Genomic DNA, 245,696 nt, shown 5'->3' with positions numbered 1-245,696 from the left:
CCCCAAAACGCCGTCACCGTCTAAACGAAAGGCACTTCCGATAAAATATTTTGTCGTTTTCACCCGCGAGCGTCCTCGTGTGAATGGGGCCTGAAATCACTTGACACACATCAACTGCACTCAGGTGATCTCCATTTACTAACTGTGACACTGCTGCATCAACTAGCTGGAACTCTGTTGAATTAGGTCAGTTACTTTAAAGGGGATGAATACTTATGCACTCATTTATTTTACCTTATAGATTTTTAATTAATTGACATTATTTTATAGAAATCTGTTTTCACTTTGATATTAAAGAGGGTTTTTTTGCAAATTCTTTTTAAAAAGGCCAAATGATATCGACCATGATTTTATGTGTAAAAGCAACAAAAGGGTGAAACATCCAAGGGGTATGAATACTTTTGCAAGCCACTGTATACTCTCTCATATAACCTGTTGAATAATAACCTCTGATAGCACCCAGTCTATGAAGCTCAGGATGGGTGAGTTAACCGTAGACCTGCACAAAGGCTTCACATGTCACACAGTGTGTTTTTCCTGTAGATCCACACTGACCTGTCAGCTGTCAGACTTGGTTTAAACGAGGTGTCTGGATGGGAAACATCTGCTGCCTCCGTCCATGCTGACGCTATCTCAGTGTCTCTGCTTCACATGTGAAATCCAGAGAACCTCACACTTCAGGGCCTCCTGTCCAACACAGAAACGCACACAGACACACACACACACACACAGGGAGATAAACACACCTCTGAGGTTGCACAGATGCAGTGGACTAGTTGTGTTTATGTCAGCAGGACGGTAGTCTCAGAAACACTCATCAACATCTCAATACAAACATCTATAGACACCAAACACAGCTGCAGTATACAAGTGTGTGTGTGTGTGTGTGTGTGTGTGTGTGTGCGTGTGCAAAAATAACTTCACATTTACTAAAATGAAAATCACAAACACGCAGCAAACAAAATCATCCCTGACTCGCTGATTGCCAGCAGATGTTCCCACTGAGCAGAAATGTGGTTCAAACTTGTTGGCTGAGAATAACTCAACACATAAAGCATGTAAACAAATCCTGAACCAGCACGGACCACATCCAGGCCTGGACTCACAGGGCGCTGCTGCTCCTCCTGTTTTGGGAATGAGGTTTATTTGAGCCTGTTCAGCTCTGATCCTGCTCCTGTTGTGTGGGATTAAAATTATTTTCAGTCACAGAAGAATGACCACGCTGCCATCGGAGCATGCTTAAAATACAGATCATAGGCATTAAACTGTAACTGAGGAGTTTTTCCTAAATGTTCCTGAACGGATCATCTGAATACTCTTCAGGGACAACTCAGTTCTGTGGTTCAGCTGTTTGGGTTATGAAATCTGGTGCAAACATTCATGAATCTGGTGTCAAGAAAAAATGCCTTCATCTGCCCACATATTTCAAGTTTTTCACTGTGTTCTCCAAGAATGTGCAATAAACAACAGTCTGGATTTCAGACAGAAGAAGACAAAAAAATATGCTGCATTTTAGCCACCAAACGTCGATACTGTTGGCTGTAATGACCCTGAAAGACTTCATCAACTGTGGCTAATTAATCTAAGCATAGCTCTCAGAGTGGGTCTCTTTAATGATACCAGCTGACTTTTTTAAAAATGAGAAACTTGTAAAAGTGGTCTTGAACATGCATTTGATAACCAACTTCTCTACATGATATTGTGCTAAAAGAAAAAAGTATAAAACTAAATGTAACTGGCCAAAACAGGACCATTCCTATCTGTGTTTTCAGATTAAAGAACAAGGGTTTGCAGTCACACCGCCAAGAGGAAGGCTGAAGTGACATAAGCTGCTGATTGATGAGTCAAAATCCTGTTATATTTGGAGTCGTTAATATGTTTAGTAAAGCCTGGTCTTTAGGCGCGTTTCCATTAGGTACTTTTTCCTCTAGTGAGCCGCTATGGGTGTGGCTTGGGAGAGAGGATCCGCCCAACTTCACCGGTTAGCGGCTCAGGTAGCGGCTCAGAAAATACCTGCCTGGGGTAGGTATTTCCTGAGCCGCTACTGAGCGCCAATTTCGCGCATGCGTGATTCATTTGCAGACCGGTGCAGACTTGATGCTGAGGGGTTAACATCTCCTGCTCTGACTGCAGCTGGGAGAGACTGCTGCAGGAGGACTAGGCCACTTGTGAGTGCTTTGGGACGTTGCTTCTAGTTAAGAAGAGTAGGAACGAGTCTCCAAAAGTCTCCACCACCAGAAAACACCAGAAAAAGTCTCTAGATTTGTTGCTAGTCGCTTTTTTAAAAAAAAGAGTCTCTAGAGGGGTCTGAATAGTCGCTAAATATAGAGACAAAGTCGCTAAGTTGGCAACACTGCTTGCTGTGTCAGTCTGTTGTCACATTCGGACTCCGTTGGTCAGCCGCTACAAAAGTACCTGTATGGGAACAAAGACAGAGGGGAACTAACTAGTGGGCGGGGCCAAAACACTCCGCTTTCAAAAAAATACTCAGTGGAAACACGCCTTTTGTTCGCGTTTTCCTCCATTTTTTTCGTTAAAAGCTGTAGTTTGTGTTTTGTTTCTGTTGTTTATACGGCTAACAGTTTGTTAAAAATGCCAGTTAACAGCTCTCCATTGGCTGTGTTCGACCAATCAATATGCACTTATGTCATGCATTCCTCTTCTGCTGGGAGAGTTTCTACTCTAAAACAGGAGCAAACAAGTCCCTCAAAGATATTGTGATCTGGACACAATAAAATAGGGTTCTTAGAACTATGAAAAAGTTCCCTTCAGTCCGAAAAACTCTTTATGATCCCACAGTGGTATGCTAGTGTTTCGACATTCCATTGATCTGATTTCTCTTAAGTCAGAAGAAGTGATCTTTCTCTAACTCTAACCATTTCTTGTCCACAGCGTTGTCACACCATTACATGTCTTTATTTTTTTCAGAAGCACATTGGCTGTCGCTGGACTCTTTGTTTTAACTTTAAGCCTTATGTAATTTGACCGGGTGAGTTATATAATCATACAGATGTCAGGAATAGGGAAATTAGCTATGGAGACCAAAATGTTTTTTTTACAGCAGGCTGTGAACATGTTTGTTTCTAACGTTAGTGTGATATTTTAAGGTGGGGGTCTGTGAGGAACCAAAGTTTTTGCTGCTTTCATTTCAGCTTAAATTTTCAGTCCTGGAGGTTGCTGCTTGCTTGCTTCACTTTGATCACGAGAAACAGAAAAAAAAAATTGTGACATTGCAAGATACGGCATTCGTGCTGCATTCATGTGGTGTCAAACCAATCTGAAAAACAATTCCTGGCTGGGAAAAATCCAGTGAACAGCTCCTTAAATCGGAACGTTAACACAGTGAGAGAGGACATTCCTTTAGCTGCAGTCTGGGCTCTCTGAAGGCTTTCTAGTTTTATTTGTTACTGGCAGAGATTATCTTTTCCCTCTGGATTCATAATGTTTGGTTTGGTTGACATTGTTCTTCTTTGTCTTGAGTTTCTGTCATAGTAGCTGCTCAAAGTTTGTTTTCTGCCCCAGAGTTTAATAACTTTGAATGACAGAGTACCAGAGGTATCAGAGGTGTTGTAAAAGCTTGCAGATTAACTCTAACTAAATTACTAAACCACATAATTTCCTTTTTTCTTTCTTTCGTTTCTTTTTCATTTGCTTGCAGTAAAGTGTTCTTGTGTCTTTGTTCTTTTACTGTTTGCAGTGAGCAGCGTCCCTGCCTCTCACTGGCCTGACGCTGTGTGTGTTGTGTGCTGCAGAGGATGGGACATGAGGGAGGACAGGTGACTGGAGAAGGGTGGATTCACAACTTTGTTTTTCACTGATTTTTAGAAACAAGAAGGACGAAGGAGTTCCAGTATGGCTGGGTCTTGTTCACGAGTTGAGGGTAGAATGGAGCTTGAGAGGGACAGCTGTAAGACAAAGCTCTCCATTTATCTGTCCATCTACGTTCCAACCCTCACCTCTGGTCCTGAGCTTTAGGTAGTGACCGAAATGAGAATGAGATAGTGGAAACAAGCGGCTGAAATTAAGTTTCCTCTGCAGGGTGTCTCAAAGAGAGACAGGGTGAGAAACTCAGACATCCGGAGGGAGCTCGGAGGAGAACACTGAAGGGAGCCAGCTGAGGTGGTTCAGGTCTCCTCCACGTCCAACTGATAAGAGGCTCTGGAAGACCCACAACACACTGGAGAGAAGATAAAGGGACGACTGGAATACCCTGCTTATACAGTCATGGAGAAAAATATTAGACTATTGTTTTCTTCATGTATTGTTCATTTTAAAACCTGGCACAACTAAAGGTCCATTTGTTTGGGCAAATATAATAATAACATCAAAAATAGCTGATAAGAGTTTAATTTAAGAGCTGATATCTTGACAATTTCCATGGTTTTCTTGATAATAACCAAAAACATGAAGAAAACCATGAAAAATGTCTAGATATCAGCTCTTAAATTAAACTCTTATCAGCTATTTTTGTTGTTATCATTATATTTGTCCAAACAAATGTACCTTTAGTTGTACCAGGCATTTGATTAACAAGAAAGCAAGGAGAAAACAGGGGTGGTCTAATAATTTTTTTCCATGACTGTATTGTACAAGTTGTATTTTTGTTTCGCTCTATGTATGTATTTAAGTCTTAAAATGGAATAACACATTTATTCTCTCTCACACTCAAACACAGAAAGACACACAATTGATACCAGAAGAGCTCCAGAGTGACAGAGTATTAAATGACTTCACTGTATGTTTTATTTCTCTTGCAGAAAGAGAGAAACAGAGTGGTGCAGCTCCACTGTGAGTCTTTTATTCTGTGTGAATAAACATGTAGTCGGTCACAAAGTGCCAGCCGCTCCCTGACTTTCATTCCATGCCAGCACTTTGAAACCTGCCCAGCCTTTAAATGGAAACGGGACAAAGTGCTCAAAACACATTTCTATCTCCTCTTTAATCAGTATTACAACCACCTGCAGAAATACAATCTGGAGGCATATTTTGGGTCGCAGCTCACAGTTTTCCTCGGAGGGTCTGGGTGGCATTAGAGCAGGACTCACACATAAACATGAGCAAAACATGTGGTGAAAACACAGCGTCAGGCCAGTGAGAGGCAGGGACGCTGCTCACTGCAAACAGTAAAAGAACAAAGACACTGGAACACTTTACTGCAAGCAAATGAAAAAGAAACAAGAAAGAAAGAAAACAGGAAATTATGTGGTTTAGTAATTTAGTTAAAGTTAATCTGCAAGCTTTTACAACACCTCTGATACCTCTGGTACTCTGTCACTCAAAGTTATTAAACTCTGGGGCAGAAAACAAACTTTGAGCAGCTTCTGTGACAGAAACTCAAGACGAAGAAGAACAGTGTCAACCGAATAAAAATAAAAACTAGAAAGCCCTCAGAGAGCCCAAACTGCAGCTAAAGGAATGTCCTCTCTCACTGTGGTAATGTTCTGATTTAACCCTTAATAGGGCACTCATCGAAATACTTGCACTGCAAATTATTTGTTCCTTACCAAGATAAAAGAACTTAATATATAATTAAGATAAAATATCTTGTTTTAAGAGTTAATTTCTCATTTTAAGCATTCAACATGCTTATTTTTAGATTTAACAATCTTAATTTAAGTGAAATTATCTGTCCATGTAGCAAGATCATTTCCCTCAGATTTAGTGTTTTTATCTTGTTTTAGACACACCTTTTTTGCAATGTGGTCATTGAAAATTTCAACCCTAAAGTGTTATTGGAGGATATGACAAGACTTTTACTTTTGTAACAAATGAAGGTCAATTGAGTCATTATTATTATTATTATTATTATTATTACACTGATTGGTCAGGTGCCATGGTGTCACTATCTGTGTTTGGGAGAAATCTTTGTGGTTCTACGACCTCACTGAGAGGCATTGGAACCCCATTTTGGATGTCCACTGAAGTTACCAAATATGGTTCTTTGCCATATAAAGGGTTAAGGAGGTGTTCACAGAAATGTTCCCAGCCAGGAATTGTTTTTCGGATTGTTTTGACACTGAGTGAATGCAGCACAAATAGCACTATCTTTAAAATATGATGAAAAAAAAACTGCTGAGAAACAAAATCATGATTTCCTTGACAAGGGTCTTTACTATAAAAAGACAATTACAGAAAGCAAAAAGATTGAACAGCTATTACTAAAAGAAATACAGTAGTGAAATATTTAGTTATTAAAATTGTTTTGTATTTCTATGTGATTATATCACATTTGAAACATTCTGATTGTACAGGTTAATGTTTGAGTGGGAAATGACATGAATGTGGCATCATTTAATGTTTAGGTTAAAGTATTTTAATTCAGACACATTATGTTTTTTTATTACTATACTTTCCATTCATACTAATGTAGCCAAAGTTTAGCCGACAACTAAATGTCATGCAACATTTAACAGAAATTCCAAAAAAACTACAAAATAAAATGCAAATTACTGTGCGTTTCCATCCACTGCTGTGAGGTAAATTTTAGGAGCTGGGTCACTGAGATTAAACACTTGGTGGCACTTATCATTTAACCTTTGCAGAAAAATAGATTATGAAATTATAACAGCGCTTGTCAAACCTAAAATTAATTTTAAAATCTTTAGGAAATATTATGTAAAAATGACATTTACGTTTGTTTCTAAGAATATTAGTCTCTTCATCGCTTCACACTCATCTGATTATTTCATCTGCTTCTGTTTTTCATCTCTTAAGTGGAGGTTTAAGTCACAGGCTTCAGTTTACGCCATTATTTTTTATCACATTTTGCTTTTATTAATGCATCAACCTTTCCACTACAGCCAAACTTAAAAACTACTGAGAGATATTTGGACTTTTCTTTGTATCTACAGCAACTGAAAATGATCATAAAACAAGTGGAAAGCTTGGTGCACTGATAAGCTAGCAAATAAAGATGAAATAAGATGATTTATACTAACAAATAATAATTAATTAACTACATCAAGACATCATCTTGTGATGAACAGTGAGTGGAGATAATTTCCTCCCAGAGTGGCTGGACATAATCCTAACAGATCTACAATAGTGAGTGGTTTTAAAGAGACTTTCAGCAGAATGAGAGGAAAAACAAATCAGTAGATTGTCTCACGATGAGTTAACAAGCAGCAACGACCACAAAGACAAAGGAGACTTTGTCAGATTGGAGCAATAAAGAGACAGAGAGGTGAAGTGGGAGAGAGAAAGAGAGGGAGGAGGAGCAGAGCCCCATGAAGTCTTCAGGAGATGACAGGAAGAAATGACTCCAGCTGAGGTCAGGGTCGACAGAAAGCTGTCGTCCTGATTCATGACAGTGTGAGAATGAAATACACGGGCACACACACACACACACATCACAGGTTATTTGGTGTAATGCTTGGGTAAATTAAATTGAGTCTGTTTTATAATGCATTAAAAACTCCTTGCAGTCCTTCATGTGTACTTTTTTCTTTAATGATATCGATGTTCTGCAGATTTCACCTGTGGATTAAAAGACCTGTCACTCAGTTCAGGTTGCTGCTCTGATTAAATCATTATATCTCGACTTGTGTGTGACCAGTTCATCGCTCTGTTAAAAGGTAAATAAAAATAAAAGCAGTTTGCTGCTACAGTCAGCCTGCCAGTGACTCAAAAGAGCTCATTAATTACTTTCAGCCAGCAGCAGCTCAGTTCAGCTCTCCTCCAGGTTCCCACCAGCTGGACAGTACACACACACACACACACACACACACACACACACTCACACACACACACACACACACACACACACAAACATCATCCTCAGAGGAATTTGAGGCTGGCATCCTGACCTGCCCAGACTCACTCTGTGGACCAACTCCAGCTCTCTGACTGATGACTGTGATTATCTGCTCAGCTCCCCCCACTCTGTGTGTGTGTGTGTTGTTTTGGGAACTCGCTCCCAGATTGCTTTCTGTGTTTGAGGTCTGGCTGATTTCCAGGAGCCCACACTGTCCATCTGCCAGACTCTACTGTCCTCACATTCCTATACTGTCTATACTGTACGTGTGTGTGTGTGTGTGTGTGTGTGTGTGTGTGTGTGTGTGTGTAGGCAGGGGCTGACTCCCCCCTGCTGGGCACCAAATGTCACATTTATAAATCCACCATTAACCAACTGAGAACCACTGACTCGAAATAAATTCATTCTTGGAAAAAAAGCTAAAAGGGCACTCAGCCTTTCACAGACCTCCGGCAAGGCCAAATGCCCCATTTCATGATGTGAGAAATCTGCTGAGAGATCTGCTTGTTTGCTCACATACACTCCAAAATTTAGTGGGTTCTTCCTCTGCCCGTGCTTCATCCTTTCACCAAATTTCATCCGAATGTAGCCAGAAGTTTTTTTATGTAATGTAATGTAATGTAGTGATGGTAACAAATCGACTTCTTTCAGTATAAAAACATGTTTCTTTAGTTTGGCTGAAGCTACAGGTTTTAATAATCTGAGTTAAATAAAATCAAGTGTCTATCTATCAAAGTTATGTTGCTTTCAGGTAAACCTGGTAGTGCATTCTGTCCTCCATCATTTAATCCCCAGCAGATCATCCCTGCGGCTGGTTGGGAGGTAGAAACCATCATCAAATTATTAACACCTGACTCCAATTTGGGTCTTGGCAAATAAACACTGAAGGTTACTGCCATCAGTTTCACCTAGCAGGAGGTTCAGGAGGCTGGGAGGAAAAGTTCTCTTGTCTACTTTATATGAAAAACAGGATCAGGTGAGTGATGCTCCACTGAAATGTTAAATATGTAACTTTTCAACAGCAGAATGACGACACATATGAAATATATTTTGTTGTGTTGTGCACTTACATTATCTGAAAGGATTCGATCAATCCATTCTCCTTGACCGGTTATCTGAACTCAGGTTGCAGAGGCGGGGCACACCTGGACAGGTCTCCAGGCTCTCTCAGAGCTGACACATGGAGACAGACAACCATTCACGCTCTCATTCACTCCTACAGGCACTTTAAAGTCAGAGGGCTCAGAGAGAAGCCACGCTGACATGCAACATGCAAACTCCACACAGAAGAGCTGCAAGACGGATTCAAACCTGTGACCCTCTGACTGTGAGGTAAAAGTGCTAAGCTATGTTTAATTTATCCTGTAAGTTGGCTAAAGCTTGGTTGTGGTAAAACTGTTATTGAGCCCTGTTGAGATTTTTGAAAAGCTTCTTTATGAGGCTAAAGAGCAGATTTGTTCTGATTTGTTTCACTTGGCACACTGTTGTTCAGATGCTCAGAACAGCCTTACACCCCTTTCACACAGCATCTGCCTCATGCAGAAGTAGACGAGTGTCAGCCTCTTCTAGAGAACTCCACTTCCATCTGTTGCATCCAGGTCCTTGCCCTCTGCAAGAGGAAGCTGAACAGAAAGCAAACAATTTGGTTTTGTTCTCATCACATCAAAGAAAGTCCTTCCAGTTCTTTGGGCTAACAGTAGGAGGAGCCTCCCTTTCCTGCAGCCCTTACCCCGCTTCTGTCTGGTTGAGGCTTTCAGGCTGGCAAGTAAGTATACATCCCAGACATAGACTGTATGAATAATGGACGTAGTGACCGTGACGTCACCGGTTGGTTTGTGGCCCGTTTGCGGCATCGACTTCAGCGTTACACTCGTCGCCATCTTGTTTCCGATACAGGGAGCAGACCATATCTGGACTGTGGAGGAGCGAGAGGGATCTGATCACTGACTACAGCCTCTCTACACCTCAACCTGACTGAGAGAAGCTGCTGCTAATTCATGTTAGCATTAACTGGAGCATTAACTGGGATGTTAGTTTTGGCCCAAAAAAAAAATGTACGTTACTTACCTGAGAAAAATGAGCAGGGACTCCTTGGAGTGTCTGTTAGTCCAACCAAACGCTGAACAAGACATTTTTACTGAACAAAACGTTCAAATAAACTGTCATTAAGTGAAAATACAGTGAAAGGGTCAAAGTTATGACACCAAACCAGTGAACATCTTTTTTTTTATATCCATAGAACGTTAAATATAACTTTGACACGTTGCCGTGGATACGCATTGTTCTGCTTCTCTCCTGATGACGGCTCGCCTTGTTAGCAACCTGTCATTCAAAGGTAGCCACGCCCCAAATCATGTCCTTTATCTTCTATTTTCTTCTAAATGGGGCAATTGTCCTAACAAAAAATCTGAGTTAATAAATCAAGCGAGAAGTTTTCTCATTTTGTACTGAAATGAATGGACCCAAATGCTTTTGCAGCCGCCGTCCGCGCCCCCTGCTGGAATTTTTCGGTTGAATGCAGCTTAGGGTACTTCTTGGTTTGCCTCCCTGCTCAGACCCGGAGGTTGCTGCCTCAGCCCGCCTAATCCCAGACAAGGTCAGTGCGGCTGCTTATCTCGAGTTGAGCAGAGATGTATGGCACAAACACTCTTTCTACATACTGTTTAAATGTTCTTGATGTTCTCACAAAAACATGCATTGATCCTGCTCGCGCCTATTGGGGGGAGAGGAACCGGTGGGAATAACGTGATCCTCCCATGCGCTACGGGGAATCAAGAAGCGGCCTGCTAACTCCGCATGCCACCCTGCGGGAGGAAGCATGTGGCAAGTTCAGGGCTCTCCGTCGAGGTAGCGCCCAGGATTATAAAATGGGACAAACTGGGTGATAAATAAAAATGGGTTTCAAAATCTTGGGATAAAAATAAAAAAAATCTCATGTCCTATTAACAGACTCTTACCATTACCCACACATCAAAAAACAGATTTGAATGAACTACACAAAATCAAATCCTTGGCAGTGATTATTCCCATGCCGACACTGTTGCAGACAGCCAAGAGGCCATCACAAATAGTTGAAATGACAAGGTTTTGACCAGCAGAGGGGTTTGTGAGCACATGAAGCATTTTTAGTGCGTTTGAATAATGGACCCAGTGGACTGGCAGACATCTTTGACTTGACCCCTCATGGGTCAAACCTGACTTCCCTCCACATCTCAAAACAAACATTATGGCATATACCAACTATTCTACAAATGTCATGCTTTTCTCAGAAAGTGCACAATTTGCTCTAATAGGGGAGCTAATCTGCTGTACCAAAACCACTCACTTTGACGAGCAAGTCATTCAGATCCCAAAGTCACTGATGCTGCAGAATTTTTGGCACATTGTAAGCAAACATGGAAAGCTAAACTTGCTGAACGGAGTAGTTCTAAGAAACCATGCCATGAAATTTTTCAGCACATCCTGCATGACTGCAAATTTGAAATACAGTAAAAATTCAGTCAGAAAATATCCATTAGGGAGGCAGAACACATTTGTAGTCAGTATAAAGCTCCATAGGTTTTTTTTCCCTTAAAGTCCAGTTTCAATAGCGTCCACTCCCAAGAAGTGAAAAAGTTTAATTCAGAAAGTTCAGTTAATTCCTCCTGAAACAGGCAGCTCAGGGTCAAATAGGATGTATCGATTAAATAAAACACATTAGAGCCTGAATCTCTGAACAAACCACAAAGCTTTGATGAAAAATTATAAAAACATTTTATTAAAACAGAGTTTCTCCACAGATTGTGATCCAGCTAAAAATAAAGTGCATGTCAAATGTCCACTTGTAAAAAGTCAAAGTTGTCCTCAGGGGTTGTCCGTCAGAGAGGACGACATCGTCTTAATGATTGACGACTTCAGCTGAGGGACGAGGCTGATCTTCATCACCTTACTGCTGGAGTACTTGGTCTTCACCGCCTGCAGGGGGACAAAGGGTTTTAAGCTTCATGCAACTCAAAAACCACAAGTCAGAGTTTTGTCGTTCAGCTCACCTGGAATTTCGACTTCCCCTCGTTCACCATCACAACATTTTTGGCGAGGTGCTGCATGATCGGCCTCAGGTGGGCCGCGTCGTATGTGGAATAGTGCTGCTGTGTGGGAGACTGAGACCAGAAAAAAAATAAAAAGAAACAGACTGAACATACTAGGGATGCACCAATTGCAATTTTCTGGCCGATCGCCGATTTTTAAAAAGCCTAATCTGCCGATTCTGGCCGATAGATTTTTATATTTATTTTTTATAACTCCCAGCATACACCTTCAATGTTTCAATTTGATTTTATTGAAAAATAGTATTTTTCTTTAACAAATAAAGGAAATTACAATGTCTGAGGTAGTTGATAAAATATTGAACTTAAAATAGCAATAATTTACAGGAGACATTTAAAGGACTGCAACCGTAAATAAAGTGTCCTGAGTTTTTGGTATCGTCATACTGCATCAAGAACAAATGCTGCAGCAAATGGCTATCCTTTGCTCTCCTTCAACAATGTAAAAGTTCCACACCGACAACATGATTAGTTGTCGTGCAGAAGTACGTGTACGTGCAGACTAACTTTCAGACCTTTGCGGAGGTAGATTAGATCTCTAGATAAGATCGGTTTGACGCAAAAGAATCGGCTGATCGCCGATCCCGCAAAATTAAGGAAATCAGCACAGATCGATCGGCGCACCCCTAGAACATATGAATTCCTTCATGCCAGCAGACTCACCCAGGGCAGCCCTTCCAGCAGTAGCTGGGAGAGACACAGCGACGCTGCGGCGATCTCAGAGGGTCGATAGTGAACCATGTCGTAGTCAAGGAGGGTCAGCTCCATCAGGTACTTGGCCAGCGTGTGTCGCTCTACGTCAGACTGAGACAAACATCCACAACTCTGATGGAAAAATCCTCAAATACTTGTGTACACAATCTGACCAATCCTGCAAATAAATCCCAGCTTTAAGCAGTTTCCTTCATTTATTGATCATAATCGGGTAATAAGTAGAAACCTAAAAGAAAGAACCGACATGGCTTCTCCCAGCATAAACATTTTACACCATGACTTTAGTCAAAGAGAAAGCCACTCTAACTCTGTTACTGCTCAGCTGGTATTCAACAAACTGGCAAATAAAATTGCAAAGATTAAACTTGATTCTGCACAGCTCTAATGCTTTATGAGAAGCAACAACAAGCAGGGAAATTAATGCTCAGCCAACTTCTGTTTAAACCAAAAGGGATTTAGTCTAAAATACCTGTAGCAAGAATTGGCTGCTGATCTGCCAGAAGACAAACGTGCCGTTTTATTTAAGAGATGATCAATGTGGTCAGAATTAGTCTGTTAATTTCACATGTTGAAATTTAAACACGTTTTGTTGGCTGCTCTGCAATGTTTAATATTGGAATGAAAACCTGTAGTTTAACCAGGTTAAACTGAAACACTTAAACAGATACTGGGGTGCCACGACTTTGTTCCTAAAAACAAAGTCAACTCTCAACACTTTGTCAGGGTTTAAAGCCAATCATTTGTCGATTTTTATGAACGGCAGAATCTTTAGTGTTCAAAAGAAAAAGTGCAAAATCTAATCAAAGTTATGCTTCTATAGCAGGTCTACAAATTGTTCATGTGCTCATTCTGATCAAAAGTTAAATTATTGCAGAGTGAACCCATCTGGAGAGGTGTTTGATTTTACATTTATTCTGCTGAGGTGATGAACGAAGCTTGACAATAGTGAAAACTCTGTAGAACTGTTGTAAACACTCACCTCAGCCACCTTGGAGGCCCGTCTGAGGAAGTGCAGTGGAAGAGGACGTCCCAGCTCAAACTTGAGCTTCTTGAGAACCAGCTGCTCCATCTCCAGAATCTGAGACTTTGTGAAGGCGTTGTCCGTGATGTAGGCGAAGTCTCCAACCTCCGGGGCGTACATCTCCTCGTATTTACACGCCACCAGCATGGCTGTGACGCCGACTAGCTGCAGCTTCCTGCGAGAGACTTGTTGGACCTGCAGCACAGTGGAGAGAGGCGTTCTTACATCGCTCACACAGACACAAAGAGGAAAACAGAGACGCTCCTTACCTGCAGGAAACGATCCAGGACGGCCACAGTGAGGTACAGAGTCTCCTGCAGCAGCTGGAACCTGGAGTGAACCTGGACCAGCCAGTTCACCAGCAGGGCCCGCATGCGTCCTGTGATCTCATAACCCTGCATGTAGTTAGGTCGCACAGCCTGCTGCACCTGCAAACAGACAGTGATGAACATTAATGCTGCAGAGAGAGAGCAGAGAATTCAGCTGATGGAGAATAAATTACCTCCAGGACGTGTAAATAATTGTAGATATCTTTGACGTATTGAGAGCAGAGCTGCGGCAGGTCCGAGTCCTCCTCGTCCACATCCTGCACGGTGAGCAGCGCCTCAGAGAACGCCTGGCACAGCTCGTCCTCCTCCTTCATGGACACGTCGGCTGACGCCTCGGACACTGTGGGGAGCGGCTCTGCAGGTGCCAGGACCACTGGCTGCACCGCAGCAGAGGCTTTGGCTGCTCCAGTCCTCTGAGGAGAAAAGTTCATGCACTTAATTCAGAATGTTGAGTTTTAGGCTGTAGAGAATAGCTGGATTTGATCAAATAACACATGTTCAACTGCATTTTGAGAAGAGGCGCTGAAATGTTAACATTGAAACATTTGACATGTAGGGCTGCAACTAAAGTGTCATTTATTATCTGCCAATTATTTTCTCAATTGGTTAATAAAATGTAAAGTGAAAAATTTTCATCCATGTCTTGTCCCTTAAAAGCCATCTCAGTTCAAAACCTAAAGTTATTCTGTTTGACATAAATGGAAAATTTCCAGATTTGATTGATTAAAAACAGCATTTTCTGCCATTTAAGTTTGACAAAAAAATATAATTAATCTATTAACTGATCAAATAGTTCAAATGTTTGCATCTCTTGTATTTGAGTTTTGGGCTGTACAGCTGGATCCAGTTGAATAAATTAAAATTGTAGATTTAACAACAGTTTCTTAAATTGGAGAGAACTCACTCAGTTAATGACACCAACTGAAAAAAAAATCTAAATGTAGAAGTTAATCACATTTGCAGAAGTTGAAAGTTTAGTTTTGGAGTTTTAACCACATGAAGGAATGACATTTACCTTTCAATAAAAACAATTTAAATGAATGTTATTGTATAATGCATCTTCTTCAAGTTCATGCTAAATGAACAGAGGATTGTTCAAACATTACACACGTGAATGTAAAATGAGAAGCATTAATGTGCTGCAGCCTCATGTTTCTGTGAACAGGTGCAGCGCGTGTCGGTCCAGGTGTTTCAGGTAATTATCTGATTCACACGAGGCTTAATTACAGGTAAAACACGGTTACTGGAGGTACCGGACCACATGTGGAGCAGCTACTGGCCCAGACTGTAATGTTTGCTGCTACCTTGGTGTTGACCGCTGCTGCAGTAAAGTTGGTCACCTCTCTGAGAGCAACTCTCCTCAGACCTGCGGTGTTTTTACCCATCTTCACCGGGTTCTCTGCGGCTGAGGGCTGCTGAACACACAAAACACACCAAACTAAAACTCAGAAGCTTCAAAGAGCCGGAAAGTGACATTTTAGATAACTAAAGAGTCCAAACAGCTGTTAGCGAACGATGCTAGCTAGCGAAGCTAACAGCTAAAACAGCGAACTAACTTCGATTGACTCACCGCAGCCCGAACTTCCACAGTAGACATGTTTAACGTCGGCACCAGCGACACAAACTGTAAGACACGTTTGTTTGTTTGTTTGTTTGTTTGTTTTCAGCTCCGACCAGCTCGGTTTACCAACGAGACTCCGTGAACACCGACTTCTGCAGGTAAACACCACAAAGACGAGCAGCTTTCAAATAGCGCTCCGTCAAATCTGATTGGCTGCGGCTTCTGTAGGACGCTTCTGATTGGCTGACGGCCAATAAGGTCAAAGGTGCCCGGTGTTTTTAAATTTGGAAAATAATAAAGTTATAAAGGTTCCTCACCTGTTTTTGAACATCATATAGTATTAACATATATAACATATATATTAAAATATTCATAACATATTTGTTTTTCTGAAAAACAAATATGTTATGAATATTTTTTTCTGTTCAATATCTTTATGAAGTTTTTCAAGTAACAAGAACAACAAAAAATAAAATAAAGATAAATACAGATATAAAGCTGGAGAAACATGAATGGAAGGTTATGTCATGTGTTACAAAAAATAAAGCCGTACAGTTTCTGTTCCTTCGCATATATACAGCATGTCATTATGAGTAGCCAAATATAAATTACACAAAACAGCATAGACAGCCACAAAAACAAGTTTGTGTTTGGAGTTGTCTTAGACAAAAAACAACCATAACAACAAGAACCACAGGGGGTAGGCCATATCATACATAAATAAAAAATAAATTTAAAAAAAGAAACCATATATGATACATAGAGATAAGAGTGGGGGGAGTCCCCTTAGAGACAGCATCCCGTTTTGCTTACCACCACAGCAGCATCATCAAGTACATAATAACTCATGTAACCCAATATGTGTTGATCCGTACTGTATTATCTCACTTATGATCCAGCAGGCCCTTCATCATAATGGCAGTTAGTCTCGTACCAATATAAGTCAGGAATGGGGACCAGATTCTATAAAAAGCATCAGTCATACATCTGGACCTATATGTTAATTATTCCATGGGTAACATATCAAAAATAACTTTATGCCATCCAGCTATTGTGGGGGGTTTACAGTCCATCCATGAATATTTTATATATTTATTATAGTTTGATGATGGATGCATTTTATTCACCCAAATATAGATTATTTTAAAGGCACTCCAAAAGCATTAAAAAAATTAAAATAAATATTTTTTATTCCTAAGAAACATTATTATATTGAGCGAACCCCCTTACAGTTGGTTTAATTAATTATTTCATTTTATGTTTTTTTTTATTTTTATTATTCCCCCCTTTTATTTAAATATGCTGCTTGGATTTATTGTTAGATGTGTTTCACAAGATAATGCCTGTTTATGTGAAGATGTTTAATAAAAGTTGGGGAGGAAAAAAGAAAGAAGGATGGTGGAAGAAGTATTTGGAGTAAAAGTAGAAATACAGCAGCCTGAAAGTACTCCATTACAAGTTAAAGTGCTAAAAGTTTGAGCATCACAGCACCAAAAGTAAAAGTATTTGTTATTATGCAGAACATCCCGTCAGAATTATATATTATTTGGGTTTTGGACTGTCAGACTTCACCATGCCAGGTTGGCCTCTGAGAAAATGCAGATATTTTTTGCATGTTATCTCGAATAATATTGATATTATTCTATATTTGACGCCTTCACGTTTTGTATTTGTGTCTCAATTTGTATTGACAAACGTCACAATAATGTTGGAGAAAACAAATGTACCTACTGCTGGTTACTTTGCAGTGGTGTAGTACTGTACTTAAGTACAATTTTGAAATACATTGAGTATTTCCATTTATGTAGCTTTGTACTTTTGTGACATCTTGAGGCAAATATTGTACTTTTTACTCCACTATATTTAGCTGACAGCTTTAGTTACTTTTCAGGTCGAGATTTAACATGAAAAACATGATAAAGTGATTAGACATTTCTTTAAAATATTTTGTAGAATAAGTATCAGATTTTTTTTTTTTTAAATCTAGCATTTTTCCCCCAAAGGAGTATATTAAAATTCAAGCATATTGCATTTTACAAACTTTTATCACATTTATGAACCCTGAATGTTTTATTTCTCTGTATGGTCTTTTCCATAATGTTATTATACAGGGTTTTAATCAATATTAAAGATTTATGAGTCCCGGTTGTCCAGGAGGAACAGTGAATTAAACATTTTTATTAAATTAAATGTGCTCTGTGCCTGAAGTCAGAACTTTAAACCCTGCTGCTCATCATAACAATCTGAGCCTCTAAATGGCAAAAACAAGCACACAACAGTGTATTAAGTAGTTTAAATGAGCCCTATCTTGACAAAATTTGAATTCTTCTTACATAAATGCATAAATAATACTAATCTAATGATATATTTAGAAGATATAAAACTATCTGCATAACAAGTAATTTTATTTTTGATACTTTAAGTACATTTTGATGCTTTTGTACTTCAGGAAGTTTTGAATGCAGGACTTTAACTTGTAGTGGAGTAATTTCACAGTGTGGTATTAGTACTTTTACTGCAGGACAGGATCTGAATACTTCTTCCACCACGTCGGTCTGTCGTTCCAACTAAGTTGAAGTTACTCATTCATTTGGTGATTCTTTTGAGATCATCAGAACCCAAGAACAGTCATTAAAATCAAGGTCAAAATTAATTATAAGACAAATATGATGATCAAAACAGTCTCCAGAACAGAGGCACAGTGCATCTAGTACATTTAAGTGCAGCTTTGGCTGCACCATCCAGTGCATCCTTTCTCACAATGACAGAGGATCAGTTCATGGCAAGGTTTGGATGCTTTGGGAGTGAGGTCCAAAGCGGCTGCCACCCAGTTCAATCAATCAATCAGACTTTATTTGTATAGCACTTTTCATACAAGAGAAATGTAACACAAAGTGCTTCACATAAAAAAGGTTAAAAAAAAATAACAACAATAATAATAATAATAATAATAATAATAATAATAAAACATAGAAACAAGCAAACACCCACAGCCCAACCCTCCACCCCTGACCCTCCATCCCATTATAAACAAAGCACAAACTGAGGAAGCTCCATCTCAACGTGGAGCAGTGAGGAAACACTGGAGGCAGCTTAGAAATTAATAAGATAAAATAAATAAAAAATAAAGTAAGGTAAGATCAAATAAAATGAAAACAAAAGTAAATAATAATAATAATAATAATAATAATAAAAAGCAAAAAAGCTAGATAAAAAATATAAAAAATAATAAATAAATAATTAAAAAGTAAAGCATGATAAATATATCATATATATACTAATAAATAATAGCAAGTTAATAAGTAAAAAAATATTTAAAAATGGTTCAAGTAAAAGCCAAATTAAAAAGATAAGTCTTAAGTTTGCTGTTAACCATCTGAAGTGTCTCTGAGGCCCTCAGGTCTTCAGGAGGCTGTTCCACAGACGAGGACCACAGAGAGAAAACGAAGCCTCACTGTGGGGTTTCATTCTAACTTTTGGTATTATTAAAAGGCTCCCAGAAGACCTGAGGGTCCTCCAGGGTTCATAGGATAAAAGTAAATCAGATAAACGGGCTGGACTAAGACCATTAAGAGATTTATAAACCAGTTGTGTCCTTTGTCCAGCCCCAGTCAAATGGCTCTGGCATCTCTGGATCCAGGACCAATGCCTGCTTCCAACAGTTTGCCTGGTAGCATGTACGCTTGATGTGCTGCATGAGGACTGTGACGGTCCCCTGAATCGTTATTGATCATGTCCTGTGGTCTATTGCAGTAGGTACCTGGGAGGCGGAGTGCCGCTGATGATAGTTGGGAGCACCTGGAGCCTGGCGCTCTCTCTCCTTTATGCCTTTGTTGTTTTGTTTGCAGACACACAGCATCTTCTTTTCACATTACAGCTACACTCATGCATACACTCACCCACACTACTGAATTTACTGATAATCACACCTCATCGTATCTTTGGTTTATGTTTTGATTGATTTATTATTCTTTGTTGAATAGGCCTGTCACGATAACATATTTTTTAGGAAGATATATTTTCACAGAAACTATCATGATAAACGATAGTATTACACTGTCAATCAATATGTGCTGTGTGTGAGTCTGAGTGTATGTTTGTGTGCGTGCATGTCTACGTGCGTGTGTGTGCATGTTTGTGTATGTGTACATACAGATGTGTATGTAGGGAAGGGAGGGTTGTTTTTTGACATTTTTATTGTCTGTTTTTATTCTTATTTTTTGTAAAGCACTTTGTGTTGCATTTATATGTATGAAAAGCGCTATATAAATAAAGTTTGATTTGATTTGAAGTTTGATATCATTGTATCTATGTTGTTTTAATTTAATAACCATATTAGAGCATAATAAGTACATCCTTTTCCACAGCAATTCATTTTTTAAATCTCGAATTGTAACCATTGGAACTGAAATGTGGAAAAGAAATATTAAAACATCCTAGATAGAAAACATAAATTAATAAACTACAAGCAAAAAAACTAAACAAAATAGACTTTCAGGCTCTGTTAACAAAATGTGCAACTGAGATAAACCTTATGTATTATATTATTTTATTATTAAAATAACATATAAACAGCTGGAATGGCTGCCTGGGAAATATAGTTTTTTTAGGCAATTCGTGCTGCCTGTCAAACATTTGCAGCATTACTTTAAACACAACACAAAAAAGCATAAAAACTCAATATATTGAATCCAGAAAAAATCTATCATACCATTTTTATATACTGAACAAAAGTCGATAAAGTCATTATCGTGACAGGACTATTGTTAAATAAATAATTTGCCATTTGTCTGCATTTCCCAGTCTTTTGTCATGGCTTTAGAGTGGTGACAGTGGTGCCTGGGTTGGGGTGTGTGCTCTAGGGTTCTAGGCTTCTGTGTAAAGAGTTGTTTCCTGGCATCATTGACTTTTGTGCTCTCACTGGTTCAGTCGTATATCAGCACCACAAATCGCTCTAGCAGTAACCGTGATCTTTCACTGACCTCGCTTGGCATGCCTCGGAGTTCAAGGATTGGTTCATTCACCTCTGGGAATGACTTTCAGGTGTCCCAGGCAGTCTATTTTCCCTTTGCCAGCAAATGCTGATACAGTGTCACAGCCGGTGAGAGCATGAAAGACTTGTAAAGTCAAACACTGTGTTGGATTCAATGTGGCAGAGATTTCATTAACAGCTATGTAGCAGAATATTGATCCAAGACCAAAGGAAACCCACAGCTCATCAAAAGCTATCTTGCTGAATGAAGCCATAGCCAGTACTACCACATCTGTATCAGCAGTATGAATGGCTGACTTGATTCATTTAATCTGTTTCCTAGATTCCTACTGAGTAAACAGTTCTGTTAATTTAAGTCAGACTTGGGCGATATATCGTGGAAAAAAATGTATTGATATAATTTTAAATGTGATATGGATGGATATTCCAATTTTTTTCTTGCTTTATGTGTACATGCTGCCCTGACTAGATTTTGTCATATTTAGTTCTTTTGTGATGTTCGTTATTCTTTTCTCATATAAATGTATTTATTTCAGAAAAAGATGGGCCTATTTTTTTTCATAGGCTATTTTTATTTAAATTTGCACTTCATGGAGCTTTGATATAAAAAAATAAAAAAAGTTTTCCTGTTATACAGTATTTATGTTCACTTCAATAAATGTTTTCAATAAAACTACGCTATAAAAATATTGGGATATATATTGTATATCGATATTCAGCCTAAATATATCGGGATATGACTTTTGGTCCATATCGCCCAGTGCTAGTCAGACTAACCTGGTTCAGGTCAGCTAAGGGCAAGTTTGTTTTACTAAGTAAGTTGGAATAACTTCACAAAACGAAGTAAAATTTATGAGATTTTAGAATACTCAGAGTAGCCCCCAAAATGTTTAAAATCTGAAAAAAATATTTTTTATTTGGATATCTGCTTTGTGCATGTGTCTGGCAGAAGTCGTCATAATTTTATTTTGATTTAAGACACATTTTTAGAAACTTTTTAGATGTTGGTCCTTTTTAAACTATGTCTTTAAACGGGATGATGAATTTTAACCATCTGACATCTGGATATAAAGTTCTCAGTGAAACAAACTGAGCAAACGTTTTTTGTTTGCTGTGTGAAACTGTTTCATTCAGTGTTTTTATGAGTATTACTCTGCAGGTTTGTTTATTTTGAAGAGGAGGAGAGTATTACAAAACCTTCTGACAGATAACTGAAGGAAATCTAACTGGAAGAAAATGACTGCAAAGACGAAAACTCCCATGATCCCACACCACTTCACTCCTTCTTTTGTTGCTGAGCCCAAGTGGCAGAAAATCTAATTGTGCATTTAGGAGGAAAGAAAACTTGAAGGGAACTTTTTCTTTTAAAACAGGAAAAGTCCAGATATTTCTCCAAAATGTTGACCTATGTTTTAAAAGTGACAGATTGATGTTGTGATGTGAGTGTTAAATATTATTTCATATTGAAACTCACCTGACTCAGTCTCTTCTTCTCAACAAAGCTGTCGTCTGTCTGCTTAATGAAACCAAACACACGGTAAACATTAGTGTCACTGAAAAGGAAATAAATTAAAAGCTTGAAATGATTTGTCAGCGTACAGAGACAGAAGTGGAAAGCTCTGCAACACTCTGCTGCCCTCTGCTGGCAGCAACAACAACCACATGCTGTGACATTTAATCCAACAGAACCTTTAATACACAGTATAGAGTTTTATTGTTTATATTAAATCAGAAAGATAAGCACTATAACATATGTTACAAACCAATAACATTTTATATCTTGGGGGGGAAACAAACTCAAATGACATTACAAAAAAAAAGTAGTAACACTAGTGGACAAAACATTATTTAAATAACAGAACTGTACATTTTTTTTTAATATGCAACTAAAAAAAGTAAGACACCAAAAAATAAAACGAGTGAAACAGTGAGACTAAGAGACAGAATGGGCAGTTAGTACCAAACAGAGCTAAAGCTAAAGGGAGGTTATTACTAGCTGATACAGGTTACTGCTGGAATATGAAAAGTCAAAATACAACAAAGTAAGGCAGCAGAAGGCAGGCGTTTAGACAGCAGGGGCCGGGCTGGGACAGAGGAGACATCATCAACGACAGGAGGACTAAACTGCAAAGTGGCTCCATCGCTAACCCACTGTCTTATTTAAAGAGCCGACAAGAGAGCAGGTAAAGTATTCAATATAAACTCTTTGAAATCAACCCTAACGACCCCTCTTCATTTGACAAATAATCACACTGAATCTCTTTCACACAGTGCAGGTACGACTCCCTCTGACTGAGAAGGAAAAATAAGAAATAAACACGAACAAACAGTGCCGTGCACCTGCAGTCCAAAAGTTTCTTGAGACCATCTTGTTCTTTCTGACAGAGTCAACGCACTGTGGACACTGGACACATGTAATATTGTGATTTTCTAGCTAATTTGATCCCCCACATTGTGCACATGAAATCAACCTGCAAGCCACGTTTACACTGCATAATGTACAAGTTGCACCTGTTCAACAGGTCTCACTGAATTGAAAAAAGAAGTTGCATAGCTGAAAGAGGCAAAATTTGCTCCAAATTCTTCTCAGAAACATAAAACAGACACTAGGGGGCACTCAATGCCCTTAATGGCCGAGTTATTACATAATCAACTGCTAATAAGAGCTCTTTACAAAGACATATAACTATAGGACTATATAATCAAAGCCTAGAAATAAAAAATTTTGTCACATCATATCAAAATTAAACACTTCTTGCGGGTGTTTTGAAATGTTTGTATGTGCAGTGACACAAAGTCTCACATGGCTTCATTAAACTTCTTTGGGTTTCAGGCAAAAAAAAACAACATCTTACCAGGTGCAAAAATCTACACACTGTGAACCAATTAGTGCAAAAGAGTTTTAAGTGCAATGTTACATGATGTCCGATGTCCACGTGTCTATAGTCTGCTCTCTGAGTGAGTCACAGCGGGGGGCGGGGTCACTGCAGGAGGACAGGAAGCCAGATGCAAACAGATATTTGGGGGCGTAATCGATCCACAGTAGCACAGCGCATGCCCTTAATCACAACGAGATTTAAAGTACAGTAAAAGCGGCATTACAAGTCAGTACAAAATGTAAAATAAACATACGCAGTGAATGTACAAACAAGTCAAAAAACAAGAACATTTTGAGTTTTTTCTTTTTTTATAAAGTGGGTTTTTGACGCCGTCCCAGTGCTGTCAAAGTTCTGCCAGAGGAAACCATAGCCGACTCATCTGTGTCCGAGGAGGAGGAGAGAATCAAATCGCAAGGAAAATATATTCAATACATCTTCGAAGTGTATCTCTTGATTAGAAATTCAAAATACTCTTTAAGTAATATTTACTTATTAAAATCTCATCTTTGTAAACAGTTTGCCCTTTTTGTTTTCGAGTTTGAAAATACATTCTAATCAGACTGAAATTGAGGCTTTTTATATATATGTATATATATATATGTGTATATATATGTATATATATTTATATTTATAGATCTGTGGCAAACATCTCAAAAAATAATCTGATAAAGAAATAAACAATTAAAAAGAAAAAAAAAGCTCTAATCTCTCTAGTCTTCATTTCTACCACAATTGTTCCAGAGCCTGAAGTGTCCATGACACGGCAGATGTTTCAGCTCCCGTTTCCCTCGTTTACTGGAGCTGTAAAGAAAGTAAATGCGTGTGTTGGCATTCCTGCTGCTCTTCAGCGCGGCGATGGGGTTGCTATGACGTGTAACCATGGCGACGGGGGTTGCCATGGCTTCAGGGGGGCTTTGAGCTTGGTGATGAGAGAGAGAGAGAGAGACAGCGAGAGAGAGAGAAGTGGGATTGTCTCACGTGTCCGAGTCTTTTTGGTTCGAGGCGGCAGGAGGACAGCACACTCTCAGAGCTGCTGCCATTAAAAACTGCATGGATTCACCTCGTTTAGAATAATGTAGACAAGCTCGAGCGTGTGCGACGGTAACTTTGCATGAAGCAGGTGTAAACTGTTCACGAGTCCTCCTCTGTAAAAAGCGTGTGTGCATGACTGGTGTCGTTCACATTTAATGAGTCTTAGTGGCAGTGGTTGCATGCACAGTGGCCCTATAGAGATTGTTTGCATGCATATTCAGATTTGTACACGCTATACACCGCAAATCCATCTGTGCGTTCTCTGTCTCCGAACCTGTGACGCTCTCCGTGCTCAGAGTCTGTCACTGCGGAAAGTGTCCTCCACAGACGGGTCCGGCAGCACCATGTCGGGGTCACTGAGCATGCTCAGACCATCCAGGCTCAGGGGCTCGATGCGCAGCTCGTCCTCCAACGGGAAGCCTCCCTCCGAGTCAAAGCACTCCGGCACCGTGGAGAGCGCGCTGCTGATGTCCTTTGACAGACTGGGGTTGGAGTCATCTGAGAGAGAGAAACAGATGATGGTGGGTGAATGTTTCCTCCGGTACGGAAAACACTTCCTCTAGCTCTCGCTAACAGTCTCACAACCCTCATCATTAGTCATGACAGCCGTTTTTTAACCCTTTTTCCATCATAAGGGAGGGTTTTAGCTTCTTCATTTTTCTATTATATTGGCATAAATTTGGGATCATCAGCTACACGTGTCTAGGCCGAGAATTTCCAATTGCATTTTTAATTTTTGCATGATGTACAAAATTATTAGACTACCCTTGTTTTCTCCTTGCTTTCTTGTTCATTTAATGCCTGATACAACTAAAGGTACATTTGTTTGGACAAATATAATGATAACAACAAAAATAGCTCATAAGAGTTTATTTTAAAAGCTCTAGACATTTTTCATGGTTTTCTTGATAATGGTTTTGGTTATTATCAAGAAAACCATTGAAAATGTCGTTCAGCTATGCAAAATGTGTAGATTTAGCGACTTTTCAGAACCCCCTAACGACTATTTTTTTTTTTTTAAAAGGGACTAGCGACAAATCTAGCAACTTTATCTAGTGTCACTGGAGACTTTCAGAGACTCGTTCTTACTCTTCTTAACAAGCCGCCGGCCCAGCGGCTCACTAAGAAGAGTAAGAACGAGTCGAAGCGGCACAGTCCTCCCACAGCAGTCTCTCCCTGCAGTTACAGAGCCGGAGGGGATGTTAACACCTTAGTGTCCAGCACCGCTGCTAAAAAAAAATCTAGGGGAAACACTGAACGCCTAATTTTCAACAATTTGCCTTACCCTTTACTTAAAATTTGCAATACATTTGGATGGTGACCTGGCTACTGTGAGTCTTTAAACAAACAAACAAATAAACAAGGCCTAATGAGAGGTCATTGTTTCAGTGGTTTTCACTTTCTTATAAAATTATTTATTTTAAATAACCTGTCAGTGAAAAAAGAATCGTAAAAAAAATCCATTGTGAACGCAGCAATTTTTAAAACTGTGCAAAAACAATACATTTTATGCTCAAACAACATACAATTTAGTCTTTTGTAAATATACACCCTGAATTTGATGCATTTTGTTTTATTTACATTTCACACAGCTTTCCAGCTTTCCTTTATTTTCTGCCCCTAGTTGCTAAAAAAAATCGTATAGAGGCAATCTTCAATCCACTGATTGTTTCATGTTTGTTTGAGGTTTTTGAGTCTGTTTTCCATTTTTTATTCCCTTCATAATATACAGTATTGTGCAAAAGTCTTAGGCAGGTGTGGGAAGAATTGCTGTAAAATAAGTGATTTCAAAAATAGAAATGTTAATTTTTTTTTTTAATCAATCAACGATATTGATAGTGAGTGAGTGAACAGAAGTAAAGTCTAAGTCAAATCAGTATTTGGTGTGACCACCCTCTGCCTTCAAACCAGCATCAATTCTTCACACCTGACTTTTGCACAGTACTGTAGATTTAGTTGTTATTTAGTTGCTTTCTGAATTCCTCCTGCCCATGATGCATCAGTGGTGGCCAACGAGGGACACAAAAATACCTCCCACCTGTGAGTATGATGTTGGGCAGTCCTCCGCTGCAGTTGGAGTACAACATGTTGGACCTCATGTGCATCTGGTCCTGCAGGTTGCCGTGGCTACCGCCCAGCCCCGAGAGGGTGGCCTGTGAGTAGTAGAGCAGGGAGGAGGAGGGGTCAAAGCACGAACCCCCCACTGTGGTGCTCATGGCGTTCTCCAGCAGAGTGAACTGGTCCAACTAGACGGCAGATGGAGGAGAGAAAATGGCAAACAGGAGAAAATGCAAAGAATCAGTGAGCTGAGCTGTCGAGTTCAAGTGTTTTCTCATAACATCCACAGTGCATAGAAAACCTTATTAACACTACAACTGACACATTCTGTGCAGCTCTGTGGTCTGACAGAAACTTCATTACTAGTTACTGTGTGCGCCAGATTCTATAAAAACCCATTCAGAAGATTTGGATTCATCCTAATGACAAACTAACCTTGCAGAGCAGAAACATTGGGCGTGTTTCCACTGAGTACTTTTTGGAAAGCGGCCGAGTGTTTTAACTCCGCCCACTAGTTAGTTCCCCTCGGCCTCTGTTCCAATACAGGTACTTTTGTAGCGGCTAACGGAGTTCGAATGTGACAACAGACCGACACAGCAAGCAGTGTTGCTGACTTTTTGGTCGCAATATTTAGTGACTATTCAGACCCTCTAGAGACTCTTTTTCAAAAAAGCGACTAGTGACAAATCTAGCAACTTTTTCTGGTGTTATTGGAGACTTTTGGAGACTCGTTCCTACTCTTCTCAACGAGTAGCACCGTCCCAAAGCACTCACAAGCGGCCCAGTCCTCCTGCAGCAGTCTCTCCCAGCTTCAGTCAGAGCAGGAGATGTTAACCCCTCAACGTCCAGTCTGCAAATGAATCACGCATGTGTGAAATCGCCGCCTCAACCGTATCCAACGTCGACTAGTTAGTAGTGGCTCAGAAAGTACCTGCCCAATGCAGTTGGGTGGATCTTGGGTGGATCCTCTCTCCCAAGCTACACCCATAGCGGCTCACTAGAGGGAAAGCTACCTAATGGAAACGCGCCTGTTGGTGGTGATGAACTGTTGAGACAGTTAGAAAAGTTCTGTTGCTTTAACTTGTGTAGATTCTGCTGTGAGTCGAGGTTCTCACTAGCTCTGTGAGGCATCTGCAGCAGTGATTTTCCCATTACACATCACTTTGAAATATTTTTACCATTACCAATATTAGTCATTCCTCCGACTTCATTTCCTGCATCTGTTGGCCATCACTTATGTGCCGATAACGAATTGCCTTAGTGGGTAACAGGGCAATGACTCGATTTCCTTTTTGTAACATTACTGGTTGTAATGTCTCTTCGAAAATAAATTCTGAATGAAGATGTGTACGACTCTGTGCTGAAATGTGTGTTTTAGTGGTGGGAATTACAGAATAACTCACAATATGAAACTATTATGATTGCCCTTTATAACAATGGTGTCAGCGATCCTACAATACCCAAAACATTGCATGGTATTAATCTTGGATATATGACAATATCTGTGGAACTGAAGAAAAAAAAATACCCCTTAAAATTATGCATTCATCCGCTGCTTTGTGGTGTAACAAAGTGCAAAAACTCTTGGCTTACACACACACACAAACACAAACACACACACAAACACAAACACAAACACACACACACAAACACAAACACAAACACACACACACACACACACACACACACACACACACACACACACACACACACACACACACACACACACACACACACACACGTGCCGTTCCAATGTAAAATAGTCATAAACTGCCAGAAGGCGGAACAGTACTGGGGTTAAAATGTGGGAAGGATACAACTCATTTGATAAACGCCAGAACGAGGAGTCATAAAGTTGTGACTCTGGAACAGTCATTGATGGGAAAACCAGTTTAGTGCAGCTGCATGTTCTAATAAAAATACTGATATCTGGCACCAGGTTAACCATGAAATATCGCAAAAAGAAGTTTTACAATATACTCAAATAGTGATATTTTGTCCCATCCATAGTGTGTTAACTGTGTGTGTGTGTGTACCTGTGCCTGGTAGGGGAGGCTCTTGGTCTGGCGGTTGGAGTACTGAGGCTCCATGAAGGGGTCGTTGAAGAGAGTCGCCATGTTGTTGTGCTGTCAGGGAAGAAAAGAGTCACAAAACACAGTCTGTACGTTTACATCCAATTTGAAAAAAATGAATTATTGCCCTAATCCGACTGTAACTGAAAAACTGAAGTGCACATAAGTGTGTTAGTCCGACTAGTGTCGGAGTTCTCTAACTCCGATTAAGACACCCAGATAATGTGATTGGAACCGATTTTAGACGGCATGTATGACAAGACAACGCATTTGTGCATGCTCCACCCCACCCTGGAAAGAAAACATCCAAGAAAGCCGGTCACAGAAGAAAAAAACAAGCGACGGTACAAAGTATGGAACCGAAGACAGGCTACTGTTGTAGCCCTACAACAGCATCAGGCGTTCTTGTCTGCCCCTCAAATTCCCCATCCATCTTGTAGTTTTTGGTTCTTTGAAAATGCTGTTTCCGGCCTTTCCCCGCTTGTTTATTATGATGTAATAGGTCAACTGGAAAGAGGGCCGTATTAAAGCGCTGAAACGAAGCACATCGCCACCTAGTGTTGAGGAGGACACGTTCCCGTCAGTTATTCGATTTTCTCAGTTGCATGTAAACTGGGACAAGGACAGAAGTCTGATTAGATGCCAAAATTGAATTTTAAGCATAGCGCGATTAAACTGTGCATGTAAACTGTAGATTGTTGTCAAATCTGAAGTGAACAAACTGTCTGCAGGTTTCTAACATTTAATATGACATGTCTGATGTAAATAAATATATTTTTAAGGGGTTTAATTGAGGTGGAGGACACCATGCTTAACTAAGTGGATGTTAAGGCTGAAGTGATTACTTTGTCTGCAAAAGAGATAAAAACCATTTAATTCTTCTCCAATGAGAGGCTTGGCTGGTTTTCTCTGTTTTATATAACTATACATTTTGGACTCTAGGGAATTGTGACATACATTTTGCACAATTTTATGATATTTTATAATCTAACTTTTCTACCCTGAAGCTGTCACACATGCACACAACAAAAAATGATTTGTCGACCTACAGCATCAAACTTTACTGGCTAAAATATCTGTTAATGATCAGTACTCAATTTGTGTTCAATATGGTAAGTAAAACATGATGTTCTATCAAGATTTATTTATATTTATAGCTCTTTGCAGGGTTAGTACAGCTTTTTAAGAGTAGAGTTAAGCACTTTTCAAGCACTTTCAAGGTACCTAAACCAAAAATGTCTCAAGCTTAAGCCTTCATTATCACATGTAAATGATGAGGCAATCATGTACTGAAGTCCGTTATACCCACAGCAATCAATCTATATTATAATTTGGTTTATTTAACCAGCTATTCACATTAAATTTGATTGTTTTTGATGCTTTACTTCAAGAGTAAGAGGAATTATCTAGCAATTGTGTAAATGATTATGTTACTGTGTCGATGAAGCACAAAATTATGTTAAAAATCAAGCATGTTTCATGGACTACATTCAAATTCAAGCATATTCCTAATCGTGAAAAACATACAGTTAACATTTAAGCATTTTGCAAACATTTAAGAATTGTGTACGCCTTTTTTTTAACAAACAACATAGTGACTACTCAACCCAGTGTGGGCTAATCAAATTACAAAGTGTAATCTAATCTCCCACTCTAATTTCAGCCCTGCAGGGAGACAAAAGCAAATTATGAACATCAAGAATGCTCACGCACAGAACACCACAAAATCGGGTGCTCAATAGATGATTGTGTGTGTGTGTGTGTGTGTGTGTGTGTGTGTGTGTGTTTGTGTGTGTGTGTGTGCAGCGTGCCATCCATGCACACACAAAGACGCTCTTCATGCCACTCACTTGGCTCGTGTTGAAGTCCAGTGGGATGCTCTGAAGGGGGGAGATGGGCTGCTGCTGCTGCTGTTGTTGTTGTTGTTGTTGTTGTTGCTGCTGCTGCTGCTGGTGCTGCTGGTGGTGCTGCTGCTGCCGCTGCCGGCCCTGGTCCACTGCATGCTGTGGCTGCTGGTAGAGTGGGTAAGGTGGGGGCGGCTCCCTTGGCATGTTGCTGGTGTCCAGAGCGACTCCCTGCGCAGCACAGAGAAAGCCAGCAGGAGTCACTAAAGACCGACGAGGAGCTTAACGAACGGTTGGTCTTGAAGCTTATTTATTGTGATCGTGGTGTCATTACTCAGCTGCACTCTCCACGTCAAAGCAAGGGTAAAAACAATCGCACCACTGTCCTTTTTTATTTCTTTGCAATGGAAAGAATTTTTACTTGGATGTCAGACATTATTTTCTATCATTGTACATTTCCGATTGTTCCAAAAGTTTTTAACTCTAGTCTAGTGTATTTGACAGCAGTTGTTCTTAGTTTACAAACAGACACTGAAGATGCCAACAAATCAACAAAAGTTCAACAGAAAATTACCCTAATTTCTTCCCCCTTGGTCTGCAAAAACAGGATAAAAACAACTGATGTTTCTCACACTATAGTCATGGAAAAAATTATTAGAATGCTTTTTTTCTTCAATTTCTTGTTCATTTTAATGCCTGGTACAACTAAAGGTACATTTGTTTAGACAAATATAATGATAACAATCATCTCAATCTGATAAGAGTTAATTTAAGAGCTGATATCTAGATATTTTCCATGGTTTTCTTGATAATAACCAAAATCATTATCAAGAAAACCATGGAAAATGTCTAGATATCAGCTCTTAAATTAAACTCTTGTGTGTTATATTTATTGTTATCATTATATTTGTCCAAACACATGTACCTTTAGTTGTACCATTAAAAATGAACAATAAAGTGAAGAAAACAAGGGTGGTCTAATAATTTTTTCCATGACTGTATATTGTGTGTTTATACTGTTGTCCAGTGCATTAAGAAGTAAACAATCCCTTTTGTTAGCAGGTGATTGTGGAGGCTGGTGTTACCTGTGTGATGGGGGACAGCGAGGGGGACATGGTGGGAGACAGCTGCTTGCCAAGACCCCTGCGCTGCTCGGTGCCAGGAGACAGGGTGAGGGGGCTGATGGGAGCGGGCCGCCGCCGGGGGGAGTTGCTGGACAGACGCAGGGAAGAGTTGATGGAGGGATTGCTGAGCGACGACTGCAGCTGGCAGTTGTTGAGGGACGCCTGGATGGAGGGGTTGCTCAGAGAGGAGGAGAGACCTGCAGGGACAGAGAAGACACAGGCTGAAAAAGTAGCAGAAATTAAATGTAGATTAGAATGAAACTCAATGTGCAGCTGTGAATCCAGAGCAGATACGGGTCCTTAGAAACCAAGGAGAACATGTGGAAGCTATGATGTGGTATGTACTCAATTTTCCAGCGCGCTCTCCAGTCCCCAACCCAAAACACTACACTTTATTGTGCGACTGGGGAGGGAGAGAAAGATGGAGAGCAGAGGGAAAGGGGAAAATGAGAAGACAGAGGGAATATGGAGGGAAAAGAAAAGAGCTGATTGTAGTGAGCCAAAACAGGGTCAAAGTTCCTCTTTCACTTTGGTGCTCGGCCAAGCGGAGCTGTGTTCAACGTGGGAGCCCAACCGCACATACACTCTCAAAATACAGAGAGGAAAGACTGAGCGGGAGCAGCGATCAGGCAGCAGAGTTCACAGTGAGGAAGTGGGGAGACAGAGAGATCATTCAGTGAGTTATCCGTTAATGTTCGGTCAGCTGGCAGCGGAAGAAACCTGGAACCTGCTCAAAGCGCCGCAGCGGCGGTTCCCAACTTTGAGTCTGTGGCTGGAACCGACCTTTAGATTATCAAACCTACAAAGACAAGAATCCCCAAAGATGAAGACTCGCTGTCAGTGATAAATGCAGATTTTTAGTCTTGACAGGCAGAAGGAAGACGCCAGTTTCCTTTGCATGTCACGGCTCAACTCGACTCAACTCGCTTTCAGGGCCAGCACTTCTCGATTTTGTTTTCCACTGGAGAAAGTAGCCTCCAGTGTAGGCAAGACTGTTAGCTGAGCATCATAGTGACACTGCGTGAAACTGCCGTAACATCTTTAACACGACAAACACAGGCAGTGTGTTCTCTCGCTTGATCCTTTCACTGGCAACATTACAGCAATGCCAATAAATTGCCCAACGGCGAGGTTTTGCGGGCTGCCATTTTTGAAAAACTAGGTTGAGTGAATAAAAGAAACTGGTGTGGCTATTGATGGGAGCTTGGTTATCTAAAAATAGCTGGTTTGTGCAGGATGTCCCATGTTGTGCAGGTGACCAACTAGTGGTCGGCAGTGATTAACATTCTGAACCCGTGAACTTGCTGATGGGATTGAAAGACAAATTATGTGCAAAAAATGCCCAAATTACACAGAATTTATTGTCGGATTTTAAAATTCCCAAGGGTTCTTGAATGAATCATGTGTGGCAAAGCTCTCATTAGGACCGATAACCAAATCTAAGCTTAAAAATGGTGATATTTCATCGCAATGTCACAAATTGGACTTACTCATCATTCCTCACATCTTAACTTTGGCCATCGATAAAATTTTTGCACTTATCTGATCCCATAAAAACCATAAAATTGTGCATGCGTCAGTGGAAAGCCTTGAGAGGCTGAAACTGTGAGCAGTTTACACAGGGCCGAGAGAAGAGGACAAGACTGAAGTATAGGTTGTAGGAATATATATATATATATATATATATATATATATATATATATATATATATATATATATATATATATATATATATATAGGAATTCCATGTTAATTTTTTCCCCCAGTATTGGTCACATTTGTGGGCATGATAGATTCCAATTTTCCCAATTTCTGTAAAATGAATTATCAAAGAAATCCTATTTTGTTTAATGATTAATTACATAAGTTGTGCGTTATTGTTATACTTGACAAGAGACATTAAGTTCCACCTTCTAGCCATGATTGTGCCGTTTCCATCAAGGTGACAGGAGCAAAATACAAACAAAAACAAAGTCCTGAAAGTGTTTGGGGTTCAGATAGTTTTCTCCACCTTCTAGTTTCAGCTCAGGGAGCTTGGATGCTACCAAAACAAGTACCAGGTACCGCGCCGAGCAGTACTATTCACTGGAAATGTGGCATAAGTAAATTTAGATGTTCAGGTAACACACAGAACAACAGGTAGACTATGATTAGAATTGTGTTGCTAGGAAACACCCCAAATCCTGCAAGAAGACAAATTCTTGTAAGGGACAATACAAAAGCAGAGACAGACAATAAGCAAAGGGTCTTTTTAGCTTTCAGGCAAGGAAACTGAGGAAAAGTGCCAAATTTGATGAGAGCAACATCTCAGCAAAGAGAGCTTGTTACAATTTAATTTAGCAGAAACATATATCTACATCTGAGAGTTTATAAGCAAAGTTCACGTCAGAAGACAACACAAGTCAGTGTGGTTTCAGTTTGGGTAAGTCCAATAGGATGTAGGTGCCATTAGGCAGCATATAAGGACAAATACAGTCATGAAAAAAATTAATGATAATGATATGGTTATTATCAAGAAAACCATGAAAAATGTCTAGATATCTGCTCTTAAATTAAACTCTTATCAGCTATTTTTGTTGTTATCATTATATTTGTACCTTTAGTTGCACCAGGCATTAAAATGAACAAGAAATTTAATAAAAAGGATGGGCTAATAATTTTTTCCATGACTGTAGTGCCAAACGGTTTTGTTGTTTTTGTTGTTTCATCTATGTAGATTATGTGTGAAAGTATTTAGGAAAGAGCTGGGTCTTTAGTCCCTTCTTAAAGCGAAGAGCTGGAGAAGAGTGAAGTAAGGTGAGTGTCAGGTGAGTTTTAACTTAACGCACTGAAACCTGATGGATTCACAGAACATAAAGAGAAGAAAAAAAACAACAACTTATGTTCCCCTACTTTCCATTAATCTTAGCTTTTTCCCTTTTGAATATTAACTCTAATAAGAACTTGGGCAAACCTGCTCAGAAACATGTAAAAAGCCGCACAGATCACACACACACATTGCACATAAAGTTGCACTGCACTCACCCTGTGAGTTTCCGATGCCGAGGTGCATCATGGCGGCCGGCAGGTTTCCGGTGCTGCTGCCCCCGCTGAGGTTGGGGTAGCCTCCATTGTCCTCGGGGTCCAGCGGGGTGGAGAGCGGCGAGGTGAAGTGCAGGTTGCTGAGGTCGGGCAGCGAGCCGCCGGTGTTTAACACGCCCTGGTACTGGGACAGACCGGGGTTCTGCTCTGGAGACGGGAATATACTGCGGCAAAGACACACAGAAAACCTGTTAGACTCATCGGGAACATCACTGAATCCATAAAAATATTGTGCATAATTTAACGCAGGGCCATTAAATGTGCTGCCAGTGCCAGTTTCAAATTGACAAGACGTTCATTTGACTCCACTCCACTTGTTCTAGCCTCTTCTTTTTTCCACCCACTCTTCATTTCCTCCATTATTTCTCTAATTTCCATCTCTGCTCATATGCTGCATTAACAGCATATGAGCACCAACAGTGACTCATTGTTGTCTGTCCCCACACAAACTGGCACAACACAAAACAATGAACAAACGCTTGCCTCCACAAACACACAAATAGTGTCTCTCTCCTTCAGAAGAAGCGACAGCATGAAATAAAGAGGGCCGAGCAGCTTGAAGCAGGCCTCACAGGCATGAAGAGGCTGGATTTCTTTCTGTCTATAATTTAATATAAATTCTAACTTATATACCATCTAATGGCAACGTGGTACAGGAAAACTGCTGCTGGAAAGTCACCAGAAAATAACTGGAGATGTCTGTTTGCTTCTAAATCATGACATGACACCGGAGGTCGTTTGCGGAGGGAAAACAATGCCCGAGGAATCTGATCATAATAACTCTGTTCCTCTCATTTCAAAAGTGTTCGAGGTGTAAAGAGGAACACAGACATCCTGTTGGACAAGGTGGGAATGTGTGGAATTTCATTTCTTGGATACCCTTGTTTCTGTTGACCAGCTACAGCAGCAACTGCCAATGTGCCATTAAAAAATCCTTTGTGCAACATGAAACTGATGATGATCTGAGTACAGTGGAATAATAAGTCTCATTTAAGAAGAATACTGGCTGCACACAGGAGGATAATTGGGCAGATTTTAGTGTCAGAGGCTGATCTGAAATGATTATCTGCACAAAAGATCTGTAGTGTAAGGGCTTCATTATTAATAATAATAAACTGTATTTGAAGCGCTTTTAAAAAAGGTGCTCAAGGACACTGCACATAATAAAAAACATATATTGCCGACAAAATCGTAATGTTACCAACTGAAACGGACTCCCTGATTTAAAATCAGAAAAAATAACATTTTCCCATATTGATCCACATGGGGAAAATTCAGGTGTTGCAGCAGGACAGAGTAAAACAGATTAAGATAATAAAAATAGAAGACAATTATATAATAAAACATAAAATCAAATAGAATAGAATAAAGACAAAATAATTAATAAAATAAATAAAACTAGAAAATTTCCTCTGGGGAAATTCTGAAAGGGCCACGGGGCTACTGCCGGTGTGTGTACACTATGATGAGATTCTTCAGAAATTTCAAACTATGCCCTTTAACCTCAAAATGTGCGTGTGTGTGTGTGTGTTTGAGTGTGTGAAACGTGTATCTGGAGGAGTGTGCAAGCTTACGCGCGCATTTGTGTGTGTGTGTAGCGAAAATCACATAAAGTTACCTGTGTGTGTGAGTGTGAGTGTGTGTGTGTGTGTGTGTGTGTGCACGCGCGTGTGGGACCGCGTGTATGGGACCAGTGTTCGGTGCATTTGCCCCGTGGCCCTAATAAAATAAATAAAAATAATAATAATATCAAATAAAATAAATAAAAATAATAATAATATAAATATAAAATAAATCAGAGATATATTCAATATTTATGACCTGAAATCCTGTAGTGTAAAAGGAACAACAATGGAACAGACTGGGAAGCGTCACCGACCAGATGTTGCATATTAGATCAGAAACATGACTGCCAACAGTGCAAAAAAACTTTTGTCTCCCGACCAGGTGGACAAAAAAACTTTATTTCCAACATTTTCATTGCAAAGATAAGTGCAACCATCTCATATCTGTTTTTTCCCCCCAGAAGTTTCGTTTGATCATACAAGTTTCTGTAAGAAGTACTGGGAATCGGCACTCTAAAAACTGATGTGTGTTTTCCTAAAAATCAGCTAAATCTCTTGTTTCGTCTGTGGCTTGCCATGTAATTTAAAGATGAATCAGGCATGAGCAAAAAACATACACACTGACCCTGTGATTCTGTCATCAGACTTACTTGATTCCAGGCACTTCACATGATTTAGGCCTTGACGCCAGAGACTGGACCTGAGACAGAAACACAAAAAATGAAAATTATATAATAACACTTCAACACTGCATGGTAATCTTCAGATTGTTATTTCTCAGTTGATTGCACACTGTAGATTAGTTTTCAGCCTTCCAGCACGATAATGCATGATGGCATTAGGACAGAATGGGCAAAATATGCAAAACACAAGAAGACTGCAGCAATAAAAAGAACAACCAGTGGTTTCCACTGGGAACCACAAAATCCCCCTACACAGTTTAAACACTGACTTGTTTTTATGACATTATTAACCCTCGGAGATCATCTCATGGAGTGTGTAACAGTGGACAGAAAACGAGTCACATTGTTTTTTGCCTTTTCTCGTCTAGTTTGATTCCCCTCAACATCTTCTCTATGATGCCTTGACATTCCTGATCTCAGAATTAAGTCTCTGAACCATCCTGACTGGTTACCTATTTACAGTCATGCAGGAAATACTGGTTCAACTTGTAGTCTGACATGTCTCTGCCAAATCCCAGCAGGAATTTCAGGTGCTACGATCACCTCATCCAACATAATGACCAGTCTGAAGAAAGATAACCGTTCTGTAGCATGTCTCTACATGCATGAGTCTTTTTCATTATCAACACGACATCGATACAGCCAGCAGTGAATGTGGATGATAATCTGCTTCCATACGGAGCACAGAAAGCATCAACCAGACATCGATGTAGGAAGTACTGATGTCTTATTCACATAACACAACTTTAACCAGGATTTTCTGCTTGCCAAAAGTTTTTGGAACTCCTTGACAAAAGCCCCAAATCAGCAGGAAATCGATGTTGGCTCCAACGCCTTTTGTGAACTGGTAAAAGATGCAAGCCAAGAGGCACATTTCAAAAATATCTGGAACTGTCAGAGAGTCTGTCAAGGAGTGCTGAGGAGCCAGTGAAAGCAGAATACAGACTGAGAGAAGGAACAGTGAACACTGCAGCTGTGTGCGAGGGAAAAAAAGTGTTAAAAAATGTCAGTGTGCGTGTCTTTATGTGAGGGAAAGAGGGACTATTGCACACAATACTTCTGCAATAACTTATTCAGAACACTGCTTTGTCACCAGTGATGATTTCTGGTTGCTAAGCTTGAACCACAGACTGTTTAAAGCCCGCTCATCACCATAAATACTTGGAGCTTCCTCCTAGTGAAAGATCTTGTTGTGTATCTGTAGCTGGTCAATTATAGCGTGAAAACCACCATGACATTAAGACTCCTGATTACAAAACAGCAACTGGTGTAGTGTGATGGCAGCTTCACTGAGCCACAGTCTCACCTTCTTGGCCTCCCACAGCTGCTTGGGAAGGGGCTTACTGACACCTATTAGATTCTCCTCGTTAGTCAGGCTGGGGAAGGAGAAGACTGCAGAGAGCACAGCACACTTGAATTAAACACATGTTCTGTAGACAAAATGAATAATAAAATCATGTCTCGGTTATTGGAGGAATGTGCAACTCACCATTTCCGGAGCCGTCCACCTCGGCCTCGTTTAGACTAGCTGCATGCCAGCCTCCATGAGAAACAGACAAACAAACACGGGGGAGAGAGGGGGGGAGGGATGATCAATGGAGAAATAAAGAAAAGACATAAAACACAAGCAGAGGAACATTAGAGGATATTCAATATTGTTTGAATTATCCCGGCATGTCTGGCACAATAATCAGTCGATCTGACAGGAACAGGCCCGTTGGAATACACACTGCAATTACTGTGTAGCTTCATAAACACAACAGCTGGGCATCTGGCATGGTGTTATCAGTGGAGGAGATGAGGAGGGGAGGAGGGGGTTCATGGACTGATGAGGAATAAAGACAGAGCCATTGTTTTTCTCGTGCCACAAAGAGCCTCTTTCTCCTCCTCCTGACTGTACGGCCAATGCCAGAGACACATGCCTTTGTCATTCGCTGCTTTTAACTCGTCTATTCCGTGTCTGACTCTTGTGTTTAGCAACAACACTTCGCCTGTTACTTATTAGGAAAATATTTTCTCCTTCTCTTGATGTCTCCCTGAAGTCCCCTCATCGCTCAGACTTCAACTCCGCTTCTCTTACATTAGCTTTTGAACGGCTGCCCGCCCGCTCCTCCTCCTTCCATGCTCTCATTCCCTCTAAGGCTCATTCATATTGAGAGGCAGCTTTTTTTCGGCTGCTGGAGCAGATGGGACAATGAGGCGATACAACTGTCTGGCATCGTTACATTTCCCCTTTCAAAAGGTGTCTCCTCGCCGTGGCTCACAGAGGCGCAACTGGGACGGAAACAGGACAACTGGGATGGAAAATGGCTGGCTTGTGTCCCTGGCTGGATCACTTACACTGTGCAATGCTCTCAATATAAAAAAACATTGCAGTGAGTCCTCTCAGCTGCAGAGGCAACTAGGCCTGTCACGATAGTGACTGTATCGACTTATAGTTTGATATATTAAAATGGACAGAAAAGTTTTTTCCTGGACCCGATATATTGTCGTTTACATGCGTGACTTTTTGTGCTTTTTTGTGTTGTGTTTAAAGTAAAGCTGCAAATGTTTGACAGGCAGTATGAACTGCTGAAAATAAACTATATCTCCCAAGCAGCCATTCCAGCTGTTTATATGTTATTTTAATAATAAAATTATATAATACATAATGATTATCTCAGTGCAATGTTTTATTAACATAGCCTGAAAGTCTATTATATTTTATTGGTTTGTTTTTAAAACTCATCTTAAAACCTATTTTTATTACTTGGCTTTTAACCATGCATGAGACTCTGCTCTTGCTTTAGTGTTTTATGGTTTGCTTTTATTTATTGTTTTTTAAAAAGCAATGAATCTATGTATTTTAGTGTTTATTCCAGTTTTACTTATTTTATTGTCCCTTGTTCTGTTTGTTTATGTACAGCACTTTGTTGCAGCTGTGGTTGTTTTAAAGTGCTTTACAAATAAAGTTGAGTTGAGTAGTTTATTTATTTGTTTTATTTATCTAGGATATTAGAATATTTCTTTTCCTCATTTTAATTCCAATGTTTAATATTCTGGAGATTTAAAAGTTCATGGCTGTGGAAAAGGATGTACTTATTATGCTCTAATATCGTTAATTATAAAACTAAAACAACAACAATACAACGATACTGTCGTTTATCGTGATAGTTTCTGGGAAAAAATATCGTCCTAAAAAGAATGTTTTATCATGACAGGCCTAGAGGCAAAATAAGATTTCTCTCCTTTTCCATTGACGGCAATCGTGAGAAAGGACTGGAGCTGCACCAGCGGTGTGACTCATAGCTGTAATTCCTAATTAGATGCTTCTTCGGCTTATCAGCCAGGGCTTAACACCACTTGAAACCTACTGAAACCTTTTGAGGTGTCAACGAGGCCCTCGGGCTACACGGCTCTCTGCGCTCCTGCGATGGCAGCAGTGGCATCGGCGAGGCGAGGAGGCTGCACTGCATCGCTCCCAAGCATGAGTCGGTTTGGTGTCATCGCCTCTTTTAGAGGAAGGGACATAGAGCCGGGACAGCTATGTGTAGTATGTGCTGGTGGACTATATACAGCAGGCTATGCTGGAGGACTGTACTGTATATACTACGTGATCCTCCACAGGCAGCTCAGTTCACCTCTGGCGAAATATTATTATCTCCCTACGTATACAGTTCAACTCTAATGTCTTTATTCTAGCTTTGCTGGCAGGAAGGAGGCTCTGCACAAGAGTCAAGTTAAAACAATACTTGATTAACCTATTAGTCAGTCGAAAGATAGAAAGAACTGGTTTCAGCATCTCAAATTGGACTATTTAAGGTTTTCTCTGATAGTAAACTGAACATCTTTGGGTTTTGGACAGCGGTTCGGACAAAACCAAACATTTTAAGACGTCACTACTGGGGCTGCAATGGCTCGTGCCATACATTAACTTTAGGCGGGTCACAGTCTGGTGCATGCAGAATGAATCCTATGAACTGTAGATTGATGCATTTAATGTGGAACCAAAAGTTCACCAGCATGACTTCCCCCTAGAATTTTTTAACTTAGGTTGGTTAGTTTTATTGGGAACAGTTTGGCCTTGGCACACTGTGTTCAGTATTGTACAGGTGGTGTTCGCTATTTTTGTAATAAAGAAAGTTTAGAAAAGTCGGCAGAATACCTCGGTCCCAATGAAGAGGACGTTGTCCGTCTTTAACACTAAAACTACTGTCTCTTCAAAATAACTTATCTTTGGCTTTTTCTATCCAGTGCACTGAAATCACACTGAACTGTGACTTTTAAACCAGGGTGTAAACCAAACTAGAGCTGAAAATGAGATGAATGAATGAATTAGTTGTCAACCACTAAGTTTACAGCTATCTAACTATTTTAAAATTCTGATTTCAACTTCCTAAATGTGAATATTTTCTGGTTTCTTAACGTTTTCTTTGTATCTTGAGTTGAGGACATTATGTTGGGCTTTGGGAAACACTGATTGATATTTTTCCCAATTTTTTGACACTTTATAGACCAACTAACCAGTTATATAGAAAATAATACAAAGATTGATCGATAACAAAAATAATCTTTAGTTACAGGCCTAAAGTGAACCATCATGCCTATTTGTCTATGAAACCAAATGATACATCAAGAAAAAGATCTTTAGACTGAATTATAATTAAAATTTAGTTGCCCTACATACAAGTTTCCTGGGTGTCACAATCATCAAGGTGAAATACCTGATATCAGCTATTTTTGTAAACAACATCAACAGGGAAACATTTCCAACTGGGTGGAAGGTGAGCCATTAAAAGCACAACAGAGAGTGTGCTGTAATTCAAACATCTACACTGGGTTCTCTCTGTTTGTATGTGAAACTCATACTTGGCCCACATATTAAGGCAATATCCTGTTTAAACTTGTTGGCTAAACAAAGTGAGAAGCACTCCACCGCAGGAGCACTTCTCTCGTCCACTCCACACTTCATCAGCGCCGGCTGGGACCAGACAAACGTGACAAACACTGTCAGAGACACACTGGACTCTGGGAGGGGAAGGGCAAGAGGGAGGGAGGGGGCCAATTCTCTGACTTAGAGTTAGCTCTTTGTCTTTGGATTAATTACAGCTCAACTACAAAAGGTATAAACAGGAGATTTTAAGCCAACCAAAGGCCTGGCGCTGATTTGTGTAACCGAGCCCAGAGTGGCTTATGAGACTAAAAAGCAGCTGGCTGGATGGACTGTGTGCTCTGTTAATAAATGACCAGCAGGACAGAAACACAAACACCATAAACTATCATGATTACTACAACATGGGCCCAGTGAAAGGAGCAGCCTACACACTGCCTGTGACTGAGAGGGAGAGAGAGGGAGAGAGAGGGAGAGAGAGAGAGAGAGAGAGAGAGAGAGAGAGAGAGAGAGAGAGAGAGAGAGAGAGAGAGAGAGAGAGAGAGAGAGACAGAGAGAGAGAGAGAGAGAGAGAGAGAGAGAGAGAGAGAGAGAGAGAGAACTGTCGTTTAAAAACATGTTGACTCTGCTGCAGTGACACAAAGCTGCACGTCTTCTACAGAAAGTATAATGCACTGGATGAGGTGATGTCTCAATACACAAGTGGATCTTAATTAGACCCTGCAGTCCGTTTCCTGCCCTTTTTACTGGTGCACATGTCACACTGTGAATATTCCACCTGCCTCTCATTTGTTAACAGATCCTGTCAGCTTTACTCCTCATCAACATTCAAATTAAACAACACTTCTACTGAGGTTTTCAAATAAAAGAGAAAAATAAAAGTTTTCAAATAAAGCTTTGAATGTGTTTTACGACGCCTTCATGCAAAAAAAAGAAAGAAAGAATACCCAATCAAAATCCTCAGTTTGAAAGTGATTCATCAGATTAAGTTAGTCTCATTCATGAATTCAACTTTCTACAATGAATGTAACTTGTGCTATTGGAAATCTGCTACCCCGCCCATTTATTGCAGGTGTATACCTCCATTTCTTTGCTGCAAGAAGGACAGCAAACAGTTTGTTTGACCGCAGTGAAAAAGTTGTTTTTGAATGGGGGAACGCCGAAAAACATGGACTAAGGCCAGTGTTTTGTTAGATAAAAACATATTGTGAATTTTGAAAATGATAACATCTATGGTTTTCCATAAATTCTGACTTTTGGAAATTTACAATGCCCTGGAGTTATTGGAAATGTTTGAACCACATGCAGCCAGCAATGAAATCTGATTCTACAAATGGTTTAATATTAATAATATTAGTGAAGCCTAATCTTTATCTGCAACTGCAGAGATACAGGGTTTGAACAGAATGAATAAAACATTTTTTAAAAAGCTGTGCAACATTGTAATGCTAATTTAGAATTTGAATGTTATGAATATATTGAATAACAACTAATAACTTGATGACCTTGTGTGACTCCCACCATCACAGTTCATGCTTTATTATATGTGCATTTCTTGAAGTCTTCTAGGGGACTTTCCCCATACAGTTTTTGTTAAACTCTTTCTCCAGGTTTTCTGAGTGTGTTGAGATGGAGGTCTGATGGTGTAAGATTAGGGGATTAGAATGACTTGAGCAACTGAGACCAGTTTGAATCTAGCGTAACTGTATCCCAAATCGGACACCCATTGGCTAAGATTTTATCAAAATTTCACATGAACTACTAATATAAATGATCATGTTATGCTTCCAATGAATCAAGTGGTGTGAAACTTAAGTCTAACTACTTATCTTTCAGACTGTATATTGTTTTAACCGTGTACTTTAGCCTCGGGCTTACCAGAGTCGGCTAAAAGACGCAAACACAAATCGGACACTTGGATCTCCTCGCTGTAAAACAATGGGGGCTGTTTTTGGGGGAAATTGGATGTTTCTGGGTAAGCTAAATAAATATCACCGTTATCAACCATCGTTACCAACACACCCGGACCGTACTTCTGTCCTTCACAATAAAATACAGTACAGTAAAGATAAAGAGGAACTTTTAAGATCATCTCCCAAATGTTCTTACGGCTTGCTCTCATCAGATTAACTTTCATATTGTAATTAGACATGTAAATCTTCATGTACATAAATTATATTTCACACGTAGCTTGTTAAATATGTATATATCAATTATACCTACACTGGTGGTTGCGATGTTTCTTGAAATTATCGTGAAAACACCGGAAAGTGCAGCAGATGTGTCTGATTTGGGATACAGTCTCTATCATGTACATGATTGGTTTAAAGGACACAATAAAACAAAGTCTCTTGCAAGACAGTACCAAACATGTTAAGTTTAGGTGAATATTTTGTTTTCAAGTTTGTTTTCAACAACTGCAGCATTTTATCAAACTTTCACAAACAACAAGCTACACTGCTCTGAAGTTTCTTCAGTAAAACATAAAAGAAGCTGAATTTGGCAGCATTATTTAGAGAACTTCCCAACACAATATCCTAAAAAAAAATTATTGTAATTTTGATCTTTTTTTCTTGTAATTTTGACTTTTTTCTGGTTATTCTACCTTTTTTCTGGTAAATTTGACCTTTTTTATTGTAATTTAGACTTTTTTTTTACTAGTAATTCTACTTTTTGAAAAATATTTAAAAAAAGAAATCATAAAAAATATGGCCTCTAATTGATACACAAGTTGAAGAAGCTGCGGTGTGTGTGTGTGTGTGTGTGTGTGTGTGTGTGCGTGTGTGTTTCTCTCACCATTGCGCTGGGGGGGACCTCGACCCATCTGCTGGTTCATGCCAAAGGGGTCCTGAGGGTTTGGGTTCATAGCGCTTGTATGAAGAGCGGAGTCTGAGTTGGTTCTGTGTAGGACGAAGAAGAGGAGGAGGAGGAGGAGGAGGAGGAGAAAGAGGAGGAAAATTATTCAAAGTGTTCCAGCACCTTGGACAGAGGCAGAGGATTTCTCAGGGCCGTAACATCAGTGAGTCATTCTGCTTCCTGCTCTGCCTCCACACAAGCTGCATTCATTTACAGGCTCACACTGACCTTACTCATAAACATCCTAGCAGCACCGGACTAAATGTTTATCAGCAGCAGATGAAAACACAGTTTGGCTGAGTGATGAGATAATGACAATATGTATGCTTTCTCAAATAGGACTCTAATGGTTTGTTGTAGCGGTACAGAAGGATCATGTGCAGGGGTCACAGTCTGCTGCACGCATAAAATACAGTATATAGACTTACACGGCTAATGTGGAACAAAATTTCTGATACACGAGTTCCACCCGGAAACTTTTAGCCATATTTTGTTTAAACATATGCATTTATACATAAAAAGGGGAGCGCAAATAAAATGGCGGAGCGGAGAAAGTTATTTATAAGACGAGGATGGTGTGTCCTGTTGCTCCACTCTTGTAGAGGGATGTTAAATGAAAACACATCTAAAGGTGTGTTTCCACTATAGTTGAATACCCAGAATGAGGGGGGTCTCCCTCGCCAAAACGAATGTGATCCGTCGCTGTTGGCCGTTTGACCGGCCATTTTTTGGCCCTGTAGAAGAGCAGGGCCATTTTTCTCCCCTAAAAAAAAGCCTGGTTGCTGATTGGATAGAACACTAAGCGGGATGTGACGTAATACTCGACGCCACAACAACACATGCAATTTTAAAAGCCGGCGAAGTAGAGTAGTCACAACAATAATTCGTCTATAATCAACGGCAAGTGGATGAACACAGCGACAAGAAACAGCAGCTCTGCTCCTTCCATTTCGGCGTCTCCTTCCTTTTTGTTTATGTTTGACGCGTCACCCGTGTTTAATCCGTTGCTTATGTGACATCACGGTCGAAACTTTCGCTAAGCGATTACGTGACGATCGAAAACCATACATCACCTCCAGAGTCTGGTAAATCCCTCTGGGGCCTTTTTTTGTAATGGAGACACGCAGAGTGAGTGGCCATTAGAGAGGGCGAGGCCTGAAGCTTTCCTGGCGGACACTTTTTACCCTAATGGAAACGCACCTTAACTTACTAACACACATTTGACAGCATCACCAGGATGAAAAATGTTTTGGATGATAAAATTCATCCAAGGTACAACTAATTTACACACGCCTCCTAATGCAGAAGTTTTATTTTTCCATTATTCTTTTTATTTTGTGTTTTCATTTTCATATTATCAGAGATGCTTTTCAGTTTTATAGCCTGGTGTGACTGGTTGGCTTTGGGGAAATTGTTCAGTGTTGTTACTAATACAGACGTGTTAAATAGGTTTCTTATTTTTATTATGAATATATTTTACCACAGTTGCCAGCAGGCAGAATGCTCCCTCAGTCCCCAGCAAGAGGATTTATTCTGTCCTTGACACTCGCACTGCTGTCTCTCTGGATCCTCACGCATTCGTTTTTGGGCTTTTTTTTTTACCACTGTACTGAACTTGCATCAAACCATAACTCAGGGCATGAACCAAAACATGACTTGTGTGTCCCATTACAGCCCTGATCACTAATTACTGCACTATCTGTAGCACTTCAACATTTAAAGAGGATCTTTGACCTCAAATTCTTCCACTAGCTGACATGTCAAATATTCAGTTTAATATTTTACCAGGATTAAATGCCATTCATTAGTTGGCATCATGACTGTATGTCTCTAATATGAGCTGTAAATTCATACACTTACACATGTTCACCTTTCACTTGTTCACACACTCATGGGCCAGCCCACACACACACACTGTGGCTGAGTCCTACATCCCTCTGGCTGCGAGTGTTTCTCGAGTGCTTTCCATTAGGCCTCAACGGCTTCTTTCATGACTCATTCTGACATTGTAGCAATTGTAGTAATCACACTTGAGTTTGATCCATCTGATTTTGATGCTTTTAGAGCTGCAAGCTTTGGTTTTATTCCATCAATTATGGCAGAGAGCAAGGAAAAAAATCACTTGAATAGCACCTCAAGATCAGGTTGTTGTTGTTTCGCAAAGAGTTTAAAATATGTATTTTTTGGCAAATTGTTTGGTTTTCTGGGCAGATATGAAAGGTAACTGATGTAATTATGCCTTTTGAATATGAAAAATGTATATAATAATAACAGAGGGATCTCCAGCCACGCTGTCTGAACAGCTTATATTTTCAGATTGAAAACACAGCAAGTTACTCTCTATTCAATATTCTACTAATGGAAAAGTCCTTGAATATAATGGCATACATTTGTCATGTTTTACGTTAATAAGCAAGGCACCAAGGAGGTCGAAACACTGCAGCAACTACAGTATTACGAGTTTAAGTATTTTTTTTTTCACTTACAAAATCCTGATTCCAAAACAAAGTTGTGATGCTGAAAACAAATAAAGCAGAACACATCAAACTCAGTATGCATATTAAACATACTGTCTCTTTGAAATGTTTTTAATTGAAAAAAAAATGTCACAAAGGACAAATTGCAATCTATTGTATTTGCATTTTAAACATCAACACAACTTTTTTGGAATCAGGGTTTTTACATTATAAATTCTTGCAGCCTCTAAAATAAATAAGCCATCTTAAATAATACTGACGTTTTTGGGAAAATGTGTATTTGCAGTCTTAAAGACAGTTAAGTCAAAGCAATATCTTTTTTTTCCTGTGCATGACAGTTTTTTTTATTAAGGCTTGACACACCGTTAAAATGTTTGATATCTGCGTTTAGTGCTCGATATTTTTGATACCTTGTCAAGTAATATTCCTGATTTGCAAATGTCATTTATACTACAGCTTGTGCTGAGACAATATTCAACATTTGGAGGACTGCCTTTTTTTAAAACATAGTTTGGGAAATTTTAAATGAAACTCAGGCATTTGTACTTTGTATTTATTACATAGAAAACATATTTGTTTAAGGAGCAGTTAGATTTCTGTACGCACTGAAGTCATTTATTTACAGCTGGGCACAATGACCAACCACAGTCCTGTTGTCCTGTTACACATTTACAACTCTGAACAAAAAGTGTTGTGGAAAACTAGGATAACCGTGTCACACAGCTAACTCTGTATTAAACCCAGAGAGGTCACATTTTATAATTGTCTCATTTAACTCTTGGTGAGACAGCAAATAAGCACATTTCCCTACACAATAAATTCCTTCAGTGAGAAACAAAAAGTGCAGTTTCTTCTTACAATTTTTCAAAATAAAGCAAATATTTGGCAATTTTTATCTAAGGATGGATCAGAACTCCTATCTTTGTTGGAACCACAGATCTTCCCAAATCAAACTGGATTTATAATAAACTCTTTTTATCTCAGTTTCAAAAACAACATTTTACAAATACAAGGATGTTAAAAAGGCTGAAAGTAAGAAAATGTGAATAAAGAGGCTTGATGTTAGGAGTGTGAGGGAGCCGTGAGTCCTGAAGTTGGGTTAGTAAGGGAGGATTATTGATTAATGTGTCAGAAATGCCAAACTGAGTGGAAAAATACAGGGAGAAAAACAATTAATAAAACATCCAGAGCAGTCTTCATTTGAGATTTGCAGCCTTCTATCTCAGTGCTTCAAAGGAAGAAAGGAGGGGATTAGAGATGTTACGAATCAGGCAGAGATTTACAGAGGATAGAAACCAGGACGCGATGAAGCCAAGAGAGAGAGATTGCAAAAAGACAAAGAACAGAATTGTTGGCCTCTGTGCGAGCGAGGGATAAAAAGATAGAGACAGACTGAGGGAAAGAGAGAGAGAGAGGGGGTCAAGGGTCACCTGTTGAGTTGTGATATTAATCTAAACCCAGGCCGTTTTTCCTCAGTCCATGGCTGCTGTTCCCTTCAAAGAGAGAGACAGAGGAAAAAGATGACAGAAATTTACTGGGTGAAAGTAGAGAACCCTGGCTCTGCCTCTAAGTTTGTGAAGAAGAGAAATCATTTGTGAAAAGTACGATGAGCCTGCACTAGAAGGTAGAAAAAGACCGTGGAAAATACTCAAGACACAGCACAGTACTGCTTCACATTTGGGGAAAATGGAAAGACACGATATAAATTAAAAGCAGAGTGAAGACTTCAACCCAGGTTTAAAAACCTGCAGTTGAGGATCTGATGGAGAGACAGCAGCTGCCCGAAGAGAGAAACTACAGAAAACACTTGAAGTTGATGAAGGGTCATCGTCAAAGGCTGGAACGAGTGGGAACAGTGATTAAGTGGATTTTTTTCTGAAGCACTCACCAAAAGCCATTTGGACTCTTTCTTGGACTGAAAGAAACACAAACAACCACTGCTACTTTTCTTTTCAGCCACACTGCCGCTTATGTTCCCGGTATGCTTGCTTACCAAAATATAGCTTCAGAATTGTGTTGCTTTTTTAAGCTGTAATGTAAGAATTAGATGGTGGCTTCAGTTCTTTTGGTTATGATAACTTCCTACTCAAAACAACTTCCAAGGTCTGAAACACAATGACGTCTCTGGAGTGAAGACAGAAACACAACAGGTCAGATTATCTTAAGCACTTGGTGTGGAGCTAAAACTGGAAGTGAAGCCAGTTTTTCTAGTCTTGGCATATTTTTTTTGTGACGTTACCACATAACTATCAATTAACTTGGGGAGTACAATGTTATTATAACTGATAAGATGTATTAATACCTCCACCAAGGAGGTTATATTTTAGTTTGTCAGCAGGATTACAGAAAAATGACTGGCCTGATTTTCATAAAACTTGGGAAGATCACATTACATTTTGGGGCAGATCTGAATGACTAAGGAGGATAAACATTATTTTCTTCTATTTACCTTTCCCCCCCCACTTTCGTTAACATTGCAAGATAGAATATTTGGCCTTAGTGAAGGTCCACACTCTCCAAGTGCTCTTAAAATGTATTTATTTTACTTTTATGTTGGACAACAAGCCAGTTAACCCGCTAGGCATCCCTGCAGACAAAATGCTCTTCACTCCCACTCTCTCTGCTCATTTGAGTCTGCATCCTGCTCCCTTTAATTACCCATTAGGTATATATATATATATATATATATATATACACAGTCCTGTGCGGCACTATTACATTGTAACCTGCAGCGAAGCACTTAAGTTAATTTGCATTTTAATTCTAACTTGCAGGAGTTGTGGTGTGCTCAAAGAACCACCAGGTAGCATCTGTGACCGAGGTGCAGACCAAGGATGCCTCTTCAGTGCAATGCAAAATTTTGACTGAAAAATGGAGACACGATTCAGCAACACCAGGAGCATGAGACACACAGTGAGCAGCATGTGCAATAGGAAGCCAAGAAACAGACAGGCGACTTATAGAACAGCAGATTTTCTGCTTTTAACATGAAGAAAGAAGGCTTGATATATTACATTTAATGCGGATTTCAGATAAGGCACAGAGCAAAAATGTGTTGCTAACAGCATTTTACTAAGTTTGTGAAAATCCCCAAACTTAACAAATCTCTAAAAAGTTTGATTTATCACAGGAGTTCAGGGACTTTCTACCTGTGCAGCAAAGGAGTAACTTGTGGTTGCTGTTAATAGTTCCTTTTACATTTGAACTGTTAACAAAACCAGAAAAAACACAATATGAACATATTAAATATCTGAAGCCATCTCACAAAAAAAGGCAGAAAAACTGAGTAACTTCTAAAAAACCAAACCAGCTTCACCCTCCAGTGAAGAATATGGACCATTAACATCAATTGAAATAATGAAGATATTGAAACTGGATTTTGTCCACCTGATAGAAAGGTTTCCTTCATAGATGAGAAATTAATCAAACAACTACAAAGAAAACTTGTAATAAACCATAATTGTCATTTATAGCTAGACAATGTCAGTTTTGACAGATCAAATAACACATTCTCCTTTTCGCAAATTAGAAGTTGAATACATATGCAATAAATCCCACTCTTACTTCAGCCTCACTTGGTCCACTTCAACCAAAAGCTTACGGTGACTAATGTAAGCAAACTTCAGACAGATTTCTGGTTGGGCCTCTCAGCACGTCACTGCAGGGTGTAATAGACTATATTTATAGGTAGATATATGGAATGCAGATGAGCTGTGGCACTCCACCCATCCAACAGATATCCTTCTGACACAATGGCATGGTGATGATGTTATTATTTGTTACTGCCATGAGTTTTCCTGCTGGAATCTCTGATTTTGAATAAAGTGTATTTATGTGAAACTAATTTAGGACAATGGCAAACAAGTCGACAGTATACATGGAGAAGTTATTTTAATCAACTAAAATAGTGAAAGATGTGATGTGAAAAAGGAGTTGGTATCTACAGTGGGGCAGCTATCGGACCACCGAGATGGAGGATACAAACCTCCGAGAATTATCGCACCACATCTCCCAAAGAGGAAATTTTAAGATCTTTCCTCTCTTGGGCCTTTTCTCCAGAGAAATCTCCAGGGAGCTCGATCTGAGATTTCATCCCGAGAGAGGCTGGTGCAGGAATAGCGAGCCAAAGATGGGTGAATGGAAGAGGAGGAGAGCGTGGGACTGGATCGAGGGTCTGACCCTGGAACAGATGGTCTCCAAAGGGACACATACAGGCCTGCACTCAGGTCTGATGCCTGAGGAACCAATCCCCAATGACAAATTATCTCCCCAGCACACATTATTATTCTTTAACGCGCCACATTGCCGATCAAGCGTTACACTTTGAGTAAACTCTTGAGGACAGATGGTGGATGGAGAAAAAAAAAAACATGTCGTGACACCCCGCAGATGGACGAGGTTGGGAAATCACTACTACTTTTCCTGAAGACACAAAAAAATGTCCTCACAAAACCCAAAGAGATGATAAAATCTGCTGGCGAGACTGCTGGTCACGGAGCGGTTAAAGGCTATGTGAACAGTTCTGTTCCCCTGCATTGCTGTCATGCCTGACGATCCCTAGCACTGGCCCATTGCCTCTGATCTATCAAAGACTGGGAAGCTTGGCATGACTCATCTTAATACAAACACACAGCAGTAGAAATATAATCTAAAGTTCAATTGGTGCCTTTAAAATATGCCTGCTTATTGCAGATTTCTGTCCCCATGTTGTCAGACGTTCCAGAGGCTGAGTGGACAGCAGATATCTGATCACTGTTGTGGTAATTAAAGCACTGAAACAGTTAAAGAGCTCTGTGGCTCTTCTCCAAGAGCTGACTGGCTGTAATGCAGTGCAGATGTGGTTGGCGTTGTAAACACTTACCGCCCCACTCTCCCCTGAGACGGACAAGCTGGGAATCTGGTGCCTGAGCTAAACATCCATCGGTGGAAATGGTCGTTAGGCTCTTGTGTTGTTGCAGTGAGAGGTCACTGCAACAACACAAGAGCCTAACGACCATTTCCACGGATGGATATTTAGCTCAGGCACTGATCTGTTCTTGAGAGGGAAGAGGAAAATGTTTTCCCTCTTGTAGAAACCTCTTGTGAAGGATTTAGCAAAAGATCATTTTCCTCAATGGGAAATCCCAGCAGGCTACTGGTTGAAGAGCCTCCCTAATCTGGCTTGACTTCAGTCCCGGCTCTGGTTTCCCACTTCCCCTCCAACGGCGTGTTGTGTCTTCATTTACACTACGAGCTCCGTCAGCAGTCTGAGACTGAAAACACAACACAGATTGTGCAAAAGGAAGCTTGTGTACTGCTCAATATTTTTTTTACCACGTACGCATCACACAGAACAAAGGCATTCTTGTGAAATATTTCTGTTGAAATGCCATTAATCATGATAAAAGTTTTTTATGAAATTACCAGATTGCAATGGAAATATGGCCTGCAGATGTGATGCAATAATAGAAGTTTTTACTGTTACAATGACAATTAAATTTGTGCTACTACTGAAAATAAGATATTTCAATTGTGGAGATCTAATTGAATCCCCAAGAGTCAGGGAATTATGCAGCTATCATACTTCAAAACTCCAACTTACTATTTTGTAAGCTAAACATTGTTTGAAAATATGCATTGACATCCTGTTTTGCATATAGAATAATTGTGATTCTATGATACAGTGTGACAGTGTAACACCATTGTCCAGTTCTTCAGGGGAAATCCAGGGTTGTGTTTCTCTGTGACCTTTCACTTTAAATGCTCTACAATGCTTTCTGCAATGGTTGTTAGAAATGTGAGCCTGTTTTTGTCTGGAAGCGTTTTCTGTTTGGATTTGTACGAGATGACGTGTGCAGCACCTCAGTTTAGTTGTATCCGCACTATTCTGTGCAATGTTAATCTCCACCTCCTTTATCCATTCTTCTCTTTCACATGCTGTGAAAACCAGAGTCTGTAAATCAACCGTGAATCATAAAAGTGTCACATGCTGCCACATCCCTGAATTTCTGGAGAATTTACTGGCCAGTTTTTTTTTTTCTGGACCTACTAGTAGAACAAGTAACCCAGAGCACCCGTGTTTGTTTTGGCTGAGGTCTTAGACAAAAAGTTGTAATCCAAGAAAGATTGTCACACCCCCAGCCAAAGCCGGGAACTAAAAAGCAACCCAGAAGATAACAAAACTAAAACTTGTGTAATATTATCTCATGGTAAGATTGGTGGACATTAAGCAGGTGGATGTGCGGGCTCTCAAAGCTTTCAGACTCTTTTCAGCCAGTTTAAAGCAGCTAAAAGGGAAACTTGTATATCTCTGCCTGTGACAGTGAAGTGGGCCAAAATCCACTGCTGAGAGGGAAGTTTATCCCAGTTACACACTGCGACAACAATCTGCTGCAGGTTGGAGCAGGAGGCTCGGCTTGGCCTGCAGAGACTTGACAGAGCTGATGCCAATCACATATAAAGGCCTTTTTGTATGAAACAGTGGAGAGAAGAGACAATCGGAGGGAGTAGAGCTGTGCAGGAAATCAATTTTTATCAATAATTTAGAATTTTTGGTTTAATGTCAACATGGCAGCATGCCCTTATAAAGTAGTTTATTCCCCAAAAAGGAAGCATGGAAATTAGATTATATTCACAGGAAGCATAAAACATGTTTCACGTGTTCCTTATAAATTAAGAAATGCAACTAAATTGTGAGGGGAATTACTTTTTTCCAGTGATTTTTTTGACTGCCTCAGTTTGGAGAATTGCCAGAATTAGTTGCCAGATTTAATTTGTATCCCCTAACCTTTGTTCATTAGCTTTTGTTAATAATTGTTTTTGTTAAAATAATAACTAAACTCATTTAATTACTCTTGTTGTTTTTTTGGAATAAACGTAAATCGGTTGTGGTGTGAAAACTCAGAGGGGAGTGACGATTAGAGTCTCGTTTCACAAGGTGACATGAAAATATTAATTTTAACAGCAGGAAGATTTTAATTGTAGCTGTTAAACAAAACAAAAAGTTGAGGTCTCTTTATGTCCACAGAGAAAATGGGAAAACGTTTGTGTGGTCCTTCACTTTACATAAAATAATCAGATTTAAGCTACATAAATATTCATATCAAAGGTCTGTTAGTCAAGCCTGTATGTGCCTTGGTGACAGTAAATGTAATCATTAAACACAAATGAAAATGGTTGTCACATCGTCAAGCTGAAGTTTAGATGACACGCTGCTCAATCTTTTATTGAGAAGGTGGGGAACAAAGCAGCATTGCGCAAATTAAAGATGAGAGCGTGCGTTGATTGCTTTGTGCCACATGGCTCTCCCAGACACACACCCACTCTGAGAACACTGACGTCTGGCTGCTCCGTGAGGACGTTTGTCAGCCAACCTGTTTTGTGCTGTCAACAATGACGAGAGGGCGTGGGCCTTATTCACTTCTACAGTACAAGCTGTTATAGTACGCTCAACACGGAGCCTGGCGAATGTCTGTGTCTGCGCCGTGTGGAAGAAGACGAGGCAGGGTGATTGGCGGCCGGCCAAGCCCGCATACAAAACACAAGTGTGGTAGAGACGGAGCAAGAGTGGAAGAGAGCGAGCGGGGAGGTGCTTGGCTGAGCTTTTTATCACTGGGCCATAATTCACTCCCTTGTAAACACAGAGGAAAAGCCGTTTACCAGTGCACCGACTGCTCTACCAGAGCTGGGGAAAAAGGGATCTTGCAGCTCGCATCAAGGCCAACCAGTGTAGCTTTGTCCTCCAGCAGCTACTGCTATTCAATTTCTGCTAAGCTGGAGATTGTGTACCACGGGGCAGAGGTGCTGTGACAACATCAAATCCCTAAACAGTGGGACGACTGCTGTCGGGCATGACCTTTAAAGCAAAAGGCTATCTGTCAAACACCTTTACGTAGACGCAGCCTTCCCAGGGCTAACACAGCATTGAAACATTTGTGCATAAACAATGAAGGTCAACAACTGCAGCCGTCACCATGGCTCACTTCTGCCCTGGACAACCACTTGGTGCATACATTTCTGATCTATGCTTGATCGAGACGGCGGGTGCCTTTCTACGCATAGAAAGACAACACTAGCAGGCACAGAGAGGCTTGATGCAGGAAACAAGGAGGTAAAAGAAAGAAGAGAAGCCCTTCTGTCAGCAGCTCAACACATGTACTACTCACCTTCTCCAGTTGTTGTCCAGGGGTGGGGACAGGTACACTGCTCCGTACGGAGAGCTCTCTATGTAGGTTTTAGTCAAGGGAATTATTGGCACAAATACAGAAACATCAAGGTGACATTAAGTTCATTTTTATAACGATTAAATGCATGTTATTTAGTTGTTGTTAGATATTGGTGTCTACATTGATGAAAAGCTCTGCTTTAAGAATCATTGTGAATTTGTTTGTAAGGTTTCAAAATCGTTGCGCGTTATAAAAAAAACACCATTTGAAAAAGAGCACACTTGTAACATTGTATAACAGTTTAATTTATCCTTACATCTCTTACTGAAATATAATTTGAGCAAGCTCTTATTATTCTTATTTACAAGCAATCCATAGATTTCAGAAATCCTTTGTAAAAACTGCCACCAACTCTTCTTATTTAACCCTAACTAAACCATTATTTAAACAATTGCAGCTACTTACAATTAATAAATTCTTGTGTATAAAGTAATTATCCTTCCTGCATCTCTACCTATTTTTTTCATACTTTGAGTTAAATTCTCATTATCATGCACATCTTACAAGAAGAAAGAATTACTTTCTTCTTGTATTCTTGAATTAAATATTCCTTTCTGTAGGACCTCTGTTGCTAAATTCTCATTTGTCTATCAAGGTGCTATGAAATGACATAAAACCTCTAACAGAATCACCTTTGTAACATTGTTTTGTTTGTATTGTTGTTGTCATTTTCTATTTTCATCTAGCTATGTAATTTAAGTAAAGTATAGGTATTTATAGGTTTAAGAGGGAGGGTCGCTTATTAGCCCTTTGGGCTTTTTTAAAAATCTTTCCTGCAGTTTCTTGTACTTTTCTTTCTTTATGATTGCATGATTTTAAAGTGCAAACAACAATAAATAAATAAGTAAAATATTATTAGCACCCAGAAAGAAATGGAAAATAACTAGTAAATATGACTTGAAACCAAGCAATTAAATACATTTTCTCATATAAAGCTGCCTTGTTACACACGTATCACACACCCGTACAACATGTAAGTAACATTCTCACATACTGGAGATTCTCAGACACGCTCAGTGAGGTGCCAGCCCTCGCCTAAACCAAACAGAGGCAGGTCATGTTGATTACACCTTGATGATGTAGCCTGTTTATTATTCCTGAATATTTATCTGGACATCTTTGTGTAATGACCATTCTTTTTCATCCTTGGATGTTTCTATTCTTTCGGTTTTGAGGCCGTCACATGATAAAAACGTCATCAACACACCCTCTCGCTTTCTGTGAATTCCCGAAAACAGTTACCTGCTCTATTCACACCCTGGCTTAATCGGACATTACACAGCCTTTGTGCTAGGGAGTTGGCAAGGTAAAGTACGTTTAATAGTTCAATGTTTAATGTCAGGTCAAACTGACTCGGACAGCTGCAATCTCTCATAAAGCTCCTCTGGATCATCTCTAGATAAGTTCAGGGTTGCAGTGCATGAGTGAAAGTGATTAAAGTATAAATGTCTACTTCACCCTGACTTTTTTCACTCAAAAAGTGAACCAAGGATGTGTTCTATCTATAGCTCTTGGCTCGGCAACTTGACATTAAATCATAGAGGGTGAGACTTCGACACGTTCAAAGAGAAAAAACTGCACTCACACTGTAAGCACATCCTCATCAAAGCACTACAGTGTGGAAAGACAAGTGCGAACAATGGAGCTGCATTTTTCAGATACTTAATGAAACAATGACAGCATTATTTGATTTACTACTTAATGCAGAGGCAGAGTTCCTGGCTTTGTGTGTGGAAGGGCAGGACTGCAGGAGGGCGGCGTTTCATCGTGCCGACAACCACTCTTAGTTTTTTTAAGTCGGAGCTCCTCGGCTCTGGAAACAGCCTCTGCCCTGGGTGGTTACTGAGAGCGGGGAATTGAAAATGTTGACCGATCAACAAAAATAAATTAAAGCAGAGCCTTGGCGACATACAAGGACAATCACTGTTCCACACAGCATCTGTTAAGGCCTTGGACAAATTATTATCAGCGATGAGACAGATTTACAGAGACTGCAGCCCTGCTATCACCCCCACACAAAACATGGAATAAGCCCCTTTTCAAACATACACAAAAACAACTAAGTGGAAAGGACACTATGATGGTTTCTCCTGACGTAGAGGAGCAACAATCCTGTCAAACTGGTTACTTGACCGGTTCATGTGCCCTGACTGATCAACAAAAATCTGTAGGTGGCGCGCTTAAGTTGTGTGTCCAGTAGAAACTATACATTATTACACATCCAAAGACTGTAAAATCAGGATGTCATTTAAAAATAATCCCCCTCTACTTCTTTAACCAATCAGAGCCACAAACCACTTCTCCTTAAATATGGCCCTGTGATTGGATAAGCCAGAGCAACAAACTGCACAACCCGTTTTCATATTTTCAACTCCCTGTCATCATCATTTAAAGCACTCTGCACAGCAGATGGTCTACTCTGCAGCTGTCAGGGCAAATTGATTCTCAGTGGATGAAGGACTCGCTCTGAGGAACAGGCGAACTATGGACCTGCCAAGAACTCAGCCCCCCCCCCCCATTTGAAAAGTGTTTGTGTTTGTCTACAAAAAATACTTTTTACCTTTTAAGATTGAGAAGTCAAACCTCTCAACACAAGCAGCTTTTTAAGGATGTTGCCTACATAAAAAAAACAGAATAAAAATGGGATATTTACTAATTGTATCATAAACAGAACTATACATCTGACCAGGAATTTAATGAATAGGCGTGTTTCCACTGAGTACTTTTTGGAAAGCGGTTGAGTGTTTTGGCTCCGCCCACTAGTTAGTTCCCCTCGGTCTCTGTTCCCATACAGCTACTTTTGTAGCGGCTAACCAACGGAGTCCGAATGTGACAACAGACTGACGCGGCAAGCAGTGTTGCCAACTTAGAGACTTTGTCTCTATATTTAGACTATTCAGACCACTCTAGAGACTCTTGTTCAAAAAAAGTGACTAGAGACAAATCTAGCAACTTATTCTGGTGTTATTGGAGACTTTTAGAGACTCGTTCCTACTCTTCTTAACGAGTAGCGATGTCCCAAAGCACTCTCAAGCGGCCCAGTCCTCCCGCAGCGGTCTCTCCCAGCTGCAGTCAGAGCAGGAGATGTTAACCCCTGAGCTTCCAGTCTGCAAATTAATCACTAATGCCCTAGTTCACCGCTCAGTAGCGGCTCAGAAAGTACCTACCCAAGGCAGATGCTATCTGAGCCGATAACGTGAAGTTGGGTGGATCCTCTCCCAAACCACACCCATAGCGGCTCACTAGAGGGAAAGGTACCTAATGGAAACATGCCTATTGACATTACAGTAGTCTGTGATCTGGATACCTTTCAAGTTCAATGGATACCTGAAAGCAATATTTTGGCGATACATATTTACAGCTCTTTGAGGGGGCTTGACACAAAGCAGTCACTGTACTGTTCTGATATAAGTAGTTCTTACAGAAGTTGAGAAAGGTAGAAGGATGTGGATCCTCACACTATCAAGTGATCATGCAAGAATCTCAGGCTCACATATCACCAAATCATCTCGTCAGGCTTCAAGTAATTTACACAAAGCTTTTGTGACGACATGGAGAGGTGACTTTCAAAACAACAGCGGCAGATCCTGAAGAGCTCATTGCTGATGATGCAATAGCAACAGTTACATCAAAACTGGAGAATACTTCTTCATTGAAGTAAGTTCAAAGAACAGCACTGAAGGTCTTCTCCTGGTGATAGACAGTTAGTTTGCAATATTGTGAGTACTACGATACAATATAATGCGATTTAACTGTTTAACTGCATTTTGTGTCCACAAAACTAAATTCAGCCAAGGATTGTTTTGAAAATTCTCACTCATTTCATCTCATCGTCTTTTTATTTCTCCACAATGAGAGTCAAACCCACAGACTGACCAACAAAGTATTCAGTCAATCTGAACTGAAATCAAACATGCATGACAACTGCAGCATTTTATCAAAAACTTTAAGCTTCACTGCTCTCAATTTTTTTGAATGAAACATAAAGAAAAGCCAAACTTTGCAGCGTTATTTAAACAACTTCCCGACACGATATCCTGACGATTCCTTAGATCTTCTAGTTTCATATACCAGTATCTCCAGTATATTCCTTAAAGTGAGCCCTCGAGACCCTAAAACAAAAAACGGCAAAAATACTTATGGCCAGACGGCTGTCACAACGCTAAATATTGATACTTGGCGGCCATGAATCGACATAATATTGGCCTGCAAAATATTGCAATACTATGCTGTATCAATTTTTCCCACACCTCTAGTTTCCAATGACTGTTTGTTTTACAAGACAATCTTTAAACAATCTGGCGTGTCAGGTAGGTGGATTGGGACCCTAAAGCTAATATCATCCAGGGCCGAAAAAAGCTGAGGCTAGCCATAAGTGACAACAAAAACAGACATTCTGAAATGCTGTTGACCCTGTTTAGTAAAACTCCAATGTTTGAGCTTTAAACTGCCTTAGATGTGTATGTCAGCTTGATGAAGTGCACAAACAGTCCCTGCACCACTGACCTTTACACCATTTTAACCAAACCATCTATAAGCGAACAGGACATGTGCATGTACAGTACGCATATGTGTCAAACCAACACCACCCACCAAACTTGAATGGGCCAACTGCTTCTTTTTTGATAATAACAAGAGCTGGCTTTGCCTCCACCCACGTTGTGTACATTACAGTCTGTTCAACATTAAAAAATGTACTCCCAGTTTTAACACAAACCACAAAGCTTGCTTATAAGCCTAAATTCATTTAAATTACACTGTTGATCAATCTGAAACCGTCTGAATGTTTAGAGCTATGCTTTAGTGGTTGAACTTTCTCCTATTTAATCATCTCCCTCAATGTAGGTCATCTATTGTACACGTCCACCCCTCACACACATGACAATCAATGATGTCATACTGACAGAGAAAAAGAAAAACAATATGGATATGTTGAGCGTTTCCCCCCATACATCCTAATAACCTTTATGCTTCTGTTCTGCCTGTTCCCCACAGAGACATATACGCTGCTATGACATCACATGACACACTCCTCTCCAGCTATCACACACACACACACACACACACCATAGTGACAGCTCACTGAATCATCTCCGTCTCAAGGCAGGGAATAAACAAATCTGCTTATTAAAATGCAATGAGGCGGGGGCGTGCTGTAATCCATGTCCTGTATCCAAAAGGCTATATATAATATTCATAATTAACCTTTTTTGAAGCAGTATAGACAAATGTTTTCCACAATAAATGGACTAATTAGCCATTAATATCGGCATCACATTATAAATGCAGTTAGTTAGAGTTTCCATTAACCCAGCAGTTCTAATGATCATTTATCACAGAAGAAATATCCTATCTTTATTCAAGAGCGTAGATTTTCATTTTGAGAGCATGATTTTATTCCATTTCAGTGACACAGCTCCTTCTCGTGCTCACATTTATTCTCATGCTCACATTTTGTGCTTGCACTAAGATTTCTACTGCTTTCTCTCAAAATGTTTGCTTGAACTCAAAAATCACATAATTGTGCTCACATTTCTTCTTCTTGGACACAAGCATTTCGCTTGCATTCAAATATGATCTGCGCGCTCAGATCTAAAGTCTGCGCTGTCAAAAAGTATGTACTTGCAGTCAGAACAAGCATGTCCTCTCAGGTCGAGGTATCTGCTCAGACTGAAGATGTCCCTCCCCTGCAGTTATAATAGTGTGTTTCACCGGCCAATAGGGAGACAGCTAGAGTGTGGACCAATCAAATGACGGATGCCGTGTCTTGGGTGCGTTCCTTCGCCCTTTTTGAGCGCCAAAATACACTAATTTACCATAATAGCCAGCTATATGAATCGTCACCTATTTAAGACTCCAGCAAATTTATGTATAATTAATCTTGTATTAGTATAAGTAATCCTAAAAAGACTTATCGTAGTAGAATTTTTTCTAATTTTATATTTGTGGGATATATTTTAAATAATATAAATACTCTGAGCAGTTCAGCTCAGTATACTCTCCTGTATAAAGACAGGATATTTCTTCCATAATTTATAAGATGTAACTGCCTTTGTGTGAGTTATAATAGACACTACACAGACACTAGACCTGTGGGAAGGCGTGAGGGACCTTGGAAGTTTCAGGATAGTATTTCCCAGTTACACAAGGCTATCCATTATTTTATCACTTAAAACTGCGGGTAATCATTCTGGGTCTAAATTTAAACAGTAGTTTTCGTGTCTCTATACTATTCCACAGCTGTAATGAATACTGACATGAAGCACACATGTGATAGCTGACTGGGGACAAGAAACATGGTGATTAGCGGAGCATTGTAAATGGGAGCAATTTATGCAACACAGTCTGTCTTATAAAACTTACCAAGCCTGAATTATATAAACTGTGAAAACTGTAATTCATAAAGCAGCAGCAGCAGAAAAAAACAACAACCCACATTTCTCTGCTCTTACTCACTCAAACTTGGAGAAGACTCGAGGGAAATGGATTTTTAAAAGATGTCGCTGAGAATGAAAGTGCATACACTCAGGCTCGTGTTCCTCACTCTATGTGTTATCACCATTAAAAATCACATCTGCTGCAACACTCGAAACTACACCCAGAGAGTGCATTTAGAGAATCTCCTACTGTCAATGTCCATTAGGCATAAGTAAAGCGCAATGTCTCTGCGTCACATTTAAATTAGCATAATGACTAATTCGGTTCCCGAGGCTACAGAACAGCTGCCTACACTGGCAAGTGTCGTCACGCTTGAAACCACAACACAAACACAAACATTTAAAACAGAAAACAACAGTGAAGACCAACCACCTGGAAGCCACAACACCCACTTCCACATCACCGACTACCCTCTGAGGTCTCCCACTGTCACTGATCTAAAGCTTGGAAGGATATCTGCCGCCCGTGCTTGTCGATGGGTCGGCGGTGGGGAGAGTTGATGCGGTTGCGGTCCCTGTGGACCCTCTCCACCAGTCCGTGGTGGCGCGTCCCTCTGACCGAGTCCAGTCCTGATGGAAAGCCACCCTGAAAGGAGACACCAGACACTTAACAATGCAGCTTCCAACAGGTTGGCAAGTGGTAAATTAGATTTCAATCAAACTTCAGCCTCATTTACATACATTTTATTTATTTAAACTCCTAAGGCACTGAGGTTTCCCATTCATTTACAGTGACAACGAGTACATTTACAGACAGTACAGAATTACAAATTCAAAATACAGATAACAGACAAGATAAATGAATGAGTAAAAATGCTATTTAAAAAGATCCAAGCTATAAACAGTTGCAGGAAAGTCTGCAATCAAGCTACGAAATTGAAAAAATGTAATGGCCGTATTGATCCTCAGTGTGACTTGATGATCATTCCAGGTTGCAGGGGCATTAAAACAGAAGGCTGACTTTCCAAGTTCAGTCTGCACATGGGGAACTGTGAGAGTAAACCAACCGTTTTTATCATGATAATATCGTCTCATGAACCCAGTATCCAGTAAGGTATACAGGGAAAGCACAGCGGTTCACATATCTAATTTACTGTTGAAAACCTATTTAACAGTAACAATTAGGAAAGGATATATTAAATTAAGTGGATGAGGTAATGCTGATTTACATGTGTGATAAACGATCTTCGTTCAGCAGCAGCTTGGGCTGGTAATGATGTAATCGATACAGCCATGTGAGGCAGAGAAGACGTATTGCTTGACTATAATTCAGTGTGAACAGACGGCTGTTAATGGCATACTTGATCGTTAATTTAATTCTCAGTATGCAGCACATGATAATTGAGTGTGCAGCATGATGTACGATAGTATGTGATATCGAACACAGCCTTCTATATAAACTTCGATACAAACCAATAACACATTTGACTACATTGTCTTGAAATAGTCCCTTCAGTCAGGTTTAAAATGTTTTGCTGGCTCTTTAAATAAGAAAAAAGGCTGCTGATTAAAACTAAATGCACAAAAGGTGAAATGAAATATAGTCTATTTGTTTAAAATCGTGAACTTTAGTTCATGCATGACCTTATAAAGATGTTATCTTGAATACTTCCAGCAAAAATGTCAGCTTTAAAATGCAACATTGGTGCCTCATAGCAATGAAATAATGAAAAGATTTGACACTCAAAAATAGTTTTGTTGAATGCTTTTGAATTTTATAAAAGTCATCATTGAAATTTCCCTTCTTTTTTTTGCAAGTTTAAAGCCCCAATCCTTTATTGCTCTGCACGGTTCTCATGTTAGTTCTTGCTCATAAAGACAACATCTTGAATTTGAATACATGATCCACATTTGATTGTCGATTGTGCATTGCAGATTAGGGATTTACATGTGGTTGTTTCTGTGAGTTTTAGAAAGGCAACATTAGGCACTCTGCATTCATTTCATTAAAATCAGGCAAACAAAAGGTTATCAAAATGTGGAATCTAGAAGCCCTTCAGTTGGTCCCTGAAGAGGATGTGAATGGACTCTGTAAGCGAGTGTTTTCTCCCTCTGTGTGGGGATTGATTTCTGGATCTGACCACGGTGTTGCAATTACTGCTCCACCTCAAAAGGGCCATTCTTTCAAGAAACAAGGGCACTTTCACCTGGACCCTGTGTACCACAGAGTACCCCGCTCCTTGGAGAGCTGACACAGATACAGGCCCACTGATCACAAACACAACTACACTGCTTGAAGAAGTACCGACAATTACTGCACTGATATTTTATTCCATCTTTTTTTCAGTCTGCAGCTGAATTATTTAACACCCTCAGGAGAAGCTTGCCGGCACTTCTGAAGGTCCACTACAGCCTATTGCCGTTTTTGCACTACAAAAACTGGATCTCAAACTCGGCACCCTGAGGACTTGCTAGGCTTTCATCATATCATTGTTCATTTATTTGGACGTTTTTAGAACTCTTCACTGCGTTTAAAAAGAATTACTTTAATTATGTTTCATATTCTGTTTTCAAACATATCAACACATGGAAAACACAATACATTTATCATATTTAGTTTATATACAAGTGCTGGTCAACGAATTAGAATAATTTGAAATAGTGCAATCATTAAATTCTTTGAATGCATTTTTTGTGCAGAAAGCAAATCAGGTGTTCACCGCACCTGTCCTACTCGTTAGACTAATCACAGAACTCGTTACCTGTAAAAAAATTTGCTCAGCTGAGCTTTCCAAAAGGCCCATTTAGGCCATTTAACTGTGACACTGTTGTTTTATTCAATTAGAATAATGGAGAAACCGTTTCATTGAATTAGAATAATTTTTATTATAATTAGAATCATCACTTTCTCAGTATTTTGTGGCTGCCCCCTTGGCTTGTATGACTGCCTGAAGTCTCTGCGGCATCGATTTGACCAGCTTGTCGCAAGTTTCCGCACTCACAGCTTCCCAGGCAGTGGCGATGTTCTGCTTCAGTTGGTCCAGCGTAGTAGGCTTTCTGTCGCGAATTTTCCGCTTGACGATGGCCCAAAGGTTTTCAATGACATTGAGGTCAGGCGAGTTGGCCGGCCATGCCAAAACTTCAAGCTGTTTTTTAGTGAACCAATCTTTGGTCGACTTTGCCGCATGAGCCGGTGAAAGATCCTGTTGAAATATGAAGTCTTCTTCGCCGAACTGTTCCTCAACAGTCGGAATCAGGAACGTTTTCAGAACATCTTGATATACGGCAGCATTGACAGTCTTCTTGAGGAAGCAGAGTTTCCCTACACCTCGAGCGGACATGCATCCCCAGACCATAACGCTCTGGGGAAACTTGACGGATCTTTTCACGCACTCGTGGTTGTAGGTTTCGCCACCACGACGCCAGACACGAGGACCTTGGTCACCGAAGGAGATGCAGAAGCGTGATTCGTCACTGAAGACCACTTTCTGCCAGTCTTCAGCAGTCCACTCGCCGTGTTCTTTGGCCCACTTCAGCCGTTTCGCCATTTGTTTCTTGTTCAGCATCGGTTTTACTGCTGGAACGCGAGATTTGAAGCCGAGTTCGCGCAGACGACGGTAAGTGGTTGATCTGGAGACGTCAGCGCCGGTCTGCTTGTTCCACAAGTCGGTGAGCTCGGAAGTGGACTTGAACCGGTTGCTGACTGCGATCTTTCTCAGCTGCTTGTTGTCGCGAGCAGAAGTTTTTCGGACGCCGGAACAGTTGGTGTGCTTGCTGCAGTTTTTCTTGAGAGCTTTGCAGACGGAAGACTGGCTGATGCCGAGCTGCTCAGCAATTTTAGTTTGGGTCAAGCCTTGTTGGCGAAGGGCTTGAATTTGAGCCACTATTCCGGTTGAGAGGTCGCGCTGCTTACCCATGATTGATTTTACAACTTAGAAATTCTACTCAACCCTGACTTTATACTGCACAGTGAACACTCTTCACAGAAAACAAAAATTCGAGCATTTATTCTAATTCAATGAAACGGTTTCTCCATTATTCTAATTCAATAAAACAACAGTGTCACAGTTAAATGGCCTAAATGGGCCTTTTGGAAAGCTCAGCTGAGCAAATTTTTTTACAGGTAACGAGTTCTGTGATTAGTCTAACGAGTAGGACAGGTGCGGTGAACACCTGATTTGCTTTCTGCACAAAAAATGCATTCAAAGAATTTAATGATTGCACTATTTCAAATTATTCTAATTCGTTGACCAGCACTTGTAAGTTACTATACAGTCGTGGAAAAAATTATAGGACCACACTTCTTTTCTATTTGCTTTCTTGTTCATTTAATACCTGGTACAACTAAAGGAACATTTGTTTGGACAAATATTATGATAACAATAAAAAATACCCCATAAGAGTTTAATTTAAGAGCTAATATCTAGCCATTTTCCATGGTTTTCTTGATAATGATTTTGGTTATAATCAATCAGAGTGAATTATTTGTATTTGGCAAATGTTGAGATTAGCAATTTACACTACATTTAGATTTATGATTGATTTTTATTTTGTTGTACAATTTTATTTATTTATACAGACTAAAAAATATTTTTCTTGTAATATCGTCAAGTATATTGTTATCGCAAAAATACTCTGAAATATCGTGATAATCTTTTAGAGCCATATCTCCCACGCCTACTACACATATGTCCTTATCCACAGTCAGTGTGTGTTAGAGACAGAGGTCGGTATGTCTTTGATTGGAGAAGCAGAGTAGAGGGATGGGTGGACCAACAACTCCTGTGCTCTTGAGATAAAATGACGGTTTTTGTCCAAGGAGGCTGGTGGCTTTGCAGAAAGTGATATGTACGGCTGTGCATGGTGGCCGCAGAAAAACATGTTTAGACACCTAAAAACATCAGTATCAGTTTAAGTGTACACTATGTCAAGAATATTTTACATTTGCTGTAAGACAGCCCTGTAACACGGGACACTGAAGTCGTTATCTCTGCTTTCTTTAAAGCCACCAGACTCCATTGACAAAAAGAGTATTTCTACCTCACAGAATACACAAGTTGTAAGTCTAACTTCACTGCCGCCACCACCTCGCTCGCTTCGTTTGTGTGTCACTATGTGACTTTAAGATCTAACGTAGCGTGCACAGCAGCATATATTCTGTGCCGTGATTTCCAAACTGAACACAGCTCGTGTTTATTTAGCTTGCATTCACAGCTTACTGTGGTAAACTACGTCACTACTTTTTGCACAAGCTGAGTGGGTATTTCCATTTCAAAAATCTATAAAAGAAGGATGATGGGAGTCAGCCTTTAAAATTGATAGGATATAATTAGGGCCGGGACTCGATTAAAAAAATTAATCTAACTAATTAGAGGCTTTGTAATGAATTAATCGAAATTAATCGCATTTTAATCGCATATAAATATTTGACCTGAGAACAGTGAGAAGTAATTTTTTCACATGGATTTTTAGTATACCATTGAATAATGACTGAATACATAAGCTTAAGCAACAAAAATATGGTTTATTTTTGTTCAAGTCCAACAGACCAGAACAGCCGTTAAGTGTAGCAATAGCATATTTAGAAATATAGTACATTTCAGAAATTCAGGTAGCCTATAGGTAGGTAGACCTTCTGTAAACTATAATACTTTGGTTTTTTAAGTAAAACACAATACTTTCAAGTATATTCAGAACATTGGAAACCCTGACTATTAAAAAACATCTCTCTGTTGCTTCAGAGGCCATAACAGACTTTGTTGATTACCAACAGCTGGTTTAAAAAAATCAAATTAATTTCAGTCCAACTCTCTCAATAACCTTGGCCAAAACAATAAAGAGTTCAACATTAAGTGCCAGTTCCACTAAGAAAATGTCCCATCATCCACGGGGCCAACCTAAGCGGTCTCATCAGCATCTTCCTTCATGTTCACTGTGGTTTGTTGTTGTCTGAACTCATCAACGCTAGTTGGTGCTCCAGTATAATCGGTCCACCTGAAACTCATCCAGTGAGAAACGTTCCGCGGTGCAAAAATAAGTGCGATTAAAATGCGTAAATTTTTAACGCGTTAATTTTTGTGTAATTAATTAATCTTAATTAAAGCTTTAAAGTCCCGGCCCTATATATTTTTGGATATAACACCCATTTAATAATAAATGCCATAACAAATAATTTGCTTAAATCGGTCCTGTGGCCTGAAACATGTGGGAAAGACTGGACTACATTAGAATAGAGGATTATTGTGCTTCGGCCTTGAAAAACCACTGAATAAGAACAAGACCTTGAATTTAGCAGATCCCAAATGAAGCGTGGTTTTAAAGATGTTTACTTTTACACAAACATCTTTTTTGGAAAACATTTGAGTACATTTACATAAATTTTACTCCTCTGACTTACAGCAGCAGTAGATCTATAAGGCTGTGTTCAGACTGACACTGTGTGAAAAAAATGCCGCCTCCTCATTTATTTGAATTGCGCTGCTGTGTTGGCACAGTCAGGGTGCTGCTGCAGAAGGCTCTGTCAAAGAAAGCCAGCAAACTGTTCTAACCAGGCTCAAGTTTTGCTGCAAGCAGATACATATTCTTATGCTGTATTCCTTGCAGTTAATTTCTCCAGCAACATGCTGTTTTGGGTCTGAACACGTGGCGAGAAAGGAACGGCCGCTGTAATTGGGAGGTCGGACAGAATCTGAAGTGAAATGTAGTTGCAACACAACCTGGAAGGTTGATTCAAAGGCATGTCAAATGTGCTTTCTCTTTGAACAAACCTTAAGAAACTATTTATACTGGAGGCAAAACACATCATATACAGTGTTTAACATACTGCCCACAGTAATTCACTGCAATTACCCTGGAAATAGCACAAGTGATTAGCCTAAAGGGCTGCTTTCACACACAGAGATGGTGCACCGTTCTGGACTGAAACTAAACAAGATCTCACCTGGAATTCGGTGCTGGTGTTGCCGATCTGATTGACGTTCGGCAGAGAGCCATAGTACTGTGCCCGAGATTGAGTCAAACGAAGCTGCTGGACCTTCTGAAACTGGACCTGTCAGTCAAAAGAGGGACAAAAACAAAAACTGTAAGGGGTTATGACATCTGGACATCTGTATCTTTATGTGAAAAGAACACATAGCTTAGGGATAACAATCACAATATTTGGAATTGATTAGGGGTTTTCTTTCCCACCACGTCATTTTTCTCATAAAAGAGGAAACTAAACCAGATATCTAGTCTCTGGTTCCTGTTTCTTTGTAATACTCATCCATTTGTGGAAAACGTCTAAAATCTCACCGCAATTTTGATCTTTCCATGAATGCATCTTTAAAGCATTTACAGCAAACAGAATTCAAATTTTGTAAATTATTTTAACGACAAAAGCAGCAGGAAAAGAGTCAGTCAACAGCTACAGCATACTACTCATGTACATTTAGGTCTGTATGCCAAACAACCTGATGATTCAAATGCTTTAAAAAAGAGACACACACATCTCAAATAGTTGATAAAACTGTTGCAACATTTCCAATTTCAGGGACACAACGTTAAGGGGCCACATTCTAGGAAATGGGCAGCTTGGCCTCCAAACTGGCGCTCTACCAGGAGATGGCACAGTGATTACCTCGCAGAATACAGAGTGCGGCTTGTTCTGCCAAGGTAAGGTAAACAGAGCCAATCAGCAGCAGCTATCAGGAAAAGGCAAATCAGACGGGCATGTCTTCCTTAGACTGCTGAAAGGGCAATATTTGAATCTCAAAGACTGACCCTATTTGATTTTATCAATGGGTTTACTGCCAACAGGCTAAAGCTCTCTCAAAGGGATTGTAAATATGACAAGATATTAGGGATGGGCTTGGAAAGTGTGAGTAAAAACCTTTTCACTTGGCGCAACATTTGTCAGTTTATGTGTAGTAACTACGGTGGAGTGTTAACTACAGACACATTCTGCTAATTTACACAGCACCGGGTGCATTTGTCTTGTTTGCCAGCAACAAATTTTTGTCTTTTCATCATTTTGATTAATTAACATTTATGGATATGTTTGGTCAGTAGAGAAAAAAAGACAGCTGGGATAGCTTCAACAACTAAACAATAGATTCTTGCCATGAAAGAAGTAAAAACAACCTTGACAGTCACACTGTGGGTATTTTCCCTTCTCTCTGCAAATGAGAGCCATGATGAGCTTCTAATAAAAATATCTGAGTAAAAACGCAGTGTCTACAACTCAGAGAATACTATAACCTTGAAAGCTGCACACAAACTGATTAAGAGGCACAATTCACACCTTCAAATAGAAAATGTAGCAGAGACACAAAATATGACTTTAATTCTCCTTCAGCTGTAGGCAATGACTGCCTGTGTGTGCCTCTGTGAGGGCAACAGGAACAGCTGTAATCTGATAAACATATTTTTGACATTATTGTGATTAATTTTAAAGCCCCACCAGTAACATGGAATTCTCCATCTAGGACAAATGAAAAAAAAGAAAGAGAATATTTAAAAAACAACTCCCCATTTAAACCTCTTACTCCAGTGTCGGCGTTAGCTATTACATAACAGCAAACATGCAGACTTTACACATTTATGGTTCACAGAGATGCCAACTGCCTGCAGCACGGAGTGTGTTTGTGCACTCAGGTACCATGTACAGCTCCTCAGAGCCCCTCGGGGGGGGGGGGGGGGGGGGGGGGGGGGTCGCCTTTGGTCGCTGGTGTAAACGTTGAAGCAGCTCCTTCTAATTCCAGCTGTTTGCTGGCAGTGTGTCCCGTGCCCTGGTCGGCCTCAGCCTCGCTGACTGGACTTTTCTGTCTCACAGGGTCACTGACAGTTCATACCTTATGGCAAACTTCATTCAGTGTCACCTCAAAACCACATCCTCTTTGACTGGCCATTCAGCACTCTGCCTCTCATAGAAAGAGCACACTGTAAACCAATGGCATGAGGATAATGTAAAAAGGCTTTTATATCCCTCCAGGAAACACTATTTTTAATACTGGGAACTGGTAGTGCATATGTTTATTATAAGCCCTCTTTAAAAAGACATGTTGACTTCAGGGAGCTGCCACAATTGCAAATAAAACTTCTGCAAATAAAGCCAACTGGAGACCTGAAAAAAGTGGCTTGAATGTGAATGGGTTTTTTTAGGGCCGGGACTCGATTACAAAAATGTATCTAATTAATTAGAGGCTTTGTAATTAATTAATCGAAATTAATCGCAGTATAAATATTTGACCTGAGAACAGTTTCACATGGGTTTTTAGTATACCATTGAATAATGACTGAATACATAAGCTTAAGCAACAAAAATATTGTTTATTTTTGTTCAAGTCCAACAAACCAGTGCAATTTTTGCCATTGGGTGTAGCAATAGCATATTGAGACGCTAGCTGCTATATGTTTTGCATTGAGGTGATACTTGAGGCTCGATGTGCTGCGGTGATATGTGAATTCCTTTTTGCATAGCTTGCACACAACCATGCTCTTATCGATGCTTCCATCCATTGGTTTTTTGTAACAAAATGTCCCATCATCCACGGGGCCAACCAAAGCGTCTCATCAGCTTCTTCCTTCATGTCCACTGTGGTTTGTTGTTGTCTGAACTCATCAACGCTAGTTGGTGCTCCAGTATAATGGGTCCGCCTGAAACTCATCCAGTGAGAAACGTTCCGCGGTGCAAAAACATAAGTGTGATTAAAATGCGTCAATTTTTTTAACGCGTTAATTTTTGTGTAATTAATTAATCTTAATTAATGCGTTAAAGTCCCGGCCCTAGTTTTTTTCATTAGACATCAAACTACAAGGAGCTATTAACAACACTAACAAGCTACACTGTTTGCATTAATATGTGTTTAAAGTCTCACCATCTCCTTTTAAAAATGCAGGTCAAGTTGAGTTTTCTAGTAAGAATTTAAATTTTCTATCTGGTGCTAAATCATCAGCTGAACGTCAATCTTTCTGGATTTTACAGCTGCAAGTGTTAATTATTTTCCCAGTCGATAAACTGCATTAATTTAATTATCACATCACAAGTTTTAATGTATTTTTTTGTCCGATCAACAGTCAAAAAATCCAAGACATTAAAAGTATTAATTCATTAAAATGACAAAGAAAATAAAAAAATTCCAGAAACCAGATACTTTTTTAAATATTAATTTAGGCTAGGAAAATGACGAATGAAGATTAATTGATTCTTCAAATCTTTATTTTTCTGTCAAAAAGAATTAAGCTCTACTTCATTTTGTGCCTTTAATGTTTGTCGAGTCAAACAATAATTACTTGTGAACACATCAGGATTGTACTGTTAGGTAGAGCTTATTAACCAGTTGATTATTAGATCTGTCTATGAACAATTCCAGCTTTTTTGAATTAATCAGTTGAGTCATTCATCAACAAAACCTCAAAACACTCTCTGGTTCTCTGCTTCTTAAATGGAAGAATTTAGTACTTTTATAGCATTGAACAATTATATCTTTGAGTTTTGGCTTGTGGTTGATTTTTTTCACTTTTTGTTTACAAAATTAACAGATTAATGTAAATTGACAGTTATTGTTAGTTGTCATGCTATCTATCTTATCTTCAATAAATTAAAAAATTGTGCAATTTCCCCATCCTTGGACTAATAAAGGTTTTTCACGTTACATGCTGCTGAGAAACAACTCTAAATAGGTGAGACCAAAGTCTTCATGCTTCTTAAGTCTTAACTTAAATATTTTGAGTCAAATGCCTCAATAAATGGGAAATGGAAATGTCATCTGGATACAATTTAAATGTGCTTAAGACTCCCAAATATGACACCACCAAGCATCTGCCTGAGACTGTTGTGGGATATTATGCCTAAACATTTGGACAAATTTCTCAAGATATCATAAGTCTAGAAAAGCGACAAATGATCACCTGATCTGCAAATAAACAGGATTACTACATTACACAAATATGAGTGTATAATGTGTCAAATTTATGAACCATCCTCTTGAGCTGGTCCCACTCCCCCTTTCTCTGTGCAGTCAGACCAGGATGCCGTTTGGAGATCAGGTTTTAACCCGCCAGAACTCATTCAATACAATACAATAACAAGGTTCAAACACAGTAGGATGTGAAGACATGCTTACTGCATCTTAACAGAGTTTCCACTGGTTATTAATTACAGTGCAAACCAGGGAACTTTAGGCGGGTGGTGCTGACATATACCAGCTACTTTCCCCATTTCCTGTTTCACTGCTGGTTGCAATTAAACACAGAACTTGCACGGTTTATGTAAATTACTGCACTTCAAATGACCAGTTTTAGAATCCACCTTTCTTAGTTTTTGATAGCTTAACTTAACTTTTGATTCTCAATTGTTTTTCTTAATACACTGACTATCGATATGTTTGCACAAATGAGGTTTACCACAGCTGAATGAATGCATGAAGAGAAACAAGAAGTACTGGTTGAATACCAGAAATCTCAGTCAGCAGATGAAGTCTATCAGACAATCAACAGACAGGCAGCTCATTCCAGCCGAGGCTGTGTGAAAGAGGGAGCTCTGTCCCTAATCACAATGAACGCATTGGTGAGACGCCACAAAGAAATGACAATTAGCTCGTCACACTGTTAAAATAATCGCCTAAGTCATTTTTTGTCATATTTGGTTTTTTTGCCTAAATTGTCTCCTCATGACGCCGGCCACCTATGGTAAAATCACCTCCATCCTCAGTTGATCAGATCATGTGATGATAAGATAATGTCAAGTGTGTGACTTAAGCAGATTTATTATGTGTAAGTCAAAATAAAATGTGACTTAGGCAATTTTTTGAACATGCCTTTGTGACTTAAGCAAGATATAGTAAGACTTTATTTTGAAGGTGTCTACATGAGAGTGACATGAGCGTGTCATAAACATGACATGGGATGTGTCATGAACATTAATGACACTTGACTCTTATGTAAACACCTTCAAAATAAAGTGTTACCATATCTTGCTTAAAATTGCCTAAGTCATTTATTTCTCTTGAGTTACATAATTTACACACAGTGTTATTACTATGCCAATAGCCATCCTTTGTTACATCCTTTTTGAGTGAAATGATCAATAAATGTCATATGTTACACTTTTGGTGAAGTTTTTGGTGTTTCCTGCAAAACTTGAAAAAATGACTTAGGCGATTATTTTAACAAGGTGGTAAATTAAGTGTATTTACCCTTGAAACAGTGAGGTCTGTCATCAGCTGCTCAAAGGCCCGCGTCTCCTCTGCTTGCTTCTGGTTGTGCAGCGCGATCTTTTCGCTGAACTTCCTGGGGTTGGAGCCACCTGTGCCCGGGGAGCCGGACATCGTGCGGGCCGCACTTATTAACTACTTCAGCTACTTGTGTGGGGGGGAAAGTGGTGAACGGCGCTGGGACTCTAGTGTCCAAAGTATGTCAAGGTGCTGTGACTGTGAATAAATCAGCGTTTTAAACACATAGCACGCATCAGTGGCTGACCAAAGTTATTCTAACTCTCCTGGCTGCAGAATCGCAACTGTTACTGTAAGCCGAGCTAGCAGCTAGCGTGGCTAAGCTAACCTTAAAGCTCCCGTTAAAAAAGTTGTCTTCTGCTTAAAGAGCGAACTAAATGAAGCCTTTGCAAATTATGTGTTTATAAGTTAACTCCAAACAATCTCTAAATGACCAACGTGTTGTTTAAAGGAAGTTAATGGCACAATATAACTTCATATTGGAACCACTTGTTTGAATGTAGCGTTAGCATAGCGTTAGCCGTCACGCTAACATACCGCTGGAGGTGGACGGCTGCAGCTAGCCCAGTTAGCTAAGCTGCTGTAAGCGCCATCTCAACGATCTGGACCAACACACTTTGCCAACTTGTCGACACTTAGTTCAACATCTAACAGACACTCGTTAAAAGCAGTTTGCAGCAGATTTATAGCGCTACAGTTGGAGAAAGTTGTTAGCCTCGGTGGCTAAATCGCGCTAAAACGTTAGCAAAGCTCCCGAGCAGCTGGGCAGCAAAAGGTCTGCTCGGTAAACTGTGTTTCAACAAGTGTCCGCTGGTCTTCACGGACTTTTACTGAATTTAGAGTTTGTTATACCCCCACGAACTGGGGAAACTCCCAAAACACAAGTATTCACACGTGATGCAGGGGAATAATCCACAATTTCACTCTTAAATCGGTATCACAGCGCTTCTTCTTGTCCCCGGAGTCTGTGTGTTGTTAATCCACGGACAGAGACAGATCTCAGACTAACTCCAGCCGACCAGTCCGCTGCACATAAACAAACACCGCCGATAGAAAAGCGCGTCCCCTCCGTCGCTGCTGAACCACAAGTCTTCCGAGAAGCTGCCGCTAATGTTTTCAGCGTATTATCCGTCTATGGTTGACAGCGCTGGTAACAGCAGCTCAGATCCGCTGCTTGTTATCCTCAAACTACTGCGAGAAAAACATTGGCTCGTTAAACAGCCGCAGCACCACCGGCGGCCACAGGGCGGCGACAGAAACACCGCACCACCACCACCACCACCACCACAGTCTCTCTGAGGGATTACTGCAGCCAGCTATTATATGGTCACCCGGTTAAAATAATCGCTTAACTCATTTTTTCAAGTTTTGCAGGAAACAAAAAACTTCACCAAAAGTGTAACATATGACATTTATTGATCATTTCACTCAAAAAGGATGTAACACATGATGGCTATTGGCATAGTAATAACACTGTGTGTAAATTATGTAACTTAAGAGAAATAAATGACTTAGGCAATTTTTTTGAATATGCCTTTGTGACTTGAGCAAGATATGGTAACTTTATTTTGATGGTGTCTACATAAGAGTCAAACAAGCCTGTCAGAAACATGACATGACAAGTATCATGAGCTTTAATGTTACTTCAAAGTGTCATTAATGTTCATGACACATCTCGTCATGATTATGACACGCTCATGTCACAAGTGTTACCATATCTTGCTTAAGTCACAAAGGCATGTTCAAAAAAATTGCCTAAGTGACTAGTCACATTTTATTTTGACTTAGGCATAACAAATCAGCTTAAGTCACACATTTGACATAGGCCATTATCTTAAAGGGGTAAAATCACATGATCTGATAAACTGAGGATGTGGGTGATTTTACCATAGGTGGCCGGCGTCATGAGGAGACGATTTAGGCAAAAAAAAACAATTTTGACAAAAAATGACTTAGGCGATTGTGACGATATTGATCTTTTTCTTATTCCCTTCAGCAATGATCATTTAGAAAGAGATTAAAAAACAACTGTACAATTCAGGCACAAAATGTATTACTTAGGCTACATTTAATACAGTTTTGCCCCCAAAAGAATAACAACTTAATGACCCTTAAGATTAATAACAGTCTGCTGGGGAGGCAGCATCAGACACAGAGATGCAAGGCGGTTGGACAGACTGGTGTAAAGAGCTGGTTCTGTGGTTGGAGCCAGGTTGGACACACTGGAGGAGGTGGTGGAGAGATGACCTGTCAACATGTTCCAGGCCATCCTGAAATACCCAGATCATCCTCTACACAAAACCTTTATGGACCAAAAAAACAGCAGTGGACGGCTCCTCTCTCTCCGTTGCAGGACGGACAGATACAAAAGATCCTTTGCTCCTACAGCCATCAGACTGTCTCATTCTAACAGACTAACTGAATTTCCCCATGGGGATAAATAAAGTAATTTTGATTTGATTTGATTTGATTTAATCTTCAGTTTGTTGTTCTGATGTCCTCGGTGGAAAAACTATCTGTGTAAAAAAACTGCCAAAAATATATATTAATATTTTTTATTTATTTAATGCTACTGTTGTTTAATGATAAACAGTCTCTCTATGGGATTACTAATGACTGATATCTGGAATCAGCTGTTATATTGTTCTTTCTCTTCTTCCTTTTAGTAATGGTTATTCATACAGAAGAGAAGATAAAAAAATATACAATATAAAAATAATAAAGAATAAATAGATAAATGAGGCACCCAAATGTATTACTTGGACTACATTTAAAACAGTTTTGGCCCCAAAAGAATAACAACTTAATGACCCTTAATCTTCAGTTAAATGAAAAATTGTTTTGATGTCCTCAGAGGACATAGGTATGTGTAAAAAAAAAAACTGCCAACAATATATTATTATTATTATTATTCATTTTTTTTAATAGAATGTCACTGTTGTTTAATGATAAACAGTGTCTCTGTGGGATTGCTAATGACTGATATCTCGAATCAGCTGTTATATTGGTAATCTATGGGATTACCACCGACTGTTATTTGCAATTAGAATAACAATTAAATGACAAACATGTCTGCATCAAAAAACTGCCAAAGATGATGATGATTATTATTATTTAAAACAAAAAAACAGTATCCTGTCCCTCTATGGGATTACTAATGACTGATATCTCTCATATCATCAGTGCTGGAGCTGCAGTCTTTGTGCTGTGATATTGATCTGTTTCTTATTCCCTTCAGTAATGGTTATTAACAGGGATTATTTATTTATTTTTTTAAACTGCATGATTCAGGCCCCATATGTATCATTTAGGCTACATTAACAGTTTTTGCACAAAAAAGAAAAACAAATTACCCTTCATCTCTGTGCCTTAGTTTAATATTTAAATATGTTTAAAGAAAACCATTAACATGAGGCATACTGCTGGATGCTATAACATTTGATATCTAAACTCCTAAAACTCTAAATCATAGTTTGCTGGTAAGAGTTTTATTACATTATGGTGTTGCTTTTATAGTTGAGGATCTGAATACTTCTTCCACCGCTGTCAGAAAAGAAGCTAAAACATTAAATCAAGACTTTTATTTCTAATGGGTTTTTTCACACTGTGATATTTCAACTTTTACTTACACAACAGTTCAAAAGTTTTTAATCTGCCACAAAAGCTTGATTAGATCCAGTCATGTGTCTGAGAGGATTATTTTATTTTTTTAATGGTTTAAGTTTCCTCTTTACAAATAGATGTTATTTTTTATGGAGGTGTCCAAACTGAAACCCATTAATTCCACAGCCATTACAACATAACATTTTGTTATATCACGCTTTCTGGCTTCAAAATTGCAGTTTGTTCTATTTCCCACCAGATTGACTCATTTTTCTCATGTTTGCCCTATGGGGAAGTACATGCTATACTTATTTTCCTGTTTTCCAGAAGTTATTGCTGCTGTTCTATGAAACACTGCAGTGTTTTCAATCAATGTTGCTGCATTGACATTTTCCCCCTAGCCTTTGGTGTGCAGAAAATAATTCAATTAGTGTGTGTTTTCCCTCCATTAAATAACACTGTAAACAAACTGGCATTAAAAAGGTTAAAATTCTAAAATTGAATGAATATTTGGAATGAAGTTGATTATAAGATTTGTTAGTGAAAGTGGAAAATCGTATAATTTTGGCCATTTTTTTGATGCAGACATTTTTGTCCTTAGAGGACGTCAGAGCAATTTTAGCAGGTCAAGACTTGGCCTTACACTGTAATAAATTATTCTGTAGTAATTTCATTTTACTTAATATATTTGATAAAATGTATTAAATATAAATGCATCCTTGATTTTGAGGCAGTTATTTAAGTAACTTTAATATAAAAATGTTTGAGATAGACTCTACTTATTTTGATCACATTAAATATAATCTTTATGTGTCTGTAATTCTAAATCAAGAGAATTTTGAATGAATCCGATTTAGTCCATTTTTAATTGACACTTAACACTTCCTGTTAAGTTATTAACTCAACTTGTAACGTAGTTAGATTTAATTAGTAATATTGCGTGCAATCTTTTGCCTCAATTTTATTGAGTAGCTATTGTTTATCTTTTTTTACAGTGTAGTTAACTAAAATTTATTTTTCTTTTTTTTGCTTTTTTCATGCAAACGATGTTTTTCCAAGAAACTTATGAGCTCAACTTCATTACACAAAAAAATTCAAGTGATTTTTTTTTGCACAATTCGTTGTGGAGAAACTCAAATCTGTTAGTTAAGCCAACTAATCAATCTTTTTTTCTGACATTTCTTTAGTCAATAAATCATTGTTCATGCTTTTTTTGTGCTAAAAGACTTGTTTATGATGAACTAATGAGCATATTTTTGGTAAATGCTAGATTTAAACTGCTGCTTTTGCACAATTCTTTGTGGAAAAACTCAGTTTTACAGATCTGTTGATTAAAAAAAAAATCAACTCGACCAAGGACATACAATCAACTAGTGTGTTTTCCCTCCATTAAACAACACTGTAAACAAACTAGCATTAAAAAAGGTTAAAACTCTAAAATTGAATGAATATTTGGAATGAAGTTGATTATAAGATTTGTCAGAGGAAGTGGAAAATCATATACATTCTTTATGCAGACATTTTTGTCCTCAGAGGACGTCAGAGCAACTTCTATTTAAAATTAATACTTTTAATGTTGTAGCAGGTCAAGACTGAGTTGCTTTATATACAGTTTAACCTAAATCTATAACCATGCATTATATTTTTACAAATCAGTCAGATATTATGTGTAAAATCTCATGCAACTACCAATAAAATTTGGTGGAATAAAAGTAGAATATTTCTCTCTGCAAGTGTTGCAGAGAAGCGACATAAAGTAACATAAAACAGAAACTCTCAGTGTAAATACAAATATCTCTAAATTGTATTTTGTGCAGCATTACCTGCATAACAGCTGTGAGAGAAGACACGTTGCATCTGTAGAGCTTTATTCTAAAACAGGTCAAATACATTTAATGGACTGTTTCCTCAACAGAGTCGACCTCTGCTCACGAGACAGAAAATCAACTTCTAGTTTTATGGAATCTCGATTAAAATAGGTCTGATACAGTAAAATAAATCTGGATGGTGTAGAGTGACATCTACTGGAGCCACACGTCTAGTTACTGTAACATCCTTTCTCACTTACATGATCTGTTTCAACATATAAAATATAAATAAGGGAAACTTTGTCAAATTATTTGCAACAATACACGATAAAAAAAAATTCTCTGTATTCAACATTACCACCTCACACTTCTCTTGTTTTACAGATGCTGTTTCCTGAAGTGATTCTGTAATGTAACAATAATCTGTGTTTCAGTTATAGAAAAGGAACAGCCCAGAACAGGAGAGATAAAAAAAAAACATTTCCAGTAAGTGAGCTGAGAAAGCCAATGATTGAGCACATCTGCTGAGTGCAGAAGCGCCACGTCACGTCCTGCTGCTGAGACTCAGAAACACTGCAGGTCAGACCGGCTCAGGCCAAAACAAACCAACATCCGCACTCATCAGGACAGACAGGAAAGAGTCCGGAGCCAGATCAGCGCCAGCACACCGGACATGAGCACAGTGATGTGAATCTGACATGCAACAGATTAGAAGTTAATATAAAACATCAGGTTTGGAGTTTAACAGCTTAGCATGAGCGTGCACATTTCTTGTCAAATCTGATCATCAGATAGGACTTTCTTTTAGCATAGATGACAGGATATTAGTGTGAATGCGTTTTAAAGGTTGAGTTAAATTGGTTGAAATCCAAATCAATTGAACCCAGTAACAGCTAATATTGAAATGCATTCAACTTTCTTTGCATACAGATCAAGAAAGAAACTGCAATTTTTCGTATATAGTTTTCTTTCTTGCAGCCAAGTTGCTCTTAGTCTTTGTCAACTTAATTTTCATTTTGGTCTTAGTTGACTAAAATGTCTGTGTTTATTATGCTTTTTTCATGCAAATGACTTTTTCCCAAGAAACTTATGAGCTCAACTTCATTAAACACAAAATTTCAAGTGATTTTTTTGCACAATTTTTTGTGGAGAAACTCTGTTTTACAGATCGGTTAATTAAACCAACTAATTAATCATATTTTTGACATTTCTTTAGTCAATAAATCATTTTTCATGTTTATTTTGCTAAAGGACTTGTTTATGATAAACTTATAAGCATATTTTTGGTAAATGCTAGATTTAAAGTGCTGCTTTTGCACGATTCTTTGTGGAGAAACTCAGTTTTACAGATCTGTCGAAAAAAAAAATCGTCCAAGGACATTCCTACATTTCATATTTGTTTTGATGTTTTAAATGACACTGTCTAAATAATACATCATTGCGCAGCTTTGTGCAGTTACTTTATAAATATATTAATAAATTGAACTCTTTCAAAAATGTATTTGTGTAAAAATCCTCTGGCAGTGGAGGAGTGATTGTGGTTGCATTTTATGCATTTATGCGTGATTGGTGTCGGTATCTATTTAAGTAGGAAACAAATTAACAATCAGCACGCTATTCCAAACGGTATCACCTTAAGGACTCCAGTGTCGGGTCATTTAAGAGACACACAACCACACAGAGAGTCAAGAGAGAGCATGTGTGAAATCTCCTCTAATAAAACTAACTACAGAGTTTTCAAAGTGAAACATGTCCCAGAAAGAGGAGTGGATCTTGTTTTTTCCCCGCAAAACTCTTTGATGTTCTGTTGCTGCTTGAGACGAATTGAAATGAAAAAAGCAAACATGATAAAAAGGCCCAGAGGAGCCTGGGAGGTCAGGACCAGGTCAGGTCATATTCTGCAGCTCTCTGGAGATGTTTATCAGTCAGCTGAGTGGAGAACTAACAGCTAAGAAAGACACAAAACGTGATCTCTTTACATAAAACATACACTTTTTATAATTATAATCAAGGCCCATGCACAAGATATTCATAATAATTAAAGCAAAACATACAAATCTTAAACCTCTGACCTAACTGCAGTTACAGACAACAGAGACAGGAAGAAAAAGACTCCAGCAAGCGTCTGTAGCGAGCCGCCTCCGTTAAAGCACATACGGTGATCCACATAATAAAAAATAATGCACAGGCACAAAGAGAAGTGCAGCGGGGAATGTTGTGGAGAGCTGCGGGTGGTTCAGGTCACAGCGGGTTCTGTGGTTTGAATCAGTGTCTGTAGCCCTTTTATCCTCTCTTCTTCTTTCTTTTCTATTTCCCGTAGAATTTCTTGTTGAGCAGGAAAATGAGCAGGTTGACATTGATGGTGGCTTTGTCGAAGAGCTTCATCACCGCCACACCTTCATACTGCAGCTGGAGGAGATCCTGAGAAAACAAACCACAAATCAATAAACCGCCTCCGTGACGTACCAGTCTCTTTATACTGTACTGCACAAACAGAATAAACAAAATAAAGACAAATCATACCTGATATTCTAACTGTACTGTGTCCAGGTGCACGCCCATGAACTTGGCCTTCACCTCAAACACTCCCACCGTCTCAGAAGGAGCGATCTCAAAAATCGCATTCTTGAATCTGTGAAGAGAAGAAGAGAAAACGTTTAATGTTAATGAGACAAAAAAACATTAATAACGCCCTGTTGGTCCCTAAAATGTCACAAATTTAACTAAAATGTATCTTATCATTTCTTCTTTTTTTGTACAAACGACAATGACAGAAGTTTGACATGAAGTTAAATATGTCACATTTTAATATTTCTTTTAAAATGTTGTGTTGAAAATGAGCAGGATTACCAGCTGAATTTCACCACAACAGCCAGGTTAGATTTATAGATTTTGTAGATTTTTAAGTTCTAAACCAAGATTAAGAACAGTAGAAATCCAAAGTATTCACAATATATTTCCCTTAAAAAATGTTCAGGTGAAAGGTAAAACACACTTTTAATATATATATATATATATATATATACATATATATATATATATATATATATATATATACATATATACACATATATACATACATACATATATACATATATACATACATATATATCTTTATATATATATATACACACACACACACACACACACACATATACATACATATATATATATATACACACATACATGCATATACATATATACATACATACATATATACACATATACATACATATATACATATATACATACATACATATATATACATACATACATATACATACATATATATATATATACATACATACATACATACATATATATATATCTTTATATATATATATATGTATGTATATGTATATATATTATTTTGGTCACAAACGTCACAAATTTAACTAAAATGTTGGAAATAAAGAAAACAAATATTCATTTATGACAATGACATAATTTTGAAATAAAGTTAAAAATGTCACATTTAAATACTGATATTTTAGTATATAGTGTTTAAAAGAGTGTTGAGCAGGATTACCAGCTGAATTTCATCAGGTTTCTTTTTTATTTTTTAGAATTAGGTTTTTTTTTACATTTTTAAGCTTTAAACAAAGATTAAAAACAGTAGAAATCCAAAGTATTTACAATGTTACTGACTTTAAAAATATACTGGCACATTTAAACCTGAAATTGGTGCCTGGCTGTTCAAAACATAAATAAAACAGGATGAATTAAATTCAGAATTCAAAGTGAATATTTTCATCAACAAAAGTTTATCAGCTTGAACATAAAATATTCTCCCTTTTACAGGTTTCAATTGAATTTATGTCACAAACAATTTATGTGTTTATGTTTCAGACAGCGTCCCAATCTCTCTGGACTCCAGTTTGTGATTTTATAATACGATAGTATTATGATATTCTTTATAAAATAAAGAAAAGAAAAGCAGAACTCACTGGTTGGGTTGCAGATCCTCGATGGAGATCAGAACGCCCTTCTCATGCAGCCGAGACGCCGTGTACTTCTGTGAAACCTGTTTACTCTTCTTGGCCTTGCTGTCTCCAGGTTTCTTTGACACCCTGAGAAGTAAAGAGAAAGACGAGCGTACAGTGAAACACGACACCACATTCAAACAAGTTTTATTTGTCACATATATTATCTTTGCTGTCTGCTGAGTTAACACTGGAGCTTTCTGATAAATATACTCTCAGTCTGTTTTATATGGATGAGGTTTAATGACACAGACTAATCTCTCTTATGACTAACAAACAGCTAACATAGACAGAGAGGAGGATCTCCGCTCTGGTGGTTTAGATCCTGGTCCAGGGCACCAACCACAGACTGTTAAAAGGAAGTGACTGTAGCCACCGTTATGTCACCCCTGTTGGTTTGTGGGCTACCACTCTGGAGCCTTGAGTTTTGGCTGGTGCATGGAGCCAGTTAGGGTCAGGATGAGTGGGTGAATCTGAGGACACGATACACGCCCCCCTATACTAGAGCCGGGGAAAAATCGATACAGCATAGTATCGCAATATTTTGTGTGCCAATATTATACCTAATTATGACTGCCAAGTATGGATATTGCAGAGGAGGCCGTAGCGGGCTCACTATTAGGAATATACTGGAGATACTGTACTTGTTAAATGGTGTGATGATAGCTTCCTCGACCTAAATGTGTTAAAAACCAAGGAAATCATCATAGTTTTTAGGAAATCCAGTGCCGACCTAGCCTGGCTAACACCAGACTAATCACAAATGAGATTAGTCTGGAAACCAGCCATTCATTTCTCCGTAGAGGAGGCGTGGTTTACGATCCTCCAGAGCCGTTTATTGGGCGCTACTATTGTCTATCAAAAGCGTCTGTACGTAGCTCTTAGCCAATCGTATCAGTTACACCAGATGACGTATGTAGAGAGAGTGTTGCTTGCTGCTTTGCTTCTCCAGTTCTCGCTTTCTGCAAGATTATTTATTTTTACGCCTTATTTCCCCCTCATGTCATTCAGACACACACATCCACTTATGGGCAGTAGACGAGCTGCTGTGGGTCTCTGGGCGGCTCCGCTGTCCCCCGGCTCGTAGCGAGATGACCGGCGTTACAGCAGTGAGCGGTAGCGGGGCTAGTTGGTAGATTAGGCTTTGGCCAAATCCTGTCGGAAACAAGGCTAAAACATCCTTTTTGGTGGTGAATTGTCTTGGCGTCCCTCCCCGTTCCGTGATTGAATCCCTAAAACAGGGCTAAGAAACGGCGTTAGTTTCCAGACCCTTTCGCAGTTCGAAATGAAATCGAGCATGCAAGGCAGTATGGGTATACCCAGGCTAGTGTCGACCCCAAAACCAGCACTATCCATGGTGAAGAGGTTCAAATTGTACAATCGTACAAGTATTTGGGCACCGTGTTTGACTCACTGAAATTCAGTGAAAACACTGACATAATTGTTAAGCGATCAAACCAGAGAATCCATCTGCTAAGGAAACTCAACTCTTTTAGAGTTGAGTTTTTTTGTACAGTGGAGAGAACAAGTATTTGATACACTGCTGATTTTTCAGATTTTCCCACTTGCAAAGCATGTAAAAGTCTGTAATTTCTATCATAGGTACTCTTCAACTGTGAGTGATGGAATCTAAAACAAAAATCCAGAAAATCGCAGTAGATGATTTTTAAATAATTAATTTCCATTTTATTGCATGACATAAGTATTTGATCATCTATCAACCAGTAAGAATTTTGGCTCTCACGGACCTGTTAGTTCTTCTTTAAGAAGCCCTCCTATTCTCCACTCATTACCTGCATTAACTACACCTGTTTGAACTCGTTACCTGTATAAAAGACACCTGTCCACACACTCAATCAACCAGACTCCAGCCTCTCCACAATGCCCAAGACCAGAGAGCTGTGTAAGGAGATCAGGGATAAAATTGTAGACCTGCACAAGGCTGGGATGGGCTACAGGACAATAGGCAAGCAGCTTGGTGAGAAGGCAACAACTGTTGGTGCAATTATTAGAAAATGGAAGAAATTCAAGACAACGGTCAATCTCCCTCGGTCTGGGGCGCCATGCAAGATCTCACCTCGTGGGGCATCAATGATAATGAGGAAGGTGAGGAATGACCCCAGAACTACACGGCAGGACCTGGTCAATGACCTGAATAGAGCTGGGACCACAGTGTCAAAGAAAACCATCAGTAACACACTACGCCGTCAAGGATTATAATCCTGCAGTGCACGCAAGGTGCCCTTGCTCAAGCCAACGCATGTCAAGGCCCGTCTGAAGTTTGCAAATGACCAACTGGATGATCCAGAGGAGGAATGGGAGAAGGTCATGTGGTCTGATGAGACAAAAATATAACTTTTTGGTTTAAACTCCACTCGTCGTGTTTGGAGGAAGAAGAATGATGAGTACAACCCCAAGAACACCATCCCAACCGTGAAGCATGGCGGCGGAAACATCATTCTTTGGGGATGCTTTTCTGCAAAGGGGACAGGACGACTGCACCGTATTGAGGGAAGGATGGATGGGGCCATGTATCGTGAGATCTTGGCCAACAACCTCCTTCCCTCAGAAAGAGCATTGAAGATGGGTCGTGGCTGGGTCTTCCAGCATGACAACGACCCAAAACACACAGCCAGGGCAACTAAGGAGTGGCTCCGTAGGAAACATCTCAAGGTCCTGGAGTGGCCTAGCCAGTCTCCAGACCTGAATCCAATAGAAATTCTTTAGAGGGAGCTTAAAGTCCGTATGGCCCAGCGACAGCCCCGAAACCTGAAGGCTCTGGAGGAGATCTGTATGGAGGAGTGGGCCAAAATCCCTGCTGCAGTGTGTGCAAACCTGGTCAAGAACTACAGGAAACGTCTGATCTCTGTAATTGCAAACAAAGGTTTCTGTACCAAATATTAAGTTCTGTTTTTCTGATGTATCAAATACTTATTTCATGCAATAAAAGGGAAATTAATTATTTAAAAATCATACAATGTGATTTTCTGGATTTTTGTTTTAGATTCCATCACTCACAGTTGAAGAGTACCTATGATAGAAATTACAGACTTCTACATGCTTTGCAAGTGGGAAAACTTGAAAAATTTGCAGTGTATCAAATACTTGTTCTCCCCACTGTACCTTTTATCAAAGTTTTATTGAGAGTTATTCTTTTATGTGCTGATTTGGTTGTCTTTCTGTCAAAGACAGGAAGTGTCTGAATGGCATCAGCAGAATGTGCTCGAAAATCACTGGAGTCCAGCTTAAGGACCTCAACTCCCTTTGGACAATGTGGGCGGTCCAGAAAGCAACAAGAATCTTAACCCAACCTGATCACATTCTTGGCAGTGAATTTGCAATCATGCCCTCAGGTCGGCGGTTTTATGTGGCGATTTGGAAGACAAACCGTTATGCAAATTCCTTTATCCCTTCTGCCACAAGGCTGCTTATTGCACAAAATGCAATATAAACAGAAAATCATTCTGCATCCTACTTTGCTGTACGGTTGCTACACTGGTTGTTGTTGATGTCAATGTATTATTTATTTCTTCTACTGTTTTTTTTAAATATATATTTTTGTACTATGGACTATTTCGTCAGTTTGTTGAAGTTGGCGAAATAACACTGCAGAGCTTTAGGGATTTAGCTTCATTCACTAAACAATTCTTGATTTAATTTAATGGACACAAAATGCAGTTAAACAGTTAAATCACAAGATATTGTATCGCATTACTCCACAATACCACATTGTTAAATGCTTAAAATCACAATAATATTGTATTGCGACTCAAGTATCGGAATAAAATCATATATCGTGGTGCCGATACACTGATTCATACCTCTACCCTATACCAGCAGTCTAACCGCTCTTTAGCTTCCATAATTTGTTAAACCAAAAAACAAGTCAACGGCTTATCAGCCTCTCCTGATTGACGGCTCGCCTTTTTGTGCAAATCACGAGTTAGCCCGCCCTAAATCCTTCACTGATTAATTGTCTGTTTGACTCTAAATGGGCCGTAATTTACTAAATAAACATCCTGCTGTACTGAAGAAGGCTTTTCAATTGAGATCATAAACTCATTATGAGAATGTTTATTCATCAGTCAGAAGTAAGCTCATTTTCTCAACCAGTGGAGTCGCCCCCTGCTGGCCGTAACAAAGACTTCATGCTTAAGACCACGTCCTCTTCTCTCATACTGTTGTCTGTGCTCACAGCACTGTGTTTCTATCCAACCAGGCAGCAGCTGTGCTTAATTGGATTCTGCACTCCAGGAGTAAAACAGCCTCCGATTGTAAGTCCAGAATTAAAAGCAGCAGGAGTCTGAGGATCAACACTGTGACCCACTTAGGACGTTTGGCACTGTTCAGAAATGTGCTTTAAACAAACAAAAAGGGAAACAAAATGCTGTATTTCATTTATATTGTATGTGGGAATACAGGTGCATCTCAATAAATTAGAATATCATAGAGCCATTTATTTACGTCAGTAATTCAATTCAAAAAGTGGAAATAACACATTATATAGACCCATTACACACAGAAGAAAGAAGAAATTAAACAAATTAACATATGAAATGTTTTGTTCTAATTATAATGATTATGGCTTACATTTAATGAAGAGCTTTATTGTTTATCGTCTCTTGCACTCTCTAATTTTGCACATGCATTCTAGTTTTTAACTATTTTTATTTTTTATTTTATTGTATTGGTGTTGTTCTGCTGCTGGAAGTGTGATTTCCTGAAGGAAGCTTCCAGAGGGATTAATAAAGTTCCTATCGATCTATCTATCTATACATCTATCCATCTATTCATCCATCCATGACCTAAAATTCAGTGTCTCAAAAAATGTTTAATATTACAAAAGACCAATTTTAAAAAGTATGTTTAATATGTAAATGTTAGCCTCTGAAAAGTATGTCCATCTATATGACTCAATACTTGGTTGGGGCTGTTTGACTTGAACTACTGGAAATTTACTTTTCCATCATATTCTAATGTATTGAGATGCACCTGTAAGTCTTAGCTGACATAAACAAGAACAGGATATATACTAAATGATTCCTGCCTTTTTCTGGTGTCTCCAAACTAAAATAAAGAGTAAAAGCTACCTCCCTGCCCTCCACCTGGGATGTAAACACTTACACCAACCCCAGCTAACCCTCCAACTTCAAATATAATCCTGTCCTGCATGTGCACCATACAGATTGACTAACAGGTAAAGCTTCTGTCTGCAGTTTGATCTTGATGCATGTGGGTTGGTTGGTTGTTTGGTGTGAAAGCAGGAATCCTATAGGACTCACTGTGAAAACGTAGATGTAAACACATAAAACAAATGAGATATAAGATGAGAGGTCACTCACTTGCCCTTGCTGGCCAGGTTGTCCATGCATGTCTTGATGTACTGATTGTAAGAATCAATCTGAACATTGAAAAAGTTGGTCTTTGAGTTCAGGGCGGTGTTGGTCTGCTGCAGCCTCACCAGCTCCGCTTTCCTGCGCTGACGATACCGCCTCTGATTCCTGATGTCCTGTAACACACAAACACATTTGACACGAATTTTATGTACACTTGTACAGCTTAGCGCATAAAAAATATGCTCTTTAGAAGCAAGTTTTGTAAAAAATTAGGGCCGGGACTTTAATGCGTTAATTAAGATGAATTAATTACACAAAAATGAACGCGTTAAAAAAATTGACGCATTTTAATCATACTTATTTTTGCACCGCGGAACGTTTCTCACTGGATGAGTTTCAGGCGGACCGATTATACTGGAGCACCAACTAGCGTTCATGAGTTCAGACAACAACAAACCACAGTGAACATGAAGGAAGAAGCTGATGAGACGCTTTGGTTGGCCCCGTGGATGATGGGACATTTTGTTACAAAAAACCAAAGGATGGAAGCGTCGATAAGAGCATGGTTGTGTTACTATGCAACAAGGAATTCACATATCACTGCAGCACATCGAGCCTCAAGTATCACCTCAATGCAAAACATATAGCAGCTAGCGGCTAGTGTGGTAGCTAGCGTGGATTGTGTTTTACTTAAAAAACCAAAGTATTATAGTTTACAGAAGGTCTACCTACCTATAGGCTACCTTAATGTCTGAAATGTACTATATTTCTAAATATGCTATTGCTACACTTAATGGCAAAAAATGCACTGGTCTGTTGGACTTGAACAAAAATAAACAATATTTTTGTTGCTTGAGCTTATGTATTCAGTCATTATTCAATGGTATACTAAAAATCCATGTGAAAAAAATTACTTCTCACTGTTCTCAGGTCAAATATTTATATGCGATTAAAATGCAATTAATTTCGATTAATTAATTTCAAAGCCTCTAATTAATTAGATGAATTTTTTTAATCGAGTCGTGCATTTTACACGCTCAACCTTAATAGTGTAACTATTGTTTGTACAATATTGTGTATTTTAGCCTTACTGCAGGAGCTGAGCTGGAAATAGCAAGAGCAAATAGAAATACACAATCTGCCAAACAACCAAAACTATTAACAAATAAAGAATGAAAAGTGCATAAAATGTGCTCAACCTGCCCTGAGGGTTAATTTAATTGTCCACTCCTAGAGATGATTTTCTTGTGTTTCTGTACCTTGGCGATGTCGTTGATGAGGTCCTGGTAGCGGTTCTCGGGGTGGACCTTGCCCAGCTCTGCCAGCCGCTGCAGGTTGCTCTTGATCTTGTCCTTCTTGCCCTGCAGCGTCAGGCTGTCGTCCACTACCGGCTTCACCTGCTTCATCTTCTCTGGAGTTTTGGCGTCTCTGATGGCCCGCCGCTGCATCGCACGCTGGTACTCTGCCTCCTGGGATCCACGGGAACAAGAGGGATTATAGTTAGTCTCAGTTGAACAATGCTTCTATAGAAAGAGCTGTGAACCAATCCAAGATTTGACTTCTATTCATGAGAGCATGAACCTTATTTACTCAGCTTTCATTTTGAGGTTACACTTTACAGGTATGCTTATTTTTTTCCCTCAGTGTTTCTGATATCTATATAAATTATCTATTAAGATCATTTGTCCTCACAGTGAATAAAGGTGAGACAAATGTAGCCATCAATCAATTATCAATCAATCAGACTTTATTTGTATAGCACTTTTCATACAAAAGAAATGTAACACAAAGTGATTCACATTCAAAAAAAAAAAATAATAAAAATAATAATAATAATAATAAAACAAGCAAACACCCTCCATCCCACCATCCCATTATAAACAAAGCACAAACTGAGGAAGCTCCATCTCAACGTGAGGAAGCAGTGAGGAAACACTGGAGGCAGCTTAGAAATTAATTAGATAAAATAAATAAGAATAAAGTAAGATAAAATAAAATAAAAACAAAAGTAAATAATAATATTGATAACAATAAAAAAGTATTACAGCTAGATAAAAAATGTTTTATATTAAATAATTAAAAAATAAAGCATGATAATATATATAATATATATATATATACGTTATATATGTTATATATATATATATATATATATATATATATATATAGACTAATAGATAATAGCAAATAAATAAAAGAGAAGATGTTGTAACACTAAGATGCATGAGCAGAAACATATTTAAATGGTTTAAGTAAAAGCCAAATTAAAAAGATAAGTCTTAAGTTTGCTCTTAAAAACATGAACAGCCAGAAATACATCTATCTGGTATTTTAGTGGCATCCTTAGTTATGTCATCTAATATTCCCCATTTACCATAAACACAGCTGCTTCTGTTTAAGAGGATGTTGATGTATGCTGTTAGATGCAAGCTGTCATTTCTTTCTTGAGTGTGTACAAAATAAAGTCAGCTGTTGCTTTTAACAGGCGTGTCCCAGACTGAGAATTCACACAGTTTAAGCGGAATGTGTCTGAAGAAAAACAGCAATACGGAGAGAAACTATCCCTTAGTTTGGTGCTTTCTGTATTTAGAAATAGAACTTTCTGCCTTCAGCTGCTGCTTTCAACAGAGAATCATTCATTAAGTGTTTCGCGCTCTGGTAGTGTTCTTACACGTGCACAAGTCATCTGATTGATAAATGTATTCTTTGATTTTGCAACAGCAGCCTGATGCTGTTATTTAAGGTTTCTAAAGCCACTGATGGTCTCACAGATTTACATACTACAGCTTAGTTTACTGTGGGGATTTATTCACGAAAAGTAAGGAGATCAATTGAAAGCTTTTTATTTTATCTTAGAAGTATAAGCCAAAGTCTGTATTTATAACAGAAAAAAAAATATTAGACCACCCTTTTTCTTCAATTTCTTGTACATTTTAATGCCTGGTACAACTAAAGATACATTTGTTTGGACAAATATAATGATAACAACAAAAATAGCTGATAAGAGTTAAAAATAAGAGCTGATATCTAGACATTTTCCATGGTTTTCTTAATAATGATTTTGGTTATTATCAAGAAAACCATGGAGAATATATCTAGATATCAGCTCTTAGATTAAACTCTTATCAGCTATTTTGTTGTTATCATTGTATTTGTCCAAACAAATGTACCTTTCATTCGTTAGGGTTCGCCTAATAATTTTTTCCATGACTGTAGGTGTTACTATAATGATGGCTTCAAGTTATTAACAAAGTAGTTCTTTTTTTATTTTTTATTGTCGGTCCTAAATCTTATGTCTGACCTGTTCTGTGCCAGCGTTTGAGTCCAGGATCTCAGTCAGAGTCTCTCCAGGCTGGAACCTGATCACATCCACAATCAGCCTCTTGGTGCTGAAAAGAAACATTTAAGAAACTCGTTTAATTTTATCAACAACAACATTAATCTCATTTGTTAACCATGAATCTACTGTGTGAATTTACTTGAGCAGGAGGGTCCGGGCGTCCATCTCAGTGTTGGCCTCCCCGGCCACGTCAAACTTGTTAGTGAGTGTGAGTGACACCTCGGTCTTCCCCATCAGCTCTTTGTTGGGGTCGTCAGGAGGGAGAGGGTTTTCACCTGAAGGACACCCAGAGAGATTATTAGAACGAGATCTCACCTGGCCAGACAGGCTTTGAATTACATAAACCGGGTCTGACTGGAAAGCTGAGACTCTTGTGAATTCAATGAGCCCAGTTTCTTCATGTGGGATCATGTTAGTCATCAGTAGTAGCCAGTTCATTGCAGTGAGGGCATTTCTTGAGTCTCCACTTCAGTGTATAAAATGAGCTGCTGTGACCTTTAGGATAATCACAGCCTCATGAAACTTTAGAACCACAAACTAGAGATCTAGAGCAATTAGAGGATGTGCAGCTATTCTAGTTTGTTCTCAGCAGTTTGAAGAACAAGTGATCATCATCCAATCGCTGAAAATACAGTAATCTCCAAAATGACCAAAGTTTTTGAACCCAAATCTCAGCATTATTGTTCTATGTTGTTCCACAGGTCTTAATATATATTGATGTTATATTCTGGAGTGTTTTTCTGACCATTTTTATCCATTCTCGATGTGAATAAAATTGCATTATTGAGCACCCAATGTGTCTAACAAATGGTATCAAAACCAAAAATTGCTTCAACAACTTCTGGGACACAGTTGAACATGTGCTGGACTTTAGAAAGCATACCCTAATGTTTTGACCCTTTATAAACCATAATAGGCTTCAATAAATAAATAATTCATTCATTAAGTCATTTAAATTAGATATTTGTGACCAGAACAACTTGACACACAGTGCTGAGCTGCATTTCAATTAATCTTCAGGTTCACAGCTTTGAGATGATGTTCACAACTTCTATGTGGCATTTATTTTTGACCTGCTATCTCCTCCTAAACATCCACTGACCACAACCACCAAAAGGTCTTTGAATGGTAAGAGGTTAAGGGTGCCTTTTTCAAATTGTGTGATTTAGTCTAGTTCTGTGGTCTGGAACCACTCTGACAGAGAAAGCCTTGTGCTCCACTCCACTCACCGATGAGGGACTCTACAGTGGGAACCTCGCCCAGGTCCTCCAGCAGCTCGTGGATGGGGTCATTGTGCTCCGGAGCGATGGCATCCTGGTGGTCCAGCAGCAGCTGGAGACAAGACAGGAGACAAGAACACAGTCAGAGAGTTAGTCAAAATGTAGAAGAAATGGCTCTCAAAAACATCTGGAAATTAACAATGTAGGGGCAGAATCATGTGGAACAGAAAGAGGAAGAGTGATGGTGTCTAAACTCACCGTGTGAGTGTTGACTATCTCTCCGATGGAGATGTAGATGACGGGTTTGGTAACGGTGACCAGGTCAGAGTACTGATCCACGTTGAACTTATCTTCCAGTGAGGGAACGTCACACGCTGCCAGGAAGAAACGCCTGCCACGAGAGATGGAGGAGAAAGTCAGACGAGCCAGGAAAATCCTCTGTAACCCACAATCCGGCAGGTTTGAAAGGGAGGTTTTAAATTTTGAACGGCCGTCTAATGCTTCTGTCGGGAAAAGTTTCCAAATCTGAGCTCAAAATAGTGCATTTTTCTATAAAAAACACTTTATTCTACATGTCTTGTTTAAAAAGTCTGCCAAAAATAAAATGTAAAAAAAAAAGTAAATTTTGCACAACTGCGAAGCCATGAATGACTCAGCTGATAAAAATTCAATGAAACTTGGACTGAACTGCAGGCTGTTTACATAGAGCAGAGAGGAGAGGACAAGACAGAATGTAAAAATATAAATAGTGTATGTATAGCATGATGAGCCACCATTTCTGCAGCATTGGTAACACTTGTGGGAACTTGGAAAAATGTATATATTCAACCTTTTTTCTCTCCAAATTTTGGACTTGCCTTTTACTGATTATTTGTATTATAACTGTTATTTTGCACAAAACACATGTTTGAGTTCACCCTACTTCTAACCTTGATTGTGCCATTTGTATTCATAGGTGTGCAAGACTCAGTATACAGTATACTGTATATTACAATTAAAAATGATGCCACAATGAGTAAAATATGACAGCAGCAGAAAAAAAAACCCCAGAAACTGCTCAGGTTTCAGAGACAGCATGAGAGCAAAACTGAGGAGAAACCAGAAATGTAATTAACATTATCCAACAAATCAGTTGTACAACAACCAATACCTGCGTCATATTTCTATAAGGATAAACATCTGACCTGAACTTCTGGTAGGAGGCGCTGAGATATTCGTTGATGGGGTTGAGATGAGCGTTGTCTCCCAGGAACATCTTGTTGGAGGCGGCGTGCTGCAGCATCTTGGCGACAGAACCCAGGTTCCTCCGCTGCTCCGTGGTCAGCTGGCCGCCCGCCGACACCTCAATGATGTCGAAGGCATCAGGCGCCACAATGGCCGGGTTCATGTAGCGGTAATACAAGAGGTTCCCCACGATCTGAAAGGGCAGAATCAAGTCGGTCAGTAAATTAAAATCATTATGACAAAATGTGATATGATTTTTGATTTATGGGCCTTTTTAAGGACTATTCTACGACGGCGTATTAGGGCCAAGTATGAAAAAATAATAATAATACAGATACGGGGGAGGGGGGTAATATTTCGTGAAAAAAACAGAACTCCAAAATTTCGGTACTGTTGCACCTCTTCACTAACGTGTCCGTGCGGTATCCCCTGCTTTCCGGGCTGCGTATTGAGGTTCCTTGACAAATACAAAATACTATTTTTCCGACTTTCTTTCTCCTAAATCTGCTACTTTTTCTCATAGATTTGCCACTTTTGCCCCCTAAATTTGCTATTTTTTCTTGTAGAATTGCCACTTTTTTTCATAAATCTGCAACTTTTTTTCTCACAAATTTGCCACTTTTTTCTCCAAAATCTGCTACTTTCTCCTCTAGACTTGCCACTTTTTCTCACAAATGTAATGTTTTTCTCGTAGATTTGTCACTTTAATATCGTAAATCTGCTACTTTTTTTCCGTGGGTTTGCCACTTTTTCTCATAAATCTGCAACTTTTTTCTCGCAGATTTGCCACTTCAAATCTCGTAAATCTGACTTTTTTCTCGTAGATTTGCCACTTTAATCTCACAAATTTGCAAGTTTTTTCTCAAAATATTACCCCCCTCCCCTGGATCCATATTTTTTTTTTACGCCATCGTACTATTCAGATTAATCATGAGTGAAATAAGTTGAGTTTAAAGGGTTTCATAGGTGCTTGACTTCTGCAAAAAGAGGAAAAGCTGGTGACCATGTCAGGATGCAGCTCGTGCAGGAAGAGAAGAAGAGCCAGAAGAGTCACAGCTCGCCTTTATGTCAGCAGACAGACAGAAGGAGGACACGCCCACCCCGACAGAGAGGCTGCAGCCGGCTGGCAAGGAGGTGAGAGTGGAGCAAGGGAGCAGGAAAAGAGGAAAAAAGAGGGAGAGAAATGTGTGAGAAACAGGGAAGAGAGAGCCGGGCAGAAGATCAGAAAAACACTTTCAATAGAGAGGCAGAGAAGAGCTACAGTTGATTAAAGGGTCAGTTCACCCAGTTTTCAACACTACAAATCCGTCCATAAACATCATTTTTATTTTCATGTATTAAGTGCCACAAGTCAGGGTTTAGATCTTTATTATTATGAAATTAATTTGTAATCAATCAAATTGCCTCACAGCTGATCTGGGTCATGTTTTATTCCAACATAGAAGTCCCAAATGTGCCATCAAATGTGCTGTGTACCGTCAGCTACAGGCAGGTGTATAGGTCGATAGGTGTGCAGAATTAGCTATTAGCAGCCCTGGTTTGCAGTGAAGTTGTGGATGAACAGACAACTCTAAACGGGATTACTGTGACACTGAGCAAAATTTAAAAAAAAGAGGATTCTTGGGCAAGTTCTTCAGCGTCTTTTTTCATTGATTTTGAAGTAGATTTGGGATGTAGTTTAGGTCACATCTAGCTGACATATCAATCAAAGTTTTGTGTAAATTTAGTGATCTGACCCTTTAAAGACTGCGGAGAACTTTAAGCCTACAAATTACAGATGCAAACCTTGAGCAGCTCGTCCTCTGTAGCGTCTGGGAACTTCTCGTGCAGAGTGTCCTTCAGCACCTTGGAGATGAAACGCATCCCGTACCTGAGAGAGAAAAGCCACACCGACAGAGTGAGACAGGCAGGGGAAAAAAAAGAATTGTGTGTTTGAACCAGCTGAGTTTTGTATGTAAAAATGTGATCCATGCAGACAGCGATGTTGAGGATGCAGAGAGGAACGTACGGGATTTTATCCACCGAGACGATGATGGCAGACAGGAACTTGTCTGTGATGGTCTTCATGTTCTTGATGGAAGCTTCCAGTCTCGTCCTCACCTCCTCGTGGGCCATCGCCTGCTCTGGAGTCACGTCATAGGGCAGCTTACTGTGAGAGGACAGAGGAGGAAGAGACACCCATCAATGTTGATCAAAACCTATGAAGACTTTATTCCTTCTTAAAACAAGCAAAAATATTCTGATGAAATCAGGTCAAAACATGTTACTGCCAACAGGGGAAACTAGAATGACTTGAGATTTCTTGAAACCAGCATAAAAAAAAATCAATACTACAAATCATGCTATGAGCTTAAAACTACAGTAGTAAAAATATGTGATATGCATAACTCTTAGACAGTTAAGAAAAGGTGCAATTATACACTTATACAGGTGCATCTCAATAAATTAGAATATGATGGAAAAGTCCATTTGCAGTAGTTCAAGTCAAATAGCCCCAACCAAGTATTGAGTCATATAGATGGACATACTTTTCAGAGGCCAACATTTCCATATTAAACATACATTTTAAAATTGGTCTTTTGAAAATACTCAAACTTTTTGAGACACTGAATTTAAGGTCATTAAATGTAAGCCATAATTATTATAATTAGAAGAAATCAAATAAATTAAAACATGAAATGTTTCATTCAGTGTGTAATGGATCTATATAATGTGTTATTTCCACTTTTTGAATTGAATTACTGACATAAATTAACTTTTCTATGACATTCTAATTTATTGAGATGCACCTGTAGTAAAAGGGGATTTGACAACACAAACCTTCAGACTGTTAAAGAAGATAACAGAAGACAATTTGAAGCAGGGGAGATAATTTCACTGTATCTGCAGGGGGGAATTGACACTAATCTTAATTAATTGGACTATTTTTGCAAGGCTCATTTGCAAAGAAAGGGCCCAATTTTGTGCCAAATTTATTCATATTACATAATTGATATATGTGCAATTTACACAGAAGCACTGAGACACTTTTTGCTTGCCAGTGCAGCTAGTGGTGCATTTCATCCTTTGCAGGAACTTTCAGAATTAACCAGGTTTTTTATCTTATTTGTGCAGATTGTGTGATAACCATGCAATGTTTTTGCAACACTTTGAAAGTTTAATGGTGCATTTGCTTTGCTGACATTGCAGTGATGTTGCAGATTAAATATGGTTAAACTAAAATAAAAAAGACAGCCTCCTCTTGTATAAAGTAGAAACCTCCTTTAGAAACTCTCAGAGGGAGCTGTATTGTCACCATACAGGTACAAGACAACCTTCTCTCAGCTTGTTGGGGGGGAAATATTATAAAACAATGTATGCATTTAATCCAATAGAGTGTGTGGTTAATAAGGTGAAAAGCAGTAATGATCATTCTTGACTTGTGTTGAGCTAAATGTGTGTGTGTTACAAATGAGAGCTGTAACCTGAGATACAGTGAGTGATCACTTTGATGACCAGATTGAAAACTGAAGTAATGTTGGAGTAAAACAAGGTAACATCTTGATATGTTATGAAAGACTTTCAAAAGGATGACTTTGAAGGTTATAATAATTAAAAGTGTGATTATTCTTAAGAAAGGGGAATCTTACACTCATCCAGTGTTAGTAACAACACACAGGAAGTCTTAGTGCCCATATAAGGTCACACAGAAGTTAAAAAAGCTGACACTGCATTGTCCCTATCCAAAAATAAAGTATTCATTCATTCATTCATTCATTCACACCTATAGAAATTGCATAAAAACAACCAGGATGAACTGCAAGCCATCACCTGATTAGCCCAGACGCTACAACAACAATGATAACAGTGTGGTAGAATACAAAGTCATCACCTAAACAGTCTACGAGATACCTCAGTGTTTATAGATACATATTGGTAAAGAGGGGCCTAAGAAAGCCCACTAATGAGAGAACGGGAAAAGGAAGATTAAGCATATAAGCTGATGTTTCATCGCTGTATATTCAGTCTCCTGTGGTTGCAACCAGAAACTCACTGAGTTTTGATCTCTTGACCTTTGCAAGAATAAAACTCTGCTGCATGAACCTCTTAATGAATCTCCTGCTACATTTTTGATTCTATCATTTTTGAGTCTTAGTGTCTGGGAAGACTTTGGTGGTTGTGTTGTTGGCAAGTTGGGAGGCTCTCTGCCCGTCTCATCTGGCCTCGGGGCTTTGAAGGTGTCTAATTTGCCACTACAAGCTCACCTGGCCTCTCCGGTCTGCGTCTCCATCTGGTTCACCCAGCTCTTGTAGATGTCAACTGGGTCAGTCTTGATGTTTAGCGTTTTGTCATCCATGATCTCCTTGACGACCGGAGCGAGGATCTGCCGCAGCGCGTTCTGTCCTCTCGCTCCTCTGTGGAAACTCACCACCATCTTTATGACGGTCGGGTTCCCTGTCACAATCTCCTTCATCTGGTCCACTTTAGACCTGCGGACGGACGTTAAAACACATTTAAACAACGCCCCATCTGATTTTAAAACTGTGGTAAAAAATTATTGTTGAGCGGTTCTCACTTGATCTCCTCCTGCAGGGCGGTTTTGAAGAGCTTGGCCAGCAGGTACTCCTCTCTCTGGTTGGAGGCGTAGTTATACAGGGTGAAGATCACAGAGTCCATGAACTTGGTGGATTTATTCTGCGGCATCTGGAAGATCAGCTTGGCGAGATACGTGGGGTTGGTCTGAAAGGAAGCAGGAGTATGGTTAAACCCCCTGATGTTCTTCAAGTTTTTTTTAGTTTTTTTCCCTTTCAGGGACTCATTCTAAAGCTGTAGAGAAAATACTGATATCATAAGAAAACTAGAAGATCTGAGGAAACCATTAGCCATGATATCATGTCAGGAAGGGGATGAAATAACGCACCAAAGATAACGCAATTTAGATTTTGCATTTGAATGAAAATGGGCTCAACATGCACACCTGCTTTACGATGATGAAATGCAGTTTCAAGCAAAATCCACACTCTTTTCACATGCATTATTTTCGCCAATTGCACATGATTATTTCTGCACCCTGGGGTCCTAAACAGTCTGTGAGTTGCATAAATTAGATATCACTGGAAGGCTGAGACTCTTGTGGATTCAATTAATTTCATTTATGTGTGATGATGTTAGTCGCTTCATTGCAGTGAGAGCATTTCTGACTTTATACAACTTAATAGCTTTACTTAAATGATTAATAGAGTCATTTTTATTAGAGATGTATAACCAGAACAACTGAGCTGCATCTCAGATTCATCTTCAGGCTCTCAGCTTTCCGATGATGTTCACCACTTCTACAGTCATGGAAAAAAATTATAAGACCACCATTGTTTTGATATATTGTAGCTAATATCTAGACATTTTCCATGGTTTTCTTGATAATAACCAAAATCATTATCAAGAAAACCATGGACAATGTCTAGATATCAGCTCTTAAATTAAACTCTTATGAGCTATTTTTGTTGTTATCATTATATTTGTTCAAACAAATGTACCTTTAGTTGTACCAGGAATGAAAATGAACAAGAAAGCAAGGAGAAAACAAGGGTGGTCTAATATTTTTTTCCATGACTGTATGTGGCATTTATTGTTGACCTGCTATCTCCCCTAAACATCCACAGTAACGTTACCTGTAACAGGTAGAAGAGGAACTGGTAGGCTTCCAGTTTGATCCTCTTCTCCTTGCTCAGGGCCTTCAGGCCACCCCGCTGCTTGTTCATCATCATCATGTTGGACAGCTGACCCTTGTTCTTCTTGGTCAGCTTCTTGCTGTGGGACACGACCTCCTGCAGCGTGATCTTGTTCTTCACCAGCAGGCCGATCTTGATGTCCATCAGGTTGAGGTCGTTCTCCAGCTGCTGGTTGGAGCGGATGTTGGTGATCACCTCCTCGCGGAGCCGCATCAGCTCCAGCTCCTCCTGGAAGTCCTGGTCGCTGTGGTCCAGCAGGTGGACGAACTTCCTCACCACGGCCATCGGAGGATCTTCAGCGCTGACTGTAAGAGGGAAGGACATGTTGAGAGTCAAGCAAAAGATGGAGAACAAGCAATAAAGAAGTGTTTAGGGTACAGGCCTGTCACCATAACATATTTTTAGGACGATATATTTTCCCAGAAACTATCACGATAAACGATAGTATCGTTGTATTGATGTTGTTTTAGTTTTATAACAAATATTAGAGCATAATAAGTACATCCTTTTCCACAGCAATGAATTTTTAAATCTCGAGAGTATTAAAAATTGGAATTGAAATGTGGAAAAGAAATATTAAAATATACGAGATAAATAAAACATAAGTTAATAAACCACAACCAAAACAAATAAAATAGACTTTCAGGCTCTGTTAACCCATTTAGGCCTAAAACGTCTGTAAAAAATGCCTGTAAAAACTATGGGTGATTTTAAAATCACCCCCTAAAACCTGAAGTTTTTCTGGAAATTCAACAGAAGTGTCAACGCTTCTACTAAATAATAGATTTTTCAGCCTCTGTAGCAGATAGAAATGAAATTCAAAAAGTATTTGAGAGCTTATAGCTGTTTATTTGTCCAAACCTTCAATAAAGTTTTTTTTAAAAATCTACATGTTGCATTGCGACACTCCCACACACATTCTGATGCATTTCATTGGCCAAGAGACTGAAAATAACAAAAACTACAAATACTACAAAACGACGTATCCACTTTCCCGGTTTTAATGGTAGAATAACGCAACAGCGCCCCCGAGTTAAATGGTAGAAATGCGGTAATGCTTTCCCGGCTTAAATGGGTTAATAAAACATTGCACTGAGATAAACCTAATGTATTATATTTTATTATTAAAATAACATATAAATAGCTGGAATGGCTGCTTGGCAAATTTTTTTTTGGGGCAATTCGTACTGCCTGCCAAACATTTGCAGCATTACTTAAAACACAAAAAAGCATAAAAAGACAATATATTGAGTCCAGAAAAAAACTATCGTGTCCATTTTTACATATCAAACGATAAGTCGATGTAGTCTTTATCTTGATAGGCCTATTGTAGGGGTCGTACTCACTCAGCGTCTTGTAGTCGTCTCTGGCCTTGTTGGCTCTAATGAAAGCCTGAATCTTCACCACATCTTTGATCTGCAGCAGAACACAAGCAATCACTCAGCTGATCAATAGTCTTCATTACAACCAGAAGCACAGGAATCCACTGTGAGTTAAAGAGGAAATGAGTCCACTCGTGTCAGATTGCTAAATGATCCGTCTGCAGGGCTCAAAACCCACAGGGCTCGCACTGAATGTCAGGGGAAATTAATGCACCGTGATTTAAAGCTTTTATTACACGGTGCTGCAATTTGTTTACTTTAAACCCAAATTTTTGTGACAGGCAATTTACAATCCATTGTCATGGTTCTTACAAACTCAATTTTATACAACAGGGTTTGAGGCGCTGGACACTCACGTGGTCTTGGAAGTACTTCAGACGATCCTTGTACTTCTTACGAGCCTGGTGCATCCGGACCATGGACTGGATCTGAGAGAGACAAGAACAAATCCTTTAGACTGTATTATATGTCATTTTTGTTCTAAATCAAAACAAAAACAAAAGTGTTCATTGTCCAGAGGTTTTAAAATAGAGCCGAATTATCTCCCCTGGTAAGGTCCCCCCTTCTCCAAAACAAATGGATCATCTGCTAAAAACCAGTGAAAACAGTTTCACATTAAAAATCAGTGTTTCTCCAATGCGGTTTGGTGAGCCAGCTTGCTGCTCAGCTTGTTTCTCTGATATCTTAAGATCCAGACATCTTTGGCTAGGGTGAATTCTGCCTCATCTTGCGCTCGACTCACTCTGATCCAGTTAAAAGTAGTGTACAGAGACTTTGCAAATCCAATATTCATTAAATTTACCCCAATTCTGATCCACAATGTGATCGCTGTCACACTGCAGAGGCAGACCTTTCACATATGTTTTATGAAGGGCCGGGACTCGATTAAAAAAATTAATCTAATTAATTAGAGGCTTTGTAATTAATTAAACGAAATTCATCGCATTTTAATCGCATATAAATATTTGACCTGAGAACAGTGAGAAGTAATTTTTTTCACATGGATTTTTAGTATACCATTGAATAATTACTGAATACATAAGCTCAAGCAACAAAAATATTGTTTATTTTTTATCAAGTCCAACAGACCAGTGCAATTTTTGCCATTAAGTGTAGCAATAGCATATTTAGAAATATAGTACATTTCAGAAATTCAGGTAGCCTATAGGTAGGTAGACCTTCTGTAAACTATAATACTTTGGTTTTTTAAGTAAAACACAATCCACGCTAGCTACCGCACTAGCCACTAGCTGCTATATATTTTGCATTGAAGTGTTACTTGAGGCTCGATGTGCTGCAGGGATATGTGAATTCCTTTTTGCATAGCAACACAACCATGCTCTTATTGACGCTTCCATCCATTGGTTTTTTGTAACAAAATTTCCCATCATCCAGGGGGCCAACCAAAGCGTCTCATCAGCTTCTTCCTTCATGTTCACTGTGGTTTGTTGTTGTCTGAACTCATGAACGCTAGTTGGTGCTCCAGTATAATCGGTCTGCCTGAAACTCATCCAGTGAGAAATGTTCCGCGGTGCAAAAATAAGTGTGATTAAAATGTGTCAATTTTTTTAAATCATTAATTTTTGTGTAAAGTTTTTTTCTCGTGTTTTTCATTTCCCTTTTCTTCTAATTATTTCTTTATTTATTTTACTATTCATATTTTTTTCTCTCTCTTAATTTTCTCTATTCTTTTTTTGTCAATAAATGTACTGTTTTTTTATGTTTGTTGTTGTTTTTTGGTTATTCTGAGGATTAGTTCTAGGGGTGGGGGGAGGGGGGTATAAAAAATTGGAGAAAAAAAAACGATGAACTGTATATAAAGCGCTGTGTTTGTGTAACCCTAACCCATGCTTCTCACCAATAAAAATTGTTTTAAAAAAGAGACAGACATCTGATGAAAATCCTGACTGAAATCCTTCATCTGGTTAAGAAAACTACCACGGTCTAAAATGTGCATCATAAAAATATGACTTAAGACCGGTCAAAAGGTAACTTATGAAAGCTTTTAGCAGACAATCACAAACCTGACTGAGAGCCGAATTATCCGCAGAGGTCTCTTCCTCTCCAAAACAAACTAACCCGGTGATTATAACCAGTAAAAACACTGAATAAAGCCGTTTAAGGTTAAAATCTGTGTTTCTCCAATGCTGTTTGTCGATGCAGTTCATCCCATGTTTGCTCAGCTTATTTCTCTGATAACCTAAGATCCAGACGTCTAATGACTAAAATCCTTCATCCATTTAAAATATAGAGTGACTATTTACTTTGTTACAATACAAACAAAGGAGTTTGTTAATGCCTTGAAGTAGCGTGGGAGCTGTCATCTTCCCCACCTTTACTATCAGTTTTTCCTTGTTAGGATTCCTTTTGTTTGTGTTTATTGTTTAGAAACAGAGCAGAATTATCAACAGAGGTCCCCTCTTCTCCAGACAAACTAACCCGCTGATTAAAACGAGTAAAAAACACTGAATAAAGCCCTCAGGTGCTGCAAGCTGAGCTGCTGCTAATGTTTGCTCAGTTTTTTCCTCTTATACTTAAGATCCAGATGTGGGATGACTAAAATCCTTTATTTTATTTTGCCCTGTAAAATGTGGTATGAAACCAAGGTTATTATACTCAAGAAATTACAAAAACTAGAATTGAAAATAAAAAAATAAAATAAAATAAAAATAAAAATGAGAGTTTAAAAAACCCCAAAACGATAACTAACTGAAACTGTATTGTGTGGTTACAAAACGAATTAAAACTAACTAAAATTATAGTGAAAATGTCCTTTGTTTTCATCTTTGTCAACTTATTTCATACATAAGCCTTTTTGGCTGATATGAAATCTATTTCATCTATCTGGTTTCATGAGTTAACCTTATTGGGGCTGAGATGGATAAGGCAAAGGAAATAAAGGCAAAATTTATTCTGACACTTTTTTAATCTTGCACCCAACAAATACCCCATTACAAAAAAACTAAAACTAATAAAAACTAAACTAAAACTAAGCATTTTACTCTGGAAACTAACTAAAACTAACTGAATTTGACAACAAAAATTCACAATTAAATTAAAACTAATACTAATGAAAAATCTAAATCTAAAACTATTATAACCTTGCTTGAAACTGGAGAAAAAGTTGTGTTTTTGTAATATTCTTAACCTTACCTTGAGTTTGAAAATTGTTTAAACCTTTGGTCAAGTCCTTTTTAGACATGTTAAGAAGAAATGTTACATTATTATATTAATAAATCCCTTTAACTGTATTTATACTACTGATTCTTGGTCTATAGGTCTATATATTGTATAGGAAAGGCAGAAATAAGCCATGTGTTTCTATTCGTTATGGAGAAAAAAAGTGTGAAATTTGATTTTCATGATGCACATTTTAGAGCAAAAATAAAGATCATCCATCCATTAATTCAGATTCAGTGTAATGATTTTACCTTGACTGCCTCGTCACTGTGGTCTTTCAGGAACTGCTTACGGTCTTTGAACTTCTTCCTCTGTTTGTGTCCTTTCCAGTGAGCCTGAGAAAGAAAAAAAAAGGTTGAAAATCAATTTAACAATAATTCAGATTAAAGTCTGTATGTTGTATGCACTGATAGCTGTTTCCTTCAACCTAAACTTCAACTTTATTGTCCCTTGAGGGAAATTTGTTCTGCAGGCAGGTGAAAAACAAAAAACACAAAGAATAACGACATAGAAAACACAAACGCATATATTCAAAGACAAGAATGGAAAAGGACAAGTACATGATTAACCATGAGGCACAACTGAAAGCAGGACCATCATTACATTAGTATACATTGAATGTATCCAAACTGTTCACTTTTTAAAATTCAAAATTCAAATTAAGTTGAGTGACGGCTTGAGTTTAGCCTGGGTATACCCATACTGCCTTGCACGCTCGATTTCATTTCGAACTGCCAAGGGGACTGGAAACTAAAGCCGTTTCTTAGCCCTGTTTTAGGGATCCAATCATAGAACGGGGAGGGACGGCAAGATGATGACGAGTACTACTCGACAGATGGAAGCTTGTAGTTTTGTCGTTTTCTCACGGATCCAACATGGCTGCAGCAGAAGCTAAGCTCTCTTTGGATCTAGCTGTAGACAGTGTTCTAGATAGTTTAGAGCCAAAGTTTATTTTAAAAGAAGAACAACGTTTGACTTTAAACTCCTGTTTCACCACCAAAAAGGATGTTGTAGCCTTGCTTCCGACAGGATTTGGCAAAAGCCTAATCTACCAACTACCCCCGGTACCGCTCACTGCTGTAACGCTGGTGATCTCGCTACGAGCCGGGGGACAGCGGAGCCGCAGAGAGACCCGCAGCAGCTCGTCTATTGACCATAAAATCAGTGGATGTGTGTGGCTGAATGACATGAGGGGGGATAAGGCGTGAAAATAAATAATCTTGCAGAAAGCGAGAACCGGAGCAGCCAGAGCCAGAACATGCGTTTCAGCATTTTAGTCTCAAAGTAGAGATGGGCTAGTCCAGCCGGAACATCAATTTCTGTCGTTCTACATACGTCATCTGGTATAACTGATACGATTGGCTAAGAGCTACGTACAGACACTTTTGATAGACATTCGTAGCGCCCAATAAACGGCTCTGGAGGATCGTAAACCACGCCTCCTCTACGGAGAAATGAATGGCTGGTGTCCAGACTAATCTCATTTGTGATTAGTGCTAGCCAGGCTAGCTTGAGTTATAAATGAGTTTTTTTATTGTTTGATTTGGCCATTGGCTCTCTAAATCTACTAAGGGTAGGAGCTCAAACTGGGCATGTAGAGGATGGTCAGGACACTGTATAATGACCTGAGCCTTAGAGTTTACCCTCCTACTAAAGGTTGTTGAGAGATCGGGTACTGTGACAACAATTTTACCTGCGACTTTAACAATATTCTAACCTTTTTTTATCACCTAATGTGAGGCTGCCGAACCAGGTGATGATGGCAAAGGCCAGGTGTTTCTCACCTGTATGCATGTCACAGCTGGGTCCTGGGATTTCAGGAAGCTCATCCTCTCCTTCAGGTGTTTCCTCGCCAAGTAACCGCGGCAGCGAGCCTGCAGCTTGGCTATCAGAGACTCGTTGGCGAGCCACAGCTGCTCCCGGTTGTAGGCTGTGGTCACCCCGGACACCACCGACTGTCAGAGAGCATAAAACAACCAGTTTAACATGGAGTTGAACAGCGACAGTCCTGCAGCGCTGCAGAGGGACAGAAACCCACCTGGATGTCCTCCTTGTTGAGCTGAGTGTTGTTCTGCTGGAAGTTCTCCGGCTCCACCCAGGTGCCCTCTTTTGTGTTCAGATTATAGAAGTAGTTGTGTCCTCCTTTGACCCAGTGTTTCACCCAGTCACTGCCGTTATCACCTGGACACAGTGGGACAGCATGAGCACGATGAAGGCAACAAGCATCATCCTTCCACTGTAACCCTTCAGAGTTTTGGGCTATTTTGTCCGATTATTTATCTTTTTCATTCTTCCACTTATTAAATGTTTTCCATGCCATGCGGGCATAATTTTTTCAGCACATCACCTTTATGACCTGATAATTATTTTTCACTTTGACTTTTACTGGATCAACATTTTGAACCTAAAAGACAGACAGAGAAAACATAATATCTGATTTTGAAATTTGGTTGCAAATCACATCTAAGAGGTCTGATGGGGATATATATATATACTTGTATACTAAATAGAGTCATGGAAAAAATGAGCTGATAAGAGTTTAATTTAAGAGCTGATATCTCGACATTTTCCACAGTTTTCATGATTTAACCAAAATCCTTATCAAGGATTATCAAACCATGGAAAATGTCGAGATATCAGCTCTTAAACTAAACTCTTATGAGCTATTGTTGTTGTTATCATTATATTTGTCTAAACAAATGTACCTTTAGTTGTACCAGGCATTAAAATGAACACGAAACTGAAGAAAACTATGGTCTAATATTTTTCCATAACTGTATATGACCTGATCATTGTTTTTCACTTTGACTTTTACTGGATCAACATTTTGAAACCAAAAGAAACACAATATCTGATTTTTGAAAATTGATTGCAAATCACATCTAAGCGGTCAAATGGGGATACATATTTATACTTTTATACTAAATATATTTGGCCTTGTCTCTAGTTTTACTTGTTCCATCATCATCAAACAAAAACTGGCCTGATGGAGTTTGAAGTCAGTACTTTAGAGGGAAGCTGACGGCAGGAAACACGCTGCTGAAGTTAAACAGCGGGACATCATGAAGAAGTCAAACCCTATCGCTTTCTCCAGAGGGCTACATTGATTTCAGTAGTTGGAATACGATTTTCAATTACAAAAGTGGACGATTTTAAGGTTGTTTTTAAAAATAAAAAAAAATCATGTGAAAAAGCAGATCAATGCACTTTTTATGTGTAAAAGGTTTGGTATCCATCAGATCACAATCAAAGACTGTTTCAAAGATGTTTTGAAGCCTCGGGTTTGGCAGTTTAGCTGTCGCCTTGCTGTCTGTTTTTTTGATGTATTAGGGGGATTTTTTGCCTCCATCTGACACGGACAGAGGTTGGTATGGTGCGCAACAAATGCCCCAAAGGCTCCAACTGAACTCAAGATGCCGCAAAAATGCGTCATGAGCTAAAACCACTTAGTCATAGTAAGTCCTCAGTCAACCCTGCATTAACAGCTCCCCGTTAAAGGATGCATCGCTCCTCCAAATGTCAACACGATTGTAAATGATAAAAAGGAGATTTTACAAGCGAAGATTTGACACAGAAGACCCGTTGTGATAAATAAATTCATCCTTTTCATCATCCATCACTGTATATTTTCTGCTCACCTTCTTTCTTTTTCTCGTCTCTGATCTTGGACAGGTCGTCCTGGTAGGTCTGGGCGCACTCGGAGGTGACCCCATAGAGTCCGGCCCCGGTGTTACGCAGAGCGGCGAGGGTCTGAGCCGGATCGCCGCTGTCCACCGCCTCATTGATCGCCTGGATGGACTGCGAGACTGAAGACACAAACACAAAACATCAGCCTGAGCTGCTCGCCACACTGACAAAACATCACGGTTTACTGCAGCTTTCTATTGTCTTAAACAATAGGTGTCTTTTGAAATCCTTTTAATTGCTTGTTTTAATTGTTTATATCGTACGGTGGCCCTGAGAGCTCACAGCGCTGCAACTTAAGAAACACATGCAAATACACAAAACACGAGCAAACTGAGAAAACATCTTCATCAATTAGACAACACAAGCACAGCATTTAGAAAACGCGCTGCATAGACCACAACAAAACAGAAGTGTTTCCAGAGGACACTTTAAAGTGATGCACACGTCTGGACACACTTGTGATATTATCATGTTATTTCACGATAATGATAATTTCATGTTATAACGTGTTATATATAGCGTTAGCCCGCTAGCCTGTATCAATCACATAGCAGTTAAACAAATCAAATAAATGAAGGATACACATTTTAGTTGGTCTCTCTCAACGTGTCCAGACGTGTGCATCACTTTTAAGTGTCCTCTGGAAACACTTCTGTTGTGTTGTGGTCTATTTGCAGAGCTTTTTCTTATTGTGTTGTGGTCTTTGCATCGTCTTTGCAGAAGATGTTTTCTCAATTTGCTTGCGTTTTGTGTATTTGCATGCGTTTTGTTGCAGCACTGTGAGCTCTCAGGGCCACCGTATTATCGTCTTCTTAGTACACTTTAGACATACTTTATTGTCATTTGAACGATGCATTGGTTCAGAGTGATTGTGTGTTTGAATGTAAGATAAATAAAGTATAATAACTTAATATATACAAATGTAAAAATAGAATACTAATATTGCACAGACGTGTAGCAGCAGAAAGTACATAGAGACAATAGACATAAAAAAAGAGAGTTCACAGTGCAGTATAGTGCAAAAAATAGGATGTTTTAAGACACCTTCACTGTCTTAATGATATGCATCCAGTGCTTTTAACCCTGTAATTATGTTTGTTTTTTCAGGAACAGCAATAACCCAGGGCATGTTTAATTATCTAAAAGTGATAGAAACTAAAAAAATCCCAATAAACATAGTTAATATTTCATTCATAGGCCCATTACTAACCATTTCAATCAATATTTAGTGCATTGGTGTTCTTTACCTCTCACAGATCATGGTTCAACGAGGATAATTCACTCACTTTTTCATAAAAAATGCATGTTACAATTTTTCTTAAGTACACTTGAAATACCTACATATAAAATACAATAGTTTAACATCACATTATTTTTTTCAAAAATGTATTTTACATTTTTTTATTTTTCCTTCTCATGAAAAAATACTTTTAACTATTTTTAAACTTTGAAATGCGCCAATTTGACCCGCAACATAAAAGGATGGTTAATGTCTATTTTTTTTATGTCTGTTGTATTTTTATGCCTCTGTAAAGAGCTTTGAATAACCTTGTGTATGAAAGGGGCTATACAAATAAAACTTCCCTGCCTTACAAACTTAAATAAAAGCTCCAGTGAGATTAAATGAGAGTGTGTTCTTACACTGTAGGGCCTCCTGTGTGTCCTGGTTCGCCTTCAGGATGGCGTCCTGGATCTCATCCAGCCACAGCACAGCAGACGGGTCCTGGGTCTCCTGCAAGGACACGAGAAAGAATATGATCAGAAAAACACACAGGGCTGTTTTGGAAATTATGTGAGTCGGCCTGTCTCGGTTATCTGCTACGAATTAGGCCGGTCATGATAATTACTATATTAATTACTCAATTGATCGATTTTGTGTTGTGTTTAAAGTAATACTGCAAATATTTGACAGGCAGTACGAATTGCCAAAAAAAGTATATATTTCCCAAGCAGCCATTCCAGCTGTTTGTTATTTTAATAATAAAATAATATAATACATAATGATTATCTCATTGCAGTGTATTGCTAACAGAGCCTGAAAGTCTATTTTATTTGTTTTGGTTGTAGTTTATTTACGTTTTATTTATCTAGGATATTCTATTATTTCTTTTCCAACATTTCAATTTCAATGTTTAAAATTATCAAGATTTATAAATTCACTGCTGTGGAAAAGGATGTACTTATTATGCTCTAATATGGTTATAAAACTAAAACGACATAAACACAACAATACTATCATTTATCGTGATAGTTTCTGGGAAAATGTATTGTCCAAAAAAATGAAAAAAATCATGCAAAATTATAGGTGAGATGTGGACAGTGAAGATATGGTAAATTTACCAAAAAATAACATACTCTGAGACTCCAAAGACATATTTTTATCAAAAGATTGGACCCTGCCACCAATATATTAATGCGGTGAATAAGATAAGAGATAAGATAAAACTTTATTTATTCCGCAGTGGGGAAATGTAGTTTCACTCAGTCACAACAGCTCAAGATACAGACACATAGATATAAAAAGAACAGAATAAAGAATATAAACAAGACAAATACATACATTCATGTAATTAGACTTTCCTTCCATATGATTAAATTTGCTCGACGCTACACATGTACATACTGGATGTTTGTTTTGTTTTTGTGTTCATTATTGTTACTGAAGAACGAAATCAGCAGAATAATTGTTATGAATGAATGTATGCATAATAGAGGATATGAAATGTCGTTCTAAAAACTCATGAAGACCTGAATAAAACTGTGTTCTTCCTCAGGCTCACGAGTGAAACTATTTATTCACTTTGACCTTTACTGGATCAATATTTAAACCGAAAGAAACAAAAAAACATAATATCTGGTTTTGAAAATTGGTTGCAAATCTAACATTTAAGAGGTAAAATGGGGAGAACATCTTGTTCTATGGTTTTTGGGGAAATTATGAATCGTCCCTTCTGTTAAAAATGTCCTCTGGGACTGCTTAAGCACACATTATCAAAATCTTTCGACATGATTTAAATTAGTGGCTGAAAAGTGAGTTTATCTTATCCAACCTTGACTAATCTTTGGGCACACGGGACCAACTGTGTGCACAAAGACATGGTTTGATTAGAAAAAGGCAGGCTCAGAAAAGGAGTAAAATTAGGTATTTGGTATCAATTATATCAAAACAAGTTGAATATTAAAGATAACCACACGTATGAAGTGTAAGGAATATGTTTTAAATCCTGACTTTGACTATTGATAAAAGTGTGATTTTTCATGTGATCTAAATATTTTAAAGCTGAACTGTTCGATATTTGCCCAAAGTATGTTTGTACTAGATTCGTTTCAAGACAAATGGGTTAACAACATACAAAATACATCAATAAATATAAAACAACATTATCAGACTGGGTCAGGAATAGAGCAATAAAGTCCTCGATTTAATTCCATCTTTGTTCCTGCTGTTTTCACAGCTAACCAACTTCATCAAGATAAAGAGCGACATCACTTTCTCTGCCACTGGCGCAAATAGAAATAGCAAAATATTCAACATGAGGCCTGAGATAATTGGCTCAGCCATCTGTGTGGCTTCTGTCTAATGTCCACTTATTTTAATTCTTTAAAAGGGGGAATTTTCGCCTCTTCAGGATGCCCAAATAGAAACGCTTCTCATCAAAATGCACATATGAGGATTCATTCTAAAGGAAACAGCTTCTAGTTTCTGAAAATGTTCTTGTTTAAAATGAGGCTAAAACACAACCTGAACTACATCAGTTCAAACATGGCGAAAGTGTGTGTGTGTGTGTGTGTGTGTGTGTCTGTGTCTGTGTGACTGTGTGTGTGACTGTGTGTGTGTGTGTCTGTGTGAGTGTGTGTGTCTGACTGTGTTCGTGTGTGTGTGTGTGTGTGTGTGTGTCTGTGTGACTGTGTGTGTGTGTGTGTGTGTGAGAGTGACTGTGTGTGTGTGTGTGTCTGACTGTGTGTGTGTGTGTGTGTGTGTGTGTGTGTGTGTGTGTGTGTGACTGTGTCTGTCTGTTTGTGTGTGTGTGTGTGTGTGTGTGTGTGTGTGTGTGTGACTGTGTGTCTGTGTGACTGTGTGTGTGTGTGTGTGTGTGTGTGACACTGTGTGTGTGTGTGTGTGTGTGTGTGTGACTGTGTGTGTGTGTGTGGGTGTGTGTGTGTCTGACTGTGTGTGTGCCTGTGTGTCTGTGTGTGTGTGTGTGTGTGTGTGTGTGTGTGTGTGTGTGTGACTGTGTGACTGTGTGACTGTGTGAGTATGGCCAAACCACTTTTTTTAGTCCCGGTCAGATCTATAATAAGCCTTGTTTGAATAATAATAACTGGGACTTGTTTTATGCCAGAAATATGCAAATATATCACATACCTGCTACATTTTAGTCCTACTGTTATGGGAGCTAGTGAGTTTTTAGTTTGTGGAGTCACTGGATGGAAACTACACTACAGACTAAAGGATGTTTATAAAAAAAAGGTACGGTATAACTATATACAGTCAAAATATACGGTCATGGAAAAAAATATTAGACCACCTTTGTTTTCTTCAATTTGTTGTTCATTTTAATGCCTGGTACAACTAAAGGTACATTTGTTTGGACAAATATAATGATAACAAAAATAGCGCATAAGAGTTTAATTTAACAGCTGATATCTAGACATTTCCCATGGTTTTCTTGATATTGAATTTGGTTATTATCAAGAGAAGCATTGAAAATGTCAAGATATCAGCTCTTAAATTACACTTTTATCAGCTAGTTTTGCTGTTCTCATTTTATTTGTCCAAACAAATTAACCTTTATTTGTACTCGGCATTAAAATGAAGAAAAAATTCAAGAAAACAATGGTGGTCTAATAATTTTTTGCATGACTATATACACAGTCAAAATATATGTGGAAAAGAAGCTGGTTGCAGAGGATCCGGAGGGTATTAAAAGGTTAAAACAATGTGAAAATTGTGAAAGTCCCCCTGCCAGTTCCTATATAAACTACAGTCCTTTACTCTGTTACTTCCCAATATATTATGAAAATACAACACATCAGACTGTGAGGAGTGGAACAATGAAGTCCTTTTTTCGTTTAAAGTGTGGTAATTCAGCTGCCATTTCATTACGACCGCACCCAGTTTTCACATTACAACATCTCTCACTGTTGCATTGTATCCTGCTCTGTTTTCCTGCCGCAGCAGGTGATGAGATCTCTGTGAGGGATTTCTAAATCTGTGATTGAGAAGCTCTCTCCCTTTGATTATGAGAAACATTTCACACATTTTCAGCAGTTAATAGCTCCTGAAATACACAGACATACTGTTGCTCTTTCTATGGCTGTACTGAGTTACTTTTGTGTCTTTATTAAACAATCAAACATAAAAGGTTTGAGAGCAAAAGTTTGCAGACTGCAATAAAAAAAAAAAAGTTTTTTTATCGCAAGTAAAATACAAGTGTGGTTAAATACAAACTGCAAAGGCGGGACCTACACTGAAAGAAATGTCTCTATTGGTCAGCAGAGTGACAGCTTTGGCAAAATCCACTATTTAATGCTGCAGTCACATGTTTATGAATTACATATTGTTGAATATTTGCATCATGAGCTTCCATTCTCTGTGGGCAGAAAGACAAGTAAAACATTTGCTTCTGGCGGTGAAGAACATTTGCATCTTTGGCAGCAGCTTCAACCAATAACAAGGATATGTCTGTCTGTCTGTCTGTCTGTCTGTCTGTCTGTCTGTCTGTCTGTCTGTCTGTCTGTCTGTCTGTCTGTCTGTCTGTCTGTCTGTCTGTCTGTCTGTCTGTCTGTCTGTCTGTCTGTCTGTCTGTCTGTCTGTCTGTCTGTCTGTCTGTCTGTCTGTCTGTCTGTCTGTCTGTCTGTCTGTGAGAGAGAGAGAGAGAGAGAGAGAGAGAGAGAGAGAGAGAGAGAGTGAGTGTGTGTGTGTGTGTGTGTGTGTGTGTCTGTGTGAGTGTGTGTGTATGTGACTCCACTTGGCTGTCAAACCAGCAGCAAGAATAATACATTTTTAAATCACAAATGAATTGATTTATTTTAGTTTTTGATAGTTTTGTTCTCAAATGTATGTTTTGATAATGCACCAAAAATAACTTGATACATTTGCTCAGTTACCCACGGGAAGACAAAAGCAAACTAAACCAAAAATACAAGTAACGTCACCAGTAGATGTTTTTTTCTCGTACCAAGAGTTTTTTCCTTCACGTCACTTGATGCCATTGGCTCACCATTCAGAACACACCAAGAATTAAACACAGAGTATAAAACTTCATTACTATGAGCTGCAGTTTCACCTGGTTGCGTCCAGGAGGCGCTCTCTGTCTCTGTATAACATGTGGAGCAGCTGTGAGCTGCTGCTTTCTAGAGCTGGTTGGTAAAACAGGCAGCTCATTCTTTTTTGGCCTCCCCCTCCGTGAGCCCCGCCCCTTCATGATGTGCTCCAGGGTAGACAAGTGGAGGTGTGTCTGTGTGTGTGTGTGTGTGTGTGTGTGTGTGTGTGTGTGTGTGTGTGTGTGTGTGTGTGTGTGTGTGTGTGTGTGTGTGTGAGAAAGAGGTGGGCGGGTCTGACTGATACCCGATCTTGAAGATTTCTTGTGCGAGGGAGGGGCAGCTCACATCTGCAGCAGCATGCAGCAGCAGGACTCAGATCTTTATAGTAAACAGAGTACCTGGGCGAGTGCTGATTAGTGTTTGTGTGTTTGCACTTGGCACGGTTAATTGGCATTTACGTGTGTCAGTGTGTGTGTGTGTGTGTGTGTGTGTGTGTGTGATGAGTCTGTGCAGCTGGAGGGAGACAGGGTGTGGTGCTGGAGTGGGTGGAGGAGGACTTGGGGTGTTGCTTGCATCACAAGCACATCATGGAAATAGAGGAAGTGAAAGCTGAGGGGGTTGGGCGGTTTATAATTCATATTTCTAAGCTTTTCCTCTGTGCATTTCTTGTTTTACTTCTTTAGAAACCATTCATGTCTAAAGGCACATAAACATGGGGGGCTTGCATGCAGAACAAAGCGTGACTCACACAGCTCCAGATGTGATTGTTTCAGCTCCAGAGCGCCGTGATAGCCATCTGAAGTGGCATTCTGTAGTCTGCTATATTGGGCCTGTTCGTCAGTAGAGTCTGGGCAGGACTTCCTGCTGTTTATCTAGGCACAGCCCTCAGCCCACAGCCAGAGCCAGCTTCTGCCTGACTGTCTGTCTCTCTGACTAACTGCTCTAATACTGCAGAGGTAATGAGGCGGCACCAAGAAGCCAGTCACAAATTTGAACCGCGGGCTTGCTGCCGTGACCTCACATCACCTGGAAACACCCGTCTGTCCTGCAGAGGGACTTCGTCTCGTGGGTTGACTTTTCCCGCTCAGCTGGAGAACATCTCGACTCTTTCAGACGCCAAAAGGAAGCTGACGCTGCCCTAACTACTTCCTCCACTAATCGCTTCAAACAGCCACATTCACCAATCAACAACCAGAGGACGGTGTGTTAGTGTGTGTGTGCCCATGGCTCTGGCCCATTTAATACAGTGGTCAGCTTTCTGCCCTTTTATGGAAGCAGACGGCTGAAGCATGGCTTGTAATTTCCTATGCTTGTTAAAAAAAAGGCAGGAAAATAGTTTCTACCTCTACTGTTTTTTTTTTTTTACTTGTAATGTTTTTCTAGGTCCCGTTATGAAAAGTGTGACAAGTTCCCACATGATGTCTTGGAGGGTTTAGATGTAACTGATGGCTGTTGATATTTTAAACAGCGTGGGCAGCGGCCAAGTATTCTGGAGACGAAGCTTGATAAGAGACTTCCTTTATCTTTATTTACACAGGATAAAAATGGATACACAGAGTGGTTATATTTACAGACCTTGTTCTTAAAGGGAGAGTTCGGAGTTTTTGAAAGCAGGGTTATATGAGGTACTAATCTGTAGCAGTATCAGTTGAGGGGAAGCTATATTTTGAATACTTTACATTGCTGTCAATCGGCTCTTTCTTAAAGGGAACTGAAGCCGTAATCTTTCCTCTCCTCAAAGCCACCAGACTCCATTAATAAAAACAGCAATTTAACCTCACAGAAGACAGGAGTTGCTGGTCGACCACTCCCTCGATTGTTTAGTTTGTTTGTGTTGTTTTGGTTAACACAACAACATAAACACTTAAACTATCTTTGTATCAATATATCAGCCAAACATCAACACACCGGAATGTTGTGTTGGTTATTTGCATCAAACAAAGCAGTTCTTTTGAAAAAGTTTAATTATTTTTGTTATAATGAAGGTTTCTTTGTTTTGCTTGCACAAAAGGGGAAAAGATAATAAAAACAAGTGGAACAACAATTTGGCTGATTACTGATACTAATTCTGGTGTTTTTTGTTATTTTAAATATATATTTCTATCCAGCATTCTACAATTGTTGCACCACTATTTATTTATTCTTTTTTTAGATGGGCCTAACATAGCATACATTATCATATTATATATAATATAATTGATACTCTATATTAATAATGCTGATAAAAAATACTAATTCAATTCTTTATTTACAAATACTTTTATTAGTATTTTATTAATAATTATAATACTTTTAAGTAAGTATTTTTATTGATATAGTATATAAATTAAAATATATACACTATAATACTATTTTTTAATTATTATGAATATGATTAATGATAATAATAATAATACTTTTAAGTTAGTATTACTATTAATAGTGTATACATTAAAATATATACACTATATATTACAGAATAACACTATATCAAGAATAATGCTAATAAAAATACTAATAAATTAATTATAAAACACTTTTTTTTAACTTTGAGTTAAAAAGTACTTTCAGAGCATTTTAAAGTCATTAAATAATCAGCTGTTTAAAGAATTCACAAAAGTATTTGTTAAAATCAATACAGTGAAAAAACATAATTTAAAGAAATAAAACTGGTCTTTAAAGAGGTTAAAATGTTATTTTAAGAAGGGACTTAAACTGATATTGATTTCTTATGGTGTTTAAAACACATTTATCTGCTGCCCCGTCCACAGCAGTACAATATTTATCTTCTGTGTCAGGACTGACTCATACAACCACACTTAAAACCTGAACAAGAGCAAACCTATAACTCTCTGATTAACCCTCTAATCCCCTGCCCCTCTGTGTTAAAACCTGCAGTCTGACCTCCAGCTCCTTCGACAGGAACACGACCCAAACATGGTTCTCTTCCTGTGATACCATATGTAAATGTGCTGCACAAACACACACACACACACCAACACACACTCACACACAAGAACCACATTCATCAGCTTAACTCACTCCAGTTAGGATAACACAGGCAAATGAGTCAGAGAGAGCAGCAGACGGACTGTTTAACGTGTCTCCTGCGCTCACGTGTGAAATGTAAAGAGAGAAGATCAGGTCAGAGCTCGCTCAGACACACAAAGAGAGTAAAGAGAGGCACAGAACGCAGGTCAAACACACACATACGACAGGAAGTGAGAGGAGGAAAAGATGATCACACCGTGACATCAGCAGTCTGCTCGTGTCATGTGGGGCTCTGAGATCTGAGTCACATGGGTCCATCTGCAACCACGACAGCTCTGAGATCCCACTGAGCTACAACCACACATCACAGTCACACTGCTGTACAGGGTTTCATATTACAGAGGCTCCACTCATCAACTACTGTATTATATTAACTTTTGAGGCTTCCAGATGATGTCAGGGCTCTCTGGCAGTGGTGGCTCAATAAATTGCTGGGTGCCCCTCGAAATGTACACGTTAGACAGCTGGTTATTTCATAATAAATAGAAAAAATACAAGATTCATTTTGTGCTTAGAGTAGGGCTGATGGGCCTCGTTATATGAAGGCCTGTCACGATAATTACTATATCGACTTATCGTTCAATATATAAAAATGGACACGATAGGTTTTTTTTCAGGACTCAATATATTGTCGCTTACATGCGTGACTTTTTGTGCTTTTTTTGTGCAAATGTTTGACAGGCAGTAGGAATTGCCGGAAAAAAAAAATGTATTTCCCAAGCAGCCATTCCAGCTGTTTGTATGTGATTTTAATAATTAAATAATATAATACATAATGATTATCTCATTGCAATGTTTTGTTAACAGAGCCTGAAAGTCTATTTTATTTGTTTTGGTTGTAATTTATTTATTTGTTTTCTTTATCTAGAAAATTTTAATATTTCTTTTCCACGTTTCAATTCCGATGTTCAATATTCTTGAGATAAAAAAAATTCATTGCTGTGGAAAAGGATGTACTTATTATGCTCTAACATTGTTATCAAACTAAAACAACATTGATACAACGATACTATCGTTTATCATGACAGTTTCTGGGAAAATATATCGTCCTAAAAAATGTGTTATTGTGACAGGCTTAGTCATATGGTTGGAATCAATATCATGATATACTTAAATTAGAATAATAAAAAGGTACTAATATGTCTACTTATGGGCAGGCAAAAATGATCAATTTGAGAGCATAAATTACTTATTACTCAATCCAAAATACTGTCTGTAATTCAGATGTACTGCCTCAATGTCTTGCTGGTTTCTCTGCAGGATTTTAGAGGCAGGAAGAGAAATCTGAGCTCTTATCCAGCAGCTCACTGCCTGAACTAAATCAAACATTGAACCTCAAGCAGCTGCACATTTTTGGCACCTCGCATCTATTTTAACCCTTTGGAGTTTTGGAATATTTTGTCCATTTTTGAAACTTTTTCTTTCTGCCTGCAGATACCATTTAAAACATATTTACCATGACGTGTCATGGAAAAAATGATTAGACCATTTTTTTCTTCAATTTCTTGTTTATTTAATGCCTGGTACAACTAAAGGTACCTTTGTTTGGACAAAATAATAATAATAACAAAAACACCTCAAAAGAGTTAAATTTAAGAGTTGATGATTAGACATTTTCCATGGTTTTCTTGAAAATAGCCAAAATCATCACCAAGAAAACCATGGAAAATGTCTAGACAGCAGCTCTTAAATTAAAGCCTTTTGAGGTATTTTTGTTGTTATCATGATATTTGTACAAACAAATGTACCTTTAGTTCTACCAGGAATTAAAATTAACAAGAAACTGAAGAAAACAAGGGTGGTATAATATTTTTTTTCCATTAATGTATATGACCTGATTATTATTTCTTCACTTTGACATACTGGATCAACATTTTGAAACACAAAAACTTTTTTGTGTTTTACTCTTTTACATCTACTTCTATATTTCTATAGGTTTTCTTGGCCTATCATCATCAAACAAAATCTGGCATGGAGTTTAAAGTCAAAACTTTAGATGGAAGCTGACAGCAGGAAGCACATTTTATGTTGTGATGTCATGAAGAAGTCATGTGATTTGATCACGCTGGCATTATTTGGTGACTCCAGAGGGTTTAAAGCAGGAAACTGTCCTTTTTTTATTCCTACAGTAACTTTATTTGAATCACTAGAATAACACACCAGTGGTCAAATTATTAGGTACATGTGTAAAATCTAATGCAACATGTCTGCCATAAACTCTAGCTTGATGGAGTTTATAATTTTAGCTTTTGCTGACATTGTTGAAAATGTTGACCTTCAATATTTATTCTAGAGGTTGTAGTTTGTAGGGTTGTTTTTACTACATAACACTGAGAGGCGTTTCTCACTTTTTTGTCCTCCCATTTATACATGGGGGCTGGAGGGGGCAGATTTTAGAAACATCCTTTAATATAATGCATTCCAGTACAACCTGACCAATAACTATGACCTGAACATTACAGGCATCATAAAAGTATGAGTACAGAATTGTATCAGATTTCACTTTACTGTATCTAATAAAGTGGCATGTGTCACATGTCTATTCATACTATATATAGCCCTGAGAGCTCTCCACTGTAAGAGCTCATCAGGAGTCTAGATGTAACTGTAGCCAGCAGGTGTTTGCATGCAGTGTTTGCATAATGCTCACCTGAAAACTCGACACACACTGAAGAGCAAATCCCAAAGGGAGGGACGAGTAAACTCAGAGTCAGCCTGCAGGCATGCTTTAAAAATACTCTGCTATGACTATTAACTTGTTTTAGGGTTTTTTCCAGCTTGAAAAGTAAAGAAAAACTTTGACAACTACTCCTTATCCCTCATTGAGAAATTCCCACCACTGCTGCTCACTCTAGGTTGACCGGTGAAAGAGCAGCGCAAACCGGAGCTTAAATGGCTCGATCAACAGACTGCAGATATAGTTTTGGCATCTGATCTGTTTTCTCCATTAGAGGATACACTGGAGAAATTCAGCCATTTATGTTTGAGCGTCCAGACTCAGACGAGGAGTCCGTTGTGCACTAAAATTGGCGACTAAGTAGTTTGCACCTTTTAGCATGTTCGCTTGTAACTGGCAGTTGCTGATGCAACGTTTGTGGTTGTGAAACATAAAATAATATCTGCTTAGGTTGTTACAGTGCGATTTTCACTCTCTGTACTGAAGTCCACTCTCTGTTAGAGGTTTTAGGTTTAGGCTTTTTTCAACCTGCCTTGTCCTGTCTTCTCTGGTCTGTGTAAACAGCCTGCAGTTCTATCGAAATTTCATTGAATTTTTGTCACGTGACTGTTCGTCTCAGCAGAATCAATCATAGCTTCACAGTGTTGTTGAGGAGCAGAATTTAATGTTTTTAACAGGATCTGGTTCATGCAAACCCTTTTTCGCAAAACTTTGAATGAAATGTAGCATGACATGCTTTTGATGAAATATCACTATTTTAGGCATCCTGTTCAAGCAGTGTCGTACATACCCTAGCTTGCCCGGCATACATTTGATATATAGCACAAGGCACAGGCACCTGTATGGGATTAGAACACTGACATAAACCGCTCACTCGTAATGAGACCTGTGCGATCGCAAATCAAACAGCCCCGTGCACATATTGTTTTATCGAGCACTTTCAAATCAGTCGCGAGCTATTTTGTATCCTGCATCTCTGCTCCCTAGAGCAATATAGCAGCCTGCGAGGAGGAAAACACGCTTTGCACGTGCACGGGTCCGCTCTCCTCTATTCGCTCGCGATACTTTCACCTGCCCGCTCTCGAGTGTGTTTTTTTAGTGGGCGGTTTTTGTCAGTAAGGGGGCGGACATGCCAATCACCATTGTACCGAATATGATTGGTTGAGCGACTTCGCTTTATGTCAGTGTTCTAATCCCATACACCCGACCCTTCAGTAGATTGAATTGAATTGTGAAAACAACCCTCTAGTACTTTGCTCGGATACAAGTCAGTGAATTCAATGTTGGACATTTTAGGGGACATACACATTAAAAAAAAACAAATCCACAGAGTGGAGGGGGACTTAAATATGAACTTAAACCTCATACTTACTTATAAGTGAGTGAGTGAGTGAGTGAGTGAGTGAGTGAGTGTGTGTGTGTGTGTGTGTGTGTGTGTGTGTGTCTCTTACGTGAGCCTTCTCCCTGCGGGCCTCAAGCAGTTTGTCGTGGTAGTGCTGAGCCACAGACGGGTCCACGTCGGTCAGCTTAGCTGACGGGTTCTGCAGCATGGCCAGGGTCTTCATGGGGTCCCCTTCATCCAGGGCCTCGTTGATCTGCCCGATGGCTGCGATACCTGAAGAATACACAGCAAACACACAGATAGACCCGTTAACACTGTGAGTCTTTGATCACAATACACAGGTGCATCTCAATACATTAGAATATGATGGAAAAGTCCATTTCCAGTAGTTCAAGTCAAACAGCCCCAACCAAGTATTGAGTCATATTGATGGATATACTTTTCAGAGGACAACATTTACATATTAAACATACTTTTTAAAATTGGTCTTTTGTAATATTTTTTTTTTTTGGAGACACTGAATTTTAGGTTTTCATTAAATGTAAGCCATAATCATTATAATTAGAATAAATTAAATAAATTAAGACATGAAATGTTTCATTCTGTGTGTAATGGATCTATATAATAACCTTGACTACAACTTGTCCTCTCCCCTCTGCTCTGTGTAAACGGCCTGCAGGTCTGTCCGAGTTGCACTTAATTTTTGTCACATGACTGTTGGTCTCAGCAGAGTTAATTAAAACAACTCTATAGTTTTGCTAGAGAGTGCACATTTTAATGTTTTTTTTTACGGGATCTGGTTAATACAAACACTTTCATGAGTGGTAAAATTTTAAATAAGACACGTAAAATAAAGAGATTTTGATAAAAAATCATTATTTTAGGCTCCCTGTCGTCCTTGGGTCAAATTTGAGTTTAAATAGTTTTTACATCGAACATTTGGGCATCTTTCAAAACCAAAAACAAGTATAAAACGTGTTTATTTATACTTAATGCTTTATTGACAGGATGAAAAGATGTTTGAGAAATTTAAAAATATTAAGGTTAGATGTGGTTGTCACATATGAATTATTTAAGGACTGTGGGAAATTTGAAAGTATGCCTATACAGGTGGATCTCAATAAATAAGAATATTACAGAAAAGTTTATTTATGTCAGTAATTCAATTCAAAAAGTGGAAATAACACATTATATAGATCCATTACACACAGAATGAAACATTTCATGTCTTAATTTATTGAATTTCTTCTAATTACAATGATTATGGCTTACATTTAATGAAGACCTAAAATTCAATGTCTCAAAAAATTGTAATATTACAAAAAAACAATTTTAAACAAATGTTTTATGGAAAGTATGTCCATCTATATCAACTCAATACTTGATTGGGGCTGTTGTACTGGAAATGGACTTTTCCATCATATTCTAATTTATTAGGTCAGCTTGTTGGGTTTAGGGGTTTAAATAAATGTGATGCTTGGTGTCAGTGTGTTTGTCACTTTTCACAGATCAGTTTGGCACATTGGGGTGTGAATGGATGTTAGTGCGTCTCTTACGCTCGTGCTCCTCCTGCACAGTCAGGTTAACCTGGTCGATAGAAGCCTGAATGTCATTCCAGGTCAGATAGTCGGAGCCTTCCTCTCTAGCTGCTGCCTTCAGACGCATCAGTTCATCCATGTACCTGAGGAGAACACGGGAACGTTAACCATCAACAGCTCGTCCAGGAAAACACAAAAACCTGAGACACACTGAAAGAGCTCGTCTCACCTCTGAGAGTACTCCCCCTCCACGTTGCTGAGCCCGGTGACGGGGCTGGACAGCTGCTTCCAGAGAGCCGCTCGGTCTCCGACGTCCATCGCCTCGTTCATCAGCACCACCGAGGACAGCATCTCCACGGCAACCAGCAGCTCAGGGTGGGACAGCGTGCCCTGCGGGACACCAGACACAAATTTACCTCATCAGTCAAACTGCCACTGAAGACCACCAGGAAAACAACGTGGTGATGCTGACTAGATTTGTTGTTCCACAGAAACAGAAACAGGCTCTGCAGAAACCATCACTCATGAGAGAGAAGGTTACACGTTTTTTAAAATGGCTGGAGTTGTTTTGTACTGTACGCCTTACTGGAAGACTGTGCAGTTACTTCTAACTACTGAGAAGTATAATTTCCCTGCAGGGCTGCAACCAACCAGAACTTCCATTACTGACTCATTTGTTTAGTCAAGAAGATGAGATAAAAATGTAGATCAAGAGTAGGGCTGGGCGATATGGCCCTAAAAGATTATCACGATATTTAGTATTTTCGCGATAACGATATTCTTGACGATATTAAAAAATACTGAAAAATATATTTAAAATTATTTTTTTGTCTGTACAAATGGGCTCATTCATTAAATTTCTAGAGGGAGAACAATTTATGTTTATTTTTATTTATTTTTGCAGTTTTTTTATTATTAAGTGTCAAATAATTTAAATTTACCTTATTTAATTTATCTATGAAGTGTTTTTGTGTTTTTTGTTCAGGCGTGCCTAAATGTTCCACGAATTAGTCAATAAGTCGACAATTTGGTTGTTTAAGTCTTTACATTTACATTTAATCAATCAATTAGTTGTTTTTTATGCTTTTCTTTCCAGCTGAAGCAAATCTCTGGTTAACACAGAATCTAAAGTGAAGATTCTGCAGTATTCTTTGTGGAGAAACTAATAGGTTAGTTGATAAAATTGTTTCAGTCCTTGTGAGGTGCACGTTGCCTGTAAAAGAATTGTGATGTAAAATATGTTTGAATTAGACAAAAATTAGCGTGTTTAATATGTTATCAGCTGAAACAAATGGTAAGAATAATGTGAATTTGTTTTTATTTCAACAGTTCACAAAATTAACTCTTTTCTTTGTTTGGTGCTGACTGATGATGAGGTAAAAAGTTTTCATTTTCAGGTCATCTCGTCCTGTAGCTTTGCCTCAAAGCCACATGATCACGTGCTTTATGTAAATGATGCTGTGGTGTTGCAGGTGGAGGTTATACGTATGTAACTCTGAGTATGAACCTCTGGGCTCTGCTGCTGGAGGCTGGCTAGCTCTCTCTGGTACAGGTCTGCAGCGCTGGGGTAGACTTCAGGCAGCTGAGCGTCGGGGTTCATCAGCTCGGCCACCGTCTTCTCCGGCACGCCCGCCCTGATGGCGCCGTTGATGCGTTCCACTGCCTTCAACACTGCACATACACACACACACACAAAATTAACACGTGTGTGAATTACACTACCACTCAAAAGTTTGCCGTCGTTACAAATGTTATTGTTTTTGAAAGAAAGCACAATTTTTTAAAGTTAAAGTAACAGATGATATACAGGTGCATCTCAATATATTAGAATATGATGGAAAAGTCCATTTCCAGTCGTTCAAGTCAAATAGTCCCAACCAAGTATTGAGTCATATGGACATACTTTTTCGAGGCCAACACTCTTTTGTAATATTCATATTTTTGAGATACTGAATTGTAGGTCTTCATTAAATGTAAGCCATAATCATTATAATTAGAAGGAATTTAATAAATTAAGATATGAAATGTTTCATTCTTTGTGTGATGGATCTACAATCATGGAAAAAAATATTAGACCACCCTTTTTTCTTCAATTTCTTGTTCATTTTAATGCCTGGTACAACTTAAGGTACATTTGTTTGGACAAATATAATGATAAATAACAACAAAAATGGTTTTCTTTATAATAACCAAAATCATTACCAAGAAAACCCATGGAAAATGTGTAGATATCAGCTCTTAAATTAAACTCTTATGAGTTATGATTGTTGTCATCAATATATTTGTCCAAACAAATGTACCTTCAGTTGTACCAGGCATTAACATGAACAAGAAATTGAAGAAAACAAGGGTGGTCTAATAATTTTTTCCATGACTGTATATAATGTGTTATTTCCACTATTTGAATTGAATTACTGACATAGATAAACTTTTCTATGATAGTCTAATTTATTGATATGCACCTGTACAGTCTAGACATTGTTAATGTTGTAAATGACTATTAAAGCTGGAAACGACTATATATTATATATGGTCCTGTGTTCCAGTGGCACATTGTGTTAATCCACGTTTATAGTGTTGAAAGGCTGATTGATCTTTAAACCACCTGCTGAGCATTATGTTAGCACAGACAGAAACCTTTAGTGCTGATTTGAGAAGGAATAAAATGATCCTTCCTCAGGCTGGCTGAGTATCTAGAGGAAAAGTTGGAGATTCGTACAGGTTAGAACAATTATTTCTACCCTTGAAAATGTCTTTACTATATTTTCGATTCATTGTGTAACCAATTTCATGAATAAAACAGTTTGTTTTCATGGAGAACAACAGAGAAATGTTCTGGGTGACCCCAAACTTTTTAGCGCTAGTGTATAAGAACAGATAGTGATGTTGAAAGGGGAGAAGAAGACAGTTTTTGTAGAATATATGCGTTTATGTGCATCGTACTCTTTAGGTAGCCGTCTGCGATCTCATTGGCCACATCGACGCCGCCCTGCAGCTCGTCCTTCGTCAGAGCTTCTCCTGGGTTCGTCTGACAAGGAAGAAATCAAGTTTAGATCACACTGATGAGGCAAAGAGGCACATTTTTCACCATTTTCTTGTCATAAATGCTTTGTTTTTACGCTGAAGGTACCTGGTCTTTATTCTCTCGGTCCGCCTGCAGCTGTTTGAGGTACCAGCCTTTGTTCTGGGCCTGCAGGTTCTTGATGCCCATGGCCTTCAGCGCCTCGTACAGTTTATCCTCATCGCCATTCAGCAGCGCCTGCTCCGCTGCACTCAGGGCGTTGCTCACTGTGAGAGAAAAGGTTGATATTTTACAACTGCACCAAGGAAACAGACTAATTATCAGTAAATATCCCATTTAAGCCGGGAAAGCATTACTGCATTCCTACCATTAAAACCGGGAGCGCTGTTGTGTTATTCTACCATTAAAGCCGGGAAAGCGGATACGTTGTTTTGTAGTATTTGTAGTTTTTTCCACCTATTTTCGGTCTCTTGGCCAATGAAATGCATCAGAATACATGTGGGAGTGTCGCAATGCAACATGGGACTTTTCCAGAACTTTGAAATCATGGTGGAAGACGACTATAGCGGAGGGAGCTCAGAAGTAAGTGACGGAAGCGATCTTGATGAAAACAGCACCGGCGATTTTATTGCTCATCCGGACTTTGAACCCTCGGAACCAATCGACCAGGATTTACGGATGAGGAATATGTTTTTACAGAAGAACAGACAGATTTGTGGCCATCTGGAGATAATAACAATAATAATACTAATTGATTGCGATGATGATATAAGAAATCATGACTGTTTATGTCTTATACTACTTTATCGTTGAGTACCCTGAAAAGTGAAATATAGATAAAATGTATTATTTATTATTGTTATGATTATTATTATGTTTTTAATTATTATTACAGTAGGCTAATGAGAACTATGTCTATTTCTTCCAATGGTCATATCATGTTTGCATCTTGCTGATGGGCAAATGTAAAATTTGCTGAGTTTGTTGATTTTAAAAAAAAACTTTATTGAAGGTTTATTGGACAAATAAACTCAACTTCTCATGAAAGCCATGGGTATAAGCTCTAAAATACTTTTTGAATTTCATTTCTATCTGCTACAGAGGCTGAAAAATCTTCTGTTGAATTTCCAGAAAAACTTCAGGTTTTAGGGGTTTTTTTCTTTTAAAATCGCCCAGAGGTTTTCCAGGCATTTTTTCCAGGTGTTTTAGGCCTAAATGGGTTAAACGTGTGTGTTCGTGTGACTTACCGTTGACCTTGTTCACGTTGCCCTGGATCTCAGCCTGGGTCAGGAGCTCGTCGTAGATGTCTCTCTCTGCGTCGGCGTTCTCCATTTGCTGTCGGAGCAGAAATGTGTCCAAAAGCAAATTAAACATAACAGCATCAGCAACACTTATCACCATATTCCCTCTAAAGGACGCAAATAAATACAGTCATGGAAAAAACTATTAGACCACCCCTTTTCTTCAATTTCCTGTTCATTTTAATGCCTGGTACAACTAAAGGTACAATTGTTTGGACAGATTTAATGATAACAAAAGTATCTCATAAGAGTTTAATTTAAGAGCTGATATCTAGACACGGTTTCCACGGTTTTCTTGATAATAACCGAAATCACAGATTTAGTTGTACCAGTTATTAAAATGAACAAGAAATTGATGAAAAAGGGTGGACTAATAACTTTTTACATTACTCTTATGAGCTATTTTTGTTGTTATCATTATATTTGTCCAAACAAATGTACTTTTAGTTGTACCAGACATTAAAATGAACAATACGTTGAAGAAAACAAGGGTGGTCTAATATTTTTTTCCATGACTGTATATCTCTTTCTTAAGAATCATTATTTTCTCTTGTGCAGACTTTGGGGGTTATATTTGGTCATTTATTTGCTTTTTTAATATTTCTAAATCATAAATTATGCATTTATCTCACGCTGCAAGAAACTGTTGGCAAATGAAGAGATGCAGTGATTTTACTCCTCTCTCTGTCCTTGGTTCTTTACTGTCGTGGCTGTTTTAATTTCTGTTGGCCCAGTGGTTTGTGTGGCCTCAGCATTTCACATCGTCTGATGCCAAATTTTTTTCCTCTCCTTCAGGCTGTGTGTTCAATTATTTTCTAATCAAAAAGTGGACACTGACTCGCCCCAGTTTTAATTATATGGCCCTTTTATGGTCTCTAAAGGATAACGTGCCCGAGGCCACCACTCCTCTCTGACCGCCTGAACCCTCACAGAGCTTTAATGCTTCGTACCCGTTTGCGTGAGCTGGCCACCTTCTCCCCTTTGGCCTGGTACAGTGTGTCGTGGTACTGGCGAGCCCCGTTGAGGTCCAGGTTGACCAGCATGGCGTTGGGGTTCTGCATCGCAGCAATGGTGCCCTCTGGGACGCCGTGGTCGATGGCCTCGTTGATGGCGATCACAGCAGCATGCACTGAGGGAGGAAGAGGAGGTGGTGAGGAGCTGGATGCAGATTAATTTTATCTGAATGTTTAATGTTATATTGTTAATAGACTATGTTAAGTGTCAATTAATTAATATTGTACTCCAGCTTGTCACACTTAAAAAACACTTAGCTTAAAGATTTTCTTGCTGAGAGTTCGATGAGAAGATTGATAAAACTCTCACATCTCCCCGTTAAACAGTGGTGGAATGTAACTAAGTACATTTACTCACTACAGTACTTTAGTACAATTTTGAGGAACTTGTACTTTACTTTAGTATTCAAAATTTTAAGTACTTTTATACTTCACTACATTTTGAGGCAAATATTGTACTTTACTCCACTACATTTAGCTGACAGCTTTAGTTACTTTAGAGGGTCAAGAATTAACATAAAAAACATGATAAATTTGAAGTGATTAGCTATTTTATAAATTACAGCTCATAACAGTATGTTATGTAGTAAAAAAATAAGCCATATCTTGAGAAAATTTATCATAAATGCATCAATAATAATAATCCAATAATAAATTTAAAACAATCTGAATGGGGCCATTCTGCACTGTACTTTTACTTTTGATATTTTAAGTAAATTTTGATGCTGATACTTTTGTACTTTTACTTTAATAAGTTTTGAATGCAGGACTTTTACTTGTAGTGGAGTAATTCTGCAGAGTGGGAATAGTACTTTTACTGAAGTAAGGGATCTGAATACTTTTTTCCACGGCTTCCGTTAAATATGACTCACAGCGAGGGAGTGAGGGGACCATTAGCTTAGCTTAGCATAAAGACTTCAAGCGAAGGGAAAGAGCTAGCCTGGCTCTGCAGAAACAGACCAGAACCTCTGAAGCTCACTAATGAGCTAACATCTTGTTTGTTTGTGCCAAAACCATTTTAATAATGATTTATTTCTTAGCTTGATGCAGTGACTTGTTGTCTTTTCTTGTATGTAAATCAATCAAGCAAGATCTAATTTGTGAGCTTTAGAGGTGCTGATTTTTTTTCATTTTTGGTCTTAGCAATGTTAGCCGTTTCCTCTTGTTTGCAGTCTTCATGCTAAGCTAAGCTAACTGCCTCCTGGCTGTAACTTTACATTTAACAAACAAACAGAAGAGAGGTTTTAATCTTCTCATCTAACACTCTGCAAGAAAGCAAATAAGCTTATTTCCCACAATGTCTAATTTTCCCTTTAAATATCATCCATCAATATTGACCTCGGCCAAGGAGCTTATGTTTTCAGTTCAGTTTGTTGGTCAGAAAGATGACGAAAATACTACTGGCCCGAACTTGTTGGAAAGGTGTAGCATGAGGATTATTATTATTATTATTATTATTATTATTATTATTATTAATAATAATAATAATAATAATAATAACAGTGACTAATCATTATTGAAACTGTGTCAGAAAACCAGACCTGTAGATGAATTTGTGTTTTAAAAAAATGATCCGGTAAAAAGCTATGATAGCTTCTTACGTAAAAAAGAGGAGATTTGTGCCATTATGAAAGCATTCATTATGTAACCTTTATAATGTACAATATCAGATCCCGCCCCCTTTCCAGTCTTACATGCAGCTTCGTCCACTGAGAGCTCATTGGCCAGGATTCCGCCAATCTTGCTGAAGGCGGGCATCTGGATCCCATACTTCTCCAGCTCGCTCTTCATGTTGTTGATCTCCTCCTCTGGGAGAGAAGACAGAGCAGAAGGAACAAATCAATGGACGGGGGAGGGCAGGGGGAGGCTGGGTGAGGGCAGTGAGAACAGTGGAGACAGACTGTTCCTGGCTCATGTGTGATAATCAGATTTCTGACTCTGGCTCTGGGACAGGGAGCCAGGCGGGAACACCACTGACAGGAAAAGCCCTCACAGTTACTAATGACTTTCACATTTCACTGTGGCCTGCTGTCCTCCTCTCAGGGCGCAGACAAATTCAACACATTTTAGACTTCATGTTGGCAACATGGTGACATCTGTAACACTCGACATAATTGGGTTAACAGGGACCGAATGAGGAAAACAGATGCACATAGTCGTGTTCAGGCTTACCAGTAAAGTCTACTTTTCCATACAGATCCTGGATCTGCGGGGCCAGGCCCAGCTTGAACAGGTACAGGCTGTGAAAGAGGACAGAGAAACAATGAATAAAGAGAGGTGAAACGTCACACGGGAACAGGTACAAAACAGAAACTAATATGTGAAAAGCCATTTCATGCAGGTTTTCTGCTCAGGGATGGAAAGTAGAATGTAATTACCAAAATAAATGTAGGGGAGTACGAGGTTTAAGAGTTGACAGGTCAGAGCAGAAAATATCAGAGTGCAGCCCTATCATTTCAGAGAAAGGAAACAGATGTTTCTGCCATGTGCCTCTTGTGTCACTCAAGCAGAAACCTAAGAAATAAGTGTCTTAAACCTGCATTCTCTCTAATGACCAGCAGGGGGTGACTCCACTGGCTGCAAAAAGAAGTCTCTTTTCAATAGGAAAATGAGCCTACTTCTCACTTGATTTCTGACCTCAGTAAACATTTTCATAATGAGTTTATGGTCTTAATCTTTAGTTTAGAGTCTTCTTCACTACAGCATGATGTTTATTTAGTAAATTATGGTCCCATTTAGAGTAAAAATAGACGATAAAGCAGGGAAGGATTTAAGGCAGAGCTACCTTGTGATTCATATGAACCTTTTGTTAGGTGTCAGGGTTTTTGTCTTTGACATGTGTCCCTTTCAGTGTGTTTTCACTTCATCAAAGTTAACTGGAACATTTCAGTCACTTAAAAATGTATCCAGCATTCAGTTGTACTTAAAGACACTCTGAGGAGTTGGCTGTTTGAAGCCAAAATTAGCATCCCAATTAATATCACAGTTAACGTGAATTATACCTCATTTTGAATCTCGTGCCTTTTCTTGGCAAGACCCACTCTGTAAATCAGCCAGATTGTTTAAAGTTGGGCCCTGACTCAACTACCTATGGTTAGGGTAGCTCAGGGGACAGGACCTGAACTTGAATGTTTTGCAAGGTGTCTTGCGAAGAAAAATAGTGGGATTCTAGATGCAACATGCTAACATCCAGTAACCTCCTCAGCTCCACCCTCTTGTTAAATATGCTCACTCCTGGTTCCAAAATAACAAGATGGTGACAGTCAAAATGTTGAAAATCAAGGTTTAGTCCACATACCAGTGGGTGACATCGCACAGTTTACATTCACCTTTTGACACAGTCTATACTGTCACTTTGTGAGGTTATGGAGCTGCTTTGTTGAGACAGAAATAATTCAAACATGCAAATAATGTGTTATTTGTTTGTTCACTTATTGGAACAAAGTGATGTAAACTAGTAAAACTGTGCTGCTTTTCAGTGAATATAAAGATTAAATAAATAATACAGAGTAATAACAGAGTAAAAAGCAGCTATTTTATTCTGGACATGGACAACAAGTTAACATCAGTTTAAAAATAAGATAAAGAAGAAGGCAGATAAGGACGAGTAGAGAAAAGGGAGGATTCCTGCTTCAGTCTGGCTCTTGACAGCAGAGTCAAACAGAACATCATGTCTTGACCTGAATCAAATAAATCATGCAAAATATGTTTCCCTTAATACACAATCATCCAGTCATCTGTCTCTGAGCTGCTACACAGCGGCCCAAGATAAACCACTTGGATTCTACTGTAGAACTACAATTTGTTAGTGATAAGACTTATGATTCTGTCAAATTCTAGTATCACATTACCACCATTTGTTGATGTTCTCCTGTGGAGGTTTAATGAAATCAGTTAATGAGCACGCTCCTCTGGGCATCTAGGTGTTACTGGTGTGTGTTTGGGCCTGGAGCACGCACGCACACGCACGCACACACAAACACACACAAACACACACAAACACACACACACACACTGCTCTGCTGTGTTGGTCGGCTTCCTGACTCCCAAAGGCCTCTGCATCCATTTCACCTGAGGTGGAATGCTCTATTAAAACACACCGCTCCACAGCTTGTACCACCGAATGCCTTTCTGCTGAAAAACTGCTCTGTTCACCTCATAAAAATGTCACAGGCTCCACACCACAGACCACAGGGAACAGACAGCTTGTCAAGAGAGAAGCCCGGGCTGTTTGCAACCCATGAATGAGGAATTCATCTGATTTATTTTACAGCAAACATTTAAAACACAATATGTTTCTGTTTTATTTGTCTTCAGGAGCTTCATGCTGCAGGGCCACACAGCCTGAAGGCCTGGGGTTCAATCACACACACACAAAAGAAAGAGAAACAAAAGAGGGAGTACCTGAGTGCGTGTATACAGTAGATGCAGCGTGGCATGTTCTTTCTGTCGTAGATGTCTGTGGTTTCAGGGTAGAAGATCTGAAACACAGATGGGACAGTGAGTGAGACACTTTGAGCGGCTCCATGGCAGCGTGTTGCAGCATGTGTGCAGCAATGATTCAGGGCCACAGCTCTCATGTGGGATTACGCAACGCTCATTCACACGCCCTGGCATTGTCTCTGTGGCCAAATGGAAGTTTTAGAAGGCAGCTACTTATATTTTCTGTTGGAGCTGCCAATCGGTGATATTTTGGGCTGATTCTCTATTTATTATTATTATTATGACGAGTATGCAGAGTTTCCACTGAGTTACAGGATGGAAAATTCTCAGGAAAGCAATTCGACTATAATAGGAAACTGTTTACTTCTTTTAGTCGCCATTTAAAGGAACATTTCAGGCTAAAAACTACAAAACACAGTTAATAAATCTACATTTCTGTTCTCTCAGAGAGCTTTTCAACACAGTGAATGAAAACCTGTTTAAGGCAGGTTATCCATCACTATGAACAGTGTTTTTTGAGGGACGTTCCGGTACCACTAAGGCTAAGTCCTTGCCAAGCAGCTGGCCCGGTTTCAAGTCTGGCCTGGAGCCCTTTCTGCAGGTCTTGTCTTCCCCTTTGACTCTGTATCTCTAACACTATCCATAAAGCTGAAAATGGCCCAAAAAACATCTTTTTTGACAAAAATGACCAAAATCTTGCAGCTGTTTTACATTTTATATTCATGTTTACCACTGTGTGATTTCTGTTTATTACTGTATACAAATGTTTGTTTTAAATCACTGTCCTTCTGTTATTTCTATTTTTACTGTCTGAAAGATACACACAAGAATTCCACTGCCCTTGTACATTTTTGTAACTGAGCAAATGGCAAATTGAAGTTTTGAATCTAGAAATTATATATTTGGCAAAGTAGAAATGTTGCATTTTGTTTGCAGAGGAACGGCAGAAAAAAGAAAAGAAAAATTAAATTCCCAGAGCTCGAGCTGCAGGTCCTTACTGAGACACCTCATCACATCACGCAGGAATTAAACATGACGGAGAGAAAAAGTATTTAGGATTTAATATCTGTCTATCAGTGCTGTTTGTACACTTCAGTTATCACCAACTCCCTTTAGATGTTAATAATTTCATTATGAACTCCGTGTAGTTATTAGTGCTGATCTTTGTGAATGGGATTGTTTTTTCAATAAGGCTCATTTGCATAGGAAAAATTAGCCAATTTTGCGCAAAATGTGTGCAAATTACTTTATTTAAATATGTCAAACAGCAAGTTAAAGTTACATTTCATCCTTTGTATTTGCTTTGAGAATAACAGATTATTTTCATTTTTTTGTGTCAGTTAGCAGCTACAAAAGCAGGGCAATCCTTTCATGAATCTGTCTTTAAAACGTTTCTTAATCACAGCTTCACTACCATGTTACAAACATTTACTGTATCTGAGGCAAACTCAAGTCCCTGCAAGTTGAAATGAGCTGGCACCAATTGATGCCTTCAGGTAGGAAATAAAATGACGTGCTCTCAAAGATATTCAGCGTTAGGGATACATAAACTGGCAGTACAAAAGAGTATAATGTGCAGTTAATGACCCGAGATCATGCAAAACTGATGCAGGTGCTTCAAGGCAGCGATTCCTGAATCATATAGATTTAGTGTCTAGAATTAATTTGCATTGTTGAAGAAATTAATAAATACAAAAATCTCAAGAGGATTTTCTTTGCTGACTGGTGAAGAGGAACACTTGCTGATGCCTGGTATTCAATAAAGTAAAGTTTAATTAGACTGTAATTCTAACTGTAGAGATATTTGCATGTGACAGATAGTGTTGCATGGATGTGAGTCCTGCTCACCTTGGGCAGTCCCTTCTCTGACATGGCGTTGAGCCACTGGATGACGTTGTCTGTGTGTCTGAAATGGAGACCGGTCGCCTGCAAGAGAGAAACCAAACGTCAGCACACAACAAACATGTTCAGCCAGTAAAGACTCCACTGAGGTTTGTTGAACCACAAATATCTCACAGTCACATCTCAGACCAATGTGATGGAGATGTTCCTCTTCACACAGCTTCATTAAAACCACAGCACTCTGGTTCCAAAGCAAAGTCAACTTCTGGCTCCAAAACACTTTGTTAAGATCTATAAACTCTTTGGAGCAATTGATCGACACTTTCTGCTTTTGTAAATCTTTAAAAATTACAGTTCTGTTGACATCCTCAGTCATGAAAAAAAGGGAAAGAAAAGAGGAAAAAGTGACTCCATTATCCTCCGTCCCAGGTGACACTAAAACCGTTAATATGAAATGATTAATTTACTTTTTAATAATTTATAGATTTTTTTAATTTTATTTTAATTTGATTATTTTTTATTCATTTTCTTTGTTTTAATATTTTTATTTAGATTTATTTACAGCTATGAATGCACCCATCAACTTCATTATTATAACCACTCACCTACAGTCATGGGGAAAAAAATTAGACCACCCTTGTTTTCCCCTTGCTTTCTTGTTCATTTAATGCCTAGTAGAACTAAAAGGTACACTTGTTTGGACAAATATAATGATAACAAAAATAATTATATATATTAATAATATTAATTTAAGAGCTGATATCTAGACATTTTGCATGGTTTACATGATAATAACCAAAATCATTATCATTATTAGGGACCGAGCACTAACGGTGCGAGGACCCTATTGAAATTGGTCCGTCTATTCTTATTATTATTTTTACGTATTCTGGTATTCGCGGGAATGGGCGTGGCAAAATGACTCAACAGCGCCCCCTTGAAAGTCAAGAAAATTCAGCCCCTCGCACAGGAATGTCGTATCGGCATGAAATTTGGTACATACATGTATCATGGCAAGACGCACCAAAAAGTCTCAAGAACTCATACCCTAAAACGTACAGGAAGTTGGCCATCTTGGATCGAAAATGGCGTTTCCTGCTGTTTTGGACCATTTCCACCATGCATACTTTAACGAACTCCTCCTACAGATTTCATCCAATTCTCTTCAAACTTGGTCAGTAGCCTCACAAGGACTTTGGGATCAAAAGTTGTATAAAGCTTTCCCGACGGTCACACTATGTGGGCGTGGCATGGCGCCAGAATATGGTGTCTCGCCATAAAACACGAGATCGTTATAACTTTCCCATTCTTTGTCCCATCTGCTGCAAACTTCTCATGCTTCACTAGAGTCCAGCCCTTAAAACTTCTAAATAACAATATTTCAGAAAACCCCGCCCCTTATGCTTTATCCACGCCCCCTTTTATTATATGACCACGTTGCATACTTTACATAACTCCTCCAACAGATTTCACCCCATGGACTTCAAACTTGGTCAGTACCATCACAAGGGCTTTGGGATCAAAATTTATATAAATCTTTACCGCCTGTCACACTATGTGGGCGTGGCATGGCGGCAAAATATGGCGTCTCGCCATGAAACACGAGACTAGCTAATTTGACCATACATTGTCCAATCGGTCCCAAATTTCACAGACGTGATTAGGGTCCAGCCCGGGACACACCCATGTGTCAATATTGACACACAGTCATAGCGCCCCCTGCTGGCAACAGCAAGTAACTTGTTTTATACTTAGCCCTTGCACTAGGTTTCACGTAGAGACACGAAATTTGGTACACACATGAATCACGTGGAGACGCACCAAAAAGCCCCTTGGACCCATACCTCAAACCCAACAGGAAGTCCGCCATCTTGGTTTGAATATCGTACTTGTAATCGTTTTTGACCATTTCCACGTCGCATACTTTAACAAACTCCTCCTACAGATTTTACCCGATCAACTTCAAACTTGGTCAGTAGCATCAGAAGGCCTTTGGGATCAAAAGTTGTATAAATCTTTACCGACGGTCACACTATGTGGGCGTGGCATGGCGCCAAAATATGGCGTCTCGCCATAAAACATCAGATCCTTATAACTACTCCATTCTTTGTCTGATCTGGTCCAAACTTCTCATGCTTCATAAGAGTCCAGCCCTTAACACTTCTAAATAACAATATTTCATAAAGCCCCGCCCCTTATGCTTTATCCACTCCCCCTTTCACAAAATGACCACGTTGCGTACTTTACATAACTCCTCCAACAGATTTCATCCCATTGACTTCAAACTTGCTCAGTACCATCACAAGGCCTTTGGGATCAAAAGGTGTATAAATCTTTAGCGACGGTCACACTATGTGGGCGTAACATGGCGGCAAATTATGGCGTCTCGCCATAACACACGAGACTGTATAACTTGACCATATATAATCCAATCTGTCCCAAATTTCACACACGTGATTAGAGTCCAGCCCTGAACACACCCACATGTCAATATTGATACACTGTCATAGCGCCCCCCTCTGGCAACAGGAAGTAACCACTTTTATGACTAGCCCCAGCAGTAGGTTTCACGTAGAACCACAAAATTTGGTACACACATGCTTCATGTGGAGACGCACCAAAAAGCCTCTTGGACCCATACCTCAAACCCAACAGGAAGTCCGCCATCTTGGTTTGAATATCGCACTTCTCATCGTTTTGGGACATTTTGCAGGTCGCATACTTTAACGAACTCCTCCTACAGATTTCACCCAATTTACTTCAAACTTGGTCAGTAGCATCACAAGGCCTTTGGGATCAAAAGTTGTATAAATCTTTACCGACGGTCACACTATGTGGGCGTGGCATGCCGTCAAAATATGGCGTCTCGCCATAACAAACGAGACTGTATAACTTCACCATACATTGTCCAATCTGTCCCAAATTTCACACACGTGATAAGGGTCCAGCCAGGAACACACCCACGTGTCCATCTTAACAGATAGTCATAGCGCCCCCTGCTGGCTACAGGACGTAACATGTTTTACACCTCCCACAAGCACAGTGGTAGGAGACACGCAATTTGGTACGCATAGGGACTGAGCCCACATTGCCGCGCCCGATGTGGCCTCCCCCGACGTGCCCTACCCAGACGTGCCCTCCTCCGACGGCTCCACTCTGCGAGGGCCCGTTCAGTACTGCTTGCAGTCCTAGTTATCATTATATTTGTCCAAACAAATGTACCTTTAGTTGTACCAGGCGATTTTTTTCCCTGTTGCACATTCCTCTCATCATAAGTATTCATACCTATCATACAAACACTCTCAACCATGCACACACATGCCTGATACACTCCACTTACAAAAACAAAAAATGGCATCATAGTCCAATCACAACATCTGTGTTACACCTGTATGTCTATCTTGTCAGTTGTTGTACTTATGAAACTGAAAAAATAATAATATTATTATACTAACAAAGAAGATGGTTCTGCAGGTTCTTTTCTGGGTGAACTATCCCTTTAAAATGCGTCTTTACACCCTCATTGCTGCCTTTTGACAGTCATGTTGTTGTGATTCTCTTTGCATTTATTCTGATTTCATCTGGATTGTTTTGTATTTCAAACAACACGCTTTGACAGTTTTTGACCTGGTAATGGGGTTACACATCATCCAGATATCCAGACCTAAAGGCTGGATATTTATTGCTTTGGAAGATTAGACAAACTGTATTTATTTAAGGGTTTTTTTGCAATCTCACCAGATAATCTCCTGAACAAAATAACTATTTTAAAGCTCATTACTGCATGCAAGTTCACACCTCTGACTGCTCTCTGGCTCAATCAAAGTGTGGTTTTATGTGATTTGATCTTCCTCTGATGTGTGAATGCATGTTAAACATCCTCACCTTGTAGCGCGTCTGCTCGCGGTCATAGATCTTCTTGAGCGAGACAGTTTTGGGGGCGAAGAAGTTGCCCAGTTTGGCCAGATAGACGCCGTTCCTCAGCCCCTCCTCCAGCTCTGTGGTGGGAGGCAACTCCTCATCCAGACACGCCTCCATCCATCTGCACACACACATCACATATCACAGTAAACACAGAGGAAACGTGCATTCACAGTTAAATAAACAGCCGAGCCTCCCTGCACGGATAATTACTGCTGTTTAAACTTCTAGTACTTTAGTTTTTATGAAAGCCACGAGCGTCCAAGACCTCAAACAGCCTCTTTACTTCCATTTTATTCCTCTTAGCACACTCATTCTTATAAGCTCCCCATATTCCACCAACTCTAATACTAACTGATAAAGGATGCTGCACAGAGACTCACAGAAGAGCAGTGTGCAGTCAAATAAGTTGTAGAAATGTTGCAGCAGCAGCAGCAGTTGCATGAAACTGAAACTGAAAACACTGTTCTGATTGTGTGTTAATTTCAGTTGCATGTGTAGCAAAGGGTGAGGAGGACGAGGTGTGCTCATGTTAAATAAAACAGTTGCTTTATGTTTATATAAAGCAAGTTGTGCTCAGGTTAACAGCAAGAAGCATTCTCTGATCAAGTCAACTGATGACCTGTTGCATGCATCCTGTAGATAAAACTGTGTTAAAAGTGGGGGAGAAATCGATACAGCATAGTAACGCAATATTTTGCATGGCAATATTATATCGATTCATGGCCGCCAAGTATCGATATTCAGCGTTACAACGGCAATCAGTATCTTCGACGTCAAGGCTGTTGCGGGCTCACTTTTAGGAATCTACTGGAGATATGAAACTAGAAGACCTAAGGAATCTGTAGGCACAATGTTGTTGAAATAACGCTGCAAAGTTCAGCTTATTAATGTTTCATCCCAAAAAAATCGGAGCAGTGAAGCTTGAAGTTGAGGAAAGTTTGATAAAATGCTGCAGTTGTTGTCGTCCATACATGTTTGATGTCAGTTGAGTTCAGTTTGACTGAATACTTTGTTGGTCAGTCTGTGGGTTTGACTCTCATTGTGGAGAAATAAAAAGACTGAAGGGAGATGAATAGACTGAGAATTCTCTATTATTTGACTAAACAATTCTTGATATAATTTAATTTTGTGGACACAAAATGCAGTTAAATCACAATATATTGTATCGCAATACTCACCATATTGCAAAATGCTTAAAATTGCAATAATATCGTATTGTGACTCAAGTATCGGGATAAAATCGTATCGTGGGGCCTCTGAGGATTCACACCTCCGGTTAAAATGTGGAAAATCTGAGAAAAAAATAATCCGAAGTCTCCCCAAGGCAATCTTTTGGTGACGTATGGTAATCGCTTAGCAACAGTTTCGACCGTTATCACATACACGACGGATTAAACACGGGAGACGCAACTGTGGCCGTCGTCGCTAACTGAACAACATCAGCAGCTGATCAAAACAAAGCAGCATGGCTAACTAGAAAATTTCCTCTGGGGAAATTTTGAAAGGGCCACGGGGGCTACTGCCGGTGTGTGTACACTATGAGACTCTTCAGAGATTTCAGACTATGCCCTTTAACCTCAAAATGTGTGTGTGTGTGTGTAGCGAAAATCGCATAAAGTTACCTGTGTGTGTGTGTGTGTTTGTGTGTGTGTGTGTGTGTGTGTGTGTGTGTTTGTTTGTCTGTCTGTGTAATTAAAATCACATAAAGTTACCTGTGTCTGTGTGTGTGTGTGTGTGTGTGTGTGTGTGTGTGTGTGTGTGTGTGTGTGTGTGTGTGTGTGTGTGTGTGTGTGTGTGTGTGCGCGCGAGCGCATTTGAAGCATGTGTATGCATGTGTGAGGAGTGTGAGCGCTTACGCGCATGTATGTGTGTGGGTATCTGTAACTGTAATCACATCAAAGATCAAAGGCAATCAGATCAAAGCAATCAACAGAAATAACTGACACCTGTGACAGCAGCCGGTGGACAGAGGTCCAGAGTTGGACTGGAATTTCTGGCCTCGAACAGAAAGCATTTTTGGCAAAACCATAATACCTATCATTGATCCGACTTCACTTTGAGCGTCCTGAGTTCTTCCTGAACGTCTCCATATGTTTTTTTGTGAAGAAAAATTAAAAAATAGCTTTGTTAGAGCGATCTAAAAAAACTGTTAAATCTCAGACAGCTCAGAAATCTCCCTGCGTTTTTAATATGGGAGCCAATGAGGCTGTTGGTGCGTGTTGGTGGATCATCTCTGTGTCTTACGCCCAAACTATAACTCTGACAGCTTTACCAGAGGATTGTGAGTGAGAAGACAAATTTTCCTACGTTTCTATGTAAAAATTATTTCGTGATATATTTGAGTGGAATTTGCGGCCTGGAGCCCAGTTTTAAAATTTATTTTTTGACAGTTTTACCTCTCCCTCTACACTCTGAGCGATGACATCACACACTCTGACACGAACATTCCGTGCAATACACACCCATTATAATCTCAGAATTTCTCCAAAATTATCATGGTCATTGAACAGGGATTGATAAAAAACTATATGACCTATTGAAACGTGGATTAATACACCAATACACAAGACTTGTGTCTACTGTTTAAAGTTTAAATGGAGTCTCTAGGTGAAATTATGCCGGAGAAGTAGACGTTTAAAAATCTCCAATGATTGTTTTTTTTCGCTCATTTTTTGTCGGCCGTCCCATTCATTTCAATGCAAAATTTTGGGCAGTTTTTCGCGACTTATGTTGCGAAAAATTCATATTCCGTAGAGAAAAGTAATAGCACACCGATCCCGATCAAACCGCACGTTTTGATATATAATTTGCTTTGCCCCGAGCACTGGTCCCTACAGCTATTGCCAGAGCTGCCAAGTGTCACGCTTTGAGTGTGACAGTCACGCAATTTAACCCATTCTCACACCACACGCAACACTTGACATTTCTCACGCTTATATTTCCCCATTCAATACTCTATTTATTTTTTTCATGATAATAAACTTTCGTCCTCGCGGCTTGCCGTATCTCGAGTAACTCTGATTGACTGACCGAGATAACCAATCCCAGACCAATCCATCAGTCCTTTGTGCCTAAATCTAACCAACCGCGGAAGGCACCACGCAGTATAAACCAATCAGAAGCAACGTAAGGCGGGTCTTGGCGTTTCTAACTTTCTTTCACACACAACAGCGCCGACATTTAAAACCCACTCGACGTTGCTAGAAGACAGATGGTAATTAACTACTCAATTTTGTTGACAGTTGATTCACTGTTTCTCCTTGAGTTTCCTAGTTAATATGTACTGTTTTAAGGCTGCTATAAGTCTATCACTGTCCTGTATTTGTTGCAGAGCTGTGTAACATTTATTTGCCTCTTCTGTTGTCCAGTTCACACTTGAAAAAGAGACTCTAATGTTAGTCTCAATGTGCGTGTGTGTGTATGTCAGAGTTACAGACTTGTGAATATCAATTTAGACCCCCCTAAAGCAGTGTTTCTCAAAATTCTAAATTTCAAGGTCTATCCTTAACTCTGACAGTGTACAAATGGAACCAAATTAGCTTTATTGGCATGAATGGTATCAACCTTTGTTGCCAAAAGCAGAACATACATACAGACATGCAATTCAATTACAATACAATTAATACAATACATTAAATATTAATACAAATATATTAAATATTTTACATTAAATATATTTTATATTAAATCTCTCTCTTTCGCGCTCTGGCTCTCTCTCTCTCTCTTTCGCGCTCTCTCTCCTTCGCGCTCTCGCTCTCTCTCTCTTTTGGCAAACATGGCAGAAGGCGGAGCAGACACGCCCATAGACATATAGACGCAGCATCGGCTGCTGTGACGCAAGAAATTCGGCCGACATCTTGGAGTGGTGATCAGCTCCACTCAGTGTAATTAGTTTGACAGGAGCATATAACTGTCAGCGCATTTAATTAATCTTACCTCACTGAAGACTACTGATTTTCACGCATTTTTGTGTCATATGTGTAGCTATGATAAAGGACACATGTTTTGGCATGTTTTATTATTCATAGTTGGCTTAACAGTAATTGAATATTCTTATATGCTATAAGTGACCAGACGTCCGAGATAAAAAAAAGACACAAAATAACTAAAAAAAACCTAAACAAAATGACCTAAAAAAAGACACAAAATTACAAAAAAAGACACGAAAAATGACCTAAAAAAAGACACAAAATGACCAAAAAATGACACAAAGTAACTAAAAAGGACACAAAATGACCAAATAAAACCTAAATTATTTTAAAAAAGACACAAAATGACAGAAAAAAGACACAGAATTACCAAAAAAGACACAAAATAACTAAAAAAGGACACAAAATGACCAAAAAAAGACATAAAATAACGAAAAAAAATCACACAAAATGACAGAAAAAAACCTAAATTACTTAAAAAAGACACAAAATGACAGAAAAAAAGACACAAAATTACTAAAAAAAAGACACAGAATGAACAAAAAAGACACAAAATAACTAAAAAGACACAAAATGACAGAAAAAAAAGACACAAAATAACTAAAAAAAAATCACACAAAACAGAAAAAAACCTAAATTACTTTAAAAAGACACAAAATGACAGAAAAAAGTCACAAAATAACAAAAAAAAAAATCACACAAAATGACAGAAAAAAACCTAAATTACTTAAAAAAGACACAAAATGACAGAAAAAAAGACACAAAATTACAAAAAAAAAGACACAGAATGAACAAAAAAGACACAAAATAACTAAAAAGACACAAAATGACCAAAAAAAGACACAAAATAACTAAAAAGGACACAAAATGACAAAAAAAAAAACAAATTACTTAAAAAAGACACAAAATGACAGAAAAAAGACACAAAATGACCAAAAAGACATAAAATAACGAAAAAAAATCACATAAAAAAACCTAAATTACTTAAAAAAGACACAAAATGACAGAAAAAAGACACATTACTAAAAAAGACACAAAATGAACAAAAAAAGACACAAAATGAACAAAAAAAGACACAAAATAACTAAAAATCACACAAAATGACAGAAAAAAACCTAAATTACTTTAAAAAAAGACACAAAATGACTAAAAAATACACAAAATTACCTAAAAAAGACACAAAATGACCAAAAAAAGACACAAAATAACTAAAAAAGGACACAAAATGACCAAAAAAACCTAAATTACTTAAAAAAGACACAAAATGACTAAAAAAGACACAAAATTACCAAAAAAAGTGCCAAGAGAAAGAGAGAAAGATGGCCTATATTTTGTTGTCCAAGTAGCTGTTACTTTGTTCAGTGACAATAAAGTTCAATCTAATCAATTCTAATGACTGTTGATTGAGGGTGTGTGGTGGCAGCGGAGCTCAATGGGTGCTCAGCAGCCCTAAAGCTCTGACCCTAGACTCGCCCCTGGCCGCTGGCATGTAGGTGAGGACATCAGTCTTAAGGAATAAATCGACGTTAAAAGGCCAAAGGCATCATGGTGCTAGAGTCTCACTCTTGTCATTTTCTGAAACTTGGCAGCCCTGTATTGCTGTATGGGACCAGTGCTCGGTGCGATTGCCCCGAGGCCCTAATTATTATAAACATAGCGATCTTGAATTAACCTGCATCGCTAACTGTGAACAGTGTCCGGTGCTTGTTGTAAACAAACAGCGATCGCTAAGTGAACACCTCCTGCAGCAGCAGCACATACACACTGTACTACTACAGAGCTAACTGTTAGCCGGCTCTGTGACTGCAGCTGGGAGAGACTGCTGCAGGAGGACTGTGCCGATTCGATTCGTTCTTACTCTTCTTAACGAGCCGCCGGCCCCTGCGACCTCATTCTGGCTGCTTGCCCTCCTTCTCCTCCTCTTCTTCTTTTCATTTTACTCTCCCCACAGGTCACAAATAGAAGTTTGATAACTCACAAATCTCGCAAGACTGATTTACAACGCAACAAGAAATATCATCAACTTTAATCTCACGAGATCTCGTGGCAGGAGATCTCATCACACCCCTAATTATTAATCTCAGAATCTACCATCTGTAATCATAGTAAATAAGAAGCCCTGAGGGAAGATCATTCCTTCAGTGTTTAGAGATAAAATATTGTCACCAGAGGAAGCAGCTGGTTCAGTACGTGACGAGATGGATCACACACATCACAGCTCACACACATTCCCTCCTGTGTTTTTCCATAAGACACCGTCTCATTAATTACTCTGCAGCAGTAGCAACACACACCTCCTCTAACCTGTGGTAACCTCTGCTGCCGCACGCGGAGTTCCCGGCATTCCTCCTGCGTGACATTTCATTTCTTTTAGGTCATATTGTGGAGTCACATTCCTGCTGCGTGGCCGTGTCAGCGCCGGGCCACGGAGGAGACACGCTGAGCTCCCACACTGGGACCAGCCTGGCGGACCGGATTCCACCAACTCAGGTTATAGCACCGCCCAGTAACCACGGAGGAGAATAAAACCAGGATCTCCTCTAACTGTCAGATATCGATCTGTTGGGAGCTCATTCAAGAGGAAAAGATGGAACTTTCCTCTTCAGTGAACCCACTTTACTTTAATCTACTTCACTTAATTCCACTTTGTTAACTCACTTCTGAGAAAGATCTAAACGAGGGATGAGAAATATGGGCAATATATATCACCAAACAATATAAAAATGTCTACTTCATATCGTTTTCTATGTTGTTTTTCTATCGACATCCGAACTGTAATATTTTCATCATTTTGGATGAAGCTTTACATTCTGACTCCTGAGAAAATACTTTTCATTTCAACTATTTTAATTCACACAGAAGTTTATGAACACAGGCTTTGCTGTGTGGTAACCTCATATAGACTTATCAACGCCCTTCATCAACGCTGGCATGTTTTTCTAAAGGTTGTGCATTGCAGAACAATGACATCACATTCATGCATCTACGCTGCTAGAAACCTGCAACACCGAGTCATGGTGGAGGGGAAGAAAGATGACAACGGTGCTGCTTTTAATCACAGTAAAATGATAGTTTCATGTCAGGGAATTCCATGTATTTCATACGCACGAGTGCCACTGATTCCTAAACGAGGAGCACGTCCATGTCCACGTTACTGGAGCTCAATATTCTTTATCCTGTGACATTATACAGCATCTCAATAAATTAGAATATCATGGAAAAGTGCATTTCCAGTAGTTCAAGTCAAATAGCCCCAACCAAGTATTGAGTGCATATACAGTCATGGAAAAAAATAGACCACACTTTTTCTTCAATTTCTTTTTCATTTTTAATGTCTGGTACAACTAAAGGTACATGTGTTTGGACAAATATAATAATAACAACAAAATAGCTGATAAGAGTTTCATTTAAGAGCTGATATCTAGATATTTTCCATGGTTTTCTTAATAATAACCAAAATCATTATCAAGAAAACCATGTAAAATGTCGAGATATCAGCTCTTAAATTTTTGCTATTTTTGTTTTTATCATTATATTTGTCCAAACAAATGTTCCTTTAGTTGTACCGGGCATTAAAATGGACAAGAAAATGAAAAAAACAAAACAAAGATGGTCTAATATTTTTTCCATATATATGACCTGATAATTATTTTTCTGACTCGATCAATATTTTGAACACAAAAAATATTAAAATCGGATTTATCTGAAAAGAGGTAAAATGAGGAGAACATCTAGTTCTATATTTTTATACTAAATATATTTGACCTCATCGCCCATTTTACTTGGCCGATCATCATCAAACAAAAACTGGCCTCATGGAGTTTAAAGCCAAAACTTTAGAGGGAAGCTGTCGGCAGGAAAACACACTGCTGAGGTTTTTATGTTGTGGCGTCATGAAGAAGTCATGTTATTTAATCTCCAGAGGGTTAATCAGGGCTGGGCTTGATAGAGATGCTGTAGTTCCCTTCCACTCCATAAAGCAGCACATCTTTTGTTCCCTCACCACTAACAGACAGTGGTGTCTGAAGACAAATATCAGCTCTGATTATGAAATCCTTGAGTTAATCGTTGGCTGTGAGGAATCTGACGGCACGAGGGCAGACAGTGAGGTCGCACAGTCTCTCTGCTGAGAAAACACTCCCACTCTCCTGTTACTGAGGTCTTTGTCAAGCAACAACAAGGTTAACTACATCCTGAGTAAGATTAAAAGATTCCTTTCTTCCTACACACAGACCCCCACCACCACTACCCTGCACACACACACACACACACACACACACACACACACACACACACACACACACACACACACACACACACACACACACACACACACACACACACACACACACACACACACACACACACACACACACACACACACACACACACACACACACACAAAACACACGCACACTGTATTAACAGAGCTTTCAAACTTTTCAATTCTTGTCAGGACATTTAGTCCTCATACAAACACATGAGAACACACTCACACCCACACTGTGCAGCGCTCAACCAGCAGCTGAAACAACTTCCCTCCCAGGAAGTCCTGACATGGGGTCTCCAGACAGGCCCGCTATTGAGGCAGAGGTGACCGAGCCGTGCAGCAGAGCCTGGGCCTGCCAGCCGGGAACAACCCCCTCCTTTCACTGGGCCGTGGAGCAGTGAAAGGCTCCATAAAGACGGCCAACTAATGGCTCCTTTATCAGGGCTGCACACCCTTTCCAGGCCAGCACAAACACAGACACACCCTCCACTGCAGCAGTAAGAGCAGCAGCAGCTCTCAATGGGTTCTGTGAGCCACAAATATGAAAGCATTGTCTGGAATGATCTTGCACAATCATGAAGATGTAAGAGCGTCTGGTGGGACGACTAAGTTCATGTCATACCAAACTCATTTTTAATAACGAGCAACCAAGTAGAAGAAATGTCCACACCAGGCTTTTTGTTTTGTGATTGAAAAGAAGAACAAGACAAACCAGCATGAACATGGCAGCAAATGTCACAATAATACACTGATATGAACACATACAGGTGCATCTCAATACATTAGAACAGGGGTCTCAAACTCAAATTACCTGGGGGCCGTATCAAAATGAGGCAGTATCAAAATGACCAAAAAAAGACACAAAATGACTAAAAAAAGACACAAAATGACTAAAAAAAGACACAAAATGACCAAAAAAATACACAAAATGACCAAAAAAAAAAAAATTACTAAAAAGACACAAAATTATTTTAAAAAAGACAAAATTACCACAAAAAAAAAACCCACAGAATTACCAAAAAAGACACAAAATTATTATTTAAAAAAGACAAAATTATTTTAAAAAAGACACAAAATTACCAAAAAAACCCCCACAAAATTACCAAGAAAAAGTAATTAAAGGGACCTTCCACACACAACATGGTAAAGTGCCATTCATATAAAACTCACATTAAACTTTCATATCAAGGTGGGGGCCACAAAATATTGTCACAGTTGGCCCACGGGCCACGAGTTTGAGACCCATGCATTAGAATATGATGGAAAAATCCATTTCCAGTAGTTCAAGTCTAGATGGACATACTTTTCAGAGGTCAACATTAACATATTAAACATACTTTTTAAAATTGGTCTTTTGTAGTTTTTTTTTTTTTGAGACACTGAATTTTAGGTCTTCATTAAATGTTAGAAATAATCATTATAATTAGAAGAAATTAAATAAATTAAGATATGAAATGTTTCATTCTGTGTGCAATGGATCTATATAATGTGTTATTTCCACTTTTTGAATTGAATTACTGACATAAATACACTTTTTTTATGATATTCTAATTTATTGAGATGCACCTGTAATGACAAGTCACTGCTTATGCTGCCATAACATAGCAGACTGCTAGAATTTTTCACCTTTCTGATGTGTTCAACGTTCATACAATTTCAAATTTAATTTGTGTTTTGTTTTAAAATCAAAATAAAGGTATCAGCATCTGTGAGAGTCCCTAATTAACATATACGCCACAGGTATTAACTTTTACCATGATGCAGTCAAAGAATTATTTTGGTGACATTCATTTGAGAATGAATTTTGTTACCTTGACTGTTAACACCAAATCTATTACCCAGGACAAACAATACACTACTTGAACTAACACGTAAACATTAGAATAATACAATTAAATTAAAAAGAAGCTTCTAACAAACCACCACAGATATGGAAAAAAAAGAAACAGAACGCAGAGCCGCCAACAGGCCAAAGACTAATATCTGGATTTTACTCAGCCAGTCATAAAAGACAATTCATTGTGCAGAAAATATGAATTTAAAATTAATTTTGATGATCAAACGTTTGTTCAAATGAGAATCTTATTTTTTTATCCTCAACACAACAGGGAGCCAGCAGAGAGCTAAAATAGAGAATATTATGAAAGCGTATGTTCAACCGACAGAGTAATTATGTGTGCAAAAAATGTCACGCTCTTCAAACAAAGTTCTCATTTCCAAAGAGAGCTAAGGCCACACTCACATCATATCACAGAGCAGATAAACGCAGCCACTCAGGGAAATCTGGAGAATTTCTCACAGCCATCACTGCAGTGAAATAAAATATTATAAAAATGGCCCCAACTGGTGCCAAAACAACTGCAAAGCCAAAATCTCCAGCAGGTAATAAAATGCAATTCTACTTCTTAAAGAATCACCGAAGGCAAGAAAAGAGGAACTCTACAGCTAACACAGTTTATTTATATCTGCTATAATTTGTTAATGAACTGCTACACATATGCAGCACGATAAAAAAAGCTCTTTTAAGATACATTTGCATGTATCTGGGGAGCCACCGTGCAGTTTTGCAGCCATTTTCCAAGTGGACACTTACGTTATTGCAGCTAAAAATCCCTCTGTGGCCTAAAAATATTCTCCATAGACCATAATAATAGAAAATCACTCTTTCCACAATGAATCTTTGATCCATAAAGGTTTGATGTTGTAAAACTTTCCTCAAGCCGAGAAAAGTGATTTAAAAATCTCTAACTGTATTGCAATGTAAACACTTTTTGCGTATTTTGTTGACTTTATTTTTAACCCGAAGCCAGAAAACTTTTTAGTGTTTGTGCCAGGTGAACAGTTCTCACTGGATTGAGTAGGCATCATCTTGGGGTCCAGTATCCAGCTCTTATAATACATCCTGGTGTGTCTGTGGTGCTGATGGGGGTTAATGATAACTGTACAAAATGTATGAATATTGCTAAAGTTATATCAATTTTTACCATTTATCTCATTATACTGACATGGTGTGACTGAAACAGGAGGCAGTTCTGATCCTAAATATGATCAGAAGTCAATAAAAAGCTTGACTCGAGTGAAATTTATCAATTAAAATGTGTATAAAAAAGTGACCTGTTTGCAGAAATGGCAGGTTTCAGAAGGATTTTGGTCAATCAAACTGTAAATAAATTCTGATCTTATCTGGAATAAAACAGGATATTTTGTGCAGACTACACTAACAGGACACATGTTTCTGTTTCGTCCTGTTTCTGGATCAGTAACGATTGTTTTAAGAACAGAAATCAAACAACGAGACAGAACAGGAAAACGTGGAAACAACACATGTCATGATCTCATCCCTCCTGTGTGCCGACAGGAAGCTGCAGGTCAGAGGTCAGCCTCATAGGAAGAGCTCTGCTACTGACCGCGGTCTCTGCAGGAAGACACAGACACCTCCAGCATCCTCAAACCGTCCTCCTGCAGGACGCATCATTGGGAGGACTCGAACTGCAGGGGGTCTGTTAATAAAGTTTAATCCAAGCAGATGAAGAAATCTGGGCTTCGGTTTCAGACTTCCTCTTTCCCAGGTTTCGCTGGGAGCCACAGGCACGGAGCTTCCGCCGCAGTTAATGTTTAATAACAGCTAAGCTAATACTAACACACCACAAGCCCTGTTATTGTTACTCTAAGAGGTTTTGTTCTGCGTCCCTGTGAGGGAGCGGCCTGGTGGCTTTCACTGCCTCATTGTTACAAACCAGGACAATAAAGAAACAATGACAATTTGATGTTTGATGATGTGTCTTATATTACATTATCATTTGAATATAATCGGACTCAATCAGCTGAGAGCTGATTTGCATCAGAATTTGGTATTTTTTGTTTTCACAGGATTTATATGTAGCAAGTCCTGAAATGTGGTTTAACCCTCTGAAAAGTAGTTTTCTTTAATAAAAAAATGCCAAAAATACACCGTTTATCAGTAAGAAACTGAAAAAACAGGCATTATCGTCAGAATTTGAACTTTCTGACAGTCCTTGAATGGATCCCCAGTTTCCAAAAGGAAGCTTAAAATTGCGATATTTCTGTCGGAATCTCTTTATTCTACATGTGTCATTTAAAATAAAGTGTTTGCACTAACCATGATTCTGATGAGACCAACGGTCATGTGACAGATATCCACTGGAAATCTGTTTACACAGAGCAAAGAGGAGAGGACAGGAGAGGCTGTTTACACAGAACAGAGAGGAGAGGACAGGAGAGGCTGTTTACACAGAGCAGAGAGGAGAGGCTGTTTACACAGAGCAGAGAGGAGAGGACAGGAGAGGCTGTTTACACAGAGCAGAGAGGAGAGGACAGGAGACGCTGGAAACATGACAATACTTCAATATGTTTAGCTATTTTTTTCCAATATTTGTGACAGTGTTGTATCTATAAATTCAACTTGTTTTTTTTTTATATATATGATTTCTGTCATCCTAACTGTGTTATTCTGCACAAAGACATGTTTGAGTTGTTCCCACTTCTAGCCATGATTGTGCTGATTCCATAGAGCTGCAGGACAAGGACACAGAGGAAAATGTAAAAAACACAACAATATTTATTGGGAAGTAGTGCTCTGAATATTGAAATAGTAGAGTCAGCATCTTTGTCAGATGATCTGAGATCAAATGAGGTGAAGAATTGGCCTCAAAAGATGTGTCTCTGTCAGTCAGGCAGTTTATTTAGACACGGTTCGATTCTGAATTTAACATCAGAGACGCAAGTGTCACAAACAGCTGCATGACTGTTAGTTAAAGTTCTGCAGAGTGGAAATTGGAGTTGGGATGTTGTCTAAAACGGAAATAAATGAATGTGATCATTTTCTGCACAAAGATTATCTATCTAACCTCTCAAAACCCACTAGCGGCTCAGGTTTTGATGATGTAGTTTCTGCAGAATCTAGGAGATGTTTCCTTTCAGACTTAGCTTCATTCATGTGTTTTAACCTCACAGTTCTTCTGTTATAAACTTTGGATCAACATTTGTTGTGGTCTTATCCTTACTCTTCTCTTACCCTTACACCAGGTGCAGCAGCACCCACAAAATAAAATTATACAAAATGAAAATATTATTTCTTTACATTTTAATCTCATTTATCATCGATTTAGACCCAAAGCAATTGTGTAGCTTAAATACAGCATTAAATTTGCTACATTCTGACAAAATCATATTAATAAATAGTCATTATGAACCATTAGTAATGTTGGTGGGCTAATTTAGACTCAGTAGGCGGTTTTATCTTCATTATAAGGGTAGCTGGCAGCTGGTTTTAAGAGGTTAATATTAAAACTGATAAAGTTTTCTTAACCGCTACATTTTTATTTGATACATTCTATTTTTATTCCCATCTTAGATAGTGCCCAAACTTCTTTGAAAATCGGCTTGTACAAACAATTTTACTATTATTCTTGTTTGTTTGCACAATTTTTCATACTTTGTTTGTAACATTTGATACATAAAATGTGGGTATATCTCAGTGCCTTCCTCTCAGAGATTAGAGTTTGATGGTGAAGATCTTCACGTCTTCACCTTTAAACCGAAGCTTATCCAGCGCATGAACCCCACCCACCACCTAATCCTGTAGTAAAGCCGAGGAAACCCCCTGCTGCACATGTTCACCTTCTCTACAGACACATAAAACAGCTTCACAAGGCTGAACACGGTGCTTTACTTTAGACAACAATGTCCTGTGTGTGTTCTCCCTGCCTGCTATTATAAATGTCTGAAAGGAAAAAAGAGGAAGTGCTGAATGTTTACTGAATAGCTGGAAAGGCAAATCATGTGTGGTGAGCGTTATCTGGCAGCAGCACAATGTCAAGGTACAGATATTATTCACACACACACCCCTCCCCGTCTCTTTCTGCTTCTTGGAAACACCCACCTCCTCCATTGTGATGAACTGGAGTGTTAATTATTAGAATTAGAATATTAATTAAAGTCTGAAGAAAGGTCTGTGTGTTTCCTCGTACAGAATGAACCAGTGTTTCATGAACACGAGGAAAGAGAGATGGGAGAAATAAGGGAGAGAAATGACACAAAAACGCAGAGTGAGTGCCAAGTTGTCCATTACATGCTTTGCTGCAGCGCTGGAATCTGTGCACCAGCTGACCTCGTCCTCTCAGCGCTCACACGGCGCTCACACGGCGCTCACACGGCGCAGCAGCAGCTGGACGGACAGCGTGCACGCTGAGTCACTGTGTGACATCCATGATGAGTGGGAAAATAATCTACCAGGTTTCCTTTTTCCCCCTAACAAGGCCTCTGCTTCACACTGCAGCACCTCTTTAGGAAGGTTTGCTGAGAAAAAACTGCACATCTGCCACATTTACAGCCTCTTACTGTACATCTGCAGATCAGAACTGACTGACTCAGCTGAGAGCGGATTTGCATCTAAAACTTGCTAAATTTGGCAGAAATGATGTTGTATTAACAGGATTTACTAAGCCTATACAAAGTATTCACCCCCATTGGATGTTTCACCTTTTGTTGCTTTTATACATGAAAGTGAAAACAGATTTTTTACAAAACAATGTCAATTAATTAAAAATATATAAGGTAAAGTAATGATTGCATAAGTATAGAAATTATATTGACCATGATTTCATGTAAAAAAGCAACAACAGGGTGAAACATCCAAGGGAAGTTTTGAATACTTATAGGGATTGTTTTACATAGTTGAATATAAGTGTATAATAAAGCAAGGACATGTGGTTTAATGCTCTGAAAAGTATGTTTTCTTTTAAAAAAAATGCCCAAAATACAGTTTATCATAAAAAGAAACTGTAAAAACAGGCATTATCTGTAGAATTTTAACTTTCCGACAGTCCTTGAACAGATCATCAGATAAGAATGATCATCTTGATTTTAAGTAGGGATGCAAATCAGAATATGATACATCAATTCTTTGGATGATACAAATATTTACTGATATCACATTCTGCCATGATATGATTTTGATTTCATTCAGGTCGGGAGTCTACGATCCATAAGAGACAAAACTCACAAAAAGCAACTGAAAAATAATTTAATAATTTAATAACTGAGCTCTTACAATGAAAAACAATCTATTATTTTCAATACAAGTAATTTCAAAATAAATGCGTTTCTTAAGGTTGATATGTTTCCTACAGGACTCGTCTTTTATACATGCACAAATGAAATGTCAACAGTTTTCAAAGGATAATGCAACTTACTGAGCTTCTCAAATCAACAAATATACTTTCCTCCATAGACAAAATAAACCTCTGATGTACAAGCTTCATCACTTTCTTGCGTTCAAAAAACTTTTTCTGCCATCTCACAATCAACCACACACAGGTGTCCTTATCTAGTCGTTACCTCTGAACCTATCAAGAGCTCTCTTCTCGCCAAGTGGTGGGACACTAAGCAACAAACAAACAAACAAAATGGCTCTAACAGCTTCAATATTTTCACTTTCATTGACATTTAATGGATATATTGAAACAGATCGATGTATCGAAGAATTCATGTAGGTTGGAGCTGAAACAATTAGCTGTATATATGAAATATTTGACCAGAAAAAAAATAATTTAACAATTTTTCTGAACAAATGGAAGAGTAGGACTGCATGTACACAAGCTCAGGCAGTGCAGCGGTGGGGTTGGGTCACTTGTGCGATGTTATTTTGTAACTTTTTATCCCTCCAATGTAGCACAAGTAGACTTTATAGTTCACAGTTATTGTTTTTCCTTCATTTCACAGCAGCTAGACAAGAAACGGCGGATGGACTATGAGCTGGTTTGGTGCAGAAAACAGTGAGGGTGAGAGCTGTTTCCTTCTCACAGCAGCGACACGGGCAGAGGAGTTTACTGAACTCTCTCACTGACTTGCTGGTTACGTGACTAGAGTTTTTCCAGAGTCCCATGCAGCGGTTTGCACCACAGCCCAACATGCTACCCCAACTGACATGAATGGGATAGCTCGAATTTTCGCCGCACCACCAAATCTGGTTTGAACGAAGTCGGTAGCTCTCAGCAACGAGGCTGCAAGCTGAAATATAACCAGCTATTGCACATATACAAGTAAATAATTTATTAAAAAAATGGAAAAGATGCGAGTCATTCATTTTCTATTAGCTACATTATGGTTAATGTAATATTTATAATACATTTTTCAATGATCAAACAATATAAATCATCAAAATTCAAGAAAGCATGTCCTTAAATAGGGGGAAATCCCTTATAATGGCTGTGACCTTTGACCCTGAAGTCTTCTGAGGACAATTATCCGTCACATGTGATATGCAGCAGCATTACAGACATTTCTGTCCCCTGCTGAGGTCATCTGGGAGCAGATACCAGCAGCACAGAGCTGTGGTGAGAGAGAAACATGAAAGAGTGAGAGTCAGGTCGTCCTGCTGATCAGGTGGAGGGAGGGGTGGGGGAGGAGGGGTGAAATTGCTGCATCAGCTCCTGACAGCTTTCACCAGCGTGACAGATTCTCACTCTGCTCCTGGGCTGTGACGGAAACACAAAACCAGAAGAGTAAGTTGTGGTGTCGGGTTCCTCAGGCAGCCAGGTGAGAGGGGCGGGGCGGGGCCGACTCCCCCCGCAGGGCCTTCATGGAGCTCTGATCCCTCTTTCTTTCATTCCCTTTTCATTCCCACATTCTCCACCGCTGACTGAGACTCAGGCCTGTGAGTCACTGAGGCCTCAGCAGGTAACACTTACACACTAAGTACAGCTCCAGCTACAGCGTGCAGACCATGTTCAAAGCTAAATGAGGTTGATTTTAAACCAGCAGTCTGCAGGATTATAGTCTTTCTATGTTAGTAACTTCTCAGTGTTCACGGCTGCGTTCTTTCAGAATTTGACATTGAGTTCACTTTAGAGCCAGACAAATAATACTCAGTTTTATGCGCCTATTCCAAAAAATATTCCCATTAGGCTGTTTACATGGCTAATAAAATTATGATCCACATGCAGCTGTGCATCCTCCCTCTTTCATTCATTCTTTAAAAGGTTGGTGTGGCGGTGTTTGTGCATCTCCAAAAACCTGCTGACATCCTGCTCTTTAGTCGTGTTTGACAGTAGGTGTGTTCCTCCTTTCAACAAGAAATGTGGGCTTTCTCTTTGTGCATGCATCTCCACCCCTGCCTTGTAAACTGTTGGCTGGTTGGTTTGTGTCCAACTGACTGTAAACTGGCAAGAAGCTGTAAAACTCCAGCTGAGACGCTCATTAATGCCGCTAAAACTTCAATAATTTTGGCAGTTAAAAGTTACAGTTTCAGGGTGTTTTTTGCTCCTTTTATTCCACTACAACATATTAAATCTATATAGATCTAAAATCCTGCAGATCTATGGAATTAGCACAACCATGGCTAGAAGAGTGGGAACAACTCAATCATGTCTTTGTGCAGAATAACAAGTTAGAATGACAGAAATCAGAAAAAGAGAAGAACGCAAGTTGAATTTCTCTAATATATATTTTTGTTTAATTTGAATAGAATTTATATATATATATCTATATATATATATATATAGATATATATATATATACTTTTCCAAGTGCCCACAAGCCTCATATCGTACATAATCTCCACATATTGAAGTTATGTTTCCAGCTTCTCCTGTCCTCTCCTCTCTGCTCTGTGTAAACATATATATTCAGTGAATATTTTTCTTGTGACATTTCATCTCAGCAGAATCAATCATGGCTTCACAGTCTGAGGAGCAGAATTTAATGTTAACAAAATTTTGTTAATCCAAACGGTTTTATTCTTAGCGATGTTTTCAATGAGAATAAAGTGATCGTAATATAAACAATTTGAAGCTTCTTTTCGATGACTTTTTACTAACTATGAAATGACCCTGAATGACTAAATGATTGAAATTCTGTAGAGAATACCTGTTTTTTTTTTTGTTTTTTTTTACAGTTTCCTTCTATGATAAACTGTGTTTTTGCCTCTTTTTTTTTTAAAGAAAACATAAATTTCATTAGTTCAGATCTTTATAAATACTGGAAGATTTATTAGATTTTCATTAGCTTTAACACATGAATTCACAGTCACATTCAGGGTAAATCTGTGTCTTTATAATAACTCTCTGTAATCTGCTGCAGGGAGAACTTCTGCAGGATCACCTGAGGTCAAATGTTATCAGCATGAAAAGGTTCAAACTCATCACTCATGAGCCATTGTTCTCCTGATAACAGCACAATGTCAGCCTGACGTTACGTAATATTAATTGCAGCAGCGGCTGTACACAAGAGTGTTTGGAAACTGTTAGAAAACAGGAAATTACAGTCGAATGGCCGGAGCTGCAGGAGGAACTGTGTTTCACTGAGGAGATAAAGCTTTACACTGATGGAGGGTGTTTTATACCAGGAAAACTACTTTAACAACATTTTATTATCATGTTAGAACACTGAGCCTTTTACAACAGTCTGTGTCTATTTTACACCTCAGCCTCTTATTCTCTGACTGTGTCCAGAACACTTTGTGACGTCGGACCTGAAAAATGCATGTTAACAACTGAAAAAAACTTTAAAGAGAAAATATAATTACCACCTTCCATTAAGGAAGAGGCATATTAGCCAGGCTCACTTTTGTTTTTCAACAAACACATTGCCTATAATCTTGTCTTTTTTATTTATTTGGGATTTTTTTTAATTATTATAATTATTGTATGATTTTAATATTATTATTGCTATGTTCCATTGTGTTTGTCATGTCTTTTTATTGATTTGGGATTTTTTAATCATCATTGTATGTTTTTATTATCAATATTACTATGTCCCTTTATGTTTTTCTTGTCTTTTTAATTATTTGGGATTTTTAAAAATTATTATTGTATTGTAATTAATATTGTTACTTCGTCTCTTCTGGTTTTTCGTATATTTTTATTTATTTGGGATTTTTTTTTTATTATTGTTATGTTTTATTGTTATTATTACTAAGTCCCCTTCTGTTTTTCTTGTCATTTTATTTCATTTTGGTGTTTTTTTTATGATTGTATTTTTTTCTATTATCATTATTATTATTATTATTATTATTATTATATACTGTTCTGTTTTTCCTGTCTATTTATTTGGGATTTTTTTATGCTTATTATTATTGTGCGTATTATATTATTATAACTTTGTTCTGTTCTGTTCTTTATCTGTCAGAACTCCCAATAAACAAAGTTAAAGAAAAGTTAACAGAATTCTGGGTGTCAGATTACAGTGAAGAGTGAGGATGGAAGATTTGAAAACATTAGGCTCTGCATGATGGATTAAAGATAAAAACAGAGATGATCTTTCTGTTTACAGAGACGGATTATCTTGCTCTCTTTATACAAACAGCTTCTCTTCAGGGGAGATTAAAACACAGAGACGCTCTCCCAGAATACTTGAGAAAAGCTGTGACGCAAGTGCTAAAAGATGTGTTGAAACTTTATTTCTGGTGTCACAAAACAATTCATAATGATGATAAGTTTGTCTGGCCGCAGCTGAAGAGTTGATCCAGTTTTATTACCGTTAAAAGAAAGTTGAGGTCACACTGCAGCATTTAACTGTGACAGCAGCACGGAGAATCACTTAATGAGGTTTGGAAAAGCGGTTTTCAACAGACAAACACATGTAAAAATCCTGAGTTCCTGCTGGGTATTTGCAAGTAGAGGAAAGAGAAGTTTGAGAAGAATTCCTGGTGAATACTGGGATCTAAATTACTAGTATTTAATCCAGTTTGTTACCATTTTATTAATGTTGTAGCAGAGGCAGATTCAATTTAAAGCAACTACAAGAAGTTTTAACTCTTAATTTAATGCTAAATTATGCCCACCGCTACTTCAGAACAGGGCATTGTTTTATTTTTTTAATTCCGTAGCAGTGACCACAGCGCTCTCTCGCCGCGGGGACGAGCGAAAGGAGATGTGATGACAACTGTAACAGCACGAGCACTCTGTTAGCATTAACATTGTCAGAATGTGTTAGACCTGCCTGCAAAATAAAAGCAAACACATGTAGCTTTCAAAATAATAGCACATGGATGTGTTAACAGAGTCCAACACATAATTTAGAAGAAGACTGTCAAAATATGATTCCTTAAATAAAACAGAAGAACCATTATTCTCCTTTACACTAATTCTTTAAAATATGCGATGATTGAGATGGAATAGTGGCATTAGAATGTGCAAGAGGCACAAAATTTAGGCTTTTAGGGCTAACATTTGCTCCGGGGGAGCATGCCCCCTACTTTCTTTGGGACACACCATCATAGTCGCAGAAAATCCTGTGGGAAACACTGGTTCTAAAGCTTGTTTTGTACTAGAGTGTCATTTTTTATACTTTCTAAATTGCTGATTTATATTAACAGCATCCAGAGGACAAATAACCCTTTACCTCCATGGCTGAAAAAATTCCTTGAGGAAACACTGGCTGATGTCTCTGAATGACCTACAGAAGCAAACAAGAGCATCTCCGAGAAAGGTTGACTGTTTCTCTATGAAATCAGATGAAACAGTTTAAAAACCATAAGAGCCTGTGTTTACATTTTTCCAGCAGGCAAAGTTTATCAGTAAGTACGCTAGCTAGTTAAAATGGAACCAGGAGGAGATTTTCCTTTGGAGAATTTGACGTTTTATGTTTTATTTTGTGTTTACAGACAGTGATAGAGCCTGAGTCTGAAACCTGAGTCTAGGGCTGCAAAGATTTCTTTCGTCTTTTAGTCGTTTTTATGTTGTTTTTTTCCTGCAGTATGAGTGGTGGTATAAGTGGTGCTTTTGCATGATTCTTTGTGCAGAAACTCAGTTTTTCTCCACACTGCACCAATAAAAATTTCTCGTTCAACAGACGGAGATAATTGTAGGACTTGAATTGATTCAAAACTGTTCCTGTATTGTCCCAATTCCTCCTGGACAGGTTTGTAAAATGTGGAATTTTTTAATGAAATTTATTGTGAGATAATTGGTTTTACTTTAATATAAGAATTCACTGAATTTATGAATTAAGTTCACTTTGTTTCACCATCATTTTTCTTGCTTAGCCAAAATTAATTACATCACCTAACGGCTCTTAAGGCTGCAAACTGCTGTGTTTAAAAAATAAAAATAAATAGTTTGTTGCATCTTTGTTTCACTCACTCCTCAAACAAACAACCGTGCAGCCGGATCAAGATCTTTTTGACACACTACTAAGTTTGTCCACAGGGGGCGCCAGAATCAACACAAAACAAAAGTTCCTTGTAGTTGCTTTAACCGCCTTAAAAGTGTTTTGATGCACTTTGGTTTCAAGAAAACAACAACACGTAACCTACAAACGAGGTAAAAGATTTCCAGCATGAGATAAAAAAACGAAACAAGAGAAACATGTCGCCTCGCTGTCAACTGTCAATTATGTAACCCAATAAAAATACTCTGTGCTATTTGTGCTATTTGTCCCAGCAGCAACAGCTCGTCTCAGCTGGATGCTGATCATTCTTCAGTGGCAGGTACTTGGACACAAAGTGCTGCTTAAAAAGGAGCTTTTTGTAATTGAGTAAACTGTCAAAATTCACTGAAAACATGTCTAAGAGATGGTTTATCTTTACTGTCACACAAACAGACACACTGTCACTGTGACCGAACCCCAGAAAGAATCATCTGTAACACCTGAGCCAGAGAGAAAAACTTTAACTCATCACCTCGTTGCTCTGAACTAAGAGTCGTCACAGCAGCAGCAGCATGTTGTCAGAGGAGGAAAACTCTGCTGTCACCAGGCAACACGAACAACACACACAACTGCACTATTAGATTAAAAACTGTCAGAAACTGTCCTGTAAACACATTGTTCTGTTTACTTTCACCCAAATAAGGCCTAAAACAGCTAATCTAATTATGGTGCAGTTTATTTACATTATGTCAACAATATGAGGAATATTAACATGCAAACATTTTGATCCTTTAAAGGGACAGTTCAGATTTATGAGATTGTTCATTTTATTACCTGAAGTAGATGGAGGTCAGCAAGTTTTGTACTGACACAGAAGCCAAACAATGCACTGCTGTGGACAGCCAAACAGATTGTATCCACATAAAAAAAATATATATATAATTTAAAGTTTACGCTGGAGATTCTTAATCATTTTTTAAGACAAGGACCTCCCCTCATGCATGACACTTACAAAGATTATAATTTGATGCAGGCTATTTTTTATTAATATAAATAATTTATTAATTATGTGAAAGAACATCATGGAAGAGATATTGACATCTACTGAAGCTATCTGCAACACAGAATACCAATAAAACATTTGACATTAATTAATTTACCTGTACCATGAAGGTGATTCAAAGCCTTGAAGGAAAGGCAAAAAATATTTTATTTCTTGACAGATTTAAACTAAAGAATCTGAAAACTGGGACTTCACTTTGAGAATCACTGGTTGTACCCTAAAATTTACAACATCTCCTATTTTGGTTGTTTTTCCTTGCTATCAAACGGCCATTTCCAACAGGAAGGGAAGCTGTTATCTTTGCTCTCTTCAAAGCCACCAGACTCCATTAACAAAAACAGTGATTTTATCTCACAGATCACAGGAGCTGCTGATCTTCTGCTGCATAGCTCAGTTAGTTAGTTAGTGTCATGGTCGGACTTTGGCGTTTTAAAGGTTAGTTTTGATTTACCAAAGTCCGACAATAACACAAACAAATCAACAGATTGAGGCAGCAGTCCACCAGCAAGTCATGTGCTCTGTGAGGTAAAATGACTGTTTTTGTCAATGAAGTCTGGTGGACATGAAAAGGGCACAGCTTTGGTTCACTGTTCACTGACAAGGGCTGTCTGATGTAAAGATAAAGCGGTCCACAGCAGTTCATTCTGCTACTCTTGGTAATATACTACTGTGCGTTTATATGTACAGTTTAATCGAGCTATGCTTAAAATTTTATTTTGCCATCTAATCGGGCTTCTGTCCTTGTCCCAGTTAACATGCAACTGAGAAAATCGAAAAACTGACAGTTTAATACAGCCCCAGTTGACCTATTACGTCATAATAAACAAGTGGAGAAAGGCAGGAAACCGGCATTTTCGAACAAGAACAACAACATTAGATCCTTATCATCTAAAGCTTTATTAGTAAATGAGTTAATATCAGATTGCAATATTGACTTACTTTGTCTAACTGAAACCTGGCTGCGTGATGAAGAATATGTCAGCCTAAATTAATCTACTCCTCCTAGTCATATTAATACTCATATCCCTCGTGGCACAGGCCGAGGAGGAGGAGTTGCAGCGATATATGAGTCAAACCTTCTAATTACCCCAAAACCTAAATTAAACTATAACTCATTTGAAAGCCTTGTTCTCAGTCTTTCACACCCAACCTGGACAAACCAACAGCCAATCCTATTTGTCATAGTTTACCGGCCTCCCGGTCCATATTCAGAATTTTTATCACAATTCTCTGAGTTTTTATCAAGCCTAGTACTAATTACAGATAAGGTAATTATTGTAGGTGATTTTAATATTCATGTCGACGTTGATAATGATAGCCTTAGTACTGCTTTTATCTCCTTACTAGAATCGATTGGCTTTAATCAGAAAGTTCATGAAGCCACTCACTCTTTTAACCACACCCTCGACCTTGTGTTGACGTATGGGATTGAAATTGAACATTTAATAGTTTTCCCACAAAATCCTGTGTTATCAGACCATTATTTAATAACTTTTGAAGTCCTGCTATTGGACTACTCGCTAATAAGCAAGAGTTTCTACACTAGATGTCTATCTGATAGTGCTGTAGCTAAGTTCAAGGAAGTGATTCCACCAGTCTTTAACTCTTTGTCGTGCTCCAACATAATAGAGGACTATGTTAACTTCAGTCCCTCCCTAATTGATAACTTTGTCGACAGTACTGCAGATTCACTGCGAACAACGCTAGATTTTATTGCCCCACTAAAAAAGAAAATAATAAAATAGAAAAAGTTAACTCCATGGTACAATTCTCAAACCCGTGAACTGAAGCAAATTTCACGAAAGCTTGAAAGGAAATGGCGTTCAACTAAGCTGGATGAATTTCTTTTAACCTGGCAGGACAGTCTTAAAACATATAAGACAATCCTCCGTAAAGCCAGATCAGCCTATTATTCGTCATTAATTGAGAAAAATAAGAACAACCCAAGATTCCTTTTCAGCACTGTAGCCAGGCTGACAGAGAGTCACAGCTCTATTGAACCATGTATTCCTATTGCCCTCACTAGTAATGATTTTATGAGCTTTTTCAATGAGAAAATTATAACTATTAGAAATAAAATTCACTACCTCCTGCCATTAACTGGTACTGAGGCATCCTTAAACCCTGGAGCCTTAGAAACGGGTACAAACCCTGATAAATATTTAGATCGCTTCGCTCCCATCACTTTCCAACAACTAACCTCAATGATTTCCTCATCTAAACCGTCAACCTGTCTCCTAGACCCCATCCCAACTAGGCTGCTTAAAGGAACACTCCACCGTTTTTTCATATTAAAACATGTTATTCGGTCAAGTAAGACGAGTTGATACAGACCTCTTGCGTCTCAATGCGTGCACTCAATCGCCCTGGCGCGCGGCGCCACTTGGCTAGCACTTAGCTTAGCCCAGTTCATTCATTAGGATCCAAACAGATGGACAGTTAGAAGCGACCAAACTCCTCCACGTTTTCCCTATTTAAATACAGCTACACGAGTAGTTAAACGACCAAGTATGGCGACACAAAATAAAACGTGGTGCTTTTCTAAGCGGATAAAAAGGATAACTATAATGTATTGCGGAATAGCACTTGGGAGCACTTTGACTCGGCGCAGTAATATCATCACTCCTGAAAAATCTTCTCCCCCTCCCTCTCCCTCTCCCTCTCACTTCTGTCAGCTCTGCTCGAACTACTACTCCTGGTGCAGCTCACGTTGGTTCTGTTGACGGAAGTGAGAGGGAGCGGAAGTGAGAGGGAGAGGGAGGGGGAGAAGATTTTTCAGGAGTGATGATATTACTGCGCCGAGTCGAAGTGCTCCCAAGTGCTATTCCGCCATACATTATAGTTATCCTTTTTATCCGCTTAGAAAAGCGCCACGTTTTATTTTGTGTCGCCATACTTGGTCGTTTAACTACTCGTGTAGCTGTATTTAAATAGGGAAAACGTGGAGGAGTTTGGTCGCTTCTAACTGTCCATCTGTTTGGATCCTAATGAATGAACTGGGCTAAGCTAAGTGCTAGCCAAGTGGCGCCACGCGCCAGGGCGATTGAGTGCACGCATTGAGACGCAAGAGGTCTGTATCAACTCGTCTTACTTGACCGAATAACATGTTTTAATATGAAAAAACGGTGGAGTGTTCCTTTAAAGTGGTTCTACCTTTAACGTGTACTTCTTTCTTAGATGCAATCAACTTGTCATTATTAACAGGCTATGTGCCACAATCATTTAAAGTAGCTGTAATTAAACCTCTTCTCAAAAAGGTTAATTTAGATCCTGGCGTTTTAGCAAACTATAGACCAATATCTAACCTCCCCTTCATCTCTAAGATCCTGGAGAAAGCAGTCGCAAATCAGCTTTGTGATTTTCTTCAACACAATAGTCTATATGAGGACTTCCAGTCAGGATTTAGAACTCATCATAGCACAGAAACAGCATTGGTAAAAATGACAAATTACCTTTTAATTTCTTCTGATAATGGACTTGTCTCTGTCCTTGTCTTACTAGATCTGAGTGCTGCATTTGATACAATTGACCATCGTATCCTATTACAGAGACTGGAACATGTAATTGGCATTAGAGGAACAGCACTGGGCTGGTTTAAATCGTACTTATTAGACCGTTTCCAGTTTGTTCATGTGAACAATGAATCCTCCGTGCGCACTGATGTTAACCACGGTGTTCCACAGGGTTCTGTGCTTGGACCAATTTTATTCACCTTTTATATGCTCCCTCTAGGTAATATAATTAGAAAACATTCAATCAACTTTCATTGTTATGCTGATGACACTCAGTTATATATATCAATCAAGCCAGGTGAAACTGATCAGCTAGCCAAACTTAATGCATGCCTTAAAGACATAAAAACCTGGATGGTCCACAACTTCCTAATGTTAAACTCGGAAAAAACGGAAGTGATTGTACTGGGACCCGAACACCTCCGAAACTTATTATCTAAAGACTTAATTAGCATCGATGGCATTACCCTGGCCTCCAATACCACCGTAAGGAATCTCGGAGTTATCTTTGATCAGGATCTGTCATTTAACTCCCATATAAAACAAACTTCAAGGACTGCATTTTTTCACCTACGTAATATTACAAAAATTAGACACATCCTGTCTCAAAAGGATGCAGAAAAATTAGTTCATACTTTTGTTACTTCAAGGTTAGATTACTGTAATTCCTTACTGTCAGGCTGCTCCAATAAATCCCTTAAAACTCTTCAGTTAGTCCAGAATGCTGCGGCTCGTGTACTAACAAGAACCAAGAAAAGAGATCATATTTCTCCTGTTCTAGCTTCGCTGCACTGGCTCCCTGTAAAATCCAGAATTGAGTTTAAAATCCTTCTTCTTACTTACAAAGCTCTAAATGGTCAGGCACCATCATATCTTAAAGACCTCATAATGCCATATTACCCTTCTAGAGCACTACGCTCCCAAAATTCTATGTTACTTGTGGTTCCTAAAGTCCTTAAAACTAGATTGGGAGCCAGAGCCTTCAGTTATCAAGCTCCTCTCTTGTGGAATCATCTCCCAGTCTCAGTACGGGAGGCAGACACCCTCTCTTTATTCAAGAGTAAACTTAAAACTTTCCTCTTTAGCCTATAGTTAGGGCTGGCCGAGGCCTGCCTTGAACCAGCCCCTAGTTATGCCGCTATAGGCCCAATGTGTCGGGGGACACAATACACCGGGGCCCTCTTTCTCTCTGTCCCAATAATACATGACACAAGCTTTTATTTTCCCAGAATACTCGCACTCTTCTCTGCTCTCTCTTCACAGGGTGTGGAGCTGTGGTCCTGCTCCATCACTCCTGCTGGTCTCACTGCCGTGGATCTGGTTTGGCCCCAGATGGGAATGTTCTTCTCCTGGTCCACTCACCATCACTACTGGCCCATGGTGGCGCTTCATCACCTGCTGCTGTGCCCTCCCAGAACTCCTGCTCCTCTCTCTCTCTCTCTCCCTCTCTCTCTATATTGCCCCCCCAACCCAACCTCTATCTACTCTATTCTACTCTGTTGATCTGCCCTGTACAACGACATCTATTGCACGTCTGTCCGTCCTGGGAGATGGATCCCTCCTCTGTCGCTCTCCCTGAGGTTTCTTCTTCTTTTTTCCCCTGCTAAAAGGGTTTTTTTAAAGGAGTTTTTCCCTGGCCGATGTGAGGGTCTAAGGACAGACGGTGTCGTACCATGTACAGTCTGTGAAGCCCTTTGAGGCAAATCTGTGATTTGATTTGATGGATAGTCGTACAGCTCTGTTCATTTCGTACATAATGTACACGTTACTCGTTGTGCAGATAAGGTGTACACTGTCCCTTGTTGTCATGGTGATTTTGAGGGGCAGACAAGAAAGCTGAATGACCACCGAGCGACCGGCTTTCTTGGATGTTTTTGTTCCGGGGTCGTACTCCAGTGCGGGGGGTGGGGGGTGGAGCATGCGGAGTAGCCGCCGAAAATCGTGTTCCAATCGCATTATCTGTGTGTCTTAATCGGATTAGTTGGACTTGTTGGGGGTTGTCAAAAGTATCGATACTCAAAAAAGTATCAATACTAAAACGTTGTATCCAAATACAATACTCATTTTCAAAAGTATCGAGTATCTGAAGCTTGTTATCATAGTTGCAGTTTCTTTTTGCACAACTGTTTTTTTATTATAAATATTTAACCTGTGGTTCTGTTAATTTTTACATGTTGCATTTTTCTTGTTAAGAAAAATATTTCTGTAAAATTTTGGGGTCTTTGTTTTTATCGTGGTGGTATCGAAAATGGTATAGAGTATCGAATATTTTCCTGAGTATCGGTATCGAGTTGAACATTTTAGTATCGTGACAACCCTAGTCGGACTAACATGCACTTCAGTTGTCCAGCTCGTCGGATTAAGGCAATAATTTGTTTTTTTCAAGTGTCATGTAAACGTACCGACTGACTCTGGATAAGAACTTCATACAACCAGACTTTAAAAAATCCAAACCATCCCCTTAACACTGCCTCCTTTCTTGTGCACAACACTAGAAAATACTCGTATAGGCATAAAGATACTCGTACATACACACTTAAAGTTTCCTGTTCTTACAGTCACGATCCATGAAAAGAAACAGTTCATAATGGCACAACATGTCTAAATATGAGTTTTATTTCTCACCTTCCCACTGTGCCATTTCATATATAATGCTGTTATATAAAAATGAACTGCTGTCGCAGTGATGCTGGGATCTTAAAATATATTTTGCACTGATAACATCACAAGGCTTTGTGCTTTAAAACGACGTGTACTTGGCATCACTGAGTGGACGTTCAGCCATCCAAAATAATGCAAGAAAGCAAAGCTGCCTGCAGGCCCACAGTGTATCTGCTAAATAAATATCACACAAAGAAACAGTGCAGGTTTAATCTGTCCTCATGTACTGGTGTAAAAATAACAAGTCAGAGCACAGCCTGTGTGATAAACTGGCACACAGGTTACAAACACACCAGTTGCAACATGACAGATTGGAGGAACTTGACACTGTAACAGGAGAGTTTACAGTTTACATCAGTCTGCTCAGCATGCAAACAAGAGTTTTAATAAAACTATTCTGTGAAAGATTAATCTAAACTACTACAGTCAAACAGTGAAACCCACACTTCACCTGCTGTTATTTTCAGAGTGTGGGAACTGATGGAAAGTCAAAAATCTACATATGTTCACCTTTAAAGTTCAGTAATTATATGTGTATACATTGTTGGTTTAATCTGCACAAAAAATAAAGTATAAAAGAAACATGTTGCTCAAAACCAAGAAATAGTTCCACACATATGCCCCCGTAACAGTGCAATTTCTTGTTTTTGTTTTCAGATTAAACAAAAGTGTTAATTCATGAGCTTTATAGGTGCAGGTAAGAAGCGTTTATTATCTTAAGGTTTTCAGAAGGTTCATCTCATCAAGCTTCATATTTACTGTAAAGACATGAGTCTTTTCATTTAACTAAAACAAAAAAAGAAAATCCCAAAATATCAAACTATTCATTTATAGACAAAGGACAGTTATTCTGCAGTTTAAGGCTCAAACAAGACGTCTTCATGACAGAAAATGAGCTTAATTCTCCACCGGACATAAAACTATGAATGACAATCAATGACTTGTTTGTTGAAACTGCAGCCCGACAGATACAGTCATGGAAAAAATTAGACCACCCTTGTTTTCTTCAGTTTCTTGTTCATTTTAATGCATTAATGCATGCAAAAATAGCTGATAAGAGTTTAATTTAAGAGCTGAAATCTAGACATTTTCCATGGTTTTCTTGATAATTACCAAAATCATTATCAAGAAAACCAAGGAAATAGATAGATATCAGCTCTTAAATTAAACTCTTAGGGGCTATTTTTGTTGTTATCATCATATTTATCCAAACAAATGCACCTTTTGTTGTACCAGGCATTAAAATTAACAAGAAATTGAAGAAAACAAGGGTGGTCTAATAATTTTTCCCATGACTCTATATTGGTTTACAGATATTATCAGCCGATATCTGCCTATCAAAGGTCTATCTTGAGATCTTTAATTCTCACTCAGACATAAAACTCTATGACTTGTTTGTTGAAACACATCAACAGTGACGTATTTTGTAGTAACAACTAGGCCTGTCACGATAATGACTATATCGACTTATTGTTATATAAAATCGTTATATAAAAATGGACACAATAGTTTTTTGCTGGACTCAGTATATTGACTTTTTATGCTTTTTTGTGTTGTGTTTAAAGTAATGCTGCAAATGGCAGTACAAATTACTGAAAAAAAACCTATATTTCCCAAACAGCCATTCCAGCTGTTTATATCTTATTTTAATAATAAAACTATATAATACACAATGATTATCTCATTGCAATGCTGCAGAGCCTGAAAGTCTACTTTATTTGTTTTGGTTGTAGTTTATTTATGTTTTATTTATCTAGAATATTTTAATATTTATTTTCCACATTTCAAATCCAATGTTTAATATTCTCAAGATTTAAAAATGAATTGCTGTGGAAAAGGATGTACTTATTATGCTCTAAAAATGTGTTATCGTGACAGGCCTAGTAACACCGTCAATTTAACCTCTCATACACTCCTATGGGCAATTAAGAGTCACCAATTAAAACTAAGCAAACATGTTTTTGGACTGTGGGAGGAAGCCTGAGGGGAGAACATGCAAACTCCACATAGGAGAGCCTCAACACAGAGTCGCCCTGAAGTTTAACATGAACTTTTCAGATCATAAAAACCTGATAAACTCACTGGTTTAAAACAGAACATGATGCTAAATCAACACCAACTCTCCACAGAGGGAATGTCTCCTTTCAAGACCGTTCATTCCCAAAAGTGCCTCTTTTTTTTAATTCTTAAATCCTGAAATTTTCAGGACATTAAATGGTCACAGTGAAGCCTGTCATTTAGAGGAATTACTCTAAACACTAATTAGACGCCGTTTAAACATCAGACCACACGCTCATAAAAAAAGATGATCTGTGTTTCTTCTCCCACAGAGATGGAGGAGGACGGAGACTCAGATGGAGGCTCACTGAGGATTCTGTCTCCTCCTGGTTCACACTGAACTAAAGCCTGCTGGTTTAACATCTTTCTCTCCTCTGACAGTCATTAGAGGACCTCACACTGCTGCTCTGTGTAAACACAAACCTCCAGAGTGAGCGCTGAGGGCGGGGTTGGAGGAGGGAAACAACACAAACACACTGCAAACAGCCTCTAAAGGTCAATATATTCATGTCAGAGTCCAGCAGCTATAAACAGCAGCTCATTGTTATTTCTGCTGCTGATATTTCAACGACTGGAACTGTGTGTTTGTTTGTTTTTACTGGAGTGTGTCAAGTTCTTATTAATATAACTGTGGAAAAAGCAACAGAATAGAATTATTGTTTCACTTGAGTTATGTTTACATCATATCAAAGCTCAGATAAATGCTTTTGGACTGATTCACCAAATAATTATAATTAAAATGAATACGATCTGACCTCATACAGAAGAGATGTAAGAATTTATTTCCTCTTATTGACTTTTTTAAAATCAAGACTGAAGACTGCCACTGCCTTTCGGTAATACTGCATTGTAACTTATATTCCTTTTATATTTGATATTTTTTGAAAATATTCACTGAAGTTTTTTTAATAGATGCTCTTTTCCTGGGTTAGAGAAAACAATTTTTTATTTAAAGAACACTTTAAGCAAGATAACAATATATATATATATATATATATATATATATATATATATATATATATATATATATATATATATATATATATATATTTTTTTTTTTTTTTTTTTTTTTATTTTATTTTTTTTTTTATTTATTTATTTATTTATTTATTTTCAGAGTGCAAACCAAAGAAACACAAGTTTAAAATTTGAGGATCATAAAAAAAATACTGTCATCAAGCTCAGATTAGTATATATTGCATTGTATATTATTATATTTTAACTGTTTTTTTATGTTCCTGAAACAGCAGTTCTGACACTCACATCACATGTTTACTTTGTTTATGTTTACTTAATAGTCAGTCAGTTTGAACCTCTTCTTTGGTGGCTAAATGGGTAAAAAAAAAAAAGCTAAAAGGTCAAGCTTGTCTCACTAGAAGTACAAACACAGTTTACCTGTATGAGAAATAAACAGTATGAACATGACAATATGCATCTTTTTCTGTTTCATATCTTTGTAAATTGAGCCTTTTTGTGTTTTGGGCTTTTGGTCACACAAAACCAGCAATTTGAAGATAATTCAGATTAAACAAGTCATCAAATAATCCAAAAAATGTGTGGCTGATTAATCAGTAAATAGATGTATGTTTAGATAGTATGTATAGATGTAAATAGATGTTTGTTTACTTAATAATTACTATAATAATAATTTGAACTTCTTCTTACAGAGTTTTTTTGGTGGCTAAATGGGTGAAAATGCTTTTAAAAAGTCAAGCTTGTTTCACTAGAAGCAGAAACAGAGTTTACCTTAGAGATGTGAATCAGCGTAACGGCTCCATGATACGATTTTATCCCGATATTTGAGGCACGACACGATATTATTGTGATTTTAAGCATTTTGCGATATGCTGAGTATTGAAACAATATATTGCGATTTAACTGTTTAATTGCATTTTGTGTCCAGAAAATTAAATTCAATCAAGAATTGTTTTGTCAAATCAGAGAAAATTCTCAGTCTATTCATCTCACTTCAGTCTTTTTATTTCTCCACAATGAGAGTCAAACCCACAGACTGACCAACAAAGTATTCAGTCAAACTGAACTCAACTGATATCAAACGTGTATGGACGACAACAATTGCAGCATTCTATCAAACTTTCAAAAACAACAAGCTTCACTGCTCTGAAGTTTTTGAATGAAACATAAAAAAAAAGCTGAACTTTGCAGCGTTATTTCAACAACTTCCCGACATGATATCCTGACACACACGGTGCCTATAGATTCCTTACATCTTCTAGTTTCATGCATCTCCAGTATATACCTAAAAGTGAGCCCACTACAGCCTCCGAAAACTTGGTGAAAACACTGACGGCCCGCCGGCTAAATATCAATACTTTGGCCCATTAATCAATACAATATTGTCACGCAAAATATCGTGTTACTTTTCTGTTTCTATTTTTTCCCCCACCTCTGGTTTACCTGTATGAAAAATAAACAGAACAGCACAGAAACACACTGAAGGAAAGAACCAGTATGCAATTCTGCAAAATCTAATCTAATGAACACAAACAGACCGTCCCATTATTCTATCATTTGTCTTTTATCTTCTCTGGTTGAACTGTGGTTTGGTTTGCAACCTGTCTGAGCTGTCAAACTAAAAAAAGTACGAATGAATTTGCATAACAAACCAACGTACAGTTAAACGAACAAAACAATAATTGCAGGTTTTCAGTGTCTGCTGGAGGCGCTCTAATAATAACAGTTAACTCACTCCACCGTATGATAAAGCATCTCTCCACCCCTGAAGACAAATCAAACGCACCCGTTCACTTTCACTCAGCCGTCACACCTGGGAGGAATCTGGCTCAAAAAGTCTTTCAGCTGCCCCCCAAAATAACTACGTCACATGCTGACTGAGAGATTTACAGCCGGCTTAAGTTCAGGTGACAGGAAAATAATGAGGACGACACGTGACAGCAGCAGTCACGACATTCACGTTATTTATCGCCAGTGAAACTACCACACACAGTTTGTTGTGATGAGGAGGGAACGCGTCCGTCTGCAGCGTGCATGGATCAATATACTGAAAACATGTCTGACTGCATTCCCACACACTGAAGCTCCAAGCAAAGAGTAAAAAACAGCTGAACACACACCGAAGAAATGCTTTTTGTGTTTTGTGCTGTTCGCCAGACAAAACCAGCAACTTGAAGATAATTCAGATTAAACAAATCATCAAATAATCCAAAAAATGTGTGGCTGATTAATCAATAAATAGTTGTAGCACCAGAAAAAAGCTTAGCATTAAACATCCAGAGTTCTCACATTTTTAAAAGTTTCCATGACTTTTAAGCACCAATAATAAGATGAACATGCAAGTGGATGCAAACTGGAGGAAAAAAAAGGCACCAAAAATAAGTATATAGGGAATAAAAAGGCATGTCACAATAATCACAATCTGGATTTATTGTCTGAAATCTGGACATGATAAAGATAATTGTGTCTGAGCTCGATATCACACATTGTGCTTCCTGCAGGGTTGTTTACTTTAAAAAAACACAGTAGCCAACATGATGTTTGTCAAACAAACAGCAACAGACTTGGACGCAGCGACTCAGCACGTTTTCACAGTAAACAGAAATAAAACATTCTGCCCTGTTCTTTAATTTATTCAGGAGATTTTTATAGTTTATTTACACTTGTGTAAATATTCTTAAGAATGCATAATAATCCTGTTACATTATCATGATATTGGAGACATAAATTGGTCCTAAAATTACTATAATATCGTTTATCGCAACAATATGGACAATATATCAACAAGACGGCCTAATTTAAAATTATGCACACAGCTACAGAAAATAATTTTTCTCTTATCTCATACTGCATCAAAGATTATCCACGGGAGATTACTGTAACAATTTCATTACATGTGACAAAACTTTGACTTATTTTCACCTTTTGTCTGATTCTCCATGACTCTCCCCGGCCTGGAGAACAAGATTTTTTTCCAGGTTTTCCATGAGCGTAGGGAGCCTGAACATCCAGCCTACAACATGCGCTCTTTATCAACGCTGAGAGATTAATGGGTCACTGAGCATGTAAATATGGCATGATAACGTGCACAGCAGCTCGCCTTACACGGCTCTGCTGCATGTGACGGAACATGAAAATAAAGTGAAATGATAACAGATTGTTTGCATCAGACACACACCTGTCACACACAGGTACGCTCTCACACCCTGCCGAGCACCCGTCACACACATTCCCATCATTACAGACACACACTCCCAGCATTCCTGCCCCCAGCGCTCCCCTGCAGGCCCCACACACACACACACACACACACGCACACACGCACGGAGGCAGCAGCAACATCACAAAATCATTTCAGAGATTCTCAGAGTTTTTACTGTCCATGCTGAGGATTTATGTTTTTGTAGATTGAGCAATGTATCAAGTATATTTCAATTTTAATCATGCACTTCCACAACCAATTAAATAAACAAATAAATAAATAAAAATAAATAGATAAATAAATTAGACCAAAATAAATTAGATCAAATATGTTGTGAGCAATGCCACAACCTGCTGAAATTTCCTCAATATATATTCAAAATTTTGGGAAATTATATTCAACATATTCTGATCAGGAACTCAGTGAAAACGAGCGAAAGTTATAGAGAAAAAGCAAGCTCTGGATTAAAAAACAACAACAAAACGACAGAATCATTTGTCTTGTTTTCATTATAATTGAAAGCCTAGCACAAGTTTTGATAACAGATCCTTAATTTGGAAAACGAATCCTGGATTAAAAACAAGTTAGCAGCATTTAATCTGAAGAATAAATATCTTAATGTCTACAAACACTAAGTGGGAGCACACTAGGGGTTATCAGGAACAGAATACAGGAAGATATATATTAATTTCTGAAAAAAAGATAATCATCTTCCGTCTCAAACATGCACACAGGCTGCTCGATGTGAGGGAAATATGAGAGAATGTAATGTTGATGAATACTACTATAACTTGCTGCTTCCACTTAACTGATTAATGCAACAAATTGCTGGTTGAATTCAATAAATAAACAAACTGAACACTGAACTGCACACAAAATGCACCAAATTAAAAAAATGATTGCTACATTTTAAAATGCAGTTTTCCTCTCTCAAAAGAAATCACTTAGTGATTCGCGACGTGTTTATTGCACAGGTTGACGTTGCAATGAAAAAGAACAGATACTGTGCAGTCTGAACTTATATTTACTCTCTTATTAGACAAAAAGAGCTAACAGACACACTTCCATTACACATTCACATCATCCAGTAAAGACCCATCAAACAGATCAAACTATTAAAACACCATGTTTGGTCAACAAACACACTGGGAGGAACTGCTCAGAGGAGTTTTCAGTTTTCTGACATGCAAATATGTGAGGGGAAACCCTGTCACAGCCACGTCTGTCTGACACCGATGGTGGTGAGGAGGAGGAGGAGGAGGAGGTGGTGGTTTAGGAAGGAAAAGCAGAGTCATGAGCATGAAGAAACCAGGAGGAGATTAATAAGAAGAACAGCTGCTGCAGGACAGTTTAATATTTCTGTTTATTAGAGCATTTCTCTGAGAGAAATTCCAACACAAACTGTGACTGTCTTTCTGTTTTAGCTGTAAGAAAATACACTTTTGTGCTCTTATTTTAACAAGAACTCTCCTGACATTTCAGGGACATTTTGTTGAGGTTTGTGAAATATATTTTAGGGGAATAAATAATAATGGCTTTTAATAAAACCAAAAGTTAGAATGAAACCCCACGGTGAGGCATCGTTTTCTCTCTGTGGTCCTCGTCTGTGGAACAGCCTCCTGAAGACCTGAGGGCCTCAGACACTTCATATGGTTAACAGCAAACTTAACACTTATCTTTTTAATTTGGCTTTTACTTGAACCATTTTTAAATATTTTTCTGCTCATGCAACTTAGTGTTACAACATCTACTATTTATTTATTTATTTATTTGCTATTATTTAGTCTATTTATATAGTCTATTTTATATATATATATTATCATGCTTTACTTTTTAATTATTTATTTATTATTTTCATCTTTTTTATGTATTTTCTTTACTTATTATTGTTATTATTATTATTATTATTATTATTAATATTAATGTTAATATTAATGTTATTATTTACTTTTGTTTTTATTTTATCTTACCTTACTTTATTTGTATTTATTTTATGTAATTAATTTCTAAGCTGCCTCCAGTGTTTCCTCACTGCTTCCTCACGTTGAGATGGAGCTTCCTCAGTCTGTGCTTTGTTTATAATGGGATGGAGGGTCAGGGGTGGAGGGTGTTTGCTTGTTTCCATGTTTTATTATTATTATTTTAATTTATTTATTCCCTTTTTATGTGAAGCACTTTGTGTTACATTTCTCTTGTATGAAAAATATACAAATAAAGTCTGATTGTTTGATAAGTGGTAAAAGAGGAGGAAATCTTTCCAGGAATTTCCTGAAGAGCCCGATGGACACTCAGAGTGGAGCAGGTGAGAGATAAAGGACAACAAACAGTCAAACAGCCACTCAACTTCTTTTTTTTTTTCTTTTCTTTTTTTCGAACACTGTCGCACTCACACCGGAACTTGTTGCTATGACAACTGTGAGTTTCTGTGGCAACAGTGGGAAATACTCGAATCAACAGGGACTGAGTCACTTCCTGTCTCGCACAATTCTTCCTCTTTTTGAACCTGCTCGGCCCGCAGCGGGGTCGACTCCAGAGCCACCGGCTGCACACGCACGACTGCAACCGCACAGATACCTGAGAGATAGTGTGTGTATGTATATATGTATACGGGTGTGTGTGTGTGTGAGTGTGTGTGTGTGTGTGTGTGCGCGCGCGTGTGTGCATGCTGAGCAACACAGCTCAACCCCTTAAAGTCCGAGTTTGAAATGTTGAAGTTGGACCAAAGTTTGCAGATTAAAAGATATTTTCTGCAACACAATCAGTCTGTCGGCTTTTGAAAACTGAAAATATCATGTCATGTTTTGAGAAATAAAGATTTTATGCGATTTAATGTCCACTTTGTCAGTTAAGTCAATCTGCAAATCATTTTTTAATGTAGACAAGTTAGTCAAACCTACATAAGAGGATTAGGGCCAGGAAGGAGAGAAAAAAATAATGAGAAGAGGCCTTTTTTTTCATTATGCAGTTCAGGAAAAAAGTTGAAATAATAAATAAAGTGAACTTTTTGTTTCTGTAAAGTTGTAAAGATATTCACAGATTGGTTGTTTCCATGTCAATAAGTCATCAGAGGTGCTTAGTTTGAACAGTTAGGTAAACTGCCAATGTCATAAAATGAGCAATAACCTCAATATTTAAGGTTTAGCAGAACTAAAAATCCCTCGACACATAAATAAGATATTCTTGGTAGAAGCTGCCACAACTATTAATTTAGGAAAATCTGCTTTTATGTCATTTTTGTGAATTTTATTATACATATATTAGACGTATTAAGGGGAATCAGGTTGGAGCTCACAGTCTACATTAACTCAAAAAGTGACTTTATTCTCCACAATTCGACTTTTTTCTCGAAGTGCATATGAGGTTTTTTCTCCTACCTGGCCCTTATCCTCTTCTGTACCTTTCAGAGTCAAACAACTTAATTTGCTCCACCATGGTCTCTGAATCACACCGACACAGGTGCAGCGTTTTCTGGTTCCAATCCTTACTATAAACAGCATTATTTAAATATCACTAATGCAACAAATATTTATTTATGTATGTAATGGCTGAAAGAGAGCACAGAGGTTGTCAGGGGCATTAAATGCATCGTCAGCTGGTGAATTTAAAATCCTGAGATGGTGGTCAAGTTTAGATTTTCACGTTAATTTGTGAAGATTATCTTGCTGAACAGAAGTATTATAACCATTGTCACAAAGCTTGTTAACTGCAATTATACAGAATCCAATGTAAAAATCTCATTGGCTTCAGAGGCAGCCTGGTGAAGCCAGCTCCTGGAGCTGGTCTACAGAAATATGTCATCCCTGCAAGTTGCAACACTCACTGATAATGAAAATGATCAGATGCCTCATTACTGACAGCTCCGTATCACTTTCTACAGGAGGTGGGGGGAAAAATCCATACAGCATAGTATCGTGATATTTTGCATGGCAATAATATATCAATTCATGGCCGCCAAGTATCGATATTTAGCGTTCTGGCGGGCCTTTTTTTTCGGAGGCCGTAGTTGGCTCACTTTTAAGAATATACTGGTATGGGGTGGTCCGTAGCGTAGTGGGTTACACAGGCGCCCCATGTATAGAGGCTACAGTCCTCGCTGCGGTGGTGCCGGGTTCGAATCCGGCCTGAGCTCCCTTTACCGCATGTCCTCCCCTCTGTCACCCCCTTTCTATCCGTCTCTTGCTTTCAATAAAGCATGTAAAATGCCCAAAAAAATAATCTTTAAAAAAAAAAGAATATACTGGTATCATATGAAACTAGAAGATGTAAGGAATCTATAGGCACCATGTGTGTCAGGATATCGTGTCAGGAAGTTGTCGGAATAAGGCTGCAAACTTAGGCTTTTTTTTATGTTTCATTCAAAAAAAATCAGAGCAGTGAAGCTTACGTTTTTGAAAGTTTGATAAAATGCTGCAGTTGTTGTCGTCCATACATGACTCTCATTGTGGAGAAAAAAAAGACTGAAGTGAGATGAACAGACTGAGAATTTTCTCTGATTTGACGAAAACAATTCTTGATTGATTGATTTAATTTTGTGGACATAAAATGCACTTAAACAATTAAATCGCAATATATTGTATCGCAATACTCACCATATCGCAAAATGCTTAAAAATCGAAATAATATTGTATGGCGGCTCAAATATCGGGATAAAATTGTATCGTGGGGCCTCTGCTGATTCCTACCTCTACTATACACTGTATAACGCTCTGAAACTGAACAAATGCTGAGTCAGAGACAATCTGTGACACAAATCAGAGCCGGTGACCTCTTTCTGTCTTTCTGCAGAGCTCCAGCCGGCTCTCAGGTGACCTCCTCCAGCTCTTACCTTTTGGCCTCCTCCAGGTGACACAGGTACTCGTAGGCCATGTTCTGCTGCCGCTGCTCGTCCATCTCCTCTGCCGTGAGCCGCTCCACGCCATCCAGCACGGCTGCAGCACAAAACAGACACAAAATCACACTTTAATACAGGATTTTTAATACAGAAAACTCCAACAAATTGCTGTTTATTAAGTTTCTCCTGGTTTCATCAGCAGGAGAAAGTTTCCATGAGCTACAAGAGGTGTTTTACAAAGGAAGCCAGCCTCTCTTTCATTAGTCATCCATGCAGCCAGTTAACAGTGTGGCTGCATGATGAGGGCATGCCTTTGTCTCTACATGGGACGCTGAAAACAAACAACAATGCAGGGGAGTTTATGGGGCGATTCCCGTGAGATCACACACAGAGCAGAGCCGTGGTTCCGTCTGCACAGAAATGTTTTACTCCCAAATTATGGGAGAGGGGGGATGGGGGGACAGGGAGGGCGCGCAACACAAGGAGGCCCCATTTCCAGCCTCCTGTCACAGTTGAAGGTGGAGAGCTCAGCCTGAGTGGCAACATCAGCAACAGGTAAACCCTCATTCCAACAAAAACAGGCAATAAAACTGGATAAATGTCCAGCTCAACATCTGAAAATGACATTCTGGCATACACAAGATCAGAAAAGACTTCTTGTTTTCCATACTTGATGGATAAAAGGAGAAGAAAGTTTTATTGCACAATCCTAATAAAAGATGGAGGCCGAATTCACACACTTTTCTTTAAACTTTGCCACAAATCATAAAGAAATTAATTGTATGACACCCATGGGCGGTGGTTGTTGGGTAATTAAGTGTCTGGAGAAGAAGAACTCAAACATAAAACATTTTACACTTCCTGTCCTGTTTTCACTGTTTGGTATAACTACATAAGTTGGAGAGTAAAAAGTAACGTGATTAAAGTTGTGTAAAGAGTCAAATGAGCAGGCCTGCCTCCCTCTCAGCTCTGCGATGCATTATTATAAAAACGCGGAAGTCATAATTAAGCTGCAACCATGCTGTCAGAGATACCTGAGCTGGCTGAGAGCACTAATAAAACTTTTTCTCTCAAGTTTTCGGGGCGTCTGCATGAAGAGAAGCAGAGCGGGGCTCCGGAGCTGCTTCTCCCCAGGCAGGGGGAGGGGGAGGCCGGCTGGCTGCTGGCATCTCCAGGTGAAAGCAGAAGAAAAGTTCAAACTTACAGCCATATCTCGGCCGGAGCCCGTCTGTCTCGTCAGAAGTTGACATCCTCCTCTGTAGAGAAACGCGACTCTGTGCGCTCCGCGATTCGCTGCAGTTAAAACTTTACGCACAGTTTTGGACACTTTGGTCTCCAAACTTTTTACGGAGAGATTAAAAAAAACGCGGACAGAAACCCGGGAAGGACCTTTCGGCCCTGTTGTTCCTCCTCTGCACAGTTTGAGTTGAGACTTTTTTTCTTCTTCTTCAAACCTCACTGATGTCACTGGGTGTGTTCTTCCTAATCCTGAAGTATGCGTTTCAGGAAACAGCTCTGCAGCCTGCAGGCGGCCGCAGCGCCGGAGCAGCGCCTCCTGCTGTCCGCTGCAGGCCGGGGCTCAAACTGTGGTCCGCGAACCTTCAGGGGCCGTCAAGGGGAACTTGAAGGGTTAAACCTCTGAAGTCCAGGAGATTTTGGTTCAAATTTGTCAACTTCCTATGCATTCATTTCTGTCTCTGTTTAGCATCTTTCAGTCTGCCCCTTCATCACATGCATGGCTCCTTTTTCTCCACACAAACATGGAGTCTGTGGCCTAGAGATTAGGAATCGAGCTTGTAACTGAAGAGTAGCCGGTTCGAATCCTGGTACTAACAGGTCTAGGACTGAACTGCCCTTGAGCAAGCTCCACAGGCGCAGTAATGTGCTGCACACTGCTCCTTGCATGATGTGTTCATGTGTGTGTAAAAAAGGATGGGTTAAATGCAAAGGTTGAATTTCCCCACTGTGGGATTAATAAAATAATCTTCTTCTATCAAGCAGATTTTTCATTTTATTTCAATTAACAAAGTATAGCTGCCAGGAACCGAAAATACAAGCAAAAGACAAAGGTGTCTATGGAAATGTATCATTTAAATGTTTTTTTTGTTTTTTTTACCATTTATACACACAAAACCAGCAGAAAAATAATAAATAATAAAACTGCAAAACAGTCTATTTGCATGTAAAATAAAAAATAGTAATAGATTTCATTGTACAAAGAAAATTTACATTTTTAAATGGTCTAGAAACATAAATGGCACACTGTGAACGCTCCTATGATTGCACTTTCAACTGGCTTTCTCAGCTTGTCTACATATCATATATAAATAAAGTTATTACTGTAAATAAAACATGTGTATTTTCAATAAATAGATGGACTCCAGAGGGTTAACAGTAAAATGTGAAACTGTTTAAAGACAATCAGGAGTTAAGGTTCTGCTTCAAAACATAATAAAACAGAAACTACAAATAGAATAAACTTTTAAACTTTAAACTTTTTTTTTTTTAACTTTCAGCCATGAAGCTTCCCGGTTGATTATTTACATTAAAACTGTTTGTTGTTTTTCCAATCAAATTATTATTTTTTTAAATAACAGTTTAATATGCAAACAAGAAAGGATCATAATTATGTAATATAATCTGAAAAAATGTTGATAAACCAGTTCCAAATTTCTTGTTTAATCTTTTTAAGAATTTTTTGATATTTCTCTTTATCACTCCATATGTCAGGAATTACTATCATCCGACATAAAGGTGCATCTCAATAAATCAGAATATCATAGAAAAGTTTATTTATATCAGTAATTACATTTTTTAAAAGTGGAAATGACACATTATATAGATCCATTACACACAGAATGAAACATTTCATGTCTTAATTTATTTAATTTCTTCTAATTATAATGAGTATGGCTTACATTTAATGAAGACCTAATTCAGTGTCTCAAAAAAATAATATTACAAAAGACCAATTTTAAAAAGTATGTTTAATATGGAAATGTGTTTATCTATATGACTCAATACTTGGTTGGGGCTATTTGACTTGAACTGGAAATGGACTTTTCCATCATATTCTAATGTATTGAGATGCACCTGTAAAATAATCTATTGTTGTCATGTTTTTTGGCAATAAAATGTTGTATAAATTATGTTGTTAATAAAATATGAACAGAGCACTCTGCAAAAACCTTCAGAGTTTAGTTTGGAGTGAAACTGGAAAGTGCTACTGAAGTGCAGATTTCTGGCTCAAAGAATGAGGGAAAAACTAATTTGACAAAATGACCTTTGACCCTGTAAAATTCCAGACATTTTGCAACACCACAAGTAATTAAACTAATAGATATCACCATAAAATGTCCCCGGCTCATTACATATATTATGTTACTGGTCGACCGCCTCAATATCAGTTAGTTTGTTTGTGTTATTGTGTGGCGTAAAAGCTTAAATTCAGAGTTAAAAACAAACAAGCAGATATAACACCATCAAAATAATAAATAAACATCACCATGAAACTTCCCCAGTTGGTTACCTACATCAAGACTTTTTCTACATTTTTCTGAAATGTTTTATATGCAAATGAGGCATTATTTTATTAAATTATTTTGTTTAATCTTGTTGACATATTACAGTGAATGATTTTTACAGAGAGGATTTGGGATTTATCCCTTTATCTCTCTAACCATTAGAAAATACTGTCAAGGGCCATTAAAAGACCAATTTTCACCATGTTTTTAGCAATAAAACGTTCTATAAATCAGGCAAAGCTCTCTGTAGAATAGAGTTTAATGTTAAAATGAAACTGGACAGTTTACTGTATGTGAGTGCTGCTGAATTTCTGTCTCAGAGAATGAGAAAAAAAACTTTTTTGACAAAATGACCTTCGACCCTGTAAAATTCCATATATTTTGTAAGACACTTCACTGTAAAAAAAAAAAGAAAAACTGTTGTTTTTACGGTAAAAAACCGACAGCTATGGTTGCCACAACTTTAATGTAATAAATACGGTACAACTTTTCTTAATATTACGGTAAAAAGATATTGGCACTGTTGATTTCACGTTTAAGATTGACATTTTATTCCTTTTTTTTTACTGTATAAATAAAAACGTTTTTCCATCAAAAGAAACACTGTTTTGCCATATAACTGACAAGGAAATAACCCTAACCCTAACCCTTTATAAATGCAGCATAAATAAAAGATTTTACCATTAAATATTACAGTATATTTTTGTTATAGATATGGTGTATGGTGTTTACAGTGGAGTAATGCATTTTTCAAAAAACAAAACTGTAAAAAATACTGTTTTGGCTGATATATACATTTACGTTGTTTCATTGTTACTGAAACTGAATCTTTTACAGTCATTTACTGTTGTGGTTTAGCAGTTTTTCACCGTAAAATCTACAGACATTTCTTACAGTGTACAGATAAATAGAAATTTAAACTAATCTATATCGAGCGCCTCAATATCAGTTAGTTTGTTTGTGTTCTTGTGTGACTTTAGTGTTTTAAAGAGGATTCACAAGAGCGTAAAAGCTTCAGTTCCATGCTAGAATAGAGTTAAAAACAAAGAAATAGATGTAACACCATCAACAAAGTCAATAAACATCACCATATAACTTTTTCTGAAATGTTATGTTTTGATATGCAAATGAGGCATTATTTTATTAAATATTTATTAATTTGCAAACATTTCCAGAGCAGAAACCTGAACAATGGATAAACCAGATTTAAAACTCTTGTTTCATCTTGTTGCCATATTACAGTCAAAGGTTTTTACAAAGGGAATTTTGGGTTTATCCTTTTATCTCTCTCAGTCATAAAAATATCAACTTTTGCCATGTTTTAAGCAATAAAATGTTCTATAAATCAGGTTATTAATAACATATGAGCAAATCCCTCTTTTCAAACCTTCAGAATATAGACATTAATAAATCTGGAGAGTTTAATATATGTAAGTGCTGCTGAACTGCAGATTTCTGGCAGATTTCTAGTTTTTGCAACACTACAGGTAAATAAACATCAGACATCACCAAGAAACTTTACCGGTTGACTGCCTCAATGTCAGTTAGTTTGTTTGTGTTACTGTGTGACTTCAGTCCCAAAAAAGCCCCAAAATATATATATATAAAACAATATAAAGATGTGTTTCTTTTCCCGCTAAGACATGTCAGACATCTGTTGTGAAAAAGGTCTGTAATGACGCTGTTTTCACATTTAAAGACACTCGAATGGCTCTCCCCCCCCCCCCTTCTCTCTCTCTCACACACACACACACACACACACACACACATGAAAATCTATATAAGGACGTACTGACTGTGTAAAACAGACAAGTGTTGTCTTGCTCTCTGTCCTGTGGGACCAGCATCATCAACACCTTTACTCACAGTATTTAGTTATTGACAGTATTAATAAACTGTTAGAGCTTCACCAGGTTTAGTTATTGACAGTATTAATAAACTGTTAGAGCTCCACCAGGTTTAGTTATTGACAGTATTAATAAACTGTTAGAGCTCCACCAGGTTTAGTTATTGACAGTATTAATAAACTGTGAGAGCTCCACCAGGACGCACAACACAGAGACAAAGTTCTCATTAATGCTCGTTAGATAATCAGCAGCTTCATCGTCAGACCTACACTCTGTTGTGTCTGTGATTCAGCTTATTACAGCCATTTACCCTTTCACTCACTCATTCATTCAGTATCTTGAACCATTTATCTGAACACATTTCCACATAATAATATTATATTATCCCTCTTATTAAGATAATCTGAAACAGTTTGACATTAAAAAGTCACTCCAGTAGGTTTTACTCTGAAGCCAGACTGACTCACATTAGAGAGTCCTCATCACCTGGATCTACCGAGGAGCTGCAGGTCTACAGGGCTCACATGTTCTATAAAACCACAGTAAGTGTGTGTTTATAGTCTTAGATCACAGAACAGTTTTACAGTTTGACTTCAGAGTTACCTGATCAGTTCACCTGTGTGTAATCTTCCTGTATTGGGGGTTAATGGGTTAATAAAGGTTAAAAGTTTCTTTACATTTATTTGGACTTTTATCATTTTACATTGCGCTCATTCTTTATATTGTGAATATTTGCACTTCCTTTATATATATTGTTGCACATTTATGGACAAAACTGTACTGCCCCTTCATTTTAATAACAGATATATTGTGCATATTTTGTAGCATTTTTTCTTTTCTTTATTTTCTGTTATTATGTTTATTGCTATGCAAGGCAAACAACTTGTATGTGAAACCTACTTGGCAATAAACCTGAATCAGATTCTGATCTAAAGCTTCATACATTTGACTATGAAACTGAATCCTTTCATTTTCTACCGTGGTATACAACTGCGTTTATTGGCTTAACTCATTAAAAAACAGTGTTTTTAGTTTAATTTTATGTGGATAATTAATAGATTTATTGTAACACATGATGTTGTTTTAATTCGTTTTTGAGCGGTTTTAAGTGGAGACGGGAATGCCGTTACATGAACACAATTATTCTTTGTATGACAAGTTTTCTAAAATTGTTTGTTTCAATAAGCAAATGAGCAATTTGCATTCTAATGCATAACGCTAGCATAACGCTAACCTTAAATAAAAATGAATAAATAAACCTTTGGTGAATTTAGGAGAAATCTACACACACAGACAAAATGAAGTAAAACAAACATCTACATTTCTATTTTGTATGTTTGGCTTCCACTTATCTGACAGAAGACATGTTATGGAGTTTAAATTATTACATAAAAAAAAGCCCAAAACCTCAAAATTGACCATTGCATAAAAAACAATATTTTGCCTATGTATTTCACCTTATGGGGTTTATGAAGAGTAAAACCTATTAAATTGACCTAAATAGCATTAAAGACGTTATTTAATATACCTGACAGAATACCACGTGACCAGGTAGCTACTGTGTTTGATGAGGACTTTTAAATATCTCCTGATGTAATGCAGTTGTCATATTTGTCATTTATTTAAGCCTATACCGAAGCCGTGGTGAGTTTCTCCATGTATTCTGACTGTAAGTACACTAAAAAGATGACACTGGCTCAACTTAAAAAAAATTGTTGTAACAATTTGCATTTATCTTTTTAAGTAATTCCAACTAAGACATTACTGAGTATTTCCTATGAGACTTTTATAACTGGACAAACTCAATTAGTCTAGTACAACCAACATGATTTGTTTTGTCCTCTACAAGCTTCATTATGTTGAACAAACTCAATTTTTATATCAAACTTTTAGTGTTAATAAGTGGTCAAATTACTCTATTTAAGTTACTATAACTCCTTTATTTTACTTTCTTTCTACTCAGCAAAGTCCATGCAAATTGTTATCTCAATTTTATTGAGTATAAGTAACTTATTTCACTTAAGTCAGACATATTGTAATACAATATTAAGTTTCATTACCTTAACACTTTTCCTTGTTAAGTGAGGGCAGAAAATGCTTCCAATATCCAAAATCAATATATTTCTGAGTTAAGACATCTTTCTTCATTTTTAATTTTGATCATCTTCTTGAAATAAGTTATCAACTTAACCCATAATAGCCCATGGTGACACCCGTGTAACAAACAATTTAAATCTTCTATAATCTCCCATATTCAGCTTTATGCTTCACCTTAACTCATTAAATCCCAAAGCGACATCTACTCAACACCCTGGTGTGGTGGTCATGTGACTGTGACTGGAAACAGAAATGTGAAAAAGTAGCTAATTTCAAAAAGCTTATTTTTTGTGACGAGGCTAAACCCATTTAACAATTCTAATCAGTTAACATGGTGTCCTGTATTACATTTAACTTGTGACCGTTTTTCCTGAACAAATTAAAGTCACAATTTTGACATATGTTATGGAGATGCAAACAAAAAGGCAAACGGTTATTTGTTTTTATTTAATATTGATTTATTATTGTTTTGTTACTTAAAAACAAATCTGAAAAATAATTTGTCAAACAGCACTATTAATGTCACAATTTTGATAAATGTTGTGGAGATGCAAAGAAAAAGGCAAATTTGTGTTTCTGTAAGCAGAAAATGTGTCTAGTTTTATTTTAAAATAAGAAATATCATAAACATAAATACCATAAATGCCCAATGTGACACGTGTGACATCACAGATCTTTGTCATTTAGGGGTAGAACATCATAAATGTGTTCGATGTGTTCCACTTGGTCTGTGGTATATCCCCCAAAAAATGTTTCCTTTAAGGATAACTGGGTCTGGGTTCTTATGGGTTAATAAAACAATGGACATGTAACAAATTGTATTTTTTATGCTGAAAAAGCTCCTGAATCTTGTCGTTGGGTTTCTGCACCCTGACATCTCCGCCTGCAGCCCGGACTCTGCAGGTCCCTCCTGCAGTGGCCTCTCGGGCGGGGCTCCCGAGTCCCTATAAGAGAGCAGCAGGTCCGGTCTGTGGAGGGAGAATCTCCTGTGGACCCGCTGACACCCTCTACTCCTCCAGTCCTGATCCGCCGCCTCCTGCCGGGACCTCCGCCCCCCTGTACCGGGACCAGCACCATGGATAGCTCCGGGATGCTCCGCGGGCTGCTGTTCGTTGGCCTGCTGTCCGTCACCTGTCACGGCCAGGCGTCACAGGAAGTCTCCGCAGAGGACTTTGGAGCGGACAAACCCGAGCCGGCCGCGGACAGAGACCTGGTCAGTATCTGAGGGCTGCACACCTTAGTTTATGGGGGGGGGGTCAGGAGATTATGATGCATGATGATAGTGGTCACGTTTCCTGAACTTTTGCAGAATAAACAACCTGTTAACCCTTTATAGGGCTCTCCTGGAAATTCAAAATGTCAACCCTGAAGTGTTTTTGGAGGATATTACAAGACTTTTTGCAAAATGTTTAATTTTATATTGCAAATTGAGGTCAATTGAGTCACTACTATTATTATTATTATTATATTTATTATAGTCTCTTTCCCACAGCAACCCTAAATGGACAATAACACTTTTGCATCCATCACCACTTTATCTTTTACCTTTAAACTATTTATTCTCTTTTTAGACTACATGCGTAATGTCTGAATGTCTTTTTTAAAGCACCTCATATACGATAAGCACACGTAAATTTAGTTGTATACTTTTTTAATACAATGACAATAAAGGAAATCTTGAACCTTGTATGATTTACTGATTGGTCAGATTCAACAGTGTCACTATCTGTGATGTAGAAATCCATGTGGTTCTATGAGCTCACGGAGAGAGAGGAGACCTGTTATAGATGTCCGCTCATGTTACCAAATATGGGTCTTTGCCTAATAAAGGGTTAAGGATTGCAGTCAGAATCTAGATGTATTTAACTGTGTTGTGGTTTGATCCCCCTCTGTGTTCTGTGTTTGTATGCAGGCCACACTTTTAAACATGTATTATTTATTCAGGAAACACGTATTTTTTTTGATTTGCAGAAATCACTTTTAAAAATCTTTATTAGAAAAACATTGTATTAGATGCACAACAAACTTTTGCATGTAAAGTAATTTGATTTAGTTTTTTGAGTTTTTTAAAAAATATTCTTTACTGTTACTGTCATGATTGTTAAAGGGAGTCCTGAGATTTTTATTCACCTCACCTTCATGCTGCATCCAGCCCCTGCTCAGACAAACAGAGCAACGGGCCTCGTGCATGAACCAAAAACTCTCCATATTTTCTCCTATTTTGAACATTCTCTGAGGCATAAAAGTAGTCCTTGAAACACTGAAACAGTTGGGACGTTGTCTACAATGTAAATGAAACAGAATGCAGTTCTTGCAATTTAATGTTCTAAATAATTATTTTTGTTCTGTAAATACACTCTCTAAATTCTTAATTGGACGCATCTTGTTGATATTAAAGTTTTACACAGCATCCCAGTGTTTTTGGAATTGGGTTTGTAGGAGTCATGTGCAGGATTTCATTATATGGATTGTGTATTTCATGACTTTGAAGCTATTTTGATTAGAAATCTTGTTTAAAAATTATGAAGCAAGAGAATGTTAAGATAAGTATGCTTTTCTTGCACAAGGGAATATTTTATCTTCGCCTGGAAGAGTTTCCAAATATATCAATTAAATATATCAGGTTGAATTTTGGGAAAATGTTTGTTAAATAATGCATAAGAAAGTAGACAGAGTAGGCTTTGTTTCTCAGTGCTACAGTCTGTTGCATTACACAAAAAAATAATCAGAAAGACAACATCTTAGAAAACTGTAAGAATAAAGCGCAGAAGTGCTTTTAAAGTGAGTGTACATTGCTTAATTGCACTAAGATGTAGTACTGAGTTCAGCAGCTTGATGGAGGCTGAAACGAACGACCACTTTAAGAAATTAGAATATTTCCATCTGATTGCACAGCTGTAAAAAAAAACAAACAAAAAAAACAAACACAGCATATTAGGTTCAAAAGCTCCGTATAGCTTTGATAAAGACTTACAGATACAGAATATATGTGATACTGTCAAAAATATTGAATAGCCCTAACTGAGAGGGAATATTTAAGAGGTTAATATAGACATTAGCATGCTGTAGTTTGACACTTTAACTAAATGTTTTTATGATTTGTTTGTGGGCAGATTGAAGCTCTGGAGGCTCTGCTGGGCAGGATGCACAACAGGGTTTCCTCCACTGAGAAAAGAGGAAGCATCCCACTGGTAAGTTCACTTTATTCATGCAGTGCAGCTGTAAATGCACTTCTGCGTTTCCTGTCATGAAAAGCTTCATGTAGAGTATAATTTAGTTTATGTCATTCCTGTATGTTCCATGCATCACTCTGCTGCTGTTTAATTAAACCAGTTAGCAAAAGATACCTGCCAGTAATTAAAAGATAACAAGAAAATGCCAACACCAGTCTTTCACTGGGTGCAATTACAGACTAATCAAGATCACTGCACAGCTGCAATTAGCTGAAGTGAAAAGCTGCAGAAACCTTTCAATCCTCCTGAATAAGACAGAAGCAGCTAATGAACAGGATTTAATTATTCCACTGGAAAACGCTGGAAGGATTAACATCTCACCCTCATTCTGTGGTGTCAAATAAATCACAAGAATTAGCAGAAAATGGGAAGAATCAATCAAAGGGAAGTAATTCATTTAAATGCCTAAGCTTGTAGCTGCTCCATATATATTATTTATAATAATAAAGCCTTTTTACAAGCTCATAGCAAAGTATCTTAACATATGTCTGTGTCTCTGCTGTCAGTGTGGGATGGGCGACCGCTGTGCCATGAAGTTCGGGCCTCGCATCGGGAAGCTGTGTGACTGCGGCAGAGGAGCAAACTGCAACTCATACCTGCTCAAGTGCATCTGAAGCTATGAGGACTTTTTCTTTATTCCCACAAACACAGCCTCGTTTCTGCAGGACCAAACATCCTTTAACAACCTCCGCAGGCTTCCATAAACTGACTGACTCTCTTGTTACTGTCGGCCTCTAATATCATAATTTATATCCGTTATGCATCGGTGTTGTTCTGGCAGCTGCTGCCTGAAGATAAGCATGGATTTTGTATTGCTGACAGTCCTGATAATGTACTGTAGCATGTAAATGTTCAATAAACATATTTATCAACATGTCTTTTTGTTATTTTATTTACTCAAAGTTTACTTATAGTTAGGTTGAATAGTGCAGTCCATTTAAGGGATGAAACATGATAATACCATGCATGTTTTGCAGCTGTAAATGCACATTAATTAATCCCTTAACACACATTTTAAGTTAATACTGGGATGCTATAACTTGTATTCCTTGTTGGGGCTTTGGTCTTGTTCTTGCAGAGATCAAATATAATAAACAAACAAACAAAAATCTCTTTAATATGAGAAAATGAGCTGGTTTTAAGCTGCCAAAAGTTCGTTTCAAACATTATTTGGCAGTTTTATCAACAATATTGAACTTATTTAAAGATAAATAAGATTTTAACGATTTTTACATTGGAAATGGGACATAACATCATGCACACTTTGACTTTCTGCACTCTCACATTTGACACGTTTTGCAAGGGTCGTTTGCATGACTTTTGTGTTTGCACAGCGCCCACGACATGAGGTGTGCTCAGCTGGAAGGACAGTTCTGTGCAAATAAGTCTGTCAGTGCTCCTGCACTCATCTATCATACAGAAATAATCATCTTTCTTATTCACACAAAGTCAGCTGGTCTCTATTGACTGTGAAGTCCGATGACTGTAGCATCAATGGAAGAGTAAATATGCTTTGACAAAATAAGAAAAAAAAAAGACTGGGTCATTGTCCCAAAATCAATATGAAGATTTTGAAAAACAAACAATATGCCATGTGTCACGTCAGCCTGAAGTAACAAGCTGCAAAGCGAATGGGATGTGAGATGATCAATTATGTAAAGCACAGTTTTTGAATTATTCTTACCAGTAGGTTTTTAGGGGCAGTGAACTTCTCTGAGCTTGTATTTCACAGTTTTCTTGCTGTGGTACTTAGAGGATGAGGTATTGACACTCAGAGTTAGAAATTATTTAATTAAATTATAAACTGAGGCTTTGACTGTGTCCCTGTTTCTATCACACCTACCAGCTAGTGCATGAATTTAGAATGGTGAACAGATAGTTTATCCACCATATTTAGTATCATTTGTCAAGAATTACTTGACACCCTGCGGCCAATCACAATTGATCATGTTGTTACAGTAATTATAATCAGAGTCATGTCTGTGTTCACCTAATGAAGAAGTTCAATATTCTCTGTCTTTTCACTCCATTTTGGGTCTCTTCCAACTTCAGAGAAATGTATGTTTCTTTAGCTGCTAGATGTTCCGCTCTCTGAATGTCTCTGTCTGCTGTTTGCTACAGTATCAGAGCTTGTTTGCTGCCTGTAACAGCTGGAAATGAGGTAAAGACCGAACCAGACAGCAAAAAATAAATAAAGTGCTCCAAACTGACATATCAGGTCGGTTTGTTTTGCTCTTGCTAGTTGAAACTCCTGCTGGTTCCTAACTGATTGAGATGGAGCCAAGTGAAAGATGCTAATAAAGTCAGATGTAACACAGTGTGAATTTACTTTTCAAAAGTCAAAATGTACAAACAAACAAACCCTTCAGCGTGAGAGCTAAACATTTCTGAGGCCACAGTGTTGCATAAAAATATTTTGCACTTAAGAAAACCCTGTTGATATTATTTTAGACACTGACCTTTCTTCAAGTTTTACACTGAAAGCGTGTGCACCCCACTGCTGCACACATTAAACCTGAAAAAGCTTTTTAATAGTACAGTTCATTCACAGTGTTTTCTTTCTGCACTTCGCCACAAACTGTGACAAATGAAAGCAAAGCATCCAGCTGTGACCAAAGCCGCGCTTATTCCAAATAATTAAAAAATGCTGAGCAGATCCGGCTCGCCGACACATGTGGCCTGCAGCCAGCAGATACGTGCTTTATATTTGTCCCAGGAAGTCTTAATCCATAGGACCATAAAAGACTAGAGAGCTCATTTAAAGGTTCTTTGGCTCCTTTTGGCTTTGGGGACAAGATAGGAGACAAACAGCAGTGTAATGTTTCCCTCGTTCACTGCCGGAAGCAATTTAGCCTGTAATAAAAACAAGTCAATAGTGAATGAAAAATGTCTTCATTGTCGGATTCTGCTTTGCTCAAGCTTTTTTTTGTTCTTGCCTGTTGTAGAAAAGAAGAGACAGTGTGGTCTCATATGCAATAAGTCATCATATTCTAATCTTCCTGTCCTAATAACATTATATAAGAGTCTCAGTGTGCTCATATAAAATAAATGACAGTATTTCTATCTAATTATATGTATTTATGTGTTGTATTCACATTTATATACTACAGGTGCAATGATTTGTTGCACTTCTTATAGACAGCCAGCGTGACTTATGACTAATCATTTGTAATATATAAAATATATTTTACAATAAATATAATAACAGGCCAAATATAAACTGTATAAATAAACACTCTAAACAATTTATTATAAAAACTATATTTCATAATAGAATTAATAAGAATGATAGGGAATAATAAAGAAAGAAAATATAATGTATTTATGCCTAGTTAGCCTATCACTGATATTTCCAGTTAAAGTTAATGCTATTTTTTTTATTTACCTATGTCAGTGTCAACAGACTGAAGATGCTGTCGGACTTCACTGAGGACCCAGTTCACTGAGGAGTGATGTTTAAAAACTGTGAAACATCATCATAAATATGCTGAATAGCAGAAAAAAAAATTCTCCTCATATTTTCTGAAGTTATTAGGCTATTGTTCTGGAAGCTTTAGCAGGCTGAATGTGTTAATGATTGCTGTATTAAAATTGATGCAATAGAACCAGAGATATTGCCTTTTTCATACTTATTTGTTATATATTATTCAGATTCCTTGTTAATACCTGGCACTTACATTGCCAACAATGCAATTCATCCATCAACACGGACTTTGTGGCTCTTTATACTACACCTGGCATCCGGAGCACTTGATGTGAAAAGCCAAAAGTGCTAAGTGATGACACATAGAGTGACTTAAGATATTGGGATCTTATTCATATACCATTTGGTTTTGATATCACATGAAGACTTAAATTCGCTTAAATTTCCCTCTGGAGACACAAAACGCCCACAGATGCAGTAGAACTCCACAACATCTAGACTGTGAAAAGTTCCCTTTAATGCCAACTCCTTACTGAAATAATAACTTACTTTTATGTAACTTTCATTACAACATGAGTCCCTTTAAAGTGAGACTAATGTAACTTCTGTTTGTGTGATGATTACAGGACAAAGCTGAAACATTGTGTAACAGCACCACAAGTGGTGAAGTGTTCTCTGAAGTCAGGAAACTGACTCAGTAATGTCAGTTACACAGTTGCACAATGTCTAAAGTTTTCTAACATTAGCCACCAAAAGCTAGACGTCACACAAGACCGAGCACAGCTGCATCAGCAAAACTCCTGAGTACTGACATTATTAATGGTGCACTTTATTGCTTATTAATTAAACTTTTAAGACAGAGAGTGTGTTGTTACTTTCTTCATAAGTTAAATAGTTTTAGTTCACTAATGTGGAGAGTGAGAGTTTTTTTTTAATCAGCATATTTGATCAAATATTTAAGTTTTCTTTCAGAAACATCAGTATCTATATAAACTCATTCTAATTTAATGTCAAAAGCCATCTAAATTACAAATTATATGACACATACCTAATCTTTCCTGTTTAACTTCCATGTTTTGACTGAACTTGCAGACCTGCTAGCTCACCTGAGCTCTCTGTCTGTATTGTTGCCAGCCTGCTGAAAGCCACAAAGAGCTTCTGTGTTTGCACAAACAAACGGCTCTGTTTCAGCAGCTGGGACAGGCCGTTGTTTCCTGGGTACACTAACGTAGTGTGATCTAGCCGCAGATCTAACTAATGCCAAAAAGATAGAATCAAAAGGTCGAAAACTAGAAGCCTACATGAAGAATCTTCCCTTTAAGATTAGAAGAAGATGGGATCATATGAAACCAGAAGATCTAAGGAATCCACTGGTACCAACCAAGTTGTGATGTCTTGTAGGGATGGGGCCAAATAACACTCCAATAACATGGCCATTTTCAAAAGGATCAGTTTGAGACACAAATCATGATGTTTCTTCCTGCAGTAAAATGTTTATTTTCACCATTATATTTGAATATTTGTGCATCCTTGTGTCCCTAAACAGTCAGTGAGCCGCATAAGTATACTGAATTTCCCCTTAGGGATGAATAAAGTAATTTTGATTTTGACTGACTGACTGGAAAGCTGAGACTCTTGTGGATTCATGGGCCCTCATTTATCAAATGAGTGTAGAAACCAGTGCAGATCTGAGCATATATTTCGTCTTACAACAGGGTTCACGTGTGATTTATCAAACGATCGTATCTCTCCAATCACATCGAAAAAATGATCAGCTGTTGACAAATGTGCAGTCTCGAAACAAGCGTCATTTAAATATCACACCCTAATATATATAATATATATATATAATATATACCAGATTCAGATGGCTCACACTGAGGGTTTACGACACCGAAGGGCGCAATACGGCCAAAAAGAGGACCCCCCCCCAAAGTCAGCTTTATTAGCAACAAATAAAAACAGGAGGAAATACACATTTTACAGAAATACACAGCGATGGAGGTTTATGAAATAAAAGTACTTATAGCTGAAAACTCAAACAAGTTCACTGAATATTTTACATTTGGAGCACAGACATTTTCACAGCTTTTTGGTTGCAGCCAGGAGGTAAACGGTAAACGATAAAGAGGAATTTCTCAGAGGCAGAAAGTGAAACGCAGACGTCCAACAGCTGCAACACAACAAACTGGTTTTGTTTAGCAGCATAAAAAGAAAGGAAATCAGTCTAAGATCAATTCTCTGACTCAGACGTGTGGACGTCACGCTGACTCAAATTTGCGTACACGAGCTGAGAGCAGACATGAGATCTAATCGTACCCTCCGCTTACCAAATTGATAAATGCCGAGCCTTCCGTAGAAATGATCGTATGCCCACTTTGCGCTCACTTTCTGACGTACGCTCGTTTGATAAATGAGGGCCAATGAGCCCAGTTTCCTTCATGTGTAATGATGAAATTTGAGCTCAGTGCATAAAATGAGCTGCTGTGTGACCTCTAGGATAATCACAGCCTCATGAAACTTTACGACGACAAACTAGTGACCTAGAGCATTCAGAGGATGGATGACTTTCCACACGATGTTGACAACAAGGGTTTTTTTTCAGCAGGCAACACAACAGCAGAAATCTTGGATTCTTGACCATTTCTATAAAATCTCAAGTTAAACAATGTTGCATTAAATCTGTAGCCTGGGTATACCCATACTGCCTTGCACGCTCAAATTTCATTTCGAACCTCCAGGCAGTCTGGCAACCAGGGACGTTTCTTAGCCCTGTTTTAGGGATCCAATCACAGAACGGGGAGGGACGGCAAGACGATGACCCGTACTACTCAGCAGACGGAAGCTTGTAGTTTTCCTACGGATCCAACATGGCTGAAGCAGACTCCTGTTTCACCACAAAAAAGGATGTTTTAGCCTGGCTTCCGACAGGATTTGGGAAAAATCAAATCTACTAATCTACCAACTAGCGCCGCTACTAGCCCCGCTACTAGCACCACTACTAGCCCCGCTACCGTAACGCCGGTGATCTCGCTATGAGCCGGGGGACAGCGGAGTCACCGAGAGACCCACAGCAACTTGTTTATTGCCCATAAAATCAGTGGATGTGTGTGGCTGAATGTGAACATGCTGCAGAAAAACGTTGCAGAAGCAGAATTGAGCATTTTAGCCTCAAAGTAGAGATGGGCTAGTCTGGCTATGTAAACCATAGATGTAAGCATCAATTTCTGTCGCTCTACATACGTCATCTGGTATAACTGATATGATTGGCTAAGAGCCACGTACAGACGATTTTGATAGACATTCATAGCGCCCAATAAACAGCTCTGGAGGATCGTAAACCACGCCTCCTCTACGGAGAAATGAACGGCTGGTTTCCAGACTAATCTCATTTGTGATTAGTCTGGTGTTAGCCAGGCTACTAAATCTGTGTATTTTTCTATTTTCTATTTTCCACTCATTTTAGACACAAGGCTGAGGCTGAAGTGCACCAACACCCCGTGTTCTCATTTGCCTGTCAAGTCTTCTTAGAAATAAGACTGAACAACAATGGGCTTCTTACATACTGCTGAATATTTGATTTTCAAAGAGTCAGAGGGGGCACCTCCTACTGATAATTTACAGGATGTATATTGACCATTAGATGTTTCCTTTGACACTGTTCCAGAGCAACAGCAAATCTTTATGTTCCCCACGAGATGTCGATATGTATGGAGCAATCACTGGTTCAGACCTTTCATTGCTTCAAACTGACCAACAAACAGACAGATAGAGTCATTTAGAGAGGGCCCAGAGGGTCAGCTGTTAACCTTTAACCCTGTGATGAAATGGAGCTGCTGCCCTCCAGTCTGACTGTGTTACCTCACACTTAGTATTGATTAGAGATTTGGTATATCCCAAAATGAGCTGCTCACTCATCTTAAAAGCCTCATCAAGCCCTCTTACCTGAAGGTGAGTGAGTCAAAGCTGTGCAAATATTGGTTAAAAAGTATTGTTTTTATTACAACGCATCTGGTTTACTGTTTTGCTAAAGTCTATTGTCATTCTTCTTATTACTAAAGGTACTGCATTGGTGTAAACATAGTTTTTTTAGCAAGCGTGCATGCATACATGCCCACATGGGTGCATGGTTTTTATGGTTTTTATGGTATGAAGATTTGTACCCCGCTGGTGTACAGCTTTCATAGAAATATGAACAAAGACAATTTTTTACTTTTTCTCATGTTGGGGTCATTCTAGGAAAAGGCATCAAGTTGAAAAATGAGCATTAAGGGCGTTTCCTATGCTGTTAAACATAGTGGCGGGTCATTTTTGACCCCTAAGACAACACAAGGATTAAGTTATGTACAAAAGGTTATGTCCATCCTTTATGCTACGTCAACTGACAGCCTTGCACCAAAAGTAACAAGCAACACTCATATTATCACCTTTTAAAGTTGATATGGGAAACTGAAATTAGGTGAAAAACCTATTTGTAAGGATAAAAATGAGATCTGGAGTACAACAGTTTCTTTCTTTGGTCGTCTATAGTGCACAGCTGGTATGAAGGTTTGTATGAATGTCCTGATGTATCGATGTTTGACATTCAGCTGTGTCTCTGTCCCTATAATGTTCACAGCAGATTTCATTACACTGAGGTACCAATTACCACACACTGAGATAAGGTTCTCCTTTTGTTAATTAGTGATGCACCAGTGCACGACACTAATTATTAAACTCAACACATCAAAACAGAGAGAGAGAGAGAGAGAGAGAGAGAGAGCGAAATGCAATATCGTTATATACTCCCCAGTGAGAGAAGTTGTTCAATACTATGGATCCTGTTTCATCGGTGCAGGAAGATGCATTCATGTTTACATGACAACTCGTATGGTATTATTGTTTTTTTATGGCTTTGATTGCCAAACACTGAATAATAAAGCATCATTGAATTGATTTTTTTCCACCAAGAATGTTCTATGATGGTTTTCCCTATCAGATCTTGTGCAAATTAAACAAATGTTATAGTAACATTGTGCTCCTTTCTCCTGCATTCTGACGTGCTAAGGTGAGCGTATTGTGTCACTTCCGGTGTTTCTGTGTGTGCTCGTAGTGCCGTGCTTGTTCGCTGCTCTTGCCAAATACAGTAAACTCTGTTAAAGTTACACATTATAACGGATACCTGCCCGCTTCATTTTTACATACGCTAGTTTCACTTAAGCACTTGTATCTCTCTGCTCCTTGTAGCAACTTTATCGCTAATATTATCTGTCTGATACTACTCAGTTGTGTTAGCTACTTAGCCTAGCTGCTAATCATGTCTTCTCCCCCTCACTCTGCTGCTCTCTCTTGCCCGGTGTGTCAAATGTTTAGTTACTGCTTAGCCTCCTTTAATGATAATGGTACTTGTAATAAGTGTAGTGCTTTAGCTGTGTTGTAGGCGAGGCTTAGTGAACTGGAAGTGCGGCTCCGCACCATGGAAACCAATTTCGGTAAAGTTAACTGCAGCAGTTAGCCAGTCGCCCTTAGCTGGTGCGAGCCGACATAGCGTAGCTAGCCGTTCCCCAACACCTCTCGCGTGGCCAGACGGCTGGGTGCATGTCTGAAAGGGGAATAGTCAGAGGCTGAAGCCCGCAATGGTTAACCACCAACCGCTTCACGTCTCAAACAGATTCTCCCCACTCAGTGACACACCTACTGAGAAACCAACCCTAATCATTGGTGACTCCATTCTTTGGAACGTGAAGTTAGCGAAACCAGGCACCATAGTTAAGTGCATCCCAGGGGCCAGAGCGGGCGACATTGAATCTTATTTGAAACTGCTGGCTAAGGATAAACGCAATTACAGTAAAGTCGTTATCCACGTCAGCACCAATGACACCCGGTTACGTCAATCGGAGGTCACTAAAATTAATGTGGAATCGGTGTGCGCATATGCCAAAACAATATCAGACTCCGTAGTTTTCTCTGGTCCTCTGCCAAATTTGACCAGCGATGATATGTGTAGCCGCATTTCATCGTTCCAGTGCTGGTTGTCGAGGTGGTGCCCAGCAAACAATGTGGGATTTGTTAATCATTGGCAAACTTTCTGGAGGAGACCTCGTCTTATTAGGAGAAATGGCGTTCATCCCACTTTGGATGGAGCTGCTCTCATATCGATTAACCTGAAAATGTATTAGTGGTCCAAACCCGTGACAAGTCAGAGTTGAGACCAGGAGGCAGAGTCGCAGTGTAAAACACTTCTCTTTCTGTTCGAGGCCAGAAATTCTCTCCACCTCTGGCTGCTGTCACTGTGACAAACATTCAGGCGGCAAATCATTTCAGTTGATTGCTCTGCTCTGATTGGTCGACCCCACCTGGCCACCTGGTTGACCCCCCACCCCCTCCCCAACACAGATATTCTAGTTTACTTTAACTGAACAAACATGGTGTTTTTTCATAAAACACAAGACCTTATAACTTGACCATACATTGTCCAATCTGCCTCAAACTTGTCATGCATGATGATGGTTCATCACTGACCAACTGAAACAATATTTCATAAAGTCCCGCCCCTTTTGATTAACCACGCCCCCTTTCATAACTAATGAACCGTTAGTCCTAGAAACTTGTATGAGGTGTCTGTGAACTCAGGACAGAGTCCCTGTTTAATAAGTGATTGAAGCCACGCCCCCTTTGAGTAGCCACGCCCCCTTTACTAACTTGTGAACCTTTGTCTTAGAGGCTTGAATGAGGTGTCTGTGAACTCAGGACAGAGTCCCTGTTTAACTGCTGATTTAAGCAATGAGAATCAAGGGCCAGAGGCAAGCACACAATCAAAATTTCTTTAGAAATTTTCTAGTTATTTTGTGTGCTTGCTTGCAAAAGCACACTAACTACTATTCACCGGGACTATTTTTATTTTGTGTGCTTGCTTGCAAAAGCACACTAAGTACTATTCACCGGGCTTATTTTTATTAGGGCCTTGGGGCAATCACGCCGAGCACTGGTCCCATACAGCAATAGCTGTACAGACCAGCACTACTGTTATACTGTGGATTTTTTCTTCTTCCTCTTCCGGACGCAAACAAATTATACATCAAAACGCTCCTAAAAAAAACATATGTAGATGTTCAGGAAGAACTCAGGACGCTCAAATTGAAGTCGGATCAATGATAGGTATTATGGTTTTGCCAAAAATGCTTTCTGTTCGAGGCCAGAATTTCCAGTTTGTCGACCTCTGGCTGCTCAGTGTGGCGGAACTGTCTCCACCGTCAGTTAATTTCAGTTGATTGCTCTGCTCTGATTGGTCGACTCCACCTGGCCACCTGGTTGCTTAACTACCAAAGCCCCCCCCCAACACAGACATCTTAACTGAAAACAGTTTACTCTAACTCAGCAGTTCCCAAACGTTTTTAGCTGTGCACCCCCTTCCCATGTCCCAACCGTGTTGACACACCCCCAATCCACCACACCTTCAAAAAAAACAAAATGCAATAAGCTTTTTCATAGCCATATTAAAGGGGGCATGTTTAATCATGCTTAAATGAGAACAGATATAATAAAATAATCACCATCACAACAATGCGGTCTCGCATTTGAATTAACCTGAACACAGTTTCAAAAATTGCAGCAAGTTTAAATGAGCGTGGAGCTGAACAACCCGTCATAATCGTATCATCATCATAATCATCAATCATAATCATCAATCATAACACAGGTTGGAAAAATGGAAGAAGATAACTTCTTCTAATCAGTCAGTCAGTCAGTCAGTCAGTCAGTCAGTCAACTTTATTGTCAAGTATGCCACATAAAAAAACATGAAACAGATGAAATTGCTGTCCTCTCGGACCCACGGTGCAAACAAGCAAAACAACAATACAGACATTCAAATAGTGCAAACAAAGATGTAGATAGTGCAAAAATATATATAAATAATAAAGTGAAATGTGCAGTCCCTGAATCAGTGATGTTAGTAGTGGTGGGAGGGAGATGTGGCAGGGGGCAGAGGAGGGAAGAGGGGCAGAGCAGGGGGGGAGTTGAGCCTCTGGACCGCCTGGTGGAAGAAACTGTTCCTGAGTCTGCTGGTTCTGGCCCGGAGACTCCGCAGTCTCTTTCCCGACGGCAGAAGGTTGAAGAGGCTGTGAGATGGGTGGGTGGGGTCGCCTGCAATTCTGCTCGCTCTGCTGGTGAGGCGGGTGTTGTAAGTGTCCTGCAGCGGGGGGAAAGAGACACCTATGATCCTCTCGGCTGCTCTCACCACACGCTGCAGGGACTTTCGGCAAGACACGGTGCAGGCGCTGTACCACACGGTGATGCAGCTGGTCAGAATTCTCTCTTCTACACTTCATTTGAAGATGAAGTGCATTTAGAATAGCCTGCATTTATTTATTAGGGCCTCGGGGAAATCGCACCGAGCACTGGTCCCATACAGCAATAGCTGTAGGTACCAGTGCTCGGGGCAGCAAATTTCACTCTCCAGAAATAATTTATACATAGAAACGTAGGAAAATTTGTCTTCTCACTCACAATCCTCTGGTAAAGCTGTCAGAGTTATAGTTTGGGCGTGGGACACACAAAAGCGTCACCAACACGCACCAACTGCCTCATTGGCTCCCATATTAAAAATGCAGGAAGATTTCTGAAAAAAGGAGATCCAACGTTTTTTTTTTAGATCGCTCTAACAAAGCTATTTTTTCATCTTTCCTGAAAAAAAACACATGTAGATGTTCAGGAAGAACTCAGGACGCTCAAATTGAAGTCGGATCAATGATAGGTATGATGGTTTTGCCAAAAATGCTTTCTGTTCGAGGACAGAAATTGCAGTCTGTCCACCTCTGCTTTCACTGAAACAGGTGTCAGTTAATTCTGTTGATTGCTTTGATCCGATTGCCTTTGATGTGATTACAGTTACAGATACACACACACACACACACATGTATGGGGTTAGAACACTGACAAAAATTGCGCGAGCGAAAACACATCTGCACGCGCATTATTTCGTGTCACGCACGCAGATTTCAACTGCGCACGCACTTTTTTGGTCTTCACGCACATATTCAGAAACCGCGTGAAACAGATTCTCCCCCGTGCTCGCTCGCAGTGGAGCTCTGCTCGTGCGGAGCGAGGAGTTTTGACACATCGGGTCGCTCGCGGTGCAGCTCTGCTCGCGCGGAGCGAGGACTTTTGACACATTGGGGGCGGGACCAAGGCTGACCCCGGGCCTCTTATGATTGGTCATTTTCCAGCCCTCCACGTGATAAATTCAGCACAGAGCAGATCGTTCGGGACAGGAAGTCGTGCACAGACACAAAATAAAACATTTTCAAAATAAAGTACCTCAGGTTAACGTATTTTACAACTTGAAGACGTCATGATGGGCGGGGACAGACCTGAAGTTTATTTATATACAGTCTATGAAACAAACAGAGATCGCTAAGTGAACACCTCCTGCAGCAGCAGCACATACACACTGTACTGCTACAGAGCTAACTGTTAGCCTGTTAGCACAAACACACTGTACTGCTACAGAGCTAACTGTAGCTAACTGCCGCTAACGAGGTCGGCCGGCTTGTTAACAAGAGGCTCTTGTCGGCTCCGGCCGACCTCGTTAGAGCTCGTTAAGACCGAGTCACTGGATTTGTCTCCAGTCATTAATGAGGAGATGTTGATTCTCTTCCGGTTATATCACTTCATTACGCGTGAATTCGCGAGATCTCGTGCGTCCTCGGGACACAGACGGATCCGGTGTGTGTTGACGGACTGCGGAGATACTGTATGATCATTTAGAAACAAGAAACAGCATTTTTTAACCTTTTTATTAGGAGTGATTAAGCGTAGAGTTGTGGTCGTGAACGTCATGAAACAACCGTTGTTGTTGTCTAGATGATGCCGCCACTACCAGCTGTCAGCAGTAAACTGAAAAGGCACCCACGTGGAGGGCTGGAAAATGACCAATCATAAGAGGCCCGGGGTCAGCCTTGGCCCCGCCCCCAATGTGTCAAAAGTCCTCGCTCCGCGCGAGCAGAGCTCCACCGCAAGCGACCCGATGTGTCAAAACTCCTCCGAGCGAGCACGGGGGAGAATCTGCTTCACGCGGTTGCTGAATATGTGCGCGAAGATCAAAAAAGCGCATTATTGCGCTTACTAATACTATTACTATTACTGCGCGCGTGACACGAAATAATGCGCGTGCAGATGTGTTTTCGCTCGCGCGATTTTTGTCAGTGTTCTAACCCCATACACATGCGCGTAAACACGCACACTCCTCACACATGCATACACATGCTTCAAAAACACACGCACACACGCACCGCACACACGCACACACACACACCCACACACACACACACACACACACACACACACACAGACACACACACACAGACACACAGGTAACTTTATGTGATTTTAATTACACACACATACACACACACAGGTTACTTTATGCGATTTTCGATACACACACACACACACACACACAAATACACTTACTCTCACTCTCACACACACACACACACACACACACACATTTTGAGGTTAAAGGGCATAGTTTGAAATCTCTGAAGAATCTCATCATAGTGTACACACATCGGCAGTAGCCCCCGTGGCCCTTTCAGAATTTCCCCAGAGGAAATTTTCTAGTTAATTAATATTACAGTATTTGATTTTACATTTTACAAAGGAAATGTTAATTTTCACTTCTTTATTGTGTGGGGGGAAAAAATTTAATTGTGTTATTATCAGACCGCCATTACATTTTTCATCTCGCACACCCCCTAGCGGCAGCTCGCGCACCCCCAGGGGTGCATGCACCACACTTTGGGAATCCCTGCCCTAGACAATAACAGGTTGTCTTACATAGTTTTTGCTGCTTCTTCTAGGGCGGGTAGATAGATATCTTATCTTATTAGGTGAATGGCCATGCATTCATATATTTTTTTCTCACGATAACAAGTTAATTTCATTTGTTTTCTTGAGATAACGAGATAATTTTCTGGAGATCTGTAGTCCAGACACCCATTTTACTCACTGGCCCACCCAGCCAAGTATGATAAAAACATATTTTGTTACAAAAAAATATAAACATGTATGTAAGAAAGGAAATAAATGTATAATTGTATTTGTAACCCAGCCCATGTGGGATGAGCCTCTCCACACCCTGGAACTCTGCATTGTGTTGTTTATGATGATGTAGGGCGGAGGAGGGACCAGTCGGACATGGGTGGTCGTTATATTTGCGGCTCAACTATTAGCACATGACACAGAAATGCAGTGCCACCCACCTTCCTACAAGTGCTTATTGCACTTAGATTTTTATGATTTTCATGCTTTATTTCTTACAGTATTAAACGGTAGATAAGGTGTCAACGCACAGCATAACATAGGCCTGCATCAGACAGAACTCTCACATTAACAGCAAGTGGTTTCAGTACCACGGACAGCTCATGCATAACAGAAAATGCGCAGATCATTGCCTACGGCAACCAGTTAGTGTGGAAACCAGTAAGGACACAACACCGGCCTTTAGACTTTCTGTTTTCTCACGCCAGTGTTAACTTGTACTGTTTAAGATTGAGCTGCCAGCCATTCACAGCCGTGTTCACATTGTTTTATAAATGTGGTTCATATCAGACTGCGTGTGAACTTACAGTCCTGAATTGTGACCACTGTGAAATGCGACATGACTGTTCAGCCTGAGGTCGCATTGGAAAACATCAGATCTATATCCGATTAAGAATCACAAAGAGACCCAGTTCTGATTTGAAAAAAAAATTGATTCCATCTGATCTGTGCTGCATACTGTACAAAACAAACAAAAACAGATACATAAAAGCAAAAAAAAAAAATCAAGATTTGGGCCACTTTTGCTTGCAGTAGCCCATGTTGTGTGGCAATCTGCCATAAACATTGTCTGCTTTATTTGAGTCTATATTTTAATGTTCAAAATCCACACCCCAGTCAACTGTAGGGTGAACAACCTGCTCCTGAACGTCGACAAGACAAAAGAGCTCATCGTCGACTTCAGGAGATCCCGACCCAACCACACACCACTCCTCATCAATGACACAGCGGTGGAGGTTGTCAGCAGCACTAAGTTCCTGGGGGTGCACATCACAGACAACCTAGGCTGGTCACTCCACACTACCTCCCTGGTGAAGAGAGCTCAGCAGCGCCTGCACTTCCTGCGACGGATGAGAAGAGCCTCCCTCCCCCCTCCCATCCTCTCCACCTTCTACAGAGGGACCATCGAGAGCCTGCTGACCAGCTGCATCTCTGTCTGGTCTGGGAGCTGCAAGGCCTCAGATTGGAAGTCTCTGCAGAGGGTGGTGAGGACAGCCGAGAAGATCAGTGGGACTCCACTCCCCCCCATACAGGACATGGCACACAGGCGCTGCTTAGCCAGAGCTCACCAGGTCCTCTCAGACCCCACCCACCCCCACCATGGACTGTTCTCCCCACTGGCGTCTGGCAGGAGGTTCCGCAGCATCCGCTGCAGAACAACCAGATTCAGCAACAGTTACTTCCCCCTCGCCATCAGACTGCTTAACACCAAATAACCCTGCCTGTAAAGTGAAATTAATCATCTGTGTAATAATTCAGACACTGCTGCTAACTTTGAGGGTACAATAATTCAATAATTCATGTACATATTGGACACCTTTAGTTTTATTTTTATACAAGTTTTTTTATATATTTATATAGATATATTTATTGTGACAGTCCACAGTATGTATTTATTAACAGGTTCTGCTCACCAGTTCTGTGTTATGTGTACTGCAGAAGCCAAGCAACGATATTTCGTTGCCAGATTCACTGTTGTGTTTTTTGTGCAATGACAATAAAGAAAGTCTAAGTCTAAGTCTAACTCTCCCTTGTTAAGCCAATAGGAATCTGGCATTCATGGTCTTTCTTCTTTAAATACTCGGCAAAAAAAGATAGCTGTGTAATTTACCATACCCTGGACCAGTAGTTCTCAACCTTTTTGAGTCGCGACCCCAAATTTAACATGCATGTTGTCTGTGACCCCCCCTCACTGAACAGAATCTCACAGTTCAGATCATACAAACTCAGTTGATGCGACAAATTTTGGACAAATAATGAAGCAGAGAACAACTAAAACATCTCTCTGTCTGTGCATTTATATATTTTTTTATATTTTATTGTTAGTTTTAATCTAAGTCCTTTGCTATAAGTTTAAAGGTCCATTCTGACCTCCTGAGTGTGCAACAGTCAGCTTCAAGCCAGAGACTCCTTGGAAAGTAATAACTTGCTACTTTGGGATTTGTCACAAAATTACCCAAAAAAGAATCAAATTGACCTCAAAATGACACAAAATGATAAAAAAAAAGACATAAAAAAGACAAAATTGTCAAAAAATTACATAAAATTAAGCAAAAAGGGACTCTAATAGAGCTGACTTCCAAAATGATTTGGCGACCCCCAGAAATCATCTCGCGACCCCAATTGGGGTCGGGACCCCAAGTTTGAGAATAGCTGCCCTGGACAACAGGCTCCCTGTGGTGGTAGCCACAAGAACATATTGAATTCTTCAGACCCCGGGAATGAGAGGTTCGCTCAAACACAATGGCTCTGATTGATATTTATTTATGTGATGGTGACTCTCTAACTGCTCAGTTGTAACCTCCTGTCCCTTGGAAGAATTGCAACATTCAGTTCACAAAGTAGAAGTAATGGTGTGGGACATGAAAATTGAAAAGGAACATATACCATAGTTAAATCAACCTCTGATGGAAATCAGACATGACATTAATGACAGTCAGGTCATGGATACCGGAATACAAAGGAGTTTTTGGTCCAAAATACAGAGTACCTTAGAGATCAGATCAGAGACACTATGAAATGGCTACAACAGCATCACTCAAAACTCTTAAAGATATACATTGGGTTCTGTCCCCCATGGTTGAGATAATCCGCCAGCTGCAGGAAGAAATAAGTTCTTGTAGCCTTAAGCTTCACAGTGTCTATGAGGAGGTTACTGCAGTAAGACAACCACTCTACATGACTTTACTTCAATCAATCCACTTTATTTGTATAGCACATTTAAACAACAAAAACATCTCCAAAGTGCTGCACATAGAATCAACAATGAAACAAACATTTCCATATAACAATCAGCAATAAATAATAAGTGTATTACTCTAAAATTATGCTATAAATAAAACAATAAAATCAAACAGATAGTAAAATAAATAAAAGACATAGTTTGAAGTAGTCAAAGAAATAAAAGACACAGAGGACCACAAAACTCACGCAAAGTTAAAAAGCCAGGGAATAAAAATGGGTCTTAAGACGAGACCTAAAGCACTCCACCATGGGGGCTGTTGGGACATGGAGAACCACAGAGAAAGCCCTCGCTCTAGACACCACGGGCTGGAGCTGGCCCTCGGACCTCAATTTGAGCGCTGGAGTATAGATTCGGATGAGGTCCTTGATGTACTATGGGGTCAGTCCATTCAAAGCTTTAAAAACAAACAACAAAATCTTAAGATCAATACGAAAATTAACAGGGAGCCAGTGCAAAGACGCGAGGATTGGGGTATTTACTTACAGATATCGGTCACTTTGTCTGCGCTGGAAGTCAGATATCACAGAAGGCAAAGAAGCCTCTTTCATAGTGCCGTCCTGCAAATGTCCCACTATATTGCCGGAAAGATCTGTCCCAGCTTTTCGCCTTAGGGCGTTCATAGTGATCACACAAAGGCTTGATATTCGTGCCCTCTCATAGTGCAGTCCAGCGTCGTGGAACGAGGTGATCCATGTTTTGAAGCTGCCATCTGCTGTGCCATCTTGGAACTCCTTCAGATGAAACATTCTAGCAAGTCTACATACCAGGATGTCTCTGAGAACTCCTTCCTGGAATGTTTAATGAGAATTCAATATCAGGATATGTTCGAAAAATATAAGACCTATAAAACAGTGCTTTGGTATATAGGTGTTGATTGGGCTCAGCTCTGCTAATAATACAAATTAAGAAAAGCAGGGAAATTGCAGCTTCAGAAAGACCCTGGGATTTCATGGGCTCTTTCCCATAGAGTTCCAGAGGTAATGTGTACTCTGTTGTATTTATGGAGTATTACACCCATTCGGTTGAACTTTGTTGCTGAGACCATGTGAACCAGTAACTCTGCCTCTGAGACCATGTGAACCAGTAACTCTCCTGCTAAGACCAATGCGAACCGGCGACTGCCACTGAGACCATGCGAACCGGCGACTGCTACTTAGACCATGTGAACCGGCGACTGCCACCGAGACAATGCGAACCGGCGACTGTGTCGCTGAGAGACCATGTGAACCAGTAACTCTGCCGCTGAGACCATGTGAACCAGTAACTTTGTCGCTGAGACCATGTGAACCAGTAACTCTGCCTCTGAGATCATGCGAACCAGTAACTCTGCGGCTAAGACCATACGAACCGGCGACTGCCACTGAGGCCATGCGAACCTGCGACTGCTACTGAGACCATGCGAACCGGCGACTGCCACCGAGACCATGCGAACCGGCGACTGTGTCGCTGAGAGACCATGTGAACCGGTGACTCTGTCGCTCAGACCATGTGAACCAGTAACTCTGCCGCTGAGACCATGCGAACCAGTAACTCTGCCTTTGAGACCATGCGAACCAGTAACTCTGCCGCTAAGACCAATGCGAACCGGTGACTGCCACTGAGACCATGCGAACCAGTAACTCTGCCGCTAAGACCATACGCACCGGCGACTGCCACTGAGACCATACGAACCTGCGACTGCTACTGAGACCATGAGAACCGGCGACTGCCGCTGAGACCATGCGAACCAGCGACTGCCACCGAGACCATGCGAACCGGCGACTGTGTCGCTGAGAGACCATGTGAACCGGTGACTCTGTCGCTGAGACCATGTGAACCAGTAACTCTGCCGCTGAGACCATGTGAACCAGTAACTTTGTCGCTGAGACCATGTGAACCAGTAACTCTGCCTCTGAGACCATGCGAACCAGTAACTCTGCTGCTAAGACCATGCGAACCGGCGATTGCCACTGAAGCCATGCGAACCTGCGACTGCTACTGAGACCATGCGAACCGGCGACTGCCACCGAGACCATGCGAACCGGTGACTGCCCCCGAGACCATGCGAACCGGTGACCGTGTCGCTGAGAGACCATGTGAACCGATGACTGTGTCGCTGAGAGACCATGTGAACCAGTAACTCTGCCGCTGAGACCATGTGAAGCAGTAACTTTGTCGCTGAGACCATGCGAACCAGTAACTCTGCCTTTGAGACCATGCGAACCAGTAACTCTGCCGCTAAGACCAATGCGAACCGGTGACTGCCACTGAGACCATGCGAACCAGTAACTCTGCCGCTAAGACCATGCGCACCGGCGACTGCCACTGAGACCATGCGAACCTGCGACTGCTACTGAGACCATGAGAACCGGCGACTGCCACCGAGACCATGCGAACCGGTGACTGCCACCGAGACCATGTGAACCGGCGACTCTGTCGCTGAGAGACCATGTGAACCGGTGACTCTGTCGCTGAGACCATGTGAACCAGTAACTCTGCCGCTGAGACCATGTGAACCAGTAACTTTGTCGCTGAGACCATGTGAACCAGTAACTCTGCCTCTGAGACCATGCGAACCAGTAACTCTGCCGCTAAGACCATGCGAACCGGCTATTGCCACTGAGGCCATGCGAACCTGCGACTGCTACTGAGACCATGAGAACCGGCGGCTGCCACCGAGACCATGCGAACCGGTGACTGCCACCGAGACCATGTGAACCGGCGACTCTGTCGCTGAGAGACCATGTGAACCGGTGACTCTGTCGCTGAGACCATGTGAACCAGTAACTCTGCCGCTGAGACCATGTGAACCAGTAACTTTGTCGCTGAGACCATGTGAACGAGTAACTCTGCCTCTGAGACCATGCGAACCAGTAACTCTGCCACTAAGACCATGCGAACCGGCGATTGCCACTGAGGCCATGCGAACCTGCGACTGCTACTGAGACCATGCGAACCGGCGACTGCCACCGAGACCATGCGAACCGGCGACTGCCCCCGAGACCATGCGAACCGGCAACCGTGTCGCTGAGAGACCATGTGAACCGGTGACTCTGTCGCTGAGACCATGTGAACCAGTAACTCTGCCGCTGAGACCATGTGAACCAGTAACTTTGTCGCTGAGACCATGTGAACCAGTAACTTTGTCGCTGAGACCATGTGAACCAGTAACTCTGCCTCTGAGACCATGCAAACCAGTAACTCTCCTGCTAAGACCAATGCGAACCGGTGACTGCCACTGAGACCATGCGAACCGGCGACTGCTACTGAGACCATGTGAACCGGCGACTGCCACCGAGACCATGCGAACCGGCGACTGTGTCGCTGAGAGACCATGTGAACCGGTGACTCTGTCGCTGAGACCATGTGAACCAGTAACTTTGTCACTGAGACCATGCGAACCAGTAACTCTGCCTTTGAGACCATGTGAACCAGTAACTCTGCCGCTAAGACCAATGCGAACCGGCGACTGCCACTGAGACCATGCGAACAGGCGACTGATACTGAGACCATGTGAACCGGCGACTGCCACCGAGACCATGCGAACCGGCGACTGTGCCGCTGAGAGACCATGTGAACCGGTGACTCTGTCGCTGAGACCAAGTGAACCAGTAACTCTGCCGCTAAGACCATGTGAAGCAGTAACTTTGTCGCTGAGACCATGCGAACCAGTAACACTGCCTTTGAGACCATGCAAACCAGTAACTCTGCCGCTAAGACCAATGCGAACCGGCGACTGCCACTGAGACCATGCGAACCAGTAACTCTGCCGCTAAGACCATGCGCACCTGCGACTGCTACTGAGACCATGAGAACCGGCGACTGCCACCGAGACCATGCGAACCAGCGACTGCCATCGAGACCATGTGAACCGGTGACTCTGTCGCTGAGAGACCATGTGAACCGGCGACTCTGTCGCTGAGACCAAGTGAACCAGTAACTCTGCCGCTGAGACCATGTGAACCAGTAACTTTGTCGCTGAGACCATGTGAACCAGTAACTCTGCCTCTGAGATCATGCAAACCAGTAACTCTCCTGCTAAGACCAATGCAAACCGGCGACTGCCACTGAGACCATGCGAACCGGCGACTGCTACTGAGACCATGCGAACCGGCGACTGCCACCGAGACCATGCGAACCGGCGACTGTGTCGCTGAGAGACCATGTGAACCGGTGACTCTGTCGCTGAGACCATGTGAACCAGTAACTCTGCCGCTGAGACCATGTGAACCAGTAACTTTGTCGCTGAGACCATGCGAACCAGTAACTCTGCCTTTGAGACCATGCGAACCAGTAACTCTGCCGCTAAAACCAATGCGAACCGGCGACTGCCACTGAGACCATGCAAACCAGTAACTCTCCTGCTAAGACCAATGCGAACCGGTGACTGCCACTGAGACCATGCGAACCGGCGACTGCTACTGAGACCATGTGAACCGGCGACTGCCACCGAGACCATGCGAACCGGCGACTGTGTCGCTGAGAGACCATGTGAACCGGTGACTCTGTCGCTGAGACCATGTGAACCAGTAACTCTGCCGCTGAGACCATGTGAACCAGTAACTTTGTCGCTGAGACCATGCGAACCAGTAACTCTGCCTCTGAGACCATGCGAACCAGTAACTCTGCCACTAAGACCATGCGAACCGGCGATTGCCACTGAGGCCATGCGAACCTGCGACTGCTACTGAGACCATGCGAACCGGGGACTGCCACCGAGACCATGCGAACTGGCGACTGCCCCCGAGACCATGCAAACCGGCGACCGTGTCGCTGAGAGACCATGTGAACCGGTGACTCTGTCGCTGAGACCATGTGAACCAGTAACTCTGCCGCTGAGACCATGTGAACCAGTAACTTTGTCGCTGCGACCATGTGAACCAGTAACTCTGCCTCTGAGACCATGCAAACCAGTAACTCTCCTGCTAAGACCAATGCGAACCGGCGACTGCCACTGAGACCATGCGAACCGGCGACTGCTACTGAGACCATGTGAACCGGTGACTGCCACCGAGACCATGCGAACCGGCGACTGTGTCGCTGAGAGACCATGTGAACCGGTGACTCTGTCGCTGAGACCATGTGAACCAGTAACTCTGCCGCTGAGACCATGTGAACCAGTAACTTTGTCGCTGAGACCATGCGAACCAGTAACTCTGCCTTTGAGACCATGCGAACCAGTAACTCTGCCGCTAAGACCAATGCGAACCGGTGACTGCCACTGAGACCATGCGAACCAGTAACTCTGCCGCTAAGACCATGCGCACCGGCGACTGCCACTGAGACCATGCGAACCTGCGACTGCTACTGAGACCATGAGAACCGGCGACTGCCACCGAGACCATGCGAACCAGCGACTGCCACCGAGACCATGTGAACCGGCGACTCTGTCGCTGAGAGACCATGTGAACCGGTGACTCTGTCGCTGAGACCATGTGAACCAGTAACTCTGCCGCTGAGACCATGTGAACCAGTAACTCTGCCGCTGAGACCATGTGAACCAGTAACTTTGTCGCTGAGACCATGCGAACCAGTAACTCTGCCTCTGAGACCATGCGAACCAGTAACTCTGCCGCTATGACCATGCGAACCGGCGATTGCCACTGAGGCCATGCGAACCTGCGACTGCTACTGAGACCATGCGAACCGGCGACTGCCACCAAGACCATGCGAACCGGCGACTGCCCCCGAGACCATGCGAACCGGAGACCGTGTCGCTGAGAGACCATGTGAACCGGTGACTCTGTCGCTGAGACCATGTGAACCAGTAACTCTGCCGCTGAGACCATGTGAACCAGTAACTTTGTCGCTGAGACCATGTGAACCAGTAACTCTGCCTCTGAGACCATGCAAACCAGTAACTCTCCTGCTAGGACCAATGCGAACCGGCGACTTCCACTGAGACCATGCGAACCGGCGACTGCTACTGAGACCATGTGAACCGGCGACTGCCACCGAGACCATGTGAACCGGCGACTCTGTCGCTGAGAGACCATGTGAACCGGTGACTCTGTCGCTGAGACCATGTGAACCAGTAACTCTGCCGCTGAGACCATGTGAACCAGTAACACTGTCGCTGAGACCATGTGAACCAGTAACTTTGTCGCTGAGACCATGTGAACCAGTAACTCTGCCTCTGAGACCATGCAAACCAGTAACTCTCCTGCTAAGACCAATGCAAACCGGCGACTGCCACTGAGACCATGCGAACCGGCGACTGCTACTGAGACCATGCGAACCGGCGACTGCCACCGAGACCATGCGAACCGGCGACTGTGTCGCTGAGAGACCATGTGAACCGGTGACTCTGTCGCTGAGACCATGTGAACCAGTAACTCTGCCGCTGAGACCATGTGAACCAGTAACTTTGTCGCTGAGACCATGCGAACCAGTAACTCTGCCGCTAAGACCATGCGCACCGGCGACTGCCACTGAGACCATGCGAACCTGCGACTGCTACTGAGACCATGAGAACCGGCGACTGCCACCGAGACCATGCAAACCAGCGACTGCCACCGAGACCATGTGAACCGGCGACTCTGTCGCTGAGAGACCATGTGAACCGGTGACTCTGTCGCTGAGACCATGTGAACCGGTAACTCTGCCGCTGAGACCATGTGAACCAGTAACTTTGTCGCTGAGACCATGTGAACCAGTAACTTTGTCACTGAGACCATGTGAACCAGTAACTCTGCCTCTGAGACCATGCAAACCAGTAACTCTCCTGCTAAGACCAATGCGAACCGGCGACTTCCACTGAGACCATGCGAACCGGCGACTGCTACTGAGACCATGTGAACCGGCGACTGCCACCGAGACCATGTGAACCGGCGACTCTGTCGCTGAGAGACCATGTGAACCGGTGACTCTGTCGCTGAGACCATGTGAACCAGTAACTCTGCCGCTGAGACCATGTGAACCAGTAACTCTGTCGCTGAGACCATGTGAACCAGTAACTTTGTCGCTGAGACCATGTGAACCAGTAACTCTGCCTCTGAGACCATGCAAACCAGTAACTCTCCTGCTAAGACCAATGCAAACCGGCGACTGCCACTGAGACAATGCGAACCGGCGACTGCTACTGAGACCATGCGAACCGGCGACTGCCACCGAGACCATGCGAACCGGCGACTGTGTCGCTGAGAGACCATGTGAACCGGTGACTCTGTCGCTGAGACCATGTGAACCAGTAACTCTGCCGCTGAGACCATGTGAACCAGTAACTTTGTCGCTGAGACCATGCGAACCAGTAACTCTGCCGCTAAGACCATGCGCACCGGCGACTGCCACTGAGACCATGCGAACCTGCGACTGCTACTGAGACCATGCGAACCGGCGACTGCCACCGAGACCATGCGAACCGGCGACTGTGTCGCTGAGAGACCATGTGAACCGGTGACTCTGTCGCTGAGACCATGTGAACCAGTAACTCTGCCGCTGAGACCATGTGAACCAGTAACTTTGTCGCTGAGACCATGTGAACCAGTAACTTTGTCGCTGAGACCATGTGAACCAGTAACTCTGCCTCTGAGACCATGCAAACCAGTAACTCTCCTGCTAAGACCAATGCGAACCGGTGACTGCCACTGAGACCATGCGAACCGGCGACTGCTACCGAGACCATGCGAACCGGCGACTGTGTCGCTGAGAGACCATGTGAACCGGTGACTCTGTCGCTGAGACCATGTGAACCAGTAAGTCTGCCGCTGAGACCATGTGAAGCAGTAACTTTGTCGCTGAGACCATGCGAACCAGTAACTCTGCCTTTGAGACCATGCGAACCAGTAACTCTGCCGCTAAGACCAATGCGAACCGGCGACTGCCACTGAGACCATGCGAACCAGTAACTCTGCCGCTAAGACCATGTGCACCGGCGACTGCCACTGAGACCATGCGAACTTGCGACTGCTACTGAGACCATGAGAACCGGCGACTGCCACCGAGACCATGCGAACCGGCGACTGCCACCGAGACCATGTGAACCAGTAACACTGCCGCTGAGACCATGTGAACCGATGACTCTGTCGCTGAGAGACCATGTGAACCGGTGACTCTGTCGCTAAGACCATGTGAACCAGTAACTCTGCCTCTGAGACCATGCGAACCAGTAACTCTGCCACTGAGACCATGCGAACCGGCGACTGCCACTGAGACCATGCAAACCGGCGACTGCCACTGAGACCACGCGAACCGTCGACTGCCACTGAGACCATGCGAACCTGCGACTGCCACTGAGACTATGCAAACCTGCGACTGCTACTGAAACCATGCGAACCGGCAACTGCCACCGAGACCATGCGAACCCGCAACTGCTACTGAGACCATGTGAGACGAGGAAGATCACTTTTTAGTTTTAGACTTTTTTTTATTCTCTTTGTTTTTACATAATTTCACATGAAAAATACTATATAGTATTAATTTCTTTAAATGGGATTAGAATTTAAAGTAAAAAAATTTATATTTCACCTGAAATTAATATATTATTAATGTGGGCTTACTAAGGATGTTTAACCCATCATTTCAGGACTGTCAATAATTTTTCATTTTATCCAATGAGACTTGAAGTTTATTATTGTGTTTGTGGTAATCTACATTTGAATGTTATTATAGTTATGTTTTAGAAGATAAAACTAATGTTAATTGCAAAATGAATGTCATTGAAAATAATGTTAATGTCATTGAAAGGCCTTGAAAATCTACCATTGCTTTTTTTGTTTGTTTGATGTGCTCCTCTCTGGGTCAGGATTTGCAAAACTATCGTAAAATTTTGAAGCAACCAAGTAGATTGATAGTTGTGTATACAGATAGCTTTCCCCTGAGACACCGGTGTTGGTCTCTTGCATGCAATGTTTAGACTTACCCTCTCCACCCCCTCCCCAGCAACAACAATTACAAATATCACAAAAGTTTTGTTAATCTAAAAAGTTACCATCAAGATGTAACCTCTCCTTGGATGGAAGTGTGTGCAATGGTTGGTTTAAACAAAAAAAAAGATGATGTTTAGTATGATTGACTGTCATTAAGTCATGTATTTAAATATACATTTCATGTTTGTGTTTGTTGAAATGGAATACAGACAATGTTTTGTGTATCACTTTGTGCAGAATTAACAATTGAAGAATTTTTTAAAAAGCTTATCTTTTCAACTGGTGAACGGGGCCAAGTGGGTCCAGAAGTCATCTTCTTGGACTGTGGGGTGTCTGTATTTTCAGAACCTGATGACACACAATACCAAATGTATTCATACATTATAAATACTCAATTGTGAATTAATATTTTATTATTCAAAGGAAGTAGTTAAGACAGCAGATTGTATTATCAGGCCATGTCTGTGTCCACTGTGATGGGGAAAAAAACAAACCCATACCTTGTAGACTGGAGAAGGAGTTGTGGGTCCGTTATCCATCATCCACAGCCGGCCGGTTGACGGAGGTCTTTGAGGTACCCCATGGTCGGAAGTGGTTGGGCTAAGTGGGGCAGGATCTGCAAGGTAGAGACTTGTCCAACGCACTTTCTGAGCGGCATCTTGGAAGTAGTGGTCTTCCTCGTCACACTTGGTACTGCAATATACAATAGCCTGTACAACAATAACTCACAAAATAACACAATTGTAACAATAATATGCAACTGTAAGTGATCTGAACTAAATTAATTTGCTAACTTAACTGTCCCTAGACCAGCATAAAAAGCTAAACTATACAAACTAAATACTCTACTATAAACCTAACCTATTCCTAACCTAACCTAAATACAAATGTGCAAAAAATATGAAAAGTTAGCTTAGTCTGTCTTGAAGATGCTGGACACAGGAAACCTGGAAAAGTCAGAAAATGCAGTGAGTTCTATACTATATATTGAGGACCACATGCTGAAAAATCTGCATAATGTGAAATACAACAAACAACAACATGGTGATGGCTTCTCTGGTTTTACCCTACAAAATAAATGAATACAACATGTTAATGAGACAGCAATACTTAATTAGATGAGTTTGACCAAGCGTCAATTAATGAATGAACATTATTGTTACCAATTTTTTTTTACTAGTTACTAGTTTTTGTACTAATAATCTATTTTCCCCCCATTCTCTGATTTAAAAATAAATAAATACATGAATAACACTAATAATATTGATTATCCAGTGTTTCCCACACATAGACCATTCTGTGGCGGTGCGCCACAGAATGGAGACAGACCGCCACAAAATTATTACCGGTATGTTTTTTCCCCTCTCTAGGGGATTAAAAAAATGTGGTTGGACAGAAGAGCAGCGCTGCTTTGGGGTCTATAACGTTAGCCTAAAACACCACATTCACACCAATAAATAAATGTTTTACAATGAACCAGGCTGATCTCAGAGCTGTCAAGACTCTCCGGTAACATTAAGGCATATTGAATGGTTGCCGCAAATGCCGTTAACGGAACGAGAGCAGTCAAAACGGCTGCTTCAAGCTAGCTACATCGAGGGTAGGTTCGCTTCCTGTTTTCAAAGTAAAAGCAAAAATTCTATCGTAATAAAGGGCAACGGGCGTTTTATTTTTGTGGATGTAACCAGAAGTGAGTTGCTCACGACGGCTAGCTTGAGTAGCGCCGAATTCGTCCGAACCAAATTGTAAACAGCTGGTATTTAGACAAATTAACGACGCACTGGGGATCTAAACGGCTACTTTCTTGCCTAAAAATGTTTAAAATGTTAATAAAGTGATATATTTAAAGAATTTAGGACTTTACAGCCCTAATATTTGAGATAGACTACTATGCCCACAGTCAAATCAAAAAGAATAGACCACATTTTTTAAGTTGTTATTATTAATATTATTATTGTTGTTATCAGTCCTTTTTTGAATGTTTCCTGCTTTAATCCAGATGAGATGAGTATTGAAAGATTTTTTATACGGCAAAAACGGCCTCGTCAAGGGGACAAGGAGCAACATGAGGAAGTATCAGTCTGAAACAAAGTTGAACAGTCAAATGGCTGTGGATAGTAAACATTAATTTATCTGAATGTTCTATAGGCATCAAACAGTGGTGCTCAGGGAGAAATAGAGGACAGCAGACAAAATGCTCCTGTAAGACAGGCAGCTGCTGAAACAACAGGTGAGGTGGAAACAGATAAGTTTAGACTTTAAATTTAAAAAAACAAGAGTGGGTAAAGTATTTTAATTCTGATTTGTCTGTGGCTGTTTGCGGTTTTATTGTTGTTTTTATGTTTTTTTGGTCTTGTTCTGTAGGCTACTGTAAAACTTTCCACAAATGGGCCCGAACCCAAGGAGGTCCCTTATGAGAGAGCACTTGAGTTGTTTTTCAGGAAGCCAAGAAAAATTAGGTGTTCTGATAGGGCATGCAAGCCATGCATATTTGTGTTAATATATTTTATTATTACATTAATTTATTTTACCCAAAAAGTTAAAACAGGTTATTGGTTGAGGTAGGTCAAGTTAATTATTTGAAATAAAAACCTCCAATTGAAGTTGTTTTGTGCAAATCATTCCTGATTCACAGAATCTAAAGATTGAACTAGTTGTGGTGAGGAATGAAACCAGGCAGGGTTCTGGTAAAAATGTTTTTAGTTGTCTTCTCTTAAAGAACTTACTTTTAAAGAACTGACGGAATAATTATGACTCCATGACACTGTGACACTCGAATCCCCCACCGTTGTCAGTGGAGCACCACACATTGCTACCTGGTCTGTGGGAAACACTGTTATCCCAAATACACCGTTCCTTCAAATATATTTGTATATCACTATACATGACATCACAGAACAGTGGTTGAAAGTTCTTTATAAATAATAATTTCAGTGTTTCTCAACATTACAGAAGCATTTTTTTTTAATTGCTTACCTGAAAAGGTGAAGACAAACAACTGAATGCTGAAGGTCAACGAAGAACTGGATACTCAAGTCTCTTAGGTGAAGTAGTGTTTATCTAGAACAGGATGACAACCGTGAGCATTGCAGCAATGTAACAATAATGTGTTATTAATGTTTTAAATAACTGAATTAATGTATCATTTATTCATAAAAATTAGTATGAAGCTGAATATAATAATTTGGATTAAATACACATATAGCACCTCTAGAAACATAGCTAAATTTTCAGCATATGTGCCCCTCTGCATCCTTTATAGATAATATAAATTTTAACTTTCTTCATACATTTTTTACGTGTTTTATACATTTTTATAGCACCCATGGTCCTCAGGGGTCAAAAAGGACCTCATGACATTAGACTGGTTTTAGGAGATGTAGAAAAAAATATGACCAACTTTTTTTTCACCTTTTAAGGTAACTCATGACCAAAAAAATTATATTTCATTTTCATTTTTTTCATTATTATTGGTCAATTTTATTCAAATATACAAATATCAAAACATAAGTTTCACTAAAAGTTGACATGACCTACTCTGTGCATTCCAATCAAGCGGCAAGCTCCGCTCCGGAGCTGGGAATCCTATGCGGAAGTACCAAAAACTGCAGTTCCTCGACTCGCCGCTTGAGGCAGGCTGCAGAAGGGAGCAAGTTACATTGACTCTCATGTTAAAATGTCCGATTTCACAGTAGAAATAAACTTGTTTACAGCCTGGTTCAAACAATGGCTCTAGTTTCAAGAGCTGATTTCTCTTTTCATGACAGCTCTGGGGGGGGTGAATTATTTTATATCTCACTCATTTAAGTTTTGAAAATGCTGCATAATTGAGGGCGCTCCGCTTTGAGTGACAGCTCGGTGCTCTGCGTCATCGCCGCTAGCTGGGAGCTAGCCGCTTGGCCCCTCTACTTAGCTCATGACTCATCTAAATCAGTCACTGAACTTGTCGTTCGCTGTGTGTGTGTGTCATCGTCCCGTTTTCCTGATATTTTCTGCAAACTTTGGACTGACATAATGTCTTGCTGTGCTGTTGACTGTATTAACAGACCGTCCAAGAATTCTGTGTTCCAGTTTTTTCGGTGAGTGAAATTCTATAATTACTTAATTTATATGTTAGTAGTTATTATCAGGTATTCGCGCCGGTTCGCGCTAGCTTAGCTCGTTAACTAACGAGCTAATTAACCAGCTAATGCTAGCTTCGGTAAGCATTTACGTCTTATTCAGCAAGGTTTTTGAAAGCTTATGCTTGCCAGTTATTGAATCGGTATGCACCATAGTCGAAATGAAATAGAGAAGTTATAATTTACTGTGATTATTACCTTATTTATACAGTCTATGGATAGTAGTTCTTGAACAAATCAAGTTTGTGTGAGTGTGGAAAATAAGGTACATCACGTTAAGTTAACATTATGCAATATTAACATTTAATTACTTTAATTTCAGCACTATTCCAGAAATACGGTTAACCTACCGGTTGCAATATGTTATTGTGTGAGCTGGAGTTGGTTAGGAACGTAAAAATCAGTATATCAGACGGTCTAATCCAACATTATTTTCATATTTATATTTATATTATTACAAAAAAAACATGCATTCAGACTATAACACTACAGAAGCCGGGCTTTTATGGTGATTTCTGGCCGCGGGAGCGCGCTCGACAGCCCGTTGAGCGGTAGCGTGTTTACATTATGAAGTTCATGAATGAGATCAAGTCATATTTAGGCAGAAATAACCTTTGAGTAACTGTATCTGGCCTTCAATCAATTTTGAGCAGGTGAAAATGCCTATTTTGTGTTGTAATGGTGCTTTAAAGGGATTCCAAGCTGTCCTGTGAGCTCTAGTGTTTACATTATGAAGCTCATGAATGAAATCAAGTCATATTTAGGCAGAAATAACCTCTCAGTAACTATACTATGCCTTCAACCAGTTTTTGCGAGGTGAAAACTGAAATAGACGTGTCTATCACGTAGTTGCCATGTCTGATTTCGCTACAAACTACACTTCTTTTGGCCACAGTTGTAATAATTACGCAACAACAAACGTTAAACTTTCGAAGCCACATGCCTTTGCTATAATTACATTATAATACAGTTGTGTGTATCTGCATATTAAGACCGTTTAATCCAGAGAAAAGCAGACGTGTTTACGCTGCCGCTCAACGGGCTGTCGTGTGCGCTCCCGCGGCCAGAAATCAGATTCTGGCAGGCAATCACTTTTTGGCACGACACCGGCTGAGACATTGACATTTACCTGTTTCAGGAGCAGTTGTGCCGTGAGAAGCGTGCTGTTTACTCTATGCGTTAATTAATATTAATAATAGATAAATACATTGCTTAACAATATCTGCATTGAGTTAGATGACAGGAGACTGAGTGAACACATAAACAGGGAAAATTATACTGAAAATAAAACGCATGTGGACATAGAATCTGTAAGGTAAATTGGAAAATAAAACTCAACACAGTTAACACAGTATTTGTTTTAATTAATATTATATTTGTTGTAATTATGTTTGGCTCAGGTGAAATTAAATTTGTACATTACATTATTTTTTTCTTCCCATTATTGTCGAAATCATTCCAAATATTTCTAACATAAGTGCATTTGGCACAAAATAAATTTAATTGAGTGTCCCATGAAATAAATAAATAAATAAGTGTAGGAAATATGCCTGCCACTACACAAGAATAGACTGTATGTTTAAAAAAAAGTCTGAAGAAGGTAATCTTACACATATATCCACTGAATCTATTTTTCTGAATGAAGTTTTCCTCTAGGTGATCCAGGGAGGCTGGACCAGTGGGTGCGCAACACTAGAAGACAGAACTGGACTCCGAACAAGGCTTCTCGTCTGTGCAGTGACCACTTTGAGAGACATCACTTCAGCACTGACTCCAGGGTACAGAGACCTTTTTCCCCCTATACCTTACAAAGAATCAGGCAACTAACTGGTTTAACCCATTAAGGCCTAAAGCGCCTGGAAAAAATGCCTGTAAAACCTCTGGGCGATTTTCAAATGACCCCCTAAAACCTGAAGTTTTTCTGGAAATTCAACACCTACTAAATAATAGATTTTTCAGCCTCTGTAGCAGATAAAAATGAAATTCAAAAAGTGTTTGAGAGCTTATACCCGTGGCTTTCATGCGAAGTTGAGTTTATTTGTCCAAACCTTCAATAAAGTTTTTTAAAAAATCAACAAACTCAGCAAATGTTACAAATACTACAAAATGACATATCCGCTGTCCCGGCCTTAATGGTAGAGTGACGCAACAGCGCTCCTGGTTTTAATGGTAGAAATGCGGTAATGCTTTCCCGGCGTCAATGGGTTAAATTGAAGTAGTAACCACAATAAATACGCACTTTCAATGACATCGCAATTTTTTTTTAATTCTTTTTTTTTAATTACATAATACAACACTAACTCATTTCTTATCAGAACTTAAACATAGACATCATTTATGAATAACCTCAACTCTGTAATAATGTGATATACTTTTATGTCTTGTGCTTTTTATTAGGGAAGGACATGCCTGAAGGACACCGCTGTGCCGACTATCTTCTCTTTCTCAGAGGGCAAAGAACAAAAGCCAAGAAAGAGCAGTTTGGTAAGCATAAATGTACAGGTAAGTGACAGGCCAGTTTCTGTTAAAAACAGAAATGAGGAGGTTGCAGATGTAGACAATGGGGCTTGTGCTGGTAGTCTTGCTGCCGATCAGAGCAATGTCATGATGGAAGACACACCTGAACAGGCTTCTGTTGTCGAAGATATTGTGCATGATGACACTGCTCTGACAGCAAATGTGTGCCACGATGTGGTTTTGAGTAGCAGCGTCGTTAAAGAGGCCGCATCAGGTCAGTGTTACACCGTGTCAACACTGCTGCCTAGCTCCAGTCTGATTGATCATGACTACACTATTTCGGAATCTCCAAAGACACTTAAAAGGAAAGCGTCTCAAATAGAGGGAAGCCTATGTGCAGCTCGTAAAAAACTGAGGTTGAAAAGCCAACATACAAGGAGACTGAAGGCAAGAATTTCTTCCTTGAAGGATGTTACAAAATTGCTTCAGAAGAAACTTCTTATTTCAACTGATTGTGTCTCTCTCCTTGATGGTCTGGATGATGTTCCACGAGAGATCATTCAGAGAATACAAAAAAGAAAAGTGTTTTCTGAAAACTTGAAACAATTCGCAACAACACTTCACTTCTACTCTCCAAAAGCCTATGACTACGTGAGAGAGAAGTTTCACTTGGCTTTGCCTCATCCTCAGACCATTCGAAAATGGTACAGTAGCATCTCAGCAGATCCTGGATTTACGGTTGCTTCTTTCACAGCTTTAAGAAGTCATGTTGATGAGAAGAAAAAAGCAGGAAAAGAAACAATTTGCTCATTGATGATGGATGAAATGTACATTCATAAGCAGACTGAGTTTGGGGGGGACCAAATTCATGGCTATGTTGACATTGGCGCTGGTGAGTTGGAAAATGTTGTGGCAACACAAGCATTGGTCCTCATGGTTGTTGCAATCAATGAGTCTTGGAAGATCCCCATTGCTTACTTTCTTATCAACAGCATGACAGGAACAGAGAGAGCAAACGTTGTCCGAGAGAGCCTTGTCAGGCTTCATGCAATCGGAGTTAGGGTTATCTCCTTGACGTGTGACGGACCTTCCCAAAACTTTGCCATGATCAAAGATCTTGGTGCCAATCTGGACATCATGGACATGAGATCCTACTTTCTCCATCCTGTGGATCACACACAAAAAGTCCATGTGCTTTTGGATCCATGTCACATGCTCAAGCTTCTTCGCAATGTGTTTTCAACTGTTGAGGTTCTGGTAAGGGAAGATGGCCAACAGATTAGGTGGCGGTACATCGAGGAGCTGCACAAGGTTCAGGAAAAGGAAGGCTTGCGTCTGGGCAACAAATTAAAAATGGCGCATATTCAGTGGCGAAATCAGAAAATGAAGGTCCATCTTGCTGCCCAGCTTTTCAGCAGCAGTGTGGCTGATGCCCTTGAATATTGTGAGCAGGAACTGAAGTATCCCCAGTTTAGTGGATCTGCAGCCACAGTTCAGTTCCTGCGCACAATAGATGCAGCCTTTGATGTCCTAAACAGCCGCAACCCACTTGGAAAAGGACTCAAAGCACCCATCAAGCCAGCAACTAAACACCGTGCCATGGCTATTTTGGAAGAAACAGAGTCACTTCTCTGTGGGCTCAAATTGAAAGGTAAAGACAGCAAACTTGTTCATGTGCATTCCACACAGAAAAAAACACCAGTCATCGGGTTCATTGCTTGTGGCAGAAGTGTGATGGGCGTCTATGAAGACCTTGTAGAGCAACCAGCTGCTCCATGTCGATACCTTCTGACCTATAAACTCAGTCAGGACCACTTGGAGCTGTTCTTCTCTGCAGTCAGAGCTCGAGGAGGTTACAACAACAACCCCAATGTAAGGCAGTTCCGAGGAGCATACAAGCGCCTCCTTGTAAGACACCAGGTGAAAAAGGGCACTGGCAACTGTCTCCTTCGTGACAACACAACCATCCTTGACTCAACACCTGGGACTGTGAACATCGCACGCAGGGTGGATGTGGAGTCCGTGGAAGTGCTTGCACCTGAGAATGACACCCTGTCTGATCTTCCAGACATTGACAATCTGTCTGAGTACAAGGAAGCAGCAATCTCGTACATCACAGGCTTCATTGTAAAAAAGATGAAACAGAAGGTTACTTGCATGCCTTGCTCACAAGCACTGACCTCAGATGACTCGGTGCATCAATTTGTGGCTTTGAAAAACAGAGGTGGCCTGCAGAAACCATCACCAGGCATCACTGCTGTTTGTCAAGCTACAGAAAGATGCTTCCAGCGGCTTCTCAATTCCAATGAGGGAAAGGTTCCACAGGGAAGAGGAACAACAGCAGCCATTGTCACCCAGGTTCTTTCTGATTGTTCTGAGAAGAATCTCTTCCCACAGTTACACAGCCACATGTTTGAAATGTGTGTTGAAGCCAACCATGTCCATGTTCTGGTGAGGATGGCTTCTGCGTGGTACTGCAAAATTAGATTAAATCATATAGCAAGACGGGAGACAGATAAAATAAAACAGGGTAAGGTAGTCCGCAGAAAACTCACTAAATTAATCCATTTTTATGGAGATTAAGAAAAAGGTGGAAGTGGTCGTTGGTCATTTCTCTGTGTCCCTCTGTGTGTGTGTATATAGTTGGAATTTATACATGTTAATATATTTGTGTAGTTTTTTCAGTAGGTTTGTGTGTTTTATATCCATGTTTGTATGTGCATTTGTACCCACAAATATGTATATATATGTGTGTGTGTGTGTGTGTGTGTATATATATATATATATATGTTTTGTTTGTGTGTAGTGTGTCTTATGTGTATGTCTGAATATGGCCAACACCATTATGCAGTTTTCTTAGAACATGGAAAATGGCAGGTAGCAAACCTAACTGATGGCAGGTAGCAAACCTAACTGAAACCTAACCTAACTTGGATAACATTGTAAATGTTGCTTGGAGCCTGCATGCACGGGGCACAAGTAACTTTCAATGTCCGCTGTAAAATACATGTGTTGTCTCAAATTAATTGTAATGCCAGATGAACCTAGTATATAGTGAAAAAGCACTTGTTGACAGAGAAACCCACCGATGAGCATGATGACTTTCAGTTGGAGCCTGCATGAACGGGGCACAACTGTCCAGACAATACTCTTAATAGGATGCTGAGATGCTAAACTATGATAAAACATGCAAAAAATGCAGTTGTACATAGAGCTACACTTATATTTATTGGCTTGCGAAAATAAGAAAGAAATATACTACTGGCATATATGAGGCTGTTCAATATCGCTTAGAGTCTGCATGAACGGGGCCTAGGTTGATATTGATCAGTGTACTATGTCTCATGTGAACTACATATGCAACCTCCTGGTCATGTTCATGTTGACAGTCAGTTAGCCTTCAGTCCCTTTTAATGTAAATAGTTTCTGAAATCCTATGTCTTAGTTAAGAACAGTTCACATATAAAAATAAAAATATTTGAAAAAAATCATAAAAGCATTTAAAATAAGTTTGCATTTTTCATATTCTCTCTTTTACACTTAACAAAATAGTTTTTTTTATCAAGTGTTGCTGAGGTAATGATCCAGTCAGTTTATCTACAGTTACTTTTCATGTAGCTAGTTCTGGATTTGTTCGTCTGAGGTAAGTGCAGTTCAGTAAAAAAAAAAAAAAAAAAAAAAACATTAAAAAAATGTTCGTTTCATTCACATTCACACAATAATTTTTCATTATCAGTAAAGTTGTTGTTTTTTGTCAGACTGTTCTATTATTTATCGAAGGTCATCACATTCACATTACTAGTGATTATCAAACATTTTGCATATTTTTTTTGTCCCAATTGCTCACCCTCTGAATAGGTTCTCCACTGTCATATTTTCTTTTATTTCTCCTCATGTCTTGTGCCCATACGTTTTAGTTTCTTGTATGTTTGTCTCGTGTTATATGTTCCCACTCCTGGCCTGCACCTTGCCGTGGTGAGTGGGCTTTCAACCAAGACAGGCTCTGCTGAATTTTTCAACTTCTTTTCTTATCTTTCTCTCATGTAGGACGTTTGAGGATACGCCTACAACGCATAGGCCATAGTGTGATGTGTTCTCCATTGTTAAGAGGTTGAAGGCATCAGTACATCAACAAATTATGTTTTTACCAAATTATGACACTGGGGTTGTTATCCAAGTTATATCCTCAGAATTATAATTACAACTATTGCACATATAAGTGTACTTGAACCATAAAAACCCAACTTGTAAATGTGTAACCCTTAAAATGTATTTTCAAGAATGCAAGACTTAAAATTGTTAAACTGTTACTTGTGTACTGGGTGTGATTCTTTTGTCATATATAATATAAAAAAGGCACCTTCTTCAAAGCTGGCATTCATCTGTTTCCTATATTAATTAGAAATTGTCATCCTAACCTTTAACATAATGCAATAGTTCATAATTCTCAATGTTATTATTAGGATTGGATTTGCTTGTTAACATTAACCAGATTTTAGGTCTTCAGAGTAAAAAGAATGGAAAAGCTAGTATTTGCTGGTAAAATATGTATCTATTGTGAAAAAATGTTTTAGCTGCACACTGAATTGTCTTAAAGCCTGCTATTTTTTCTTAATGTTTTATTAATATGTTTTTGTATAGTACTGTGTGATTTGCTTGTCTTTTCAATTGACATATTTTCTGTCAGCAGTAAAGAGAACTGGAGAACATATAAACATTTATTAATACAAAATATAACATTTATAACAATATATACATATAACACAAGGGCCCAGAGAGCAGCAGACCATACAGTGTGTTGGGGGAAGGGGATAAAGGGTGGAATAGAGGAAAAGCAACAGAACAGGAAACAGTGTTATGGCTACATTTGTTGTGTTTTTTTTACTTTTTAACAAATGTCAACATTAGCCATGACAGTCAGGGCTATTTTAATGCCTAAAATGTGTCCCAAAGGCCAAATTCAAAAGCAGTGACACTGCAAACTATCAGCAGTTCACTGCATTTGGATGTGGTCTTTCAGGCAGTTGGCCAATGCCCCTAAAAACATATCATTCCCACTAGGTGTGAGATAAACTTTATCTGCCAAAAATATCCCAGGACTGTTGTCTAATGTTAGGGTGCTCAATCATGGCACAATTTAATCCACGGACAAATGTAGCCATAACACTGTTGACAAACTTCCTGGCCTTGTCCATCTGTCCTGGGTTTGCACCAGCCCTCCACCGGCACCTTTGGGTCAAAGAAGAAAAAATAATCTTCATCCCAGGGTGCTGGTGGTGGAGCTGGTGCAAATCCTCCATCATGTTGACCAGCTGGACCCTGCTGGTTTCCCCCATGTCGTTGCCGCCACAGTTGATCATCAGGTAGTCTGGGGCTGCTCTTCCTCGCAGGGAGTGGTCGAAGAAGGGGAGAAAGCCTTTCCAACGCAGTCCACCCCAGCCAAACCAGCAAACGTGGACGTCAGGTAGGCCGAGGTTGCTTCCACATGTCTCTGCTGCTCTCTGGGCACCACGCCGGACTAAGCTGTCCCCAACAATCCATACGGTGGCTGTGGGACAAAAATAAATTACAGCAATAGATTGCACCAGGTAATGAAAAATATAAAACTACCTATAAAAGGTGACTCAGAACTATTGTCTCACCTGTTAGATGGAACAGGGGGCACTAAATACCAAATACCCCGCTGTGAAATACTCACACCAAGTAAAAGCTCTGCATTTAACTTTTACTACTGATACTTTAAGTACATTTTGATACATTTGCACTTTTTACAAAGTTTTTAATGTAGGACTTTTACTTGTAGTGGAGTAATTTCACAGTGTGGTATTAGTACTTTTATTAAAGGAATCTACAAAATGCATTTTAATCAATATATATTTTCTATATATTATTGTAGTGTTGTTGTAATAAATGTATTATATAACCAATATGTTTATGTTTTCAAAGTAGAGGTAATCTTAAAATACTGTTAGTGTGGTTTAATTTATAAAAACGCATAATAGTTTGAATAAACTGATCATGTTTCTCATATTGAATCTTTACCTGAAAGTAAGTTAACAGGCAATGTAATATCAACTGTCAAGACTTAATTAACAAAAACTGGTACTTACGGTTTATCCGGAGTGGAGCAGCTTTGGTGGAGATCTCACTCGCTGCCATTACTGATTTACTGAAATAAATATGCATGTTGTAAGAAACACCGAAGTACCGTTCTTTCATTATGACAATAATCACACACAGTGCTGTCAATGGCGGTACACGTGAATAAATAAACCCCCCCGCGGACTTTTATCACTGTCAAAACCACTAAGCATTCTAAGCTTTAATGAAACGCATAGCTGTTATGCACTGGTGCATCTGAACTGAAAATCAGCAATAAATCCCGGCGATAATAATTATGACTAAAATTACGCAGGTCATCATCAATACAACATATATAGCAAGAACATTGGGGCTACCAGTAACCTCACATGTAATTTAGCTAGCTTACTAACATTAACACACACACACACACACATATATATATATATATATATATATATATATATATATATATGCCTATGTAATAAACGGTAATAAATAGCATCACTCTGATTCGCGGCCAAATTGCTGCAATCGCCGACAATATGTAGTTTAACCAACTTTAACAGAATGCAATGACATAATAAGCATATATATTGAGTAATATAATATCAGTCTAAATGTCTGGTCGTTATTATTTCAAGTTTTTTTGTATAGTTTTTGTTTTAACTTACCTTGGTTAAGATAACTGAGAAGGCGGCAACCGGCGGCAAGGGTATGCACCGTTATGTAGCATCCGTAGCATCAGAGTAGCATATAGCCTAGCTTCTTAGCCTAGCTCCTTAGCCTCAGCTATCTTGCTTGGTGAACGTGTTTCAGTGCATGAGCCCGCCTCCACTCCAGCTCTTAGCCAATCACAGGGAGTTGGGCGGAGTCAGCCCTGCCAAGATGGCGACTGGGGGAACGCCCACAAAGCTTCATTTGCGCTCTTCAGAACCCTATGGGTGACGTCACGGTGACTACGTCCATTATTTATACAGTCTATGATTCCAATCAAGAATAATTTTTTTCCACTATTACTATTGAAAAAAGTATCCAGGTTTTTTTTTTACTTTTTTCTCTCTTGAAATGGAGGCCTAATTTTGAATATTTGACTAAAATTGACCAATAATAAAGAAAAAAATATGAAAATGATATATCAATCAATCAATCCTGATGCTTGAGTTGCCTTAAATGATAAAATGATTTAAAAAAAAAAAAAAAGTTGGTAATATTTTTTTTCTACATGTCCTAAAAACAATCTTGTGTCATGGGATCCTTTTTGACCCCTGAGGACCATGGGTCCTCAGGGGTCAAAAAAGGAGGACCACACAAGGGTTAAAAAAAAATAATAATACATAATTTATGAAAATAGTTTATGTTAATAACAGTCTTTGACAAACACTCACCAGTAAATAAATGGTCAAGCTGTAAATCTGTGAGGTGAAAAAGAGGAGTAAAGCTTGCAAAGAAGATGAATATGAATGGATAGGTTGATAATTCTACTGACACCACAGCTCGGTAACACCATGGTAATAGTTAGGTAATAATCTGATAATGGTGGCGAATACTTTCAAAAGCTTCCAGTGTAATAGTACCCAAATGCACCCTATACTAAATTTAAGCCATTAATGGCTATGACTCTGGTATTACAAATACACCTTATTACACAATAACCTCTATTATCAAAATAGTACTGCAGTATTAATATCAGAAGAAAACAGGATTAAAGCCTACAACGAAAATGCTTCACAGCACCACTTGAGGCCACACACACACACACACACACACACACACATACATGAATTAATCCAAAGCTGTTTAAGCCTACATTTTCAACTTCCAATAAATCTGTCTCTCTCACACACACACACACACACACACACACACACACACACACACAGAGTACATTAATATTAGTAATAGGAACACATACTTCAGGTACCAGTTGACATGACAAATTGGAAAAAAGAAATGGTAATAGTTTGGGTAATAGTCTGCTAACAGTAGTGAGTAACATTGACAGTGACACAATGTCAATTTTAAATGGTGAAGTAAACTACCAGTTCATCATTACAGTACATTTTTACAGCCCTGACTCCATGGTTAAATGTATATCCCCATGATTATCTTTTCTTTTTAACCTCTCATTACCAAGTGACATGAGTTTCAGTTTAATATTATCCAAATACACCGAATGTTCAAATTTAGCCATTGATGAGTATGACATTGGTATTACTATTACACCTTATTACATAAGAATACCAAAACATCCTCACAAAAAACAGGACTACATTAAACTACCATCAAAATCCACATACAATTAGCTACATATCACAGTTAAACAAAAATTAGTCAGGCCAACATTGTACACAAACCCTACATTAAAAATGGCATTTAGACAACATTAATCAAGGAAAATAGCATAAGCTAGCAATTTTTTTATCATTATTATATTATTATTAGCATAATGACCCCTTCCCAGATAGACACAAGACAAAACATAGCAATCATAAACTGTTGTGGCCTAGATTATCAACCCACAATGCATTATAGGCTGTCTGTCAGTAGCATCAAATCAGTCAAACTATGCAATGCACTCTTAGAATCAATAGTGTTTGCTAACACCAGACACATCTACTGTTATAACAACTGTTAGCATCATGGTAACTGTAACATGGAGTAACTGTGAAGATATTCTGCCTCGACGGACCATTTCTAAATTGCTTCGACATGATGCTAAAGCTAGCTCGCTAGAGAGCGCTAGCTCAGACCTAAGACCAGTAGCCGCGAATAAATTAGCAAAATAAAATGACAAATATCGTCCAAAAAAACCTCAAATAACTTGCAACTACATTTCACAAAATGTTCGACAGTAGTTTAAAAGTTCAAATATGAAAATGCTAACATTATAAGGCACAATTGTAACGGTAGTATGCTAGCGAAATATACAGCAAATAAAAACATGTCTTCTTACCTCAGACGAAAAGCCAGAGAGGCCGAGTCCCACCAGCGGACAGGATTTACATCAAGCCAAAACAGATTCGCCCCATAACTGTGCTCCAATCCAGTGATTCCCAGCCGCTGTTCCGCGGCACACAAGTGTGCGAACATTTGTTAAACATGCTTCACCACGCATGGCATGGTCCAGGTCAGCATCCTGACAGCAGATAGACTCAGGACACACCGACACCAGGTGCTGCCGACCCGCTCCGCCCCCCAGACGAGCTCCGGCTCCACATCCTCCTCTCTCCGGACCACCGCTCCAGTCTCTGATCAGAAAGTCTTCCAATGTTCATCAAACAACCGTTGTTCTTCTTTAGATGATGCCGCCGCAACCAGCTGTCAGCAGTAAACTGAAAAGGCACCCACGTGGAGGGCTGGAAAATGACCAATCATAAGAGGCCTGGGGGTCAGCCTTGGCCCCGCCCCCAACGTGTCAAAAGTCCCCGCTCCGCGCGAGCAGAGCTCCACCGCGAGCGAGCATGGGGAAGAATCTGCCTCACTCAGTTGCTGAATATGTGCGCGAAGATCAAACAAGTGCGCGCGGCAGTTGAAATCTGCGCGCGTGACACGAAATAAATGCGCATGCAGATGTGTTATCGCTCGCACGACTTTTGACCCAAATATGACGCCATATCATGGCAGCAAGTGACGCCATATCATGGCGTCATATTTGAATCAAAAGTCGCGCAAGGGCACATATTCAGCAACCGAGTGAAACAGATTCTCCCCCGTGCTCGCTCGCGGTGGAGGTCTGCTCGCGCAGAGCGAGGACTTTTGACACATTGGGGGCGGGGCCAAGGCTGACCCCGGGCCTCTTATGATTGGTCATTTTCCAGCCCTCCACGTGGGTGCCTTTTCAGTTTACTGCTGACAGCTGGTAGCGGCGGCATCATCTAAACCAGCTATTCTCAACCTTGGGGTCCTGACCCCAATTGGGGTCGCAAGATGATTTCTGGGTGTCTCCAAATCATTTTGGAAGTCAGCTCTGTCTCCACTGTGTTAAAGTGTTCATGTGTTTTAGTCGTTTTGGTAATCTAATGTGTTTTTTGGTCATTTTGTGGCTTTTTTGGTAATTTTGTGGCATTTTTGGTCAATTTGTGTCTTTTGTGGTCATTTTTTGTCATTTTGTGGTCAAATTCTTTTTTGTGTAATTTTGTGTCTTTTCTGACAAATCCCAAAGTAGCAAGTTATTACTTTACAGGGAGTCTCTGGCTTGAAGCTGACTGTTACACAGGTCAGAATGGACTTTTAAACTTAAAGCAAAGGACTTAGATTAAAAGTAACAATAAAGAAATATAAAAATATTTATAAATGCACAGACAGATGTTTTAGTTGTTGTCTGCTTCATTATTTGTCCAAAATTTGTCGTATCAACTGAGTTTGTATGATCTGAACTGTGAGATTGTGTTCAGTGAGCGGGGGTCGCGGACAACATGCATGTTAAATTGGGGGTCGCAACTCAAAAAGGTTGAGAACTACTGATCTAAACAACAACAACGGTTGTTTCATGACGTTCAAGACCACAACTCTATGCTTCATCACTGGTAATAAAAAGGTAAAAAAAATGCTGTTTCTTGTTTCTAAATGATCATACAGTTGTTAAAGTGTTAGATCCATGGGTTTGCCGTGACACGGAGCAGAGACCTGCAGTCCAGCGGTGCAGGCTGTCTCTCTGAAGCAGAAGATAGCGGTCGTCTTAATTTATGTCAGTCTTCTCAGACAGCCCACAAATGTTTTTAATGTTTTGATCCAGCCTGTGCTTGGATCAGGCCTTTATTGATTCATTGATTCTTGAGTATTTCTGACTGCTATGTTGGTTTCATTTTACATCATTAATAATGATGGTTATTTACCGTATTTCCTCAATAAATAGCCGGTCTCAAATAGCTAATGGCCGGGGGCGTCGTTTACATGAACAAATAAAGGCAGGAACAGCACTTCTTAACCTTTAACCCTTAAAAAAAAGAAAAAAAAGAAAAAGAAACATTGACAAGGATACGATCAGAAAGTCTTCCAATGTTTGTTCGCTGTCTGAGAAGACTGACGTAAATTAAGACGACCGCCATCCTCTGCTTCAGAGAGACAGCCTGCACCGCTGGACTGCAGGTCACTGCTTCGTGTCATGGCAAACCCATTTAGAAACAAGAACCAGCATTTTTTTACCTTTTTATTACCAGTGATGAAGCGTAGAGTTGTGGTCGTGAACGTTATGAAACAACCGTTGTTGCTGTCAGCTGTCAGCAGTAAACTGAAAAGGCACCCACGAGGGCTGGAAAATGACCAATCATAAGAGGCCCGGGGTCAGCCTTGGCCCCGCCCCCAATGTGTCAAAAGTCCTCGCTCCGCACGAGCAGAGCTCCACCGCAAGCTAGAATCTGCTTCACTCGGTTGCTGAATATGTGCGCGAAGATCAAACAATGATTCAAATATGACCATATAGTCCACCTCTGCCTGCTCACTGTGGCGGAACTGTCTCCACCAGCAGTTAATTTCAGTTGATTGCCCTGGTCTGATTGGTCAACTCCACCTGGCCACCTGGTTGCTTAGCTACCAAAAGCTTTTAGTAAAAGTTTCACAAGTGCGAAAACATTTCCATTTTTCCAAACTAATGGGGAGGACGATTTTGCAATGTGTGTGTATTGCACGGAATGTTCAGAGTCTAGAGTGATGATGTCATCACGCAGAGTGTAGAGGGAGAGAAGAAATTGTCAAAAAATACATTTGAAAACTGTGCTCCAGGCCGCAAATTCCACTCTACAGAAACAATTTATACATAGAAACGTAGGAAATTTTGTCTTCTCACTCAAAATCCTGTGGTAAAGCTGTCAGAGTTATAGTTTGGGAGTAGGATGCACAGAAGCGCCACCAACATGCACCAACTGCCCCATTGAGTCCCATATTAAAAACATAGGATGATTTCTGAAAAAAGGAGATGTAACAGGTTTTTTAAGACCCCTCTAACAAAGCTATTCTTTCATTTTTTTTTTTAAAAAATAGCCATATGTAGACGTTCAGGAAGAACCCAGGACGCTCAAAGTGAAGTCGGATCAATGATAGCTATTATGGTTTTGCCGAAAATGCTTTCTGTTTGAGACCAGAATTTCCAGTTTGTCGACCTCTGTCTGCTCACTGTGGCGGAACTGGCAGTTAATTTCAGTTGATTGCTCTGCTCTGATTGGTCGACTCCACCTGGCCACCTGGTTGCTTAGCCATGCCCCCTTTTACTTAACTAATGAACCGTTTGTCCTAGAAACTTGAATGAGGTGTCTGTGAACTCAGGACAGAGTCCCTGTTTAACTGCTGATTTAATCAACGAGAATCAAGGGCCAGAGGCAAGCACACAATCAAAATTTCTTTAGAAATATTCTAGTTATATTTATTATAGTCTCTTTCCCACAGCAACCCTAAATAGACAATAACACATAATTTGCATCATTCACCACTTTATCTTTTACCTTTAAACTATTTATTATCTTTTTAGACTACTTATTACATGTGCGTAATGTCTGAATGTCTTTTTTAAAGCACCTTATATATGAGAAGCACATGTAAATTTAGTTGTATAATTTTTTAATACAATGACAATAAAGAAAAGCTTGAATCTTGTATGATTTCCTGATTGGTCAGATCCAAATCCATGTGGTTCTATGAGCTCACGGAGAGAGAGGAGACCTGTTATAGATGTCCGCTCATGTTACCAAATATGGTCCATGCCTGATAAAGGGTTAACAGAACACAATAAATATAAACTATTTAAGTAGTATAAAATACAATATACCAAATATACTTTGAATATAGCATAAACTATCTGCTACATCACTGTTTCTACATTTCTCCAGATGGAGAGAAGAATCAGTTCACAATCTAAACCTCAAAATTGATGGAAATATGACTTCCAGACATCCTGAAAAACTAACAGCGTTTCCATTCAGATTCTGTGAGCTATAAAGCTTATGAAAAGGATCCATCATGCATATCTCTGGGCAAAAACATGTAATTGGGTTCTGTATTCTCGATATGAATGTTTCCAATGTCGAGCTAACACACAAATGGAAATCCGTTAGATTGAGATGTAATTCAAATATAACTCACGGCGACCTTCATTTTTAGAACTTAACAGACACATTTTGGTTGCGTGTGTTTATGGATGGACGCACACGACACCCGAGCTGTGAACAAGAATGAAGACGCAATTACTCCAAGTTCCCTAGTGTACTGCTCCGATTGCAAATAATTTTATCGGGATGCCAATAACCTGCAGGGGAGGAAACACAATCTGTGTCAGCCGACAGCAGCAGCAGCAGCAGCAGCACTGTACAGCCTGGTGTTAATGAGATTCATCCACACTAGATTACTGAACAGAGCTACCAATGAAACATGTACTTCCTATGGAAACTGTTTAGAGAGAGCTCTGTGGAATAATGAGGACGTTGTTCCTGGAAGGACATACTGCTGTTTTAAAATGTAATTTTCTCTCAGTGCCAGTAAACAAATTCAAATTCCCCCTCATTTGTGTTGCAAATTAAAACTTTAAACTCTAAAGGCTGATACATACTCTGCAAGAACAGAATGATTCCTCTGTTCTTGACACATCACCTAGACAGAACTTCTTTCTTGTGTGGTGTCCGACAGCTATTGTGTGATTGGTCAGAAATTTGAATTTGACGTGCTGCAGTGGGAGGACCCTGTGAGAACTTGTCCATTGAAGTGTGAAATGTCCTGGCCAGAACTAAATTTGTTCTTGTTCTTGCCACCAGACATATACATAGTCTGCCAACACTTATCAGAGACTGTGACACATATTGTTTATTTAAAAATGAATTTTAAATCATGATTAAAATATAATCAAGTAGGTGAGCATACCCCATAATTTATTTAAATCTCCTGAAGCATGTTTTTGTTTTATATATTTCTTGTATTGTCATCCTTGTTTTGAACTTTTTTATATGTCTGTATGAGGGCAGCTGTGGCTCAGTTGGTAGAGTTGGTTGGCCCCCTGACCGTCGCAGCCTACATGTCGAAGTATCCTCGAGCAAGATACTGAACCCCAAATTGCTCCCGATGATTTCACTGTTCTGACTTCCTGAGCTCTCAATGTATTAGACTGATGTTATGCACATTGTAAACTGCCTGGTTTCTTCTCCACACATCTTTCTTTTCTTCTGTCAATCCTACTTTTGCTTTTTTCTGTCCTTTCTGAATTATTCCTCTAAAATGACCTAACCAGTTTTCTCTAGTTGTCAGTCATCTTAATGCTTTACTCCACTCTTAGTTAGATTTGACTCTGAAAAAACATTTGATGTAGGTACATTACTTGAATAATCACATTGTGTCTTTAGAAATAAAGTACCAGATATTGATGAAAACGATTAGATGACTGTCTCTCCTGACATATCCGCAAACATTTCATAAAATAACCTCTTTCACTAGCTTTCTTGACAACCATGTATATAAATACAACATTTTAACTAAGTGTGACGGAGGACAGTACTCCCTCTCTCTTTATGTTTGCTACCAGAAGATGGTGCTGTTTCTTCACAAATACCCACTGTAACCTCTTTGAGCACCTGCTGGTTTTCTCTCTAATCATCTAATCAGAGGTTTACTGTCACCTGGTGTGTCAGGTGAAGGTCTGAGTAGCAGGACTGAGTAGAACAGCAGGATTCTGCGGAGCACCAGGAGGCTTTTCATTTCACTTAAACACATCAGCGAGTGATTTGACTGAAATCATATGATGTAGTGTTACAAATAAAACCTGCAGCTTCTGTGAATAAATCTGTGATTTAAGGCTCTCTTGTGGGGAGCACATTTAAGTTCTCGGGTCCTATGTTCTTAAGCTCAATATGGTACTTAATATGAGTCATTACGGAGATCTTTTATGTTCTCAGCAAAGGTTTCTGGTCTTTGGACATTGATATTCCCAAAGTGGCTAAACAGATTTTGACCATTCAACCTGCATTTGAAACATCTGTATCCCTTAATTTTCTTTACCAATCTCTTACACTTTTAGTTTATATCAAGAGACACAGGACCCTGGGAACAAAGGGATGATCCCTCTTGTGCCAATACTAGAGAATTTAAAGGATAGTGGGTAATAGATAACGGATAACTGAATGCTGCTTGTGATTCTTCCCCCAAACCCTCATAATTATTACTTTAAAGACTTACTGTCCATGTTCAGAAAATATTGAACAAATATAAAAAATGTAACTCTATCTCCAAATAAAGGCCATGTGCTCCAGTTCTGCTACTAAAATTCACATTGTAGTGTTTTCTAAATGAATGGTTCCAAGGTAATGAATGAACAGTTTGAAAGACATTAAAAAATACTTTGTGGTGTAAGTTGTGCATGGAGATGACTCAGACGTTTTTAAAAAATACAATTGTGATAAATGTTAAACTCAAGCTTCTCTTTAATGTCATATGATGTGTTTGTGATTATGCTGTTTTATAAAAATAATTGTGACAAATCTGTTTCCCCTGAAATTGCATTTTCCGCCATGACATTTTATAAAAGCATCACTTCCTGCAGTCTGAATAATAAAATGTGCTACTATTAACGTCTTATTTTAAATGTTAACATGTGAATATATTTTATAAGAGTTGCAGAAAGTCTTTAATCTCACGTTGTTGCAGCAGAAACCGTGTGACATGAATGATGTCTTATCAGTGAAGAGCAGATTAAAGCTGGTCACTATTGACCTTTGGGCCTGGAGTAATTTCCCTAACTGAGACATTACTCTGGTTTGATTGTCAAACAGAAAGACATTACGCTGGTCCACCAGCAAAGAGAGAAAATCTCAGTGACTAATGTGAGTCATTACAACTACTCTAATAACAGCTGCTCTGCACAATTAATTATTTAGGAACTCTAATTAGTTTTGGATGCTTGTTGGACAGCAGCCTCTTCTGTTTTTATGTGTCAACTTAAAATAAAAGGTAAGAAAACAAAGAATGTCACACATGTTAGATGACTTATGTCAAATGTTTAGTGTTGTATGGTATATTTAAAGTAAGGAATATTTGTGTGTGTGTGTGTGTGTGTGTGTGTGTGAGAGAGAGAGAGAGAGAGAGAGAGAGAGAGAGAGAATGTGTGGTCCCTGTGTTATGCACATTGTGGGGACATATATCTGTTTACACAGTTATATTTTGCGGACCTGCCTTCCTTATGGGGAGAAAAAGGTAAAGAGTGGGTTTTATGTTAGGGTGAGGGAAAGGTTAACGGATTAACAGATAAGGATAGGGCTAGGGAGAGTCTTGAGAAAATTAACATAAGTGACTGCAAAGTCCTCTAAAATGGTGGAAACACAACATGTGTGTTCTTGTACTTACGACATAGTGATGATCAAGTTTTTAACCAACAATTGAGGACATTTTTGGAAAGTAAAGACATTTCTTCAATGACTCATTTGAGGGTTAAGACTTGGATCTAAGGTTCAGGTTACAGTTAGTTTTTGTCAGGAGGACACGGTGGCGGACTCCGGGGAATCTTATAGTTTTCCCAGATGGATAACCACAAAAATCGCAAGTGATTGGAAGGGAGAAGGGGGTGCACATCACTGAGCTGATCACTGATCCATACTCAATGAGTGGCAGGTGTGAGGACCCTTACAGGTTGGTTTAGGTTAGAGTTAGGGTAAGGGCTGGGGTTAGGCATTTAGTTGTGATGGTTAAGGTTAGGAGGGGTGGGGGTGGGGTTGCATTATATCAATGAGGTCCTCACAAAGATGGAAGTACAAAGATGTGTGTATGCGTGTGTGGATGTGTATAACTCGTGTTGTGGGGACATAAATCTGCTGACTCGTTTCCTTATCTGGGGCCTGTTGCACAAAAGTAGGATTAAGACATCCAGGATAAGTGACTGAGCCGGGCTCAAAGAATCCAAAACAACAGCGTCCAGGCTCAGTTGGTTGCACAAAGCCCAATCCAGGATGAGCAGACACGGATTCATCAAGCCAGGTGAAACCTATCCTGGATAAGTGCGCGCTCGCGGCTCCCTCAGATAGACCCCGCCACCGATCACAGATTCACTGATTCACCATGGCGAGTAGAGCGGCTTACTTTACCCCGTCGGAGGGAGAAATCCGGATGGAGGCATACGAGGAGGTGAAAGACATTATTAAAAAGAAATGCAACACCGCCACAGTGATAAAGCAAAGAGGAAACACGTGGCAAAGTATTACTGACCGTCTGAATGCGTAAGTAAACACAACTACACACTCACCGCTCCGCTGAAACCTCACAATTACAATCCAAATAGTTAATTCACATTTCCAAAAACGCAGTTGTACTCTGATTATGAATGAGTTGAATTTTTAATTGAAATGGACTGTAGATATGACTGAAGTTGTGTAAATATAACTCCACCAGACTGTATTATTCTTTGATAAATAGATGAGCTAATAATAACAACTTTAATTTATATAGCGCCTTTCAAAGGACCCACGGTCACTTACTGACTTCATTGGATTTCCTTTTGGAATAGATACATTTTCTCTTTTCTTATATTTAGGGTGTATGTGTCTTCATCTGTAAAAAAAAAAAAAAAAAGATAAACAATAGCTACTCAATAAAATCGAGGCAACAAATTGCACGCAATATTATTAATTAAATCTAACTACATTACAAGTTGAGTTAATGACTTAACAGGAAGTGCCTGTCAATTAAAAACTGACTAATTCTATTGTGTTGAATTCATTCAAAATTCTCTTGATTTAGAATTACATCCACATAAAGATTATATTTAATGTGATCAAAATAAGTAGATTATATCTCAAACATTTTTATATTAAAGTTACTTAAACAACTGCCTCAAAATCAAGGACACATTTATATTTATTGCACTTGATCAAATATATTAAGTAAAATGAAATGACTACAGAATAGTTTATTACAGTGTCCTTCCCTGGCCACAGAAGACTCTGACATCAAAGAGGAGTTCTATAGGATTGCAGGTGAGAAAATCTAGAAATTACAGGACAACTGTTACCAGTCATAATAGGATACTCATTACTTTGTGTTACAGGTTTCCCCAATGTCACTGGTGCACTGGATTGCACACACCTCAGCATAAGATCCCCCCTCAGGGGCCCATGAGGTGGATTTTGTGAATGGGAAATCATTTCACAGCATTAATGTTCAGGTGAACATAACTTTTTGATATTGTCAATTGATGAACACTGTACATTGCTTGTGATGTGCATTGATTGGTTTAATCGTCCTCATCTTATGATTTCAGATGGTCTGCAATGCTGACTGTCTGATCAACAGACATGGACTGAGCCAGGCAGAATGGCCTCAGTCCATGACTCCAGAGTCTTTGGGACCTCTGAAACCTGTCAGCGCCTATCACAAGGTGAGCCACACAACCATTAATAACCACTTTTTACATCATGGCTGTGTCAAGAATGTCACTCTGTTTGAGGTTGTAATGATGAGATTTTGTGTTAACAGGTGAATTCTCTGGTGTGTTGCTGGGAGACAGGGGGTCTGTCTGCCAGCCTTTTCTCCTGACACCATCCACAGACCCCCAGGACGCACAGCAGGCCTACAACCATGCCCATGCCAGGACCAGGACCAGGACCAGGACCAGGCCCAGAGTTGAGATGACCTTTGGCCTCCTGAAGGCACGCTTTCAGTGTCTTCACTGTCCTCCACAATGTGGCCTGCCTGAGGAAGGAGAGGGCCCCCAGAGTGCCCCCAGCCATGGACTGGGACAATCCAGCAATATTCCCAGATGACGACAGTGGTCCTCTCATGAGGGAGCAATATGTGTTGAATTATTTTAGTTGATATGCATACTTTCAATTTAAGTTAAATATGTCCTGCAGTGGCAGAGGAATTTGTTTTTATTTATTTATTTTTTAATTTGATTTGGCCTCTTATGATGATTGTGCTGTATACTGTGTGTATAAAAGCTTGCAGGGAGGCTACTGCATCATTTGTCTGTTCATTCCATGTGTATGGATTTGTCCTGCATTTATTTCAGTGTGCAGACATGCAGGGTGTATTATATTCAGACCTTTGAATGTGTATTTATCCTTGTGTTGTATAATATACTTTGACTCTGTGCTTTCTATCTTGAAGAGTCACTGTGACTTCAGTTTTGAAAGGAGCCGATGGTTTACCTGTTTTGATTTATCCTTATTCAATAAAGGAACATAATGTTACACTTTGTGTACATATTTATTTATATGGGATGTGTATTTTATACGACCGAGTTTTAGGGCCACATTGAGGAAGACAACAAAAGTCATAAATTTATGAGACTGATTCTTTCTGCGGAACAGATGTATTGTCTTGCATCTTTTTAAAGTCCTGATACTTCATTTTTTAAGATAATTTTTTTGGTATTTTTCATGCTTTATTGAAAGTGACAGATAAAAAGGGGGTGACATGCGGCAAAGGGAGCACAGGCTGGATTTGAACCCGGCTCCGCCACAGCAAGGGCTCAGCCTTAATGGTAACGTTCTACCAGTGTGAGCCACCGGGACACACTGAAGCCCTGATACTTCTGACAATGTGATGCTGGCTGATGTGCCAAAAGATTATGTATCTCCTTGTTGGTGAAACCTATACTGAAGTACAATTCCACAAAAAGCTTCACGGCCCTCATTTTAACAACTCTCAAGCCTTATAGTCTATGGGAAACTGTAAATTATCTAATGATTGCAACATCATCTAAAATAATTAATTATCCAAAATGATTGAAATGAATGATCACAAACGTTTAAATAATGACATAGGGTCTAGTTCTATGTGATAACAATGTGTAAAGGGCAGTGGAATAACTATTGGTGTCCGTTTGTGGTGACTGCTGACTGAGATAAGGGATGAGATTAAATAGATCCTGGAACATAACCTGGTCTGGAGCAGGTTTGCTCCACAGACTAAATCTCCATGGTAACTTATACCATAACATATCCCACTGCCCCCTATCCTGCTTTTGTGCAACCGGATCACGGATAAGTTGAGCCAGGATAACCAACATATCCCGGCTTAATCCCTTATCCTAGTTTTGTGCAACAGGCCCCTGGACAAAATACAGGTCCCCATAACATAAATCAAAACATTTTAGGGTAAAGACTGGGTTTACTGTTGGGTTCATGTTAGGGTTGGGGTTATGCAATAAATGGTTAGGGATAGGGTTAGGGAAATTCTCCAGGAAATGACAATGCTATGTCCTCTGAAGTGACGGAAACACAACGTGTATGTGTTCTTGTACAAAGTTAGGGCCGGAACAAATTTTTAACCAATAGAGTGAGGACATTTTTGGAAATTGAGGACATTTAGGGTGGTCGTCATTTTTTCAAAGGCCTGTTTGAGGTTTAAAACTCAAATTTAAGGTTCAGATTACAATTAGGTTTAGGTTAGAGTTAGGGTAAGGGCTGGGGGCAGACATTGAGTTGTGATGGTTAAAGTTAGGGTGGGGCCTAGGGAATACATTAAGGGTCCTCACAAAGATAGAAGTACAAGGAGGTGTGTGTGTGTGTGTGTGTGTGTGTGTGTGTGTGTGTGTGTATGTGTGTGTGTGTGTGTGTGTCTGTGTGTGTGTGTGTGTGTCTGTGTGTGTGTGTCCATGTATTACTCACATTGTGGGGACTCGCCTCTCAACAAACACAAGTTCTCATAATTTATCCCTAAATCATAAAAATTTTTTCATAAAAGTTTTTTTAGTCTGACACACACCACCCTCTGGAATTTGCTTAAATGCTTTGTACAGGGCTGAAAAAATCTCATATTTCATGAACTCTTTGTGTTATCGCAACCACAAACCACGTAAGATGTCTGAGTGACCATAACAAATCTGGCCAAAAGGTGGCGTTGTAGCAGCTTACTATAATCTAACTATAAAAGAAGGTACCTCTGTCTGTTTCTTACTTACCTCAACAGTCGTTCATCCAATTGACTCTTCACCTGGCCAGTGTATTGCTGAGGACCCATCGGAGTGCAGCGTACAGTGTGAAGATGATCAGATAGGAGCAGTTTCTCTGGAACAGGGTGCTCAGAACAGGTACTGCAGAATAATGAAAAACACATTTTTACATCACTAGACTCTTTATGGCACTTTGAATATGATTCAGGCTGCAGACGGTGGATGATCTGAGCTTCGAGCAGTAGAGCCGCTGATAAAGAGGAACAAGCTTAATGTATATAACTTCTTGCAAAGTTCTTCTTGCAAAGTTTGTGTAAGTGTTTCCATTATCACAACTCAGAAGTGAGTGTCAGCATTTTAATATGTTTCCTGAGCTGACACTACAGTTTGAAGAGGGGTCCTTTAGTCATTTAAAAAAAGTCTAACTTAGGCTTATGCTCAGGAGAGTCTACACCTTTTTTCTTATCGCTTAACAACTGATGGGAAAAGGACACATTTGGCCTTTCAGTAATTAGTCTCTACATGGAAACATCTGCTGCTCATCATTATTGGCATGGAGGATTAGGTAGGCTAGCCTGTAGTTCTCCTCACTAATTATTGGCATGATAATTATAAAATCACAGTTTGTGTAAATGTCAGAGCTCCGATAAATCTGATCAAATCCTTTTATCCAACCACCAGCACCAGCAGTATTAAATGTAGTATGTATCACACATGTAAAGCATGCTGTGGATGCTAGAAACTCACATGAAACCTGAAAGTAACATTCAGCATTTTTATTACCTGTAACCTCAAAAAAGGAGCAGCATAAAGTTTTTTTCAGGGAGCCTGGAAGAAATAGATTATAATATTCCAAATAATGTTTTCACTGGTGTATAATCACCTGAAACTAAGAGTCGCCATGCTTAGAAAGGAGCTGGTCACTAAAGATGTCACTAAATCCTTTTTTAACCACAAAATATGTAATTTTATGAAGGACACAGCCAGGTTGGCATCATTTGTCTTCAACCTTCAAAAGACATCACAAGTTGAGACAGAGTGTATTTTCCCTGTGCACAATTACTGTCCATTTTTATTTTTTGTTTTTCTGTCACTTCTTTTTGTCTCTGCTGTTCCTATCACCAGTATCAGCAACAGATATTATGCCAAAAAGTAGAAGAAAAATCTTCTCTTGCTTTGTTTTGATAGGCCTTGGATTAAATCTATGCTGTCCAAGTTATTTAATAGATCTCTTCATTCTGGACTCTTTATAATTAGGGCCTCGGGGCAATCGCACCGAGCACCGGTGCTTTGCCCCGAGCACTACTGTTATACTGTGGATTTTTTCTTCTTCCTCTTCCGGACGCAATTTCGTCCCGCTACTAGTCCTACATCTTGAAGAGTTGCAGGACAAATTATATATCAAAACGTGCGGTTTGATCGGGATCGGTGTGCTATTACTTTTCTCTACAGAATCCGAATTTTTCACGACGTAAGTCGCGAAAAACTGCCCAAAATTTTGGCCGACAAAAAATGAGCAAAAAAGAACAATAATTGGAGATTTTTAAACGTCTACTTCTCCGGCATAATTTCACCTAGAGACTCCATTTAAACTTTAAACAGTAGACACAAGTCTTGTGTATCGGTGTATTAATCCACGTTTCGATAGGTCATATAGTTTTTTATCAATCCCTGTTCAATGACCATGATAATTTTTGGAGAAATTCTGAGATTATAATGGGTGTGTATTGCACGGAATGTTCGTGTCACAGTGTGTGACATCATCGCCAGAGTGTAGAGGGAGAGAATAAATTGTCAAAAAATAAATTTGAAAACTGCGCTCCAGGCCGCAAATTCCACTCTACAGAAATAATTTATACATAGAAACGTAGGAAAATGTGTCTTCTCACTCACAATCCTCTGGTAAAGCTGTCAGAGTTATAGTTTGGGCGTAGGACGCACAGATGCTCCACCATCACCCACCAACAGCCTCATTGGCTCCCATATTAAAAACGCAGGGAGATTTCTAAAAAAACGAAGATGGAACATTTTTTTTAGATCGCTCTAACAAAGCTATTTTTTCATTTTTCTTACAAAAAACATATGTAGACGTTCAGGAAGAACTCGGGACGCTCAAAGTGAAGTCGGATCAATGATAGGTATTATGGTTTTGCCAAAAATGCTTTCTGTTCGAGGCCAGAAATTCCAGTCTGTCCACCTCTGGCTGCTGTCACTCTTTCATTAACAGGTGGTGCCAGTTAATTCTGTTGATTGCTTTGATCTGATTGCCTTTGATCTTTGATGTGATTACAGTTACAGATACACACACACACACACACACACACACACGCACACACACACACACACACAAACACACATATTTTGAGGTTAAAGGGCATAGTTTGAAGCCTCTGAAGAATCTCATCATAGTGTACACCCACCGGCAGTAGCCCCCGTGGCCCTTTCAGAATTTCCCCAGAGGAAATTTTCTAGTATTTATACTATGATATAAGCCTTCTATATCTTTCTCCCCAACCTGTCTGACCACACACATCAGGAGCTCTAATGTTGACCTGGGAGTCTTTAAAATCTGTGAAATGAACACAGAATCTGAAATTCAAATGACCTGTTTTGATGCTGTATGATGCCACTGCCATGAAAGATTATACGGCACAAACTGGTGCCTCATTTTCATATTTTTCATTTGTAAATGTAAAGATTTACAGTCAGCTTTGCAAAGGGGGGGGGGGGGGGTTACAATAAGTGTAAGCAGCTAAGAGAATTTGGTGAAGGCAAGGAATAATTTATGTATAGAACTTTTGTGCTGACATTTGATAAATGTGTTTCCTCCGGCAAACTTCCTACCACAAACAAAATAACTGATTAAATTGTCTGTATTTTTCTGTCTT

At 39.3% G+C, this 245,696-nt stretch overlaps 4 protein-coding genes across 9 annotated transcripts; 1 reads left to right on the top strand and 3 right to left on the bottom strand.

Moving 5' to 3' along the window:
- Positions 1-11,482: 11,482 nt before the first annotated feature.
- Positions 11,483-15,632, bottom strand: ccnb2 (cyclin B2). 3 transcript variants are annotated; one of them, XM_059323818.1, is made up of 8 exons: positions 15,473-15,632; positions 15,207-15,317; positions 14,076-14,315; positions 13,843-14,001; positions 13,532-13,768; positions 12,502-12,642; positions 11,782-11,892; positions 11,483-11,707 (listed from the first exon to the last, which is right to left on the bottom strand). In XM_059323818.1, exons 1-8 carry the CDS (start codon positions 15,497-15,499, stop codon positions 11,597-11,599), a joined length of 1,137 nt encoding a protein of 378 aa, XP_059179801.1. In that variant the 5' UTR covers positions 15,500-15,632; the 3' UTR covers positions 11,483-11,596. The 3 variants fall into 3 exon arrangements, with proteins under 3 accessions (XP_059179801.1, XP_059179808.1, XP_059179817.1); XM_059323825.1 differs by having other exon boundaries at positions 15,207-15,314; positions 15,473-15,631; XM_059323834.1 differs by lacking the exons at positions 15,207-15,317; positions 15,473-15,632 and adding an exon at positions 14,918-15,032.
- Positions 15,633-22,153: 6,521 nt separating this feature from the next.
- crtc3 (CREB regulated transcription coactivator 3) lies at positions 22,154-74,971 on the bottom strand. Of its 4 annotated transcripts, none has more exons than XM_059349440.1 (15): positions 73,755-74,971; positions 68,519-68,626; positions 62,096-62,224; positions 55,142-55,203; positions 48,428-48,490; positions 44,461-44,564; positions 38,284-38,334; positions 38,101-38,186; positions 36,762-36,811; positions 34,490-34,710; positions 31,427-31,662; positions 30,348-30,572; positions 28,462-28,551; positions 26,406-26,613; positions 22,154-24,865 (listed from the first exon to the last, which is right to left on the bottom strand). In XM_059349440.1, the coding sequence occupies exons 1-15, from the start codon at positions 73,884-73,886 to the stop codon at positions 24,660-24,662; spliced, it is 1,971 nt and encodes a 656-aa protein (XP_059205423.1). In that variant the 5' UTR covers positions 73,887-74,971; the 3' UTR covers positions 22,154-24,659. The 4 variants fall into 4 exon arrangements, with proteins under 4 accessions (XP_059205423.1, XP_059205432.1, XP_059205441.1 ...); XM_059349449.1 differs by having other exon boundaries at positions 38,284-38,322; XM_059349458.1 differs by lacking the exon at positions 48,428-48,490.
- A 4,269-nt stretch (positions 74,972-79,240) lies between these two features.
- On the bottom strand, positions 79,241-179,863 carry iqgap1 (IQ motif containing GTPase activating protein 1). Its single transcript, XM_059348274.1, has 37 exons — positions 179,476-179,863; positions 178,266-178,368; positions 138,622-138,778; positions 134,743-134,820; positions 132,856-132,932; positions 130,624-130,691; positions 130,146-130,259; positions 128,389-128,567; positions 127,385-127,472; positions 126,246-126,403; positions 126,059-126,143; positions 124,623-124,786; positions 123,345-123,505; positions 123,134-123,258; positions 121,687-121,850; positions 109,903-109,993; positions 108,213-108,380; positions 106,613-106,755; positions 106,359-106,529; positions 104,826-104,909; positions 101,751-101,822; positions 101,359-101,428; positions 99,953-100,317; positions 98,860-99,023; positions 98,549-98,773; positions 96,313-96,453; positions 96,090-96,174; positions 94,265-94,497; positions 93,339-93,471; positions 93,090-93,192; positions 92,000-92,135; positions 91,822-91,909; positions 89,780-89,989; positions 88,527-88,693; positions 83,149-83,271; positions 81,725-81,833; positions 79,241-81,622 (listed from the first exon to the last, which is right to left on the bottom strand). The coding sequence occupies exons 1-37, from the start codon at positions 179,519-179,521 to the stop codon at positions 81,509-81,511; spliced, it is 4,962 nt and encodes a 1,653-aa protein (XP_059204257.1). The 5' UTR covers positions 179,522-179,863; the 3' UTR covers positions 79,241-81,508.
- Positions 179,864-186,422: 6,559 nt separating this feature from the next.
- cartl (cocaine- and amphetamine-regulated transcript-like) lies at positions 186,423-189,838 on the top strand. The gene is made up of 3 exons (XM_059356909.1): positions 186,423-186,952; positions 188,853-188,930; positions 189,479-189,838. The coding sequence occupies exons 1-3, from the start codon at positions 186,815-186,817 to the stop codon at positions 189,584-189,586; spliced, it is 324 nt and encodes a 107-aa protein (XP_059212892.1). The 5' UTR covers positions 186,423-186,814; the 3' UTR covers positions 189,587-189,838.
- The last annotated feature ends 55,858 nt before the right edge of the window (positions 189,839-245,696 follow it).

Source organism: Centropristis striata, chromosome 2 (genome assembly GCF_030273125.1).
Source record: "Centropristis striata isolate RG_2023a ecotype Rhode Island chromosome 2, C.striata_1.0, whole genome shotgun sequence".
Classification (NCBI taxonomy): domain Eukaryota; kingdom Metazoa; phylum Chordata; class Actinopteri; order Perciformes; family Serranidae; genus Centropristis; species Centropristis striata.
This window is presented reverse-complemented; position numbering and strand designations above follow the sequence as displayed.

Coding starts and splice junctions, on each gene's coding strand:
- ccnb2 (XM_059323818.1), bottom strand. CDS start 15,499: ATGTCTACTGTGGAAGTTCGGGCTGCG. Junction 13,769..13,842: donor TCCTGGATCGTTTCCTGCAG/GTAAGGAGCGTC, acceptor ACTGTGCTGCAG/GTCCAACAAGTCTCTCGCAG. Junction 12,643..13,531: donor GGGCCTCCAAGGTGGCTGAG/GTGAGTGTTTAC, acceptor TGTTTGTCTCAG/TCTGACGTAGAGCGACACAC.
- crtc3 (XM_059349440.1), bottom strand. CDS start 73,886: ATGTCCGGCTCCCCGGGCACAGGTGGCTCCAACCCCAGGAAGTTCAGC. Junction 38,187..38,283: donor GGTGGACGGCTCCGGAAATG/GTGAGTTGCACA, acceptor TGCTCTCTGCAG/TCTTCTCCTTCCCCAGCCTG. Junction 36,812..38,100: donor AGCTGTGGGAGGCCAAGAAG/GTGAGACTGTGG, acceptor TTTCTGTCTCAG/GTCCAGTCTCTGGCGTCAAG.
- iqgap1 (XM_059348274.1), bottom strand. CDS start 179,521: ATGTCAACTTCTGACGAGACAGACGGGCTCCGGCCGAGATATGGCT. Junction 123,259..123,344: donor GAGGGGGAGTACTCTCAGAG/GTGAGACGAGCT, acceptor TGTTCTCCTCAG/GTACATGGATGAACTGATGC. Junction 101,823..104,825: donor ACAGTGACGAGGCAGTCAAG/GTAAAATCATTA, acceptor TGTCTCTCTCAG/ATCCAGTCCATGGTCCGGAT.
- cartl (XM_059356909.1), top strand. CDS start 186,815: ATGGATAGCTCCGGGATGCTCCGCGGGCTGCTGTTCGTTGGCCTGCTG. Junction 186,953..188,852: donor CGGCCGCGGACAGAGACCTG/GTCAGTATCTGA, acceptor GTTTGTGGGCAG/ATTGAAGCTCTGGAGGCTCT. Junction 188,931..189,478: donor AAAGAGGAAGCATCCCACTG/GTAAGTTCACTT, acceptor CTCTGCTGTCAG/TGTGGGATGGGCGACCGCTG.